The sequence below is a fragment of the Chlorocebus sabaeus genome, chromosome 23 (assembly GCF_047675955.1).
Source record: "Chlorocebus sabaeus isolate Y175 chromosome 23, mChlSab1.0.hap1, whole genome shotgun sequence".
Lineage (NCBI taxonomy): Eukaryota > Metazoa > Chordata > Mammalia > Primates > Cercopithecidae > Chlorocebus > Chlorocebus sabaeus.
The window spans coordinates 50,421,478-50,637,552 of NC_132926.1; the positions used below are offsets into that span (position 1 = coordinate 50,421,478).

Consider the following 216,075-nt stretch of genomic DNA (forward strand, 5'->3'; position numbering starts at 1 on the left):
TATGCATCCCTGAAAGACCTAGTTTTGCTTATGTTTAAACTCTGTGTGTGTAATTATACTCTGTATTTTGTTTTGCTTTTTTTCTCTCAACATTATGTTGGAGAATCATCACTATGTGCTATGTAGCTATGTGCCATTGTAGATGAATATTTTACAGTTTATCCCTTCTAGTATTGATGGATATTTGGGTTATTTCCAGTTTTTGGCTTCTATGAATAATGAACATTTTTCTCCATCTTTTCTGTTAATAGGGCAGGGGTCCCCAGTCCCCAGTCCCCAGGCTGAAGACTGGTACTGGTCCATGGCCTGTTAGGAAGCAGCCACACAGCATGAGGTAAGCAAGCATAACTGCCTGAGCTCCACCTATCAGATCATCAGGGGCATTAGATTCTCTAGGAGCAGGAACCCTATCATGAACTGCACATGTGAGGGATCTAGGCTGTATGCTCCTTATGAGAATCTAATGCCTGATGATCTGAGTTGGAATAGTTCCATACTGAAACCCTCCCCCAATCCCCACAGAAAGTTTGTCTTTCACAAAACCAGTCCCTGGTGCCGTAAAACGTTGGGGACTGCTGCTATAGGGCATATATCAAGGAAAGGACTTGCTGTCACAAGGTGTGTTATGTTTCAGCTTTATTACTTTTTTTTTTTTTTTTTTTTTTCCAAAAGTGACTTCCCAACTTGCACTTAACCAGCAGTTTGAGAGAGTTCCTCTTGCTCCACATCCTCACAAATACTTAAATGTGTTTTGGGATTGTTATAAGTGAAAAAAACTATACTAAAAAAAATCTACTCAATTATTCAAAGTTGAATTTCTACTTTAGAGGAATTACTTCCCAGGCCGGGAGCAGGGACTCACGCCTATAATCCCAGCACTTTGGGAGGCCAAATTGAGTGGATCATTTGAGATCAGGAGTTCAAGACCAGCCTGGCCAACATGGTTAAAATGGGTGAAACACCATTTCTACTAAAAATACAAAAATTAGCCGGATGTGGTGGCGGGCGTCTGTAATCCCAGCTACTCGGGAGGCTGAGGCAGGAGAATCCCTTGAACTCCTGAGTAGTTCAAGGGATGTTGCAGTGGGCTGAGGTCACGCCATTGCCCTCCAGCCTGGGCAACAAGAGCAAAACTCTGTCTAACAAAAAAAAAAAAAAAAAAAAAAATCACTTCCCAGAGGCGAAATCATGGAAATAATAAGGAGTGCTTAGATTGTGCAGGCAACATACTAAGTGCTTCATGTAAAATTTCTCACGTAATCTTAAGAAAATTCTGAAACAACAAGTCCTTTACTATATATAGGAAAATTAAGATGTTAAATAACTTCAAGTCACTTAACTAGAAGAGGTCTAATATTAGAGACACAAATTCTAGGTCTGTTTGCCCCTAAAGTTCAAGTTCGTGGTGATCATGCTTTATAGTTCCTTTTCCCTCTTTCAGAATATTGATGTGACTCTGAAAAATGATCCTTGAAGAATGGAAGGGATAACTTTTGTTTGTGATCCTAGGCAGACCTTGGAGAGGTTATATTTGTACCAAAAATGATGAGGAAAACAGATCGTCTGCAACATCCTGTGATTTTTCCACGATTACTTTATTTCTACAATGGCTATGCCACACTTCCCTGGTAAGGTTTTTGCTCTATACCTGAAAAAGAGAAATGCTAATAGTATGTTGTAAACTCCCAGTTTGGGCAAGCCCCAGGACCAACAGAAAACAGCCCTTAAGTCATTGCGGGTCCCAGAAACGGTGTTGAACTCTCATTGCTTTCAAATATACTTTGAACTCTTATTATGTCATTAAAATTACTGTGAATCGGTCATTAGTTGGAAAGCATGTCATAATCATGAATCACCTTGTTTAGTGAACTATGCTAACTGCTGTGAGAAATACCAAAGTGTACCTAGATGTGGTTACAGCCATCAAGGAGCTTAAAATTCAGTGGAAAGGTGGTGTCGCCAAAGTTAGTTACCTATGAACTTACGAGAAAGGGTAAGGAGTATCCCAGAACGGTGGATTCTGAAATTGTCAGTGAGCTTATTGTTAAAACAGCCTCAGCAGCTCTCTGGCTGCTCCTAAGAGAGTTCTGTTTTTCTTACCAAGGGAGCAGTGAAACAAAATTGGCTTTATTCGATCTGTTGGGAAGCAGACTAGAATGTAAAAAGTATTGCAGAAGTTGCCACTCGAGTCCCAACACTAAACCCAGTTGCCTGAGGGAGGGTTGCCCCGGGCATTTAGTTACATGAACGCAGTCTAAATCCAGTTTTTTGACTCAAAGGTAATCGTGAGCTGGCCGCGGCACCGGCTGCCCATCCTGGCCGTGAAAGTTTGCTTTCTCTGCCCTGGTCTCATGACGTCCGTTTCGAATAGATCAAGCACTTCTCTGTGGGCAGCTTTCACAAGAGATTTCGTTTTATTTAAAGAGATATGGGGTGTGCGTGGACTTCCTTCTTTGCCGAATGGCGGCTTCTACTTCCGCATATTCAAAGTCGGCAGTAGAAGTTGCAGAGGGGAGTGCAAACCCGGGCTTGGCCACGCCCTGGGCTTCCGGATTTGGGCACAACAGTTCTCTCCACTCAGAACGACTCCCCACGGTTCTGCCCCAAACTGCTATTTTTGCTTAGGCCCTCAGCGCGTTTCCGGTCTCTCCAGCGGATGGAGAAGCCGGAACCTCAACGCCAAGGCCGATCCCGTGACGGATTTAGGTGAGGTCTCGCGAGGTGTCTTTAAATCTCACGACGACAGCAGGAAACGATTTACCCGCACCGCCCCAATTCTAACGTCACAGTGGAGTCACTCCCTTGGGCGTTCCTTAACTTGCGCGTGCGTGCTGCGCATGCGCACTTACTCTCCCCCGCCCCCGCCCCCGCCCCCGCCAGGGCTTGTCTCCGGCCAGTCGCGCGTGGGTAGAGGCCCTAGGCGGGCGTTGCGAAGGGTTGTTTGCTTGAGTTTGGACCTTGTTACGGCGCGAAGTTCCCTCCTTGGGGCGGGGGAAAGGTACCGCACCCGCTACCTAGGGTGAATGAACTGTGGCGTGGGCTGCTAAGGGTAGGCTGCAGAGTACCCAGGCCGTGGCCATGAACTCACCCGTGGATCCTGACGCTAGGCAGGCGTTGAGGAAGAAGCCGCCCGAGCGGACTCCCGAGGTGAGGCTGGTCGACCCTTATGTGCGTCCTACAGTCCAATAGACAGCATCCCCCTGTCTGTCCGAAACCCGCCGCGACTGCCCTCTTGCCAGAGTCTCGCACCTGCTACTGGGAATCTGTTCTCTTGAGTCTCTGCCCTGACCCGGCCCTTGTCGCCAGCAGGGTGCCAACCGCCCTTCCTGCCCGTGATGCGGTCTTAACCCGCGTACCCATCCCTTGCCGGGAACTTCTGAGTGTCGTTAAGAAAGCACCATTACTAAGTCGTATTTTCTGAGTTGAGTAATAACGAGTTTCGGAGTTAGATGCCCGTTCGTTTAAGTAGACTATGAAAAACGAGATGAAAACTGTAAGGGAAGTATCTCAGCCATGTAATTTAGAAATAGTTTTTCTTTAAAGGTCCCTGAAATATTGTACGGTTGCCTAAAAAAAGAGAGTTTTCAAAATTAGTTTAAAGGTTTGCATCCAGTCAAATGGTAAATTCTGTAGTAGATGATGCATGTTTAAAGAACACCGCTGTAGGTACTTTTTCAGACTGTCACTGGGAAATTTTACAGTATTTTGTGCTTGGATCCAAAATTTGCTGTGTCGAGTTAACAGTTATGGTGTCAGCTTAAAAGATTTTCATTCGACCTGAAGGCTTATTTTCTGGCATGTAACTAAAACCTGTTAGCTTTGCTTATCCCGGTAGAATGCTAAGGTTTTGGGGAAGGTTTTCCTTGATTTGGAGAAGTTTCTATGACAAGTGGGACATATTTTCTAAACAAAACACTAACAACAATGTGAGTGGATTGTTGGATTGTCTTGTTTAAAGTTGCAGTAATTGAAATGCTTTGGTTAATTCTTCCTAAGTCACTGTGGAGTTTTTCAGATATATAGTGTTTTGCATACTGAGTCTTAGTAACATTGGGCTGACCTTTTGGGTCGTGACAATTATTCAGGCCATAACGGATGCCATGATAGGTCAAATTATGTTATTGAAGATCCTGATGTTTACATAGGAACAACACAAATTCTACCACTTTCCAGAGTTCTCTTTTTGAGATATACATTTATAATTCGATGAGTTTTTGTTTCCTTATGCTGATTCTTGAAGTCAATGTGAGCTAATTGAAAGTATGAATTTGAGTAGGCAAATTCTCTTACAGCTTTTATAGCCTTGGAAAGTATTATACAAGGCTTACGATGTGTAATGTAGGTTTTAATTTAATGTTATTTTTTATTTTTTATTTGAGACAGTCTCACGCTGTCACCCAGGCTGGCATGTAGTGGCGCGATCTTGGCTCACTACAACCTTTGCCTCCCTGGTTCCAGCGATTCTTCTGCCTCAGCCTCCGGAATAGCTGGGATTACAGGCAGGCGCCACCACGCCTGGCTAATTTTTTGTATTTTAGTAGAGATGGGGTTGCACTATGTTGCCCATGCTGGTCTCGAACTCCGACCTCAAGTTATCTGCCCGCGTTGGCCTCCCAAAGTGCTGAGATTACAAGTGTGAGCCACAGTTGCCGGGCTGCTTTTAATTTTAAACATTACTTGTGCTACTAAATTCACATTTTAATGGAAAAATCCTACTGCTCTTTAACAGCAGAATTATTTATTTTGAAATTGCCTATTTTATTTTATTTTTTTTGAGATGGAGTCTCCCTCTGTAGCCCAGGCTGGAGTGCAGTGGCGCGATCTCAGCTCACTGCAACCTCCTCCTCCCGGTCCCGGTTCAAGCAATTCTCCTGCCTCACCCTCCCTAGTAGCTGGGATTACAGGCACACGCCCCTATGCCTAGCTAATTTTTGTTTTTTTAGTAGAGATGGGATTTCACCATGTTGGCCAGGCTTGTCTTGAACTCCTGACATCATGATCCTCCCACCTTGGCCTCCCAAAGTGCTGGGATTATAGGCGTGTGCCCTGCGCCTGGCTGAAATTGCCTATTTTTGAACCTTAGGAAATTTTCTAAACTGTTCATAAAGTTATGTTGGCCACTGTGTGCTGTGTTAAGTACTTTATTTTGTTTAACTGGAACAGCAGCATTGTTCAAGGAAATGCTAAACAGCTGCCCACAGTATGCAGAATGTAGCCCTGACATCTAGCAGCATAAGAGGTTAACTGATGCATTGGTAGTGCTTTTGAATGAGCGTAGAATTTGTTTGGGGTAAAGAAGTATGAAGAAGGAAATCTGAATCCTAGTGATTTGTTTGTGATAAATAATTTGACGAAATTCTCGCAAGTTCATTTCTGTTTTCAGAAGGTCCTTCCTTTTACTGGACTCCCAAGGGTCTATTATAAATATATTAGCTCAATAGTTGCTTATTGGGAGTCTAGCAGCTGAAGGCACTAGTCTCTGCACTCGGTTGTATCCATAAACAAAGCAGGTCTGCCCTAGTAAGACTGACATTCTGATAGCATGAAGAGGGGGAAAGGCAGATAATGAATATACTAAAAGGTAAGTTACATAATATGTAGCTTTTAATTGCTATTAAAAAAACGCAGAGTAAGAGGGGTTGAAAGCAAGGGGCAAGGGCTGGGTTGCAGTTTAAATAAGGTGGTTCGTTCGTCTGGGTTGAGAAGATGATTTTTGATCAAAGACTTGATGCATGTGATGGCATTAACTATAGGGGTATATGGAGAAAGTGCTTTCCCAGCAAAAGGAGCAATCGTTGCAAAGGCCCTATGTTGAGAGCATGTCTTGATGCATTCCAGGAATAGCAAGCAGCTCTGTGTGACTGGAGAAGGGTGAACAGGTGTGAGAGTAGTAAGAGATGAAGGAGTGGAGATAATGATGCATAGCATAGGGCACATCATATAGAACTTTCTAAATCATTGCAAATTATTTGACTTTTCAGTGAGGGAGAGCACTGAAAGATTTTGAAGCATAGGAGTGATATTGACCTACTTAAGGCCTTTTTTCTTTTATTTTCTTTTTATTTTGAGACAGAGTCTTGCTCTGTCGCCTAGGCTGGAGTGCAGTGGTGCAATCTCGGCTGACTGCAACCTCCGCCACCCGAGTTCAAGCGATTCTCCTGCCTCAGCCTCCTGAGTAGTGTGTGCCACCTCGCCCAGCTAATTTTTTGTATTTTTAGTAGAGGTGGGGTTTCACCGTGTTAGCCAGGATGGTTTCAATCTCTTGACCTCATAATCCACCTGCCTTGGCCTCCGACGTGCTGGGATTACAGGCGTGAGCCACCACACCTGGCCCTGCTTAACCTTTTTTTTTACTTTTTTTTTGAGACAGAGTCTCGCTCTGTCGCCCAGGCTGGAGTGCAGTGGCACGATCTCAACTCACTGCGACCTCCGCCTCCTGGGTTCAAGATATTCTCCTGCCTCAGCCTCCCAAGTGACTGGGACTGCAGGTGTGCACCACCACACCCAGCTAACTTTTGTATTTTTAGTAGTGTCGGGGTTACACCATGTTGGCCAGGATGGCCTCAATCTCTTGACCTCATGATCCGCCCACCTCGGCCTCCCAAAGTGATGGGATTACAGGCGTGAGCCACCGCACCTGGCCTACCTTTTGTTTTTAAAGAGGGTCTCACTATGTTGCTCAGTCTGGTCACTAATTCCTGGGCTCAACAGATTCTCCTCCTTCAGTCTCCCAAGTAGCTGGAACTACAGGCATGTGCCACTACACCTGACTCCCCTATTGGGTAGTCTCCTGGCTGCTGTGTTGAGAATAGATTGTAGGTGTTTAGGGGCAAAAACAGGAAGTTAAAGGCTATTATTGCATTAAATCAGGTAAGAGATGATGGTAACTCTGACTAAAGTGATAGTGATAGTAATGGAAGTGATGAGAAGTGATTAAGTTTTAGAAATATTTTGCAGGGTTAGCCAACAGGATTTGCTAATAGATCAGATGTGGACCTTGAGGAAAAGAGAAGAATCAAGCATGACTTCAAGGTTTTTGGCCTAAATAACTGGAGTGTTGGAGTTATAGTCAGAGAGATTTGAGCCGCCATCAGCGAGATGGGGAAAGCTGCAGGAGAAGTAGGTTTTAGGGGCAAGATCAGAAATTCAGTTTTGAACATGTCAGGTTTGAAATGTCTGTTAGAAATGAGTAAGAAGTTGCATATACAAATTTGTATTACTAAGAAGGCTGGGCTGGAGATAAAAATTTTATAGTCATCAGTTTATAGATGTTGAAAGTCATGAGACTGGGTAAAATTAGCAAGTAGTGAGTGTACATAGAGAATAGAAGAGGACCAAGGACAGTGAATGCCATAGGACATGAGATCAATATAAGGTTGGGGAGAAGAGTAGAAATCAGCAAAGGAGAATGGGTGGAAGCAAACATTGCAGTAGGAGAAAAACCGAGAGTGGTGGTGTCATAGAAGCCAAATTAATAAGCTGTAAAATAGAAGGGGATAAAATTATTTGTTCAGCTAATTTTTCCTTGAATACCTACTGGGTGCAAAATGTTGTGAAAAGTATACAAAGGGATAAGAATTAGTATGTTGAAATCATTTGTTTGTGTCGTATAATTGATGAGTAAATAATGAGTAAAGAACTCCTTGTGTTTCTAGGTCAAAATGAATGGTTCCTTTATTTTGAACCATCTGTTGTTCTTAGGTGGAACTATCAACTCAGGCATAGTCCTAGTGAGCCAGACATCAAGTACAGACACATGTAAAGTGTGCCATTTAGATATCTTTCTAACACTGTGTGTGTGAGAGAGAGATTTCTCCTACTTATAGAGTCAGCTTCCACAGAACATTGTCTTTCCTGAGCTAGTTCTCTGATTTCCTTTTTCAATTTGCAAAGATATTCTTATGGAAAATTTTAGACTTAAATACTCTATGGACAATTAAGTGCAGTAAAACAACAAAAGCTGTTAAGGTACAGACATACCTCCCAGATACTGCAGGTTTGGTTCCAGACCACTGCAGTAAAGCCAATATCCCAATAAAGTGAGTCACGTGAATTTTATGTCCTAGTGCATATAAAAGTTGTTTACACATATAGTAGTCTACTGTGTGTGATAGCCTTATGTCTAAAAAAATGTATATACCTTAATTTAAAAATAATTTATTGCTAAAAACACTAACCAGTCTTTTGAGCCTTCAGCTAGTTGTCATCTTTTAGCTGGTGTAGGGTCTTGCCTTAGTGTTGATAGCTGCTGACCGATCATGGTGGTGGTTGCCGAAGGTTGGGGTGGCTGTGACAGTTTGTTAAAATAAGACAATGAAGTTTGCCACATCAATTGACTTCCTTTCATGACAGATTTCTTTTTAGCATTCGATGCTGTTTGATAGCATTTTACCTACAGCAACTTCTTTCAAAATTGGTGTCCTCCCAGACTCTGCTCCTGCTTTATCAACTAAGCTTAAGCTTATGTGATATTCTAAATGCTTTGTTGTCATTTGAACAGCATTTATATCATCTTCACCAGGAGTAGATTGTCTCAAGAAATGACATTTTTTGCTAATGCATAAGAGGCAGCTTTTCATCCACTCAAGTTTTCTCATGAGATTGCAGCAATTTAGTCACACCTTCAGGCTCCATCTCCATTTTTTTTTCTTTCTCCCTTTTTTTTTCTCTTTGAGACAAGATCTCATTCTGTTGCCTAGGTTGGAGTACAATGGCATAATCACAACCCACTGCAGCCTCTACTTCCCAGGCACAAGCGACCCCACCACAGCCTCCTGAGTAGCTGGTACTAGAGGCGCATGCCATCATGCCTGGCTAATTTTTTTTTTTTTTTTTTTTTTTTGTAGCGACGAGGCCTTGCTATGTTGCCCAGGTTGGTCTTGAACTCCTGGACCCAAGCAGTCCTTCCACCTTGGCCTCCCAACGTGCTGGGAGCCAGCCCAGGCTCCATTTCTAATTCTAGTTCTCTTGGTATTTCTACCACACATACAGTTGCTTCCTTCACTGAAGTGTTGTACCCCTCAAAGTCATTCATAAGGGTTGGAGTCAACCTCTTTCAAACTCCTGTTAGTGTTGATATTTTGACCTCCTCCCATGCTTCACAATTTTTTTTTTTTCTTTTAAGTGATAGTCTCACGACATTGCCTGGACTGGTCTTGAACTCCTGGGCTCAAGTGATCCTCCCACCTCAGCCTCCCGAAGTATTGGGATAACAGGCATAAGTCACCATGCTTGGCCCCAGATGGTTTTAATGGCATCTGGAATGACGAATCATTTCAAGAAGGTTTTCAATTTTCTTTTCACAGATCTGTTAGAGGAATTACTATCTATCTCAGCTGTAGCCTTATGAAATGTGTTTCTTAAATAACAAGATTTGAAGGTTGAAACTTTTCCTTGATCCATGGGCCACAGCATGGATATTGTGTTAGCAGGCCTGAAAATATCACTAATCTCCTGGTATACCTCCATGTGAGCTCTTGAGTGACAAGATGCATTGTCAATGAGTAGTAGCATTTTGAAAGGAATCTTTTTTTCTGAGCAGTGGGTCTTATTGGTCTCATCAGTGGGCTTAAAATATTCAGTAACTCATACTGTAAACAAACGTGCTGTCATTTAGGCTTTGTTGTTTATTTATTGAGCACAGGCAGAGTAGATTTAACATAATTCTTAAGGGCCTTATGGTTTTCAGAATAGTAAATGATCATTGGCTTCAACTTAAAGTCACCAGCGGCATTATCCTCTAACAGGAGTCAGCCTGTCCTTGGAAGCTTTGAAGCTAGGCGTTGATTTTTCCTCTCCAGTTATGGAAGTCTTAGGTGGCATCTTCTTCTAATATAAGGCTGTTTTGTCTACATTGAAAATCTGGTTTTTAGTGTAGCCACCTTCGTTAATTATCTTAGATCTTCAGGATAACTTACTTTTTATGTTAGTGGAGGTGGCTTTTTTTCTTAAATTTCATGAACCAACTTCTGCTAGCTTCAAACTTCTTCTGTAGCCATCTCATCTCTCAGCCTTTTAAGAATTGAAAAGTTAGGGCCTTGCTCTGGATTAGATTTTGGCTTAAGGGATTGTTGTGGCTGATTTGATCGTCTATCTAGACCACTCACACTTTCTCAATATTAGCAATAAGACTTTTTCACTTTTTTTTTTAATAATTTTTTTGTCCACTAAAGTAACACTTTTAATTTTCTTCATGTGCTTTTTCTCTGCATTCACAACATGGCTAAATGTGAGGTGCAAGAGGCCCGGCTTTGGGCCATTGTTAGCCTTCCTGAGTTTAATCATTTCTAACTTTTGATTTAAAGTGAGAGATACGTGACACTTTTCACTTGAACACTTAGAGGCCACTGTAGGGTTATTAATTGGCCTAATTTCCATATTGTTACATCTTAGGGAATAGGGAGGCCCCAGGAGAGGGAGAGAGAGAGAAGAGGGAACAGCCAGTGAAACAGTCGGAACATATAACATGTATCAATTAAGTTTGCCATCTTACATGGGCACAGTTTGTGGTGCCCCAAAACAATTACAATAGTAACATGAAAGATTGCTGATCACAGGCCACCATAGCAAATATAATGAAAAAGTTTGAAATGTTGTGAGAATTACTGAAATGTGACATGGAGACATGAAGTGAACATGTGCTGTTGGAAAAAAATGGTGCTGATGGACTTGGTTGATGCAGGGTTGTCATGAACCTTCCATTTGTATTTTAAAAAAAAAGAAGAAAAATGAAAACAACCCCACAATACCAGCCAAGCACAATAAAAACAGGGTATGCCTGTACTTCTTTGTGTCATTGTGCCAGCATTCCTTAAAGAAGCCACAGTCATAATTAGACCTTGAACTTGGCTGTGTCTCAATTCAGTCCACATTTAATACCATTCTTTATAACCTTTCTTTTGTTACTTCAGAACGAACTCCTTATATTTCCCTTAATGTTTATTTCCCTCTCAGTGCTTGATGCCATGATTTGCACATATTAAATGATGAATAAATATTTTACAAGCCAAGATTTGGAAATACATTTTGTAAAGTCATATGTTAAAAAGGTAGTGCTTACTATTCATTAGAACTGCTAACTTTGTGTTTCTTGGACAGTCTTACTCAGCAGCTTGGTTTCAATTAGTTGTTATATGCTAATGCCTCCTAGGACTATGTTTTCCAACTTACCCCCTAAATTTTATGTGCTTCAGCCTCGTATATCTAACCACCTTGTCCTCCAGGTTCTTCAACCACTTGTCCTAAATTGAACCATCATCATTCCTCTTCCTTCATAATCTGTTGGCAACTGGCCAAGTTGCTGTCTCTAGACATTTGTATTATTTCTCTTCATTCCTCATAGATGCAACTTGCCACTAAACTTTATCCCCTGAATCTTTTTATTTGCCCTTTTCTTACTAGTTTTACTACTGTAGTTCAGGCTATTTTATTGTTTCTACCCCCAAATTATTGCTTGAGTCATTGAGTCTTGCTGCTAGAGTGATCTTCCTCTCCGATCTGATTATGTTCTACTCTTGTTCAGAATTTTATTTCTCATTTCCTAGGTATAGATTAACAATATGTTATTCAAATCATTTTTGTAAATTAAAAGAGGAGCTATTAATATTTATGTCAGAATAACAGGTTAAAGAGGGACTGTCCCACTTAAACTGAGATATGGTTACCTCACCCAGATGATAACATTAATTTGTACATTCATTTAAGAAATAATATATCTGGCCGGGCGCGGTGGCTCAAGCCTGTAATCCCAGCACTTTGGGAGGCCGAGACAGGCGGATCACGAGGTCAGGAGATCAAGACCATCCTGGCTAACCCGGTGAAACCCCGTCTCTACTAAAAAATACAAAAATCTAGCCGGGCGAGGTGGCGGGCGCCTGTAGTCCCAGCTACTCGGGAGTCTTGAGGCAGGAGAATGGCGTGAACCCGGGAGGCGGAGCTTGCAGTGAGCTGAGATCCGGCCACTGCACTCCAGCCTGGGCGGCAGAGCGAGACTCCGCCTCAAAAAAAAAAAAGAAATAATATATCTGACATATTAAAAACCAAGGTTGTAGAGAGGAGTTGGGACATGGTCTCTATTCATCAATGACTTGGGAGACTTAAGAAAACGTAAATGTAATAAATGTTTTAGTTATTAGTGACAAAAGAATGAGTAGGGCTTTGGGATTGCAAGATGGGGAAAGGAACAAGCTTCATGGAGGAGCATTGAATTCAGTGTTAAATGTTATGAATTGATTTCTGGATGATCAAGAGAGGTCATTCCAAGCAGAGAGGCAGGAGCAAAGGTACTGGTGGTGGCAAGCCATGTATAGTTGTAGAAGAAGCCAATCTGTAAGTCTAGAGCAGGCATTCCCATTGGAAGTGATACCACTCCCAAAGATGCAAAAATTGCTTTTTAGGGGAGTGGGAAAAAAATCATAGCTATTGGTATGGCTTGTGGCCCTCCAAAACTCAACCCTAAACTGACAGTGTCTTATTCCTTAGTATTTAATTAGAGATCGGGGAGTGCTTAGGAGAAATTGTCTGAAAGGTTCTTTGGGAGGGGGTGAAAATTTTAAAAAAGTTGCAAAACACTATGCTAATGTCTAGGATGTTTGGGGATGATGGTACATGATGTCAGATGTTAAATGATGAAGCTGGGTGTACTAGCAGGGTTTGGATAATTTCAGCAATTTGAACTCCATCTTATAAATAAGAGAGAAAGAACCATTGCAGGGTTTAAAGCCTCGAAATAAGATCACTTTTATAAAGACTACTATGTGAGCATTTTGGAGATGTAATTGAGTGAGGAGGAGCAGAGTAGAGACAGGGAGGCTTGTATGTATACAGGTAGACTGGACGTATATTTTATCCCAACTGGGATATTTTCCATGTGAAAAGTAAGACTACTAGTGATTATTCTAAGATAATATGGAAACCAAGAAGTATGTTTTGTTGTTAGAAACAAGTGCAGTAGTTCAGGTGTGAGATAAAGTCCTGGACCCAGTGGTGGACGCAGTTAAGTGGGATAGTGAGATATTAAGGAGGTAGAATTGGCCCAACCTGGTCACTGGTTGGAAAGATGATTTCTCCCCCTCCCCCAGACTTTTTTTGAAAACTTTGAAATGGACTGTAAAACATAAAGTCCATATGCCCTAAATATACACTGCCAGATTAGTTTGTTTTGTTTTGTGTTTTTTGTGAGATGGAGTTTCGCTCTTGTCTCCCAGGCTAGATTACAATGGCATGATCTCAGCTCACCACAACCTCCGCCTCCCCGGTTCAAGCGATTCTCCTGCCTTAGCATCCCAAGTAGCTGGGATTACAGGTGCCCGCCACCATGCCTGGCTAATTTTTGTATTTTTAGTAGAGATGGCGTTGCACCATGTTGGCCAGGCTGGTCTCGAACTGCTGACCTCATGATTTGCCTGCCTCGGCCTCCCAAAGTGCTGGGATTACAGATGTGAGCCCTGCACCCACGCCTGGCTATGTATTTTCAGTAGACACCGGGTTTCTCCATGTTGGTCGGGCTGGTCTCGAACTCCCAACCTCAAGTGATCCGCCCTCTTCGGCCTCCCAAAGTGGTGGGATTACAGGCGTTAGCCATTGTGCCCAGCTATTGCCACATTAATTTTCACAAACATATTTTACTGTGTGCATCATGATACAGAATATAGATAAAGAATATTACCAGCACTCTAGAAATTTCCCCTTTTTCCTTCTCAGTCAATATCCTCCCAAAGGAAACCACTGTTCTGGTTCTGTCATTATAGATTTGTTCTTTGTGCTTTTGAACTTAATTTGAGTGGAGTGGTTTTTTCCTTCGTTTGTTTTGTTTTGTTTTTAAAGACAGGATCTTGTTGTGTTGCCCAGGTTGGCCTCCAGCCCCTGGGCTCAAGCAGTTTTCCCAAGTAGCTGGGAGTGCAGGTGTGTACCACCATGCCCAGCTCATCGTGAGTATTCTTTCTAGCAGCCAAGAGGACTATGAAGCTACCTTAGTTCTTTGCATTTTGCCTTTGTACTGGACTTTGAACCTCCTCTCTTGGGGCTTTCCTTGTTATTCATCTGATTAGCTATCCTTTATATCCTGACACTAAAATCTCTCCTGTTTCTGTGCATTGCATAGGATGGGAACAGTATGATACGGCGTTACTGGCCTTTGCATTTTGCATTTGGACAAGCCTACTTCAAATCTGGACTCCAGTTCTGAGAATTTGGCTCTAGGCGAGTTATCTAACTTCTCTAGGACTTATCTTTTTGGGATTCTTGTGTGGACCAAATGAGATAATATATGTGAAATAATTAGCAAAATGTCTTGATAATAAACAGTAAATGATAGTCTACGTATTAGGTGACTATTTTCTCTGTCTGGAAAACCATCCTCTGGCCTGGCGCATTCTGATTCTTCACTAATATCTCTAGTGCTCTTTTGCAGAATTGTGCATCCTTCCTTCCTTACTTTTCCACTCCTCTGTGTTCCTAGATACTTTGCGCCTTCTTCCGCCATAGTAATTACTGTGCTGTGTTATGATTACTTGCATATTTCTCTGATTGTAAGCTCCTTGAAGACAGTGAGTGTACCCTTATCTCCCAGTGTTCATTACACAGTACTTGGTACATAGTAGATATCTAAATATTTTTAGAGTAAATGACTTTAAAAAGAAAAGCAAGGCTGGGCACAGTGGCTCACGCCTGTAATCCCAGCACTTTGGGAGGCCGAGGCAGGCAGATCACCTGAGGTCGGGAGTTCGAAACCAGCCTGACCAACATGGAGAAACCCTGTCTGTACTAAAAATACAAAATTAACCGGACGTGGTGGTGCATGCCTGTAATCCCATCTACTTGGGAGGCTGAGGCAGAAGAGTCACTTGAACCCGAGAGGCGGAGGTTGCGGTGAGCCGAGCTTGTGCCGTTGTGCACTCCAGCCTGGGCAACTAGAGTGAAACTCTGTCTCACAAAAAAAAAAAAAAGAAAGAAAAAGAAAAATATTGTTCCTTTACTATTCTAATAGTGATTTCTACTGGTGTAATATTTAAAGTGCTGAGGTGAAAAGGCTTGATGAAGTTTGGCAAAATGGCAAAATTTGCTATTACTATTCTCATTAAGAATAAAGTAACATTGCCATAAACACTGTTTTACCTGGCAGTTCTTGAGAGAGAATTCATATGGAGGAAACGTAGTAATATCTTGGAACAAATACTCCTTTTCTGCATGGCTTCAAAACACATTTGCAGGCAACATCACAGAAAAATATATATAAATGCCAGTTCTAACTGTTTATGTTCTTTCACCAGATGATTCAAAACTTCTGGGCAAATTTTCATGCTCTGCTAGGTGTCAGTGTAATTGCCTACTTAAAATCAGAAAAAGGCTTTTTTTTTTTTTTTTTTTTTTTAAAGAACTAGGTCTTTTTGGTTATTAAAAGTTAAAGAGGCAGCTGGGAATTTAAAAAATGTAAAATTTAGTATATTATAATCATTTATTAATCTGTTCACAGAATTTAGAAAAGTGGTCTTCAAATGTACACTTGTAGAGTTTTTTCCTGAATTGGCGAAAGAGCACCATTGTACTTGGAGTCATTTTGGAGTGAGTCACTGTGCACATCCCTGGTTGGCAGAACAAAGATTCTGTTGTACTTTTCCACAGCAGATGCACATTCAGAGGGTTCCTTGGAAAGAAAAATAACTTATTTATACTTCTGGGGCCCCTTGACCTTCGTTTGTAAATCCAGTTGGATAGAAAGGGAATGTTAGATCTGGATGAGACTTGGATTGTCTGGATGAACATCTTTTCCAGGCCCATCATTTTGCGTGTGTTGGAGATTCCCAACTCGATGAGCTTGACTACAGAATGAGCAATTTTATTAAAAACTTTAGATTGTGGAGGCATAACCAACGCGTGTTTGATGTTCCTTTGGCATGTAATGCCAAAGGTGAGACACATTCTCCCCTATTTTAATAAAATTGCTCATTCTGTTTTTATTTACAGCCAGACCTTAGTTTACCCAGGCTGGTCCAAGGTGAAGTCAAATGATAAACACAATATTACAGAGTTCACAATCAGTCTGTCCCTTGCAGGGACCAAGATTTTTGTCTTTAGTCAAGCTCATCATGCCTGCCTCCTCCTTCCCTTTGGAGAATTCTGAGGGAAGTTCCTCAGTCTCTCAGAATCAAAATCTTAAGTGTCTAGACTTCCAAATGACCACAGCTTTTCTCAAGTTAAGAAGCCAAACTAAAATAGGTTACCATCCTCTGGTTTTTTTTAGGAAAGAGTTTATGAGTGTCACAATGCCTGGTGTGGAGTTTGGATTATTTATAGGATTATTAAATGACATGACTCTCTGAGGCACAGGTGAATACATAATTTTTTTTTGAGGGAGACTGCCTAATGAACATTTGTGCAGTAAATATTTTTTAAGCACCGTTTCATGTGCCAGGGTTAAAAGATTAAAGGAAGTTCTTCCATCTGGGGAGGAGATAGCAAAACACATAGACAATTAAAATATGGCCTGATTAAATACTGTGATAATTATAAATATCAGGTGCTCAGGAGTTTGTAGGAAGGCCTTTGTGGGAGAAGAGCAAAGGGTAGGCAGGTGCTGTTCAAGTTGTTTTAGAAAAGGGAACCCTGGTAAGATACAGTTGGCCCTCCATATCCATGAGTTTTGCATTTGTGGATTCAACCAACCAAGGATGGAAGATAAGTTAGGCCCATGATCGTTGTGCCTGTGCTGAACATGTATAGACATTTTTCTTGCTAGTATTTCCTAAACAGTACAGTATAGCAACTCTTTACATAGCATTTCCACTGTATTAAGTATTAATAATCAATCTAGAGTAATGATTTAAAGCATACAAGGCCAGGTGTGGTGGCTCATGCCTGTAATCCCAAAATGTTGGGAGCTGAAGTGGGTCCTCAAACTCCTGGTTGCTTGAGCCCAGGAGTTTGAAACCTGCCTGGCCAACCTGGTGAAATCCTGTCTCCAAAAAAAAGTACAAAAATCAGCAGGGTATGGTGGCGCATGCCAGCTACTCAGGAGGCTGAGATGGGAGGATCGCATGAGCCCAGGAGGTTGAGGCTGCCGTGAGTTGTGATCGTGCCACTGCACTTCAGCCTGGGCAACACAGTGAGACCCTGCCTGAAAAAAAAAAAAAGAAAAAGAAAATAAAGCATATCAGAGGATGTCTGTAGATTATATGCAAATACTATACCATTTTATATAAGGGACTCAAGTGTCTGTGGGTTTTGATGTCCACAAAGGCTTCTGGAATGAATTCCCAGTGGATACCAAGGAACAACTATATATAGAAATTTAGATGAAGAAGGGAAGGTGTGTTTCTTGAAAGAGTAACAGCATATGCCAAGGCCACAAGGTAAGTATGGTATGTACATGCAAGTTGCCTAGGCAGCTGGAACACTGGGACAAGAATGAGTGGTAAAGTAGATGGAGCTGGAGGAATAGTCAGGATCCAGATCATGAAGAATTGTGTTCTCTTTATTAAGGAATTTAGATTTGGCTTCCAGAAAGATGGCTTTGGCAGTATATGTGAAGAGTGGATTTTACCCTTGGCGTGGTTTCTCATGCCTGTAATCTCAGCACTTTGAGAGGCCAAGGTGGGTGGATTACTTGAGGCCAGGAGTTTGAGGCCAGCCTAGCAACATGGCAAAACCCTGTATCTACTAAAAATACAAACAATTTGCTGGGCATGGTGGTGCACGCCTTTAGTCCCAGCTGCTTGGGAGGCTGAGGCATGAGAATTGCTTGAACCCGGGAGGCAGAGGTTGCAGTCAGCCAAGATTGAGCCACTGCACTCCAGCCTGGGCAACAGAGTGAGACTGTGTCTCAAAAAAAAAAAAAAAAAAAAAAAAAAAGGAATGGATTTTAGAGTCCAATTATTTCGGTTATTCACTGGGAAATACTGAATTTCTAAATTGCCTCATTTGCAATAGTAAATGGAGATATTTCCAAAGTAGAATTGACAGATTTCTGGCCAGAGCCAATGAACCTGAGTACTGTTACCTAAATAAGGGAACCGGTAATGAATTTTGCACTTGAGTTACTGATCGGTCAGCCAGGTGAAAGTGTTCAGTGTCCAGTAGAACATATAGTATCTGAATTTACTGGAGAGCTTTGGGCAAATATGGGAGTCATAGGCATATGTGATAGTTGAAGCTGTGGATGTGGAGGATATTCCTGACAGTAGAGAGTCTCTAGTGAATAAAAGGCAGATGTTGCAGTTCTGGGAACATAAACTTTATAAACATTTATAGGAGTAAGAAAAAAAATGAGAAGCCTACAAAGGAGACTTAGATGGAGCAGATGGACCCAAAATAACAAAAAGTAAAAATGGACAAAAAGCAGCCAGCGCAGAAAGCTAATAATGGAAATAAAATACTGAAGACTTGCATTCTATATGGTGGTTATTGGATACCTGTTGCTGTTATGAAAACTTTATATACATTTAATCCTTCAAGAAACCCTGTGAAAGAAGGTATTATTATCCACATTTTACATACAGGGAAGTTGAATCACAGAGAGATTAGTTAGTCTAATGTCACACAGCTAGACCCAATGTAGTCAGGATTCAAACCTAGGCAGTCTGATTTCATAGTCTGTGCCTATAAGCGTTGCTAAATGTTTGTCATAAGGACAAGAATCCAGAGAGAACCATACTACAGAAGGGATAGGAGAGAGAGTGACATGTCAGCAGTCAAATGCTGTAGAGAATTGGAAGAGAGATGAGGATTGAAAAGTACATGTGGAATTTAGAATTAACAAGTATTAGGTGATTTCATAATGCATGGTAGGATTAGAAAAGTGAAATGAAAGGCTACACTTTGAACTTATAGACAATTGGATGCTTAATCTTTTGATACATTGTAATTTTAGTGGTTAATTATTGAAGTCCTAAAGTTTGAGCATATCATTTGAGACTTTCATTCTTAAAAATTAAAATTTTAGGGTGTAGTTTTTTAAAATTATACTTTAAGTTTTCGGATACATGTGCACAATGTGTAGGTTTGTTACATAGGTATACACGTGCCATGGTGGTTTGCTGTACCCATCAACCCGTCGTCTACATTAGGTATTTATCCTAATGCTATCCCCCCCAACCCCCACTCCCCGCCGCAACAGGCCCCAGTGTGTGATTTTCCCCTTCCTGTGTCCGTGTATTGTCATTGTTCAGCTCCCACTTGCGAGTGAGAACATGAGGTGTTTGGTTTTCTGTTCCTGTGTTAGCTTGCTGAGAATGATTAGTAACTATGTGAGCCACTGTACCTGGCCATCTCACTTCTGTTTCATTTTTCAGTCCAGGGTCTAGTCAAGGTATGTTATGTTACATTTGGTTAACATAGTCTCCTTTAATCTAGAACAGTCCTGTATTTTTTTTCCTTTCATAAACATTGCACTTTTGAAGACCCTAGCCAGCTCTCTTATAGAATGTATCATAATCTGGATTCATCTGGTTTTTTCATGATTGAATTAAGGTGAAATGATTTTGTTGAGAAACTGCATAGGTGGTGGTCCATACTTCCCATATTGTCCCATCACTGACACATATTGTCAGTTCTTTCCATTATTGGGCATACTACATAGGATCATCTGTATCTCTTTTGTTGTAAAGGTACAATGCTATAATTTATAAGTGATCCAAAGTTACAGTTGGAGAATATGTGAATGTCATGTTCTCCAACAATGGTTTTAACTTGTGATTTTAGCATTCATTGATAATCGTCACCTAAATTAACTATTACTTTGCTGTTGCAAAGTGATAATTTTCTTTTTTTGAGACAGAGTCTCACTCTGTCGCTCAGGCTGCAGTGCAGTGGTGTGATCTTGGCTCACTGCAGCCTCTGCCTCCCAGGTTCAAACGATTCTTGTGCCTCAGCCTCCTGAGTAGCTGAGTCTGCAGGCATGCGCCATCACACTGGCTAATTTTTTTATTATTTATTTATTTATTTATTTATTTTTTAAGTAGAGATGGGGTTTCCACTATGTTGCCTGGTCTGGTCTGGAACTCCTGACCTCAAGTGATCCTCTCACCATGACCTCCCAAAGTGCTGGGATTATAGTTGTGGACCACGATGCCTGGCCATAATTTTCTGATTTTGTATTTCTTTTACATTTATTAGTTGTTTTCTGTATAAAACTGCTTTCCTCACCTTCCTTTCTCTTCCTCTCTTTTTTAAATCACTGTGAAGTAAAGGATTATTTTTGTATTCGATATTGTCATCCTTTTTGATTATTAAAGTACTCCAAATATAGCCAGTGGAAGCCCTTTCAAGGTCAGCTCCTATGTCCTTTTGACGTGACCCCATTAGTCTTTAAGTACTTTTTTGCTTTCTGGCATAAAAAGATGTTCCAGGCCCTGACTTCCTTTGCTCTAGTACTGAAGTCAGCCATTTATCCAAAGAACTTCAGTGCCCTTTAGTGAGAAATGAATTTAGAAACCAAAGTCTGGGCTCCAGTTGTGGTAAATGTTTTATACCTCTTTACTGCCATTTTGCCAAATATATTTATATGTCCATGAATGAGAAAATCAATAAGTTCTACGTTTAATATATGGTATTAACTTTGGCATATTGTTTAAATATTCAAAATGCTTTAGTAGTCTGCATATATTAATCCTTACTTTGTAATTTTAGAATACAAACTATAATACAAATATTACTGTTTACCATGTGATAGCCTCTCTGCTGCACATTTAATAAACATTTAAAAATTTTGTATTTTTAGTAGAGACAACGTTTCACTATGTTGTCCAGCCTTGTCTCGAACTCCTGACCTCAGGTGATCCACCCACGTCAGCCTCCCAAAGTACTGGGATTACAGGCGTGAGCCACTGCTAGCGCAGCATGGTGGCGGGTGCCTGTAATCCCAGCTACTCAAGAGGGCTGAGGCAAGAGAATCGCTTGAACCTGGGAGGTGGAGGTTGAGTGAGCTGAGATCGCAACACTACACTCCAGCCTGGCAACAAGAGCAAAACTCTGTCTCAAAAAACAATCATTTGTGTTCAGAGATATTTTATCCTTATCATTGTACAGACAGTAAACGTTAAGCAGATTTTCCAAGTTTACACAAGTAGTAACTGACAGAGCTGAAATAGGCAGAATTTGAACACAGGGTTGTCTCCAGAGTCCAAATTGGGTTGTGTGTGTGTGTGTGTGTGTGTGTGTGTTGCTGTTTTTTTAGAGACCAGGTGTCTCCACATTGCCCACATTGGCCTCCTACTTCTGGGCTCACGTGATCACTCCCGCCTCAGCCTCCTGAGTAGCTGGGACTACAGGCATCTGCCACTGCATCCAGCTATCTTCCACATTGTTAGACTGCCTTCCAAATGATTTGTAGAAGATTCTTCAGCATAACTTCACTGTAAAAACTACTGGCTGAGAGAGTGTAGCTGATCTGTTTTAGGAAGTGCTGAGTCATCACCACTTCCTCACCTTCTTCTTCTTTTTTTTCCCCCCTAGGTAGAACCCATAATTTTATTCCCTAATCCTGAGCTGGTACTTGTTTTTCTAATATCCCTGGATAACTTCTGCAGTATTTTGTTGTAATTACAGAACTAGTGCTGAATCAGATGTTACTGATCTGGGATGTCATGATATGCCAAATGGATAGTTTTCCCACCCTTCTCATGACTTCCCTCTTTTTTTTTTTTTTTTTTTTTTTTTTTTTGAGACGGAGTCTTGCTCTGTCGCCCAGGCTGGAGTGCAGTGGCCGGATCTCAGCTCACTGCAAGCTCCGCCTCCCGGGTTTACGCCATTCTCCTGCCTCAGCCTCCCGAGTAGCTGGGACTACAGGCACCCACCACCTCGCCCAGCTAGTTTTTTGTATTTTTTAGTAGAGACGGGGTTTCACCGGGTTAGCCAGGATGGTCTCGATCTCCTGACCTCGTGATCCGCCCGTCTCGGCCTCCCAAAGTGCTGGGATTACAGGCTTGAGCCACCGCGCCCGGCCTTTTTTTTTTTTTTTTTTAAATTGAGACAGAGTCTTGCTCTGTTGCCTGGGCTAGAGTACAGTGGTGTGATCTCTGCTCACTGCAACCTCCGTGCCCGGGTTCAAGTGATTCTTGTGCCTCAGCCTCCCAAGTAGCTGGGACTACAGGTGTGCACCACCAGACCCAGCTAATTTTTTTGTATTTTTAGTAGAGATGCGGTTTTGCCATGTTGGTCAGGCTGGTCATGAACTCCTGACCTCAAGTAATCTGCCCACCTCGGCCTCCCAAAGTGCTGGGATTGCAGGTGTGAGCCACCACACCTGGCCGACTTCCCTCTTGAAAGCTACATAGAGCAGCTTTCAAGTGCATTCAGCGTAAATGATTAGCACCTCCTTGAATCTAGCATTTAAATTTTTTACTGCCAAAGACTGTCTATAAGACTTCCAATCTGACTCTGTCAGGGTTCTTGTTTTTTTTATTTGTGACTTTATGCCTAATAGATCATATAGTACCTCAAGGTTATCTTGCAGATAATTGATACAGAAGCCCCAAGAAACCCTTTTCTAAGCTCAGCATTACAGACTCCACAACTCCTTGATGTCCTATGTAAACAAAATGCCATAACCCCCACATCATGTGAAAAAGAATTAATCAGCTTACCACTACAACCATTCTTTATTCTGTTTTGTGAATGCTTAGCATTCTTGTGACCCTCAAACTAGGTACACAAAGAAAGGGACTAGGGTTTACTAGGCATCTTAGTGCTTGTTGTCCTTCGCTATCAATAGGTTAGTCAGACAATCCAGAGTGACATAGATCCCACTTATAAACAGTGGTTCTCAAACTTTAGTGTGCTGAAGAATCACCCATAGGAGTTAATTAAATCACAGACTGCTGGTCCCTACAACCCAGAGATTCTGATTGGCTGGGTCTGGGGTGAGGCCTGAGAATTTACATTTATACAAAGTTCCCAAGTAATGCTGATGGTGCTGGTTCAGGATCTCACAGGGTTATTACTTATATGCAACAGAACCCAATTTTGGCCAATCAAAAGGAAGAATTTACTGAAAGGATTCCAGGTAGCTACAGAATTACTTGAAATACTAGAAAACCAGACTTGGGGCTAAGCTTGGAATACTAGAAAAACAGGCTTGGGTGTGTGACTCTTATCACAGATTTGGTAGATACTACTGCTACTAGCAGTGAATAGCGGATGCCACAGTTTGCACTGTGAACCACCTGTACTGTCCATTGCATATGTTGTAGACCCTTGATATGGTTTGGCTCTGTGTTCCCACCCAAATCTCATGTTGAATTGTAATCCCGTGTTGGGGGAGGGACCTGTGGGAGGTGATTGGATTATGGGAGCAGATTTGCCCCCTTGCTGTTCTTGTGATAGTGAGTTCATTCTCTTGAGATCTTGAGTTGTTTACAAGCATGTAGCACTTTTGTTCTACTTTGCTGTCTCTCTCCTGCTGGCTATGTGGAGATGTGCTTGCTTCCCTTTCACCTTCCACCATGATTTTAAGTTTCCTGAGGCCTTCCCAGGTATGCTTCTTGTACAGCCTGCAGGACCATGAGCCAAACCTCTTTTCTTTATAAATTATCCAGTCTCCAGTAGTCCTTTTTTTTTTTTTTTTTTTTTTTTGACAGAGTCTTGCTCTGCCACCCAGGCTGGAATGAAGTGGTGTGATCTTGGCTCGCTGCAAACTCCACCTCCCAGGTTCAAGTGATTCTCCTGCCTCAGCCTCCGAAGTAGCTGGGATTACAGGCACCCGCCACCACGCCCAGCTAATTTTTATATTTTTAGTAGAGACGGGATTTCACCATGTTGACCAGGCTGGTCTCCAACTCCTGACCTCAGGTGATCCACCCGCCGCAGTCTCCCAAAGTGCTGGGATTACAGGTGTGAACCACTGGGCCTAGCCAGGTAGTTCTTTATAGCAGTGTGAGAACAGACTAATACAACCCCGCTGCCGTCACTGGCTCCTCAAGTGGATTCTATGCAGTTGTTGCTTCTCAGTGTCACTGGCTTCTGAATTAAAGTCCAGGATGAACGTGTCTGATAGGTAACACTTGAATAATTGGCCCCTGCCTTTGTTGTATGGGAGGTTGGAAAAATAAAAATTTGTTGTTTTCAGCTTTCATGGTGGGAGACAGAACTCCACCAAAACTCACAAGGTGGTCTGTTGTCAAAGAGGAGCTCATTCATGCTTGGCCATGCTGTAGCTATTTTTGACCACATGTTTCAGGAGCTAAGAAAACATGACCAGCTATTTTTGTAAATAAAGTTTTATTGGAACAGTCACACCCATTCATTTACCTGTTGTCTATGGCTGTTTTCATATTATAAAAGCAGAGCTAAATAGTTGTGATAAAAAACCATCTGGGCCACAAATATTTACTTTTTGGTCCTTTATTGAAAAAATGTGTCAACCCCTGACAGGAATAATGCTGACATGTGTATATATATACACATAGAGAGAGAGAGACAGAGACAGACAGAGACAGAGACAGACAGACACATGGAGTCTTGCTTTCTCGCCCAGGCTGGAGTGCAGTGGCGCGATCTCGGCTCACTGCAAGTTCCGCCTCCTGGGTTCACACCATTCTCCTGCCTCAGCCTCCCGAGTAGCTGGGACTACAGGTGCCCGCCACCATTCCCGGCTAATTTTTTGTATTTTTAATAGAGATGGGGTTTCACCATGTTAGCCAGGATGGTCTTGATTTCCTGACCTTGTGATCTGCCTGCCTTGGCCTCCCAAAGTGCTGGGATCACAGGCATGAGCCACCACACCTGGCCATAATGCTGATATTTTAATTCAGGGTCATGCAGTCAACATTACAGATGTTGTGAAGAACTACATGTTCATTTGTCCAAATTGTCCCTTTAAAATAAGGAGATTACAAACATATTTGAAGCTATTTGAGGAGGGGCTTTTCAGATCTAAAGTAATAAACCGTGTTAGTGTCTCTTTAGGCGGAGAACTGAAGATACATGTATACCTGAAACTTGTGAGTGAAATTCTCTCTCAGACTTTAACATTGAAAAGTTAATTTCTAATTCTTTCTCATATATTCGTGGCATCGTTAATGATGTACCAAAGATGTCCTGTAACTTGATAACAGAGAAAATTCTGTAAGTTGAGAGTCTTAGAAAATTCTGGTGCCCTTTAACACTACCCACCTGGAGTAAGTCAAGTTATGGGAGTTCTGTTTGCCATACCTAACCTTTGTGTATTACAATTTTCAGAACTTGTTTGCCATCAGAACAAGTTGTCTTGTCAAAAATTACAAGCACATTTCCATAGGATAGACATTTTGTGAGTGCCTGCCTATCTACACCTAACTCAGTGGGGCCCAGGCAACTGTGTTTGTCGTACAGACATTCCTGGACTTAACAGTGGGGTTATATCATAGTACAACCATGGCAAGTTGAAAATCTTGTAAGTCAAAAATGGATTTAATGTACCTTACCTACCAAAAATCATAGCTTAGCCTACGTTAAACATGCTTAGAACACTTACATTAGCCTACAGTTGGGCAAAACCATCTAACACAAAGCCTATTTTATAATAAAGTGTTTGTGTATCTGGTATAATTTGTTGAATACTGCACAGAAAACAGTGAAAGACAATGATTGATGGGTATTCAAATTATGGTTTCCCAGGCTGGTCTCACCAAAAAAAAAAAAAAAAAAAATTAGCTGAGTATGGTGGCGCATGCCCATAGTCCCAGCTACTTGGAAGGCCAACATGGGAAGATTGCTTGAGTCCTGGAGATTGAGGCATCAGTGAGCCATGATTGCCGTCACTGCACTCAACCTGGGTGACAGAGTGAAACCCTGTCTCTAAAAGCAAAACAAAACAAAAACATAATTCAGTGTCCGCTGAATGCATATCGCTTTGGCATCATTGTAAAGTCAGGAAATCTTGTCGAACCATTGGAAGATGGGCACTGTCTCTATATGGCTATGCTTTCTCCAGCTGTTGTTACATAATAAGGCATAAAAAAATGGAGGAAAGTGTATAATTTGGGAAGGAAGAAATAATACTGTATTCATAGGCAGTGCTATTGTATATGCAGAAAATCGAAAAGAATCTATAAACCTGAAAATTAAGTGAATTTATTAAGATGATTGGACTCAAGTTTATTATATTATTATATAGAATCAGTTGATTTATGTAAACCAGCAATAAACCACAAAGTCTCTAGTTTAAAAAATGACTCTTTTTGAGACAAGAGTCTCACTCTGTCATGCAGATTGGAGTACAGTGGCATGATCCCAGCTCACTGCAACCTCTGCTTCCCAGGTTCAAGTGATTTTCGTGCCTGAGCCTCCTGAGTAGCTGGGATTGTAGGCATGTGCCACCACACCTAGCTAAGTTTTGTATTTTTAGTATTGATGGGGTTTCACCATATTAGCCAGGCTGGTCTCAAACTTGTGACCTGAGGTGATCTCCACCCACCTTGGCCTCCCAAAGTATTGGGATTACAGATGTGGGCCACCACAGCCAGCCAAACATCACATTATTTAAAAATACTAGAAAACCGTAAATACTGAAGAATAAATCCAGCAAAAAGTATAGAAAATTTCCTTACTGAGTACTACAAAGTGTTTATGTTAGTCTGGGTTCTGTTAGAAGCAGTTGTCACAATATTAGACATCCAAGGAATTTATTAGGGAAAATGCCTATGAGCAAAAATGGAGAGAGTTGGTAGAGCATTCACACCAGAATGCTCATGTGACATTTGTGAAGGAGAGACGAAAGGAAGGTTGAGTGGAAGAGCCTTAGACTGCACTGTAACAGAGGTTTAGCAAGGTGGAAGGAGAATCCTTGAACCCATCAGAGTCGTCCTGAGTCTCCCAGAATAGGCATTCCTTAGTATCTTTACCAGGCTCAGTTATCGATTGGGAATATCGCATGGGAAACTTGGACCCAATTCAAACATGATGATAAATTACAGAGCCCCGTAATAGAGATTTTGTTCAATTACACTTCCTGTAGATTTTCAAGGCCACCTGAGCTTACACTTTGCACCACACAAATCTACTTCACATAGGTTTGAGGTTCAGGGAGCAGCTCCTCCATGACTCTCAATGAGCTTCTTTTCCTGAGAAGAAACTTAGACAAGAGATGGTGGTGGGAAGAATGATAGGCCCTGTATGGTTGATCTCAGGGTTGCAACTGGTACTTATCCTCTCTCCTCCACTATGCATTTTGTTTTCTCCTCACATAATCACCTCTGCAGGTCTCAGTGGCTTATGTGATAGTATGACTCAAGCTTTCTTTCCTGAAATGTCTGAACCCTTGGTAATCATTCTTCTCAGGCTAATGTTGGGATATATGTCCATTTACAGTTATAGTGAGGTAAAGGAATAACCAAGTGAATCATGTGGTATTCCACACATTTCTCTCTGTTCACATTACATAAAAGCAGCCCTACTTCCACCTACTGCTCAGGATCAGTTACCCCTGCCAAAATGGCAACTCCTTTTACCTACTGACTCTTGGGCCCTAGTGTTTAAAGTGCCCTGGTGGCAGCTATAAACTTGTTCATTGAGACTCTTGTACTATTGCCTGGCAAGGGTATATGCCTTTGGAACCAGGGCCTGCAAACGTGTAGAGTCCATAGTTGCAGGAATGGGAAGTACAAAATCCTTTTGTGGCTTATTGGGAATAATGATAAATGGGTGACTCTTGCTTCTACTCATTTGTTCCTGGGCCCATCTATTCTTCCTGCTGTATATATTGCACTATATAGAGGTCTGTGGTTTGATGTATCTTCATATTAAAAGGTGTCAGTCCATTATTTCACATTATTGCCTTTGAGCTAAAAGTTCAGCTATGCCTTTATAAGGTTATTACAGCATTCTGTGAGGCCAGTTGCTCTTGATGGTGTGGTATGTGACATGACTAGTGGTCCCAAGGTTGTGAGCATACTCCTGTTGTGTCCGAAATTGGTGGGTTCTTGGTCTTGCTGACTTCAAGAATGAAGCCGTGGACCCTCGCAGTGAGTGTTACAGTTCTTAAAGATGGTGTGTCCAGAGTTTGTTCCTTCAGACATTCAGATGTGTCTGGAGCTTCTTCCTTCTGGTGGGTTCATGGTCTCACTGACAGGAGTGAAGCTGCAGACCTTTGCGGTGAGTGTTACAACTCTTAAAGGCGGCACATCTGGACTTAATTCGTTCTTCCTGGTAGGTTCATGGTCTCGCTGGCTTCAGGAGTGAAGTTGCAGACCTTCGTGGTGTTACAGCTCTTAAAGGAGGCATGGACCCAAAGAGTGAGCAGCAGCAAGATTTATTGCAAAGTGTGAAAGAAAGCTTCCACAGTGTGGAAGGGGACCCGAGTGGGTTGCTCCTGACTGGCTTGAGCAGCATGCTTATGTTCCCTTATCTGGCCCCACCCACATCCTGCTGATTGGACCGTTTTGACAGGGTGCTGATTGGTGCATTTACAATCCTCTAGCTAGACGTAAAAGTTCTGGAAGTCCCCACTAGGTTAGCTAGATACAGAGTACCAATTGGTGTATTTACAAACCCTGAGCTAGACACAGAGTGCTGATTGGTGTATTTACAAACCCTGAACTAGACACAGAGTGCTAATTGGTGCGTTTACAATCCCTTAGCTAGACATAAAAGTTCCTCAAGTCCCCACCAGACTCAGGAGCCCAGCTGGCTTCACACAGTGGATTCCTCACCGTGGCCGCAGTCAGAGCTACCTGCCAGTCCTGCACTGTGCACCCGCACTGCTCAGCTCCTGGGCGGTTGATGGGGACCGAGTGTCACGGTGCAAGGGGCGGCGCTCATCAGGGAGGCTTGGGCCCCGGGGGAGCCCGTGGGGGCGGGGGATTGGGCATGGCGGGCTGCAGGTCCCCAGCCCTGCCCCGCAGGGAGGCAGCTGAGGCCTGGCGAGAACTCGAGCGCATTGCCGGCCCGCCGGCACCCTCTGCAGCTGCTGGCCTGGGTACTAAGCCCCTTACTGCCTTGGGCTGGCTTGTGCTGGGCCCGCTGAGCCTGCGCCTGCTCCGCCGAAACGCCCCGGTTCCCGCCGGCCACTCTACCTCCACACCTCCCTGGGAGGTGTGGGAGGCGGCTCCAGCCTCCACCTGCCCAGAGAGGGGCTCCAACAGTGCTGTGGCAGGCTGCAGGGCTCATCGAGGGCCAGAGTGGATGCCGAGGAGGAGCCGAGAGCGAGGGCTGCTAGCACATTGCCACCTCTCACTGTATTTGCTTCGAATTGGGTCTACTGGTTGGACTCTTTGGTGTGTGGGATTCTAGTCCTGTGGTTCAGGCATTCTGTAAGCCCCTGGATTATGATCCTGGCTGAACCTCTGAGGTAAGAAAGATAAACCCAAACCCAAAATATAGGTATCTATCACTGTGAAATGAACTACTGGCCCTTCTGGGATGAGAGACACCTGATATAGTCTACTTGTTATCAAATGACTGGTTGCTCTTCTTGAATAATAGAATCATATCAGGAACTCATTTGGTTGGTCTCTGTTGCTGACAGGTTGGACATTCAGAAGTAGCAGTAGCTACACAGACCATGATAAGTGGAAGTTTATATTGTTGGTCCCATGTGTAGCCTCTATCTAGTGTCATTGTGATCAGTCTACTCATGTATTAATTGTACCAGTTCTGGGATATCCTATTTTATCTTCGTGGTGGTTCAGCGCCTCTTCCATGTTTAATGCTTTTTGGTGGGCATTAGTGTGGAATACAGAAAACTTTATACACTTTGTGCCCATTCCCATGTCTCCATCCTGTGTCTTTACCTGATCCCTCCTTGTCCCTGATCTTTTTGTCTTTTTCCTTCTAGACCGCTAACCAGAGATCCATGCACTGGAATTTACATATATTTTCACCTTGGGCCACTGTCTTAGTCTGTTTTGTGTTGCTATAACAGAATACTTGAGGTTGGGTCATTTATAAAGAAAGAGCTTTATTTGGCTCACAATTCTGGTGGCTGGAAGGTTCTAGACAGGCCACCTCTATCCAATGAGGGCCTCAGGCTGCTTGAAAGGGGAGCAAGTTTGTGCAAGAGGATCACATGGCAGGCTGGGCGCAGTGGCTCCCGCCTGTAATCTCAGCACTTTGGGAGGCCAAGGCAGAACTGCTTGAGCCCAGGAGTTCGAGACCAGTGTGGGCAGCAAAGCAAGACCTCGTCTCTACAAAAAATAAAATAAATAAATAAATAAAACTAGATGGGCATGGTGTCACGTGCATGTGCCTGTAGTCCCAGCTACTCAGAGGCTGAGGTGGCAGGATTGCTTGACCCCAGAGGTCGGGGCTGCAGTGAGCCATGTTCATGCTGCAAAAAAAGATCACATGGTAAGAGAGAAAACAAGAGAGAGAAACCAAGGAAGCCAAACTCTATTTAACAATCCTCTTTCAGGGGAATCAGTTGATTTCTGTGAGAGTGATAACTCATTTGCCCCCTCAGACAGGCATTGATCTATTCATGAGGGATCCACCCCCATGACCCAAACACCTCCTGCTAGGTCCCACCTGCTAACACTGCTACATTTGGGATCAAATTTCAGCATGAGTTTTGGCAGGGACGAACCACATCCAAACCATAGCAGCTGCTATCCTTTAACATGACCCACATCTGCTACTCAACAACTGTACCCACTGAGGAGATTTTTCCTTTTCTCTTTCTCTTAAACCCATTCCTGAATATAACTTCAATATTAGCCTGTCAAAAAAAAAAAATTAATAGAACAGATCTGAGACTGCTGTCCTTAGGAAGACCTGTTTGTAAAGTTGTCTTTTGGCGGCTGGCATCTGGGAGCTTGGATTTCAGGAATGTTCCCAGCATTTCATAACTGATAAGAATTAAAATATAGACATTCTTATCCAGGATTAACAGACTTTTTCTATAAAGGGCTAAATAGTAAATATTTTAGGTTTTGTGGCCCAGGTGATTTTTATTACAACTACTTAACTCTGTTTTTATAGCATGAAAAGAGCCATAGCCAATAGGTAAATGAATGGGCGTGGCTGTGTTTAGCAATATCTCTTCTACCTACATGATGCCAGTAGCACCACTCCCTCAAAATTGTGACAGCCTAAAATAACTCCAGACATTGCTAAATGTCAATGAGAAAGGAAGAATCAGTCCTGGTTCAGGACTACTACTATGATTTTTTCAGGTAGATCTTTACTTCACTTTAGGTATTTCCTGATGTCCTATCTTATGAAAAATGTTTTATATATTTGTCTTTTTTGTTGTGTGTTTAGTTGTTTTAGGTGATGGGTAAGTCTAGTTCCTCTTATTTTATCTTGACCTAAACCAGTCACTTCTACATTGCAGGAGATATCCTGACATGCCCCTAACCACTGTATCCCTAAAAACTTCACTGAAGTGGCAGATCTTTTGAATCTTCATAGTGTTTATCTCCCATCTTCTGGAGCCACATGTGTGTTACCAAGGACTTTAGGGTACCAGTCACCTCTAGTGCATTCTTTTGTTCATTCTGTCCAATCAGCGTGATGTAATGTATGTAAATAGATCAGGAGGTTTAGATGTCTGTTCCCCACCCAACTCCCACTGACTATTATGACAGAGAGCGGGAGAGTTAAAGGAGTCCTAAGATAAAACTAAGTTAATATTGCCCCGCATGAATGCAGATTTTTCTGATCTTCTAATTGGAATGGAAAGTAAAGTAATGGAAAGTAACACCACATCAGTACTTGACGCTTAATCAGCTTCAGCAGCAATATTATGTCTGAGACTGCAGGCTATGATTAGGGCTAGAATTTGGTTCATTCTTTGGTAGTCTGCACAGTCATTTTTCAGGATCTGTCTGCTTTCTCCATGAATTAAATAGAAAACAATGGAAACTATTACCTCTGCGTACTTCTGATTCTTTACTGGTGGCACTAGTCTTTATTCTGTGCTCCTCTGGAAGAAATAGTCCTTTATTTACTGTCTTGTTCTGGGGAATGGGGCAGAGGTTTCCACTTGGCTTTTTCCATTATGATTTCTTTTACCACACAGGTCATGGACCCATTATGGAGGGTATTCTAACTGCCAAGTGTATAAATTCTAATTATAAACTGAGGGAGTGGAGAATGACCATTATTAGGTGGATCTGCAGACTCAGTGGGCCCACTATAAGCCACACTTTTGCCATGAATCTGTTTATTACCTGCATTCAGCAGGTTCTGGCTAGTTGGTTGGTTCTTCTACCCCACAGAGCCTCAGTTGGGATCATTCTTTTAGTTCCATTCAGTTGGTAGTTCTAAGCTGTTCTAGGAAGGCATAACTTACTTATCTAGTACCTTGGTGTTACTCCATGTGGCCTTTCTGTCTCCCCAAGGCTAGCTGAGGCTTCTTCACAACATTAATGGTCTCAGGGTACTTGACTCTCTTATACAAGCTCACCTCTATTCTTTTGGTCAGAACTAGTCACAGAGCCAATTCACATCTGTGGGGAGGGCACATAGATTCCAGTTTTTGATGGGTTACAGGCAAGACTGCACTGCACAAGAGCATATGGGATAATAAATATCTCTGTGGCCATCTTTGGAAATACAGTTTACCATATCAATGCTTCATCTGCTATCTTCTAAAATTTGGTAGACCTTTCTTTTAACCTATTCAAATCTTTATTTTTGTATACTTAAACATCTTTTTCACTGTTATTTTAGTAAGGATTTAGCAGAAAAAAGTGTGGTTGTCAATCCACTGTGGTTAATTGGCAGTTGTTATCTTTGGAATTAGAGATTATTGCTTTTTTTTTTTTTTTTTTTTGAGATGGAGTCTCAGTCACCTGGATTGGAGTGCAGTGGTGCGATCTCGGCTCACTGCAACTTCCTCTTGCCAGGATCAAGCCATCCCCCACACCTCAGCCTCCTAAGTAGCTGGGACTACAGACGTGTACCACAAGCCAGGCTAATTTTTTAAAATTATTTTTTGTAGAGACAAGTTTCACCATGTTGCCCAGGCTGGTCTCAAGTGATCCACCCACCTTGGCCTCATAAAGTGCTGGGATTACAGGTGTGAGCCACTGTGCTCAGCTTGGTGCTTTTATTTTATCTTATCTTATCTTAATTTTTTGAGACGGAGTCTCGCTCTGTCACCCGGGCTGGAGTGCTGTGGCACAATCTCGGCTCACTGCAAGCTCCATCTCCCGGGTTCACGTCATTTTCCTGCCTCAGACTCCCAGGTAGCTGGGACTGCAGACACCTGCCACCACGTCTGGCTAATTATTTGTAGTTCTAGTAGACACGGGGTTTCACCATGTTAGCCAGGATGGTCTCAATCTCCAAACCTCGTGATCCGCCCGCCTCAGCCTCCCAAAGTGCTGGGATTACAGGCGTGAGCCACCGTGCCCGGCCTAGCTTGCTGTTTTTATTAATGGCTCCATGTTGTCTTTAGTTTGTCCCCCACTACCCCCACTACTATCTGATAATTTTCTTGGCCAGTTGCATATCAGAGTGGGAAGGCAGTGTTTAGAAGTAGTTTGCCCTGGTATAAAGGCATTATTCTTTATAGGAAATAGGAAGTATGTTTTTTATAGCGAATTTAAGCTTGTCTGCTTTTAATCTTATGACATCAGTGGTACAATACCATTTGCTGTCAAGGATCTGTAGAGTCTTTCACTTTCTTCTGCTATGCCACTGCTCTTAGTTGAGGTTATACTATGTCATCCTGAGGTTTTTGTTGTTGTTTTAATGCCTAGTTATCTGGGTGAGGAATAGAGAAAGATGTACTACCTCTTTTGCAGAGTGAACAATAGGATTGTACCATTGGAAATCTTTTTTATTTAGTGGTAGATTATGTAATTTTGAGTCTCTTTAGAGAGAAATTCTTTAGAAAGTTATATTTTAAGAGGAATATTGATAAACTGGGTCGTCTCTAAAGGTGTCAGTCAGGATATTGGATATCAAATATTTGGAGGCCACTAAAGAAGAAAAGTTTACATCTGCCTAGAAGTGAAATAACGAATTAATATACTTTCATATAAAATAATGATTTTGGGGTTCTGGCATTGTTCGAATGAATAGAGGCCATTGGTCATGTTGAAGAGGAGTTCCTTTGAGAGCTGAGGGGATCTCTTCTCTGCCTTTTCAAATCTTTTATGATTCAGAGGTTTTATGATTTTTCCATAGTTAACTGCTCTGCTATAAGTGACTGTTTAAAATCAGAATTGTGGGGTGCCTTATATTTTAAACAGTATATTTGAAAAATAATCTAATTTTTTTCTTCTGTTCTACAGGACTTAAATACTATTTATTCTTATCTTCATGGAATGGAAATATTATCAAATCTCAGGGAACATCAGCTTAGGTAAGTGTGGTTCTGTATTTAAGAGCACACGCTGTATAGCCATTCATTCATTTATTCACCACATATTTGTTAAGCACCTTTATATTCCTTATTGTTTTAAGGCCTTGGTATATACATTATAGATTAGATCCCTGGTTTCCTGGAGTTTATATTTTGGCAGGGGTGATTTTGGATTTGGAGAAAAACACTGACAGTAAAAACTGAATTTGTTTTTCTTATTTCAGTTTTTCTTAGCCATGGGACCTTAAGTTAGAACGAACATTTAGCTGCGGTTTTGTCTTCAATAAAATAGGGGTAATGGTAGTATCTTTGTTGAAGTATTTCAAGGATTAAATGAAAATAAGTACCTAAAGCAAAACACAGTGCTGAGGGTGTGCTGGCTAGTAAAGACAAAACTCCTGTTATCTTTTTGTAGTGTGTATTGGTATTTATTATGCCAAATGCTTCAGCTGGGTATGGTATGTTGTATTATAGTGTTGTATTAATGTAGAAGGAGCAGTAACCTTGATTTGGCCTAAGCTCCTATGGACAAGACCCATAAACTTTCTGAACCTCATTTTTTTCTTCTGAAAAATGGGCTGGCTATCTGTCCTGGTTATCATGTATCATTATGATTATATTTATAAAAACACTTTGGAGTGCTATAAAACACTTAACTATATAATATTTTAATTAAACGTGTGTTCCCACCATGAACAGCTTATCCAGTGACTTTTCCTGGGTATTCATCAAGTTTCTGGTTATTGACCAGATTGATAAAATATAATTGTTAGGGATTTATTATTCATTATATGTTTTCTGTATAACGTAATTCAGCTGTTAGTATATGCCAAATAATTAGGAAGAAAGAAAACTGAAAAATTAGCATTTTGTAATACTCAAAGTATTTTTTATTGCAAACTGATTTATATATTCAGCAATTTTTTTGTATGTACATGCCTCTGCCATTAACTGCTCTTCACACTGAGGATTCAGTAGTGAATCAGACAAATGTATATTTTTTGTAATGAAAACTTTTGATGTGAGTTGACAGATTTTATAATGTACATAAAGAGTATTGTGGTTGATGCCACTGAATATTATCTATATTATTGCATTATATATATAAAATATAGATATATTTCTAAACTCTTTGTACTTCGGTGAAAACATGCTGGTAGATCTGGTCATTTTCTGTTATAATTACAACAATTTTAAAAACAAAATGTAAGATAAAATCTTCAATTTTTTTTAATAGGTTAATGTCTGCAAGAGCACGCTATGAGAGATACAGTGGCAATCAGGTTCTCTTTTGGTAAGTATTTTTATAATTCACTTAAACTAATGACTTTTATGTTTAAATTTTAACTCTTAGCATTGAAATTCATTTGATTCTGGGACAATTTATGAAAAAATTCATAAACCATGAAGTATATAACATACATAGAATATACCAAAAGTGTACAATGCAATGAATTTTAATAAATATATACTAAATGTGTAATGACAACTCACATGAAAATAAAGATAATCAGTTTTCCAGAAGACTCTCATCAACTTTCTTTTGGAAAGGTAATCACAATTCTGACTTGTATCACTATAGGTTAGTTTTGCCACTTATTGAACTTGCTATAGAGAGAATCCTTTGGTAAGGCTTTTTTACTTAATAAATTTCCAAAATTTTCTATGTTTTTGCATGTGTTCTTTTTCACTGCTGTACAGTATACAATTGTGTGCAAATAATGATTTGTTTCTCCCTTCCACTGTTCATAGTTGGGTTATTTCTAGTTTTCCTTTTTTAGAAAGTTAGTTTGTTTGGTTTTTTTTGAGATGGAGTTTCGCTCTTGTTGCCCAGGCTGGAGTGCAGTCGTGTAATCTCAGCTCACTGCAACCTCCACCTCCCAGGTTCAAGTGATTCTGCTGCCTCAGCCTCCCAAGTAGCTGGGTTTGCAGGCATTAGCTGCCACGCCTGGCTACTTTTTATATCTTTAGTAGAGATGAGGTTTCACCATGTTGGTGAAGTTCAAGCTGGTCTCGAACTTCTGACCTCAGGTGATCCACCTGCCTCAGCCTCTCATAGTGCTGGAATTACAGGTGTGAGCCACTGCGCCCGGCCAATTTCTAGTTTTCAGTATGATAAATAATACAGTTTCTATTAACACTGTATTATTTCTGTGCCCTTATTGCTTACTACTGTTGAGGATATTCTTAGGAATAAAATTATGGTCATGTGCCATATAACGTTGTTTCAGTCAGTGATGGACTGTTGTGTCACAGTTGCCCGCAGTATTCAGTAGAGTAACATGCCGTACAGGTATGTGCACTAGGAGCAATAGACTATATACCATATAGCCTAGGTGTATAGTAGACTATACCATCTTCCAGGTTTGTGTTAAGTATACTCTATGATGTTCACATGATGAAATCATCTAATGATGCATTTTTCAGAAAGTATCACCATCATTAAGTAATGCATGACTGTAGTGGAAATGTGCATGTTCAAAAATTCAGGAGAATGTGACTTTTTTAAAATTAGTTTTATGAATTTTTTTTTTTTTTTTTTGAGATGGAGTCTCACTGTGTCACCCAGGCTGGAGTGCAGTGGCGCAATCTCAGCTCACTGCAAGCTCCGCCTCCTGGGTTCATGCCATTCTCTGCCTCAGCCTCCTGAGTAGCTGGGACGACAGGTGCCCACCACCACGCCCAGCTAATTTTTTTTTTTTTTTTGTATTTTTAGTAGAGACGGGGTTTCACTGTGTTAGCCAGGATTGTCTCGATCTCCTGACCTCATGATCTGCCTGCCTCAGCCTCCCAAGGTGCTGGGATTACAGGCATGAGCCACCGCGCCCAGCCAGTTGTACCAATTTTAATAACCATTAGCTCAGTATAGTTAAGTTCCAGTTGCTCTACATGTTTGACAGCCCTTAATATTTGTGTTTTATTGTTTGCTTATTTTGAATTTTTGCTACTCGGCTGCTGATTACGTTATGTTAGCTCATTGTGATTTTATTTTACATTTCCCTATTACTAATGATGATGAATGACCTTTATGTTTCTATCAGGTATTTAGATGGCTTCTTTTATTAATTGGGTTGTCAGTATCATTTCTATTGATTTATAAAAGTTCTTTTTGAATTCTGAATGGAAGTCCTTTGTTGGGTATGTTTATTCTGTTATCCACTGTGCCACTTTTCCTTTTTTCTGGGTGTTTTTTTTTTTTTGAGATGGAGTCTCACTCTTGTCGCTGAGGCTGGAGTGCAGTGGTGTGATCTCAACTCACTTCAACCTCTGCCTCTTGAGTTCAAGCGATTCTCCTGCCCCAGCCTCCTGAGTAGCTGGGATTACAGGCGTCTGCCACCACGCCCAGCTAATTTTTTATATTTTTAGTAGAGATGGGGTTTCACCCTGTTGGTCAGGTTGGTCTTGAATTCGTGACCTCAGGTGATCCACCCACCTTGGCCTCCCAAAGTGCTGAGATTACAGGCGAGAGTCACAGCACCTGGCCTTTTTTTTTTTTGCAATGGGGTTTCCTGTGTTGCCCAGGCCAAATCTTGAACTCCTAGGCTCAAGAGATCCTCCTGCTTCAGACTCCCGAGGATTACAGGCATACGCCACTAAACACAACTCTTTTTGCTCTATTATTGGCATCTTTTGAGGAAGAGTAATTCCTTTCTCAACTTCTCCTCTTGTGATTAGGGCCTTTTGTGTCCTTTTTTTAAAAAGTCAAATCTTTCCTTTCTTCATGATTGTGAAGATTTTCTTTGTTTCTCCTCTAAAAGTTTGGTGTTTTGTTTCTCAAATATAGATCTACAATTCATCTTGGAATTGAATTTTACTTGTGATGTGAGGTAGAATTCAGGATTCATTTTTCTTAATTTTAAAAATATTTATTAGTCATTTTGAATTTAATGAGAAACCCATCACGTTTTTTCCTTTCCTTCCTTCCTTCCTTCCTTCCCTCCCTCCTTCTCTTCTTTTCTTTTCTTTTCCTCTCTCTTTCTCTCCCGCCCACCCCTTTCTCTCTCTTTCTTTCCCTCCCCTCCCCTCCCCTCCCCTCCCCTCTTTCTTTCCTTTCTTCTCATTCTTTCGTCTTATTCTCTTCATCTCGCTCTGTCACCCAGGCTGGAGTGCAGTGGCGCAATCTCGGCTTACTACAACCTCTGCCTCCGGAGTTCAAACGATTCTCCTGCCTCAGCCTCCGAAGTAGCTGAGACTACAGGCATGTGCCACCACGTCTGGCTAATTTTTGTATTTTTAGTAGAGGCGGGGTTTCACCACATTGGCCAGGCTGGTCTCAACCTCCTGACCTCAGGTGATCTGTCTGCCTCGGCTTCCCAAAGTGCTGGGATTACAGGCATGAGCCACTGGGCCCAGCCTCATTACATGTTAACACAATTAACGTTTATTAGAACTATTTTCATAAAAGATTTAATTATAGTTTAGCAAATCTAATGTCTCTGATATTAGTCAGATTCTCATATCTGCTGCATTCAGTCTGTTGTGATATATTTTTTGAATGAAAGAAATCTTCCTACAGAGAAGTTGTAAAAAAAAAAAAAAAAAAAAAATGCGGGGGAGGTTCTTTTCAGATAAGTTGGGTATTCTTCTTTAAAACAGTACCAAAACTTGACAAGTTGCTTACAGGTTAGTTTCAGCATGGGGTCTGAGACTTTATCCATGAACTTTTTACTCTGTTGCATTAGAAACAATTGGTCTGTCTTGCACATTGAATCAGTCATTTCTCTATGTTTGATTTTTGTAATGCCATGCATTGGTCATTTGGAAAATATTGATGGTCCTCAATATTTCTCAATTTTTCTCATTTTGGCACTTAAAAAAATACTTTATCAAAAATGGCATTGCTAGTATCACCACCAGCCTCTTCTGAAAAGTTTAGGGAAGTGCTAAACTCACAGTAATGGATACAAATTTTCTAAAATGTAAATTGTTGACTGAAAGCATGGATTTTATTATTGGCAAGATTCATTAGGTATCCCTATGGATGTTCAGTTGATTCAGCACCATTTATTTAAAAACTGTTTATTTATTGAAAAACTGTCTTTTTCCCTCCGGCTCTGCAGTGTCCACTTTGTGTGGTCTCTCTTTTGTTCAGTTGTTTATTGCTCACTTGCTTATTGTTTATTTTGCTCATTTGTTTATTTTGCTCATGCCTGTGTTCATGTAAGTACTGCCCTGTCAAGCTGTGTAGTTTGGGTTTTTTGTTTGTTTTTGTCATTGTTGTTGTTTGTTTTTGAGACAATCTCACTCTGTCACCCAGGCTGGAGTGCAGTGGCAAAATCTCAGCTCACTGCAACCTCTGCATCCTGGGTTCAAGTGATTCTCATGCCTCAGCCTCCCGAGTAGCTGGGATCACAGGCGTGGACCACCATGCCTGGCTACTTTTTGTATTTTTAGTAGAGACAGGATTTAGTAAAAACGGGGTTTCACCACGTAGGCCAGGTTGGTCTCAAACCCCTGGCATCAAGGGATCCTCCCGTCTTTGCCTCCAAAAGGGCTGAGATTACAGACTTGAGCCCCCAAGCTCGGCCTAAGCTGTGTGTTTTGATATCTGATAGCATGAGTTTGTATTCAGTAGAGCAACTCAGGCTTGTACTCAGGCTTGTTCTTCAAGATTGTCTTGGCTATCATTGTTGCTTTGCCTTTCTGTGTAAATTCTAGAATCAGCTTGTCAATTTCCACACACAGATATACGCAAGAAAGCCTGTGGGAGGCTGTGGGCTTTGGATTAGGATAGCATTAAATTCATAAATCAATTCAGAGAGAAATGACCTTGTTGTTATAATGAATCTGTCAATCTGCGAACATCTATATTCTTCCATTTATTTAGTCTTCTTTAATTCTTCGCAGCAGTGTTTTAGGAGGGTGTTTTTCCTACATAAACAGTTCTAGCAGTTTTTTCTGTGACACTTTAAAGGTGTTTTATCATGTTCTTGCTTCTGTTTATGTTGAAGAGTCAGTAATCAGTGTTCTTGTTACCCTTTTGCAGTTAGTATGTTTTTTCCTCTGCTTCTGAGATTTTTCTTGCTTTTTTGCTTTTCAGCAGTTGTGTCTAACATTGCTAGGTATGATTTTCTTTGTATTTATTCTGTTTAGGGTTTATAGATCTTCATGATACCCTGATTTGATATCTTTCATCGATTTTGGAAAATTCTTATAGAATATTTTTTATATTATTGCTTCTTTCCTATTTTCTTTTTCCTCCTTCCTGCTTTATTTTGTCCCGTATTTCCTTTGCACTGTTTTCCATCTTCCTGTTCTTTTTTCTGTCTGTGCTTCAGTCTCCCATTTTCTACTGCCTTATTTTCTAATTTGTGAATTTTTGTCTTCTGCTGTTTCTAAAGTACCCACTCGTGAATTTTTAAGTTTTAATTGTAGTTTTTCAATTCTAGATTTTCATTTCTGTTACATAGATACCAGTTCTTTGGTTGAATCCATCATCTGTTTTCCTTTTTTCTTGAATGTAATAAATATAGCAGGTTTTTTTCCTGTGGGTTTTAGGTTATTTGGTCTCATTTCCAGCAATGTTGATAATTTTTTAACTTTTTAATTGACACATTATAATTGTACATATTTATGGAGTTCAAGTTGGTATTCCAATACAGTTATGTGTTGTTTATGCAATGTATCAGTTAGGGTAGTTAGCATATCCATCACCTCATACATTTAATCATTTTTTGGTGGTGAAAACATTCAAAAGCCTCTCTTCTGGCTATTTTGTAATATACACTACTTTACTGTTAACCGTAATAATCCTACTGTGCAATAGAACACCAGAACTTATTTTTCTTATTTTATTGTAACTTTGTACCCACTAACCAACCTCTCCTCATCTTTCTCTCCCACGTCCCCACTCCAGTCTCTGATAACCACTCTGATACTCCACTTCTATGGTACCAACTTTTTATTTTTCAGATTCCACATATAAGTGATATCCTACAGTATTTGCCTCTCTCTCTATGTCTTATTTCACTTAACATACTATCCTCCATTTCCATCCATGTTGCTACAGATGACAGGATTTCATTCTTTTTATGGCCGAATGATATTCTATTGGGTATATATACCCCCATTTTCTTTATCTATTCTTTCATTGTTGGACACTTAGGTTGAGTCTGTATTTTGGCTATTGTAAAATATGGGAGTGCAGATATTTCTTTGACATACTGATTTCATTTCCTTTGGATATATATCCAGTAGTAGGATTGCTGGATCATCTAGAAGTTCCATTTTTTTATTTTTTTAGTAACCTCCATATTGTTTCCCATAATAACTACTAATTTACGTTCCCACCAACAGTGTATAAATGTTCCCTTCTCCTGAAATCCTCGCCAACACTTGTTTTTTTTCTTTTTGATAGTAGCCATTCTCATTGGAATGAAGTGGTGTCTTGTTGTGATTTGGGTTTGCATTTGCCTGATGATTAGTTTATTTGAATATTTTTTGGTATACCTGTTGGCTCTTTTTATATCTTCCTTTCAAAATGTCTGTTAAGCAATATTTTGCCCTTTTTTAATCAGTTTTTTTTTTTTGCTATTAAGTTTTTTTAATATATATTCTGGATATTAACCCATTGTCAGATGTATAGTTTGCAATTCTCTCCTATTTCTGTAGATTGTCTATTCATTTTATCAGTTGTTTCCTTTGCTGCACAAAAACTTTTTGGTTTGATGTAATCAGATTTGTCTGTTTTTGTTTCTGTTGCCTGTGTTTTGAGGTCTTCGCTTTAAAAATCCTTGCCTAGCACAGTGTTGTAAAGCATTTTCCCCTGTTTTCTTCCAGTAGATTTCATGGTTTTAGGTTTCACATTTAAGTCTTTAATCCATTTTGAGTTGATTTTTGTATATAGTGAGAAGTAGTTTAGTCTTATTCTTCTGCAAGTAGATAACACATTTTCTAAGTGTTTTTGGCACCTGTTTTGAAAATCAGTTGTCTGTAGATGCATGACTTTAATTCTGGGATATCCATTCTGCTCTATTGGTCTGTTTTTATGTCAGTGCCATGCTTTTTTGGTTGCAGTAGCTTTGTAGTATATTTTGAGGTCTGTGTATCTGTCCATTGCTGAAAGTGGGGTGTTCAAGTTCCCTGCTATTACTGTATTATAGTCTGTCTCTCCCTTTAGATCTAATGATATTTGCTTTACAGACTTGGGCACTCCAGTGTTCGGGGTATGTGTTAATATATACTGTAAATATATATGAGAGACACAATTGTTTTTTTTTTTTTTTTTTTTTGAGATGGAGTCTGGCTCTGTCGCCCAGGCTGGAGTGCAGTGGCCAGATCTCAGCTCACTGCAAGCTCCGCCTCCCGGGTTTACGCCATTCTCCTGCCTCAGCCTCCCGAGTAGCTGGGACTACAGGCGCCCGCCACCTCGCCCGGCTAGTTTTTTGTATTTTTTAGTAGAGACGGGGTTTCACCGTGTTAGCCAGGATGGTCTCGATCTCCTGACCTCGTGATCCACCCGTCTCTGCCTCCCAAAGTGCTGGGATTACAGGCTTGAGCCACCGCGCCCGGCCGAGAGACACAATTGTATATTATATAATTATATATATTATAAGTAATGTAATTGTTATATCTTCCTGCTGAATTGATCCCTTTATCATTATATAATCACCTTTTCTGTCTCTTTTTACAGTTTTTGACTTAAAGTAAGCATGGCTACTCCTGTTTGCTTTGGGTTTCCATTTACATGGATGTCTTTTTCTATCCTTTAATTTTTTATTTTTTATTTTTTGTGACAGAGTCTCGCACCGTTCCCCAGGCTGGAGCACAGTGGTGTGACTCACTGTACCCTCCACCTCCTGTATTCAAGTGATCTTGTGCTTCAGCCTCCCAAACAGCTGGTATTACACCAGCTAATTTTTGTATTTTTTAGTAGAGACAGGCGCACCACCACCACACCCAGCTAATTTTTGTATTTTTTAGTAGAGACAGGGTTTTGCCATGTTAGCCACACTGGTCTTGAACTCCTGACCTCAGGTGATATTCCTGTCTTGGCCTCCCAAAGTGCTAGGATTACAGGCGTAAACCACTGCACCCAACCTCTATCCCTTAACTTTCAATCTATGTTTGTCTTTAACAGTGAGGTGAGTCTGTTATAGGCAGCATACATTTGGGTTTTATTATCCACTCAGCCATTCTGTATATTTTAATTGGAGGAACTTACCCAGTCACATTCAAGGCTGTTATTTATAGGTGAGGATTTATTGCTGCCTTTGTGTTAATGGTTTTCTGGTTGTTTTATAGATTTTTTTTTGTAGCATTCTTTCTCTCTTGTTCACGTCTGTGGTTTTGTTGCTCACTGTGGTGCTATACTTTGTTTCCTTTCTCTTTCTCCTTTGTGTATCTGCTGTAATTTCTTTCTTTATGTTTACTATAGAGCTAGCATAAAGAGTCTTGTTATAATGCACTATTTTAAGCTGATAGCAAATTAACTTTGGTCTCTGTATTGCTCCATTCTCATGTTGTCATAAAGAACTACCTGAGACTGGGTAATTTGTGAAGAAAAGAGGTTTACTTGACTCACAGTTCCACAGGCTTCACAGGAGGCATGAGTGGGAGGTCTTAGGAAACTTACAATCATAGCAGAAGGTGAAGGGGAAACAAGCACTCCTTACCATGGTGGAGCAGGAGAGAGAGAGAGAGAGAATGCAATGGGGGGGAAATGCCACACTTAAACCGTCAGATCTTGTGGAACTCACTATCATGAGAACAGCATGGGGGAAAATCTGTCCCCATGATCCAGTCACCTCCCACCAGGCCCCTCCCCTAACATGAGTATTACAATTCGACGTGAGATTTGAGTGGGGACATAGAGCCAAACCATATTATTCTACCACTGGCCCCTCCCAAATCTCATGTCCTTCTCATTTGAAAACCAATCATACCTTTCCAGCAGTCCCCAAAAGTCTTAACTCAATCTGACATTAACTTAAAAGTCCAAGTCCAAAGTCTCATCTGAGACATGGCAAGTCCCTTCCACCTATGAGCCCGTAAAATCAAAAACAAGTTACTTCCAAGATACAATGGAGGTATAGGCATGGGGTAAATGCTTCTGCTCCAAATGGTAGAAATTGGCCAAAATAAAGGGGCTACAGGTCCCACGCTAGTCCGAAACCCAGCAGGGCAGTCATTAAATCTTAAAGCTTCCAAATAATTTCCATTGACTCTATGTCTGACATCCAGGGCACGCTGAGGCAAGTGGTGGGCCCCCAAGGCCTTGGGCAGCTCTGCCCCTGTGGGCTCTGCAGGGTACAGCCCCTGTGGCTGCTTTCATGGGCTGGTGTTGAGTGCCTGTGGCTTTTCTAGGCTCTCAGTGCAGACTGTGGGTCTACCATTCTGGGGTCTGAAGGACAATGGCCCCCTTTTCGCAGCTCCACTAGACAGTTCCCCAGTGGGGACTCTATGTGGGGGCTCCAACCCCACATTTTCCCTCTGCACTGCCCTAGTGCAGGTTCTCCATGAGGGCTCTGCCTCTGCAGCAGACTTCTTCCTGGATATCCAGGCATTTCCATACGTCCTCTGAAATCTAGGCAGAGATTCCCAAACCTCAGCTTTTGCCTTCTGCATACCCACAGGCCCAACACCATGTGGAAGCCACCAAGACTTGGGGCTTGCAGCCTCTGATTCAATGACCTTAACTGTATCGTTGGCCCCTTTTGGCCACACACTTTTAAACCAGCAAATCTTGTGAGAGCTCACTATCATGAGAACAGCATGGGGTAAATCTGCCCCTGGATGGAGCTGGAGCAGCTGGGATGCAGGGCACCAAGTCCTGAGGCTGCACAGAGTAGCAGGGCCCTGGGCCCAGCCCACGAAGTCATTTTTGGTTGGCCTCTGGGCCTGTGATAGGAGGGGCTACCTTGAAAGACTCTGAAATGCCCTGGAAACATTTTCCCCATTCTCTTAGCTATTAACGTTTGGCTCCTGTTGTGCACATTTCTGCAGCGGGCTTGAATTTCTCCCCAGAGAATGGGTTTTTCTTTTCGACCGCATGATCAGGCTGCAAATTTTCTAAACTTTTATGCCCTACTTCCCTTTTAAATATAAGTTTGTTTCAGATAATCTCTTTGTTCATGCATATGAACGTACACTTTTAGAAACAGCCAGGTCACCTCTTGAATGCTATGCTGCTTAGAAATTTCTTCTGCCAGATACCCTAAATCATGTCTCTCAAGTTTCAAAGTTCCACAGATCTCTAGGGCAGGGGCAAAATGCCACCAGTCTCATTGCTAAAGCATAGCAAGAGTGACCTTTACTCCAGTTTCCAATAAGTTCCTCATCTCCATCTGAGATCACCTCAGCCTGGACTTCATTGTTTATATCACTTATCAGCATTTTGGTCAAAAGCATTCAACAAGTCTCTAGGAAGTTCCAAACTTTTCCACATCTTTTCTGTCTTTTTCTGAGTCCTCCAAACCGTTCCAGCCTCTGCCTGTTACCCAGTTCCAAAGTCACTTCTACATTTTCAGATATCTTTGTAGCAGTGCCCCACTACTACTAATAATTTGTATTTCTATTATTGCACATATAATTACAGGAAAATTAGAAAACATAGTAAGAAAAACTTCATCTGAAACTTTGTTGTGAAGAATAAGAGTGATTTCTCTGTGATAAATTCCTTGCTATAACATTGTTGGAGCTAAAGGTTATGACATCCTTGGGGCTTGTGCTGTGGATTCCTATATTGATTTGGAAAAAAGGTTGTGGTGATTCTGATTTGCAGTATTAGTAAGCAGTGAATAAATGTTTATCACAGCCTCTGTAAAATGGATACTATGTGTGGATTTGGTATTTTAGAATTGTTTTCATTTGCATTTTCTGTTTACTAGTGACTGTTTGTTTTGTGTACCTGTTAAGAATTGTCTGTTTTTATCTTTTGTTCATTTACTACTTGAAATAGTAATGCATTTCTGTGAGTACTGGTACCTATTACAGGTTAATTATCTTTAATCATATAACATTTAAGAATTATTTTCTGTTCATCTTTTCAAGTTTCAACTTGTATGGGCTAATATACTTCAGAATTAAATGTTATTTTCTTCTCGAGTGTGATATAATTCTTCTCTGTTTTCTTTTTTTCTAGGAAACGTGTTAATTGCTTTCTTAGCTTTAAAGCTTTAATTAAACTGAAATTTATTTCAAGGAACAGTATAAACAGTGATTGTTGTTTTTTGCTAAAATGTATTTTCAAAGTACTTTCTTCACTTTAAGTATTGGTGTTTTATAGTATGTATCTTAAGATAGTGATTATACTTTTATTTCACGTAAATGTGGTCTATATAAAACCTTAGGCAACAGGCAAAATATCCCAAATTTCTAAATAGTGTTACTTAATTTTTAATTATTTGTACTATTACCAGAATATATTTCATATTGAATTCATGTACATATGAACATGTGTGTTATTTTACTCATTTATTTACTTATTTATTTAAACAGTTCAGAAACGATTGCCAGATGTTGGTATATCCTACTTTCTGGATCTGTGCTTGTGAAAGGCTCCATGGTCTTGCCTCCTTGCAGGTACGTTCACATTTGCTGCTTAGTACATGTGGCAGGCAAAGTTAATATTAAACTATTTTGTATAGGATGTATGTTTTCTTTCAGTAGGTGATACATCTTTTAAATGTCTTTGCTTGTTGGCAGCATTGGAAATACTTGGCAGGAATCAGTTAATCTTTTGTATTTCTGGGGGTATAATCTGTAAGCTTACACCATGACATGATATCTTCTTCCTCTTTGAAAATTAGTTTTATGGGAGCTGGGTGTGGTGGCTCACACCTGTAATCCCAGCACTTTAGGAGACTGATGCTGGCGGATCACCTGAGGTCGGGAGTTCGAGACCAGTCTGACCAACATGGAGAAACCCCGTCTCTACTAAAAATACAAAATTAGCCGGGTGTGGTGGCGCATACCTGTAATTTCAGCTACTCGGGAGGCTGAGGCAGGAGAATTGCTTGAACCCAGGAGGTGGAGTTTGCCATGAGCTGAGACCATGCCATTACACTCCAGCCTGGGCAACAAGAGCGAAAATACATCTCCAAAAAAAAAAAAAAAAATTAGTTTTATGTATGATTTGAGCTGATTTATCTAATGAGTTTTTGATTCATTGCTATTATTGGATGTAGAGAGGTGATGTAACAGTTAAGAAATTGGTTTTTGTAGCAAATCAACTAGATTACAATTCTGATTTCATCACTAGTTATGTGACTTGGGACAAATTTTAGTTTTCTTGACTGAAAAATGGGAATAATAGTGGTACCTACTTAAGTATTGTCATGAGGTGTTAGGAAACTACTACAGATGCTCTCAACAGAAGTCTATAAGGGCACATTCTGGAGCCAGACTCCATGAGTTCATATCTGCTTTACTATTTCTTGGGCAGATTACTTAATTTCTTTGTGCCTTACTTTGTTCATTTGTAAAATGATCATAATAATACAACTTCTTTCATAGCATAGGCTAATGCTGAGAAATAAATGACTTACTCTATATAAAGCTCTTAGAACAGTACCTGGTTGTTAAAAGTAATTGTTAATTATTATCATAACTATTACGTAAAAGAGAAGGGCGGTGGAAAGAAGGTCAATTGTGGAATTCTGTTAGTAATTATTAAGATTTTGGGGCCTCAACATATGCTTTAGTGACATATAAATGTAATTTTTAGTGACTTTTTTCCCATAATGTTGAGAAGAAATTTCTAGGCTTTGAAAGTAAGACTTCCGATTGTAGTTAATTTAGTAGCATAACTATTTAACATAAATATCAGGATATGGGACATCTCGATTTAAATATCATTTTAGAAGTCATGCCTTGACTCCTGAAACTTTACATCATTGGCCTTTGCATGAAATGTGCTAATTGACTAGTTGAATAACACATGTAGTTGACTGCATTTATAAATATATAGTAGTTCTGGTTTTTTTGAGCTTTTTGGCCATTGTTCCTTTTCCCTGTATTTGTGAATCTCACATTAATGAATTTGTATTTTTAGCCCCTGAGAACTGAATAAGCTGGATTGATTTGCCTACAGTTATAGTTTAAAATTATAGGCCGGGCACGGTGGCTCAAGGCTGTAATCCCAGCACTTTGGGAGGCCGAGACGGGCAGATCACGAGGTCAGGAGATCGAGACCATCCTGGCTAACATAGTGAAACTCCGTCTCTATTAAAAAATACAAAAAACTAGCCAGGCGTGGTGGCGGGCACCTGTAGTCCCAGTTACTCGGGAGGCTGAGGCAGGAGAATGGTGTAAACCCAGGAGGTGGAGCTTGCAGTGAGCCGAGATCCGGCCACTGTACTCCAGCCTGGGCGACAGAATGAGACTCCGTCTCAAAAAAAAAAAAAAAAAAGATTATTAGTATTTTTCTTTTGAATACTCCTGCTGTGTTCTGAATGGTCAAGAATTTACTGTGAGGACATTTAGTAGCCCTTAATCAACTGCAATAATTCATTCCTAGTTTGTGATCAAGACAATGAAGTTTATCTTTTTAAGTAAATAGAATGTTTGAGATTTGAGAAAAAGTCATGGTATGCATTAATGTAATCATAAACTTTACAGCAAACGTGATTATGGAATTTTATTCTAAAGAATAATACTGATTAACGAATTTGTATCTTTTGTGTGAAAAATTTATAATAGGCTACTGTACGTTCAATTTTAGGATTAGTGAGTTACTATAACAAATAAACTGCCTAGAATAATGCTTAGCATACATTAAGCATCAAATAATTTTTGGCTTCTTCAGACAGAATACAGAAACCACAGCATAATTGGAACAGGTAAAGTTTGATTTTTTTTTTTAATTTTTTATTTTTTTAATTTGAAACAGAGTTGCTGTTGCCCAGGCTGGAGGGTAGTGGCAGGATCTTGGCACACTGCAACCTGCACCTTCTGGGTTCGAGTAATTCTCCTGCCTCAGCCTTCCAAATAGCTGGGATTACAGGTGTGTGCCACCACACCCAGCTAATGTTTGTATTTTTAGTAGAGGCATGGTTTCACCGTGTTGGCTAGGCTGGTCTCAGGCTCCTGACCTCAAGTGACCTGCCTGCCTTGGCCTCCCAAAATGCAGGGATTACAGACATGAGCCACTGCACCTGGCCTGAGCAGGTAAAGTTTAATTTTAAAATTAAACTAATTCAAGGGATTAGCTACTAAAAAGGATAAAGCAGAATACCCTACAGCTGAGGGCAAATTCCCAAGGACAAAACAAATTTGAAAGGGAGACCCTTTCCTCATGACTAGAGTTCAGACTTTGTTGAAGAATCTTAGTTGCAGCCCAGTAAATAGCAGAGACGTTCACTGGATTGCTCTGGGACAGAGCTGCTCCACAGTCATCTGGTCAAGGCTGGCAGGAAGGGGAAGGGAACTGCTGGCCAGGAGTGGCACGTAGGAGACCCCCCTTACCAGGATGCAGATGGCCCCTGAAGCTGGGGACAGGAAACAGAAGCCCCCGAGTTGCAGAGGAAAGACTTTCTTACTGCAGTGTTCCTCTAGCACCCTCTGCTGACAAAGCTGCAACATTTTCAGCTAGCAAAGAAGAATATTTGCACAATTCACATCCTTACCACAAAGTAGGGCAATAAAGGGTAGATTTGAAGCTGAGAGCCAGAGCCAGTATGTTTGGAGAGGCAGTAAATAACTGTCACAGTTCACTCCCCTGGCTGCTCAGCTTCCTTATGAATGCTTCTAAACACATTTGAAATTCCATTCAACGATCTGTGTCTACCTAACAAAATGCAACTATCCTTTATACAAATGAAGTTCTTACCCTCTGGCCCAAATAAGGAGACACACAACCACAACAACCATTGCTAGCTATATTTGTATATAATCTGTCATAGTGCCTCTGAATATTCTGTTAACTAAAGACTACCTTGTAAAGTTCACCTTCAGTATCTTATACTATATATAGAGTAATCTAAGAGAAAATATAAAAAGCTACTACAGTCCTTGTTTCTCTAATTGGACACAAGGCTATAGTTGTTATCTCTGTCTTTCACTACCCATTCAGTATTTCTTGCCTCATGTAAAACTTCAGCTGTTCTGTGTCCTTTACTTTGTGGTTGGAACAAAACTTTAATTTTGATGTATCTTCAACTGTCCTGCCTCTTTCTTGGTTGCTGTAGTTTTTGATTAACCTTTTTTTTTTTTTTTTTTTAAAGACAGCGTCTTCCCTCCGTCACCCAGGCTGGAATGCAGTGATGTGATCCCAGCACACTGCAATCTCTGCCTCCCAGGTTCTGGCGATTCTCCTGCCTCAGTCTCCCAAATAGCTGGGATTACAGGCGTGCACCACCATGCCCGGCTAATTTTTGTATTTTTTGTGGAGAGAGGGTACCATGTTGGCCAGGCTGGTCTCAAACTCCTGACCTCAAGTGATCTGCCTGCCTTGACCTCCTGGAGTGCTAGGATTACAGGTGTGAGCCACTTCACCTGACTGTTTTCCACCAATCTTTATTGTATCTTTTCTTTTCTTTCTTTTTTTTTTTTTTTTTTAAAGACAGATTCTCACTCTATTGCCCAGGCTGGAGTGCGGTGGCTCAGTCTTGGCTCACCTCAACCTCTGCCTCCCAGGTTCAAGCAATCCCTCTGCTTCAGCCTCCCAAGTAGCTAGGACTATAGGTGTGCACCACCACACCCAGCTAATTTTTGTATTTTTAGTAGAGATGGAGTTTCACCGTATTGGCCAGGCTTGTCTTGACCTCCTGACCTCAAGTGATCTACCACCTTGGCCTCCCAAAGTGCTGGGATTACAGTGTGAGCCACCACACCTGGCCCCATTAATCTTTAATAGTGGGCATGGAAGTACAAACAGGAGCATAAGAGAATGGCCTAAGTTCCACATGTAGTCTCTCTTGCCTACATTTTGTGCAGTAATCCATTATGCCTTTACTAATTGGAATCAGTCACATGGGCCAGTGGACTAACCTCTTTTGCTGGCTGTTGGTTTAATGACTGGGTGGAAGTCTCTAGTTCAGTGGAACCATTGTTGTGTTTACTGGTAGAAGCAATACTCTTTTGTACACTAAGCCTCCAAACCAGCAGAGCTTAGAGTTGTTGAGAGGGGAAGCAAAAATTGTGTGAATGAGTTTGTGAAAGGAAAATAAATCTCAGGACCCCCAAATCACTAAGTCAAAGAGAAAAGCTGCTCTTTTATTGTGAAATATAATATGGGGAAAAGTGCAGATAACATAAATCTACATGTTAGTGAATTACTATATATCGAATGTTTGCATAATCACTACCCATATCAAGAAATTGAACATTGTCATTACCTAGAAGCAGCTTCATGCCTTTTCTTAAATCTACTGTCTCAGCTTTCCTCAACACCAATTTCCTAAATTTTAATCAGTCTTGTATGTCTGAAGAGTTTTGGCCTGTGGATATGTACACCTTAGTTGAGGGCTATTATAAGTAATGCAGCTGTGAACATTTTTGTATATTAGATGCACATGTGGATTCATTTCTGCTGTATATACCTAACAAGGAATTGTTGGCTCACAGTGTTGTAGGACTTCCTCCTTAGTTCAGCTAAGAGCCGGGTCTTGTTACACAGCCATGAAATATTAGGCTCACAGAAACTTTGAAGGATGAGAATATTGGAATTTATTGCGCAAAAAGGAAAAAGGGGAAACAAGGATTCTCTGCAAAACCAGAGTTTCTGCTAGTGTGCTTCCTGCCTGGCACATTGAATCACAGGTACCATGCAGGAAGAGGAGGGGCCAACCTCCTCCTCACAGCAAAGGGCACAAACTTCTGTGGCTCCACTCCTGTGTGTGCTTCTCCCAGTGTGGAGGCCAGTTAGAATTTTTCTGGGAACCCCTTTACACTTGACTGTCTCAACAACAGGGTGTGCCTCCATTAAGCTTTGTTAATTCCAAGTTGTATTCCAAATTGATGCACTAATTTACACACCCACCAGTGGTGTGTGAGAGTTCTTATTGTTCCACATTCTAACCAACACTTAGTAGTATGAGTCTTTTTAAAGTTATTGGCTGCTTAATTTCAGTCATTCTTTTCCATTTTATTATAGTTTTCATTTGCATTTGAATGACTGCTGATGAATACATTTTCATTAGAGTGACTTTTTTTTATTATACTTTAAGTTCTAGGGTACATGTGCACAACGTGCAGGTTTGTTACGTATGTATACATGTGCCATGTTGGTGTGCTGCACCTATTAACTCGACATTTACATTAGGTATATCTCCTAATGCTATCCCTTCCCCCTCTCCCCACCCCATGACAGGCCCTGGTGTGTGACGTTCCCCTTCTTGTGTCCAAGTGTTGTCATTGTTTAATTCCCACCTGTGAGTGAGAACATGTAGTGTTTGGTTTTTTATCCTTGTGATAGTTTGCTGAGAATGGTGGTTTCTAGCTTCATCCATGTCCCTACAAAGGACATGAACTCATCCTTTTTTATGGCTGCATAGTATTCTGTGGTGTATATGTGCCACATTTTTTTTTTTTATTATACTTTATGTTCTAGAGTACACGTGCATAACGTGCAGGTTTGTTACATATGTATACATGTGCCATGTTAGTGTGCTGCACCCATTAACTCGTCATTTACATTAGCTATATCTCCTAATGGTATCCCTCCCGCCTCCCCCCCGACCCTAAAACAGGCCCTAGTGTGTGATGTTCCCCTTCCTGTGTCGAAGTGTTTGCATTGTTCAATTCCCACCTATGAGTGAGAACATGCAGTGTTTGGTTTTCTGTTCTTGCAATAGTTTGCTGAGAATGATGGTTTCCAGCTGCATCCACATCCCTACAAAGGACATGAACTCATCCTTTTTTATGGCTGCATAGTATTCCATGGTGTATATGTGCCACATTTTCTTAATCCAGTCTATCATTGATGGACATTTGGGTTGGTTCCAAGTCTTTGCTATTGTGAATAGTGCTGCAATAAACATATGTGTGCATGTGTCTTTATAGCAGCATGATTTATAATCCTTTGGGTATATCCCCAGTAATGGGATGGCTGGGTCAAATGGTGTTTCTAGTTCTAGATCCTTGAGGAATCGCCACACTGTCATCCACAATGGTCGAACTAGTTTACAGTCCCACCAGCAGTGTAAAAGTTTTCCTGTTTCTCCACATCCTCTCCAGCACCTGTTTCCTGACTTTTTAATGATTGCCATTCTAACTGGTGTGAGATGGTGTCTCATTGTGGTTTTGGTTTGCATTTCTCTGATAGCTAGTGATGATGAGCATTTTTTCATGTGTCTGTTGGCTGCATAAATGTATTCTTTTGAGAAGTGTCTGTTCATATCCTTTGCCCACTTTTTGATGGGGTTGTTTATTATTTTCTTGTAAATTTGTTTGAGTTCTTTGTAGGTTCTGGATATTAGCCCTTTGTCAGATGAGTAGATTGCAAAAATTTTCTCCCATTCTGTAGGTTGCCTGTTCACTCTGATGGTAGTTTCTTTTGCTGTGCAGAAGCTCTTTAGTTTAATTAGATCCCATTTGTCAATTGTGGCTTTTGTTGCCATTATTTTTGGTGTTTTAGACATAAAGTCCTTGCCCATGCCTGTGTCCCTAGGTTTTCTTCTAGGGTTTTTATGGTTTTAGGTCTAACATTGAAGTCTCTAATCTATCTTGAATTAATTTTTGTATAAGACATAAGGAAGGGATCCAGTTTCAGCTTTCTACTTAGGGCTAGCCAGTTTTCCCAGCACCATTTATTAAATAGGGAATCCTTTCCCCATTTCTTGTTTTTGTCAGGTTTGTCAAATATTGACCAGATGGTTGTAGAAAGTTGTATTATTTCTGAGGGCTCTGTTCTGTTCCGTTGGTCTATATCTCTGTTTGGTACCAGTACCATGCAATTTTAGTTACTGTAGCCTTGTAATATAGTTTGAAGTCAGGTAGCGTGATGCTTCCAGCTTTGTTCTTTTGGCTTAGGATTGTCTTGGCAATGCGGGCTCTTTTTTGGTTCCATATGAACTTTGAAGTAGTTTTTTTCCAATTCTGTGAAGAAAGTCATTGGTAGCTTGATGGGGATGGCATTGAATCTATAAATTACCTGGGGCAGTATGGCCGTTTTCATGATATTGATTCCTCCTATCATGAGCATGGAATGTTCTTCCATTTGTTTGTGTCCTCCTTTATTTCACTGAGCAGTGGTTTGTAGTTCTTCTTGAAGAGGTCCTTCATATCCCTTGTAAGTTGGATTCCTAGGCATTTTATTCTCTTTGAAGCAATTGTGAATGGCAATTCACTTATGATTTGGCTCTCTGTCTGTTATTGGTGTATAAGAATGCTTGTGATTTTTGCACATTGATTTTGTATCCTGAAACTTGGCTGAAGTTGCTTATCAACTTAAGGAGAATTTGGGCTGAGACAATGGAGTTTTCTAAATATACAATCATGTCATCTGCAAACAGGGACAATTTGACTTCCTCTTTTCCTACTTGAACACCCTTTATTTCTTTCTCTTGCCTGATTGCCCTAGTCAGAACTTCCAACACTATGTTGAATAGGAGTGGTGAGAGAGGGCATCCCTGTCTTGTGCCAGTTTTCAAAGGGAATTTTTCCAGTTTTTGCCCATTCAGTATGATATTGGCTGTGGGCTTGTCGTAACTAGCTCTTACTATTTTGAGATATGTTCCATCAATACCAAATTTATTGGAGAGTTTTTAGCCTGAAGGGCTGCTGAGTTTTGTCAAAAGCCTTTTCTGCATCTATTGAGATAATCATGTGGTTTTTGTCTTTGGTTCTGTTTATATGATGAATTACGTTTATTGATTTGCGTATGTTGAACCAGCCTTGCATCCCAGGGATAAAGCCCACTTGATCATAGTGGATAAGCTTTTTGATGTGCTGCTGGATTCGGTTTGCCAGTATTTTATTGAGGATTTTTGCATCAATGTTCGTCAGGGATATTGGTGTAAAGTTCTCTGTTTTTACTGTGTCTCTGCCAGGCTTTGGTATCAGGATGATGTTGGCCTCGTAAAATGAGTTAGGGAGGATTCCCTCTTTTTCTGTTGATTGGAATCGTTTCTGAAGGAATGGTACCAGCTCCTGCTTGTACCTCTGGTAGAATTCAGCTGTGAATCTCTCTGGTCCTGGACTTTTTTTGGTTGGTAGGCTATTATTGCCTCAGTTTCAGAGCTTGTTATTGGTGTATTCAGGAATTCAACTTCTTCCTGGTTTAGTCTTGGGAGAGTGTATGTTTCCAGGAATTTATCCATTTCTTCTACATTTTCTAGTTTATTTGCATAGAGGTGTTTACAGTATTCTCTGATGGTAGTTTGTATTTGTGGGGTCGGTGGTGATATCCCCTTTATCATTTTTTATTGCATCTATTTGATTCTTCTCTCTTTTCTTCTTTATTAGTCTTGCTAGCAGTCTATCAATTTTGTTGATCTTTTCAAAAAACCAGCTCGTGGATTCATTGATTTTTTGAAGGGTTTTTTTTGTGTCTCTCTCTCCTTCAGTTCTGCTCTGATCTTAGTTATTTCTTGCCTTCTGCTGGCTTTTGAATGTGTTTGCTCTTGCTTCTCTAGTTCTTTTAATTGTGATGTTAGGGTGTCAATTTTAGATCTTTCCTGCTTTCTCTCATGAGCATTTAGTGCTATAAATTTCCCTCTACATACTGCTTTAAATGTGTCCCAGAGATTCTGGTATGTTGTATCTTTGTTCTTATTGGTTTCAAAGAACATCTTTATTTCTGCCTTCATTTCATAATGTACCCAGTAGTCATTCAGGAGCAGGTTGTTCAGTTTCCATGTAGTTGACAGGTTTTGATTGAGTTTCTTAATCCTGAATTCTAGTTTGATTGCACTGTGGTCTGAGAGACAGTTTGTTATAATTTCTGTTCTTGTACATTTGCTGATGAGTGCTTTACTTCCAACTCTGTGGTCAGTTTTGGAATAAGTGTGATGTGGTGCTGAGAAGAATGTATATTCTGTTGATTTGGGATAGAGAGTTCTGTAGATGTCTATTAGGTCTGTTTGGTGCAGAGTTGAGTTCAATTCCTGGATATCCTTGTTAACTTTCTGTCTTGTTGATCTGTCTAATGTTGACAGTGTGGTGTTAAAGTCTCCCATTATTGTTGTGTGGGAGTCTAAGTCTCTTTGTAAGTCTCTAAGGACTTGCTTTGTGAATCTGGGTGCTCCTGTATTGGGTGCATATATATTTAGGATAGTTAACTCTTCCTGTTGAATTGATCCCTTTACCATTATGTAATGGCCTTCTCTGTCTCTTTTGATCTTTGTTGGTTTAAAGTCTGTTTTATCAGAGACTAGGATTGCAACCCTTGCCTTTTTTTTGTTTTCCATTTGCTTGGTAGATCTTCCTCCATCCCTTTATTTTGGGCCTGTGTGTGTGTCTGCATGTGAGATGGGTCTCCTGAATACAGCACATTGATGGGTCTTGACTCTTTATCCAATTTGCCAGTCTTTGTCTTTTAATTCGAGCATTTAGTCCATTTACATTTAAGGTTAATATTATGTGTGAACTTGATCCTCTAATTATGATGTAACTGCTTCTTTTGCTTGTCAGTTGATGCAGTTTCTTCCTAGCATCGGTGGTCTTTACAATTTGTCATGTTTTTGCAGTAGCTGGTACCAGTTGTTCCTTTCCATGTTTAGTGCTTCCTTCAGTATCTCTTGTAGTGGAGGCCTGGTGGTGACAAAATCTCTCAGCCTTTGCTTGTCTGTAAAGGATTTTATTTCTCCTTCACTTATGAAACTTATTGGGGCTGGATATGAAATTCTGGGTTGAAGATTCTTTTCTTTAAGAATGTTGAATATTGGCCCCCACTCTCTTCTGGCTTGTAGAGTTTCTGCTGAGAGATCTGCTGTTAGTCTGATGGGCTTCCCTTTGTGGGTAACCCGACCTTTCTCTCTGGCTGCCCTTAACATTTTTCCTTCATTTCAACTTTGGTGAATCTGACAATTGTGTGTCTTGGAGTTGCTCTTCTCAAGGAGTAGAGCATTCTACTTGTGGCATTCTCTGTATTTCCTGAATTTGAATGTTGGCCTGCCTTGCTGGGTTGGGGAAGTTCTCCTGAATATCATCCTGCAGGATCTTTTCCAACTGGGTTCCATTCTCACTATCACTTTCAGGTACACCAATCGACGCAGATTTGGTCTTTTCACATAGTCCCATATTTCTTGGAGGCTTTGTTCATTTCTTTTTACTCTTTTTTCTGTAAATTTCTCTTCTCGCTTAATTTCATTAATTTGATCTTCAATCATTGATACCCTTTCTTCCAGTTGATCGAGTTGGTTACTGAAGCTTGTTCATTTGTCATGTAGTTCCCGTGTCATGGTTTTCATCACTGTCAGGTCATTTAAGGACTTCTCTACATTGGTTATTCTAGTTAGCCATTCTTCAGATTTTTTTTCAATGTTTTTAGTTTCTTTGCGCTGGGTTCGTAGTTCCTCCTTTAGCTCGGAGAAGTTTGATCATCTGAAGCCTTCTTCTCTCAGCTCGTCAAAGTCATTCTCGGTCCAGCTTTGTTCTGTTGCTGGTGAGGAGCTGCGTTCCTTTGGAGCGGGAGAGGCAATCTGATTTTTAGAATTTTCAGCTTTTCTGCACTGCTTTTTCCCCATCTTTGTGGTCTTATCTGTCTTTGGTCTTTGATGATGGTGACACACAGATGGGGTTTTGGTGTGGATGTCCTTTCTGTTAGTTTTCCTTCTAACAGTCAGGACCCTCAGCTGCAGGTCTGTTGGAGTTTCCTTGAGGTCCACTCCAGACCCTGTTTACCTGGGTATCAGCAGCAGAAACTGCAAAATAGTGAATATTGCTGAACAGCAAATGTTGCTGTCTGATCATTCCTCTGGGAGCTTCCTCTCAGAGGTGTACCCAGCCGTGTGAGGTGTCAGTCCGCCTCTAGAGGGTGATGTCTCCCAGTTAGGCTACTCAGGGGTCAGGGACCCACTTGAGCAGGCAGTCTGACCGTTCTCAGACCTCAGACTCCGTGCTGGGAGAACCACTGCTCTCTTCAAAGCCGTCAGATAGGGACATTTACATCTGCAGAGGTTTCTGCTGCCTTTTGTTTGGCCATGCCCTGTCCCCAGAGGTGGAGTCTACAGAGGCAGGCAGGCCTCCTTGAGCTCCGGTGGGCTCCAGCCAGTTCGAGCTTCCTGGCCCTTTTGTTTACCTACTTAAGCCTCAGCAATAGCTGGCGCCCCTCCCCTGACCTCACTGCTGCCTTGTAGTTAGATCTCAGACTGCTGTGCTAGCAATGAGGTAGACTCTGTGGGCGTGGGACCCACTGAGCCAGGTGTGGGATATAATCTCCTGTTGTGCCATTTGCTAAGACCCTTGGTAAAGCACATTATTAGGGTGGGAGTGACTTGATTTTCCGGATGTTGTGTGTCTCAGTTTCCCTTGGCTAGGAAAGGGAATTCCCTTCCCCCTTGCACTTCCCAAGTGAGGCAATGCCTTGCCCTGCTTCGGCTCTTGCTCGTTGGGCTGCACCCACTCTCCTGCAGCCACTATCTGACACGCCTCGGTGAGTTGAACCCGGTACCTTAGTTGGAAATGCAGAAGTCATCCGTCTTCTGTGTTGCTCACGCTGGGAGCTAGAGGCTGGAACTGTTCCTATTCGGCCATCTTGGCGCCACTTCTGCCACATTTTCTTAATCCAGTCTATCATTGATGGACGTTTGGGTTGGTTCCAAGTCTTTGCTGTTATGAATAGTGCCGCAATAAACATATGTGTGCATGTGTCTTTATAGCAGCATGATTTATAATCCTTTGGGTATATCCCCAGTAATGGGATGGCTGGGTCAAATGGTGTTTCTAGTTCTAGATCCTTGAGGAATCGCCACACTGTCTTCCACAATGGTCGAACTAGTTTACAGTCCCACCAACAGTGTAAAAGTTTTCCTGTTTCTCCACATCCTCTCCAGCACCTGTTGTTTCCTGACTTTTTAATGATTGCCATTCTAACTGGTGTGAGTTGGTATCTCATTGTGGTTTTGATTTGCATTTCTCTGATGGCCAGTGATGATGAGTATTTTTTCATGTGTCTGTTGGCTGCATAAATGTCTTCTTTTGAGAAGTGTCTGTTCATATCCTTTGCCCACTTTTTGATGGGATTGTTTGTTTTTTTGTTGTAAATTTGTTTGAGTTTTTTTGTAGGTTCTGGATATTAGCCCTTTGTCAGATGAGTAGATTGCAAAAATTTTCTCCCATTCTGTAGGTTGCCTGTTAACTCTGATAGTAGTTTCTTTTGCTGTGCAGAACTGTCACCCAGGCTGGAGTGCAGTGGCACAATTTTAGTCCACTGCAACCTCTACCTCCCAGGTTCAAGCGATTCTCCTGCCTCAGCCTCCCAAGTAGATGGGACTGCAGGTGCATGACACCATGCCCAACCATGCCCAAATAATTTTTGTATTTTTAGTAGAGACAGGGTGTCCGCATGTTGGCCAGGTTGTTCTTAAACTGCTGGCTTCAAGCGATCCGCCTGCCTTGGCTTCCCAAAGTACTGGGATTAGAGGCTTGAGCCACCACACCCAGTCTAGAATGACCTTTTTTGTAAAGTGACTTCTCAGGTCTTTTCCTTATTTTCTTAATAAGATGTCTTTTTGTTTTCAAGATGTAGACATTTTTGATATATTCTGAATAAGAAACCTTCCTTGGTTATTTTTATTGGAAATACTTTTCCCCACTCTGTCTTATTCATTGTATTAATTCTGTTAGTAATGTCTTTCAATGAACATGAGCTCTTAATTCTAATGTAGAAAAATTTGTCTTTTCTGTTTCTGAGGTTGCAGACCCCAAAAATCTGAGATAGGTCTCAGTTCATTTAGAAAGTTTAATTTGCCAAGGCTGAGGACGTGCGCCTGTGACACAGCCTCAGGAGGTCCTGTGACATGTGCTTAAGGTGGTCAGAACACAGTTTTGTTTTATACATTTTAGGGAGACATAAGACCTCAATCAACATGTGTAAGATCAGCATTGGTTCAGTCTGGAAAGGCAGGACTACTTGAAACAGAGGGGGGGCTTCCAGGTCATAGGTAGATAAGAGACAAGTGGTTGCTTTTTTTTTTTTTTTGAGACAGAGTTTTGCTCTTGCTGCCCAGGCTGGGGTGCAATGGCACGAATTCGGCTCACTGCACCCTCCACCTTGAGGGTTCAGACTATTCTCCTGCCTCAGCCTCCTGAGTAGCTGGGATTACAGGTGCCCGCCACCACACCCAGGGAATTTTTATATTTTTAGTAGAGATGGAGTTTCAACATTTTGGCCAGGCTGGTCTTGAACTCATGACCTCAGGTTATCCATCTGCCTCGGACTCCCAAAGTGCTGGGATTACAGGTGTGAGCCATTGTGGCCAGCTGGCTGCCTTTTTTTTTTTTTTTTTTTTTTTGAGTTTCTGATTAGCCCCTCCAAAGGAGGCAATCAGATATGCATTTATCTCAGGGAATAGAGGGGTGACTTTGAATAGAATGGGAGGCAACTTTCCCCTAAGCAGTTTCCAGCTTGACTTTTCCCTTTAGCTTAGTGATTTGGGAGGCTCAAGATACTTTGCTTTCACAAGGTCATGGAGATGTGTGTGTGTGTGTGTGTGTGTGTGTATTTTTCTTATTATTTTCTAGAACTTTTCTTGTTTTCTTTTCACAGTTAAATCTGTAGTCTACCTGGAATTGAGTTTTGGGCATGGTATAATGTTGAGTCGTTTTCCATAGGGATACCTAGATGTCCTTTTCCCACTCATTCATTACCACTTTTTATGTAAATCAAATATCCACGTGTGTGTGCGCCAGTTTTAATTTTCATGTTTTTGATGAATAATGATGGTGAACACTTTTCCTTATGCTTATTGGCCATTGCTTTCTGTTTTTTCTTTAATAAAGTATCTCTTTACGTTTTTTGTGTGCCTGTTGTAAACTCCTGTTGTTTATTACTGTAACTGTCCAGTGGATTCTTCCTGCCCACTTGTGCAGACAAAACCAATTCTCTGAGACCATGGCATTGTAATAAATAGTTTAATTGACACAAGCCTGGCCACACCATGTGGGAGATGGAGTTATTACTCAAATTCATCTCTTCCAAAATTTGGAGGTTAGGATTTTTTAAGGACAGTTTGGTGGGGCAGGGAATCTGGATTCTGGGTGAAGCCACAGGACTGGTCAGTGGGAGGTCTGTGGGTCCTGGTGGCCACTAATGAATCATCAGAAATGCTAAAAACCTGAAAAGACATCTCAAAAGGCCAATCTCAAATTCTACAATAGCACTGTTACTTGCAGGAGTAATTGAGTTGCAAATCTTGTGACTTTTGGAATAATGACTGGTAATCATTTATGTGTACACCTTAGCAGAATTCAGGCTCCTCATCCTTGTAATCTGGTGGTCTTTCTTTCATTAGCTTTACAAAAACGGTGTAGTTTTGGGGAAGGGCTATTATCGTTTAAACTATGTATGTCTCCCAAAGTTAGGGTGGCCAGGGCCAAGGAATGATTGAGGGCAGTTTAGAGGTTAAAGTTAAGATGATTGTGGATTGTCTTACAGTGAAGGCAAGTAGCTGTAATTTAGAGATACGTTGCCTCTTGGCGGCTTCTTCTCTGTTACTTAACACCTTGAAGGTGAGGTTGTTTAAATCCTGTTGTGGGGTTTGAGGGCCAGAATCCAGCTTTTGGAATTTTTTCCTAATGTCAGGAGAGGATTGGGTGATAAAATGCATATTAAGGATTAGGCAACCTTCTGGCCCCTCTGGGTCTAGGACTGTAAAGTGTTTAAGGGCAGCTGCTAAGCGGTCCATGAACTGGGCTGGGTTTTCATCTTTACCGTGGGTAGTTTCCTTTAGTTTGTCATAATTAACAGGTTTGTATGCTGCCTTTTTGAGCCCCTCGACTAGGCAGGAGACCATGTAATCTTTCCTGTCTTTACATGGGGAGTCTGTCTGGTATTGCCAATGGGGATCCTCTCGGGGAACTGCCCTGGTGCCCTCTTGGAAGCCTGGCTCATGAAGCCAGCGGGTATCTGCGTAGGACTGGGCTAGAAAGTAAACTCTTTCTTGTTCTTCTAGGGAGAGGGGAGAGGTCAGGATGACATTTAAGTTACTCCAGGTTAAATTGTAGGACTGAGTTAGATATTGGAATTGCTGTATATATTTAGTGGAGTCTGATGAGAAAGACCCTAAACACTGGCTGGTTTGGGAAAGGTCTGATAGAGAAAAAGGCACACATACCCTGACTATGCCTTCAGCTCCAGCCACCTCTCTAAGAGGAAATTGTTGGGCAGGTGGGGGAGAACTAATTGCTAAATTAAACTGTAAGCCAGACCAGGTGTGAGGTGGGGAGGTAATAGAAGGGTTATAGGGTAGGAGAGCTGCAGAAGAATTGGGACCCGATCCAGCCTGGCATGGAGTGGCAGGGGGAGAAGGAGAGAGGTCAGAGGGGTCAGTGGAAAAAGGATTCAGAGGACTCTGAGCTTGGAGCGGAGACCGAAAGGAGCAGATGGGAGAGAAAGAAGGAAAATCTGGGACAAGTTGCATTGGGAGCAGAGGCTAGGGAGGGAGCGAAGTGTAAAAAATGCCTGGATATAAGGCACCTCAGACCATTTGCCCAGTTTTCGACAAAAATTATCTAGGTCTTGTAGGATAGACAAATTGAAAGTGCCATTCTCTGGCCACATGGAACTATTGTCGAGTTTGTATTGGGGCCAAGTGGTATTACAGAAGAAAATAAGACGTTTAGGTTTTAGGTCAGGTGTTAGTCGAAGGGGTTTGAGGTTTTTAAGAACACAGGCTAAGGAGGAAGAGGCAGGAATGGATGGCGGAAGGTTGCCCATAGTGGAGAAGGTAAGTTTCAAGAGGAAGGTAGAGACATGGAGAAATGGAGGTGGGCAGCTACACTGTATATGTTTAGTGGAGTCTGATGAGAAAGACCCTAAACGCTGGCTGATTTGGGAAAGGTCTGATAGAGAAAAAGGCACATGTACCCTGACTATGTCTTCAGCTCTAGCCACCTCTCTAAGAGGAAATTGTTGGGCAGGTGGGGGAGAGCTAATTGCTAAATTAAACTGTAAGCCAGACCGGGTGTGAGGTCTGCTTCCAGTAGGCGTCCCTGACTGAGTCCTGGGCTGTAATGTGGGTGAGCAGCCAAAGCAGGTGTCCCCGCAATTGACCTGCCACCAAGGGAATGTGGGTGAATGATCAAGGTAGGTGTCCCCGCGGTGATCAGACACCAAGGGAAGACTGTCTTCCCAAGTCAGTAACTGAGGTCAGAGTTTTTGAATGCACAGATGAAGTGTGTCTCCTTTTTGTCTCTGCCAAGAGGGGAGAGAAACTGAAATTGAAAGGAGAGAGATTGAAGGGAGGCGAGAGAGGTTAGGTAGAGAGCGAAAAAACCGCTTACCCGAGTGTGAAGAACCACTTACCAATTTGAAATTGGTGAGATGGTCCTTGGGCTGACTGGTTTGATGACCCAAGGTGGTAGGTGGATCTCCTCACGGAGGGAGTGTGAGGACAGGGGACCAGTCTCCCAAAGGAGTTCCCCTGTCCTGGGTTTTTGGCACCAAATGTTACGCGCGTCCATATCAGCGACCACCTGATCTGGTTTAGTGTGAGCAACAAGGCTGTTTATTCACTTGGGTGCAGGTGGGCTGAGTCCAAGAAAGGAGTCAGCGAAGGGTTGTGGGGTTATCATTGGTTCTTACAGGTTTAGGATAGGCGGTGGTGTTAGGAGCAATTTTTGCAGTCAGGGAATGGATGTTTACAAAGTACGTTCTCAAGGGCTGGGAGGATGTTACAAAGTACATTCACAAGGATGGAGAATATCACAAAGTACATTATCACAAGGTGGGGGTGGGGTGGGGGATGTCACGATGATGGCTTGACCATGTGCAACCAGCTCAAAGGACTTTACAGTATGGATCCTCCGAATTCATAAAAATTGTTTTGGTTATTTGTTTTCATATGTTCTTTGCAGCTCCATATGATTTCTAGCATCAGTTTGTCAATTAAAAACAAAAATGCCTGCTGGGATTTTGATTGGGAATGCACTGAATCTATAAACCAGTTTAGGGAGAAGTGAACATCTTAATAGTTGGTTCTTTTAAACCATGAATGAGGTACATCACTCCATTTATTTAGGTCTTTAATTTCTCTCAATGATGTTTTGCAGTTTTCAGTGTAGAGATACTGTATATGCTGATCTTACATCTTGCAACCTTATTAAATCACTTATTCTAATTGCGGTTTTATATATTTTTTAGTATTTTTGTACATAAACGATCTTGTCATCTGTGAATAAACAGCTTCACTTCTTATTTTTCTGATCGGAATGCCTTTTCTTTTTCCTATTGTACTAGGGGAAAGCTATAGTACATTGTTGTGACAGAGTGGAGCAAACATCCTTGCTCTCAATCTATTAATTAAAAAGTAGTTGGGGGCCAGGCATGGTGGCTCACACCTGTAATCCCAGCACTTTGGGAGGCCAAGGCGGGTGGATCACCTGAAGTCAGGAGTTCGAGACCAGCCTGGTCAACGTGGTGAAACCCCGCCTCTACTAAAAATACAAAAATTAGCTGGGTGTGGTGGCATGTACCTGTAATCCCAGCTACTTGGGAGGCTGAGGCACGAGAATTGCTTGAACCTAGGAGTCGGAGGTTGCAGTGAGTGGAGATTACACCACTGCAGTCCAACCTGGATGACAGAACGAGACTCCCTCTCAAAAAAAAAAAAAAAAAAAAAGTAGTTGGGTATGAAGACATGGGGAGTTGGAAGCATTCATTCAGCTTTTCACCAAGTATAATCTTAGCTCTAAATTTTTCATAGATGACCTTTATCTGGTTGCCCCTCTGTAATCTCTACTTTCCACACCTTCATTATCAGACAACCATGGTTCGGCTTTCTGGAGAGAGAGTATTTTACATTTTCTGCTATTTTCTGTAAATGGAATATGTTGTATAGTTTTAATCTAGTTTTTTCATGTAGCATAATGTTTTTATGGCTCACTCATGTTTTAGCACACATCAATTCTAGCATGTCCATTTTTTAAAAAAATGCAACATTGTCTTTAATTCTTTGTTGATACTGCGTTCTGTCCATTCAGAAGATTTAAAAAATTTGAAAATTTTAGTTGTTTTAATTTGGGGCTGTCACAAAAATGCTTCTATCAAAATTTACATAAAAGGCTTTATATGGCCATGTGTTTTCACTTCTTTATTATAGATATGTAGGAGTGGAATTGCTATAAGTACATGTTTAACTTCTTGGGAAAAAACTAAATTGTTTACAAAATGACTGTACCATTTTACATTCTGACCACCACTTGGTATTCACAGTCTTCTATATTATTTGCCATTCTGGGGTATATTTAACAGTATCTTACTGTGATTTAGATTTGTAGTTCAGTAGTGATGAGGGATGTAGGGGATCTTTTTATGTGCTTACTAGACATTCCTGTATCTTCTTTGGTGAAATGTCTATTCAGACATTTTGTCCATTTTAAAATTGTGCTGTCTTATCAAGTAGTAAGAATGTGTGTATTTTGGATACAAGTTCTATGTCATATATATGATTTACATATATTTTCTCTCAGCCTGTGGCTTTTTTTTTTTTTTTTTTTTGAGATGGAGTCTTGCTCTGCTGGAGTGCCGTGGCGTGACCTCAGCTCACTGCAACCTCTGCCTCCCAGGTTCAAGCAGTTCTCCTGCCTTAGCCTCCCAAGTAGCTGAGATTGCAAGTGCCCACTACTATGCCTGGCTAATTTTTGTATTTTTAGTAGAGATGGGGTTGCACCATGTTGGCCAGGCTGGCTTCAACTCCTGACCTCAAGCGATCCGCCCACCTCAGCCTCCCAAAGTGCTGGGATTACAGGCATGTGCCACCGTGCCCAGCCAGTCTGTGACTTCTTAATAGTGTCTTTTAGGCCGGGCGCGGTGGCTCAAACCTGTAATCCCAGCACTTTGGGAGGCCGAGACGGGTGGATCACGAGGTCAGGAGATCGAGACCATCCTGGCTAACACGGTGAAACCCCGTCTCTACTAAAAAATACAAAAAACTAGCCGGGCGAGGTGGCGGGCGCCTGTCGTCCCAGCTACTCGGGAGGCTGAGGCAGGAGAATGGCGTGAACCCGGGAGGCAGAGCTTGCAGTGAGCTGAGATCCGGCCACCGCACTCCAGCCTGGGTAACAGAGCAAGACTCCGTCTCAAAAAAAAAAAAAAAAAAAAAAAAATGGTGTCTTTTGAAGCATAAAACTTTAATATTGATGATACATAATTTAAGGTTTATTTTTGAGACTGGAACTTTTGGTGTCATAGCGAAGAAATCTTTGACTAAACCAACCTCACGATTATTTAATCTTACAGCTTTTTCTAGAATTTTTCTAGAATTTAGTTCTTACATTTTGGTCTGTAATCCATTGTGAGTTAATTTTTTGTTTTGTTTGTATATATGTATTTTTGCATATGGATATTTGTATATTCATTTTACCCAGCACAGTTTATTGAGAAGGCTGGGTTTTTTTCCCCATTGAATTGCCTTGGTACCTTTATTCAAAATCAGTTAACCATAAATATTTGTATGTTTGTTTTCTGGACCATTTGTTCTGTCTCATTTAAATATTTTTCTGTCTTGGTACCAGTCCTGACTATCTTGATTATTATAGCTTTATTGTAACTTCAAATCCAGTAAGTCTTACAGCTTTGTTCATTTTTATAATGGCTTTGGCTATTTTAGGTTTTTGTATATTTATATACATTTAAGGATCTGCTTGTCAGTTTATACCATAAAGCCTGTCAGGGTTTTGATAGGAAATGATTTGAATCTATAGATTTAATTTGGGGAGAACTTCAGTCTTAACTGTATTGTGTCTCTAGCCTATTGAACATGGGTTGCTTCTGCATATATTTATCTTTTATTTCTTTCAGTGATATTTTGTATTTTTCAGTGTATAAGTCTTATACTTTTGTTAAATCATTTCCAAATATTTTATTCTTAATAGGATTATGAATGGAATTGTATCTTAATTTCATTTTCATTTTATTCATTGCCAGTGTATAGAAATACAGTTGGTTTTTGCATATTGATCTTATATTCTGTGACCTTGATATAATCTTTTATTAGATCTAGTAGTTTATATTTGTAGATTCCTTAACATTTTCTATCTACAGGATCAGTCTACTATGATAAACATAGTTTCATTTCTTTTTTTCCAGTCTGTATGCCTTTAATGTATTTTCTTGCCTTATTGTACTGGCAAGAGTCTCCAGTATGGTATTCATTGGAAGTGGTGAGAGTGGACCACCTTTGCTTGTTCCTGAAGCATATTGCAATCCCGCAGATCCACCAAGAATATAACAAAAATCAGCCAGGTACAATGGCTCATGCCTGTAATACCAGTGGTTTGAGAGGCCAAGGCCAGAGGATCACTTGAGGCCAGGAATTTGAGATCTTCTTGTCAACACAGGGAGACCCTTGTCTCTACAAAAAAACATGTGTGGTGGTGTACAACTGTAGTCCTCGCTACTCAAGAGACTGAGGCGAGAGGATAGCTTGAGTCCAGGAGTTTAGTGCTACAGTGAGCCATGATCATGCCACTTCACTCCAACGCGGCAACAGAATGAGACCTTATCGCTAAAAAAATAAAACAACAAAAATAACATTTACACAATCAACAAAGGAATTAAAAGGGGACACTAAACAAAAATATTTGACAGAAATGATGGTAGTACAGGAAGAACAGAGGAACAAAACAGATGAGACATTTAAAAAATAGGAAAATGGTAGACATAATCCAGACAAGTTAGTAATTTCATTACATGTGCATAGTCTAAATATTCCAATCAAAAGAGATTATCAGGTTCTATGACAATTCAAAATCCTATTACATGCTGTCTACAGGAAACACACTTCAGCTGTAAAAGCACAAATAAGTTGAAAAGGATTGAGAGATATACCAGGCAAACTGTATTCATGAGAGAACTAGAGCCTGAGTCAAAATAGATTTTAAGACAAGAAATATTACTAGAGACCAGGAGCAAAATTTCGTAGTGTTAAAAAGATTAATACATTAGGAATACATAGCAATTTTTGTTGTCTATTTAACAGCAGAGCTTCAAAATATATGAAGTAAAAACTGACATAATTGAAAGGATTAGTAGGAGTTCAACAATTATAGTTTGTGATTTCAAAAGTCTTTCAATAATAGAACCACTAGACTGAAATTAGTAAAGGTAGAGCTTGAAAAGTATTACCAACCACTTTGATCTGATATATAATCTTTTTTTCAAGATTTATGGGCCATTCTCCAGGATAGGGCATATAATCTAGGAACATAACACAAGTTCAATACATTGAAAAGAATGAAATCATTTGAAGTTTGTCCACTGACTACGATGGAATTCCATTATAAATCAATATCAGAAAGAAATATGAGAATTTAGATAACATATTTATAAATGGACCAAGGACAACTTCACAAGAGAAATTAGAAAAAAATATTTTGAACTCAGTGGAAGTGAACACACATCAAAATTTATGGGATGCAGCTAAAGCAGTACTTTCAGGGAAATTTAGATCATGTTTATGAGAAAAAAATGGTTTTGATCCAGTCATCTTAAGTTTTCATCTTATGAATGAAAAGAACAGAATATACTCAAAAGCAAGCTCAAGAAAGGTTCCAGTGGAAATCAGTGAAATAAACACAAGAAAAATAATAGAGAAATATCATTGAAACACAAAGTTGGTTCTTTCAAAAGTTATTTGAGTATATACCCAGTAATGGGATGGCTGGGTCATATGGTACATCTAGTTCTAGATCCTTGAGGAATCGCCATACTGTTTTCCATAATGGTTGAACTAGTTTACACTCCCACCAACAGTGTAAAAGTGTTCCTATTTCTCCACATCCTCTCCAGCACCTGTTGTTTCCTGACTTTTTAATGATCGCCATTCTAACTGGTGTGAGATGGTATCTCATTGTGGTTTTGATTTGCATTTCTCTGATGGCCAGTGATGATGAGCATTTTTTCATGTGTCTGTTGGCTGTATGAATGTCTTCTTTTGAGAAATGTCTGTTCATATCCTTTGCCCACTTTTTGATGGGGTTGTTTGTTTTTTTCTTGTAAATTTGTTTGAGTTATTTGTAGGTTCTGGATATTAGCCCTTTGTCAGATGAGTAGATTGCAAAAATTTTCTCCCATTCTGTAGGTTGCCTGCTCACTCTGATGGTAGTTTCTTTTGCTGTGCAGAAGCTCTTTAGTTTGATGAGATCCCATTTGTCAATTTTGGCTTTTGCTGCCGTTGCTTTTGGTGTTTTAGACATGAAGTCTTTGCCCATGCCTATGTCCTGAATGGTACTACCTAGGTTTTCCTCTAGGATTTTTATGGTATTAGGTCTAACATTTAAGTCTCTAATCCATCTTGAATTAATTTTCGTATAAGGAGTAAGGAAAGGATCCAGTTTCAGCTTTCTACTTATGGCTAGCCAGTTTTCCCAGCACCATTTATTAAATAGGGAATCCTTTCCCCATTTCTTGTTTCTCTCAGGTTTGTCAAAGATCAGATGGCTGTAGATGTGTGGTATTATTTCTGAGGACTCTGTTCTGTTCCATTGGTCTATATCTCTGTTTTGGTACCAGTACCATGCTGTTTTGGTTACTGTAGCCTTGTAGTATAGTTTAAAGTCAGGTAGCGTGATGCCTCCAGCTTTGTTCTAAATTATGCTGCTATAAGGACACATGCACACGTATGTTTATTGCAGCACTATTCACAATAGCAAAGACTTGGAATCAACCCAAATGTCCATCAGTGACAGATTGGATTAAGAAAATGTGGCACATATATACCATGGAATACTATGCAGCCATTAAAAAGGATGAGTTTGTGTCCTTTGTAGGGACATGGATGCAGCTGGAAACCATCATTCTTAGCAAACTATCACAAGAACAGAAAACCAAACACCGCATGTTCTCACTCGTAGGTGGGAACTGAACAATGAGATCACTTGGACTCGGGAAGGGGAACATCACACACCGGGGCCTATCATGGGGAGGGGGGGAGGGGGGAGGGATTGCATTGGGAGTTATACCTGATGTAAATGACGAGTTGATGGGTGCAGCACACCAACATGGCACAAGTATACATATGTAGCAAACCTGCACGTTGTGCACATGTACCCTACAACTTGAAGTTTAATAATAATAAATAAATTAAAAAAATAAAAAATAAAAAATAAAAAAAAAAGTTATTTGAGTTAGACTGACCATGAAAAAAGAAAAAAGACGCGAATTTCCAAAATCAGGCATAAAAGAGGGGACGTTACCATCCTAAAGAAAAATATTACAAAGGGGTTTTTTTTGTAGAGACAGAGCTTTGCTCTTGTCACCCAGGCTGAAGTGCAATGGCATGATCTTGGCTCACTGCAACGTCCGCCTCCTGGGTTCAAGTGATTCTCCTGCCTCAGCCTCCTGAGTAGCTGAGATTACAGGTGCCCACCACCATGCCCAGATAATTTTTGTATTTTTAGTAAAGACGGGATTTCACCATGTTGGCCAGGCTGGTCTCGAACTCCTGACCTCAGGTGATCCACCTTGCCCAGCCTACAAAGGAAATTTATGATCAACTTGCGATCAGTAACTTGGGCAAATCTTGTGAAGACATACATAACAAAAAAAGGCTCAAAAAAAAAAAAAAAGAAACTTTGAGTACAGAGAGCAGTGTAGACCCAGATAACTTTACAGCTGAATGTTTTCAAACATAAGAAGCATTATTACCTACATTCCAAAAGAGAGTGTATTAGGGTAAGGGTAGAGAAAATGCTTTCAGCTCATTTCTGTGAGTCCAGTGTTACTGCTGCCAATAGTAGGCAAAGATCACAAGAAAAGAAAATTCCAGATTATTATTCCTCATGAATATACATGCAGAAATTGTTACCAAATGACAGGAAACAGAATCCTGGTTTATATTTAAAGTATTTTATACCATGACCAAGTTGAGATTATCCCAGAAATGGAAGGTTGGTTTGACATTTGTAAGTCAGTTCATATGATATACTTTATTAATAAAATAATAGGCAAAAACCACATGATCCTTTCAGTAAATGCAGAAAAAAACGCATCTGGGAAAAATCTAAAACTCATTCAGGATAAAGTATTTGAACCAACTAGACATACAGAAGGGAACTTTCTGATATAGGGCATGTACAAAAATTTTATTGTTATTATATTTTAGTTTTAATTTTTAAATTTGTGTCCTTGATCCTTTTTTTTTTTTTTTTTCTTAGACAGAGTCTCATTCTGTCACCCAGGCTGGAGTGCAGTGGCATGCTTATGGCTCACTGCAGCCTGGACCTCCCAGGCACAAGTGATTCTCCTGCCTCATCCTCCCAAGTAACTGGGACTACAGGCATGCACCATCATGTCAGGCTGATTTTTTTGTTTTTTGTAGAGACGAGGTTTCACCATGTTGGCCAGGCTGGTCTCGAACTCCTGAGCTCAAGCTATCTGCTAGCCTCTGCCTCCCAAAGTGCTGGGATTACAGGCGTGAGCCACTATGCCCGGCTCTGATCCACTTATAATTAATGTTTGTTTATGGTGTTATATTAAGAGCTCCATTTCCCACTGCGTTTGTTTCTTCTGTATTGGTATCTGGTTGTTCCCCACCATTTATAGAGAAGATTGTGTTACGCCATTGAATTCCTTTGGTACCTTTGCCAAAAATCAGGTCTCCTTTTGTTCTCTCTATCCTGTTTTATTGATCTATAAGTTGATCAAATACCACATTGTCTTGAGTATTCTAGCTTTAATAGTGTGTCAAATCTGATACTATAAATATTTCAACTTTGTTCTTATTTTCCAAAGTAGTTTTAGCTATTTTAGGCTCTTTACATTTCCATGTAAATTTTAGGGTCATTATGTCAGTCCTCCAAGACGACTTTCTGGGGTTTTTAGTGTGGTTGTATTGAATTTGTAGAACACTTTGGAGAGAATTGCCATTTTAATGCATAAACAAGATACATCTCTTTTTAATCAGGTCTTCTTCAGTTTTTCTCAGCATTATTTCATAGTTTTTAAATTTGTAGCTTTGTAGAAGTCTTGTATGTATTTTGATAAATGTATCATTTTTATTCTATTTTTAATGGAGTCAAAAGATTTTGTTTTCTGATTGTTGCTAATATACAATGAAACAATTGATTTTTGGGTATTCTGCTTGTATTCTTCAATCTTGCTAAATTAATATATTTCTGAACCTTTTTTCTAGGATTCATTTTATATACAGTGAATTCACTTTATATAAACAGTAGTTCTAGGAACTCAAATAGTTGAGAGTTTTTCTTTATATTAGTGCCCCACAGCTAATACATTCAGAAAGAATGATCAAAATATAAAATATGTATTTTAATAGCCCTAATAACGCTTTCAATCTACATACTGATAAAAAAAAAATGCTGAAACTAATAGATGGAAAATTGAGAGGAAACTTTATAAATGGTGGATCAAATTGACACTGTCTGAAGCTACTCACCAATTTTAACATTACTAGTAAATGGAACAAACAGACCTTATGTGTCTGCATATGTGATTTGATAGAACATTGCATTAGGTCTTTTTTATATCTCTTTGTTGTGGTCATATGTATTGTTACTTTCTTTAACATATGAAACATACATAGAAATAGCTGTTATAATACTGTTGTCTGTTGATTTCCATGTGGATCAAATTGACACTGTCTGAAGCTACTCACCAATTTTAACATTACTAGTAAATGGAACAAACAGACCTTATGTGTCTGCATATGTGATTTGATAGAACATTGCATTAGGTCTTTTTTATATCTCTTTGTTGTGGTCATATGTATTGTTACTTTCTTTAACATATGAAACATACATAGAAATAGCTGTTATAATACTGTTGTCTGTTGATTTCCATACTTCTGATAGCTCTGGGTCTGTTTTTATTGATTGATTTTTCTCTTGGTTATGGATTATATTTTCCTGTTTCTTTGCATACCTGGTTTGTTGTTGTTGCTTGTTTCTTTATTGATGTCATTGTGAATTTTATGTCACTGGGTTCCAGCTTTTGCATCTCTTTAGGTAGTATTGGGTTTTGTTGTAACATATAGTCTAGCTAATTGGAATCTATTTGATTATTTTTAGCTTTATCTTTTAAATGTGTTCGCACAAGTTCAACACTTTAGTGTGGGACTAATTTATTTTGTTACTAAGGAAATACATTCCTGAGGACCCTACCTAGAACCCCATGTATTATGTCATGTATTATGTCATCTTTCCTCTGTGACTCTTAGGTTTGTTCTCACATATCCACAGTACTCACTCATAGACTCAAGAGGACCTTTCTTCAAAGCATATATGCACACAAACGCTCCTGCATACTGTTGGGCACAATCTTGTTCTCTCTCCCCCCCTTTCTCTTTGCTGCTCCCTCTTTTCAGGAACACTGCCTTGCAAATTCTAAGCATCTTTCCCCTGTCATTGACACCCCAAAACGCTTAGCTTTTCAACTCACCAAAATTGTCAGGCTGTGTTAGGCTTCTCTATTCTTGCATTGTATCCTAGAGCTTGCCTGTAGGTGGTAAAATGGTGTATTGTAAGAGTCATCTTAGTTTTTTGTTTCCTACCTCAGGAAATACAGCCCTGCCCTGCCTTCTTTTTGGTGTCTTGAAATTGTTGTTTTATATATTTTGTTTTGTTTTCTGTTTTTGTCCTCAGGTGGGAGAGTAAACTCAGTCCCTGTTATTCCATCTTGCATGAAAGCAAACTTTTACAGATTTGCTTTTTTAAATGTATTAGGTGATACAAGAATTTGGGGAAACAAAAGATAAAGATCTTCTGCTTAAGAAAATACAAGTGAGGCCTGGTGCAGTGGCTCACGCCTGTAATCCTAGCACTTTGTGAGGCCAGGGTGGGTGGATTGCTTGAGCCCAGGAGTTCAAGACCAGCATAGTGAAAATGACGAAACCCCTGACTCTACAAAAAATTTAAAAAATTTGCCAGGCATGGTAGTGCATGCCTGTAGTCCCAGCTACTTGGGCCTGATATGGTAAGATCACCTGAGCCCAGGGATGTCGAGGCTACAGTGAGCCGTGATTGCACCACTGCACTGCAGCCTGGGTGATCACAGAGTGAGACGCTGTCTCAAAAAACATAAGTGGTTTTTTGGTTATGTTCAAAAGTTACTTTGTTTGGATTTTGAGTAGAATTTTGTTATTAACTATTATTTGTGTAGAACCTTATACTTTGGGAAATTGACATTTTTAAATATTTAGCCTTCTCATAAAAGTATATGCTATGTTACTTTAAGCCTTGTTTCTAGCCCATCAGTGAAGTTGTATAATTTTCTTTATAAATCGTTTATTTATTTATTAGATTTGTTTTTGGTATTTTCTTTTGTTTGAATAATTAATGTTTTTTTTTTCTGTTTGGTTATTTTGGAGTAATATTTATATATTTTATTTATTAACTGACACTGGCACTACATTTTCATAATTAGTGAAATATGAAATTTCATAATTTCATAAATTTTCATATAATGATATTTTTGGTTGCTTTATCATTATTTTAAGTGCACTCTGTATATTTCATATGTAAGTCATTTGTGTCTTGGTATAGTTGACAGGGTTTTTTTTTTTATTCTCCATTAAAAAAAATTCAGGTTATCTTTTAAAATGAAAACCTATCTTTTTCTCTGTGGTTGCTTTCTTTTTTAATATGCTGAGAAATCTTTCTCAGACCAAGAATATAAAAAACATTTTATTTTAGTACTGATCCAGCTTTAGTTTTTCCCAAAGAGCTGTGGCTCTAACACTTTCTTTTAAAAAGTCATCTTTGTATCTAACTACATTTCTTTATATATAGTTGGCCCTTCATGTCCATGGGTTTCATGTCCATTAATTCAAGCAACTGCTGATCCTGGAAAAAAAAAAAAAAAGATGAATAGTTGCATCTCTACTAAGCATATATTGACTTGTTTTGTCATTATTCCCTAAGCAATAAAGTATAACAACTATTTATGTAGCATTTCCCCTGTATTCGGTATTATTAAAAATCTCAAGTTGATTTAAAGCATATGGGAGGATGTACATAGGTTATATGCAAATGCTACATCATTTTATGTTAGGCGCTTGAGCATTGGTAGATTTTTGTATCCTTGGGGATTCTGGAACCAATGCCAGTTGGATACCAAGAGACTACTCAAGTGTGAATATCTTTTAAGGTTTTTTTATTTTTAATATCTTTTGTCTTAATACTGCTCCCAAAAGATAATAATAGTTTACTTTTATAAAACATTGCCTAATCAGGTTATCACTTTTATTAGATTTTTATTAAGTGTATTTTTTTCCTTTGTTCAGCATATATTGACAGATGTTAAAAATTTGAGATTAGATCGGTATCTTTTATAACTAATTTTAGGGACTAGTTAAAGGCAGAAGTTTAAAAAGAATTTTCATGTAGTATTATATTGAGATCTGTTATGTCTGGGAAATTGAGAAAGTTTTCTTTTTCTTTCCTTTTTAGAAAATCTTAATATAAGTGACAGGATCAGAATTTCTTGGCTAAGGGCATCTCAGGGCTTTTTTTGTTGCTTTTTTTTCCTATATTGATATATTTTATTAATAACCTTTGCTAAAGAAATTGTTTTTCTGTTTTTATAGTTTTGGTAAGCAGTTTGGAGGAAAAAGAGGATGTGATTGTCTTGTATTAGAGCCTTCAGAAATGATTGTGGTAAGAACTTTAAAGAATGCTGAATTGTTTTTGATATGCTTCAGTTTTAACTTTAAATGTAGTAGGCTTTAAATGCTTAAGGAGGTTTTATTACTGTGACCTTTTAGAGATTTTATCAAGTAGCGTCAGAACCATCTACCAAGTTTATCTGTTTCTGTCTATTCAGACTTTTTTTGATCCTCAAGAGAGTGTGAAACATAATACACTTATATATAATTTGCAGATTTGGTGTTTTTTACCCCTTCTACCAGAAAACTAAAAATTTTTAAAAGGGGGCCTTGAGTTTTCAAGTGCCTTTTTTTTTTTTTTTTTTTTTTTTTTTTTTTTTTTTTTTTTGAGACAGAGTTTTATTCTTGGTGCCCAGGCTGGAGTGCAGTGGTGCAATCTTGGCTCACTGCAACCTCCACCTCCCGGATCTAAGCAATTTTCCTGCCTTAGCCTCCTGAGTAGCTGGGATTACAGGCACCTGGCACCATGCCCAGCTAGGTTTTGTATTTTTTAGTAGAGATGGGGGTTTCACCATGTTGGCCAGGCTGGTCTCGAACTCCTGACCTCAGGTGATTCACCTGCCTTGGCCTCCCAAAGTGCTGAGATTACAGGCGTGAGCCACCGCGGCCAGCCTCAAGTGATTTCTTCTTTCCCATTCAATTTCATTTCTTCAATAAACTTTGAATTCTGTAGTCTGTGCCCAAGACTAGAGAGAATGAAGCAGAGAAAAGTAAAAAGACATATGATTGGATCCAAGTAAGAAATGGTCTTAGTATTTTCACTTTTTAATTATTTGAGATAAGTTTTTATTTAAGTCTGTATTTAAGGAATAATTCTTTATTTTTTCTTAAAAGAGCTAAGTAGTCGATCTAACTTTAGAATATGGTTTTTGTTTGGTTGGTTTTTTTTGTTTGTTTGTTTGTTTGTTTTAAGTATTAGAAGAATCAAGAACACAGCTTGCTTTTACCTTGTTCTAAGATGACCTTACTAGAAAATAGCATATACTCAGTGGACTCATTGTCCTGCTAGGATCTCATGTAGATGACCATGTCATCTGATTAGATTTGAACTGTCGAGAAGAGAAATTGAATTCTTAATGAAGCATTTTAGTGTAAGGCCTCAAAACTAAACTACTTTTCCATTTCGTGGTGCTATAGTCAGATATCTTCAAATATTTTGTTTTCTCTTTCCTAAACTGGATCATCTATATAACCATGAACTCACTATCCCTAATTTTATGTGAGCAACTGGATTTTAAGCTCTTACAGGGCAAAGGTTATGTCTTATTGTATCTCCCAGAGTATTGCAGAGTGCTGCCTGCATAGTAAGTATTCAGTAAATGTTTCTTGAATTCAAGTTTGTTCAAGGATGGAGTATGTATTGTTTCAAATTTGTTTTCTTTAAGCACTGAATATATGGGATTCCTATTAGAGCCTCAGAATTCTTTATTTTAAATGTATGTATTGAGGAACATGGCAAGGAAACTGCCCAGGCAGTATTGATTTTTCTCACTTTTTAGTTGTATTTTGTATTTCTCATACTGTATGCAAAAGAAATACTGCTTTTACTTCAGTGTTATGCATCCTGTTTTAGTGCTTATTTTACATACTTTATGTAATATTTTCATATGAGGAGGAAGAAAAGGAGAAATCATAGGCATAACTATAAATGACATTATTGGTACAATTGATAAATTCAAAATATGGACTGCAGATTGGATAATATCAAATTCCCTGAGTTTGATAACCATATTGTGGTTCTGTAAGACAAAGTCCTTATTGTTAGCAAATACATGTTGACGTATTTTGGGTTCAAGAAGCATTATATCTCCAATTTATTCTTCAGTATTTCAGAAAAACAAGTATATAAAATAAAAAGTCACATCAAATACATATATTTATGGCTGGTAGTTTTTAAATTTCAAAAATTTAATTTATTGATTGGTATAATTTTAAATGCTTTATGAGTTATAGGAGAAAACAATCCAAAATAGGTGAAATTTTTCAGAATTGTTAAAAATGACTGGTCAAATGGTTTTGTCTGTTTGTACAGATTTGAATAACTCCACTGGTGATTGGAGATGTCTGTTACTGAACACATTCTTGATCGCCTGATAAGTTAGTCATCTTAATCTGACACATTATAAAGTAATCTCCTTGTTTTAACTTCATCTTTTTTTTTTTTTTTTTTTTTTTAAAAAGAAACAGAACCTTGCCCAGAGTGGAGTGCAGTAGTGCAGTAGCTCACTGCAGCCTTGAACTCCTGGGCTCAAGTGAGCCTCTCTCCTCAGCCTCTCAAGTAGCTGGGACTACAGATGCATTCCTCCATACCAGCTAATTATTTGTTGTTGTTGTTGTTGTTGTTGTAGAGACAGCCTTGCTATGTTTCACAGGCTGATCTCGAACTCTTGACCTCAAGCAATCCTCCCACCTCAACCTCCCCAAGTGTTGGACTATAGGTGTGAGCCACCATGCCTGCCCCAAAGTATACTTTTAGGCAAGAAGCGTTATTTAATGTAAGAATGGTACTGTATAGTTATAAAAGGTTAATTGTATCAAGGTTACACAATCCTGAAGCTTTACATGCCTTCAAAATATATAAACCAAAAATTGTCCTTAGTAAAATCAGAACTAGAGAAACTCACAATCACAGTGGGAGATTTTTATTTTTAGGTTTTTTTTGTGATGGAGTTTTGCTCTATCATCTAAGCTGTAATGCAGTGGCACAATCTCAGCTCACTGCAACCTCTGCCTCCCAGGCTTAAGTGATTCTCCTGCCTCAGCCTCCCAAGTAACTGGGATTACAGGTGTGCCCCACCACACCCAGCTAATTTTTGTATTTTTAGTAGAGACAGTGTTTCGCCATGTTGGCCAGGCTGGTTTTGAACTCCTGACCTGAGGTAATCCTCTTGCCTCGGCCTCCCAAAGTGCTGGGATTACAGGCATGAGCCACTGTGCCTGACCAAGAGATTTTAATATACCTCCAAAGTAACTGACAAAACCACCACCACGAATCAGTAAGGATATTGAGGATTTGAACCTCATCATGTACACATTTTACCTAAGAGACATACAGGGAACACTACACCTATCAACAACAGAGTGTGCCTACTTTTCAAGTGTGCTTGGAATGTTTTTTAAATTTGACCATATACTGAGACATGAAGCAAGTCTCAAAATTTCAGTATTTGAAATTTTATAGTTTCTGACCACCATGAAATTAATTTAAAAACCAATTATAAAAACACAGCTGGAAAAAAAATACAAATTCTGAAATTCAGGCGTATGCTCTAAATTGCTTGTAAAAGAAGAATTACTTAGAAAATTAGAAAATATTTTAAATGAATAAATATGACCTATTAAAATGTGTAGAATTCAGTGTAAGCTTTCTTGTTGTGAAATTTAAGCCCTAGTAGTATAAGAGCAAAGGCTAACAGTAAAGTGTTCATGTCAGGAAATTAAAAGAGCAGTATATGAATAGAAATCACAAGCCAAGAAATAATAAAGATCAATATAAAAATAAATATCAATGGCATAAAAGCAAACTTAGGATAATGAGGATTGACAAAGGACAAGGTTGAGTCTCAGAAAAGACTAAGGAAATTGATAACCCCCTGTCAAAGATAATCAAAAATAAAACATGCCATACGATCAGTATCAGGAATGAAAAAGGATTCACTACTGTGATCAAGCAAACATTTTTAAAATGCTAATAAGGGAGATGGTATGGAAAGCTTAAACCTAGTAAGTTTGAAGTTTTAGTCAAATTCCTTTAAAAAAAAAATCACCAAACTAGCACATACACACACAAATAGAAGATCTGCAGAGAAAGTGAATCTGTAATTATAAACATTTTCATTTAGAAATTCAGACCCATGTGACTTCACTGGTAAATTTTTCCAAACATTTAAAGAAGAAATAATACTTAGCATCTAACAGGAAATAAAAAAAGATTAACTTCTTTGCCTTATTTTGTGAGCCTATTATAATTTTTATAACAGCCTAACAAGGGCATTATACAAAAGCAGTATTACAGGTTAGTATTTTTAAATAAAAATAAATGTAAAAATCTAAATATTTTAGGTAGTTGAATCTCAGTGTACATACAAAGGATAAAACAACATGACTACATTTAATTTAGTTCCAGAATCACAAGTTGATTTAGCATTTGAAAATATATGGGATTCACTACATTGATATAATTAGAGAAAAAAAATCGGGTAATAATTTCTGTAGATGCAGAAAAAGCTCTTGATAATCAAAACCCATTCATGATTTTAAAAGCTTTTAGCAAGGTAGGAAGAGAATGAAACTTTTATAACGTAATTGTTACCCGCAGAAACCCTATAATAAACATTTGAAAACTTTCTCCCAACATTTGGGATTATATGAAGAAAGCTCACCATACCAAAACTATTGGCTAGAAGATGCATTTAGGCAGGGGAAGAAAGAGATTGGAAAAAAATATAAAACTGTGATTTACAGATGACATAATTTGTATGTAGAAAACCCCAAATAACCTAAGTGTGAACTTTTGAAATTTATGTCATTTCAGCAAGGTCATTGGATACTTGTCCATACATAAAAATCAATTGTATTTCTCCTTACAAGCAAGTAGAAAATTGAATTTTATAGACATACCATTTATGAACATCAAAACCATCTATATACATCAGATTAAATCTAAAAAAAAGTAGGAGACCTTTACACAGAAAACCATAAAAAGTTGTTTTTAGATCTTCTTTAAATCAGTTGAGACAATATTTTTAAGATATAAATTATCTCAAAATTTGTCTAAAATTTAGTGCCATTCCCATCATAATCCCAGGATATTTTTAAAATAGGGATAAAGGAATTGATCTGTAACATATGTCACATAAGGGAAGAAGAATAAATTTACAAAAACTGTATGAAAAATACTTAAGCTGGGTGTTGTGACACACGTCTGTAGTCCCCATTATTCCTGTCTGTGAATAGCCACTGCACTCCAGCCTGGGCAACATAGACTCCATCTATAAAACCAACAAACAAAACACTTAAGATTAAACTTAACAAATGTGCAGAAACAATGTATTTAAATACCCCTGAAATAAAAAAAGTAAACTTGAGCCAAAAAAGAGATGCCATGTTCTTAGGTATGGAGTTACCAGAATAAGGATATTACTTTTTGTTAGTTTACCTTATGAATATAATGAAATCCCAGTGAAATATACCATCAGGTATAGTGTTTATTTTGTGTTTTGCATTTTGTGCCATTTAAAAGAATAAAAAAGCAAGGAGAACTAGAAGAAACCTGAGAAAGAAGAGCAATTTTAGGGGAGCCATGTAAATATTTTTATATACTAAAAACAATTCAAAAGGAGAAAATATTTACTCTTTCCCCCAAAAAACAAAATACATGATTTTAATATATGTAAAATTTTGGTATAGTTCCACGAATAATTATTATTTCTGGTGACTTTAAGAGACAGTATTTTACCTGTACATTCCTAATGTAGTATGTCCCCTAGCACAGAAAGAGCCAGTTGTCTCGTTGTTGGTGTTACTAGTGGTATTTTTTTAATATTATTATTATTTTTGAGACGGAGTCTCGATCTGTCGCCCAGGTGGGAGTGCAGTGGCATGATCTCAGCTCACTGCAACCTCCACCTCCTGGGTTCAAGTGATTCTCCTACCTCAGCCTCCCGAGTAGCTGAGATTACAGGCACACGCCACCACTCCCAGCTAATTTTTATATTCTTAGTAGAAATGGGCTTTGACCATGTTGGTCAGGCTAGCCTCAAACTCCTGACCTCAGGTGATCCACCCACCTCAGCCTCCTAAAGTTCTGGGATTACAGGCGTGAGCCACTGAGCCCAGCCTGCTAGTGGTCTTCTTACAGTTTTCTGTACAGTCATGCACTGCAGAGCAATGTTTTGGTTATGACCAATCACATGTATGACAATGGTTTCATAAAATTATAATACTGTGTTTTTACTGTATCTTTTCTGTGTTTCAGTACACAGATACTTAACATTGTGTTATAATTGCCTACAGTGTTCAGTATAGTAACATGCTTTACAGGTTGGTAGCTTGGGAGCAATAGGCCATACTATATAGCCTAGATAAGTAGTAGGCTGTACTGTCTATGTGTAAGTGCACTCTATGATGTTCACACAATGACAAAATTGCCTAACGACTAATTCCTCAGAATGTATCCTTATCGTTTGAGTAACACATGGTTGTATATGTGTGTGTATAGATGCCCATTATATGTAACTAATTATAATTAATTTAACATAACACATATACATAAATCTATACATATATAAATATTAGTATTCAAATTAGTATCCAAGATGATGGAACCAGGATGTTAGTGGTAATGTTGATTTTGTTAATTTAAAGCAATTATATATGTGTGGGTAATATTTATGTATAAATTATGAAAAATTCTATATATTATGATACATTTAATTGGAAATAATTGAAATTTATAATTATAATTATAGTTAATATAACTAATAGATGCATAAATAAATGTCATTAGTAATCAAGATTTTTATTTTAGCATAAGAGTTGTGTAAAATTAAAGATGTTAAGAAAAACTCCAGTCTAAAACATCAATAGGAAGTGTCAGCATCGACACATGACTATTTTTTTCTCTTAAAAGTATTTACCAAATTATTTCACCTTAAGAAGAAAAATGTGTTTCCTAGGGTTGTTCATTGCAAAAGCTTAGAAGCAGCGATATCCAAGTAGTTAAAGCATTCCTAGTGGTTATAGAGCTCAGATTATGATGATAGTAAGTAGGTGCCATTTCCCCACTAAAAGGATAACAAACCTTCATTAAGTTAATGATTTATAGCGGGTGTGGACACCAAGAAATGTATTAGATTGGGATTTCCTTCACCAGAAAGCAGAGAAACATTTAAAATTATTGGGCTTCTCTCAGAAGTATCAGGATTCTGTGAATCTTAATACTTGGGGTCTTGACGTGAGATTCTTTTTTACCTGGAAAGACTCTTCTATTTGTATTCATTGTCATTGCTAATAGGTCTGAATCTACTTCTACCACGTTATGTGCTTTGTATTTGTTCTTGTTCCCCCCCCCCCCCTTTTTTTTTTGCCCTCCTTTATTTTAAGTTCTTTTCTCCTTCCTCTCCTCCCCACCATACTCTTGGAGAAATAGTCTCTTCTTTTAGTGCTAATTCTGACTATTTTAAAATTCCTACTTAGGCCAGGCACAATGGCTCCCTCCTGTAATCCCAGCACTTTGGGAGTCCAAGGCTGGTGGATCACCTGAGATCAAGAGTGCGAGACCAGCCTGGCCAACATGGTGAAACCCCATTTCTACTGAAAATACAAAACTTAGCCAGGTGTGGTGGGCACCTGTAATCCCAGCTACTCGGAAGGCTGAGGCTGGAGAATCACTTGAACCCGGTACGTGGAGGTTACAGTGAGCCAAGATTGTGCCACTGCACTCCAGCCTGGGCAACAAGAATGAGATTATGTGTAAAAACAAGAAAAAAAAAAATCCTACTTAAAAACAGCTGAGGCTAACAAGTAGCTAAACTGATAAGAGTTTAATGCTGGTATCCAAATGTAATTCCTATTGTCCAGTATTTTAGCTTTGTATATTCTGTAAATTTTGCCTTACTGTTTTATGCAGTCATTATTTATTCCTATTTAACCACGTATTTAATATTTTTTGCTTTTAGTTCTTTCTTGTATATGAGACCGTCCTAATGGTAACACTTGTGTTATGTTTAAAGTACACCCATTAAAAATTCTTTCCTGAAGATCTTTTGTTGTTAAGTATCTCAGGTATTGTTTTCTTTTTTCTCTGAAAATAACTTTATTTTTCTTCATTCTTGGAGGATTGTTTTGCCATTAATACAATTTTAGGAGGAGAATTATTTTTTATTAACACAATTAATACATTCTATTTTTTTACATTCATTGTTTTTTGAGGCATCAGACGTTAATCTAATTGCCTTCCTGATCTCTTTTTTCTCTCTGGCTGCATTAAAAGTCTTCTGTTTGTATTTTCTTTGTAATTTGGTATCGTGGTTTTTCATTATCCTGTTTTGGATTTTTTGGACTGCTTTGGGCATCAAAAATTCTTTTTTTCCTTAAATATTGTCTTGTTCTGTCACTTTCTTGAACTTTTTTTTTCAACCTTTCATCTGTATATTCTTAGCTTTCTTATTTTTCACCTCTTCATGATGACTTTGTGCTGTATGTTGAGTAAATCTTCTGGATTTATCTTCCCAGTTTACTATACTAACTCCCTTTTTAGTTGCATCTTAGTATGCCATTCAATTCCTTCATTTTTCTTATTTAACTCTTTTCCTCTCTCTCTTTGGTAATTTTATTGTCCTATGTTTAATTTCATTGATCTTAACTCAATTGTGTTGAGTCTGCCAATGAGCATGTCAAAGACATTCTTCATCTCTATTACTATATCTTTTGTTTCTAACATTTTCATTTTACTTTTATATTTTTCTTTTATCTGCGAAAATTCTCCATCTGTGTGTGTTGTCTGTACCTTTTCCAGTGAACCTATAACGTATTTAATCATAGTTGATTGAAATTCTCTGTCTGGTAGTTCCAGCATCTGGATCCACTCTGATTTTTGTAGACTGCTCTGTTGATTGCTTTGTCTCTTGGCAGTGTTTTTTGTTTGTTTGTTTTGTTTTTTGTTTTGTGTTGTTTTACCTTTTTTATGTGAGTTATAATTTTGGATTTAATGTTAGGCATTGGGTATAGGGCTATGGCTTTTAAGCCTAGAGATGAACGCATTTCTGCTGGAGTTGAGCTAGGTTTGGATTCTCTTGCTGTTATGGTTGCCTTCAGTGCACCAGTGGTTTCAAATTTGTTTATTGTTACTTTGTCCTTGAGTTTGCTGGAAGATTTTTCTCAGTCAGTGTTCCTGCTCCACTCAGTTTTAGGCCTTCTCTGTGCTCTTGTGCTTCAGCAGGGTCTCTTCATGTTCTCATCTCTCCTGCAAATGTAGATTGCTATTGGTTGCCTGGCAATGGGGAGGAGGGCACTTAGGGCTTTTTGTCCTGGTCAAGCCTCACCTGCTTGGTTGCTGTTTATCATCTCTGGCTCTTTTTCAAGTTTTCTTTTGTTTGAAAGTTTTTAAATTTTGGCTTTCTGTTCTCTAATACTTTCGGTATATTGGAGTGTTTGCAAGTGTCATTCTGCTTTTTGGGGGGTTTATTATTTTTAATTATGTCTTGCTTCCTCACATGATTTTGATGTAGCTGGGATTTTTTTATGTTTGTCTATGAGTTCATATGTCTTGGAACTTTAGGCACGGTAATACTTTGAGGTTTATGTTAAAGTTGCATTTTTGTTGACCTGGTACGGTGGCTCACGCCTGTAATCCCAGCACTTTGAGAGGCTGAGGTGGATGGATCACCTGAGGTCAGGAGTTTGAGATCAGCCTGGCCAACATGGTGAAACGCCATCTCTACTAAAAATACAAAATTTAGCTGGGCATGGTGGTGCATGCCTGTAATCCCATCTACTTGGGAGCCTGGGGCAGGAGAATCACTTGAACCTGGGAGGTGGAGGTTGCAGTGGGCCAAGATTACACCATTGCACACCAGTCTGGGTGACAGGAGCAAAACTCCATTTCAAAAAAAGAAAAAAAACCCTGCATTTTTGTAAGGAAGTTTTGCATTTGTTGTTTCTGCTATTGTATATTAATAGTGCTGAATGTCTTTCAGTTTACTTGCACGCTTGAGGTATTATGAATTCAAACTACAGATCTGCATGAGGGATGGCTTGTGGTTTTGAATTCTCAGGGGAAGGCATTTTTTGTTTAGTTGCTTCCCCTCTTCCCCTTTTCCCAGTGCCAGGCAAGTTTTCTTCCTGTCCCCTTATGCTTATACCTTGCTTACCCTTGTAATGAGGGTGTAGCTGTTTGGGATGAGCTTTATCAGTAGGTTTCTATTAGATTCCTCAACTTTGGTAGAGTCTCTTGTTTCATCTCTTGTCTCTCTCACTCCCTGCAAACATCAGAGTGAAAAATCTTTAGAGTTTAACAGAAACTGTCTGGTAGATCAAGGACTTTATTGGTTTCCCAAGTTCAAGTATTTTTGCTTTCACATCATTCTTGGCCTTTGGATTCTGCACCTTTTGTGCCATTTCAGTTGTGTTTGTGGTTTTATTTTTTAAAAATCTTAACATTGTTTTTAATGCAGGCTTTAATGTTTTAAATACCACAATTCAGTTATATTCAGTGGGAACTTTGTTAAGGGCATTTAATTCTTTATATTCCTGGAATAAAAGTCATGATTAGATTTTTCTTGGCATTTGGTACTTTTCCCAAGATTTTGAAACGTAGAAAGCCTTTTCCTAAATTTATTTTTCTTTCATTTTTACTCTGTAAAGCCTTTATTATTTAAATCTCTGCATTGCTCAATAAGTGGTAGATATTAAAAGACCTAAGAATCATGTAATGTTGGACTTTTGCCTAAAGTAGATAATCTGTTTTATATTTTGGGATAGAGCAATATGAAGTTGGACTTTTTAGTCACACTTGGGTTTTGAGTCCTGATTCACCTACTTGTGTGAATTTACTTTTTTTTTTTTTTTTTTTTTTTTTTTTTGAGACAGTGTCTCACTCTGTCACCCAGGCTTGAGTGCAGTGACATGATCTCTGCTCACTGCAACCTCTGCCGCCCGGGTTCAAGCAGTTCTCCTGCCTCAGCCTCCCGAGCAGCTGGGATTACAGCGCCTGCCACTGTGCCTGGCTAATTTTTGTAGTTTTTAGTAGAGGTGGAGTTTCACCATCTTGACCGGGCTAGTCTTAAACTCCTGACCTCATGATTCACCTGCCTCAGCCTTCCAAAGTGCTGGGATTACAGGCGTGAGCCACCCTTCCCAACCTGTGAATTAACTTTATGATACTCTGTACCATCTATACAATAGGAAAAGTAACTATGTAATAGAGTTATTGTGAGCCTTAAATGAGATAAGCTACAGTTTCTGGTATATGGCCTTGTGTATACCTTTTGAGGACCTTATACATAATTCCAAGGACCTATGTATTTGAGGCAAAAGGGAAAATTTAGTTAAACACCCATTTTGGCAAATGTCTTGAATATTAGGTGAACAAAGATGAATGTAATATTACATAATACAGTTCCTGCCTTAGAGAACTTGTTACCGTATTAGTGAGGTTGGTATGCTTAGTGCTATAGAAGGAGTAATACCTTTCTGGAGTAGAGGAGGGATTGGTTGAACTAAGTCATAAGATGTAGGTAGGAGGCAAATATGTTGGCAAAGACAGAATGGGCTTTTAGCCAGAAGTGACAGCTGCATATGTAAAGGTCTGAAGGCAGTAGAGAACATGTACCATTTTTTAAAAGTCTAGGTGTGTATACACAATAAGCCAATCGAAGTCTGAGGAGTGGTATATCTTTTGTGATTATGGAAGAGATGGCTGTTGAGATAGGTAGTGTCTGAATGATAGCATGTGAAGACAGAATGGGTATGATAACCCAAATTGAAGAAATAAGTTACTTGGCATAGTATAAGTTATTTATATATAGGGGCACAGGAATAGTCACATTGAGTTGGCTGCTACTTATTCTTGAATTCACACCTGAACAAAACAGATTAGATATCAACTCTTAGAAATCATTAGGAAATTTTGTGTATCTAATTAGAATTTTTGTGGGAAAGCAAATAAGGGAGCAGCTTTTCCATGATTGTAAGTGTAAGATAAGGTGATAAAAGCATTTTGGGAATGGAGTTTATAATGACTTTGAATATCAAATGTAAGAGTTTAAAATTTATTTGGTGTCAACATTAGAAGTCCCTTGTGGCATTTTGAACAGGAAACCTGAGAAATGGTGATTATCTAGGTGATTTGTCTGACCATGCAGGATAGAATTGGAGAGGAACATGCCTAAAGCAGCAGGATCACCTCTTGCTGTGGTTTGGGACTGAGGTGATTAAGACGTGAATTAAGGAGAGGTGGTAATGGGAATGAAAGAGCATTATGGGAGGGATTTATAGAGAATTGACGATCTGAGAGAGAATTGAACCAAAGATTTGGAAGACAAGCAGGGGTGCTGAGAATGTTGATATGATACAGTAGTCTCCCACACCCCCATATCTGCAGTTTCACTTTCCACATTTTCAGGACCGTGGTACTGTTGAAAGAGAGAGGAGCTAAATGATGAGAACACATGGACGCATAGAGGGGAACAACACACACTGGGGCCTTTTGGTGGAGGGTGGGAGCAGGGAGAGGATCAGGAAAAATAACTAATAGGCACTAGGCTTAATACCTGAGTGCTGAAATAATCTGTATAACAAACCCCGTGACACAAGTTTACCTGCGTAATAAACCTGCGCTTGTACTGCTGAACTTAAAATAAGTTAAAAAAAAAAAAAAAAAAAAAGACCATATTCACATAACTTTTTTTTTTTTAAGAGACAGGGTCTTACTGTGTTGCCCAGGCTGGATGTTAACTCCTGCGCCCAAGTGATCCTTTCGCCCCAGCTTCCCTGGTAGCAGGGACTACTGGCACTCGCCACTGCGCCTGCCCCCCCACATAACTTTTATTACAGTATATTATTATAGTTATATTTATTAATCTCTTCTGTGCCTAATTTATAAATTAAACTTTATCATAGTTCTGTAAATACAGAAAAATACGTGGCATAGGTAGGATTTGGTACTGTCTGCAGTTTCAGACATCTAGTGGAGATCTTGGAATGTATCCCCCTCAGATAAGGGGACACCACTGTGTTTGGGTGGGTGCCTAGGAAATTTTTGGTAATATCAAGAACTCTGACATCAGCAAAAAGAGCAGTTATAGGGAAAAACTAAAACCACCACTTGTTATTTATTAGATGTGAGCTTAGTTATACAGGTAGATTTTTGGCACATATCAATATACCTTTATAAAAATAATTAATTTAAAAAATTATGGTATAGTCTGTGATTGGACAGGCAGTGCAGTCTTGTATCAATGGCATAAGCTGTTGAGATACATAGGTCTATATTCCTCTTCACTTTAAAAAAAAATTTTTTTTTTAATTTTTGGAGACAGAGTTTTGTCCTGTTGCCCAGGCTGGAGTGCAGTTGTGCAGTCATAGCTAACAGCAGCTTTGAACTCCTGGGCTCAATCAATCCTCCCACCTCAGCCTCCTAAGTAGCTGGTACTACAGGTGCACACCACCATGTCTGGCTTATCTTTTCTCCCCCTGTAGAAATGCGGTCTTGCTCTGTTGCCCAGGTTGCCAACTCACCTTTAATAAGTGTCACTGTTGTGAGACTGGAATGTCACTAATATCTTTGGTTTTTTCTTTGTCTACAAAGTAGAGATAGTAATACCTGCTTACAGGGCTGTTGTGTGAACTAAGTACTTAATGTATATGCATGCTGGCCTATTTTAAACTCCTAACAAATGTTAATTTTCCATTTTATTATTCTTACTTAGAAGATGCCAGCCTTACTTGTGGCTATTGTCATGCATTAAGTTGAAAATTAAAGAATATTGCGTAAAGTTTTCTTGTTTTACTTTTTAACAGTTAACTAAAACCATAACCAGGATTGTTTGCTAAGTAAAATATGTTTATAATCAGGCATTTTGTAATTAGAGGAACTCTGAAGTTGTAATTATTGAATATGTAGGTGTAGTTAACAGCCTTCATTTCTGGTAAGTGACTTTGCTTAGAGGATGTATATTTATGTGAGACTGTTTATGTGCACAAGAGAGACTGTTTCCTGGACGGAAACTGTGGTCTCCAGATCTTTATAATAACATCACCTTTAATCTTTAACTCATGAGCATTGTGCTATACAGACGGTTTTCTTGAGGCAGTTTTTTATAAGAAGTAAATGAAGCTTCCTTATGAACCTGTTAAGACTCCATAGACTGTCAATAATATGGAAAAATTTGATATTTAATCAGGAATATGAACATGTGTTTCAGGTAGAGAATGCCAAAGATAATGAAGATAGTATTCTACAAAGAGAAATTCCTGCCAGACAATCCCGAAGAAGATTTCGGAAAATTAACTATAAAGGAGAGCGCCAAACCATTACTGATGATGTGGAGGTTAACAGCTATCTTTCTGTGAGTATATTTAGGAACACTTCATGAATCTTCCTTAATTTTCATATATAGTATCTTTACATGTATCTTTGGTAGTAACACGCTGGGTTCTGTATGTAAAAGTTTGGGGCTGGTAAATATATAATCTTTTAAAATACTTCTGTTTGGTAGAATTGGTTAGGAATACTCTTACCAGTAGGAGTTCTGTTTTTGCTTTTTTGTTGTTGTTTAAATAATGAAAAAAGTTCTTAGGCCAGGTGCGGTGGGTCATGCCTGTAATCCCAGCACTTTGGGAGGCCTAGGCGGGCGGATCACAAGGTCAGGAGTTCAAGACTGGCCTGGCCAATATGGTGAAACCCCCATCTCTACTAAAAATACAAAAATTAGCTGGGTGTGATGGTGTGTGCCTGTAGTCACAGCTACTCGGGAGGCAGGAGGCAGAGGTTGTAGTGAGCCAATCAGCCTGTGCAACAAGAGCAAAACTCCATTGCCAAAAAAAAAAAAAAAGTAAGCTTTATCTTCAAAAGTCTTTAATTTTGTAGTTGTGAATAGCTTCTTTTTAGACTGAAAAGTAGTTAAATCAAGAAATAAGGGTAATCTAAAAAAAATCATGTGTATTTTTGAGGGGAGAGGTTTCATAGTTACCAATTTCCAAAGTACGATTTCTAGAATATTAAAACAATTAGTACAGAGCATTTCCTCTTGTTTGCATGTGTTAAAAATAATAATAAAAAGGGTGATTGATTATAGTGGAATTCCCAAGGATGTGTTTAGTTCTTTCAGTTGTTATAAACAGATATTTACTCATTCCATGTTAGGTGTTAGGAATAAGAAAGATTGTTTCGAGAGCTGTTTGTACTGGAATAAGTGTTAGCATTAAGACAGCTCTGATATTTGTCACACAGGGTTTCACCGTGTTAGCCAGGATGGTCTCGATCTCCTGACCTCGTGATTTGCCTGCCTCGGCCTCCCAAATTGCTGGGATTACAGCCATGAGCCACAGTGCCCAGCCTTTTCCTTATTTTTAAAAAATTAAGGTGCTAAGTGCAATGTATGCCCACATTTTCATCTCTGTAGAAAAAATGTCAAGAGGTAGAATTAATAAATGAATCTTTAATTGTAATATTTGGTTTTCCTTGTATGAGCTAGAGTGCATACATTGTGTGTGTTTTGATTGCTTGCTCATTCTAGTCTCAATTTCAGTATCTTCTTTTCTCACATTTTTTTGGTGTGCTGTCATGAATCCTAGACAGATTGCATATTTTCTTTATTAACTGTGGGCCATGCTTGTGAGTCATTTGCTTTTAGCCCTCCTCTGTACTGAGAGTTGTCGTCTTCTAGATATACTGTTTTCCTGGGATCAGAAAGAGCAATAGACATACTCCTTATGGATTCCATTTGTTTGATAACGCTAAGTATAGTGGCATTTTTGCATGTATACCTAGTGTTAGATGGTGATCCTACTAAGTACTGTCAAGAGTTTGACAAATCATGAAAAGGAGAAATTGATTCATTTTAGACAAAACTGATTTATTAACTATGAGACCGGGTTAGAGAAGCTTTTTGGTCATGTTATGTACATGTGCTGTTTCTTGAATTAACGGAGTCATTTTTTCCTAAAAAGGATATATTTCAGTTAACTTAGAAAATATGGTATTGAAGGTTTCATTTACTTTTAATTAATTATACCAATTATGTAACACCTGTGCGTCTGGCCAGTGTCCTACAATGTTGGCAGTTGGTCTAGGTAAAGATGCTATGTAGCAAAAATCTTAATCATGTTTATGAGAGCAGCAAGAAGACAATTGGTTTAATGGCCTTTATAGGGTTCTTTATGTCTTTTGTTCTATTATCAGCAATTCAGAGAGAAAAAGATCAGGAAGAATCATTTCTTCTTTTAGACAACAGTGGAAATTTGAGTTTGTTTTTTCCCTTAATGTGTAAACCATCATCTACTTTTTCTTGCTAGAGTGTTGAAGGGTAAAAAAAATTTAAAGATGTTACTGTTGTTTATCGTAATTATTCTTTAGTACCCAACTTGTACAAGGGTTTGCATTAAAGATTTTGCGTGTATTTTAATTATTTTCTAACTAAATTCTTAGAATGACTGAAAAAGATGATTTATTCGTATGAAATATTTTTATAGTTTTGTCGTTTTATTGCTTTGTATAAACATGAACCCTAATCTTAATGTGACTTTTTTTAATGTATGGTGAGCACTTCTATAATAGTAATAACATTTTTGAAGCTCTGTTGAATGTTGGTCTTGAGTTTGCAACAATTTTTTGATACAATTTCTTATCACTTTATTGAGATATTATTAAAGTTAATGCATTACTCATATTTAAAGTGCACACTTTGGGCCAGGCGCGGTGGCTCATGCCTGAAATCCCAGCACTTTGGGAGGCCAAGGCAGGCAGATCACTTGAGATCAGGAGTTTGAGACCAGCCTGGCTAACATGGTGAAACTCCATCTCTACTAAAAATACAAAAAATAGCTGGACGTGGTAGCACTTGCCTGTAATCCCAGCTACTCAGGAGGCTGAGGCAGGAGAATCACTTGAACCCAGGAAGTGGAGGTTGCAGTGAGCCAAGGTCATGCCATTGCACTCCAGCTTGGGCTACAGAGTGAGACTCTGTCTCAAAAAAAAATAAATTTTTTTAAATGAAATTTTGATTTTGATCAATTTTGACATATGTATAATAAACTTTTGAAACCATCACCATATTCAAGATTATGATTACTTCCATCACCCTAAAGTTTAGGGTTGTCTCCCTTTGTAATTCATCTTTTCTAAATCCCCATCTTCAAGCAACCATTTATCTGCTTTCTGTCACTGTGGATTAATTTTAGTTTCTAGAATTTTATGTAAATGGCATCATATAATGTGAATTTTTTGGGAGCGGGCTTCTTTCACTTATTATAATGATTTTGAGACCATTCCCTGTTGTGTGTATCAATTGTATTTTTTCCCCTCTCTTATTGGTGAGTATTACTTCATTATATGAATATACCACAATTTCTCTGTTTGCCAGTTTATGAATATTTGCATTGTTCCAGTTTTGAGCAATTGCAAATAAAGCTACTATGAACATTTATGTACAAATCTTTGTTGATACATATACTTCCATGTCTCTTAGGTTAATACCCAGGAGTGGGTGACTGGTCATAAGGCAAATGTATGCTTAATTTTATAAGAAATGACCAAAATTGTTATTTAGTGTGGATGTTGCATTTTACATAATTTGTGTTCTTTGAAAATGACAGTTTCTACATCCTCACCAACACTTGGTATTGTCAGATTTTATTATTATTTTTTAAAATTTTAATAGTTATATAGTGGTATCTCATTTTGATTTTAATTTACATATCCCTGATGACTTACAGTGTTGAGCCTCTTTTCATGTACTTATTAGTGATTTGTATATTCATATTCCTTTGTAAAATATTCAAATATTTTTAGAGTTTACAACAAATTTAAATGTCTTCATATAGTCTCAGAAATTTCAGAGCTTTGATCTTTGAGGCAGATGACTTTGGCATTTAGACAGCAGAAAGGTGATCAAGAGCAATATTTAGTGAGCAGGATGAGTAATCAAGCCAAGTATAAAAAGTCCAGTATTTAGATGAGCCATCTATCTTGAATTCTTGCTTCACTAACTGAATGATGCCAGTTCATCTAAATCTTTGGTGTTTCACCTCTAAAAATGAGGATATTGTAATACCAGGTTTGCCTGTCTTGGGGGTGGTGGTTGAAATTTTTAGAACATGTGTGTGTATTCACAGTCTAATCAGTCAATAATATCTACAGATTCTTCCTTTCACGTGTTTCAGAATTTGTGCTTTTCACTTAATTTGCCCATGTCATTTCTTTACTGTTCACCTTTTTCTTTATAGGTCTGTTGTAATAGCATCTCTCAAAATCTCCCAGCCACCTTTCACTGTAAAAGCAGTATTGTTTCATTTTAGGAGATTTTGAAAAATTAGAAAACCTGAAAAGCATTGTTTAATTTCTTTTTTCTTTTTTTTTTTTTTTTTTTGAGACGGAGTCTCGCTCTGTCACCCAGGCTGGAGTGCAGTGGCCCGCTCTCTGCTCACTGCAAGCTCCGCCTCCCGGGTTCGCGCAATTCTCCTGCCTCAGCCTCCCGAGCAGCTGGGACTACAGGCGCCCGCCACCTCGCCCGGCTTATTTTTTGTATTTTTAGTAGAGACGGGGTTTCACCATGTTAGCCAGGATGGTCTCGATCTCCTGACCTCGTGATCCGCCCATCTCGGCCTCCCAAAGTGCTGGGATTACAGGCTTGAGCCACCGCGCCCGGCCTGTTTAATTTCTTTATCAGAAGATACCTACTTAATCAGTTTGTTTCTTTGATTTAAAATTTTTTATCTTCTTTCTGAACTTGTTTCCCTATCGCTAGCCCTGCTTTCTACATCCTCCCCTTTACCTTTGCCAGTAACTAGTCCATTTATTTTGCTTCTGTCCGTTCTAAGTGAAGCTCTAACAGTGTCACTTGTTTTAAACTCTTAAATGTTTATAAAACTGTTATGGCCTACCACCAGTTATCAGAAAAATTCCAGTGATCTAGCATGCAAGGAAATTCATAGTCTAGACCAGTCCTGTTTAATAGAATTTTCTGTTATGATGGAAATATTTTATGTCTGTGCCATCGAAATTGATAGCAGCTAGCTAGCCATAGTATTGAGCTATTGAGCACAATTTACAAGTAAATAACCACATGTCCCTAGTTGGACAGCACAGATCTAGACTTTGTTCACTTCTCCAACTTTATCTTTTACCTGTTTTCTCTGTATTTCCTATTTTTTGGCCATACTGAACAAGCTTGCTGACCCTTGAAGAAACCATGTGTTTATGTACATCTCTTGTATATACAATTCCTTTTACTTAAAATGTATTTTTATTCTTTGTCCTCTTAACAAAAGTCTCAAGACTTAATTTCACATCATGTCGTGGAGAACTCTGATTTTTTTCTTGGGAAGGATTAAGCACATATCTGCACTCCCATAATGTCTTGTTTATGTGCCTGTAAGCACTCATTATGCTGAGTATAATTACAGTTATACTACATTGCAGTGTAATTGTTTATTTAAATATCTCTCTCATCAGAATGGATGCTCCTAGAAGATGTCAACCATCATAATTGTAACCTTAGAGTATAAAAGAAAATAAGAGTGCCTGTTCTGTCAGCTTGCTTAGCATCCTGTGTAACTTTGGGCAAGTTGTGTGACCTTTGTATGTCTGTCTTGATAGATAACTTATAAATTTATAAAAGGATTAAGTGAGGTAATATATAAAAAGGGCTCTGCCTAGTGTCTGGTGCTCTGAAAAATAGTAATGTTAATAGCATCCTATTGCTGTTGTTATTATTGTAAATATTTTAAAAACCTTTGTTCCTGTTGCTTACAAAATAGTATTATTATTTATTCCATACCTGGATGTAAAAAGTGCTTACCAAAATGTGTAAATATATTAAAGTAAATGTAAACAAGTAAGCTAAAGAATCAGAACAAAGGGAGAATAAAGGTAAGAAAAGTTAAATCAAGTTAGCTTGAAGTTAGAACAATCAGACAATTAAAATTTACCCTCAGAATCATTCACTTTGAACCAGTAATTTCTTTGTCCAATCTTAAAAGATAAAAGTAGTTACAAAATTTATGTGAAAGTCACTGGATGAGTCACTTTACTGTATAGAATGAGTAGCTAGAAGCCAATCAAATGAGATGGAGAATGTCTGCCTAGAAATGATGAATCTGATTTTGGAATTAATCACTTGTAGGCCTGTTTGATAGTAGTTAGCAAGGCCATTTGTTTAGCCCAAAACAATCTCCAGGACATGGGAAGAAAATACTATTATCTTACCCTTTTAAGTTTCTGGGGATTTTGTGTATATTTTGTAATGAATACAAAATATTTTGCCAGCAACACATGTATTAATTTTTAAATACATTATGTATGTTATAAATGTAACTCATTTTTATCCCCAGTGCTATGTGTGATTTTTAAAAGTTGTGAGGCCAAATGGAGTGGCTCATACCTAATTCTAGCACTTTGAGATGCCAAGATGGAAGAATCACCTGAAGCCAGGAGTTTGAAACCAAGCTGTGCAACAAAGCAAGACCCTGTCTCTACAAGAAAAGATAAAAAAAAAGTAAAAAGAAAAATTAAGAATCTTGAGAGTATATGGTATATAAATCCTTTTCTTATTTAGTTCCAGTTTACCTTTTCAGCTTTCTGCCCCATTATGTTTGGAGGTCCCTACTTTTGGTCCTGTTCTCTTTACCTGTAAGGCTCTTAATGGCTTCTTTACCTAATATAATTCTATCCTTTGATGAGTCACTTTGAATCTTGCCACTTGCTCCTTTTATCCAGAATGGGCTTCTATCATGTTCTTCTGACAAAGTCGTTCAGCTCCCGAGAGTCCATTCATCCATGACCTCTTTAGAGAAGCCTTTTCTGACATTTCCTGTTCATAGAGTGTACTTCTCTTCGTTGGTCCCGTAGGATAGTACTTGCATGAAGTGTGCCCATATTATTCTGCACTATTCTGAGATAACAAAAAATGGAATTAACAGTTTATTTAAGAATGTTTTAAATGCCTGTATTTTTTGTATAATGTTCGTTGTTTCATTTTGAATAGCATGTAACAATAAACATTTTGAAATGTATTGAATTGAATTTTTTTGAGACGGAGTCTCACACTGTCACCCAGGCTGGAGTGCAATGGCGCGATCTTGGCCTCCCAAAGTGCTGGAATTACAGGCATGAACCACCACACCTGGCCTGTGAGTTGAATTTTTAATATTGGTACATATGTAGAGTTAAATGGTAAAATTAAACCAGGACCAATAAACATGAAACATCTTGGTTTCACCAAGTGTGCCTTTCTTTGACTTGATTTCTCTAGAATATCAGATCTCATTTGTGCTCATTTTTATAGAAATATGATTGAGCCAAATATGAATCTGGACATGTTTCAAAGGTTTAAAAAACTTTATTGGTGTTTGCGTACTTTAGGTAAGAAATTATAGTCCTTCTCCTTGATTTCTCCTTCCTTTTGCTACTGTTTATTTTTTTTGTTGCTGTTTTTGAGACAGGGTTTCACTCTGTTGCTCAAGCTGTGAAGTGCAGTTATGTGATCATAGTTCACCGTAAGCTCAAACTCCTGGGCCCGAATGACCTGCCTTAGCCTCCTGAGTAGCTAGAACTACAGGCATGTGCCACCACACTCAACTAAGTATTTTTATTTTTTGTAGAGACAGTGTCTTGCTATGTTTCCCAGGCTAGTCTCAAACTCCTGGGCTCACGTAGTCTAATCACTGCAGCCTCCCAAAACACTGGGATCATAGACAAAATGAGCTTCTGCACCCAGCCAGCTGCTGTATTTTTAAATAACCAACAGTGTGTCTGTATGAGTGTTGGTTATATGTTTGTTGTCTTATTAACTAGATCTCAAGTTCCTTAGTAGACTACATCATAATTTTTTTAATTTCTTGTTCTTTGTGTTGTTTAGGGAATTTTTATATTCTCAGGGACAGAATAAGGTGCTAGTCTTCCTCTCTTTCTTCAGCGTAGCGTCTGCACAGACATGGAGCCAGCCAGCCCTTCCTAAAAGAACATTTGCAAAGAAGGATTTCCACGGCAGCATTATGGATTGGGGTTTTTAATTTGAAGGGTTTCCCTTCGCTGAGTCTTCTTTATGTATTTTCTTTCCATCTAGTCTTTTGTTCTGGGTTTGTATAGTGGGTAGAAGGATGATATGACACACTAGAATCTACTTTTTCATTTTAGGCTCACACATTACTAATGTAGCAGGCAGTTCTTTCTCATTGCTATTCCTGTGATTATATCATGTTCTCCATTCTCTTTCAGTGCTCCATGTTTTGTTTAGATTCAGAGTATGTTTAGAGAGTTAATGTACATTTGTCAATGCAGCTCAATAAAAGGTGATGATTAGGACACCACATCACTTACCACCTTTGTGGTGATATACTGAAAAATGGCTGGATGCTTTTACTTGACCATGGCTGTGACCTCTTAAGGTATTATTGCAAGTGTGTTTTGCTTTTATGGAGTGTGTGTGTGTTTGTGTGTGTGTGTCTTATTCATCAAGCCATTCCTATAGTAAGAAATAGGTCCATGCCCCCACCTCCTCATGAGAAACTAGAGGACTTTGGTACAAACATGTGATTGCTGAGGTCTCTTCATGGAGCACCAGTAAGCAAGAAGTTTAAACATTTATTCAAGTCAAACTAAAGGAGGTGTAAGCACTATTGTTGCATCAGTCATCAGGAGAATTTAGAATTTGAGCTGTTTAAGTGAAAGTCAGTGTTTGATGAAGAAACTTGTTAACATTGTGAACTTTATTTTGTATTTGTGGGCTTGATAAATCCTGATTGTTTTTAATATGGTATTTCATAAGTAATTTCAGAATGAAATAATGAATGAACAGACTTTTGTTACTTCTAAACTCAGGAAGTTTGCAAATGGGATCTTTGATAATCCTATTTGTATATAAGACAGTGAGTGCTGATCACACTACTACTGAGAAATTTGAAGCCCCACCTCTAAGAATCTTCAGCTTTTCAATATTGCTTCCCTTCTCCCTTTATTTACAACCCACAATACTCTGAACAGGTGTATATTCTTTGTGGTTCTTTCTACCATAAAAACAAAAGAGGACTTTGTTTTTGTTCACGAGTATCTAATATCCTTTAGGAGAATTCTCCTCATTTATCTTCCAGGAAGTAATACAGAATTCTTGATAGGTTTTTGTACCTAGTTAGAAGGTATTGAGTCCACAAATAGAGAAAAAGCATAGAAGTGATACAACTAAAACTAGGACAAAAGCCAAGTTAGAGCAGTTTTTTTTTTAAATTTTGTGAAGAAATGCTTATTGTAGAAATGTAAAATATATAGAAGAGTATGAAGAAGGAAACGAATTTGCTATCATCCTTAAAACTGGAGATAGCTACTGTCACTTACATTTTTTTTAGTGTACCATGGTCCCTAAGTATCCATGAGGGCTTGGTTTCAGGACCCTCTGCAGATACTAAAATCTGAGGATGTTTGCGTCCCTTTTATAAAATGCTGTAGTATTTTTGTGTAATCTATGCACATCCTTACATATGTAGTCATGTGTTGCGTAATGACAGACCACATAAATGACATCAGATTTTCCTACCTGTTTTTACTGTACATTTTCTGTGTTTAGATACACAAATACTTAACATTGTGTTACAGTTGCCTGCAGTATTCAGTAGAGTAACATGCTGAGCAGGTTCATAGCCTGGGAACCATAGGCTATACCATGTAGCCTTAGTGTATAGTAGGCTGTACTGTCTAGGTTTGTGTAGCTACACTCTGTGATGTTTGCCCAAGGATGAAATTGCCTAATGACACATTTCTCTGAATGTACCCCAGTTGTTAAGCAATGCATGACTGTATTTTGAATCATTTCTAGATTACTTATAATACCTAATACAGTGTAAATGTGGTGTAAATAGTTGCTATACTGAAATTTGTAATTTTTTTTTATTGTTGTAGTGGGATTTTTGTTTCTGGTTTTTTGGGTTTTATTTGAGACAGGGTCTCGCTGTCAGCCAGGCTAGAATGCAGCGGAACAATCACAGTTCATTGCAGTGTTTACCTCCCAACTTAAGGGATCCCCTCATCTCAGCCTCCTGAGTAGCTGGGATTACAGGTACATGCCTCTAAGCCCAGCTAACTTTGTTTTTTTTTTTGTAGAGACAGGGTTTCATCATGTTTTCCAGGTTGGTATTGAACTTCTGGGCTCAAGCAATAGCCTGCCTCGGCCTCCCAAACTGTTGGGATTATAGAAGTAATCACCACCACCCCCAACCTCTACTATTATTTTTAATGGAATTTTCCCAAAATATTTTCGGTCTACAGTTTTTTGAATCTGCAGGTACAGAACCCATGGACACAGAGGCCTGACTATATATCTTTTTATTAATTTAAATATTTTAATTAATTTAGGTGATGCTGAATGTTTAGTTATGTATGCTTGTGTTTGTGTTTCTCATGCAGTTAAACTTTTTCCAAAACATTATTTTCAATATTAATGTAATACTTTAAGAGTGTAATGAAGTATTCTCACATAGCTTCCAATTTTTCTGCTATTACAAACAACTTTTAGGGAAAAATCTGTACATGACTCTGATTATTTCCTTAGGATAGAGTTACAGAAATTACTGTGTTAAAGGTATGAAAATTATTTTAAGTTTCTACATAAATATTGGTAACTTGTAAATAGGCATTTAAAAATTGTCTTTATTATTCACTATGTATAAAATTCTTGAGTACTGAGAGGAGGAGAGCAGGGCATGCCCCTCTGGTTGTCTGGGGCAGTTCTTCCTCCCTTAATGGTGTGACACTAACTCAGACAGATTTGCCCAGGGAACCAGAATTAGAAAGACTTTTTATCATACTTGAAATATTTTATGGAGTAATTGCTAAAGAAGGCTCTTTTGATAATTGTTTAAAGCAACTCAGATATTAATGTATACCAGTGGTCTAAGACAATGATTATGACGGTGTTCCAGTTGGAAGGGGAATAACAATTACTCAGACGTAGCAAACAAATTAATGCTGACTGTTGTTTAGTTTGATTTGGTATGTGTTTAGTAACTGTGCTATGTTGTGTATGTGGCTTTAACAGTGCTAGAAAATGTAGTATTTAAAAGTAGAGAAGGGTTGTAATGGTTATCTTTATGAACAAGGGATACAAAGGAACCCAGTAATTCAAAGATGGTTTTAAATGAGAGTTCATTTTTTGTCATTTATATGTGTTGCTCTGTTTTTGAAGAAAATTAATATGCTGTTTTGAAACTTTAGGTTTGCATATACTTGAATAACTGTATACAAAGTGTATTCTTTTGTGCAGGTGTGAAGATTCTTGATACACAGCCTAGAGGGAAAGCAGAAGCATAGTGGTGCCTTTTATTGTTCTTTCAATTTCACTGATTCTAATTATAGAAGCTTACATCACCTTGGTTGATGATGACAGTTTCTCTCTCCTTCTTGGTTTTTCTTCCTCTATTACTCCCTAAGGATGGATCATATTTCATAGTGCATGTGTGTCCAGCTGGTGGCTGTGACAGATTTTCAACAAAAATGGGGGTGATCAGTTAGTGGATATATATATGACATATGCTGAAGCACACTGTTTCTTACAAGAGAATAAAAGAATGCTGGTACTCTTGCCTCGCCTCCTTCATGAAGGCTGAGGAATAGGTATGCAGTTTGAAAGCAGAAGTCCTGAGGGGCACCAGTAATTAGAGTTAACTGTCTGATAACTGCAAAGATGCGTTTCAGATGTTCATGTTAAACATGGAGGGAAAGGGGTGGAAAAGATTGTTATGATCCTTTGAAAGGGCTTGTATGTTACCTATGACCATTGCAGTCATTTATTCATTTATTTTCCAAAAGACTTAAAAGTGTTTTCACTCTGTAAATCAGTACAATTTAAGTTTATATTTCAAAAACCAAATACAACTAAAATGCAGAAATGAGTGTACTCTTTATTTTGTAAAACTGCAGAATTTTTCTTTTGTTCTTTAACTTCTTTGGAGTTTGACTTCTCTAAATTATGATTATAATATTTCACTGCAGATTGGGAATAAATTCTATTAATGTAATAAGTAAATAAAATGCCTGGGTTAGTATAAATCCAGTTTTTGTTATCATTAGTTTTGTTTGTTTTTCATAATGCCTAGAATGTATATCCTCTTATGGCTTACCTTCATCTGTGGTAACCTTTCCCTGTCCTTCTTTTCAGTGTTGTCACATATTGACATAAAAGATATGTTTACGGCTAGTTTAGTAACTATCAGAACCTTATCTTTGGCTTTCTAAACAATATGATTTCAAGTATTTCAGTTTGTATTTTTGTTTATAAATAATATGCACAGTTAACAAATTTTAATAACTACATGGCATTTACACTTTTATAAAAGTATTTCATCATGATTTGAATCTTTGGAAAGTCAACATACATTGCTCTATTTTATAGTAGTGCAAAAGACCTTTCTGAAGCTAAAGATTTCATTAATAGGGGTTAGCATCATGACATTTCATATGCAGGGGAAATGTGTTCATAAGTGGCTGTCTTGTAGTGATTCCTAGACAATATGTAAATCAGGACATTCTCCTTTGCTGCATTTAATTCATTTGAATTGATAAGATAATGAGATGAGATCGTGATAAAATTCTAAAAGTGATGCAAGTGAAAAATAGGTTATTTACCTAGTCATTTATTTTAGTTATTTGATAAATTACTATTCTCTTCAAAGGATGTTTATTTCTTCATTCAGTAGTTAAAAGGCAAAGTCATTATTTCATCAGAATGCTGGTGGATCCCCATGTTGAGTATGGAATTTGGCCTGTTTCTTTTCTTGGTATTGTTACACAGGGAGATTTCGCATGATAGGTTCACTATACAGTTCCCTGGAATCGAAGATACTATGAGATGATTGGTAAAGGATGATGTCATGTTCACTTACAAGTCAAACTAAAGGAAAAGAGAGTTTTGTTCCTTTACTGAGTTGGTGTTTACTACAGTAGGTCTAACATATGGCACTAGTGGATTACATTTCTCACTCTGGGCAGCAGGTTTTTAAAGCAGCTAAGAGATGGCTGTCTCCCTTGCCCAACTTGAGGTCCTTCTTTGTGTGTTGATCAGCATGATTTATAAAAAGGGGGAAAGGTGTGTATTAAAATTTTGCTTTTTGATTTGGCTATAATATATTCTGTTGGTACTATACATGAATATAATTACTGTCTGGTGTTGAAATTCCTAGTATTCTTGAATCTTGCTACTGATATTTATGTGTAAAATACTCATCTTTTAGAAATTTTATCTTTAGTGAGTTTGTCTTCATGTACATACAAAGTACCTACTATCATTTTTCTATTTTAAAGAATGATTAACTTAATATTACTTAATATTAAGTATCAAGTGGAATTCCAACTCACATATGGTTGATTTAAATTAAACTGAAAAAAAAAAAAAAACCACACTGGTGCTTGAAAATCAATCTGTATAAATATTCCATGTTTTATGTTTAGAAAACTAGTCATGCTTGTTTGCATTTGTGAGATTTAATTTTATATTTAAATGCAGGTATTGTGTATTTTGGTATTGTGTCTTTGGAATTTTGGCAGAAAAACATTCTTTAAAACTTTATGAAAATCTAAATAATTACATATTTTGAAACCATAACTTGTCTTTGTTCAAAATTATACTTAGTTTAACTTAAATTCTAGTTTCATAAGTAGCAGCGTAATTCAGATTGGCAGCATAGTATTGTTCAGAAAGTGACTCAGACTTTTCTCAAAAATATTGAAGAACTTATTTTTTGTGTGCCTAACGACAAGATGTTTCTTCTGCAGTCAGTGGAGTCCTTTGTTAAAATACCTGTCTCCCAGGTAACATGTCCTGTTATGTTGCACATCCCGTTTTCCCCAAAATAAAAGTGTTTGGTGAATAAAGCAAAATAATTCTATTGCTTTGATTTGTTCACTGATTGGTTTTCTCATAATTTTGCTGCCTGGAGGTATAACTATATTTTACTCTTGGGAACTGTCTTACTTTGGCCATTAGGAGCAACCATCACAAGCTTAGTTGGAGTATCTAGTGCCTTGTAGCAGAAGCATGAAGAACAAGGATGGGTACTAGTAGTATTGTGTTTTCAGATGGAAGAGGGTGTGGCAAAATTAAAATCTTTTTCTGTAATTTCTATAGAAAAATGGGGCAATTTTTTTTAGTTCACACTGTGGAAGCAGGTTTAATCATTTTCTTTGATTTCTTCTGAGTTACTTTTGCTGGCTTCTTGTCTTTTTCTAGGAACTGAGCATTGGGCTACAGGAAAGTACCTTGTTGTGCAGATTATTCTTTCTCAAAGGAGTTGGTGCGTGCTCCAACTATTGGTGTACATGTGATTTTTTTCCAGCTTCCCTTTGCAAAATGAAATTCTATTGTTTCCATTTAAATTTACTATCTACCTACAAATCTTAGTACTAGTTTGTATATTCTTAATGTTAATTTAGAGTGATCCTGAAGTTTGTATCTTTCAGAACATTTCTTCGATAAATAGCAAATTTTGCAAGCAGAAACCCCTTGTTAACAAATACATGTGACATCTGAGAACCTAGGCTGCCTTCTTTATTTGGAATGCAATGGTATCTTATCAGAGCTTATAATTTTACCTTGGGAGGACAATACTGTATTACATTTGAATAATAATAGGAAATATGGCTTCCCAAATATAGCTGTGTATCAATGTACAGAATTAAAAATCAAAATGGATTTTTAAAACTGTGAAGTCGAAAGGGTGTTCAAGCCAATTTTTTTCTTAAAGAATTTAGCTTGCTGACGTGTCTCATGGAAGGGAGGATGGGGTGTGTGTGTGTGTGTGTGTGTGTGTATGTGTGTGTGTTCAATAAATTGCTCTTTGGGCTACATCTGCAGATACAGTAGCCAATTGATCTAATGCAGTTTCTGGAGGCTTTCTGTACAGGTGATGTCATCCTTTTAGCTCTATTCTCCTCCCACTCTCTTTCCTTCTTATTAGATATTTCATCTTACTGCAGAGCATAGAATCAATAGGAGCTTCTCCTTAGGGAGCTGCTTTGAAACAGGCAAGGACAGTAGGAATTAAGACAGTAACATTCAGTCTTGCTTTAGCAGAAGATATAGTGGTTTTGTACTGTATTATATAAAAATGTTTAACCAGAAAAGCCAGACTTACATCAAGAGTGCTGTTTTACTGATGCATTAGAATAAGAAGCAGTGCTGCAGAGCTGTAAACAGTGCATGTGAATAGAGAAAATAATTACAATTTTGGAGATTCTTAGGCATTCTACAGGACAAACCTGTTACAGCATATGTCATCTAACTGCCATTTGCTCAACGTTTTTTTTGTTGTTGTTGGTGGTGGTGGTGTTTTTTTTTTTTAACCTCTGGTGGTTAAGAATATAAAGAAGAAACTTTAATCTTCAGGATACAATGTTTGCTTTTGATGCAGAAGAATCACTGAGTGCTTGTTCTACAGAATGAAATAAGTTGAAGAAAAGACAAAGCTATATCACAGAGAGGAAAGGTTTCACGGAATCCAGGAACACAGATTTGGTGCATGTTGCCTGGTTTGCTTTGATTGATATTGTATTAACTGTTGTGCTACCACTCTGCGTGTCTGTGTCAGGTGCCTGAGGCCGCATGTATATGTTTGAATATTCTGAGCCAGAATTGTAAACATCTTCATTTACTGTGATTTGCTTGTTAAAGTCAACGTTTTAATTTAGAACAATACTTTACTGAAAGCTCCTGATTTCACTTTTAAAAGGGGTTTGGAGAGGCTGCCTTTATATAAACACTGCAGTGGTGTGTGATTTGTAAAAAGAAACTTAACAGAATTTTATCACCATACTCATCACTGTGGCTCTGGTTTGAAAAGGAAACTACCCTTTCCAGCCTAGGAAATGGCTTTTCTTGTTCGCTGTTATGCCAATTGTCTTCAACCATGGGCCTCCAAAGTAAGTAATTGTTATTTTCTTAGCAATTGATTTAATCCAGTTATTAAATTTTATTTTGAATTGTAAATGAGCTTTATTGCACTGTTATATTTTCTAAACTTTAAAAATAAGAACTACAAAGTAGTTCTTCTCATTGCCATTTTGTTTTTAAATTTAAATATCTAAAACATTCTAATGTGACCTCTAAGAAGATTTGAAAGGTGCGTTTTAAATCTACAGACTTAAATTGCAGTGCGTTTGAGATGTACTCTCTTCAGACTGAATTATTTTTTGATTATGGCTATTGCTGTACTTATCAGTGATCGTACTCTAACTTGCTTCATTTTCTTAAATGGCTGATGTATTTAGGTATGTTAGTCTAATTTCTAGATTATATGACATGTTTCATTAATATGCTGTCAGATAAATTATGATTGAATTGTGCTATTTTACAGTTGAATTGTGCTATTTTACAAGGATTAGTTGATAATTCTTAAGCAGTGAAATAATATGAAGAAAATACTCATGAAAATCAATTATGTTAAAATATTTAAATAATGATTCTAAGTATTTTCAGGATAGTAAACCATTAGCAGCTGAAGACTATTTAACGTCATCTATCATACTTGTCATTTTTAAATAAACATAGTAACTCACAAAAAAGCAAAGTGCTACGCAACCTTCCAGGCTAGGTTGTAGGAAAATATATGCTCTAAATCAGTAAGTTTTATTATACACAGTGACTATATAGTCAGTAATTTGATGCCACTCAAGTTATCTTTCCTGTCTCATGTATGTATTATAAAACAATGTTTTTTCAAAACATTTAAATTGTAACATTTAATATATTAAGATTTTTTATGGTTCTCTTGCATACAGACAGGCACAATAGAGGCACTTCTTAGTATGGTCTGAAATCATGTCTTTGTTTCAAGGTTGTCCTGTTGATGGTGACTAAGGAAGAAATGCTATGATAGCATCATGGTCTCTTTTTCTGTTTTATCTGGCCTAGCTCACTGCGTATCTTTCTTAAAGGCAGCTTCTGGAAAGACATTTAAATTCACTGTCCATTTGGCAAACAGCTGATTGAGATGAAAAGAAGCCTAGGTACACAGTATATTTGTGCTATTATCTGGCTAGGGCTTAAATGGCCTTTTTAGTGAAAATGACACCTATATGGTCAAGCATTGCTGATGCTTAATAGCTGCACTATACTACAAAGCTTTAAACCACTTGTAGAAAGCAAGTGAGTGAGACTATGTAAAAAAAAACTTTAAAGAAAATTAAGAATGAGATATAGGGGTTGTTTTTTAAAGTAACCAGCAAAATAAAGTAGCCTTTGGAGTGCTGATAGCCAACTTTCAATCCCAGATTTAACAAATATGGAAGAGTCAAAGAAAATTTCAAAATCAGCTTCCAAGATTTCACGAAATGCCAGCAAACATTATATGAGCAGGATTCTGGATTGGTACTCTACTGTGTAAATCAAGTATTTGTAAGAGTATATGTCTCTGTCCCCCTTCTGTCATGTTACTGTTGATGGAATTTTGACTCTGGATTGCAATTAAACACATAAAGCTTAGAATTTTTTTATACTTCTTTTCATTTTCCGTACATTTTACTGGTTTTATTTTTATTCATGTGTTTTTGCCTATGCTACTATGTACTTGCATTTTACTACTTCTGAATTCATTAATTTTCTTGCTAAAATAGTCTTATTAGCACAGTTCTGTTGGGGGTTGGGGAAGAATGAATCATAAATGCCTTCCTTTATATTTACTCTTAACATAATTGTTTAGTTGAATACAAAATAATAAATCCAAAGTCTTTTTCCTTTAGCACTTTGAAAAAGTTACTACACTGTCTTCTGGCCTCCAGTGTTGCTGATGAGAAGTCTGAGCTCATTATAATTTTTTTTCCTTTGTTAATAACTTTTGTTAGTAGTTAGTTATGTGTTTGTTATTTTACTTCTTCTTCTTTTTTTTTTTTTTTAAAGAGACGTGGTCCTCCAGCTTGGCCAGCATGGTGAAACCCCATCTGTATTAAAAATACAAAAATTAGGCCGGGCACGGTGGCTCACACCTGTTATCCCAGCACTTTGGGAGGCCGAGGCGGGCAGATCACCTGAGGTCTGGAATTTGAGACCAGCCTGACCAACATGGAGAAACCCTGTGTCTACTAAAAATACAAAATTAGCTGGGCGTGGTGGCGCATGCCTGTAATCCCAGCTACTTCGGAGGCTGAGGCAGGATAATGGCTTGAACCTGGGAGGCAGAGGTTGCTGTGAGCAGAGATCACACCATTGCACTCCAGCCTGGGCAACAAGAGCGAAACTCCGTCTCAAAAAAAAAAACAAAACAAAAATTAGCCAGGTATGCTGCCATACATCTGTAGTCCCCCCTACTCGGGAGGTTGAGGTGGGAGAATCGCTTAAATCCAGGAGGCAGAGGTTGCAGTGAGCTGAGATTGTGACTCTGCACTCTAGCCTGGGTGGACAGGGAAAAAAAAAAAAAAGAGAGAGGGACAAGGCCCTGCTCTGTTGCCCAGGCTGGAGGGCAGTGGTGTGATCATGGCTCACTGCAGCCTTGAACTTGTGGACTCAGGGGATCCTCCCACCTCAGCCTCCCACACAGCTGGGACCACAGATGCACACCACCATCCCTGGTCAATTTTCTAGTTTTTTTGTAGAGACAAGGTCTCTCCATCTTGCCCAGTCTGGTCTCAAACTCCTGTACTCAGGCAGTCCTCATGCCTTGGCCTCCCAAAGTGCTAGGATTACAGGCATGAGCCACTGTGTCCAGTCTTTGTTTTATCATTATTATTATTATTTTTATCCTTGATGCCATGAAATTTTGCCCTGGATTGCCTAATTTTTGTTCCCCTATGGACACTTTTAGAGTATTCTCTCAAGCTGAAAATTTTCATTTGTCTTCAGTTGTGAGATCTTTTTTTTTTTTTTTGGACAGAGTCTCACTCTGTTGCCCAGGCTGGAGTGCAGTGGCGTAACCTCCACTCACTGCAACCTCCACCTCCTGGGTTCAAGCGATTCTCCTGTCTCAGCCTCCTGAGTAGCTGAGACTACAGGCACCCGCCACCACACCCGGCTAATTTTTGTATTTTTAGTGGAGGTGGAGTTTCACCATGTTGACCAGGCTGATCTTGAACTCCTGACCTCAAATGATCCACCCACCTCAGCCTCCCAAAGTGCTGGGATTACAGGCATGAGCCATCGCGCCCGGCCCCTAGAAGCTATCTTACAATTCTGGTGGCTTACTTTTAATTTTGTAAGGCCTCCATCGTCTTGTGCTTCAGCTAGTGTCTCCTATCTCTTGTGTGTACCATTTTCTTCTATTTCACCTTCTGTCCTTCCAGAGTGATCTTAAGAGTAGGTACCCTAAGTAGAATATTGAGTCATAAGATAGATATGTTTTAAATGTAATCTTACATTTGCTCCCCAAAGTGGCTACTCCTCAAATTGTTGTCCAAAATGGTTATACCAGTTCATACTCCCATTAGCAGTTTGTGAGAATATTGTTTTCCTCCATAGTCTTTCCTGCATTTTGTATTATCAGACTTACTTTTTGCCAATTTGATGGGGAAAAAAGTATTTGTTTTAGTTTTTATTTCCCTGATTACTTGCAAGATTAACATTCTCTTCCAGCTGTTGTTTGTTTGTTTGTTTGTTTGTTTTTCCTGCTGTTGTGACCTCAATGGCCTTATGTTGAGATGGCAGAGCCAAAAACACCTAAACAGTTTGGATATCTGAGTCTCTGTATACTACGGGAGTTACCCCATAAGCTGCCTGTACACTTCACTAGGGTAAGCCTTAGTGATCTGAGGGCCCTCTATTGTAACAAAATCTAGTCTAACTGAGATATATAGTAGCTCTTTTATCACTGCCCTTCCCAGAAACCTATAGTAACTCTATATTGTCTATAGGAACCAAATTCAAAATGCCTAGCTTGGCATTGCTGATTATATTCTACCTCTAGCCTTTTCTCAATACCTCTCTTTCCCTGCCCCCCCTCTCTATATACAAAGTATTCAGCAGACTTTGTAACTTCATAATGTCTGTATTCAAGTTGTTAGCTAAAAAAGTTTCTTGCCGCTTCAAATAGAACTTTAACAGTAGGCCTTGTGGACATGTTATCTCCAGCAGAGCACAGAAGTTCAGGTATAGGAAATGGATGAAGGATGCTGTGAAAGATGGGAAGTTTTGCCAGACCTGGTGGGCTGGAAGGACAGTGAGGTAAATGAATTGAAGTTGCTGATGAAAGATCAGCTGTTGAGTCCAGGTGGATCAGGAAGAGAAAGAGAAAGGGCAGGTAAGCTGAGAGATAGTGGAGAAGATTTAAGGAACCAAGAACTTCTTTTGGAGGAAAAGCCTTTCCTTTGTGCTTCATTTGTTACAAAGAAAAGATAAACTATTGGGTGTTGTGAACTCCCAACTGAGTATCAGGAAACAACTTAGTAGAAAAGAGCAATTGTTTTAGTCAGGCTGCCTGGGTTTCAGATCCCAGGACCCCAGTTTCCTAGCTATGTGACTCTGGGAAACCTTTATAACATCTCTAAGATTAGGTTTCCTACTCTATAAATTGGGTATAATCATAGTATTACCTCATCTGGTTGTTTGAATATTAGATGAGATAATCTGTGTGAAAGACATGTAGAAGTGTGTGTTCGGTACAAATAACTCAGATGTTAACTGCAGTCAGCATCATTATTCTCATTATGTAAAGAGGTTGAGGGAATTCCTGTATGACATTTTCTTCATGAAGTAGAAAGCAGATGCTGTTTGCTTATAAATCTGTCTCCATTGTCCACTATTAGACTGAGCTCCTTGAAGGCAGGGCCCATATGTTTTCATTTTTATGTCATCAGCAGAGTTCCTGACACAAAGTAGAATATAACAGAAAAGTGCTAGAGTCAGACCTGGGTTTGATTCCTAACTCTACTACTTACTTGAGTGTATGATCTGGGCCAAGTTGCTTAATCGTATTGCCTCTGTTTCTTCATCAGTAAAATAGAGATAATAATAGCACCTGCTTTTTAGGGTCTAGTGAGGGTGAAGATTGCTCAGTACATTGTCAGTACTATGAAGCCACTTGGCGGACTTCTGGCTTTGGTTCATTGTGTTACTTTTATGAATGACATTCTTCTCCTTGGTCTTCTTACCTCTGTGGGAATTTGCAATATATACTATCTCCTACCCCTGACACCCCAACCAAACACCACACACTTTAAAGCTATTTTCAGTGTTTGCCTTTCCAATTACTTCATTCCCAGATGAGTTTTTTTTTTTCATATCTAAATAACAAACCAAGTGGGAGCAAGGTCTTTGAACTGTATCATACCCTCATAAATATTTCTGCATTATTGTAAGGAATTATGAGCTTGTTAATTTTTTTTTGTTGCCTTTTATTAGAGCTATAAATGGCCTCTAAGCATGACTTTAACTTATCCCACAGGTTTTGATATATGGCATCTTAATTTTCTGTTTTAATATTTTCTAATTTCTGTTTTAATATTTTCTAAATTTCTAATTTCAGTGTGACTTCATTGATTTATGGGCTATTTCAATAGAGGATTATTTACAATTTTCTAACATGATAGTTTTCTATTTATCTTTTTGTTATATATTTCTACCTTATTTGCACTGTTATTGCTGAATATTCCCTGGTTTCAGTCTTTTGTAATTTGTTGAGACTTGCCTTATTGTAAATTTTTACAAATGTTTTAATATGTGCTCTAAAAGAAAATGTGTTCTGGAGTTTTTGGTTCCGTTATTCTATGTCTATACTCTTTAGGTCATTTGTTAATTATGTTCATTTCTTGTATATCTTTACTTGTTTTGTTTTTGTGTGTTTTGCTTATTCAGACTGCTACTGAGATCTGTATTAAAAATTTATAGCATAATTGTAGATGACATTTTTGCCTTATACATTTTTTAAATTTTAATTTATTTTTAATTCACAAATAATAATTGGATGTATTTGTGGGGTACAGGGTGATGTTTTGATACATGTTCACGTTGTGAAACTATCAAATCAAGGTAGTTAATATATCCATCATCTTGGCCAGGCATGGTGGTTCACACTTGTAATCCCAGCACTTTGGGAGGCTGAGGCAGGCAGATTACTTGAGGTCAAGAGCTGGAGACCAGCCTGGCCAATGTGGTGAAACCCCTTCTGTACTAAAAATACAAAAATTAGCTGGGCACGGTGGTATACATCGGTAATCCTAGCTATTCAGGAGGCTGAGGCAAAAGAATCACTCAAACCCGGGAGGCAGAGGTTGCAGTGAGCTGAGATTATGCCACTGCCCTCCAGCCTAGGTGACAGAGCGAGACCCTCTCTCTCTCTCTGTGTATATGTGTGTGTGTGTGTGTGTGTATCCATCTATCTATAGATATAGATATAGATATAGATCTCCATCCATCACCTCACGTACTTATAAAATGTCCCCTATTGGCTCTACTAATGCTTTTGCACCAAGTGTACTTTAGGCTATATCAACTTCCTTTTGGTTGTGTTTGCATGGTGTATATTTTTCCATTCTTTGATTATTTAATATTTTCCCCTCTGTTAACTTGGTAGGTATACACTTTTTTACTGTGCTTTTCCTAAATCAGAAATTACAACACACATTCTTCACCTATCAAGTCTGCTACTACAGCTTCATGGACAGTGCAAGGAACTGAGAGCACTTCAGTAGCTTCATTTACCCTTCTCCGGACTTACATTCTGTTGTTGTATTTTAATTATTGTATTTTAAACTTCATGGGTTATTAATGTTACTATTTTATATAGTCAGCATTCATGTAGATTTAGCCACACATTTCCCATTTTCCTTGGTTTTTCTTCTTTCTTGTGCCTGAAAGCTTCCATCTGGAATCATTTTTCTTCTCCCAGTGGATTTTGTTCATTGTAGGACTGCTAAGGAATTATTTCCTTCATTTTTCTTTATTTGAAAATTATTTTTCCCCTTTTTTGAGGACTGTTTTTGCTAGGTATAGAATTTTAGCTCTTGGAGATATCACTCAATTGTCCTCTGGCTTCCAGAATTTATGTTGAGAAGCCAGCCATCAGCTTAATTTTGCTTCTGCCAAAGTAATTAATCTCTCAGGTTTTTTTCCTGGCTACTTTAAAACTTTTATCTTGGTATTCCACCTCACCCCCTGACACATGTACCCTGGTGTGAATAGGTATGGGGGGAGGGGGATTGTTTGTTTGTTTTGGAGTGGGTTTTTGTTTTATGTTTTTTGTTTTTTGTTTTTTTATCTTGCTGAGAGTTTTTAAACCTCCTTGATCTGTGACGTTAGGTCTTTTGTCACTTTTGGAAAATGCTTAGCCATCATCTTGCTTCTGTGTACTCGCTCCTCTCAGACTCTGGTTATTCAGATGTCATGTTCTTACTGAATCTCCTGTGGCTCTTACCCCTTCTCTCCCAACTTCACCTTTTTTCCTCTCCATGCTTCATTCTGGATATTTTTCAGACTAGTCTTTACTTTTCAAATTCTGTTTTTAGCTCTGTCAGATCTTTTTTTAAGCCTACTTGTCGGCTTTTTAATTTCCATAATTGCATATTTTAGTTCTAGATTTTTCATTTAATTCTTTTTCTTTCTTTGCTGAAATTGTTAGTCTTGTATTTTTCTCTCTATATATGATAAATCACTAACTGGACCAATTCTGACCAGTGAGCTATATGACCTGTGAGCTAAGAATGGTTTTTACATTTTTAAAGAGTTGTTAAAAAGATTTTTTTTAAAAAGCAGCATACAGCAGAAACTGTATGTGGCCTGTGAAACCTAAAATATATATTCTTTGGCCCTTAGCGAAAATGTTTGCCAACCCCTGGTATATATTAAACACAGTTATTTTAGAGACTGTGTCTGGTAACCCTATTATTTGAAACTTCTTTGTTAGTTTCTGGAGTTTATTCCGTACTTTTCATCAATACCATCCTGTCTTATCATATATGCCTGGTTTTATTGGACTGAGCAATGGATGCTGTATATGCGAAAAAAATTTTTTTAATTGAGACCTAGGATGACTTTCTTCCTATAGTGAGGATTTGTGTTTGCTTCCAACAGTTGATTGGAAATACTAGTAATCCTATATAACCTTATTTTAGCATCAGGCATTGAGGTGATTCTAAAAGTAGCATCAGTTTACTTTTGGGTGACTTTTACTCTAGAGTCTAATTTACTCTGCAGGGTCCCAGTCCAAAGATGGCCCTTCCATCCTAGGCCTTGGAATTTAACCTTTGTCCCTTTAGCCAGTGGCTGTCACAGGTACTTCTTGGCCTTTTAGCCTTTTCTTTAGGAATCAGAAAATATTCTTAAGAGAAAAAGTAACCTCAGAGGCCAGATACTCTGTGTGTATATGTATGTATGTATTTCAGGTTTTCTGTTTATCTTAGTACTAGGATTCATCTGAATTATCTAACATATCGTTATCAGCAGGGGAAGTTCGTGATGTACTTTATGTGTAATTTTTATAATTACATTAATTCCTCTTGAGATAATATAATTCAGACTCAGTCATTCCCTCAGTACATTTAATATACACTATGTGTGTGTTTCTTTAATGTTTTTCAGTAGTAAAGCAATAAGAAACCCTATTTTTAAAATTAAATTGATTTTTTTTAAGCCCTGAATAGCAAGTTGCAGAGAAATCATTTGAAAAATAAATAAACATACCTCTTATGTAAAACTTTTACTACTCTGGAATGCAATGGTTTGTTTATTGTCTTAATTTCTGTAGCTTTTATTTTGTGAGATGTCTGTTTTATGGTATGAAATATATTATACAGCCTGCATACCTCATAAGAGTGTGACCATATTCAAGATGAGGTGGTGGAGTCACTTACTTTTTGTGTTTCTCGTATACCTGCGCCTAGTACAGACATTCATTAAATCATGTTGATTACTAAGAAATCTCTCAGGGGCCAACTAGAAGCTAATTCAATATTAAGTGTAAAGATGCTTACAAAGTTTTTGGAATATTGAATGTAATCAATTTGTTACTGGTCTTAAGTCTTGCTTCCAGTAGCTGAATTCCAAGATATTGCTGTTTTATTCTTGTGTTAGTCACCATTTTTTATTAGGAGGGAGGGTGGGAGGGGGGGGGGAGAGAGAGAGAGAGAGTGTGTGTGTGTGTGTGTGTGTGTGTGTGTGTGTGTGTGTGTGTGTTTAAAGGGTAACATTGCTACCCTTAAATGGACAGATCTGATGTTTTTATTTTTATTTTATTTTTTTTGAGACGGAGTCTCACTCTGTCGCCCAGGCTGGAGTGCAGTGGCCCGATCTCGGCTCACTGCAAGCTCCGCCTCCCGGGTTTACGCCATTCTCCTGCCTCAGCCTCCCAAGTAGCTGGGACTACAGGCGCCCGCCACCTCGCCCGGCTAGTTTTTTGTATTTTTTAGTAGAGACGGGGTTTCACTGTGTTAGTCAGGATGGTCTCGATCTCCTGACCTCATGATCCACCCGTCTCGGCCTCCCAAAGTGCTGGGATTACAAGCTTGAGCCACCGCGCCCAGCCGATCTAATGTTTTTATTTGGGAGGATAGAAGGTCCAAGTTTTTCCTCACAAGTATCATTAGTAATGGCTTTTGAAAACTGTTCAGTGAGCTTACCATTGTAGAATTGCCTAATCGTTTCAGAGAGTACTATATGGTTCTTATTTCAAAAGATCTTTTTGCTAAAAGTGGAGAACTTGGATTAGAAATGAGATGGCACAGTAATGTACGTAAAAATTTGTTGAAGTTAACGTGTCAAAACCGCTTAAAAAGGTAAAGACATTTAGAATAACTTAAATTATTTTTTTTTCAGCTTCCAGCTGATCTTACCAAGATGCATCTCACAGACAACCCTCATCCACAGGTGACTCATGTGTCTTCTAGTCAGTCTGGTTGTAGCATCGCCAGTGACTCTGGAAGCAGCAGTTTATCTGATATCTATCAGGTAATACCTTAGGAATTTCTGTGCTGTGTATATGGTTTTTTTTATTCTGCCAGATATTCTGTGCTTGTGCCTTAGATGGTTAACGTATCTTTTAGAGTATGAAATTCAAGCGTAAGGTCTTTGAAAAAATAAACTTTCAAAAATATATTGTGTCAAATTTGTAAGCCTGATTAAAGAGACAATCTCTCTTTTGAGAATGATTAAGTATGGTTCAGCAGAGTATGAATCTAGTGTTCTCTTTCATTTATCCAGGTGAATCCATATTAATATCTAATGCTTGTTTTGGTTAAAAAATTAGTTCTTGGAATAACTGAACTTATAAAAACACTGATTTTTGTTATAATTGACTGTATGTGTCTTCTGTAGTTAGAAGTCATGAAGAAAATTAGAGCTGCTTTTCTACCATAAGCCTCTGTTGTTGTAGTATGGCATGAATTAAATAGCAAATTAGTGAGAATATTTATGGACTTTTCCGTTTTCTAAAACCCAAAAGACACAATTTCAAACCTACTGAGCTTTTCAGTGATCCTTATAATAGTGGGGAGAAGATTCTAGGAAGACCCATAAACTGAGAGAATCCTCACATGATCGTGCTGAGATTGAACCCAAGTTAGGTTTAAGCCAGGGCAATAAGCATTTCGGGATCCAGATAGTGGAACTTCCAGTGATGTCTCCTTTAATGCAAGTTGTAAGGAGCAGTTCCCTGGGTGTGGAGCCCAGTGATTGATTTTGTCAGAGATTATGAGTATAGAACATAAAACAGTTTAAATAAAATAACAAGAGGAATACATGATATTCAGGATTGGTTTGTTAAGGAATTCAAATACATTATCTATTCCAGAGCTTTCAAATAGAAATTTAATGTGAGCCGCGTATTTAATTTTAAATTTTCTAGTAGCCACATTAAAAAATATAAAAGGAAACAGGTAAAATCGATTTTAGTAATATGTTTTATTTAGTGCAGTATAACCAAATATTATGATTAAAACATGTATTTAATGTTTTAACATTATGAATGAGTTACCTTACATTCCTTCTTCGTACTAAGTCATCAAAAAACAGAGTTTAAAGTTATGGCACATCCCAATTTGACTAGCCATGTTTTAAGTGCCTAATAACCACCTATGGCTAGTGGCTACCATATACTAAGATTTGTAGAAATAGTATCATTATTGTCTGAGGAAAGCATTTTAGACTGGTTCTACAGAGTTACCCTGATTGAGATATTTTAGGAAAACAGCCTTCTTCTATTCAGGGAAGTTTGTAGGCAGATGCAAGATGGAACAAAGACAATACCCATTTTTTTGGTTTATATGTGACTTTTCTCAACAAAGGTCATTGCTGTGGTCATCTATATCTCCCTGTTTGCTTTTTACAGTATACAGAACAAGGAATTTTTCCCTGTTCTCCATTTTATAGTAGAGAACAAAGAATTAAAAGAGAGATGAAACAAGTTAATACAATGGCTCTGGGACCACTTAGTGCTTGTGTACCTATTGGGCTTCATGCATTCTGCCTGTCCCCAAAAGAGTTAGCTTGTGAAAGAAGAATTGTTGCACATGTAATAATCAAGGTAGACTGTGTTTTTCCAGAAGAAAACGCTGAGGAAGATTGACCCTGGATCAGTGAAGTTCAGGGATGTGGCTGTAGATTTCTCTTAGGACATGTGAGAATATCTGGACCTCTCAGAGACTATACACAGAGGTTTGGTGTTGAAAAACTATAGGATGGGAGGCCAAGGCAGGCGGATTACTTGAGGTTAGGAGTTCAAGACCAGCATGACCAACATGGTGAAACCCTGTCTCTACTAAAAATTCCAAAATTAGCTGGGCGTGGTGACACACCTGTAATCCCAGCTACTTGGGAGGCTGAGGAAGGAGAATTGCTTGAGCCTAGGAGGCGGAGGTTGCAGCAAGCCAAGATCATGCCAATGCACTCCAGCCTGGCCAACAGAGCAAGACTCTGTCTCAAAAAAGAAAAGAAAAGAAAAACTATAGGAACCTGGTATCACTGGGATATCCATGTCTCTAAGCCAGAATAGTGCACAGATTAAGATTCAAGGTCACTTGGAAAGACCAATGCTTTGTTGTGAACTAGAAGATGGACTGTACACAGTTGGTCCCTACATCTTTGCAAAGATGCTACAGGAGCTCCTATAGCATTGCACTTATATTAGCACCTGCAGATTACTCGCCTTTTAGCTGGACAACCTGAGGATGAGACTGGAATACACCTGCTGGTGTTGGTTGGAGGTGTTCTATTGCAGGACCAAGGCATAGCCTATGTCAATATGTAGAATATTTCCATCACTTCAGAAAGTACCCATATGACCCTTTGCAGTCAAGTCCCTTCTCCTGACCCCTATCCTAAGCCCTGGCAACCACCAATCTCTTTTCTACCCATAAAGTTTTGCCTTTTCCAGAAGAGAGGCACTGAAAGTCTAAGGTTCTGGCTTAACACTTGCCCTAAATTTGAAAGTGTGGTTTTTGTAAGTTTGTATAACTCTTTCTTCCAGCCTATAGTTCTCTTCATTGTAGCTTCATGTTTATCTAGATGGAAACAGGAAAAGGATATCCTCTGGTGGTTTATTTGGGGAAGGCCGAGTCATCAGAAAATCACCTCAGACTGTCTGCCTCACCAAATTATATTTATACATACAGAGACACATTGATATGTCAGGAAAAGAAAAAAGTTTCATACTGTCTTAATCCTATCACCAGTATATATGTTTTTCCTGGACTTAACTCATTTATCATAATTAAGGGTCTGATATATCCCAGGTGCTAGGATAAATTAACTGAAAGGCCTGGGCTCAGTCTTCTATGTACCCTACCTTCATGAATACGGAGTGTCTTTTGACCCACATATTTCCACTCTTGATATTACGATATGAGTCTCTAAGGCTTTGTTAATATTTTTGGGGGGCTTTTTTCTCATCTCTACTTCAGATTGGGTAGCTTTTGTTGCCCTTTCTTCAAATTTATTCTTCTTACAGTTTATATCTCCTTACTGAGATTATCCATTTTTCCTCTAATTGTTTTTCTTCTAAATTCTTGAACTTATTTATAATAAATGTTGAAAGTTCTTGTCTCTTACTTTCATTATCGAGTCTCTTTATAGTGATTTGTTTCCTGTTTATAGGTCACATTTCCCCACTTCACTTATGTAGTAAGTTTTTATTGTATGCTGAACATTGTGGATATTACGTTGAAAAAAATTCTTATCTAATTATTATAGCATTAAACTTTCTGCCCAGGAACTTATAGCATTAAACTTTCTGCCCAGGAACGGCATCTTCAGAAGTGTCATGCGGTGACGACTTGTCCTGTGGTCGTAATCATATCTACCTTTCTCTTAAGGACCTGGCTTTCCTTTGTTTAATCAAGGAATTAGTCTCTACATTTTTTTTTAAATTTAAGTTTTAAAAAAATCCTTTTAAATTTCCTGGCATGTTTTTGACCAGTCTTATTTTTTTACTCTTAATTTCTATTTTATCACCTTATGCTCTTGTATACTCTTAATATTTTAATAGTTTAGTGTATTTTCTTAACTAATTTTATTCTTTTTCTTTTTATACTACTATGTAAAAAGTAGAGGTATAAGAAAGGTAGTTGTGGTTTTTTGGGGGTTTTGGGTTTTGTTTTTGAGACAGGTTCTCACACTGTCACCCAGACTGGAGTGCCGTGGCAAGATCTCGGCTCGCTGCAGCCTTTGCCTCAGAGGCACAAGCAGTCCTCCCACCTCAGTCTCCTGAGTAGCTGGGACTGCAGGCATGTGCCACCACACCTGACTAATTTTTATATTTTTTGTAGAGACAGGGTTTCTCCATGTTGCCCAGGCTGGCCTCACACTTCTAAGCTCAAGTGATCTGCATGCCTCAGCTTCCCAAAGTGTTGAGATTACAGGCAGGAGCCATTGTGCCTGGCCTAGAAAGGCAATTGTAAGGGTAGATTATATTCTTTCCTTTGCAGTTGGTGTGAAAAGGTTCCTTAAAAAGTTCTTTTAGTAACCTCTAAGTCCCAACCCATGACTTCGTTCTTCCTAAAGAGCTGTCGTCTTAGTTGTCTTTGCTTCTCATGCAGATGATAATTAGCCTTCCCTATTGTCCATATAACTAAATTCCATCTTGCCTTTTTATGTTGTGAGCTATCTATCTTTTTATGCAACATAATCTAAAATATGGGAATGAAACTAGGTTGAAATAATCTGGGTCAGGGGATGAAAATCTTAGATTAAGATGAAGACGGTGATTTAAAAACCTGAATTTTTAATGCAGATTACACTTAAAAATTGATAAAATAGGAAAGGGATATTCCAGGAGTGAGCTCTCCTGCACATTGAGAAATTAAATTGTGTAGAAAATACTGTTGTAGGTTTCTTCCCCAGTTGTTTCTTAGATTAAATCAGTGTATATAAATAAGATTTTTCAAAAGTCTTTTTAGCATGTACACATATTTAAATTTAAAAGTACTTGTCTTTAAAAAAGGATTATAACGTGCAAACAAGTTTGTGGTTCTATGTATTATTCAGAAATATACTCCATTTAAACCCTATAATTTCATAGCCAGAAAACAACTCAGCATACTAATCAGTCATGAGATAAAATTGCCCTTATATGATCCTGTCTTAGTCCATTCAGGCTGCTATAACAAAATACTGTAGACTTAGGGATAGCTTATAAACAACAGAAATTTATTTCTCACTGTTCTTGTGGCTGGAAAGTTTAAAGATCAAGGCACCAGCAGCAGATTTGGTGTCTGGCAAAAGACCTCTTTCTGATTGCTAGAGGTACCTTCTAATCGTAGCTTCACAGGGTAGAAGGGGAGAATGAGCTCCCTCAGGCTTCTTTTATGCTAATCCCATTCATGAGTGTTCTCATGACCTAATCACTTCCCAAAGTCTACACTTCATAATTCCATCAGTTTAGGGGTTATGATTTCAACATAAGAATTTTGAGGAGATAGAAACATTCAGACAGTCGCAGACCCTTAAGAACTAGCTTGTCTAAAGATCACAATTTGAGTATTTAGTCTGGATTGTTAAATGACTATTACTTAAAGCTGTGCAGAAATCCAAAGGAAGTATAAGACATGGTTTTAGGAAACACATCCGGACTCTTCCAATTGTAGTTATCAGAGCCTTAACTTGAATTAACAAAAGCCAAAAGGCCAGTGGTTGTGGTCCTAGCTACTAGGGAGGCTGAGGCTACAGTGAGCTATGATCATACCACTACAGAAGCTTGGGTGACAGAGTGAAACCCTGTCTTTAAAAAAAAAGAAAGAAGAAAAAAAAAAATTGTAAAGCCAAAAGTTTAGTTTATTGACCCCCTAGAGAAAGCAGAGGCAACTCTAGCCTCAGGATACCTGGATGCTTGCAGGTATGTCTGCCCCGTCTGCCTGTTTCTGGTCTTTTAGCTCTGTATAGCTTGCTTATTTTTCCTTGCTTGCTTTCTTTGTGACACTTTCTGTCACAAATGCTCTTTGCTACACATACTGTGCTCTTTCTTTCTCTGTCCTGCATGCTCTGTTTCTGTTGCTTTGTTGCTCCGAGTCTTTGTTTGACTCTCTTGTTCAGTGTCCTCCTCCCCATTCCCCTTCCCATTTCCCGGCCTATTGGTTTCATTTTCTCCTGCCATAGAAAGGAATTTCTATGTGGCTATAGGCTGCCTACTTTCAGATTCTTCCAATTTAGCAACCAGATAAGAAAGGATGCTCTGCTTCCAGATCTAATTGTGTACAGAAATCTAGAGAAAAGCTCTTTCTACCTTAATTTGCATAGCTAGGGAACAGGGCACTGTTTCCCACTGGAATCTCTGGGTTTAAGATGCAGAGGAAAAGTAGTCCTCAAAAGAAGGAAGATCAGCTGGGCATGGTGGCTCACCCTGTAATCCCAGCATTTTGAGAGGCCAAGGTGGGTGGATCACATGAGCCCAAGGTTCAAAACCAGCCTGGGCAGCATAGGGCAACCTCCCCCCAAGTCTCTACAAAAATTTCAAAAATTAGCTGGCTATGGTGGCGCATACCTGTGTTCCCAGCTATTCAGGGCGCTCAGGAGAGAGGATTTCTTGAGTCCAGGAGGACAACGATTCAGTGAGCCGAGATCTGCAGTGCACACCACTACACTCCAGTCCAGGTGATAGTGCGAGAACCTGTCTCAAAAAACAGAAAAAAAAAAAAGATCTCTTGGCAGAGGAAAGGGTAAATGTTCAAAACAGGAGATACTTAATGAATTAAGATTCTGTAGTCTTTGCTAATACTCATTTGAGTGCTTTCTACTTATTATGGAATTCTTGTGTGTTCACTTATTTTTTCTATAATGCCTTTAATATCCATGCTTTTTCATTAACAAGATTAATCAAGTGAGTATAATATTTAGAAATACTTTTTAAGAATCTACTTAGTACCATTTTATCTTCTAAAAGACATTTTCATTATTTTCTATGACTTTTTAATTTATGGTTTTTAAACATTTTATAGTTTCTTTAAAATATGTGAGACTAATATGTTTCCAAATTGTAGTTGTAAGTATAAGGTCATTTTATAGAGTGATTCAAAAATCACAGCTCTTTGCACACTTTTAGATCCAACAGTAAAGTATTGGGAAATGAAAAGTATTTGTTCAGTCTTTTACGATGGGTCTATTTTAGTACATTTTAGTACTATTCTTTACCTTACTTTAAACTTCTGTTCTAATTTATCTGATTACCTACCCTACTAAGCCTAAGCCTCTGTGATGAAAGAACATTATCTTCTTCACAACACCCAGCATAGACTAATAGGTACTCATAAGGTGATTGTTAGTAAACTTTTTCTTTCCTGTACTTCATGTTTTAGTAAACTTTGTACTTTTAAGAAATGCAAGTGTTTGGTGGAAAACAGATATTAATACATTTAGTGATGTTTGAGTCTCCTGACCATTTTACATTTACTGACGTTGATTTATCACCTAATTGTCACATTGTGGAAAGATGCGCCTGCAAATTTGGGGCAGAAAGAAACCTTTTATAAATAAGTATCATTTTATTGTATCCTTGATGCAGCATACAGTGTTGCCCAAATCTTCTATTTTGTAGGGATTGGTAGTTTTGATTAATTCAGACTGTGACTTACAGTATTTTTAACATGAAATGGTAAGTGATCAAGATTTCTTTTGATAGGCTACGGAGAGTGAGGTAGGAGATGTAGATTTGACACGTCTTCCAGAAGGACCTGTTGATTCTGAGGATGACGAAGAGGAAGATGAAGAGATTGATCGAACAGATCCATTGCAGGGGCGAGATCTTGTTCGAGAATGTCTTGAAAAAGAGCCTGCAGACAAAACTGATGATGACATTGGTAAGAAATACATGTGTTCACAGTAAGAATTTGTAGCTTAATTTATATGGTCACCTATAGGTGCATAACAAATCATTCTAAAACTTAATAAATGTATGTTGTGTTAAGCCATTATCTTAGAATTTTTGTGAGTCAGAAATTTAGGAGCACCTTACCTGGGGGTTTCTGGCTTGGTATCTCTCATGAGGTTGTAATCAGAATTGGCAGAGGACTGCAGCCATCCAGGTCTTCCCTGGTCTGAGCTGTAGAATCTGTGTCCAAGATAGCTATTCAAATGGCCTTTGGTGCATGACCTTCAGTTCCTCTTCATGTGGGCCTCTCATAGGCTGCTTAATTGTCCTTACAACATACTTAGGGGGAACTTAGGCTTCCTCCTAAGTAAGTAATCCGTGGGAGAATAAGGCAAATGCCACAGTGTTTTTTATTATCTGTATTCAAGAGTAATGCATCATCACTTCTGCTAAATTCTGTTTGTTACACCAGGTAACTCTGATACAGTATAGAATGGGTCCGTACAAGGACATGACTATCAGGAGGCAGGGATCACTGGGAGCCATCTTTGAGGTTGGCTGCCACAATATAAAATAAAAGCTTTGATTGCATTAAACTGATTTTTCCCCTCATGTCTATAAGACATTTAAAGCACAAGCATAGTACAGTGTTCGCTGTCTGTGAATTTGCTTTTTGAAAAACTTGCAGATTTTTTAAAAATTTATATTTTTATTCCCCTAGCTTAAATATCTGTATGTTTTGTGTGTACTCTTTTTTTTTTTTGAGACAGAGTATTTACTCTGTTGCCCAGGCTGGGGTGCAGTGGTGCAATCTGAGCTTACTGCAAGCTCCGTCTCCCAGGTTCATGCCATTCTCCTGCCTCGGCCTCCCTAGTAGCTGAGACTACAGGCGCCCGCCACCACGCCTGGCTAATTTTTTGTATTTTTAGTAGCAGTGGGGTTTCACTGTGTTAGCCAGAATGGTCTCGATCTCCTGACCTTGTGATCCACCCGCCTCAGTCTCCCAAAGTGCTGGGATTACAGGCATGAGCCAGCGTGTCCGGCCATGTGTACTGTTAAAACATTATAAATTTTTGTATGTAATTTTTTATAAAACTAGTTACCCCACTTTAGTTGGGAAGTTGAATAATAACTAAAGATATTAATGTTATCTTTAAGAAGCAAAGATCACTTAGTATCAAATATATATTGTTAGGATTTAATTAAGATTTTTTTCTTAGATTGCATTGTTATAATAGCTACCATTCCAATTAGAAGATGCTGCTACTATTAAAAATCATTTATGTGAGTGAAGATCAATGTATTTGAACATTCCTTGCCATTCTAAAGATATAATATAGTTAAATAACCTGCAGTGTGGTCTCATGTTATGAACATTATCTGGACAGAAATTGAAAGTGCAATTTTACTGATAAAGATTTGTATACTATACTATTTTCATAAAACTTTTAAAAAATCAAAATATAGTTAATTCCTGTTCTCTATGGGTATGTAGCACCTTATAGTTATTCTTAATCTCTTTGCTGTCTGCTTATATGTGTTTCTTCCTTATATTTGTATCTTCCTTACACATATATCCATACCAGGGAGTGACCTGAGGCACTCATAAACATTTGTTGGTTAAAGAGAGTTACCTAATTAGACAAATCTTGAGCTAGAATTCACATTTATTATCCCTGTTTTGATTACTTTTTGGTATTTGTTAATGGCATTTTAAAATACTTTTGTTTAACAAGAACTAGACAAAAGACTTTTTCACTAACCTGTTAGATCAAAGGCCATACCTAACTAAACCCATGGAGTGGCTAGGAATATTAGATACACTCTCCACTTTCATCTGAACCTGTGTAGTCCTTGTTCTCTCTGGAGGTTGTGAATTCTGGTATCTTTCAATATGCCCAGGTTTATACGTGAGTCTGAATATATGTGTAAATCAAATAATTGATTTTAAAAATCAACAGTCAAATAGTACCTTAATTTCTCTACTTTAGCAACATAAATTTATAAGTTGATTGTGAAATTGGGAATTGAATTCTAGATTTCATTGTCTTTTTAAGGTATAGTCCTCGATGGTCTTTATACCAGAATTTCCGTTTTCTTATAGAACAACTGCTGGAGTTTATGCACCAGCTCCCTGCTTTTGCAAACATGACCATGTCTGTAAGGAGAGAACTCTGTTCAGTGATGATTTTTGAAGTGGTAGAGCAGGCTGGAGCTATTATTCTTGAAGATGGGCAAGAGGTATGTCAGTAAATAAATTATGTATATGTATTATGGATACTAACTTTTAAAATAATTTAATTTCCATGAACTTGTCCTGATTTTTGAGTCCTGATTTTTGAAATTTATACAAATGTTTTAAATGAATGCCAAGTTTGAGGTAGTTATAATTTCCGAAGAGGTAAGTTTTTGTTTTTGCTTTGCCCTAATTTTAAATTTACTCACAGTGGACTTTGCTCAAAGTCAGTGCTCCATAAATAATATTCAATGAACCAGATGTTTTTACTTCTCAAATACATTATAATTTAAATAGATTAAATAGATTTAAAATATTCTTAAATATTTTTATATTTGTGTAATTATATCATTATTATTGTTTAAAATGTTTATCAAGAATTTTTCTTATTCCTTGTCTCTATTACACATTTAAAAGAAAAAGAATGAGGAAAGTGTGTTGGTACCAATGCATCCTAGGGAACTGCTGACAGTTGAAGCATTTAGGTGACAATTCTACGTTCAAAAATGCTCAGATGACAGCTTGTGAATGGGTGGAGGAAGGATGCAAAGGGATTGGAAGGTATTATTACCATCAGGAAGTGCTTCATTATTTTTCTTACCAAATGTACTCATTTGATTAATGCTGAGATATGGGTAAATGAACATTGTCTTCTAGTGGGAATGTAAATTGGTACAGCATTTCCAGAAAATTATTTTTAAATTCTTAGCATGGTCCTCCAAGTATTCACAGCTGCTAACCTGTTATTCCACTTTTGAGTGTCTAATCTGAGGACACATGTAGAACTCAAAGAGTTATTTCAAAAGGTGTTCATTGCAGTACATTTATAATATAAATTATATACTTATATAGTCTATAAGTAAGTTACATATAATTACAGAATATTTATACTATAATATATATTTATATTACATGTATTTTATATATATATAATATTACATGGATTTTATATATATATAAAAAAGTAAAAATTGGACATAACAAAAATATCCAGTGATAAGCAGTGGTTAAATTAATTATTATATAGCTGTAGGTTATAATATATAGGTATTCAAATTATTTTTAAAATTATTTGATAGAATATCTTTGAGGATCCCTGTCTTTAGGCTCTGTTTACATATTTTCTCCCCATATCCTAGAAAACGTCAGTTATAGAGGATGGACTCCCCCGAAAAGTTTAATGAACAAATGAATATAGTATTTATTTTTTAAGCAGAATATTGTAAATATTTCAGTAATATAAAATATATACGTAAGAGAGAAATAAACTTTAAACAACTGTATATGGTGGGATTTTAAGTAACTTTTATTTTCTACAAGTTTTTGCATTCTCTAAATTTTCCACAGTTGTATAAGCAAAAATTTGTCATATGCCTACTTTGTGCCAGGTACTGTTCTAGATATGGAAATATAGTGGTGAAAAAGCCAGATACACTCTCTGTCCTCCAGTAGCTTAATCCACAAGTTGTGTAGTGAGTATATCTTATTTTTAAAATAATAAAGGTATAATTTTGAAAAAAAACCTTATTGCCATTGATTACCCTTCAGAACTAACCATCTTGATTTCCCTTAAATCACATTAAAACGATTGAAGGTTCAGGCTTATAAGAAGGTTTGATATTAAAGGAGAATAAGTGGTCTTTCACTGATAGATAGTAGACCTTTAAAATACATCTTCTTTGGGCCAGGTGCAGTGGCTCATGCCTGTAGTCCCAGCACCTCAAGAGGCCTAGGTGGAAGGATAACCAGGAATTCAAGACCAGCCTGGGGAACATAGCAAGATCCTGTCTTTATTAAAAAATAAATTGACCAAGCATGGTGGTAGACACCTGTAGTCCCAGCTATTCAGAAGGCTGAGGCAGGAGGATCACTTGAGTCCAAGACTTTGAAGCTACAGTGAGCTGTAATCATACCACTGCACTCCAGCCTGGACAACAGAGCAAGATGCCATCTCTAAAATAAATAAATAAATAACTTCTTAGAGCATTAAATATTTCCATATAAATGAAGGCATTATTTTCTTAACATTAGCAGAAATTTTGAATCTTTTGTTAGATATGCCTTAAAATTCAGGCTTTTAATTCAGCTAGTTAAAAAAATAGCTGTCTATTTTTTTTCTTAAATGTTTGCTTTTTGCCAGGCACTATTCTAAGCACAGTGTATGTATTAACTCACTTAACGTAATAATTCTGTGATAGATAATTTCCTTACGACCATTGTAGCAGTAGAGAAACTGAGGCCCAGAGAAGTTAAATAATTTACCCAAAGTCATTCAGCTAGTTAGTGGCATGGTATGGATTAATATCCCAAGAGTTTGTGCTCTTGAACATTATGCTATTTTGTCTCAGAGAATCTGGTCAATTATGACAGTTCTTGTTTGGTGACTAAAAGAAGAAAGAGTAAAAATAAACTTTTAGTAGTTTGCATAGACTCAAAGCATAGGGTGTTACAGAGTATTTAGTAATATAACCAGATCCTCGTTTTTCCTTTTTAAATTATTCAAGTTATATATATTGTTAGATTCTTTTTGAAAGTTAATATATACCTTTTTTAAAAAGATTCATAAAACCTTTCTTTTTCTCTATAGCTTGACTCATGGTATGTTATTTTAAATGGCACTGTGGAAATCAGTCATCCAGATGGAAAAGTTGAAAATTTGTTTATGGGAAATAGTTTTGGAATTACTCCCACTCTGGATAAGCAGTACATGCATGGAATTGTCAGGACTAAAGTAGATGATTGTCAGGTAAGATTATCTCCTTGGTCAAGTCTTCTTGCTTGTCTGTTGATTTAAAGTAGCTCAGCCTGTTTTGTCTTCCTCAAAAGAAAATAGCTTTATTTGAGAATTAGGAGTTTCAATAGCTCACAGTTAATAAAGGAAACTTGATTTTGTATCTGCCTCACATATTTGTGGCATTTAACAAGCTATAAATTTTCAAAAGAGATACACCAAATAAATGCTAGTTTGTTACATTTCTATTTGATATTAGCCAGCTCAGAGTCCTTTATTTAAAAAAATAGAGGAAAGAAATAGGAACTTCTGAGTTGTTTGTTTCTAACTTACTCCTGCTTCATGTTTTCTTTACATAGTGTCAGTTTTGAGAGAAGTAGTTCACTTCTCCTTTTAAAGAGCAAAATTCAAACAGATTAGACTTCTTTAGTCTCTTCGTATGTGAATTGTTTCACCTTGATTTTTGTTAAAGATTAAAGGAATTAAGTGAAAAAGAACTAATGCCACTAGATTTCTTACCTTTGTGCTCTGCTTTGGTACATAGTGACATATTTATGTACTATAGGTTCATTAATTGTCCCCATGTTGTTCTTGGACAGTTTGTCTGCATAGCCCAGCAAGATTATTGGAGAATTTTAAACCATGTGGAAAAAAATACCCATAAAGTTGAGGAAGAGGGAGAAATTGTTATGGTACATGAGCATCGGGAACTAGACCGGAGTGGAACCAGGAAAGGACACATTGTAATCAAGGTGGGTGTTTTTACTTATTATTCTAGTCACTGATAGAATAAAGCTTTCGTCTTGTTTTAAACTATTTTTTAAGTAGTGCAAGATAATTCATTAACACTTTGGAATCTAACTTAAATGTTGACTCTCTGTCTTTTTCTAAATTTTTTTTTTTTTTTTTTTTTTTGAGATGGTGTCTCACTCTGTCACCCAGGCTGGAGTGCAGTAGCGCAATCTCAGCTCACTATAACCTCTGCCTCCCAGGTTCAAGCAATTCTTCTGTCTCAGCCTCCTGAGTAGCTGAGATTACAGGCATGCACCACCACGCCTGGCTAATTTTTGTATTTTTAGTAGAGATGGGGTTTCACCATCTTGGCCAGGCTGGTCTTGAACTCCTGACCCTGTGATCCTCCCACCTCGGCCTCCCAAAGTGCTGGGATCACAGGTTTGAGCCACCATGCACATTTTAATGATGAAGGATGACTTATTGCCATTTAATATCAGAGTAGGTAGGGTATTATTTTAGAATATACTGATCAGAGTTTTCCTTTTCAAACTTAATATTGTATGCCACTGCGAGTAGGAGTCAGTTTCATCAAAGACCACAATATTAAGAAACAAAACAAAATTTAAGGACCAGCCATAAAAGTGTAAGTAATCCTAGGTTAAGATGCAGAGTGCTTCTGGATCTCTGTGGCACTGAAATATGCATTAACTTCTCTGAACCTCACTTTTCTTACCTGAATATGGAAGTAATTCAAGACTTTATTAGGGCTAAATGAGGTAAATCAAAACCCGTAGCACAATTGTAGAGTCTGAATATTAACCCCCATACTGTTTTCTCTTCTATAAGTTCTGCCCTCTCCTAATGTTTACCTTCTCTCCTCCTTGTCTCTTTAAAGACTTGGATATAAACTGAACAATTATAGTTGAAAGAGGGGAAATAAACACATAACTGTTTCTCTTTTCAAGCTAGTCTTGGCAAAATTACTGCCACTATTAATTGCAGATGAAGCAGTTTACTTAGTAATATGAGGGAGTTAAGTCAGAGAGATAATTTGAAAACTGGTGTCATACTTCTTCTTCCCTTAGAGTCAGGCTATTCCTCAGAGATCTTTCTTTTCCTAAACGGATGAGTGTAAGCTTTGTATGTACAAATGATTAACATATTGGTGGAATGCCATAGGTTTACACATATACTTTTTCATTTTAATTCATTTTTATCTTTTTGTGAGGACTCATGTGTTTTAGTAATTTATTTCTAAACAATTTCAAACTTACAGAAAAGTTTCTAGAACAGTAGAGAGATCTGTCAGTGATTCCTCAACTGTTAATATTTTCACCACATTTGCTCCATTATCAGTCTTTTTCTGAACCATTTGAGAGCAGTCTGCAAATGTGATGGCTCATCACTCCTAAATATCTTGTTGTTTATTTCCTAAAAACAAGGACACTCTCTGACATAAACACCATAGAATCCTTCAAGTTAGGAAGTAAACATTGCTAAAATAAAACCATTCAGGGCCGGGCATGGTGGCTCACGCCTGTAATCCCAGCACTTTGGGAGGCCGAGGTAGACGGATCACTTGAGGTCAGGAGTTCAAGACCAGCCTGGCCAACATGGTGAAACCCCATTTCTACTAAAAATACAGAAATTAGCCAGGTGTGGTGGTGGCTGCCTGTAATCCCAGCTACTTGGGAGGCTGAAGCAGGAGAATTGCTTGGACCCAGGAGGTGGAGGTTGGAGTGAGCCGAGATCACACCATTGTACTCCAGCCTGGGTGACAGAGGGAGACTGTGTCTCAAAAACAAACTAACTAACTAACAAAAAACAGACTCAGTCTAGAAACCCTATTTAGATTTTCACCAACTATCCCAATAATAACTTACTTCTGGTCTAGAATGTTGTCCAAGAACACAGTTGCATTTAGTTGTCATGTCACTTCAGTCTATACAAGTTCCTCAGTCCTTCACTGTTGTTAATATCCTTAGCAGTTTTAAAGAATACAGATCTTATATCCTGTAGTATTACCCTCCACCTGGATCTTTCCAGTATTTCCTCATGACCAGATAGATTCAAGTCGTGCTTTCCTGGCAGGAATTCACAAAACTCAGAGGGCACACAATGTCAACCTGTTGTCCTACCAGTGGTGAAGTTAGCCATGATTACCTGATCAAGTTGGTGTCTGTCTGCCCAGTTTCTTCAGTGTGAAGTCATCATTTTACCCTTTGTAACTGATAAATATTTGGTGGAGAGATGTTCTGACAGAATCAAAATACTATCCTCAGACTTTTAGCTTATGTATAGTATGCACTGAGTACAAACTTCTGTTCACCACTTTTTACTTCCATTACTATTCTTGTCTGAAACGGTGATTTTAAAAATAATTTCTCGTACATTAACTCATTTTATTGTAGGAATGAACTGTCTATTCTTCATTAATTTATTTGTATTGGTATAAACTTATGTTACCATCATTATTATTCTAATCCTCAAATTGTCCCAGATTTTAAGTAGTGGGACTCTTAAACTGACTCCTGTATTTTTTGACGTATCCCCATCATTTGAGCACGTCTGTATAATCTGGCAAATAATAAGGCTCATCGTGAACTTAACTGTACCAGCTCTGTAATTAGCCATGTCTCAAGAAGACCCTGGATCTTTCTAATCAAATGTAGTATTTATAAACCAAGATCTGGGCATTCACTGTTTTCATTGCTACTGAAGTGTCATTGCTTTTATTAGAGTCTGTCATCAGAGCTAGGAAATATATGTATGTATTTGTTATAAACACATACACATCTATAATTTTATGTATATATTAAACAACCATGAGTTACAATTCCACTACTACCTGTACTTCCAGTTCCAGTACCAGCACCACAGTTTTCCCTAGTCTTTTCCCTTCTATATTTGTAAGTACCTTCTCCAGCAGTGCCTCTTGTTATACCCTGTATATAATTTGCTCATTGTAAGCAGTTTCTACCATGCCAGTAAAACAACACCAGCCTTCTCTTCTGCTTGCTACCTCTGTGCACCCTGTCTCCCAGCATCCTACCTTCTAATATATTTTACAATAGATTTTGAACACTGTGTTGATTTTTTTAAATGAAAGTTCAGAACATTGAAAATACTTGAACATAAATTTGCCATGAGTTTATATACACCTTAAAATAAATGTTTCCAGATTCTGATTGCGTGATGATGGGTTGCTTTTGTGACAGAAATATTGAAAATGTATTATTTTTACTGTACCACAATCTTCACATTCAGATTTAATTGCAAATCATAACCATCTTTTGCTCATAGAAGGATTGATCATTTGGGGTTTTTTTGTTTGTTTTTTTTGTTGTTGTTGTTGTTTTTTGAGACAAAGTCTCGCTCTGTCACCCAGGCTGGAGTGCAGTGGCACGATCTTGGCTCACTGCAACCTTTGCCTCCCAGGTTCAGGCAACTCTTGTGCCTCAGTCTCCCAGGTAGCTGTGACCACAGGCGCATGCCATCACTCACAGCTGTTTTTGTTTGTTTGTTTGTTTGTTTTTGTATTTTTAGTAGAGGTGGGGTTTTGACATTTTGGCCAGACTGATCTCTAACTCCTGACCTCAAGTGATCCTCAGGTCAAGGCCAGGCATGGTGCCTCAGACATGTAATCCCAGCACTTTGGGAGGCCAAGGTGGGCTCCCAAAGTGCTGGCATTACAGGTGTAAGCCATCGCACTTGGCCTTGACTTTCTGTTTACTCCTAATCACCCAGAAAGCAGTTATTTCTTTTCATTTCATTCATTTCTTCATTCAGTTCATTTCTTCATTTATTCAGCAACACCGACTTTATGGTACTCTATGCCAGGCCCTGTGTGAGATCTGGGAGATACTAATATATACTTAGATTCTGCCATCAGTGAACTCACAGTCTTTTGAGAAAGACAGGCGATAGTTTTAGCATAACTTGATAAATCTCAAGATGGAAGAGCAAGAGAGACATAAAAAGAGGGATCTAAATTAGGCTAGAAGAAATAGCAAGGAGCAGATATAGGGAGGAAGGGTGGCCCAGACAGAGAAATATGCATGTGCTATGTAAAACTGCATAATATATTTAAGAAAAAGCAGGAAATTTGTATGGCTGGAATCAAGGGCATTTTGAGGTAAGATAGATTTTAGTCTAAAGAGATAAGGGCTCATCTTTAAATAAAATTTAGAATGTGTGACCTAGTCTCTATAGGGACCCTGCCTCTGTGATTTTGCCTTCAGAATAATGGCCTCTCTAACATGTTGATCAGTTTCCGTCTCTCACTCAGGTATTCTAGGAAATGGAATTAAGTGACCCTAAACCAGGATTGGCCTGAATAATAAAACAATTTGGTACTCTTAGTCTTAGGATGTTTTGGAGGATAGGAGAATAGGAATGACCTATGATTTTCTTATCACTTAAGGAGGTTGTTTCTGACTTCCTTCTAGACAAACAATTTTCATACCTTATTTTTAATAAATAAAATAGGGGCAGGCACAGTGGCTCACGCCTGTAATCCCAGCACTTTGGGAGGCAATGGAGGGTGGATCACGAGGTCAGGAGTTCGAGATCAGCCTGACCAACATGGTGAAACCCTGTCTCTACTAAAAATACAAAAATTAGCAGGGCGTGGTGGTGCACGCCTGTCATCACAGCTACTCAGGAGGCTGAGGCAGGAGAATTGCTTGAACCCAGAAGGCGGAGGTTGCAGTGAGCTGAGATCACGCAGCTGCACTCCAGCCTGGGCAACAGAGCCAGACAATGTCTCAAAAATAAATAAATAAAAATAAACTACCTTTTAATAAATAAGGTACCTTTTTATTTTTAATAAATTCTTACATAAAGAACATTGTTAGTGTTAATGTATGTTTACCATACAGGTATCCTAATGGATGAATGCAACAAATTGAAGGTTGGGTGTTATGGGTAATGGTTTTTATATCAGGCTTAACATCTTGTTTCTGTATTTGTTCTTATGCCAACCTTTGAAAAAACTACAAAGGGTAGTAAACATTGGTTCAGAAGCTCAAAGAAGAGCAGTATGGAAATGTTGGTTTATATTCTTTCTTTTTGAGACAAAGTCTCGCTCTTGTGGCCCAAGCTGGAGTGCAATGGCATGATCTCAGCTCGCTGCAACCTCCACCTCCCAGGTTCAAGGAATTCTCCTGCCTCACCCTCCTGAGTAGCTGGGATTACAGGTGCCCACTACCATGCCCAGCCAATTTTTGTATTTTTAGTAGAGACGGGGTTTCACCAGGTTGGCCAGGCTGGTCTTGAACTCTGGATCTCAGGTTATCCACCTGCCTCTGCCTCCCAAAGTGCTAGGATTACACGCATCAGCCACACTGCTCCTAGCCTGTTTATATTCTTTTATAAGGTTGGAAATAAGCATTTACAACTCTGAATTAATTTCAAAACTGTCTGTAGAACTTCTGGTTCCTCTCAATATGGTGACCTAGCATGGAGAGGAAACTGTATGAGAGGAACTGTAGAAAAGGAAACATTTATTCTGGGAAGTACCAATAATAATAATACAGGCTCTCTTGAACTGGTGTGTTCTTCCTACAGCCTGGTCAGAAAAGATTTTTGAGGTGGATTAAATTTGGAGAAAAGCTTTCTTTTTTCTTTCTTTCTTCCCTTTCATTCCTTCTTTTTTCTTTCTTTCTTTAGTTTAAATTTCACCTCTTTTGTTGCCTTGAGACAGTAAGTGCATGCCCTGGTTGTAGGAGAAGTGGCAGTAACAGCCCACACCAGGGCTAAGTTAGTGAAGTTCAGAGGTCCTGCTATGATGAAATGCCAGTGAAAACAGCTTCAGCTGAGTGAGTGCTGTTGGCTATCTATTTCTCTGCCTTTTCTGTCTCTCAGCCTCTGGATGCTGGTGGATTAAAATTAAGTTTGGATTCCAATTCTCCCAGCACTAAGGATTTAAGGGTGAAACTCTACTGTGATGATTTGTCTAATGAAGTAGCTACAAAGGGGAGTAATCAACAGTAGTTCTTTGGTTCTTGGGTCATTTATTTTCTAATCCTTCCTATCCTTGGATTTTTAGGCAACACCTGAGCGTCTCATAATGCATTTAATAGAAGAACATTCTATCGTGGATCCAACTTATATAGAAGATTTTCTGTTAACTTATAGGACATTTCTTGAAAGTCCTTTGGATGTTGGGATCAAACTATTGGAATGGTTTAAGATCGACAGCTTAAGAGATAAGGTTGGTTTTATAAAGGGAATGAAAGTGATTTTAACCCGAAATTTTTTTCATGAAACTTTTATAGTTGATAGATTACATGTTTATTATGATATTAAGATTCAGCACACCTAAAAAAATTAGTGACCTTGAAAGACATTCTCTGCTTACTTTTATGACAGAATAGCATGTTAAAAGTGGACGAGAGCCTTAAAAGGCAAAAAGTGAAATAAAGCTCTGGTATAGCTATAAGTTCGGGAAACGTAATAGTTACATGAGAGTATTTTAGAATTTTACCGAAATATTTGATTGTTTCCAGAGATCAGTAAAACATTTTAAAACGGATTTAATATTTTAAAAAGAATATTCATCAAATATATTTTTTCAAGAGGGCAGATTGCTTTTAAGTTTCAAAATGGGAATATATTTATTTTCTTGAGTTAATTTATAATCATTTGAAAACAATTTATCAAACCTTAATATATCCTGTGACTTATTTAAATCTACCTTTTGAATTTTTTTTGTATTATTGTTCATTATTTTAAATTATCTTCATGGGATATGTTTGTACATTTAATGAAAAGACTAGTGATACCTCCACAAATTGGTAAGAAATAAGTTGTTTCAAGAAAATAAAAGTAGGATCATAATTGCCTGGTGTGTCTTTTTGAATTATATTTTAAAGGAAATAAACTGGTTGCAGGTAGACTGCAGAATTATGTAGGAGACTAACATCTAAAACTACAGGCTTGCACACCTCTCACATTTTTTCTTAGAATTAAATATATTTACTTTAGTTGCCAAAAAAATAAAGGTGTGCTTTGGGAATGAACAAAAATATGATTTAGTAATAATTATCTTTATGCAAAAGAATGAAAATAGATTGTTACCTTATACTGTAAACAAAAATGTACTCAAAATGGATCAGAGACAGAAGAGCTAAAACTATAATGCCTTAAAAGAGAAGATACGGGTAGATTATCATGGCCTTGGATTTGGCGATGGTTTCTCAAATATGAAAACACGACACCCAAGCACAAGCAACAAAAGAAAAAAATAGATAATTGGACCTCATCAAAATTAAAATTATTTTTGCATCAAAGGACACTGTCAAGAAAGATAAGACATTGCACAGAATAAGAGAAAATTATATATCTGATAAAGGTTTAATATCCAAGATATTTTACAACTCAACAACGAAAAGGCAGCACAGTTTAAACATGGACCAAGAACTTGCATAGACATTTCTCCAAAGAAGATATGTAAATGGCCAACAGGCACATGACAAAGATGTTCAATATCTTTTTTTTGTTTGTTTGTTTATGTTATCACTTACCAGAAACAAGTTTCACATATTAATGTAGTCATATCTGTTAGTCTTTCTTTTTGGTTTCTTCTGTGTTTTTTGTTTGTTTTTTTGTTTTTTTAATACTATTAAGTTCTAGGGTACATGTGCACAACGTGCAGGTTTGTTGCATATGTATACCTGTGCCATGTTGGTGTGCTGCACCCATTAACTTGTCATTTACATTAGGTATATCTCCTAATGCTATCCCTCCCCACTCCTCCCACCCCAAAACAGGCCCCGGTGTGTGATGTTCCCCTTCCTGTGTCCAAGTGTTCTCATTGTTCAGTTCCCACCAATGAGTGAGAACATGCGGTGTTTGGTTTTCTGTTCTTGCAAGAGTTTGCTGAGAATGATGGTTTCCAGATGCATCCATGTCCCTACAAAGGACATGAACTCATCCTTTTTTATGGCTGCATAGTATTCCATGGTGTATATGTGCCACTTTTTCTTAATCCAGTCTGTCATTGATGGACATTTGGGTTGATTCCAAGTCTTTGCTATTGTATTTAATGCTGCAATAAATATACGTGTGTATGTGTCTTTATAGCAGCATGATTTATAATCCTTTGGGTATATCCCCAGTAATGGGATGGCTGGGTCAAATGGTATTTCTAGTTCTAGATCCTTGAGGAGTCGCCACACTGTCTTCCACAATGGTCGAACTAGTTTACAGTCCCACCAACAGTGTAAAAGTGTTCCTATTTCTCCATATCCTCTCCAGCACCTGTTGTTTCCTGACTTTTTAATGATCGCCATTCTAACTGGTGTGAGATGGTATCTCATTATGGTTTTGATTTGCATTTCTCTATGGCTAGTGATGATGAACATTTTTTCATGTGTCTGTTGGCTGCATAAATGTCTTCTTTTGAGATGTACCTGTTCACATCCTTTGCCCACTTTTTGATGGGGTTGTTTGTTTTTTTCTTGTAAATTTGTTTGAGTTCTTTGTAGGATCTGGATATTAGCCCTTTGTCAGATGAGTAGATTGCAAAAATTTTCTCCCATTCTGTAGGTTGCCTGTTCACTCTGATGGTACTTTTGCTTTGTAGAAGCTCTTTAGTTTAATTAGATCCCATATGTCAATTGTGGCTTTTGTTGCCATTGCTTTTGGTGTTTTAGACATGAAGTCCTTGCCCATGCCTGTGTCCTGAATGGTATTGCCTAGTTTTTCTTCTAGGGTTTTTATGGTTTTAGGTCTAACATTTAAGTCTTGAATCCATCTTGAATCAACATCATTAATCATAGAGAAATGCAGTCATAACCTCAATGAGATACCACTTTACACCCACTAGGATGGCTTTTAAAAAGGGGGAAGAAAGAAAAAGTAACAGACATTGCCTAAGGTATGGAGACATTGAACCCGCCTCCCCACCCCCACCCTACACACATTGATGATAGGAATGTAAAATGGTATTACCTCTGCGGAAAAACAGTTTGAGCAGTTCTTCAAAAAGTTAAACATAGAGTTGCCATATAGCCCAGCAATTCTAATCCTAGGTATATACCCAAAGAATGAAAAACACGTGTGCAAATGAAAACTTGTACATAAATATTTGTAGCAGCACTATTGACAATAGCCAAATGACCCAAATGCCCATCGTGGATCAACAAAATGTGGTATAGCCATACAATAAAATATTATTCAGCCATAAGAAGAAAAGAAGTACCTAATACTTTACTATACCATGATGAACCTTGAAAACATTAAGTTAAGTAAAAGAAGCCAGTCACAAAAGACTAGGTATTGTATGATTCCATTTATGTGGAATAGCCAGGACAGACAAATAGACAGAAAAGCAGACTAGTAGCTGCCAGGGGCTGGAGAGAGGGCAGAATGGTAAGCAAATGCTTAATGAGTTTGAGGTTTTCTTTTGGAGTGATGAAAATGTTCCAGAACTCAGAACTAGACAGTGGTGATGGTTACATAATATTGTTAAGGTACTAAATGCCACTGGATTATGAACTTTAAAATCATTAAAATAGTGAATTTTATGTGGATTCTACCACAATTTAAAAAAATACGGCTCATTCCTTACATTGTTAGGCACATTATTCAAATCAGCTTAATTTTTAACTTTTCTTGAGCAAAGTAAACGATTCTGCAGTTTGAAAATTTACAGTGTTTATAATGAAAGAAGTTTCAGATTTTTAAGAGTTTTTGTTTTGTTTTTTAATTTTTATAGAGACAGGGTTTTGCTATGCCCTGGCTGGTCTCAAACTCCTGGACTCAAGGGATCCTCCTTGCTTCAGCCACCTGAGTTGCTGGGATTGCAGGTGTGAGCCACCGCACAAGACTCAGATTTGTTTTTGTTACAATTTTGGTTAAACATGTTCTTGACCATGGAAACGCTTTTGATATGGATTTTTGATTGATAGGATTGCCTGCTTTATGACATGAAGTCTGCATTTTAAGGTGCTACCTGAAATAGATATTCTATGTACTTCTTTTATCTTAACAAACAGGCTTGTGTCTTCTCACTGAGTGGACAGAATCCTGGCTCTGTTACTTCTGTACACAGGGAAGCAAAAGCTCAAACTAAGCCATGCCTTTCTATTAGAATGAGCCTTTTTTACAAAGGGAGGAATCAAGAGGGTTGTCAGTTCTTCATGAGTTTTAGACATGCTTTTAGAATCTAGTTTTGCAGAAGGAATGCCTCTTATAACCGTATGCTGCCTATTTATGTTTCCACAGGTGACACGGATTGTATTATTATGGGTAAATAATCATTTTAATGATTTTGAAGGTGACCCTGCTATGACTCGATTTCTAGAGGAATTTGAAAAAAATCTGGAGGATACAGTAAGGCTAAAAATAATTTATATTCTTCAGAGTGTCGTGGTTTCCCCACCCCCAACACCAGCAAACTCAGAACAGCAGTAGCTTTCATCTCCTTTGTCTTAAATGTCCATTCTTAGAACTTCCAAATCTATATTTTAGACTTTTGTTCTATTTTGTTCTATTTTGTTCTATTATTCTTTACCACCCTAATTAAAACAATATTTACACTCCTTCCTGACTCTTCCCTTTCTTTTTTTTCTTTTTTTTCTTTTTTGAGACAAGAGTCTCACTCTGTTGCCCAGGCTGGAGTGCAGTGACACAGTCTTGGCTCACTGCAACATCCGCCTTCTGGGTTCAAGCAATTCTCCTGCCTCAGCCTCCTGAGTAGATGGGACTTCAGGTGCATGCCGCCACGCCCAGCTAGTTTTTGTATTTTTAGCAGAGACAGGGTTTCACCATATCGCCCAGGCTGGTCTTGAACTCCTGACCTCGTGATCTGCCCGCCTCAGCCTTCCAGAGTGCTGAGATTACAGGCGTGAGCCACCGCGCCCGGCCCTACTCTTCCATTTCTGTATTAAGACTAATGACATTCTTATCTCTTAGTCACTCAGGCTTATAAACCTGGTGTTATATGTGTACCCTCACTCTCTTGAATTCCCTGGCCAGGATTTCCAGTCAGTTGCTAAAGTCACCTAGGTCACTGATATAGTCATATACCTGTATGTTCACATATTTTCTTATGGTCTCTCTCAGCCATTTCTTTTTTACTGCCTAGTTTAGGGCTTAATTATTTCATTATATCTGATCTGTTATAATAACCTAACCTGCTAACTGATCCTAGTTCTAGTTGCTCTTCTAGTTCATTCTGTGTGGCCAAAAGATTGCTTTTAAAACACACGTGTGATGACTATTATTCTCTTTGTCAGTAAACTATACTTACTACCAAAGCAGTTCCTCCCCCATATATTCAGGTCCCTTGCCTACCTTTTTGCCCTTTTTCCTGTGTACCCTAGATTATAGCCAAATCAAACTATTTTATTTTATTTTCCAGTTCTGCATCCAGACCATGCTAGAATTTTCTTTTCCTCACCTATTGAAACTGTTTCATTTTCCAGTGCATATCCTAAATATCAAATCTATATTAAGACTTTCTACGTTTCTTTTCTACATGGGATTCACCTTTTCTAAATGTACAGCACCTAAGATAATTCCCTCAAAGTCCACAGTAGCTATTCATGAATTCATTTTATTCTCCCTGTCAGATATAAAACTTTGAGCTGTGACTTGGTTACCTGCTCCAAGTAACTTAAAATTTTAGGAAATAAGTAGTAATGTAGCATAGTGTTTTAGGAGTACAGTTCAAGCTCCTCCATTTGCTAGAGTTGTAAACTCAGACAGATTGCCTGATCTTATGCCTGAGTTGTGTTATTTGTAAAGATAGTAGTTCCTAGTTCATTGAGATTGTTATAAGGATTATAATGAGCTGATAAGCATAACAGTCTGTACACAAAACCTGTCACTTAGCAAATGCTCAAGAGCTGTAATTATTAGTTACAGAGCATAAGTGGATTGAGTTGAATGAAGTGGGAAAAATTGACAAATCTGGTCCCTTTCGTTACTCCATGGTTCCTGTTGACTTCTCAGCAGCACATGTGCTCTATATAAAATGGGGAGAGTGAACAACACTGGGAACTTGATTAAGGGTTATAGAGGCACTCTACTATCATTTGACTCATCCTGTGTTGGTTGTGTAAATATTCAAGGGACATCAGAGTGTGGAAAAAAAAGTTATGAGATTTTTTTTCCACTAGTCAGTTAGCCATCAGGTATTCATTGCATTCTACTTTATACTCAAAGGCATTAATGTAGGATCAGAACAAATATTAAGACTTGGTGACTGCTTTAAAAAAAATACAACTTTAGCTTTTTGTGATTGACATGAGATTTGCACATATTAACACTATTTGAGACAATTGAAACTGGAATTAGAACTGGAAGTCAGACTATTACTGAGTTTAAGGAAGAGCTAAAATAATACAAGAAGAAAGTCTTTTCTGGACGAGGTGAAAACTTGAATGTTTCTTTGAACAGTATTTGAAAAGGTGGTTCAAGTCATTCAAGGTTTTGAATAAAGGTTTTAAAGATTCTGGTTTTATATAACAGCCAGGAGATAAGCAAGGTGGGGGAAGAGTGTGTATTAGGAAAAGTTTAAGAAATGATAAGTAATTTTTTGTCATCTCTCTGTAATTGAGACATCGCTTAGAAATCTTTTTTAACCTATGATAATTTAAAGGTCTTATAATGATATTAAGAAATCTCATTGAGAGTGCTTTGGAGTGGGAGTGCCCCCTTCTTCAGTTTTGTTTACCTCAGCTTATACGTGTATATTTATAACTCTAATTCTAATAATTTTAGGTGACTTTTTAAAAACCTGTAGGAATAGATACATTTATATACATTTACCCTTTTCTGCTTTACAGAAGATGAATGGTCATCTCCGGTTATTGAATATTGCCTGTGCTGCAAAGGCTAAGTGGAGACAGGTTGTGCTGCAGAAGGCTTCCCGTGAGTCCCCTCTACAATTCAGCCTTAATGGAGGAAGTGAGAAGGGATTTGGTATTTTTGTTGAAGGAGTAGAACCTGGTAGCAGAGCTGCTGATTCAGGACTGAAACGTGGTGATCAGGTAAGCAGATAACCAACCACTTATATTCAAGCCTTCTTAAAAGTATTGTGCCTGCTGCTTTTGTTCTCATCTTCCAGAAAGCGTGATCAGTTTAAGGAAATATTTTTCTGAGCCTTTTTTTAGAGGTAGTATCTGCATATGGTTTATTTTTAAAATGTATTTGTCATATATTTATTACTTTTAATGGAAAATTTGGTGTAGTGTGACCAGAAATAACATGGTCTACTGAGCTCTATCAACATGACCTCCTTTGAATGGGCCTGCCTGTCCTTCATGGATTAGGGAACTGTATAAGCTGGCAACTTGAGAATACTCCAGAACGATCAATATATGAATTAGCACCCTTGCAAGTTTTGAAGGAGACAGCACTTCTACCTCATAGCACTCTCAAATGTAAGTGGCTGCAGATTACTGAAGGTTATGGTAATCATTAAATTATGTTCATATGGTAACATAACTATATCCATAAGCAAAGTGAGCCAAATGGGGGACTAGGAAAAAAGACACTCTTAGGAATTTGATGGTGATTTATTCTTTTAGTGTAGGCATTAGGAAAGTATAGAGCAGCCTATTCGAAATGTGACCTGCTGGCAACTTTGTTACATAAAAAATGCAATTCCCAGTCTTCTCTCAATCCTGTTAATTATATTGACCACATTCTTAAGCAATGATGTCTGAACATCTGTATTTTTAACAAAACTCTCTAGATCAGTGGTCCCCAACCTTTTTGGCACCAGGGACCAGTTTTGTGGAAGACAGTTTTTCCACGGACCAGGGAGTTGGAGCTGGGGGGATGGAGATGGTTTTTGGATGAAACTGATCCACCTCAGGTCATCAGGCAGTCAGACGTTAAATTTTCATAAGGAGTGCCCTAGATCCCTTGCATTTGCAGTTCTCATCAGGGTTCACACTCCTATGAGAATCTAATGTCACTGCTGATTTAACAGGAGGTGGAGCTCAGGCGGTAATGCTCACTGGCCCACTGCTCACCTCCTGCTGTGTGGCCCAGTTCCTAAAAGGCCATGGGTTTGTGTCCTGGCGGTTGGGGACCTCTGCGCTAGATGATTCTCATGTACTTCAAAGGGTGATCTCCCAAATCTGCCTGATCATCAGAATCATTTAGGAAACTTGCTTTTTCCCCATTTAAAATTTTGTTCTTTCATTTTAGAATGTGGCTTTATTTTAACTGAGACATGCTATAATTTTTTTTAAATTATGAGCTCATTCATATTATGAAAGGTTCTACACTCTAGAACAGTGCTTCTCAACTAGTGGCAATGTCTGCAGATATTTTTTATTATTATGACTTGGGGATTACTACTGGCATGTTGGTGGACAGAGGCTGAGGATGTTGCTGAACAGCATACAATTCCCAGGACAGCTTCCACAGTAGAGTTTTCTGGGCCTTACCCCAGACTACTCATTAGGAATGTCTAACAGCTAGGATCCTGGAGTCAGTATGTTTATTGTTCAGTTATTTGTATCACAGACACATTTAATCTAATTCTTCACACACACACACACACGTGCGCGCACTAGTAAAATCATCCCTGAGAATGAAATTTATCATGCTTTTACTTCTTCCTTCAATCTTCACAACTACCGCTGAAATGATCTGAGATTTTAGATCTACATTATTATTGTTATTTTTTAACATTTTGTATCTTCTGTTTCAAGAAGGCTTTTGACATTTGCATTAAGTTTCATAAGCTTTTAAACAAGCATTTAGAAATTTATACTTGTTTAACTGATTTCATTGATCACTTCCATTTCATTTGCACTGTATATCCCCATTTCAATTCATTTCAGTTATCTTTGGTACTTCTTTTAGTACTTTTTTAAGGAACAGATGGGTGATATAGTATTATATGTTCTTGCCTTCCTGAAGATACTTGTGTTCAATGGAGTATAACATCTTTTTCCAACAGTGACTTTTCCCTCAGAACACTAAAGTCACAGAAAGTTATCACATCAACTTAACGTTGCCCAAGAGAAGTCCAAACTCTTTGCAAGAGTTTTTTGTAGGTACCTTTGGGTTATCTTCCCACAATGATGTTTATAGATACTTTATTCTTTCTCCTTGGAACACAGAAATTTCATTGGGATATGTTTTTAAAAATAGATGTCTTTTTATTATTTTTGCATGGTACTAGATAAGACATTTTAGTGCATAGATGCAAGTCTTTTTTCAACTCTGGGAATTTAACTTCTATGGAATTTTTTTTTCCTTTCCCTAATATTTTTTTCACTCTTTTTCTTATTCTTTTGAAATTTTTATGTTGATCCCCTAGATCCACCCTCTGTTCTGACTAGTTTTTGACTAGTTTTTGCTAAATTTTTTTATCCTTTTCCCTTAGAATCAGTACTTCTTAAAATAAACTGCTTCTGTGATTCTGAGGTACAGCCAAATTGGGGAAGCCCTGTTGTGAAGGGTCAGCAGTGTTTACCTGGAAGAAGAACCCATTTCAGTTGTGCTTCTTGCTATTTGGCTGCCTGATTCAATCAGTGGCAGAAAATCATATTAAATATATTTAGAGTACTCCTTTTAAAAGATTACCTCTCTTTGAAATGCAATAAATTTACATTGAGAATATTTGACAAATTTGTATATACATTTGCAGGCAATAATTTTTATGAGCTGATCTGCCATGATTAATTTTTTTCCTTCATAAACCATCTGGTGTGGGTATTTTTAAAATTTCCTCAGTGTGATCCCAGAGGGCATTAATTTTAAAAAATGTTTATAGTAAAGAATTTGGAAAATAAAACAATGTAGAGAAAAAGAAATACAGTAGTCCAAATTCTCACAGAGATAACTGTTGTTCACATAGGAGTACATTTTATTCAAGTTTCATTTTATTTATTCACTAACAAACTTTTAAGGTTGTAGGAGTAACTAATACTGTTCTGTACTAATTGGTATTTTTTAAATACTTTTGAGATTATGGAAGTAAACGGACAAAACTTTGAGAATATTACATTTATGAAAGCCCTTGAAATTTTGAGGAATAATACTCATCTTGCACTTACTGTGAAGACCAACATTTTTGGTGAGTTTTGTTGTAAAAATTGCCTGAACTCTTTCTTCTTAATTTGGTAATAGAAAAGTCATTACAGTGGAAAAAAAGATAGTAAAGTGTATACATGTTTTTGTCTAAGCTCTTAATCTAGTTTCAGAATCTTTTGTGTTGAACTGTTGTGTATTCTAGAATTTTCATTTTTCATTATGTTTTCAATTATTTTGATAAAAAGTAAGTTTTAAAATAGGTGTATAGCTACAGTTAGTCATTTATGAAATTCCTACTGAGCATATATTATATACTCTGCTGGAGGGATACTGAATGAAACGTAGAATAACCTGAATAAAACTAAGGAGTTATAAGCAGGCATGTTTTCCCCCAGCTAGTGTGCAAATCAGTCTACTTCTAATCTTTAAGCTAGCTTTCTGAAGTAATATGAATGCCAGATTAGCTGTTTTATGGAAATAAACTGAGTAAAGCATTGACTTGAGTACTCAGTAAATTACAGATTTCTAATAAAAGCATATTCTACCTTTGTGTGGAAAAATGATTACAGTGCCTCTGTTGTGTTTTTATCATGTTTATATTTAAATCAGTGACTAAGCTCATACTTTTAACCAAATCTACTGTTTGTTTTTGTAAACGTGTAGGAAAGATATACTGTCATTTGATTGCCTTAGACACTTTAGGATTTTTGCAGAAATTCTGAAAAGAGTAACAGTAAAATCATATAGCAATTGAAATATCAAAGAAAATTTAAGAGTCCTTATGAAGTAGGGAGGAAAACAATCTCTCTAGGTTGTTTAGGTTACAATTCGAGAAGTAAGAGTTGGCTTTAAAAGCTATGCCTATGGAAAGAAAGTGTGAGTTTTATTTTTTTCACTTTGGCTTTTTTATATTGTGCTTAGTCATAATGAAAAATGAAACATGGGTTTTTTCCTCTTTTTGAGTCCCTTTGACTGAATTACATCATGTTAAATCTGGTATGTAACTGTCAATTGGCAATTTAGTATTATGTTACTTTAGCATAGAATAAGTAAGTAAGCCCTCAGAATTTTTTGATTTCCTGGAGTTTGTACTAGTATCTAGAAATGCCAACTTTTAGGTTAAACGAAAGAGATTTCCAGTTTCGAAAAATATGAAAGCAGGACTTGCTCTCTTTGAGCAAATTATTTAGTCTTTCCAAGCTTCAATTTCTCTAGCACTATTTCCTAGGTTTCTTCTAAGCATCTAATACCTTTAAACCTTTTGTACCAGTCACATAAAGATTACTAACTGGTATTAAATACTCTGAATAAAAATAATAAAAATACAGAGATAGTGTGAACCCCCATGAACTCTGGGATACAGAAAAAGTAGATCTGAAGGATGCAAAAGACAGAAGTCATACCCTCAGAACCCTTTGAGTAGCGGGAAAGCAGTTGGTCAACAGAACCCTAGGTTGGATATGGCAGAGGATAGAGGTTACATGGTGCCACAAAGGGGGAACATAGCAGTCAGCTCTTTCTTCCTTACCCTAGGTGGAAAGCAAAACACCAAGGAGAAAGCTAAACACCTCATGTTTAGATTTAGCAAATGCACCCAGAGAAGAAAACAGCTGGCAATCTCAGTTTACTCTCTTTCTATTCTGGAATTTTAATTTATCTATTAAATTACAACAGAATACTTGTAAAATATTTGTAGAAATGGAGCATTTTACTCTAGATGTGGGGATGCCCATAATAAATCCCTAATAACTCTGGCATTCCATGAAATAGAGTTGAGCAGTTAGGTCATCCTGTATCAAACTTGCAGTCTGGAGAGCTACAAAAAGCAAAGCTGTGACCAGAAGACATTTGTTCAGTGATACTGAGAGGTGAAGCCAGCTAGACTTCCTGGGTCAAGTGGGGACTTGAAGAACTTTGCTGTCTAGCTACAGATTGCAAATGCACCAATCAGCACTCTGTAAAAATGCACCAGTCAGTGCTCTGTGTCTAGCTAAAGGGTTGTAAATGCACAATCAGCACTCTGTAAAAATGCACCAATCGGTGCTTTGTGTCTAGCTAAAGGGTTGTAAATGCACAATCAGCACTCTGTAAAAATGCACCAATTGGTGCTTTGTGTCTAGCTAAAGGATTGTAAATGCACCTGTCAGCACTCTGTAAAATGGACCAATCGGCACTCTGTAAAATGGACCAATCAGCAGGATGTAGGCAGGGTCAAATAAGGGAATAAAAGCTGGCCACCCCAGCCTGCAGGGCCAACCTGCGGGTCCTCTTCCATGTTGTGGAAGCTTTGTTCTTTTGCTCTTCACAATAAATCTTGCTGCTGCTCACTCTTTGGGTCTGCACCACCTTTAAGAGCTATAACACTGGCCACAAAGGTCCACGGCTTCATTCTTGAAGTCAGCAAGACCACGAACCCACCAGAAGGAAGAAACTCTGGACACATCTGAAGGAACAAACTTCAGACACACCATCTTTAAGAGCTGTAACAGTCACCATGAAGGTCCCCGACTTCATTCTTGGAAGTCAGCGAACTAAGAACCCACCGGAAGGAACCAACTCCAGACACGATACCAGAGCAAACCATTCTCGGTCCTTTTATATTACTTAAAACCGACGTTCAGGGATCACCAAGCATAAGGAGAATCAGGATCATTGAGAGGGTGTGGTAGAGACCTAATGAGTGATCTTACACATTCTGGAGAAATATTTAAAGAAGAGAAGAAAAACATTTCTAGAACGCTGCACAGAGCAATTTAAAAGTTTATCCCTTGAGAGGGAGAACTTGCAGTGAGCTGAGATTGCACCACTGCACTCCAGCCTGGAGGACAGAGCGAGAGTCCGTCTCAAAAAAAAAATTATCTGTTGAAACAAGAACAGGATATTAGGAAAGAATAAACAACAATCATTGAGAAAGAAATAACTTACAGACAAAAACATTCATTTGAAAGAATAGATAATAAAGTTGAGAAAAATCTCCCAGACTGTGGAACAAAAAGACAAAGTAAAATTAAGCTCTATTCCAGGATATCCAAAAGAAAATGTGAGGAAGAAGATATGTAGGAAATAATAGCGGAGAATATCCCAGAGTAAAAGAAAGGTGTGACTCATATTTCAAAGGCCTTACTATGAGCTGAGGAAAATGTGTTAAACAAAACTTGTGTCAACTTTCTACTTCCAGTATTGACTGAAGACAACTTAAAAGAGCTAGACTAAATATGAAAAACTATAAACAACAATCCAAAAAGATAGTGAAAAAGTCTGGATGTGTCAAAGCCTTTTCCCACTCCTGGGACCGTATCCCAAAGTGACGTCTTTTTTTCCAGGGCCATTTTCCCATCCATAGAATACAACTGAGAGGAACTCCTTGATAAACTTACAGGTTTGTAGTTCAGTGCCCAAAACTATAGCATTACAACCTTCGTTAGGATTGAGACTTTGAAAAGCTCTGTCTGAAGTGGATGTGGGCTGTACCTAACTGACCATCTAGGTGACCCAGGAAAACTTACAGTTTTGGCCCTGGATTTAGATTACAGGTGCCTGACAAAAGAAAATAAATATCTTTTTTAGTGGATACTAACAGCAACTTGTTATTTCTAAAAATAGTTTTTTTAAAAACAGAGTCAAGCAAAGATTATGAGGTACTCTTAAAAGTCAGTATGAGCCAGAACCAACAGAAACAGAAGCACAGGTGCTTCAGAATATCAGACACAGATTGTAAGTTTGCTATCTTATGTCCATGAAGATAAAAATCAAATTAAGTATTCCATTTCCAGATAAGATGGAGTAAACACAAACCATCCTTCATCTCCCACTGAGCTTAGTAGTAAACCTGGACAGAATCGTGACCCACTTATTTGAGAACTCTGAACAGCAAATAGCAACAGGCAATTCACAAAAGAATACTGTAATTCAAAGTACCGCCACCAGCAATGAATTCACTATTATTTTAGTTCTAGTATGCCCTAGGTTGGACTCAAGGCAACCTGAAACCTGGATGTGACTACTGTGGTACAGTACTCAGGAGAGGCCTGGCTTAAGGAGTGAGAAAAGGGAACTCCTACTAATAGCAGTTGTCCTGTCGAGAAAAGTGACACTGCTTTTAGGCTTCATTGTATTCTAGTTCCATGCAAGCGCTCACAGCCATCTGAAGTTCTCTTTCTCCTCGAAGAGTTCCTCTACCTGACCCACACCTCATGTTTAGATTAAGCAAATACACCCAGAGAAGAAAACAACTGGCAATCTGTTTACTCTCTTCCTATTCTGGAATTTTAATTAATCTATTCCTCTTGGCTTCCTCAGCTTTCTAATATCTTTAAAAATCCCACTTCTAGGCCGGGTGCGGTGGCTCATGCCTGTAATCCCAGCACTTTGGGAGGCCAAGGCGGGCGGATCACAAGGTCAGGAGATCGAGACCATCCTGGCTAACACGCTGAAACCCCGTCTCTACTAAAAAATACAAAAAATTAGCCGGGCGTGGTGGTGGGCGCCTGTAGTACCAGCTACTCAGGAGGCTGAGGCAGGAGAATGATGTGAACCCGGGAGGTGGAGCTTGCAGTGAGCCAAGATCACGCCACTGCACTCCAGCCTGGTGACAGAGTGAGACTCTGTCTCAAAAAATAATAATAAAATAAAAATCCCACTTCTAGCCAAGCATGGTGGCTCATGCCTATAATTCTAGCACTTTAGGAGGCTGAGGCGGGAGGATCGCTTGAGGCTAGGAGTTCCAAGACCAGCCTGGGCAACATAGTGAGACCTGGTCTCTGCACAACACTAAAATTTAGCTGGGCATGGTAGCGTGCACCTGTAGTCCCAGCTACTTGGGAGGCTGAGGCAGGAAGATCACTTGAGCCCAGGAATTCAAGACTATAATGAGCTGTGATTGTGTCCCTGCATTCCAGCCTGGGCAACAGAGTAAGACTGTCTCTAAATCCCAAAATCCCATTTCTCAGATAACTTGTCTTTTTGAGTTTTAATAAAAGTAATACGTGCATATATTTTGAAAACTAAAATACTAAAAATAGATATACAGTGGAACCATACTGTGTACAATATTCTGTGCCATTTCACATCAGTTCATACAGACCTACTTGTTATATAATTTTTATTATTACATAGAATTCTATTATCACCATAATCTGTTGAGTTAATGTCATATTGCTAGATATTTTCGATTGTTTATAGCTTTTGCTATTAACAGAGATATAATAAAAATTCTTTGTACTTTTATGCTCATATAATCCATCTATATGATAAATTTCTCAAAGTGGAATTACTTTTGACAGACACTACAGGGTTTTACTTTCTGAAAGTTTTATCACAATCTATGCTTCATTCATCAGTGTATAAGAGTGTCTTGGCCGGGTACAGTGGCTCACGCCTGTAATCCCAGCACTTTGGGAGGCCCAGGCGGGCAGATCACGAGGTCAAGAGATCGAGACCATCCTGGCTAACCCTGTCTTTACTAAAAATACAAAAATTAGCTGGGCGTGGTGGCGGGCACCTGTAGTCCCAGCTACTCGGGAGGCTGAGGCAGGAGAATCGCTTGAACCTGGGAGGTGGAGGTTGCAGTGAGCCGAGATCGCACCACTGCACTCCAGCCTGGCAACAGAGCAAGACTTTGTGTCAAAAAAAAAAGCCTCTGCCGTGGGTATAATCAGCCTTTTAAATTTCGATATATGTTATTTAATAGCAAGTAAGGTTGAGCACCTTTTTTGTGTGTTTTGGCATTTACTTTCTATGAAGTCTTTTTTTTTTTTTTTTGAGATGGAGTCTCGCTCTGTCGCCCAGGCTGGAGTGCAGTGGCACAATCTCCACTCACTGCAAGCTCCGCCTCCCAGGTTCAGACCATTCTCCTGCCTCAGCCTCCTGAGTAGCTGGGACTACAGGTGCCCACCACCACACCCTGCTAATTTTTTGTATTGTTTAATAGATACGGGGTTTCACCGTGATGGCCAGGATGATCTCAATGTCCTGACTTCGTGATCCACCCACCTCAGCCTCCCAAAGTGCTGGGATTACAGGCTTGAGCCACCACACCCGGCCTCTATAAAGTCTTTTAATTTCATCTGCCCCTGTTTATAGTTACTCATCTTTTATTGACTTGTTTGAGCACTTTATAAATTAAAATAGTATCTTTCAACTCTTTTTAAAGAGTTGAAAAGTTGAAAGTATTTTCCACAAGTGGTTTGTGTTTTAACTTTTGTTCCTTGTGTTTGTGAACTCATATACATGTATGTAAGAAGAGAGACATTTTTAGTTTTTATGTAGTCAAATTTAAGCTTTTATAGATTCTTTGGCACTTTTACTTTTGGTTTATGTACAATGTCTGATGCTGCTGTTTAATAGCATTGTAACTGTGTGCTCGTTATCCTTTCATTTTTGTCCCTATTTTTTTAAATTTAACACAGTTGTTTCTCTTCTTTAAAACAAACTACAAGCTCCACACATTTTTACTTATAATTACATACTCAGGTCCAGTGGAGAAATTTAACAGGTTTTTTTTTTTTTTTTTTTTTTTGAGGCAGAGTCGTCTTGCTCTGTTGTCCAGGTTGGAGTGCAATGGCTCAACCTCGGCTCACTGCAACCTCCGCCTCCCAGGTTCAAGCGATTCTCCTGTCTCAGCCTCTGGAGTAGCTGGGATTGCAGGCATCTGCCACCATTCCCAGCTAATATTTGTATTTTTAGTAGAGGTGGAGTTTCACCATGTTGACCAAGCTGGTCCCGAACTCCTGACCTCCGGTGATCTGCCCTCCTCAGCCTCCCAAAGTGCTGGGATTACAGGCATGAGCCACCACACCCAGCCAAATTTAACAATTTTTAAAAATAATTCAGTTACCTTATATACACACTACTAAGGAAATCTGCCCCCTCAAAGTTTTCCTGTTGCTCCAACAGAAAATTTGAATACTTTAGCGTAGCGTTATCTGGCCTCATCTCTACCTTGTTCTCTAGTCATTTTCATTTTCTTGAACTTTCCTTCTACCACAGGGACTTTGAACTTGAGATTTTCTCTACCTAGGATTACTCATCCTTCTCCTTCTTTGCCTAGTTAAAATCTCATCTTTTTTATTTCTTTTTCCAAGGTGACTGACTTGCTTAAGGAAGATTGCCCTTTCCTGCTGTTTTAAGTAGTTCCTCTGGTTATGTTTTATGTGTCTTAGACTGACTGTAAGTTCCACAACAGGAGTATTATACAAACATCAAGTGAAGTACCTGACCTATATTTATAGGTTAATATTTTTTGAATGAATGAATGAATGTCTGAATTTTAGATTTAAAAAGTATTGGCCGGTCATGGTGGCTCACCCCTATAATCCCATCACTTTGGGAGGGCGAGCCAGAAGGATCGTTTGAGCCCAGGAGTTCAAGACTAGCCTAGGAAACATAGTGAGACCACATCTCTACAAAAATAGAAAAAATGAGCTGGGCGCAGTAGCACATGCCTGTAGTCCCAGCTACCCAGGAGGCAAAAGTGGGAGGATCACATGAGCCCATAAAGTCAAGGCTGCAGTGAGCTGTGATCTCCAGCCTGGACGACAGAGTGACACCTGACCCTGTTTCCAAAAAATTCATATATAAATGTACATATTTATATATGTACACACATGTGTGCGTGTGTGTATATATATATTATTACCATATGGCTTAAAATAAAGTGAAATTTTAAAAATATTTTACTTTATTTTAATCATGCAGACTGTATGGAAGGTAACTTCTAAAAAGTCTCCATCATTTTGAAAGCAGAAAAATGTGCTTTTCATAAACTTGCACTGTGCTTTGGTAATGTGATACCGTCCTTCTGTTGAAACCCTCAAATCAGTCCAGATTTTATTTACAAGTGAATACCAAGTTGTAAATGTTTTAATCCATTCTTAAGGCTTTATCCATTTCTGTCTTACTTGTAAGTTCTTTGATTTCGTGGGAAACTCTTGCTTTTCTTTTCTGTTGTTTTCCAGAAAAATTCTCTGTGATTGGATTTTTCAGTGGGCATGTTTACATAATTTATAGCTTAAAAAATAAAAAAAGGTGCCGCATATACTGCTCAAAGCTATATCTAATGATAAGCTGAGTGTTTGCTTCCACAGCTCATGCAGCTGAAGACATTTAACTCTATTCTAAGAATACACAACCACTATTTCTCTGTAATTCAGACTTCCTCAGCGCCATGACTCATCACTGCTAGATATTTACCTTATACAGATTTATCTTTGCTTTATCCCAAGGAGATGTAGCCATCCTCACAAGGCAAAAATTTGGTGTAGACAAATAGATTGCTAAAAAAGTAATTTCCCTTGGGCCGGGCGCGGTGGCTCAAGCCTGTAATCCCAGCACTTTGGGAGGCCGAGACGGGCGGATCACGAGGTCAAGAGATCGAGACCATCCTGGCTAACACGGTGAAACCCTGTCTCTACTAAAAAATACAAAAAACTGGCCGGGCGAGGTGGCGGGCGCCTGTAGTCCCAGTTACTTGGGAGGCTGAGGCAGGAGAATGGCGTAAACCCGGGAGGCGGAGCTTGCAGTGAGCTGAGATCCGTGGCCACTGCACTCCAGGCTGGGCGACAGAGGGAGACTCCGTCTCCAAAAAAAAAAAAAAAAAGTAATTTCCCAAATGTACCTGCACCCTCATTAAGGATGAAATAATTCACCAGACTTAGGTAGACTTGATAGATATCTGAGGCCAGGCACGGTGGCTTATGCCTGTAATCCCAGCACTTTGGAAGGCTGAAACAGGCAGATCTCTTGAGCCTAGAAGTTCGAGGTCATCCTAGGCAACATGTCAAAACCCCATCTCTACAAAAAAATACAAAAATTAACCTGGCATGGTGGCACACTCCTGTAATCCCAGCTGCTCAAGAGGCTGAGGTGGGAGGATCACCTGAGCCCAGGAAGGCCAAGGATGCAGTGAGCTGTGATCTTGCCACTGAACTCCAGCCTGGGCAACAGAGTGAGACCCTTTCTCAAAAAAAGAGAAAAAAAAAAAAGGGCCAGGCATGGTGGCTGATGCCTGTAATGCCAGCACTTTGGGAGGCCGAGGCGGGCAGATCACCTGAGGTCAGGAGTTCGAGACCAGCCTGACCAACATGGAGAAACCCCATCTCTGCTAAAAATACAAAATTAGCCAGGTATGTTGGTGTCATGTCTGTAATCCCAGCTATTCGGGAGGCCAAGGCAGGAGAACCGCTTGAACCCAGGAGGCGAAGGTTGTGGTGAGCCGAGATTGCACCATTGCATTCCAGCCTGGACAACTAGAGCGAAACTCTGTCTCAAAAAAAAAAAAAAAAAAAAAAAAAGCAGTATCTAAGATATGATTGGTTGTTTACTTGTTTAGTTCAGACCACTGAAATGGATATTTTTTAGCAGCTTTACCAAATGACATAGCGTCATAAATGTGACCGTGAGGAATCGTTATATATTACCAAATTTAAATTACCAAAATTAGGCCAGGCATGGTGGCTCATGCCTGTAATCCCAGCACTTTGGGGAGCCGAAGTGGGTGAATCAACTGAGGTCAGATGTTTGAGACCAACCTGGCCAAGATGGGGAAACCCCACCTCTGCTGAAAATACAAAAATTAGCCCGGTGTGGTGATACGTGCCTGTATTCCTAGCTACTCTGGAAGCTGAGGCAGTAGAATCGCTTGAACCCGGAAGGTGGAGGTTGCAGTGAGCTGAGATTGCGCCACTGTGCTCCATCCTGGGCGACAGAGTGAGACTCCGTCTCAAAATCAATCAATCAGTAAATAAACAAAATTACTGTTTTTTGGTAAAAGTAAAAATAAAGACCAACAAAGCTTTTCTCATCTAAATTTTACATCTGAACCTGACTATAGTAGTGAGGTCACATCTCAAGTGACATATGTAGTTATCCCTCGGTATATGCATAGGGTTGTTTACAGGACCTCCACCCCATGTATACCAAAATTTGTGCATATTCCAGACTCTCAGTTGGTTCTTCAGAGCCATACACAGGTTTTTGCATCCCAAGAATACTGTATTTTCAATCCATGTTTGGTTGAAAAAAATCCAAGTATAAATGGACCCACATAGTTCAAACTGATGTTGTTCAAGGGTCAGCTGTATTATAAGGAATAACATACAATAGAACCTAAATATCTGTTTCTATAAAATTAGTTGATTAGTGTTATATTACTTACTACCTCAATAGGAATCTGTTTTTTTCAGACTTGCCTGTAGTCTGCCCTCTTCCTTTCCCTTTCCCCCCACTGACTTTCCTTGTATTAGTGTTGGGCAACATCAGAAGTATAATCAGGTATAAAAACTAAAGAAAGAAGTAGATATAGCTGCTAAAGGATGGGTAAATACTTGACAATGTTTAGTTGAATGAGACTGCGAAAGTTCAAATAATGGAAAATCACTGTGTTTATCCTTAAAATTTGTTGTTGGTGTAAAATTTTTCTAAAGAGAAGAAAAGAAATGACACATTTGTTTTATTTCCACAGTGTTCAAAGAGTTACTTTTTAGGACTGAACAAGAGAAATCTGGTGTTCCTCATATTCCCAAAATTGCTGAAAAAAAAAGTAATCGCCATTCTATCCAGCATGTGCCAGGAGATATTGAACAGACATCACAGGAGAAAGGAAGTAAGAAAGTTAAAGCAAATACTGTTTCAGGTGGAAGAAACAAAATCAGGAAGATTTTGGATAAAACACGATTTAGTATCTTGCCTCCAAAGCTATTTAGGTAGGTAATGCCAATCTTAGCCATGCAGGAATTTTCATCTTCACTATAAAGTTTTTATTTGGGGTGGGGGGAGACGGGTAAGTTTTTCTTTATTATATAACTAGTGTATCATAAAGTCTTCAAACAGTACTTAAATAAGAATACATTTGAACTTCTCCCTATCACTTTCATGAAGTTACAACTTTCAGATTATATAATAGCATTATTTTGAATTTTGGAAAAGACTGCTCATTTTATTTTGTGAAATCTATTTTTAAACATTTTTGGTCCAATTTTAGTCTCCTGATCTGTGCAAATTGTACACCTTAAATCTTGGGACTCATTCACCAGTTTTTGTTTTTGTTTTTGTTTTAATCATTTTTCCTTTGCAGCACCATTTATTCCTCCTTGAATTCTAAAGTTGAACTTTTTAATCGGACCTATTTCTATTTCCAAAATGGGATATCACCAAAACTTAGTAATACTTGAAGATTTTAAATGTAAATTAAGGTCTGTAAAATACTGATGGAATTAGACCACTAAATTGTCATGATTGGGGGATGACTCTAGTATATATTACATTAGCAACTTCCTGAAGCAATTACCAAAGTTCTAATCAAGAGCAGTACAATACTTAGCACATACTAGGCATTCAGTTCATATTTATTGAATAAGTTAAGACAGTGAATAATCAGTGAACGAAGTAAAGCAAGTTCAAAAAAATACATTAAAAGAAAATATTTATTTGCCTCCTGAAAGTTCCTGGTAATTTGCCAGATGATAGTTATAGAAACAAAAAGAGATAGTCCTTAACTCTGAGAAATTCACATCAGGAACCCTTATTCTCCACACGTTTATTATATCCTAAGCCAGAGACAGGAAGATAAATAGATCAAGGTTCTTATCCTCCAAGTGTTGATAATCTAAGCAAATTGCAAAGTTCTCACATTATAGGTTGATAAGTGGAGGCAGGAACAAACTTGATAGGTTTGAATAGATTGTGTTTCTGTGTATATAACTAGAGCCGGAGCAAGAGAAGTAGGTTATGAGGGACCTTGAATATTATGCTAAAGATAATAGACTTCATCGTGTCATGACTGGGAGCCGTAAGAAGACATGTGATTTGATAAAATTTGTTCTTTTAGGAAGACCTCTCTGATGGCCGTGTTGGTGATTTGGGGTTGTGGATACAGCACAATATAGCAGTGATAGCAGAGTTAACAATTGGGAGGCAACTTGGAGTTGTGTCAGCTCTCATCTTTAGTGATAGCTATTTTAAAATATTTTTTCAGTAATTAAAACATCTCAGAGATTTTCCAGTCAGAAATGCTCGTCTTCCTGAGTTCTTACTTCCAGCCAGGGAAACACATTTGCTCTTCATTTAATTTGGAACTCAGAGGATTAAAATACCCTGAACTTTTTCTAAAAGTTCATTACTCATTCTATCCTTGAGGTCGAGTGGCTTATATAAATCATTACTTTAAAATACAAAAATTTTTGAATATTGAGTGTACTGTAGCAAACACTATAAGAAAATGCGTGGTCTCACAAATGGGGATTGAGTAAGGAGAATGTTAGAGGAGCCAGCGTACACTGAAGAGGTCGGGGACGGGTGGGGATGACTGGAAGTCACTGTGGAAAAGGGACAAAACCGAGGATCCAGAAGGCAGAAAAGAATGCATGAGGAGAATTCCTCAGGGGGTAATGCCCTGAGTTCAACTTCTAGAAACCTTAATGGGTTTTGTCTGGAATACATCTTTCTCCCATTAACTGCGTCTCATTTTGACCAGTGACACAGTTGTGACATGTATCATCCAAAGACAGATAACACTATAATTATAACTGTCTTCAACTTGTTACTATCACATTCTAACCAGCTATACTCAAGTTTTAGGCAGCTAAATCAGTATCTCAACTCCGTATTATCCTTTGGTGAGAGGTGTGGGAATTAGTTACTATACCTGAATTCTGTCTTTGGTTGCAGCAAGAGGTGTAGAACTGAGGTTGCCAGGAACAGTCAGTTGAATATTTTCAAGCATTATAACTTTATATTGGTACCCAAAAAAGAGGACTATCTGGTAAAAATAGTTTTACTTAAACTCAGAAGGGATTATTGGATGTCTTGCTTTGTGTCAACAAGAAAACGCTTGGTTATGAATATAAATATGAATAAAATGCTGCACTGCAGAAGTTTATATTAACCTGTCTGTCCCTTCCAAACATGTTTCCAAGGAGTAAAATGCAAAGTATTTCAGCCACATAAATACAGAAAACATAGGTTATCTTGGAAGTCAAAGGTTTCTGGAGGCTGTTTTGTTGGGAGAGCTGTCTTACCTTTCAGACTGGCCATTTTGCATTTTTGAGAATGTATCTTATATTTCTTGACAGTCAGTTGAAGTGAATTCAGACAATTCCTTCTGCTACACAAAAGTATACTATCCTTTATATATAAAGAACCCTCAGAAATCAAATAGGAAAAAAAAATCACTAAAACTTCAATGGAAAAATAGGCAGAAAACATGACTCAGATGTTCTGTATTGATAGTGATCCAGGATATACAGTTTAATCCTGGGTACCGTTTGTTTTCTCACAGACTGACAAAAAGAATGGTCAGGGACAGAATTGATAATGTAATAAGTTTATAAAAGTTTAAACTGGTGTGCTAATATAAAGTGATGCCTTTTTATTAAAAGCTTTAAAAGTGGCAAAATTCTGGCTGGACACAGTTTCTCACACCTGTTATCCCAGCACTTTGGGAGGCCGAGATGGAGGGATCACTTGAGGCCAGGAGATTGAGACCAGCCTGACCAACATTGTGAAAGTCCATCTCTACCAAAAATACAAAAAACTAGCTGGACATAGTGGCGCACACTTGTAATCCGAGCTGCTTGGGAGGCTGAGGCAAGAGAACTACAAAAATTAGCTGGGCATGGTGTGGCACATGCCTGTAATCCCAGCTACTCGGGAGGCTGTGGCAGGGAAATCACTTGAACCCAGGGAGGCGGAGGTTGTGGCAAGCCAAGATCATGCCACTGCACTTAAGCCTGGGCGACAGAGTGAAACTCCAACTGAAAAAGAAAAATAAATACATAAATACATAAGTAACTTTTAATTTTAGTAGAGACAGGGTTTCACCGTGTTGGCCAGGTTGTTCTGGAACTCCTGACCTCAAGTGATCCACCTGCCTTAGCCTCCCAGAGTGCTGGGATTACAGGTTTGAGCCACCGCACCCGGCTAGTAAATATTTTTAAATGACAAAATTCTTTGTTTCAGTAGTTCTGTTTCTAATAGTAATTAGATGAAGATTTATATATAGATGCTATAAGTTGTTTTATCTATACTAAAACAAAATTGGAACACCCTAAATGTCCAACTGCAAGGACTGGTTAAATAAATTGTACTATACATCAGAAAAATGACTAGAAGGAAAACTATCATAATGTTGATTGTGGTTTTTGGAAGGCATGGTTTCATAGGTAATTTTTCCCTTCTGTGCTTTCTTTTTGTGTTTTACAAGTTTTCTTCTTGAACATTTGTTATTTTTTTATTGAAAAAAATGTTTAATGAGTTCAGTTTCACAATTTCTGAGCATCTCCTCTGTGCCAGACCTCTTTGGAAGAGGCAACAAGAACGGAAACTTGTTCTCTACCTTTAGCAGCACTCAATTCTGTAAGAGTAGAGGATGAGTTGTCACAGAAAAGAAAGAATGTAAAGAAAGAACAAAAACTTGAGATAAGAATAGATAATTCCAAAATCCCAAAGAAATCATGATACAATTTTAAAAGAATGTTCCTAAAAATTAAAGTGAAAAATGTTACTAGTTTGAATTACATCTGTAAGTTAAGACAGAAGTGTGGTTTTTATTGACCTAAGAATTCTTCACATTTCAGGAAAACTGTTTTTCTTTTTTAAAATCATGCAGCTTTTATTTTGTTTTTAAAATCACAGTTGCCTAAGTAACATCTCTGTATTATTCATTGTAACAATCCCCGAAATAAACTGCCTTGGTTGCTTAACAGGAATTGTATTTTTCCTCCCCATTTCTTGTCAACATATTTTTTGTTTGCTTTTTAAATATTGGGATTCTTTTTTATTTACATATTGCTGATATTTATGTGGCCTTTTTAGTTTCATAATATGAAACCAAGTACTTTTATCCTAAGTAAATTTAGTGTTGGGAAGTATTGAGAAATTTTTTTTAAACAATTTTGCTTCTGTTATTGCATCACCTTCTCAGGAGACTGTTTTGGTAAGAATGATACAATTACTTGCCAAATGGGCTTTATCAACTCAGCTTTCAAATAAGCATGGAAATTTTGCCAACTAAATACTGTTTCATTCATGGCATAGCATGGATTGTACATAGCAGTATAGTTTTCATTTATGCACCTCACACTTTAATTACTACAGTTTTGTAACCAGCTTTACGTATTTATAGCTACACAGTGTTGTCTCTATTGAGCATTCAAAAGCAGAAGCGATGTTAAATAGCATCAGTAAGAGATACAAGGACTTTTTGTATTTTCTGTACATCTTAATCTATAGTGATTCCAGCTTGCTGCAGTCACTGATGCGGTTAATTCCCTTTAATAGAAAATTATAACTTTTTAACGTTGCTTAAGTTGCTTCTACTTTATTAGTAGTAGGACTGGACAGCCTCTTTAATGGTTTGCTTCCTTGGATTGTTATCGCACCCTCTGTGTCCAAAAATTGATGTGTTTGTTTTCAAAAGTCAATTAAAGAAAGACTTTTAAAAAAAAAATCTTTATTTTCTATATAATTTATACCTTTGAAAGTGCTTTTTCCTCTTATTTTCTCTTACCTAACCTTAGAACATTTAACTCTGGTCTTTAGGAATGCAAACCAAATTATAAGGAGCCTATTTAGGGTAAATGCAAATTATTTATCAAATGAGATATCTCCTTTGCTTTATCTATCAAATTCTCTCCCCAGGAAAGCACTTCTTGTTTCTATAGTACCTTTACTCGGACCTACCTCTACTTTTTAATATAAATTGAGTAAAATAAATAATTCTCCCTTCTGGGTTTATACTATTCTTATTTTATTTTATTTTATTTATTATTATTATTTTTATTTTTATTTTTTGATACGGAGTCTTGCTCTGTCGCCCAGGCTGGAGTGGAATGGCATGATCTCAGCTCTCTGCAACCTCCGCCTCCCGGGTTCAAGCGATTCTTCTGCCTCAGCCTCCCGAGTAGCTGGGATTACAGGCACGCGCCACCCCACTCCTGGCTAATTTTAGTATTTTTAGTAGAGATGGGGTTTTGCCATGTTGGCCAGGCTGGTCTTAAACTCCTGACTCAGGTGATTCACCCACTTCCGCCACCCAAAGTGCTGGGAGTAAAGGTGTGAGCCAACGTGCCCAGCCCTGTTCTCATTTTAATTTTTGTAAAAGTAAGTAAGTCCATTCTTAAAGTCCTGTTTTCCTTTGCACCAAAACATTCGCCTATATTACCTAATTTTTCAGTATTCCTGGGGGAGATAGTATTGCTCACATTTACAGATGAGAAAACCAAAGTTTAGAAAGAACGAAATTTGCCTGAAGTCAAGCAGCTAGTAGCTCAGGTCTGCCTAACATCAAAGCTTGCCCTTGAAACACTAATCTTTGCTTTCTTCCATGTCTCTTTGCTTTTCTCTGACTCTTCAGCTCTGTCATACCCTGGCCCTCTCTTTCATGTCTGACTATTAACAGTCCTTTAGCAGTTTAACAGTCTTAACTCTCCATCTTGCATAGTTTTCTAATCTACCTAAAATCCTATATTTTACATCTAACATAATTTAAATGTATTCCATAGTATTCATTTATAATACTCTACCTTAATCTTTTTCATGATAATAGGTAAGTATTCAGTGATACTCCTGTTTGTATGCATAGCAAGTACTAGGCAGAATACTGCGTTTGATAAAATATAGACAAGAATTAATAGTAACAGAGCATTGGTTTTAACATAAGTACAACCCTTAGAAGTAGTTTTTGGTTATTGATGTTGATGGAAATTTTTTTCACTGCTATCTTATGTTTTTGTAGGACTGCTTTGCTTAAAAGTAAGCTAAAATCTGGGGGTATCTAAAACCTAAGTGACGGTGTTTGTTTCTTTGTTTTTATTTTTTCTCTTAGGTAGATTTAGAAGTTGTCTGTGTCACATTTCTAAAATATTTAAAAGGAAGAATATTTTGTTTGCTTAAATAATTAGACTTGAGAGATTAAATAAGAAATAATGTGCCCTTAGAATGAACTTTAGAGACTGTAATTTTCATAATTCTATTTTTTTCCTGGTCCAGTGTTTAAAGACCACTCTTACTTTGTCACTTGACCTTGGCCCCATTATTATCTACTACCTGCCATATTTTTTGGTTCGAATGTAGACTCCCTCTTTTTCCTAGAGGGTCACCGAGATTTTCTGGAGAAAGGGAAAGAGAAAGAGAACACCTTGCTATGGTGTGGCTGTGCATTTTTGGATGCATACATTAGTGTCCACTAAAACTTGCAAATTTGAAGGGTTCCCTAAATACTCAGGTTCCATTTCTTCACCCAAACTGGGAGACACTAAATAAGACAATTTAATTAGGATGTAGTAGAATTACTTAGATGTATAAGTTAGATTTTATTTTAATGTAATTGTTAAAAATTTTAGTGCCGTTTTTATCATTACAGTTGTCTTTTAAAAATTGCTGTAGTATTTCAATTGTTTAAATCACCTCTTTGGTTTGGTTCTGTTATGCCTTAGTGCACAGGGAACAGAAATGTTTACTACTTAAGTACTCTCAAATACTTTAAAGTGATATGTGACATTCTTTTGAAGTGATGGAGGCCTAAGCCAATCACAAGATGACAGCATTGTGGGAACAAGGCACTGTAGGCATAGTCTGGCTATAATGCCCATCCCTGGAACACTCTCATCTAGCAGCCCTGATCTCCTGCAGCCTACCACCAGTATGTTGGATTTTTCCAATCCTTCAGGTAATTTTCATATGTGATTTTATATTGCCATATTGGTACCAAATGAACAACTGGATGGTTAAGCCTTGTGCAGCAAATACTAGAGTTACTTGCAGCCCTCTTAACTCTAGATTATGACTTGATGCAAAAAGCTAAAGGGAGATTGTCTTGTTCTGTTAATTTGAATGGTACATCCTCTAAAATGGAACAGAAATACATGAAAAAGAGACTACCTCTGGCCGGGCGCAGTGGCTCACGCCTGTAATCCCAGCACTTTAGGAGGCTGAGGCGGGCAGATCACGAGGTCAGTAGATTGAGACCATGCTGGCTAATACGGTGAAACACTGTCTCTACTAAAAATTCAAAAAATTAGCCAGGCGTGGTGGCAGGTGACTGTAGTCCCAGCTACTTTGGAGGCTGAGGCAGGAGAATGGTGTGAACCTGGGATGCAGAGCTTGCAGTAAGCCGAGATCGCGCCACTGTACTCCAGCCTGGGTGACAGAGCGAGACTCCGTCTCAAAAAAAAAAAGAGACTACCTCTAACCACAGAATTAGGTATCTTTTAGTAATCCTAATCTAAGCAGTAGAGTGAAAACAGAGACCCTTCTCAGCCAAGATATGTCTTACTCAGGGTGTGGGAAAGAATAAGGCAGATTATTTTAATCTAAGTGGCCTCACTTACCTTTTTCTGTCAGAAAAGTGTTCGTAATTTTCTAAAAGCAGATTTTTCCTCAAACACCTGAAGCTAAAGTTGTTGTATTTGTCATGTATTGTTATCAGAGCATTATAGCATAATTTTCATTGTTGTTTGGGCTTTCAGTGTGGAATGTCAAGTTATTATTTTTTTTTTTTTGCATCTATTCATGTCTTGAGGCAAAAATTGTCACAATTATATAATCTAAAATTTTGTTACAAAGAAGAAAACCTCCAACTTTGAATAATTATATATCCATCACTTAAAGGATTTAAGATGGTTTTCAATACAAAGCACATAAAATTAAGCACTGAAACATATAATTGAGTCCAAGGAAAGGTGGGAGAAAAAATGCTTCTACCAAAAGAAGCGTAGTTCTGATTCACCTTCAGTTCTGACTCTAAAGTTCCTAGCAACTAGTGTAAAAAGAGAGGAAACTCAGTTCCATCTTGGTATTAGGTGGAAATATAAGTGCCGTAGTAAAATTCATGTTTTATTATAGCAACTTCAGTAAAAACCTCAGGACATAACATAGTAACAGTTTAATGAAGGTCATTCTGCACATGGTTTCTTCCTTTATATTTCAGTTGCCACTTAACCACTAGAGAGACTATTAAACCCAATAACATGTTCTGACACATCACACTCTCTACATAGCTACCAGTGTTCTTTTTAGAACAAAGATTTAATGAGTCATTACTTTCCTAAGACATTTGTAGTGATTTTTATCTTAGTGAAGTGTCATTCATGAGACAGAAAATACTGCAGTTATTTGATCCGAAGTTAATGTGAAGATTGTTACCAAGGTATAAAGTTAATTAAACTATTTACCGGAAAGGGTAAAGCAAGCACTAAGATATCACAGAGGTAAGAAAACTGCAAACTGGATTCAGTTCTTGGTACATAAAAGAAATGTCACCACCAGGGTGAAGAAGAAGTGTTGCTGACCTCGACCCCCTTTCTAGCCTCCTGTTCTGTCATTCTCTCTCCATTATTACTTCATCCCTCCTTCCTGAGTATGGCATGAACTTTCAGAATGCCCTTTCTTTGCCCGTGTTTGCCACCCATGGCCCTCTCTTTGCATGTCCAGTGAACCTTTTTATTTGTCAGTGCTGAACTCAAGTGTTACCTCATCTGGGAAACCGACCTCCTTCTGCCACAGAGTCAGTCTCCTATTGTTTGCTATGTGGCAGGATGGAAATTTATTTCTATGTCTCTGTGTGTGTGTTCTACAGCAGTGCTTTTCACACTACATAGAATATCCAAAAATAAAGTGTTTTCACACTTCCAAAGCACAAATTAAATATATGCTTTCATAAGACAAGTATTAGCGATCTTATGATTTGTAGTTTTAATAGTTTATATGGCTGTATGTTTGCCATAGGTATATGTAGGATGTGGGGCTGAGGGAATAAGGGATAGGGTTGTAGGAAGAGGCGAGAGAGAAGTTGGAAATTTAGCTGGGGGAACAAAGAGAAGATGTTGAAATTACTATGTTTTAGAAACTAAGTCCCCATGGAGCTGAAATTCAGACCTCTAAAGAGAAGGTGTGTTACTCAACTTGATTTCAGGTTGATTACATAATTCTCTCCTTGAGAACATGTTAAAAAGACTAAAGATGAAGATGCCTTTTTAAAACCTGTTCAGAGAACATCTGATATGTCTCAGTCTGCAGCATGTGCTTGTACCAGTAATGTGAACACATATATGATAGGTATTTAACTTATATTTTTAAACCCCCAAATATGTAATTTTGTGAAAGGTTTTTTATCTAGTGATAGATATTATTTATATTTGGATTGAAAAAAACATCAATTCCCAGTTAATTCCAAATTCAGCTTCTTATGTAATTTATACAACTCAGAAATTTAAATGAGCCATGTACATCACATATGTATATTATAGGACATATGTAACAGCCAAGTTTGATTAATGTTTATCGGTCTTGAGCTTACCTATATTTATCCTGCATTTTCAAAGTTATTATTAGATCAGAATGAAAGTGGGGGCAAAGCTACAGAACTGTAAGTTTGTTTCTGATTGCTTACTTTGATTTTGCTTTATTTTTGCTGCGTACAGCTGTTGGTTTTTATTGTAAGTATCTTAAAGACTATGGTATTCTGTTGCCCTTGTTTGTATGTATTATTTTGTTATTTTTTAAAAGTCCAATGATAAGAATTGAATGAAGTAGTAAGCAGAACTTTTCTTTCCACTTAGAAGGTAGCCAGTGTTAACTGGCATGTATCCTTTTAGTCATTTTTTTAAATATATGTATGTTTTTATGTTTGGATAGAATCAGTATACATGCTATTCTGTAACTTCTGAAATGTTCTTTGGGATTTCTGACTCAATACAAGATGAGTCGTAAGTGGCTCAAGCCTGTAATCCCAGCACTTTGGGAGGCCGAGGCGGGCGGATCACGAGGTCAGGAGATCGAGACCATCCTGGCTAACACAGTGAAACCCTGTCTCTACTAAAAAATACAAAAAACTAGCCGGGCGAGGTGGCGGGCGCCTGTAGTCCCAGCTACTTGGGAGGCTGAGGCAGGAGAATGGCGTGAACCCAGGAGGCGGAGCTTGCAGTGAGCTGAGATCTGGCCACTGCACTCCAGCCTGGGCAAGAGAGCCAGGCTTCGCCTCAAAAAAAAAAAAAAAAAAAAAATTAGGAGTGTGGCTAAAAGGAATTCAAAAAGGAATTTTTTTTTTCTAGATCTGCATGTAGAACTTACAGCTTACTTCTTTTCACTTAATAGCATGAACCCTTATTTGATTTATTTCATATAGTAAACTTTTCTTCATTGAAAATTTCTTATTTTTATTAGTTTTTCATTATAAAGGAACACAATCATAGCTTTTAAAAAATTAAACTGCCAGGATAAGATAGAATATAAAAGTCACCACTCCCCCAGAATTTAGTTCTTAATTTAATTATATATCCTTCCAGAAATTTCATTGCACATAAAATGTGTGTGCCATTGCTTGCACCCCATATGAGATGTTTTACTTTTCTTCCACTTAACCGTTTCACTTTAGCAATATACCTTTGAATACTTTTCTGTTTCAAGATGTGGTGTTCTACCACAAATTTTTAAACAGCTAACAATTTTTTTGACCAGTCCCTGTTAGTAGACACTTATAATATTGTCTAATCTTTGTGTTCACATATCTTTACCTGTTTTATGTATGCATTATTATATTTTGAGTTTTGAAAAACTATTTTGTGGGAATTTGTTGTCTTATTATATACGTGCCTAAAAAATACGTGTTTTGCCCCTTGACCTGCAAAACTTAAAATGTTTACTATCTGGCTCTTTACAGAACAATTTTTTCAATCCTTAGTATACCACTACCCTTTGTTTTTTTGTGTGGTGCTTTTCACTATATGAATTTTCTTCCTTACTTGATGTCTTGTCTGTCCTTGAGCTCATGTTTACTCACTTGAATGTAAGTAAATTCCCTGAGAGTAGAGGCTTTATGTATCTCACTTACCACTGTATCTTCATCACCTGGAACCCTGTTGACACATAACAGGCACTTCATAAATATTTATTCAGCAATTAACAATTTAAAGCAGAATGAAAAGTCAGTCTTTTTTTTTTTAAAGATCATCTTAAATACCTAAAAGTTCTCCCATTTTTAGTGTAATCTCAGAGTCAGTACGTACATCCTTCAAGTATTCGTTTTTTAATTTTACTGCTATAAGATTTATAAGTTAGCTCTCTAGAAATTTCATCTATGGCTGAAAGTCTAGATATCTGAGGTTTCTATTAAATTTATTTACCTATTACATAAGATTTCTAAATATGAAATATGAATCTTGATCCTCCAAGATTTTTTTTTTTGACAGAGTCTCTCTGTGTCACCCAGGCTGGACTGCAGTAGTGTAATCTCGGCTCACTGCAACCTCTACCTCCTGGGCTCAAGTGATCCTCCCACCTCAGACTCCCGAGTAGCTGGGCCCATAGGCACACACCACCATGCCCAGATAACATTTGTAATTTTTGTGGAGACGGGGCTTCTCCATGTTCCCCAGGCTGGTTTTGATCTCCTGGGCTCAAGTGGTCTGCTCACCTCAGCCCCCCAAAGTGCTAGAATTATAAGCATGAACTACCGCCCCTGGCTTCCAAGATTCTTTTTAAATGTCTGTTTTGCTTTTAAAATTGTACTGTATTTTTGTGTGCATTTTAGCTTTGTGCCTAAAATTTGAAATGATTGGATCATTTTTTTCCCTTTTGATTCAACTTTATTGGAACATATTGACCATTCATCTAAGCGATTAACATTTGAGTGCTGCATGCCAAATATTGTACTTGGCATGTATGTTGTTTTCCTATTAACAAGAAACATGTTTGTAAAGAGTATTATATATATGTAACAATTCTAAAATAGAGGTTTACACTGTCATTAATATTAACGCAGAGAAAGTTTTTCCTCTGATGGCTCTTCATCACTTTTCCAAGTTGACATTTGTTACCTTGGCAGTTTCATCAGAGTTTGGATTAAGGGATACCCTTTAGATAATCCCATTTATGAATCTGTTCTAAAGGTATCCATTTGTGATACCTGAATCACTCTTATGTGATCATGTGACAATTTGTCCTTCACATGGACAAATCACTTTAACAAAGTATGACTTTTTAACACTATGCAGCAAGATACACAATCGTGTGCTCCTTCCCAGAAGATGTTACAATATATTGGCAGCAAGGGAAGAGAACATGAAATGTGTACAAATTCTCACCCTGTCTTTGTGAATAAATTTCTCTGAAGAAAGTAATAAAAGGTATCAGAACATCTCCCCATTCCTTCAAGGTCAGTCAGTACCACTGGCTAAGGCTCAGCCCCCAAAGATCTAGTAAAATGATTCAATTCTGAAGCCCAGGATGGCTGGGACCTACTTTTATGAAGAGAGTAGCAACAGTACAGGTAATAACAGTATATTGTTTGTTCCTTTTTCATGGACTTAAAAAGATAGTGGAAACCCATTTGTTTAGTATATTTCTCATGGCAAATTGAAATGTCCATTTGTTTGCAATAATCTTCTAGCACTGGGTAGAGAAGTTATTAGTCCATTTTCACGCTGCTGATAAAGGTATACCCACGACTGGGCAATTTACAAAGGAAAGAGGTTTAATGCACTTAACGGTTCCACGTGGCTGGGGAAGCCTCACAATCATGGCAGAAAGCAAGGAGGAGCAAGTCACATCTTGGATGACAACAGGCAAAGAGAGTTTGTGCAGGGGAACTCCTCTTTTTAAAACCATCAGATCTTGTGAGACTTATTCACTATTGTGAGAATAGCATTAGAAAGACTCGCCCCCATGATTCAGTTACCTTCCACTGGCTCCCTCCCATGACATGTGGGAATTGTGGGAGTTAACAATTCAAGATGAGATTTGGTTGGGGACACAGCCAAACCCTTTCAAGAAGTATCTCTGATTTTGGTGAATCTTGAAACAGTCCCACCTTGTAGGTTTAAAAACCTGATGATGTCAGCAGCCTACTAAGGATTGGCTCATCAGAATGAAATCTGAACAAGGTGCATGTGATAACTCAGATTTCTTAATACATTGAGGAAAGAGAGTTTGATGCATCCTTGTTACAGAAGGAACCTGAGTGGATGAAGTATTCTACTTTCAACTTGACAGGACCCAGAACATTCAACATATGTTGGCTAAGACCCCTTGTCCCTGGAATTATATTCATGTATATTCAGTTGAATCTTTCAGTCCTCAGAGCAAGTCTTTTTTCTTGGTCCTCAGTCTCAAGAGGACCAAAAAAATTATTTTATGAAAATATTTCCTGCCATATCTGTATCTGTTCCATTTCTCCCTTTTATACCAGGGATTATACCTCAGGACATTCTGAGATAAATTTGTAATTTTTTTTTTCCTCTAAAGGTTAACAGTGTCCATGATGCTAAGAAGGTGATGCTGGACAAACTGTATAATTACTTGAGCCCCCAAAATCTTCCACCCTGCCCCCACTGCAGTCATCACACACATACAAAAAAGCCCCAGTAATATATATTCCCTAATTTTTTTTCTCTTTTGAGACTGGGTCTTGCTCTGTTACTCAGAGTGGAGTGCAGTGGCATGATCTCAGTTCACTGCAGCTTCAACCTCCCAGGCTCAAGTGATTCTCCCACTTCTGCCTCCCAAGTAGCTGGAACTACAAGAATGTGCCACCACAGCCAGCTAATTTTTAAAAAGTTTCTGTAGAGACAAAGTCTTGCTATATATCTAGGCTGGTCTCAAACTCCTGGGTTCAAGTGATCCTCCAGTCTCGGCTTCCCAAAGTCCTGGGATTATAGGTGTGAGTCATGCCCAGCCTGTATTCCTAATTTTTAAAAAAGGAAACTTTTGCAACAGTAATTTATTGTCATTGGGAAAATTTTTAGCATTTGTTCATGCTATAAAGTCACTTTTCACTTACATTTAATTATATTAAATATAAGCTTATCATGTTGAACATTGGTCCAGAGTTCTATAATGACAAAAAGAAATAAGATAGAACAAGGGGGGGTGGAATATTATTATCTACATGTGCTTGTCATATAAACATTGTCTCAAATTTTTCTACTAAGAGCAGAAATTACAAGGGCAAAGACTAAGATTTTGCCAGGTGAACATTTAAAATTTTCCTGTGTTAAAAATAAATAAAATATAGAAACTAAGCATTTTCCACTTCATAGTTGACTAAGTGTTGTTATCTACTACAGTACATTAGGAAAAAAACATAAAGGATACTAAAAAGTATTTTTAAAAATAAATAATGGTTCATTAAACCATTATCAGTTACTCAGTCTTACCAGTAACCAAAGAAATGAAAAAATAATGGTATTATTTTTAGAGGGAGGAAAAGAATAGGGTTTATGAAATGGGAAAGCAAAACAGAACATTAATACTCAGTTTTTTTAAGGATGTGACCAAATTTGTTCCCTTACACTCTAGAATTATAAAATATGATAACCTCTGTGGAGAACAGTTTGGCAGTATGTTTCAGAAACCTTAAAAATATGTATACCTTCTAACTCAGGAGTTCTGTTTTTGAGAATTTTCACTGAGGAAGTAATTAGATTGCCTGCAGAGGCTTACTTACTTTTGACAGAGGGTAACAGGGCATATCATGTCATTTATAATAATAGAAAGTGGTAAGCAATCTAAATGTCATTAAGGGTTTGGATAATTGAAATATATAAAATATATATTATGGAGTACTATGTCTTCATTAAAAAGAGTTTTGTAGAAGCATATAATGACATTAAAATGTTTTATAAGCTATTCAGTGAAAAAAATTCTGGCTTCCAAATCATATATATAGTATGAGCACAAGGTTTGTCTTTGGGTTTTTCTATCAATGATTTGTTATCTGAAAAAAAAAAATAGATATATTTATCAATAAATGCAACAGTGACTTCTGTTAATATTGTGAAATAGAAATGTATATTTCAGTGTTCAGAGGGATTATTGTGTTTCACATTGCTTTTTGAAGGGTTTAAAAGTAATTTTTAAATAACAAGGCATATCTTTCTATTTATGTAGATATTCCTGATCAAGTTATAAGAGTTTTCAAAGTGGATCAGCAAAGTTGCTACATTATCATCAGTAAAGACACTACAGCTAAAGAAGTAGTTTGTCATGCCGTTCATGAATTTGGTTTGACCGGTGCATCCGACACATACTCTCTCTGTGAAGTTTCTGTTACTCCTGAGGGTGTCATAAAACAGAGAAGACTTCCAGATCAGTTCTCCAAATTAGCTGATAGAATTCAACTCAATGGAAGGTGAATAAGCTTATTAGTGGATGTGCTTATTTGTAGATATGCTTTTGACGATTTCCTGTTAAAACAGATGTTGTAAGTAGAAACATCATCATGTTTTAGTGCTGCTAAATTCACTCTAGAAGACAGCTTGATAAAATATCTTATCACTCCTGCTAAAATAAACTCTTAGAACCACTGATATAATCTAGTTCCTGTTTTTTATAGAGGAAACTGAATGATGCAGATCTTCATATATATCTGAATGACTGTATTTTTAATGTGGCCGGTATGTACTTTGGCAAAAGAAGCCATGGTTTTCACAGTTCTTTTTCTAAGTAGTTTTCCTTTTATGAATATGCAGGAAAATTTTAAAATTTTTAAAATGTATTCTGAAAATTATTTAATAAACTAGATTATTTCTGTAGTACATTTGTTCCTTACTCTGGTAATTTTCTCTGAGAATAATCTTTTTTTTTTTTTTTTTTTTTTGAGATGGAGTCTCCCTCTGTCGCCCAGGCTGGAGTGCAGTGGCGTGATCTCAGCTCACTGCAACCTCCACCTCCCAGGTTCAAGCGGTTCTCCTGCCTCAGCCTTCTGAGTACCTGGGACTACAGGCACATGCCACCATGCCTGGCTAATTTTTGTGTTTTTAGTAGAGATGAGGTTTCACCATGTTGGCCAGGCTGGTCTCAAACTCCTTACCTCAAGTGATCTGCCTGCCTCGCCTCCCAAAGTGCTGGCATTACAAGCGTGATCCACTGTGCCCAACCGCTCTGAGAATAATCTTTTTGGTAACCCGGTTTCATATGTAGAACAAGATCCTCAGAAAGCTCACAGTGACTGCATGCCATGGTTGCTGTGAAATGAGAATGAGTTAACTCTGTTTTGCTGGCTATACGTAGTGGTTAAGAACATAGACCCTGGATTCAGACTGCCCACATTCAAATCCCAGCTCTGGCTATGTGACCTTGAGCAAGTTATGTAGCTTCTCTGCCTGAATTTCCTCATCCATAAAATGAGGATAATAATAATAGAATATACTTCATGGGAATGTTGTAAGGATTAAGTGAGTTACTAAGTCTAACATACCTTATCAACATTATCACATATAGCGTAATGAGTTTCAACACTATTTTTTATGGCATTGTCTTAGGCGTATGAACAGTCTAAAAACAGAAAAAAGAGTTTCTTGACAGTAAAAAATAGACAGATAGATGAATACAAACTTAGGCTTAAATCAAGTTGGATTATTAGAAAAGAATGAAGTAAAAGCATGTGATACATTACCTCTTTTCCTTAGTAACATCCCTGCACAAGATGTTTCCTGTCTCTTAGCTTTTAAGTGCTGTAGAATTGTTTATCTAAAGAGAAGAAAGCAAAATATAGTTCTTAATGTATGGTTACTGATCAGTGCTACTTGCTGGAATGAGGTTTTGTGTTTAACAAGGGAGAAACCATTAGTGGAAGTGTTTCCCCTCCTTTGTAGATTTCATTCTTCTTGCTTCGCTTGGAAATTTATTTAAAAAGGAAATGAATGCAGTAACTTCTGAATAGAGATTTTTAACCATCTTGATTCAGGAATTTATTCTGCCTTAATTAGAATTCATGCTGTTCATAAACAAATACTTACATAGTACCAACCATCTGTCAGATAAAACAGTAAAATAAAAGCTTTACGAGGGCGAGGCCAGTACCTAAAATAGTATCTGACAGATAGTTTCTAAAATGATTAAGTTCATGATATAACATTATATTTACTCTTTAATAGATGCCGGTTGGTGGAATAAGAGACTGACTTCTCAAAAATTCTTCTAATTTGAAATGTTAATTTTTCATTTTACCTGTAAATGAATATTTTTGGCTAAAAGTTATTAACAATAAAATGATATTTTACAACAACAAAAAAGAGGAAAAGTGCTCTTATTTAATCATATTTACGAATACATTCATTTTAAAAAATTTTTCCATTTAGGTATTATTTAAAAAATAACATGGAAACAGAAACCTTATGTTCAGATGAAGATGCTCAAGAACTGGTTAAGGAAAGCCAGCTATCCATGCTGCAGCTCAGTACCATTGAGGTGGCCACCCAGCTGTCAATGAGGGACTTTGATTTGTTTCGTAATATTGAGCCGACTGAGTACATCGATGACCTTTTTAAGTTAAATTCCAAAGCAGGAAATACTCACTTGAAGAGGTTTGAGGACATTGTAAACCAAGAGACATTCTGGGTTGCCTCAGAAATTTTAACTGAAGCAAATCAGCTCAAACGAATGAAGATTATTAAGCATTTTATTAAAATTGCACTTCATTGTCGAGAATGTAAGAACTTCAATTCCATGTTTGCAATAATAAGGTAAGTTGGTACAAATAGGTACAAATGTCTCTATGGTTTTGTCATTACATGAAGCTGATTTTCTGCTTAGGTATTAAATGCCTATGAAAAGAAATGTTCAGTTAATATGCCTTTATTGAAGTGTTGTTAGATTTAATGTATTTTCCATTCTGGTGGTATTGGCTTTTTCTATTTTTACTTTTTATTTATTTATTTATTTATTTTTTTGAGACAGTCTGGCTCTTTCGCCCATGCTGGAGTGCAGTGGCTCCATCTTGGCTCACGTCAAGCTCCGCCTGCCGGGTTCATGCCTTTCTCCTGCCTCAGCCTGCAGGGTAGCTGGGACTACAGGCACCTGCCACCACGCCCGGCTAATTTTTTGTATTTTTAGTAGAGACAGGTTTTCACCGTGTTAGCCAGAATGGTCTCAATCTCCTGACCTCGTGATCCACCCGCGTGAGCCTCCCAAAGTGCTGGGATTACAGGTGTGAGCCACCACGCCCGGCCTCTATTTTTATTTCTTTCATCTTTCTCTTCTTTTTTGTAAATGAAAGTGGGTGATTGCCTTCTAATTTTTCTCTCTCCCCTCACCCCCCACCCCCCGCCTTGAGTGATTATATCGTCTTCGGATATGTGCCCAGTGGCTGGTCTTTATCGTTAGACTTCTGAACTGTGGTTTTTTAAGTACCTGCCTCACTATGATTTGACACTGAAAAATCACAGTATGGTATCAGTACTTTGACCTAAAGTTGCTATTTTGAAACAACAACATTGATAATAATAATAGCAACCATTTGGTAAGCTCTTCCTGTTTTCCAGGCACTACTTGAGGTATCACTGGATGTGGTATTCCTCAAGCAAGTTAGGCCATTAGAATAATAAACATGTTTTGACATTCATAAGCCCAGGAAGTGTAGATAATTACGTGAGCTGTCCCACTCCCTTCTCTCCACTTACTATGAGAAGTTAATTGTAGGTAATTTATTTTCTGACCTTTATTTAGCACACTGTAGATCGACAAAGGGATTCTTCTTAAAACAAGTTTAATTTTAAAAGGGAGAGGAGTTGTAGTTAGGTCTATGATGTACTTATAAATAGCAGCATAATTCCACTTGAACTAATCTTACCTATACACGTCTCCCACAGAATTTATGATTATTTGTTTCTACTCCTCATGTAAGATTAAAAAGTAGAATCTCTATAGGGACTCTTTAATCATGACTGTGTCATGGGAATAGGATGTGCCTTTATTAAATTAACCAGTGGCTACAGTTGAACTGAACACTCTAGGAGTATTGAATAGAGATTAACAGAGTGATCTTTAGAATCAGCTGCACCTGTATTTGAATCCTGCCTCTCCCATATAGTAGCGGTGTGTCAGTGGAAAACTGAAGATAGGTTTTCTTATCTGTAAAATGCAGGGATTATACCACCTATATCACAGTTTTTAAACAGCTAGGTCTAAAACAGGGGAATAAAGATGCCACTGATAAACACTTGGAAGGCTAGAAATTGAACCTGTTTGTAAAGGAAGCATCAAGTAAAGAATTTGAAAATTACGGACTGAGTTTTAGAGTCCACTATGAAGAAAAGTGATTGACACTGAGAGAACAGATCTCTGTATAGAAAAGAGGATAGAAAGGAAGTGTTAGAGGTCTAAAAACCATACCTTAGTATGATGACTCAGTGTGAGGGTAAAGAAAAAGAGTCTAGCCAAAGAGATGGATGATCAATACAAGAAATAGGGTAGCACAGTTATGATAGTGTCATCAAAGCCAACAAAAGAGAGTGATTTGAGAGATGTGATGAACAGTAGCCCAAAGAAGGGGGTGGATAGGAAAGGGCTGAGATTTGGTTAAGAGGCTTTGTTTGGTTAAGAGATTTGTTTTGTTACAAAGAATATTTGTTCTGCACATTTTCATAGCTCATGTAAAGATCATTGCTTTGTTTCTTTTGTATTCTTTTTAAGATCATTGCTTTGTATTCTTGTACTTCATATTCAGGCAGATCAAAGTATATACTCTTTTCAGCAAGATGGCAAAAGTGAATCATTCTGCTCTGGCTATAATTAATAACTTTTTATAATTATAAAATAATTTTAACTTTTTGAATAGACATGACATGTACATGGAAAAAACTTTAAAGATACTAAAAGAGTACACAGTGAAAGTAACTCTCTCACTCAGTCCCTAATCTAGCAAAATTCCTCTCCCCAGAGATACTGTTACCTTTTTTCATTCAAGAAATACTCTGTGCATATAGCAAGCATATAAATGTATATTTAGAACTACTTTGGCTTATTTTGTTTAATTTATCTTGGAGATTATTTTAAATCAGTACTTATACAGTTGTCGCATTTTTTTTTTAAACAACTGCAAAGTACTCCTTTGTATTGTGGAGTACACTTTATGGATATTTCTAAATTTCCAGCCTCTGGCTATTTAAAACAGTGCGTGGTGTTTACTTTTGCCATGTAGAAATTTTTTTATTTTTATGTAGATGTATTATTTTTATTTCCTCCTGGAGTTTCTACTTTTTGTGGTTAGTGAAGAACACAGAATTGCCTAGGTCTGAATCCAGTGTTGGCACTTGCTGACTGTGTGAACTGAGTTTCCTCGTTTGTCAAATGGGAAATCCTGGTAGTTCCTACCTCATAGGGTTAAGAATATTCAATGAGCTAATACATTGAGAGCTCTTAGAACACCCTAGATGACATTTTTTATTAATCGTGAATTCATTTTTCTATAAACAGTGGGATAAGGAAATATATCTTTCTTTGTTCCAAATGACTTCTTCACCCAACATCATTAATCTTTTTTTCTAAAATATGCAATGCCATCTATTATGTATTGAAATCTAATACATATTTGGGTTTATGTCTCTGCTCTTTGCTTCATTGATTTGTCTATTTATTTGCTGTTTTGATTGCTGAAGTGGTAAAGTAGGTTTTAAGGTCTGGTAGGGCTAGTCAAACCCCTCATGACTCTCTTCATACTTTTCTTTGGCTATTTCTGGCATGTTTATTTGTTTCATATCAACTTTAAAATCAATTTATGTAGTTCTTTTAAAAAGTTTTGTTGATGTCTGGGCGCAGTGGCTCACACCTGTAATCCCACTTTGGGCAGCCAACGCAGGCAGATCACAAGTTCAGGAGTTCTAGACCAGCCTGACCAACATGGTGAAACCCTGTCTCTACTAAAAATACAAAAAAATTAGCCGAGTGTGGGGGCACATGCTTGTAATCCCAGCTACTCAGGAGGCTGAAGCAGGAGAATCGCTTGAACCCAGGACGTGGAGGTTGCAGTGAGCCGAGATCATGCCACTGCACTCCAGCCTGGGTGACAGAGCAAGACTCTGTCTCAAAAAAAATAAATAAAAATAAAAATAAAAAATAAAAGTTTTGTTGATGTTTTCATTGAGGTTACATTAAATACCTAGATTAATTTAGTGGACATTTGATAGCTTTGTACAATGGCTCTTGCCATCCAAGAACACTTATTCCACTTGTTTCAGTTTTCTTTTATTTCCTCTGTGGAGTTGTTTTATTAGTCTGTTTTCACACGGCTATATAGAAATACCTGAGACTGGTAATTTATAAAGAAAAGAGGTTTAATTGACTCACAGTTCCCCATGTCTGGGGAGGCCTCAGGAAACTTACTACCATGGTGGAAGGCGAAGGGCAAACATGGCATGTCTTACACGGCAGCAGAGAGAGAGAGCGAGGGGGAAAGTGCCACACTTCTAAACCATCAGATCTCTTGAGAACTCACTGATTATCATGAGAACAGTATAGAGGAAATCTGCCCCCATGACCCAGTCACCTCCCACCGTGTCCTTCCCCTGACATGTAGGGATTAAAATTCCACATGAAATTTGGGTGGGGACACAGAACCAAACCGTATCAATTTTTATAATGGTGTTCATGTAAATCTTGAACATTTGTTTGAATGTTTAATATCTTTTATCGCTGTTGTGAATGGCATCTTTATATTATGAATGGGATCCTTAAGTTTTCTGTTTCTGCCTGAGTATTCTAATGCTTATGAATATCAATGTTGTACCTAGTACCTTACTGCATTCTTCATGCTTCTAATACTTTTCAGTTAATATTTTGGGAGTTTTGAGTTAAGCAATCTAATTTTCCTTGACTAATGATAACTTTACGTCTCTCATTCCATTTATTAATAGCTGTTTCTCTATTTTGTCTATTTTCATCTGCTGGTGCTTCATATTAAATGATACCATTGTTCCTCAGTGTCTGTGGGACATTTGTTCCATGGTTTCTCACAAATAGCAAAATCCTCACATACTCAAGTCCTGCATTTGACCCTGAGGAACTTGAGGATACAAAAAGTCAGCCCTCTGTATTATCAGGTTTCACATCCAAGGAAACTGTATGTTTGATCCACATTTGGTTGTGAATGTGGAACACTCAGATATGGAGGGGTGACTGAGTTTACTGAAAAATATCTGCATGTAAGTGGATCTGTGCAGCAGTATTCCGCAGTAGCAGGAGTTAGCCTTGTATGTTAATTGTTTTATCCTTTACTTTTTCTTAGTAAATGGAGATTGTGGTAGCATTAGGGTTGCTTACAACTCAGAGTTTCTGCCTTCTCTCCTGTCTCAAACAGATTTGTACCAAAGTGTATCACTGTGTGCTATGCCAAATAAAGGATTGTTGGCTGGGCATGGTGGCTCATGCCTGTAATCTCAGCACTTTGGGAGGCTAAGGCAGGCAGATTACTTGAGCTCAGGAGTTCAAGACCAGCCTGGCCAACATGGTGAAACCTTGTCTCTACTAAAAATATAAAAAATTAGCCAGGCATTGTGGCGCACACCTGTAATTCCTGTAATTCCAGCTACTCAGGAGGCTGATGCACAAGAATCACTTGACCCTGGGAGGCGGAGGTAGCAGTGAGCTGAGATCGCACCACCGCACTCCAGCCTGGGCAACAGAGCAAGACTCTGTCTCAAATAAATAAATAAAATAAAAGATTGTTGTTTTTACCCTCAGGGCAGAAAGAGTTCTGCTCTGGAGAACTGTTTGTCAGCTTTCATTGATATCTTCAGCTGCAGACATTATTTTTCATCAGCTTTGCTTACTCGTGTTTGACCTCGACTATTTTTTGGCAACGTTTCTAGTGTGTTTAGGAGTTTGGTGTCTCTTAGTTTTGGTGGATATGAAATTTGTCTTGGTTGCTCAACCTTCTTATAGTGGTTTGGGGTGATTTCTGAGAAGCAAAAGGAAACAAAGATACCTAACTCCATGCCTGAAAGTCAGAAATCGGGGAGAACATTTTATACCCAGTGGTGTGGGTAAAAGTGAGATGGGGAGAAACAGGATTTGCTGATGAGAAAATTGAGACATTGTATATACACTATTCATTTGGCAACCTGCCTATGTGATGGTACTGTAGAGGTAAAGAATTCACAAAGACTTGCAGCCTAATTGGCATGAATTATGTTTTCAAGTTAGGGAATATGTGAACCTATTTAAAATCCTGTTGAAGGGAGACATTGAATGTCTAGAGGCTTAGTGAACAGAATTAGAACCTAGGAATATGGATGTATTGGAATCAGGGACGTGAGTGAACAAAATCACAGAGGAAAAAAGGCTTCCTAAGGTGCAGAATTAGCCCCCATTATTATTTAGCGGTTGTTCTCAGCATTACTTAAACTGCTTTAAAATAGTTAATGTCTCCATAAACTTATTTCTAAGTAAAAGAAGCAACATTGTGATGCTTGAAGTTTTTTTTTTAAGTTAAATGTCTATTTTGTGGTATTATTCTGTCACTTAAACTGTAAAATAAATGCTATGTAGGTGTACAACTATAGGCAAACATTATAGTTCCTCCGAAAGAAGTTCTTGTAAGATCAAGGAGTCTCTTATTTATTTTTTTCATAGTTTTTCTCTGTTTATTTCAATATATTAAAATATGTCCCTCCTTATTTTTAGTTTTATTAGAGAAAATGGTGTGTATACTGACCTGAGTCCACCCCTCCCCCCAAGTTTCTTTTTAATGTTTCTTTTCTCATCTTTGGCAGTGGCTTGAACCTGGCATCTGTAGCACGACTCAGAGGTACTTGGGAAAAGTTACCAAGCAAATATGAGAAACATCTTCAAGATCTACAAGACATTTTTGATCCATCTAGAAACATGGCCAAGTATAGAAATATTCTTAGTAGTCAAAGTATGCAGCCTCCAATTATTCCACTCTTCCCTGTTGTCAAGAAAGATATGACATTTCTACATGAAGGTATGAAAACATTATTTATTGATGTTTTACCATATGGTTTATCTAAAGTCTACCTGAATTGATTTTTGTGTATATTTTTCCTATTCTATTAACTTGGTAACTATACACTATTTTACCATTTTTCTAGTGTTGAATTAGATGTCATACCATACATATTTGTTAATTAGTTTAATATTTATTAGTACTTTTTTCTGTATCAGATAATGCAAGGAACTTAGACCACTTAAATTCCATTTGCTCGGCTGGACACAGTGGCTCACGCTTGTAATCCCAGCACTTTGGGAGACCGGAGCAGGTGGATCACGAGGTCAGGAGATCAAGACCATCCTGGCTAACACAGTAAAACCCTGTCTATACTAAAAATACAAAAAATTAGCCGGGCCTGGTGGCAGGCGCCTGTAGTCCCAGCTACTTGGGAGGCTGAGGTGGGAGAATGGCAGGAGCCCAGAAGGCAGAACTTGCAGTGAACTGAGATGGCGCCACTACCCTCCAGCCTGGGCAACAGAGCGAGACTCCATCTCAAAAAAAAAAAAGAACAATTCCATTTGCTCATCTCCTGATTTTCTTGCAGTTGTTGCTGTGCTTTTAACTCCCAGAAGATATTGTTGCTTAATAAAGTATTTAACCTTGCCTGTATATTTACTTTTGTTGTTGTTACTACTATTTTTTATTCATTCTTGCATTTCAGAGCTTCCATATTGCTGGGCATAGTTTTTTGGCCTTGTAGAACACTGTTTAGTATTATTCTTAAGTGCTGGTTTGCTGGTGATGAATATCTTTTAATGTTTGTTTATCTGAAAATGCCTTTACTTCATTTTTAGAGAATTTTTGGTTGTCAGCTATCTTCTTTGAAGGCTTTGAAATGGCATTCAGTTGTTCTGTGCCTTCCACTATTAATGTTGAGAAGTTAGCTTACAGTTTTATTTGCTGTTGGTTTAACTGTAATCTGCCTTTGTTTGATATTGGCTGTTATGATTTTGTTTTTTCTTAAGTTTTTCCTAGTTTTGCCTAATTATGACTTAAGTGTGGGATTTTGTTTTTGTTTCTTATTCTGGTTGGTGTTTATAGGACAACTTGAAACCTATGGTTTTATATTTTTCATCAGTTTTAGAAAATTCTCAGTAATTGTATATTTTATTCTCTCTTCAACTATGTCTCATCTTCTGGTAAATTCATTACTGATGTCCTAATTCCAGTTATTATGTATTTTTTTTGTTTTATTTTACAGCTTCCTTTTTCTTTTTTAAGTTTCATGTTCTTTTCCAAAGTTCTCATTGTTTTTTCATATCTTTGAACATATTCAGCATAGTTATTTTTAAGTCTGCCTCTAATAATTCCATAATCTGGATCCACTTTGGGTCTTATTCTGTTTTCTCTTTTTTTCTCTTTCATTTCTGTCATGTTATGTTTTCTCCTAATGTATCTGGTTATTATTGAAAAGTGAGATCACAGAAATAATCTCGCTTTTTGAATGATGTTCCATATCTCCAGAGAGGATTAAAGCTTGCTTCTGGCAGGCAGTTAGGGGTGCTAGAATTCCAAAATCACTTTAATCCGTTTTGATGTAATTTAACAACAGATTTTTTCCCAGTCTACATTCAGTTTATCCTTGGTCTCAGTATATGGCTCCTCAGAGTTTCAACCAAGCATTGGAGTTTTACATGGATTTAAGTTGCTTTTCCTTTTACCTCAAAAGGCAGGGTGTCTGTACTCAGTTTTTCAGCTCATTATCCCTTTCTGAAATCAGATATACCTAGGGGTAAGCACGGGGAAATGCAAAACTTGCTTCTCTGCATTTTTTTGTACTTTTGTCCAGTTTTTCTGATCTCACCAGAAGTGGTGTTCTAATTATGTAGTCTTACTGCTGCTTCTTTCATTATCACTCATTTTTCATAAGGAAATGTTATGGGCTTCAAATATGTTTTTCTGACATGTTCCTTGAAATATGTTTATATAACTTGAGAGTATTCGTCATGATTCCTTTGTTTCCAGCTTGTGTTGAGACTCTGAACAATTCATGTGTCCAGTGTATATGTGCTATTTACAATGTATATGTGCTATTCAATTTTTACCGTATATTTCTCAGTCTTGCCTTCAGGGCCTTGGACTCTGACAGACCTCAGGGTCTACCTCAGGAGATAAATGGGGTCATGCTGTGTTATAGACAAGTGTGAAAAAACAGTGCTATAGACGTCAGGTTGCCCTTTGTTCGGGATTTTTGTTTTGTTTCGTTTTTTGTGGATTTTTTTGAGTTGAGTTCTCACTCTGTTGCCCAGGCTGAAGTGTAGTGACACAGTCATGGCTCGCTGCAGCCTCAAACTCCTGAGCTCAAGCAGTCCACCTACCTCGGCCTTCCAAACTGCTGGGATTACAGGTGGGAGCCATTGTGCCCCCAGCCAATGAAACTGATTTTAGAAGCCATGCACAGTTTATCACTTGACTTTATTCATAACCATCACTCCTATATGGAACACAGTATCTCCTAGTGGCTCATTCCCTAAGAGCAGGGTTGAACCATGTATGGGTATATCAGTTCTTAAAAGCAAAATTGGCACTGTGGTAAAGAAGGTCCTTCTGTGTGCCCCTCAAGATTACCAGCTTGACTTTTGCTACTTTTATGTAGATAATTTAATTGTGAACTTAAACATTTATTTTCATTCTGTAGGAAATGACTCCAAAGTAGATGGTTTAGTAAACTTTGAGAAGTTAAGAATGATTTCCAAGGAAATCCGCCAAGTTGTTCGAATGACTTCTGCTAATATGGACCCGGCTATGATGTTTCGACAGAGGTAGGACATTGAAATATGTAGAAGTGTTAGAGTGGTGTCAAGGGCGATGTAATAATAATTAACATATTTATCATTTATTGATCATATTTATTCTACCTTGTGTTATGTGCTGTACAAAGTGCTTTATATATGTCAGTTTCATGTAATCATTTATCATAATAACCATAACAGGTAGGTGGTATTAGCCTTCCTTTTATATATGAAGACACTGAATGAGGCTCAGAGTAGTTTTTATATAATTTGCAAATATTTGTATGTGGATAGTTCTGTATTACTGTTCTTTAAAACATCAGCAAGCCGAGTGCGGTGGCTCACGCCTGTAATCCCAGCACTCTGGGAGGCTGAGGTGGGCAGATCAGGAGGTCAGGAGATCGAGACCATCCTGGCTAACAAGGTGAAACCCATCTCTACTAAAAATACAAAAAAAAAAAAAAAAAAGGTTAGCAAACAAATACAAGAAAATTGCTGGTATTCGTCTTGTTTTCATCTCGTTTCTAACCTAGTTTGTAAAGTATTAGTCTGACTGTGTCTTTTATTTTTACTGAATATTTTAAATATTCTGTTTCTGTTTAATTCATACTTCATTCTAGTAAACCATTTTTCTTTTTTTCTTTTCCTCAAATTACACTGTGTTTCATTTGTATATAAGTTTTTATTACATACAAATGAACAGAATGTAGAAAGTGGAAATTTAATCATACTTTACTAAAAATGAAAAATTTTATTGTGTTCTGTATTGACCTGATATTTTAAGAATGCTTTTTAAGGTTCATTTTTAATGTAATAACAAAAGGCTTCCTCGGCTTACATAAAATTGAAACAAAGTATGTTGTTAAGCTATTCCTAGTAATTTTTATTATTTTCAGGGTGTAAATAAGACATTGTGGTTTTAATTTTTGATCTGATTTCCTTTGGGGCCTATAGCTTCAGTTCACAGGGACATTAAAAATGAAATAATGTACAGGGGCCAACACAATTTCTGTGGCTTAAAAAATATACTGTGCTAAGGAAACAAAAATACTTGGTATTAGGTTGGTGCAAAAGTGTTTGTGATTTTTGCCATTACTTTTAATGTAACTTTTAATGTAAAAGAACTTTTAATGTAGAAGTAATGGCAAAAATTGCAGTTACTTTTACCCCAACACAATACTTTAAAAACCAGAGTTGAAATTTTCATAACCCAATAGAACCAGTGATACACTGGGGTTTTTTTTTGTTGTTTGTTTTGTTTAAATTGTCGCTTAAGGGTCTTTGTTTTTGAGACAGGGTCTCTCACTCTGGTTGCCCAGGCTGAAGTACAGTAGTGCTGTCTCGGCTCACTGCAGCCTCAACCTCCCGGGTTCAGGTGTTCCTCCCACCTCAGCCTCCCAAGTAGCTGGGGCTACAGGTGCATGCCACCATGTCCAGCTAATTTTTTTTTTTATTTTTTATTTTTTTATTTTTTTTATTTTTGGTAGAGACAGGGTTTCACTATGTTGCAAGTAGTTTATCTGATGGTTTGTCTGATTTAGAGATCCACAAAGTATGGAAGGAAGGAGGGGGTGTGCCAGATCTCCTCTTTCCTACACATCCCACTTCTGCACCTTGAGAATCACTACATGTATTGAAAGATGTCATTGCTTAACAGTGTGGGGAAGCAGAAAAGAGTAAGAACTAGGTACCAAAGCAAAGAAGGGTTTGTTTGCTTTTTGTTGCATGTCCTTGTACAGTGACCCTAACACTCCCTGTTGTCTTATATGGACCTCTTTTTACTCATACATGTTAACATCCTGGTTGCTGAAGAACATGATGAATTTGTGACCCTGCCAGACCAGTTTATAATGTACTAAGTACTAGCCATACTTCAGTAATAAGTCAAGGAGAAAAACTGATGAGGAAATTAATAAACATGGCTGTTTTCTTGGGAATGGCCTGGATTGAGTAGAATAAGGTGTTGGGGGAATATAAAAAACATCTGTATTAAAGATTGGACTGAATTTTTCCTCAATCAGTTTTGTCAGCCAGTGCTAAAATGTAATACCTTTCTTTAAGCAAACAGTGTCCATTTTGGTGGTATATGAGTATCTAGTTTGGGCTAAGTAACCCCTTTTAACAGTAATCAATTTGCAGACTTAAAAAATAGAATCTTTAGTCAATCAAACAGGAATGTGAAGATATATAGTATTATGAAGATTTTAATGATGTATTTTTACCTACATTTTAAGTTGGATTTGCTGGTCAACATTTCTTACAAGACATCTTGTCAGAGAAATTTCTGCACTTAAAAATGAAATGTTGTGTTTTTATGTCCCTTGTAATTTCATTCTGTTATTTAAATGAGTGGCCCAAAAATCTTGCCAGAAATATGTTCAAAAATTCTATCCCTTTAAGGTCTTTTCCCTTAAAACTTTGAATTCAAAATTTATATTATAGTAAGTAAATGTTTTTCCTTAAGCTTATTTATATAAGCTTCCTGATAAATTAGGTAAATTAAAGCTTCCTGATAATTGATCTAAAGCATATTTTTATAAAGTATTTTGGAGGTTTTTTTGACCTTCTATATATATTCATATTACCCTCCTGCCTTCCATTAAAGTCATATTACTGTTAAGCTATAATTTTTTCCTGATAAAATTTTTCTGTTCTTTTCTGTCTACATAGTTCCTCTGACTCTCAACTGTTGTCTTTTTTCTGTGCTTTCCTATTCAAACACATGCTTCAATGTTTGTGGCTCTTGCTTACAGGAAGAAGAGGTGGCGGAGTCTGGGGTAAGTGTAGAGATGAACGCAACTGGAATGAAGGTTGTGCGACTCTTAACATATACTGCATCCTTTTCATTAATGCACGCACATAAAGTAGCATGAATTCTATTAACCCTGTCAGCCTACATTCCTGACAAATGCCTTCTGCTAACAAGGTGAAAGTAGTGATAGAACTAGCTATTTTTCGTTTATTTTTCCACTGTTGATGTCCTATAAGTCCTTTTTAGATTTTAATTTAGCTAGGTCATTTAGATGATGATAATGATAATGAATTTGTTGTGTGCTTGCTATGTGCCATACATTGTTCTAAGCACTCTAAATGAATTATCTTACTTAATTCTGCTACTACCCTATAAGGAAATACTGTTCTTTCCATGGTGTGGATGGGAAAGGTTTTGAGTTGCCCAAAGTTTTAGAGTTCATTAATGGTGGATCCAAACCTAGGTAGTCTAATTCTAGAGTTCACACCACTTTCTTTTATTCAAATGCCACATTTTATTAAAGTAAATATGTCATATGAATGTATAAAAATGAATGAAAGATCTATTTATGAAGGTTGCATTTTCCATCAGTTTTCCAAAAAGAGGCAGCCCTTATCCAAGCTGTACTATAAAATTGAAGTAGAAGATGATTTTATTTCCTCAGACCCACTAATGCCACTTACTTGTAGCATTGATTGAATTTTACTTGAAATTTTTACCAGCTTTAATTGAAGATTCCCTTATCTTTAAAGTTGTGATAGAATCAGCAACTACCACTATTTGTTATAGATTTAGGTCTCTACTTCTACATAGCTAAGTGTCCATTTAGAATCATAGAATGTTAAAGATCTTATAAATCATCTATCTAGTCCTTTCATTTTTAGATGAAGAAAGAGATGACTTTTGTGAATGAAGGGATTGCATAAGAAGAATTTTGTTATTTTAAGACTTGTAGTGAACCATGAAGTTAGAAGCTTTTATTACATGTAAGAAGAATTTTTTTGTGAGCCACCTTCTTTACTCGAGTCTTGTCTCATTTGTGGTCTTGTTTTCTGTCAATGCTTGGTGAACTTGACTTTCCTTCTATTTTCTTTCTCCCTTCTCTGTGTGTTTCCCACGTATTTTCTTCTGGATCATAAATTTATGTCTTGGTCTCTTTTGGCTCTTCTCACCGAAAATAGAAATTGATACCTGGCATTACTATTATAAAGAAGAATACTTGGACATATCTTTTAGTGGGCGTTGGGTGTGTTTGAATGACTTATGTTAACATGTTTCACTGTTCATTCAGCTTTAGGGTTGCACTGTGTGATGCTTGCAAACATTAGATATATTTATTTTATATCGGAGCATTTTCTGTTTTCACAGTAGTTTAGAAAACATTTTATTGATATTTATCACAGTGTTTTTGTTAGAATTTTGTGTCTCTCCTAGATTTGTCAACACCTACTTTTTTTATATTAACTAAGATAAAATTATTAAATATTTGTGTTAAAATTTGCTCCTAAATAGCTGCAACTTGATTTTACTGCATTTCTTTGAATTCAAGACATCGTCAATTGTTGGGCATATTGTTCTTTTATCTACTACTAAGGAAAATCACTACAGTGTCCTGTTACCACTGAGAATTTCTACTTTATGCTTATTGAAGGAGCTCTTATGGACTTGGCTATGGATTTTTATCACAGCGTCAAAACTGAATTTTTAAAAATCAATATTTTTATTCCCATAAAAAGGAAAATATAAGCAAAGTAAATTGGTTTAGATTTTCCTAAAATTTCTTTATATTCAAAATATGAATCTTCTGAAATGTTTTCTTTTAGAGTCATTAGCTTCTGAATTTTGTTTTCCAGAACCCTCCTCCCCCATACAGTATTGCCCTCTGTGCCATCCAATGTGTTGGTAATGCACCATTTCTTTGAAAAACCACAAAAGAACCGAAAGCTGCTGGTGCTGGGCTCTCAGGCTAGCTTTGGAAATACTTAGAGTTAGTTTTCTCTTGTCACTTGCTTTGGGAATGTTCTTGAACTTGTCAGATTTATTACTTCCTTATAATCATTTGGTCCTTGGAGGTTAAAAGGCTAATTCACTAATGTCATTGGATTTTCTTTCAAGCCATTCTGCAAGTTTTGAGGTTCCTGCATGTGTAAATAATGTCTTGTCATAGTTTCTGCCAGGCTAATAGCAATTGAAAGTTGCCACTGAGTGTAAGATATACCCCTATTTGAGAGATCTTAAAATGTGAAAGAAAAAAATGCCATAACACTTTTTCAACTATAGTTCACTTAATTTACAATGAAAGCATTAGGATTTTAGTGTTTATTTTAAAGTAGATAGATGAGCACTATGGTCTTTGTATTTAGAATATTTTTATATAAAAATGAAGCTTAATTTAGAATCCGTAGATAACCATATTATTTTGGAAGGGTGAAATAAAATACCATCTAAATAAAAATTATTTAAGAATTTTGTATTTGTTAGACTTGTTAGAAAGGACAAACATCGTTGCAGTTGCTGTTTTCCATTGGTTCTAGGTGCAGTCATTGTAGGATGTTTGCCAAAAAGAGTAGAGTCAGGTGAAGCTGTAGCTTGTTTGAATTGTGGTTATTTCCACCCAGCTTGCAATTCTGTCACATTCACAGGCGTTAAAAAAGTGATGTCCCAGATCCTCAGTTCTAGAACCCAAATATTGCCTAACCATTCCATATGTGAGTAGAAGCGTTGAGTTTTTCCTGCATTCTGATTTCTGACTATATTGAGTTGCATATAAATGCTGTAAATTTTCAGCTAATATGTTATTGGTAGTTCTCTTTGAGTTTTGGCCAAAATAATGGTTACTGGTAAAATTGGTTAACATGCTCAGAGTGGGCCTGCTATAATGGTAGCGGCAATAGCATGTCGCAAGCAGAACAACAAGCAAAACTACTTTAGAACCCTCATTGCTAAAGAACCCTGGTTCAGAGATTTGGCTGAGGATGGACTTGTCCTGGTCCAGACTCTTGCCATATCTTCAATGCATGGGTGGCCTCCAGGACCAGAGGAATGATTTTTCTTGTTACTGTTGTGCCATGGGTTGCATAGGCACAAACACAGGCCTGTTGGAACATGCCACTCAGGGGGCCATTGTTATCCTATTCTTTTGAATTCTGTACTTTGCCAAATCCTGTTCTTAATTCAGAACATCACCATTAAAGTGCCAAATTACTTTACATTAATGCTCTTCATCTTTTAACTCATTTACATCAGCATGCAATAGCATTAACAGAACAAAATCTTTTAATCTTCAATCTATGCTTAGTTCTCATCTCTACAGCCCCTTATTGTGATTTTCATCTTCTTACAGGTCACTGAGTCAAGGAAGCACAAATTCAAACATGCTGGATGTTCAGGGAGGTGCTCACAAAAAAAGGGCACGCCGCAGCTCTCTACTTAATGCCAAGAAGCTATATGAGGATGCCCAAATGGCAAGGAAGGTGAAGCAGTATCTTTCCAGTCTGGATGTAGAGACAGATGAGGAGAAGTTCCAGATGATGTCATTACAGTGGGAGCCTGCGTATGGTACTTGTGAGTATGAGTTTTCATTTATGTGACACTAAAGAATACAACAAAATAAAAACTTACTACTCTAGAATTATGCCTAAGTCCCAAGAAAATTAACTTTCACTCACAAAAGATTACTGGCATACCTTAAGCATCATGTGATCCAGTTAATCACGTACTGAATCCCATCCATTCCTGATGCCTACGCTATCCAAAAAATAGAGGAACAAGTAGATCTTTAAGAAGCTTTTAAGTCTTTTGAAAACTGGATCATTATAGAGGAGCCTTTCTGTTGGAGAACATTTTTACATTCATCCCTAAAGAGTAAACATAAGGGGAATTTTTACCTCTTTTTATTTCATGGATAATATGTACCAACTAGAAAATATAAGACATTTGATTAAAACACCAGTGATAATAGGTACCTTACAGGTGCCAGTAGTAAGGTAAAACAAAAAGAATCAGACACATTCTGATATTAGGTAGTCTCCAGAAAATATGATGAAAAAGATCACGTTCTCAATACAAATTTTTTTAATTAAATACAAGCAAGAGAATGCATATATCTTTGGATCAAGGAAATTATGAGTTCTAAGAGCAGAAATCAAAGATAATGAAATATATACTGTTATAACAAAATAATTGTAATTCTTAAGTTGTAGATTAAGGCCAGGCATGGTGTGTCACACCTGGAAACCTAGGCAGGAGGATCACTTGAGGCCAGCTTTCACAACTCAAAGAGACCCCATCTCTACAAAAAAAAAAAAAAATTAAAATTAGCCGAGTGGTAGTGCTAGCAACTTGGGGAGACTGAGGCAGGCAGGTCACTTGAGCCCAAGAGTTTGAAGCTGGAGTGAGTTAGGACTGTGCCACTGCCCTCCAGCCTGGGCAACAAAGTGAGACTCAGTCTCTAAAAAATAAATAAATATAAACACACACACACAGACACAGTGGGTTAAATTTGCCCATAAAAATTGCAATAGAATTTTATTTGAAAATTCCTAATTGACAAGGGGTAGTAATCATCATGGATTGACCCTAAGATTGATAAATGATATGGTATTTGCATAGTAATTTTTAAAAGTATGTCAAAAGAAATAATCGAAAACAGGAAGTGGAAGTAGAACCAAATACTGATTTTTAAAATTTCAGTTTTGACAATTTTTAAATAAGGGTAAGGAGCCTTTTAATAAGTGCTATAATCAAAACAGTATCATGAATGCTTCTACATATAAGAAAAGATTTGGAGTATGATGGGAAGATTACCTACAAAGGGATAGAGGCAGAATTTGAGTTTCACTTATTACCATTTGAGTAAGATTTTCTTCATCTTTGGTCCCTGTTTTCTCGAATGTAAAACTTTAGCAAAGGTTGGGAATACATTTTGTTTCTGTGATTCTTTCTACATCAAAGTTACTGGATTTGGAAAAAGAAATTTTGAAAAGCTAACAGTTACTGAGAGCATTCTACATTCTGGCTGCTACATATTAAATAGTACATGGTAAAGGTAAAAGCTGAAAGAGTATATAGAACCTTTAACATTTATTCATGTTTTAAAGTTCAAAGCCACATACATATTTATTAAAGCCTTCTGACCCTGCTTTGAGTCATCATCAAAGTTATTTTTCCCCAGGTAATTTGATATAGACTTAATCATCTTGTGGTTATGAAACACAGTTTATATACACTGTCATACCTTCCTCTTCTTACACCCACCCCAGACTTGTGTCTGTCTTTTCTCGTAACACTAAATGATGTCCCATGCTACATATTTAATATCTATTTGAAATGAGAAAATCTTTAGGCCTTTCTTTCTTAAACTGGATTTGAACATTTAGTTCAATGCATGTTCCTTTAATTTGGTTTGAGCCTATATATAATGCATAATTGATTTTTAAATGTTTAAATAGTCACTCTCCCAAGCCCAAACAATAGTGGATTTCTGAGCATTATAGAATTTGGTTCTTCCTAATTAATTAGAATATATGTGGTTTTTGTCATTCATCTGTGAACTCTTTTTATTTTTAAAGTAGGCTCAGGTTTTTTTTCTTTGTACTGTAGCAGTTATTAAAATAAGATGTCATTGATTAGTATTGACCAATCAATGAGAGAAGGATGAAAGTATATCATGGCTCTAAACAAAGATAACCTCTTGGATTCAATTAGTTGGTGAACCACTGCATATTTTCTCCTAGGGTCCGTGCATTTTGACTTTCTTTTTTTTTTTTTTTTTTTTTTTTTGAGACAGAGTCTCTCTCTGTCACCCAGGCTGGAGTACAGTGGCCGGATCTCAGCTCACTGCAAGCTCCGCCTCCCGGGTTCACGCCATTCGCCTGCCTCAGCCTCCCGAGTAGCTGGTACTACAGGCGCCCACCACCTCGCCCGGCTAGTTTTTTGTATTTTTTAGTAGAGACGGGGTTTCACCGGGTTAGCCAGGATGGTCTCGATCTCCTGACCTTGTGATCTGCCCGTCTCTAAAATATTCTGTGATTCGTATCACCCCACATATTGTCTAGCTGTCTTAATAAAAGCATAATAGCTATTATAGCTGTGTTGAGACAGTTTAGATATCTGTTTTTGCTTTTATCTTGATGTTTAAAACAAATACTTCATGAAGTACTGAGGCTGCACCTGCATGGAATATATCCACTCTGGATAACCTAAGGATTAAAAGTACTCCCTGATGGAAGAATGTCTTCCCCTTGGACTGTCAGTATTGGTTTTATGTGAAGGAGGCAGCTTTTATAAGTCAGGGTTCTCAGTTTTTTATTCTCACATTCATTTTCAAGAAACCTATGGATTTATAAAAACACTATCTCTGGTTTTCTTCTGTTAGAGCTGTTGAGATAAGTTCACTTATTTATTCAACAAATACCTATTAAGCATCTGTTTTCAGTCAGTAACTGGCACATAAGGATGTAGTAACAAACAAAATGCATAGTCTTTACTCTCTAGTAGGTTAAAGCCTAATGAAAGGAACAGAGAGGATAAAGCCTGATGAGAGTATAGGACTGATGAGAGGAAAGGTAAGCGAGTCAAGTCAAGGGGGCAGGCTGATGGCAAATCATGCAGGGTCATGTAGGCCTTGTTTTAGGGATTCGGGTCTTTATTCTAAAAGCAGGGGCAAGTTAAGGTTTGTGCAGAAGGAGAAGGAAAATGATATGATCAAATACTCATTTTGGAAGAGTTACTCTTCTATGAAGAATGCCTTGAAGGCATGCTAGAATTGATACAGTGAGAAAAATATTTCAGTAGTAAAGAGAGAACGTTAACTTGACCCTCAGCAGAGTAATGATGGAGCTAATTAACATGGATTCAAGAATTATTTAGGGCTGGGTGAGATAGCTCACATCTGTAATCCCAGCACTTTGAGGAGGCTGAGGCATGTGGATCACCTGAGGTCAGGAGTTCGAGACCAGCCTGGGCAACGTGGTAAAACCCCGTCTCTACTAAAAATACAAAAATAGGCCAGGTGCAATGGCTCACACCTGTAATCCCAGCACTTTGGGAGGCTGAGGCAGGAGAATCACTTGAACCCTTGAACCTGAGAGGCAGAGGTTACAGTCCCGGGACCATTGCTCTCCAGCCTTGGCAACAAAAGCGAAGCTCTGTCTTAAAAAAAAAAAAAGAAAAAAAAAAAGCCAGGTTTTGTGGCAGGTGCCTGTGATCCAAGCTAATCGGGAGGCTGAAGCAGGAGACTCCATTGAACCTGGGAGGTGGAGGTTGCAGTAAGCCAAGATTGTACCATTGCACTTCAGCCCTGGCGACAGAGAGAAACTTCATCTCAAAAAATTTTTTAAAAAAGAATTATTTAGGAGATAAAATTAACAACTTATTCTACAAAAATTTTAGAGATAACATTTTTTATCTGACTCACCAAGCAATGGAGATAACATTTTATAGTACTTAACTGAAATTCCTGCTAAGACAATTAATCTATTTTATTTTTTGTACTAAAAAGAGATGGTTTTAAAGTAATCATTTATTATTGCCAGTGGTGATAACCTTGCCTAAAAACATTCAGTTACTTATTTCTTACTGTCTCCTATTAGTGACCAAGAATTTAAATGAGAAAAGATCAGCCAAATCATCTGAAATGTCCCCAGTGCCTATGAGGTCAGCTGGTCAAACAGCTAAAGCCCACCTGCATCAACCCCACAGAGTAAGCCAGGTGCTTCAGGCGCCAGCTGTCAATCTGCACCCCATCCGGAAGAAGGGACAAGCAAAAGACCCTGCATTGAGTGAGTATTCACCATGAATATTACATCCATTTAACTGAAATTTCCAGGGGAGTTAGAATGAAAAATAATTACAGATGTTCAGGAGATAAGCTGTTGTAGGTTGTGTAATATAATCATCACTTCATGAATCAAAAAGTGTTTCATTTTGACTGTAGATGTTTGCTGACAGCATACATGTTTTAAATGCCAACATTGGATTTCCTATAATACTGAAATCTGTTGATCAATAGAAAATTTACAGCAAAGCATTTTGGGTACCAGGGGCTTACTGCATTCAAAGGTGTATTTAATGAAATATCTAATACAGACACAATCTACAAAAACTGTGGAAATGAAGTTGCTTATTCCAAAAATGACTATTCGTTGTTTTTTGTCTTTAATGACCCCTTTTGAAAACCTAGTTAGGAAACAAGAGAATGTAACTTTTATAAAGTATAGACCACACTTTTTTTTTTCTGTTAGGCCTTGTAGTCATTATTCATATTATTTTTATTTGTTGTTTTAACAGTATCATTATTTTAGCCTTTTAGATGAGAAGCTAGATTAGATTTGGTTCCTAGCATGATTACTTAGACCATGAATTATATGTAGTATACGTTTAGTAGAACTTTGTTCATTTAATCTGTTGTTGTTTGAGATACAAAGTTGAGTAAGAAATTCCCCCTCTTTTGCCAGATTTTCAGTCTGGTGATGTAGACACTCACACAGATAACTTCAGTGTAATGTGTCTTCTTGTTATGCCAGGGGTATATGCAGAACATATAAAAGAACAAAACAAAACAGAGGTAACTTAGAGGTAAGATAGGGCTTCAGAAGAAGGCTTTTTGGAAATAACATCTAAGCAGCCTGAAAGGCTGGTGACAAAGATGATGATTAGGCAAAAGTTCCAGAGAAGTTGCTTCAGGCCGAGGAAACAGCTTGGTATGTGCAAGAAACTACAAGCACTTTGCTGACTCTGAGTGGAAATTGCATGCAGTGTTGACAGACAATAATAATTAAAGCTAACACTTGGAGAGCACTTACTGAGTGCCAGGCATGGTTCAAATTGTGCTTTATTAATTTTATATGTCAGTCTTCATAGTAATGCCACAAGATAAGTGGTATTTTACCCTCATTCTGCAAAGGAAGCGTAGAGGCTAAAGGAAGGCTGGCTGGCTTTAAATCTTTGCCTTTAACCACTGTACTAAACAGCTTCCAAGATGCAGAGAATGAAGACAGGTATGCTGAAATTACAATGTGCCATGCCAAAGGAAAGTTATCAGTGAGAAGCCATTGAAGAGATTTGAACAAGGGAAGATTATGGTTCAAATTATGTTTGAGAAGGACTGTAGTAAGGATCACAGCAGGACTGGAGATAGAGAGCTCAGATGGAAAGCTGGTCTAACAGTTAAGTGGAAGTTGCCTGGGGCCTGGACTACTTTGGTGGCTATAGAAATGGAGAATTGGGTGCAGAATTGGTGAAGTTCATGAATTTGTTGGTAGGAGCGAGAGAGGGACAAAGTTAGCTCTGGTTTTTTTTACTTGAATATCACCACTTGAGAGGCAACATTACTTGTACCCTGTAGCTTGCTTGCTTGCTTGCTTGCTTTTTTTTTTTTTTTTTTTTTTTTGGAGACAGTCTTGCTCTGTCGCGCAGGCTGGAGTTTCTGTGGCACGATCTTGGCTCACTGAAACCTCCATTTCCCAGGTTCAAGCAATTCTTGTGCCAGCCTCCTGAGTAGCTGGGATTACAGATGCTTGCCAGCACACCTGGCTAGTTTTTGTGTTTTTAGTAGAGATGGGGTTTCACCATGCTGGCCAGGCTGGTCTCAAACTCCTGACTTCAGGTGATCCACCGACCTCAGCCTCCCAAAGTGCTCGGATTACAGGCGTGAGCCACCACGCCTGGCCCCGTATAGGTTTCTTCATTTCTTATTGTAATATGGCAGTTTCTATGATAAATATGTTTATATTACATTTAATGAAGGGTAGTGTGAGTATACTATGATCTAAATTTTTTCGTTGTCCAGTGGCTGCTTGTTACTATGTCAAAATCCTCATCAAAGTTTGCTTACTTTATGTTTTGGGTTTTTGGGGGGTTTTTTGTTTTGAATCAGAATCTCACTTTGTCACCCAGGCTGGAGTGCAGTGGTGCGACCTCAGCTCACTGCAGCCTTCGCCTCCCGGGTTCAAGCGATTCTCCTGCCTTAGCCTCCTGAGTAGATGGGATTACAGGTGTGCACCACCACGCCTGGCTGATTTTTGTATTTTTAGTAAAGATGGGGTTTCACCATGTTAGTCAGGCTGGTCTCGAACTCCTGACCTCATGATCTGCCCGCCTCGGCTTCCCAGAGTGCTGGGATTACAGGTGTGAGCCACCGTACCCGGCCACTTACTTTATGTTTTAGGAACAGTGTCTATAGCTCTTTGACATTTCTTAGAGAAGATAAATGTAAAAACATCAATATATTGAAACCATTGCTAGGTTTGAGGTACACTAAACAGGACCAGATGTTGGACAAGGGTAATGAGAACTTTAAGGAATCTTTCCACTGTGCTGCATACTATTTTTCTATACATTCATGATTCTTTCTGTTGTTTACTTCTCTCCTGTAGTGTGAATTTAGTGCTCTTGAAAAGGGCTGGACTGGCAGCCCTGCAGCCTCTTCTGTATACCCACAGCACAGATGCACCACAGGTAGTGACAGTGCCAAAATCCCCACACTGCCCCTGCTACATGCCTCGCCCTGATTTGGAGAGGCCACCTCTAGAGGGGAGGGAAGAGTTTGAATCCATGCCTTCTTTTTGAAGATTTCAAATCACTGTGTCAATTGTGGGAGGTGGGGCACAGCACTCAGACTGTTAAATTTATTTCCCTTATACCATAAAGCACAGACAAACTAATATAATCTGGTCCATGCTGACCAGCTGAATTTGAATGGATAACCTAGAGGTGAGAATCTCTGTGTGCCATTACTCAGTCATTTAGTCCCTGTTTGTCATTTACACATTTCAATTGACTACACTAGCCATTGTGTATCATAGCTTTAGTTACATAGTGATTTAGGCAACTATGGACATTTTAATTGTGAAATGATGCTTATTTGCATCTTTACTTTTATTTTTAGATACAAGTTTACCTCAGAAAGTTTTAGGAACAACTGAAGAAGTAAGTGGTAAGAAACATACAGAAGACACTGTTTCTGTGGCATCATCTTTACATTCGAGTCCTCCTGCATCTCCTCAAGGTTCCCCTCACAAAGGTAAGACAAAGCATTTCAAACTAGTTCTTGTCAAACTAAACAATACTTTATAGCACATACTTTGCTTTTCAGTCTATAGCAATAATTGTAAATCATTAAGAAAAGCATGACTCCTAATGCTTTTTGAACTTTGATGTTTTGTATTGCATTATTCAAATGCTTTTTGGGTATTATGTGTCATGTAACTAGGACTCCAGTATTCAAAGTGTGATCCTAAACTTCAACAGACAGCAAGCATGGATAAGAATGAAGGCAGAAGCCATAGTTTTGGTGCAAATTCTTGGTGTCGTCATTCCAGTTTCCTATATTTGGACATTTCTATGAAGTGTTTGCAAATAAAAGTTTCTATAAGAGATTGTTTTTAGGCCAGGCACAGTGGCTTATGCTTATAATACCAGCATTTTGGGAAGCTGAGGCGGGTGGATCACTTGAGCCCAGGAGTTGGAGACCAGCCAGGGCAACATGATGAGACCCCATCTCTGCAAACAATGTAAAAATTAGGCATGGTGCTGTGCCTGTAGTCCCAGCTACCTGGGAGGCTGAGGTGAGAGGATTGCTTGAGCCTGGGAGGCAGAGGTTGCAGTGAACTGTGATTGCGCCATTGTACTCCAGCCTGGGCAACACAGCAAGACCCCATCTCAAAAAAAAGAAAGAAATTGTTTTTAACCAACTATAAGATTTAGGAAAACAAATATTTAGGTTGATGGTTTGCCTTTTTTTAGTAATAGAGTATTACCTTTTTTAAAATTAGGATTTAAAATAACCTGTACTCTTGTGGATTTTTTACTTACACAGAATCTCATGAGGTGAAAAACTGAAATTCTTGTTCATTTACATGTTTTCATAATTCAGACTGGAGCATTTCTTTTCGCGACCAGCCTGGGCAGTGTGCATGCAGATGCCACTTCATGTTAGCTGCACATGTAGCATTCTAAATATAGTGTGTATTTCTTATATTGACCCTTCACATTCTGTGTGTACCCTGGAGAGAAAGGGGATTTAGTCGTGGTGTCTTCTTCACAGATGTAAAAGAATTACATATTTAAATAATCACACCAGAGGATGGTACATGGTCAGAGGGAAGACAGACTTATTATAATAATTCTAACAGGAGAGAGAAGCTTCCAGAGCTTGCTTCAGCTTCCAGGCTCTAAGTTTATTCTCACTCGGCAGAGCTCTTTCTTATTTTTGCCACCTGTGTGGCAATTATGTACAGTGATGTCAGACCTGAGTTTGAACCGTGATTCTGTCCTCCACTGTAGCTGTGTTACTACAAGTAATTTATTTATACGGTGAGATTTTCTGTCTAAGATGGGAAAAAGACCATCTAGGCCGAAGCAGGTGAATCACCTGAGGTCAGGAGTTCAAGACTAGCCTGGCCAAGATGGTGAAACCCACCTATATTAAAAATACAAAAAAATTAGCCAGATATAGTGGCACACACCTATAGTCCCAGCTACTCAGGAGGCCGAGGCAGGAGAATTACTTGAACCCAGAAGGCGGAGATTGTAGTGAGCCGAGATCATGCCATTGCATCCCAACTAGTTTGGTGGCTATGGAAATCAAGAGAGAACTGGGTGCAGAATTGTTGCCCAACCTGGGTGACAAGAGCAAAACTCCATCTCAAAAAAAAAAAAAAAAAAAAAGAAAAGAAAAAGAAAAAGACCATTTATTTCATCTATTTTGAGAGCCTCTTATATGGTTTAAATGAAATAATATTTATAAAGCCTGATGTGTGGTAAGTGTTTAGTGAATTGGAATGTCTCTTTTCTTTCTCTGTTGCCACCTCAGGACACCATAGCTCCATTACTTACTTGCTTTTTTCATCCTCACATAGCTGAGACTGGTTAGGTTTTTTTCATTCAGATTTTACTAAAGAAAGCTTAATAAAAATGAAACAGGAGATATAAACAGTGTATATTGTAGGTGTATTTATAAAACACAGATTTTGATACCGTTATAGTTCATATAGAATTTTGTGTGGCAAACAGACCTGCGTCATCACTTTCCTTGTCTGTATGGTCCTGTCCATTGCACCCCTTACCAGATCTTGTGGTGTAGAATAAGCTGCAGTGCCTCCAGTCAGACGGATGGTCCAAATGAACAGTGTCCATATGCTCCTAATGCTCTTTCAGGAACATCTTTACACTCCTTACCCCTTTTAGAGACTGCTCAGAGGTCCATCCCATTATAGATGATTCTAACTAGTAGGATCTGATTTGGTATTTTATGCCTAAATGTGACTTCTGGCAAGAGGTATTAGGAATGGGAATTCCTCCATTGCTCTTATTCCCAACAAAATCTACACTCAACACTCGAATAGAGAAGTCTTTTTTCCATTGTCTTTCATTGTGTAGCCAACAGTTGAACACCATTATAGATTTGTGAGCTTGTCTTAGTAATGTTTGGAATTCTTAGAAGCCTGAAGAAAATCTTCTCTTCAAAACTGTTTCAGCTTGTTCTTGCATGTGTACTGTCAAAACCCCAACCAAGTATGATCCTTCTATTTGTGTAGACAGGTTTTTGCCAGTAAGCTATGATTGAACAAAACTGTCATTATGCTCAGAGTAAATTATTAGGATCTGTTCCTGGTTCTTATTAAACTTTGAGATCTGTTCTTTGTTTTCTTATGATTAAGAAAATAAACCTATCTTCATGTTTTGCATGAGGATAGTTTCAACAAGTACTTTAAAAAGAAGTCGAGACCTTAAACGTTATCTACCCTAGTGTTTAAGAAAAGCAGTCTCTCCACCTTGGATCTACAACAGGATCAGAAAATGAGCTTTATAAATATACCTGTTGTGTGTACTATTTGTATGTCTTACTTGGTTTTTACTAAGCTTTTTCATAGTAAAATCTACCTTACAATTCTAGACCTACATAATTACTTTACAAAAATAATTCTAGTTACCTGATATTTTTGTGATATTTTTCCTTATGATTTTACCAGCTTGGCTTCCTTTCAACAGTTTTTTTGTTTTTGTTTTTGTCACCAGCTTGTGCTGATAAAGGTAATCTTTCTCCTGCATTCTGTCTTGCAATAACTGATGTGTGTATGTTATATATAAGTAGATTTTTTCCATGCATTAAAAAATATGTTGCTAGATTTCAATTTTTCAGATATTATCAAGATGTTAGAATTTTTAAATAGTGAAATATTATGTAAACAAGGCTAATTTTGATTGACCATGTCAGGGTTTTTGCATCTCTCCCTCCAGTTGGCAGTATCATATCTGATCACAGCAGCAAGATCAGTGGCCAGAGCTGCCCCGGAATAGGTGGGGCTTACTTGCAAAAGAAAATCCTTCAGATTACCAGGAGCACAGCCAAAAGAACAGACAGTACTGAGAAGGCCACTGAGGAGAATAGAGACAGGACAAGTTGTGAGAACACAACCAGAAAAAGAATGACATCCCCGTTTAGAAGACTTAGGGAAAGAATGCTTTCAAGGGAAAGACTAGTCAACAGCCAAAAAGAGGACACAGATCACAATCAAGCTACAGAAAGCTGTGAGAAAGTGAAGGATGTTGGAAGCAACATCAAAGATGAGAAAGGGAGTGCCATCTTCAATTCAAATAGCCAAGGCAACAGTAACACTTTAAACTGCTTCTATACGCGATTCAAGTCTAAAAGGAGGAAGACACTCTGATGAAGTTCCTTATTTTATTTTAGTGTTAAGTTTGTTTTCAGTTACTAATGTATACATGGCTTAAATTAAACCATTTGTCAAAGCTTAGGCAGACAACTTAGTAAAATACTATTTATAAGCACTTTAAAATGCCTCATTTGTACATATGTTATTTTACTAATGTATTGAGTTAGTAAATTTTATACTCTCTGTTTTCTGTAGTTGACTTTATTTTCTACTGTTAGATGAATCTGTGAGTGAAATATGTAGAGGAGGCTTTTTTATCCTCTACTTTTTACTTATCTTTGGGGGAGAAGGGACTAGTCTAACATAGCAATTTCAGAATCATCTAGAAAACTTGTTAAAAAACGCAATTACTGTGTCCCACCCCAGACTTCGTAAACCTGAATTGCCAGAAATGGGATCCGGAATGTTTATTTTAATTGGCTTGCCAGGTGGTTCTTAGTATTATTATATTTGAGAAATACTGATCAAACAGACATAAGAATGAAATTATTTTTAAAACAATGAAGCAAGACGATTATGTAGAGCAATGACTTTTTCTTTTGAGGAAGAAGGTATTTATTTATTTTTAATTTACTTATTACATCCACTTTCTTGGTCCTCTTGAAAATTGACTAATCAGCTCATGGACATTGACAAATAGCAATGATCCCAAGTTCAGAGATGTTTGATAGAAGTCAGAAGACTGGCTTGTCTTGGCTTACCCTGTTCCGGGCCACATAGGCCAAGTATAAATCACACGTTTTCTGGGCCTTTTTCTCTTTGAAATAGTTAACAAAATGACTTAATAAGGTTACTGTGCAACAAATTATTCCTTAAATGACTTGAGTTATATGTGAATAACTCCAAGATCCATAAACAGAGAAGGACCTTGGAACTAAGGATGTTGTCATCCTCTTTCTGCATGAAGATGAGGCCCTGAGAATTCCTGTAACATACCCAAAGCCTGTGATTCTTCCTAATGACATTTCCAGGTATTGTCCAAAGACCACATATCTACTAAACCCTACTCTCCTCTGTGAGCAAGAAGATATTTTTCACTTTTTTGAGACCCATCCCTCGTTGGGATTACTAGGGCATTTTCTTTTTCTTTTATTTCTAAACAATAGTTTGGTGTCTTCCAATTATCAAAATAGGTTATTATGTACATTAGCCATTCTGTTGAAGATTTGTTTTTGGGTCCTTCACCTCAATGCATCCCTAGAATCCAGAACATCTCTCTAGTTGTCTGCTGTGCAGTAAGTCACAGAACAACATAGAACATGTAGATGCTGTTTTTTTCTATAACACATTATTAAAAATGTATCCATTTAGCTGTTTAATATTCTGCAAGGTTGGTGAAGAAAAAGGAAACTAAGTCTGACACTCAGTTTAAACCTAAAACAGTTTTAAAAACTGAAACAGGCTGGGCACAGTGGCTCACACCTGTAATTCCAGCAATTTGGGAGGCTGAGGCAGGAGGATTGCTTGAGACCAGGAGTTGAAGACCAGCCTGGGGAACATAATGAGACCTCATTTCTGCAAAAAGTTTAAAAATAACTGGGTGTGGAGGTGCAGACCTGTAGTCCCAGCTACTTGGGGCTGAGGCAAGAGGACCACTTGAGCCCAGGAGTTCAAAGCTGCAGTGAGCTATGATCATGCCACTGCACTGTAGCCTGGGCAACAGAGCAGGACCCTGTGTCTAAAAAATAAAAATAATCTAAAACGGTGACTCTCAACTCAAGACAAGACTTCTTAGGTGAGATATGCAGAATATCTGGGGTAAGTATATATAGTTTGATAAAGCAAAAATGTAATTCTTTCCCTTGAGTCCTGGACTCCCACCCCTATCCTTACTTCAAAATGGTATTTTGGATTCAGATCAGGTCATGAAATATTCATATTGATCAAAGGAAGGAGCATTGGGTTAAAAAGAAGTTGAGAAACCCTAAAGACATGTACTTTTTAATATTTGTAATGTTCTTATTTTATTAAATGATTATTATAGCTGTGGGAGAGCCTGAGACAGATGTACCTTTAAACTAGTTTTCTTAGTAACACTGGACTTCGTCTTTTTCTTGAATGTAGTTGTATTGGTGTGGATGGGTAGGTGAATGGGTATGTAGGGGGAATATGTAGGGGAATGTGTGGAGATATAATTGGCACCATTATATCTATGTAGATGGAAACTAAAATTGCTTCTACTTTGTCTTCTGTTATTTTTGTGGGGGTTTTTTTCATCCTTCCCCCTACTACCCCCACCCTATGTTCCCTTTTTTTGTAGTTTGATCAATGCTCTTTTCTTGTTCAGGTTACACACTTATTCCATCAGCTAAATCTGACAACTTATCTGACTCCAGCCATAGTGAGATTTCTTCACGGTCCAGCATCGTGAGCAATTGTTCTATTGACTCCATGTCTGCAGCTCTACAGGATGAACGGTGTTCCTCTCAGGCCCTGCCAGTCCCTGAACCCACTGGGGCATTGGAAAAGACAGAGCACCCCTCAGGGATAGGAGATCATAGTCAACATGGCCCTGGGTAAGCATCATTGTCTGTGTTCATAACACAAAACCCAAGCCAAGTGGCCATTGCAAGCAGTGCTCCCCAACTTGACCTTGGACCTCCCATGGGGTAATTGCAGAGTTATCCATAAAAGAATATGTGGGCCAAGCACATATTCTGTATTCTGAATATGTAAATAAGCACTATTTTGAAAGATGTATGGGTGTTCATTTTCGAAGTGTTACTAAATTCAAGTAACTTTTTATCTTTATCTTTCCAATCAGAACTCAAAGTGCATCTGCTATTTATATAGGGGAGATAATTTTTGAAATTCTGGCTGTTATAGGTTAATCGAAAAGGTTGTATGTTGGAAAGTGCCTCCAGTGCTGTGCACACTGTAGACAGGTTGGGAGAGTAGGACTAGCCCTTGATCCCTGTTCTCTGAAAGTGTAATTTGGGGAGTAAGAATAATCACCTAGCAAAGGTTAATTAAAAAAAAAAAATTATGTTTAGAATCAAGCAACATGGAAATCTTTGAGAAAGTTTATTTTAACTGATAAATATTGTGAAATCTGGTCTACTTTAATATGAACAAATTAAGATAAAGTATTACCACATTTATAAAGGTTTCTAAACTATGATCTCTACACCAGAGGTCAACAAATGTTTTCTATAAAAGTTATGTAGTAAACACTTTAGACTTCTCAGGCCATAAGGCCTCTGTCACAACTACTCTGCTATTACGCCAGAACAGCCATAGACAACACATAAACAAATGGCATGACTGTGTCCCATTAAAACTTTATTTACAAAAATGAGCAAAGGGACCACCAGATTTGGCCCTGGGCTGTAGTTTGCTACCCTCTGCTCTATACTGTAAATGAGGGGTTTACAAACTCTTTGTAAAGGGCCAGGTAGTAAAATATTTTCGCCTTTGCAGGCTACATACAGTATCTGTCACAAATTCTTCTGGTTTGGTTTTGTTTTAAACCTTTTAAAAGGTTTTGCTGCAGACCATACAAAAACAGGCTGTTGGCTAAATTTGGCCCTTGAGCTGTAGTTTGGGGACCCCTGCTATAAATGATTCATTTCATAGGTAATTGGGGAAGTTGCTGTTTACTTGGCACTGTACTGGGCTAACCTCAGAGAACGTTGAGAAATAAAACATGATTCTTCAAGTTGGGAACTCTTAATTCTGTATGCATGGACAGTAGTCTAATATTGTGATGACCAAGAATGAATATGTATACTTAATGTTATTCATTTCAGATCTCATCTTTGCATTTTCATTTAAAATCAGTTCAAGAAAAATACTTGCCAGGCATACCTTTGGTCCATCCCAGCTGCTGGGAAGGCTGAGGTGGAGGATCACTTGAGCCCAGGAGTTAAAGGCTACAGTGCACCATGATTGTGCCTATAAATAGCCACTGCACTCCAGTCTGGGCAACAGAGTGACACCTGTCTCAAAAAAAAAAAAAAAAAAAAAAAAAATTTTTAAATTTAAAAAGAAAAATGCTAAGGAAACTTTGCTAAGCATTTGAGTTTCTTTACTGTGTCTTCTGAGTGTTAACTAAATACTTACAAGGAATTTAGTGATAAATAATGATAATATTGTTTTCTTCATGATGTTTTGGCGTGAACACTTGTGGTACATGCTCTGTAATTTCTCGTAGGCAATAATAACTTGAAATAGAAGATAGTTTTTCCAGCAAGCCTGTAAATTACTTCTAATTGTACATTATCTCCAATTTTAGGTGGACACTCTTGAAGCCATCTCTAATCAAGTGTTTAGCTGTCTCATCGTCTGTGAGCAGTGAAGAGATTTCTCATGAGCATGTCATTATAGAAGCAGCTGACAGTGGTCGTGGAAGTTGGACTTCGTGTTCAAGCAGCTCCCATGACAACTTCCAAAGCCTTCCCAACCCAAAAAGCTGGGATTTTTTGAACTCTTACAGACATACCCATTTGGATGACCCCATTGCTGAAGTTGAACCCACTGACTGTGAGCCCTATTCCTGTCCTAAAAGCTGCTCTAGAACTTGTGGGCAGTGCAAAGGAAGCCTAGAGAGAAAGAGTTGGGCCTCCTCCAGTTCTCTGTCTGACACGTATGAACCAAACTATGGGACAGTTAAACGGAGAGTATTGGAGAGCACCCCAACTGAGTCATCTGAAGGCTTGGACCCCAAGGATGCCACTGACCCAGTTTATAAAACTGTCACTTCAAGTACAGAAAAGGGCTTGATTGGTAAGTTGTGTTTTTGTTGTCTGTGGCATTTAGAGATTAAGTAGTCAAAAAATGGCATTGGGATATCTTGGCCCGGATTTTATCATTGCGAAAATTCATTCTCTAACAACCTTTCTTTCCTTCACAAACAAATTATTTCCCAAAAATTCATGGTTTCTCAAAGACTTTGGAGCAGCTATTCAACCCGTTAAAATGAAAAGTCTGATGTGAAGGTATTTAATTAGAGGGACAAGTTTGTCTGTCTTTTGTTTTTAAGTTCTTTTTGGTTTTATTGAGGAATATCATCGCATTAGTGCGCAATGGTAAATAAAGGGATTATTCTCTTTATCACCTCATAAATTGTTTGGACCACAATTGCTATGCATATGTGGTAGAAACATTGATTCTGCTATTGATTTTAGGTAAGTGAGAGAAAATGCGATAAGGAAGTCCAGAACATTTTTCAGTATTCTCTCTTGGTGTACATCATGAGTAGGCCAACTCCTGTTTGTGAATTCCATTCCAAGCTTTCTTAGTAAACATTTTTAGTATTTAACCATCAAATACTTTTTACAAATTTCTTTCCTGGACTGTATAAATACATGGATATAAAACTCCTGCTTTTCTACTTATATGGAATGACTGTACTTTGAATTAATATCATAATCAACTATTAAATTTATAGAACAGTCATAGTGTCACATTTAACTACTAAAAATGTGAAGGTGAAACATGTTGATCTTATAGTTACTTTTCAAATTGTGTTATAGGTTGGGTTTTTAGCTCATTCATTTTTTTCCAACTTTTTTTTTTTTTTCTTGAGACGGAGTCTTGCTCTATTGCCCAGGCTGGAGTGCAGTGACACGACCTCGGCTCACTGCAACCTCTGCCTCCCGGGTTCAAGCAGTTCTCCTGTCTCAGCCTCCCAAGTAGCTGGGATTACAGGTGCCCGCCACCATGCCCAGCTAATTTTTGTATTTTTAGTAGACATGGGGTTTCACCATGTTAACCAGGCTGGTCTCGAACTCCTGAGCTCAAGTGATCCGCCTGCCTCGGCCTCCCAAAGTGCTGGGATTACCAGCATGAGCTACTGTGCCTGGCCCAACATTTTTTATTGAAGCCTTTCGGGTAACCACTTTATGAGCATATGTGTATACGGAGATACAAAAATCTTTTTCTTGTCCATTGATGAATATAGATTTTTTAATCATTTATGTCTTGTTGACTGTCGGCAAATCACTTGCCTGCTTTTTCTTGTTATTCTCTTGGCAACCTCTCCACCTCTATCACCTCACCCATCCCATCCTCAAATAGGAATGGAAAGCCTTTCTGACCTTGATAGTACATGCAAATTTTACTGGTAGAATTATAGAAAATTCAATATGGACAAACCAAATTCTCTAATGGTAAAGTTAATATTAGAATTATTTGATGGTCTTTTAAAATTTATTCAGCTTGTATACAGACAGTTTTTGTGTTTTAAAAGTCACTTGCAAAATCAAGATACTCAGAGCCATTTTTCCTGTTGGTGTTATGAACTAGTCTTAATTTCTTGGAGCTTCCGCTTTAACCTATTTATGATGATTTTTGAAGCTTTACCTTAGTCTCAGGGCTTACAAATTTAAGTAAAAGGATTTAAAGTCGTCATCGTTTTTAATGTCTGCTGAAAATCAGAGAAATTTAAGATGAAATTTCAAAAATTCTGTTTTTTTATTCTCAATTACAACACAGATGCTAGAAGTAAAGTTGTTTTTTTTTTGAGACAGAGTCTCACTCTGTCACCCAGGCTAGAGTGCACTGGCGCGATCTCGGTTCACTGCAACCTGCACCTCCCAGGTGCAGCAATTCTCCTGCCTCAGGCTCCTGAGTAGTTGGGATTACAGGCACCCGCCATCACACCCAGCTAATTTTTGTATTTTTAGTGGAGATGGGGCTTCACGATGTTGGCCAGGCTGGTCTCAAACTTCTGACCTCAGGTGATCCACCCACTTTGGCCTCCAAAGTGCTGGGATTACAGGTGTAAGCCACCACACCTGGCCAGAAGTAAAGTTCTTGAAGGAATTAGTTCCTTCATATCAGCAAAGTTAAAGTTTATGTGCTGGGACCGAGAAGTAATACGCGCAGCAGTGCCAGAAAACAGTGGCTCATGCCTCAGGGAGAAGGTGAAACAGCCCTTAAACAGATGGCCTGAATGTCATTTCTATGTAAACTCTCCCAGTTTACAGAGAATAGATGTTTAGGGTGAACTTTTAAATGTTTCTGACATCTTTAGGGCTGGTGTGACTTCAGGAGTTGTCATGTACTTCTGTGATATGGGGGCTGAATTGCAGAAGGAAGCTTGTCATCAGTGTCATCTCCTTCAACTCTCTCATTCTGTTTAATGTTTACAGGACTTAATATAGTTGTTTATGTATTTGAAAAAGAGGTTTGTTTATTAAACTTTTTAAAAATGTTTTTAATCTGCTGTCATTCAAGTTTATTCATTTTGTCTGTTTTTAAGTTCTATTTTGTCATTGTAGTAAGTTTGTTTTTTTTTAATTTCTTTTTCATTAACATTTTCATTGCTTATTTTTCATGCCAGTGTACTGTGTCACCTCACCCAAGAAGGGTGATAGGTATAGGGAGCCACCTCCCACTCCTCCAGGATATTTGGGGATTTCTTTAGCTGACCTAAAGGAAGGACCCCACCCACACCTAAAACCTCCAGATTATAGTGTGGCAGTGCAGAGATCAAAGATGATGCATAACAGCCTCTCTAGACTGCCACCAGCCTCTCTCAGTAGCAACCTCGTGGCCTGTGTTCCATCGAAGATTGTAACTCAGCCTCAGAGACATAATTTGCAGCCATTCCATCCTAAACTAGCAGATGTGACTGATGCAGATAGCGAAGCGGATGGTATGTTGACAAGCTCTCTTAAGGGCTCTTAAATGAATTGCTGAACACATTAAATGGTCTTTACTCTGGTATTCTATGGTAATTAGTACTTGTTTCTTTAAATGCCTTAGAAATCTCTGTTAAAAAGTAAGATGTTCCTGCTGGCAGGGTGCAGTGGCTCAGGCCTGTAATCCCAGCACTTTGGGAGGCTGAGGCGGGCGAATCACCTGAGGTCAGGAGTTCATGACCAGCCTGTCCAACATGGAGAACCCCCATCTCTACTAAAAAAAAATACAAAATCAGCCAGGCATTATGGTGCATGCCTGTAATTCCAGCTACTTCGGAGGCTGAGGCAAGAGAATCACTTGAACCTGGAAGGCAGAGTTTGCGGTGAGCCAAGATCGCACCATTGCACTTCAGCCTGGGCAACAAGAGCAAAACTACGTCTCAAAAAAAATAAAGTTCCTAAATATAGTATCAGGGAGTGTTTTGGGTTTGTTTAGTTTTTCAAGACAAGGTCTCACTTTGTTGCCCAGGCTTAGAGTGCAGTGGCACAATCATGACTCACTATAGCCTCAGACTCCTGGGCTCAAGCAGTCCTCCCAACTCAGCCTCCCAAGTCGCTGGGACTACAAGTGTACACCACCATGCCTGGCTCATTGTTAAATTTTTCCTTTGTAGAGACTGGGTTTCACTATATTTACCAGGCTGGTTTTGAACTCCTGGCCTGAAGCAGTCCTCCCACACCAGCCTCCCAAACTGTTGGGATTACAGGCCTGAGCCTGAGCCACCACACCCAACCAATGGTGTGGGTTGTTTGTTTGTTGAGACAAGGTCTTGCTGTGTCACTCAGGCTGGAGTGCATGATCATGGCTCACTACAGCCTCAACTTCTTGGTCTCGGGTAATTCTCCCTCCTCAGCCTCCCAAGTAGCTGGGACTACAGGCACACACCACCACACCCAGCCAATTTTTTGTATTTGAGACAGCATTTTACCATGTTGCCCAGGCTGGTCTTGAACTCCTGGACTCAAGCAATCTGCCAGCCTCAGTCTCCCACAAAGTTGGGGTTACAGGTGTGAGCCACTGTACCCCGCACTGATGGTGTATTTTTTAAATGAAATGGGCGAGCTGCCTATTTCTGTGTACCTAGTACCCTGTGGCTCAAATGGAATATTCTTATCTTTGATAAAACAGTGGCTCAATCTAATGGGATAATTTTGAGAAAAAGCAGTTAACATTAATAGAATTGTATTTTACATTAATGCATGGAAACTTGAAACTGTGTTTCAAATGCCAAATTATCTGAAATGATTCTATTTATTTAGTTCCTTTTATTAGCAAAAGTCTTGACTGAATTTGTAGGTGTGCCAATAGTTTCAGAAATGATTGTTTTATTGAAAATAAATGAAAATTTGTGGTTTTAAACAAGAGTAATAAAGTGATTAATAACTATGAAATTCCAGTTTGTTGTCAACCTTCAATGTGATCAGAAATCCTAGGTATTATTGTAATAAAATCTGGTCCTCGACGCAATGTTTGAAAGGATTTCTTTGTTGACTTTGATTTTCTAAATAGATAACTAGATTGTTAGGATCTCATTAATATGCTGATCTGCAAGTTAATTATTTTTTTTTATTTTTAGAAAATGAACAAGTTTCAGCAGTCTAGCCTTTGGATGACCTATTTGAAAACCACTGAAAGTTATGGAGGAATGGGCAGAACCACTCATGATTCTGCAGGCCATTGCTGACAAACAGTTCATTGCTACAACCAGTCCAGAGGTTTTATTCCCTCTACTCCGAGCAATGAAATAGACTTGAGTTATGCTTCCTTTCATTTACTTTCTGCAGATGAATAGTTTCCTGAGCAATGGATGCTATGCCTGGATACCAGTCTCCACTTTGCACGCCAGAACTGCCTTGGGACCACAGTTACAGAAAAAATTTAAACTCAGAGTGATCCTTCTGTATATTGCTATAGATTTTTCTTTCATAAGCTATTTTAAAGATAGTGGCATTATTATTTCCAAGCCATAGCTTGGGCTGAAGGACAGATTGAAAGTATCTGCCAATACCAAGGATATTCTTGTATATTTGAATAATAACTTATTATTTGCATTATTGTGGTTTTGTTTGTATTTGAGAGCTCTTGTTAGCTGATGTTCATGTTTGAGGTCATAAAATTGTCTCTGATCTGACCAAACAGAAGTCATCTTTACAGAGGTGATATGCTTGATCTACACAGAGATGTGACATGATCTGTAGCACCAATGCAATGTAGGTCTCAGTTTGAGAGAAATAGGAAGCCCTTTGCAGTTGAGGTGTTAGGAACCTGCTGGTCATGGTGTGGAAAGCCAAATGAAGCTGCCACAGGGTTTCTTGTCAGTCCTTTGGGAAATGGGAGGGAGTAGTTTGGGGAGGAGGGTGGGAACCCTAATTTCCAAAGAATGAAATTTTGATGTTAAATGACATGTATACAAATTCTTTCTTAAGTGAAAGTTATGCTGCATCGAATTGTAACTAAAAGTATAGATCCCACAAATAGAGAATGGGTTCTAGAGAGTCCTGTTCTATAGAAATCCAAAACTAAAATCTCTCATAACTCAAGTATGGAATACTTTTTTTAAAGAAATTCTTATCATGGGTGTTGTAATCATGAGGATGAAGTTGACTTTATGCAGTGTTCTGCAGCATGCCACCCCCACATCTCATAGCACCAGGTTGTGTCTGACCTGACATACCCTGCAGCTCTCAGCTGCCTGCAGCAAAATTTTGTGGGAGAAAGAGGAGCTGGAGTTATAGAAATGATTGTCTCTTGGTTCTCAGTTTTTAGCCCTTGAGAGGACATACTTTTCCAGCCTCATGGGCATGGCACTCTTAATTAAAATTTCAGTGACTGTTTACTGGATGAGGCAGATTTTTCACATTTTTGCAAATATAATGTTTTATATATATTAAGTTTAATTTTTTCAATTTTTTTAGTGTAAAAGCAAGTGGAATTTTAATAAACTTCTGTAATTACCAAAAAAAAAAAAAAAAAAGCCAAAGCCATTAACATGCACTACCCAGATCAACTTGCAGCCAAGATGGGTTTACTTCTGAATGGCTGTCCGTATGTGTCCCACGTAGAGTTTAGTTGGTTTGTGGCCTCCCTTGTAGAAATGTGTTGTCTTTCCCTAGCTGTCTCCGCTGTGTCTTCCTGCCTATCCCCCTTCATTTTAAAATCATGTATCAGTTTTAAGGGGTAAATGGTAGTAGTTCATCTTTCCCATCAAAATGATTGTCTCTTTATTTTAGGAATAATAGCATGTCTGAAAAATTCCTGTGGTAAAAAAACATTAATCTGAAACTGAAGCCTTAGAAGTTAATCCCAGGTATGATAAAATGAGGCTTGGTGGTACCATAGCTTTCTTGGTCCTTTGAAGTGGGAAATAACCTGAACCAAAAATCCTAGTTTGAAAGTTACACTTCAGTGATTTGGCCTATAAACAGTGGTCCTCTGATTATACTTTTTTTCCTTCACTGATTTACATAATTTTGTTTTCATGGCCACGGCAAAACAATGTGAAATATATTTTTGCTATACCCACTTTTTTATCAATTCAGATGTCTACTCTCATCATTTTATATTTATTTCTCCAGAAAAATGTGTGTTTTCATAATGTCTTTATTTATCAGGTCTTTCAAACCAAATGGAAGCCTTACCTGTCTTTGTCCTTAATAGTGTAAATATCTTGCACAGAGTGTTGAGGCCTATGGTTTTGGACTTGTACCTTATAGCTGCCTTTGTTTTATCTATCTAGCTTTAACTGTGAGTGTTCAGATCAGATGATCACATTGATCAGGAGCCAAAGCCAAATGCTTTGTAGTTTGTTATGTATGTATCCCTTAAAAAATCATGAGGTTTTGATTTTTCTATTTTAACTAAGGGTACATTCCTGCCTTCTCTTAGTTTGTCATATGACTAGAACAAGAGAAGCCTTAACCTGCATTTACTCTAATTCCAGATCTCCATTCATTTTTGTTTTATTAATTTATAATTTTAATGAAGAGACTAGTGCCCTCTCTTCCCACGACAACTCTTAATCTGCCAAGACTGTTGAAGCAGTTAACCCTCAATGCAAACTTTTGCCAAATAGTAAGTTTCAACAAAATACCTTTCTAGTGAAAGATTTTGAGAATTAGTAAATCCAGTACATGATTCCATAAAAGCTTATTAAAGTTAATAATTCTCATTTACTCCAAATGATTACTTTCAATATGATCTTTGGGGAGAAAAAGCCTTTAGTGAATTTTCTTGAGGGTGATAAGTCACATCATTGCGATCTACATCACCTCCTCGAGAATCTCTCCCAGGCTGAAAATGTGATGATAATCATGGGTGTTTTTAAGAACAAATCCAATTTTTATCAAGTGCTCTTTCCTCTACAAAAAAAAGGGAGGAGGAGAAGAAGCTTCCTTAAAACAATGATTATTTTGATTCAATTTTAAGTTTCTACAAAAGGTAATGTTAAAGTGTATGTATGCCTTCAGCATTACCTTGAAGGCTAGAAAAACGGCATAAATCTTCAGAAAAGTGTCACAGTACATGTTCAAATTTAAACTTAAATCCTGGTTCATCTTTGGCTTTTGTTGTGCATTTTTAATGCTTCTTTGTTTTTGATACACGGAATGCAGTTGAACTTGATCTTTTAAAATTGAGACATGTAAGCTAATCAGCAAAAGACAAAAACAAAACTGCACATCTGTAATAATCAGATAGCAATTTTGCTGCACAATTCATTGATTGTAAGGTATCCTGTAACAAGCAATGTTTGTTTCCTATTTTTTGATACCTCTTAAACTTATGTCTTTTAGAAAGACAGTGCCTCTGTATGCTTTTTGTATTTTTACTGAGTGTAAATATTTGTTATATTTTTGGTTAAGAGAATGTAAAAATACCATTTATTATTATCAGATACTACTAATACATTGGTGGAATCAATAAAGAATCTACATTAATCTTCTCTGTACTTGATTATAAATGTATGGAACCTTTGAAATAATTACAAACTTAGTCATTCAAGAGTGCCAATCTGGGACCTGTGTTGGTGTGAAGGCCTTATTTTTTAAGTATCCAGAAAAATTGGAGTGGTCCATTTGTTGTTGGTTATGTCAAATCTGTGAAACACCGTAGCTATTGTTTAGGTTAAAAAAATTGTGTTTGATGGCAAACCAAGTAACAGTGGCATAAACTCAATTGGAGCTTGTTTTTTTGTTATTATTGTCTGTCTGTTTTTCTTCTTACAGTAGAAAAGTCTACAGGCAAACTGTCCAGGGCTGATACTGTAACTCCACGATGCTGTCAAGGATGGCAGAAGTGGGGGGCCTGAAAAGGATAGGCTTAGGGGAAAAGATGCAAATATATGTCTCTTTCTATGCAAAGAGAACAAAACAGTAGTTTCCAGAAGCTCCACTTGCATGTTTGTATTTATATCCCATTAGTTAGACCTGTGTTGCATAGCTGGTAGCTCCAAGGGTGCCTTGGAAATTATCTGTTTTATCTGAGCAATTGATGTTCCTAACAAATTTAGGATTCTTTTCAGTGAAGAAGGAAAAGAATAGATTTCAAATGGGCAGCTAGCTGGGTCTACGAAAGCATGCCTATTGCCCCCTCTTTTGGGCAGTGTATGTAAATATAGCCACTTCTTTTGTGGGATTACATCCCAGGACCCTGGCAAAGAAGGTAATTCTACTTCAGCTCCTTTTTTAAAATCTCCTCACAGTTTTCCCTTGGTACCCAGAGAATTTACTCCCATTATAGCTAAGACTTCTGCCTTCTTCCAGTTCACCCCCTCGTCACACACCAGGTTTTCCCAGGCCATTCTGTCCCCCTGACCGTCTCTCCACGGTCTCACTAGTTTATTTCTTTATTTAGAAAATATATTTCTCCACCGGGCCTGGTGTCTCACGCCTGTTATCGCAGCACTTTGGGAGGCCAAGGTGGGCGGATCACGAGGTCAGGAGTTCAGGACCGGCCTGGTCAACATGGTGAAACCTTGTCTGTACTAAAAATACAAAAATTACAAAAAACGTGGTGGCGGGGTCATGTAATCCCAGCTACTTTGGAGGCTGAGGTAGGAGAATTGCTTGAACCCAGGAGGCGGAGGTTGCAGTGAACTGAGACCGCACCATTGCACTCCAGCCTGGGCAACAAGGGCGACACTCTGTCTGAAAAAAAAAATTATAGATGTCTATATATGTACACACACACCCCCCAAATATCAAGCCCTAATCCCTGGAGAATTTGTAAATATTGCTTTATTTGGAAAAATGGTCTCTGCAGATGTAATTAAGCATTTAGAAATTAGATTATGAGTGGGGCCTAAATGCCATCACAAGTGGTCCTTGTAAGAGAGAAAGGAAGATACCAGAAGAAGGCAACATGAAGATGGCAGAGAGAGATGTAGCCACAAGTCAAGTAATGTTGACAGCTACCAGGAGCTAGAAGAGGCAAGGAAGGGTTTCTCACCTAGAGCCTCTAGAGGAAATGGTGCCCTGCCAACACCTTGATTTTGGATTTCTGGCCTCCAAAACGGTGAGATGATGAATTTCTGTTGTCTTAAGCCACCCAACTTGTTGTAATCTGTTATAGCAACTTGAGGAAACAAATGCAAGTTACTATATATGTCTGATGTCAGAGATCCAGTCTCTGCAGTTAAGGATGTGGTGGTCCAGAAATACACTTCCTTTAACCCTTCCCACCCCCAAGAAGCGCTTGATAGATGAGAACTGGCTCTCCCAGAGGCTGCGTCTGGAGAAGCCTGGACAACCTATTATTACTCTCATTTCAGACATTCTGGTAAGTATATACTGGTATCTTGTGGTTTAAATTTTAATAGTGACTAATAATGCCAAGCATCTTTTCAAATACTTATTGACCATTTGGACCATTTTGTGGTCTGTTCAGGTCTGTAATTGTTTGCTGTTTGTTGCTACAGTATTGAAATACTTTTGATTTTTATAATGACCTTATATCTAGCACCCTTGCTCAGTTCATTTATTAATGCTAACAATTTATAGGTTCTCTTGGAATTTTCTGCATGCTCCTATCATCTGTTCATAATAACTTATTTATTTCTAGTCATTTTGCATTTTCTTTCTTTTCTTGTCTTATTGCACTGGCCAAAATGCCCAGTATGGTGTTGAATAGAAGTGGTCAGAATGGGCCAGATGCAGTGGCTCACACCTGTAATCCCAGCACTTTGGGAGGCCGAGGTGAGAGGACTATTTGAGCCCAGGAGTTCGAGACCATCCTGGACAACATGGTGAAACCCCATCTCTACAAAAAATTAGCTGAGCGTGCTGGTGTGCAGCTGTGGTCCCAGCTACTTGGAAGGCTGAGGTGGTAGAAGGATCACTTGAGCCTAGGAGGTTGAGCTGTGATCACACCACTGCACTGTAGCCTGGGTGATACAGTGAGACCCTGTCTCAAAAAGTGGTCAGTATGTAATTCCTTTCTTTGTTCCTGATCTCAGCGAGAACGCATTCGGATGTCACCATCAAGCATGCTGATTGCTGTAGGATTTTGGTGGTATTTATGAGTGTAAGGAAGTTTTATTTATACCTTGCTAAGAAAGTATATGGTGTTGAATTATGTCAAATGCTTTTCTTGAATCTGTTGAGATGATCAAATTATTTTTCTTTTACCTGTTAGTCTAGTGAATTAATAATGTATTTCCTAGTGTTCCTCCCTCCCTGTCTACCCCTACCCTCCTACTTCACCATTCATTTTATTAGAATAAACTTCCCACTTAGTCATGTTATTATTTCTGTGTATCTCTGGATTTATTTTGCAATATTTCTTTTTTTTTTCTTTTTTGAGGTGGAGTCTTGCTCTGTTGCCCAGGCTGAGTGCAGTGGCACGATCTCAGCTCACTGCAAGCTCCGCCTCCCAGGTTCACACCATTCTCCTGCCTCAGCCTCCTGTGTAGCTGGGACTACAGGCGCCTGCCACCACGCCCGGTGAATTTTTGGTATTTTTAGTAGAGACACGGTTTCACCGTGTTAGCCAGGATGGTCTCCATCTCCTGACCTTGTGATCTGCCCACCTCGGCCTCCCAAAGTGCTGGGATTACAGGCATGAACCACCATGCCCAGCCGCAATATTTCATTTAGAATTTTTGCATCTGTATTCAAGAGAGAGGTGGTGTATAATTTTCCTTTCTTTTCATACCCTTGTCAGATTTTGGTGTTAATGTAAAAATGTCCTCATGGAAAGAGCTGGAAGTTGTTTCCTCTTTGTCTATTCCTCGGAGAGTTTATGAAAGGTTGAACTGTAGCCACTTTAGCCTCCCTGACTCTCGCCTCTGTCTCTTAAAATCTGGAAAAATTGGTGGACTCTGGCCTGGGTTTCCCCTCCCTTGCATTATGGCCTAGAAATGTTCTTCAGGAAATAAATTCTCGGGCAGTGGCAGGGCTTACCTCTTTTTGTTTCATGTTCGGTCAGCAGTTAACTGTTCTTCAGTGCCTGATGGCCCATGTCTTAAGTGACATAGTTTTAGATACATTTAGGTTTTTTTTAGTTGCTTCAGGCGGGAGGATAGAGTGACAGGTATTCCATCTTGACCAAGAGTAGAAGTCTATATGTAATATTTTAATACAGCTGTCTCAGTAAATAATAGAAGCTCACACACACACACACCCCTTCCCACCAAATCAGTAAGGAGACAGGAGATTGGAACAACATAGTGAACAAACTTTATCTAATGGACCTATATAGAACACTGTATCAATAACTGCAAAATATATATTATTTACAGATTAACGTGAATCATTTATTAAAGTTGAATAAATGTTAGGCCGTAAAGAAACTTAGTATTAAATTTCAGAGGGCTTAAATCATATAGAGAAGGCAGTCTGATTACAGCAGAACTAAATACAAATTATGAAATTTGGAAGAAATGTACGTCCAAATCCAGTGGAAAACTGAAATTATTTTGAACTGAATTGAAATGAAAATATGAATATCAGAACCTTTTGGATATGACTAAGGCCATACTTAAAGGGAAGTTTATAGCCTTAAGTGTATATATTAGAAAAGAAGAAAGGTTAAAAATTAAGCACTCTCAAGA

At 38.1% G+C, this 216,075-nt stretch overlaps 1 protein-coding gene across 8 annotated transcripts; it reads left to right on the forward strand.

Moving 5' to 3' along the window:
- Positions 1 to 234: 234 nt before the first annotated feature.
- Positions 235 to 211,226, forward strand: RAPGEF6 (Rap guanine nucleotide exchange factor 6). 8 transcript variants are annotated; one of them, XM_073010711.1, is made up of 30 exons: positions 235 to 334; positions 1,510 to 1,628; positions 34,152 to 34,222; positions 35,460 to 35,516; positions 46,661 to 46,744; positions 75,808 to 75,877; positions 89,811 to 89,954; positions 115,317 to 115,448; positions 122,605 to 122,782; positions 124,898 to 125,034; positions 127,617 to 127,775; positions 128,360 to 128,512; positions 134,545 to 134,709; positions 138,726 to 138,833; positions 141,293 to 141,496; positions 144,438 to 144,546; positions 154,963 to 155,203; positions 162,008 to 162,165; positions 170,382 to 170,622; positions 172,574 to 172,957; positions 178,982 to 179,193; positions 181,859 to 181,982; positions 184,706 to 184,729; positions 188,048 to 188,268; positions 192,297 to 192,485; positions 195,593 to 195,727; positions 201,670 to 201,898; positions 203,617 to 204,107; positions 206,668 to 206,982; positions 208,606 to 211,226. In XM_073010711.1, the coding sequence occupies exons 3-30, from the start codon at positions 34,185 to 34,187 to the stop codon at positions 208,629 to 208,631; spliced, it is 4,728 nt and encodes a 1,575-aa protein (XP_072866812.1). In that variant the 5' UTR covers positions 235 to 334; positions 1,510 to 1,628; positions 34,152 to 34,184; the 3' UTR covers positions 208,632 to 211,226. The 8 variants fall into 8 exon arrangements, with proteins under 8 accessions (XP_072866812.1, XP_072866813.1, XP_008012527.1 ...); XM_073010712.1 differs by lacking the exon at positions 235 to 334 and having other exon boundaries at positions 1,390 to 1,628; XM_008014336.3 differs by lacking the exons at positions 235 to 334; positions 1,510 to 1,628 and adding an exon at positions 2,864 to 3,147.
- The last annotated feature ends 4,849 nt before the right edge of the window (positions 211,227 to 216,075 follow it).

What these genes read in the sequence shown, in the direction of transcription:
- RAPGEF6 (XM_008014336.3), top strand. Translation starts at nt 3,079, where the DNA reads ATGAACTCACCCGTGGATCCTGACGCTAGGCAGGCGTTGAGGAAGAAG. An exon ending in AAAAAAATCTGGAGGATACA is followed by an intron (nt 138,834 to 141,292) that starts GTAAGGCTAAAA and finishes TCTGCTTTACAG; the next exon opens with AAGATGAATGGTCATCTCCG. An exon ending in AAGAGGTGGCGGAGTCTGGG is followed by an intron (nt 184,730 to 188,047) that starts GTAAGTGTAGAG and finishes ATCTTCTTACAG; the next exon opens with GTCACTGAGTCAAGGAAGCA.